Raw genomic sequence first — 288358 nt, forward strand, 5'->3', positions numbered from 1 at the left:
CCCGGGACCCCTGTGACCAAAGGCAAGCACGCTAATCATTTAGCCATGGAGCCGGACCGTGCTCAGGAAAAAGTCAGTAACTGCAGAAATAAAAGAAATAGTGCTTTTGGTATCGGTGGAATCGTCCCGATGTTCAGCGTCATAATACAACCTTAAAAATCAGTAATACGATTTTTTATTATAAAGAAAAATCAGTTACTGCCTTGGCAAATGTTTCGACATCTACAATGACAAAAAGCAGTAAATAGAGACAGAACTGAAAAAAGCAGTATCTGCAGATACCTTTCATTCCGCGCTCAACATTGACAGAAGACGGTAAATACTGGCTACAGTGTAAGAAAGCAGTGTCTGCACATTGCTACCTTAGTCATTTTATTATTGGTAATCATTCTAGTAAGAAGCTGTGTAAGAAATACTTTTCCCTGCTTGTTTTATAGTTCTTCTTCTTTATCTGTTTACCCTCCAGGGTCAGTTTTTCCCTCGGACTCAGCGAGGGATCCCACTTCGGTAACGCCTCAAAGCGAGTGTCCTGGAGCTTCAGACTCTGGGTCGGAGGATACAACTGGGAGGATGACCAGTACCTAGCCCAGGTGGCCTCATCTCCTAAGCTGAACAGAGGCCTTTTTTGGGGGGATGGGAAGATTGGAAGGGATAGGCAAGGAAGAGGGAAGGAATCGGCCGTGGCTTTAAGTTAGGTACCATCGCGGTATTTGCCTGGAGGAGAAGTGGGAAACCACGGAGAACCACTTCCAGGATGGCTGAGGTGAGAATAGAGCCCACGTCTACTCAGTTGACCTCCCGAGGTTGAGTGGACCCCTTTCCAGCCCTCGTACCGCTTTTCAAATTTTTTGGCAGAGCTGGGAATCGAATCCGGGTCTCCGGGGGTGGCAGCTAATCAAAATAACCACTACACCACAGAGGTGGACTTGTTTTATAGTTAATGTGTTAATTTCAACGTCATCTATAAAGTAGAAAGTGATGAGAGATTGACTAAACTTTGACCTCACTTTTTCAAGTTCAGGTAGTTATTGCGTTTTCCTTAGCACGGCAGCATACCTGAAGTGGATTATGTAGCCCCAAAAATTAAACACCAATCAGTAAATCATAATGTCATACAGCATTAGCTTCGCGAATGACATACATTCCCCTACTTCGTTCTGTTGTTCTTGTCTTTTGAGGTTACCGCTTGTCGAGCTACAGACCAGAGATCACGCTATAGGTCGTGACGGGGGAAAGTTAAGTATGTTCGTGATGCTAATGCACTCTTAGATTCAAGATGCTGGTTACGTTCAGCGATTTCATTTTCATGACACCTTTATAGTGTAACTAATGTGCAATTAAACTCATTACAACTAGCTGTGGAATGAAATTCAGTTGGATGAATTTACTAATAGCTATCTTTCAGTTTCTAGGCTCGAGAGTTTAGTTCAGTACATCATCTCTACTTAGTATAAAATAAAGTCCTCATCCCTACATGTCTGTCTGTCTATCTGTCTGTCCGTTTGTGAGGGATAATCTCAAGAACCACTGGATGGATTTTGATGCGGTTCTCACCATTCTCGAGAAAGTTTTATATATAACCAAAGCAGGCCGAGCAATAACGATTTCAGTGAAGCAAGTTGAAAAACCGGCCGTTCGTGCGCCTTTTTAGCTTACGCTGGCTAAACCGTTAAAGATACCTCTATACTATGTGGATAAAAATTGTTCCGCATAAAACGTTCTACAAAAATGTCCTGGACAGCATCTTTAACACGTAACACACTATAAGAGTTTATGTTAGAGTAATTATTTAAGTGAAATCGAAGAAAGAACGGTCGTCCGATCGCCTATGTTTAGCTTACGCTGGCTAAAACATTTAAGATATACTGTATCTGTACTCTACGGGCAAGAATTTGTTCGGCATAATACGTCCTACAAAAAAAGTTCGGGACAAAATATGTCTATCTTTAACCCATAACACACTATAACTGTTTTTATGTTATGTACAGTGTACCGGGCGGTACACCTCTACACCGTTTATTTAAAAGTTGCGCCAGTTGAAACTCCTCTTCTGGAGGAAGGTTGAACTTTATCTATTCTATTAATTCTCTACTTTCTCAGAAGATGTCACCACGTGGAAAATTTTGAGTTTTTGAACTGTGTCACTTTTGATGTGTTTTTGTTTCGCTTGAAGTAAGAAGTGTGAACTTTCTCTTCTAGAGGACACTACTGAAGAATTACAATAGTGCAACCTAGTGCGAAATCAAAGAACTATTTTGTTGGAGAAATTTTTATTTCAAGAGTTTGTTCTTTGTTAAATTTCTTTCTGTCATGGTTTAAGTTGGCTGTATACCCCTCTTTTTCCCCTTATTTTGGATCTAGCCAATCCCGAATTTCTTTAATTAATTTTCCACCAATAATGTGTTTCTTCTTCCTCTATGTAGGGGTTTCTTTTCCCTAGCCAATAAAAACTTTGAGGGAGGGTGTTTTATTTCCCCTAACGCCTAGAATCTTCCGCGAGAGGATATAAACTGCTGATTTTAGGGTCTCCAGGCCACTTCTGTTCCATCTTTCAGTGTATTAAGTACATAGCAGGAGGCGGGAAGCGCCTCTTTCTTCTTCAGCCGTTCAACACCAGGTAATGGCCTATTAATAACTTCTTTTCTTGCTAGGTCGGCAGTTTAACACTCGCGGCGGGTTCGAAGCATTTCCATCATGTAACCTTTTCCTAAAATGTAATTACTCTTTTCATCTTTTTCTTGTAAAGCTACATATTGGGATAGAGAGTGCTAACCCTCTCGAGCTCCCACTCACATTTGTTTTGGGGTGAACTTATTTTCTCAAACTATTCTTCGTTTATGTAATGTAAAGTGTTCTTCTCTAAGTCACCTCTGTAGTATGGGATTAGCCCTTGCGTTAGCGGCCCAGAGCCAGATTAGGTTTTAAAAAACAAAGTGTATTAGGAGTGCAAGATCGCCTCCTCTCAAATTGTTAGTTTAGAGGTCATGTAATCAACCTTCTTTCATGTAATAGACCTCTGTAGGTTGGGTATTTTACCCCTGTGAATACGTCCTTAGAGGACAGCTTGAAGGTAGAGTTTGGTGTGGCCTTTGAGAGGCTTAAATTTTAAGAGCGGATCTCTCTTTTGAAAATGGAGTGTCATATGCCTCGTGGAGGCTTTTCTGTGTAATTCGGAGCCAGGGGCTCCTAGGGATGAATGGGGTTTTCTGCCCCTCTGTTAAAACTTGTGTTTGTGGTAAAACTGAGCTGATCGCAGAAGTCAGGGCGTGAAGCCCAAAACCTGTAAATATTGTATCTCCCCTTGTTTTGCTACATTGTACCTGCCATGTCTGTTATTGCTTTGTTTTTGAAAAGAAAATATAACCTAGTTAAATTTTAAATTACTTTTACATTAACTTTGATTCCGTAGTTTGAAACCCATTCACGCCCGCACCTTCTTTCACCTCTACCTACCACGGATCTCCGTAACAAGTGGTAGCAGAGCGTGGTTGAATGGGTCTCAATTTAGCCCCTTTTGACGGCTAAACATTGCTTTGATTCGAACTCTAATAATTTTCTCAGTTGCTGGAATTTTTTGAGTTTTTCAAAATTGTTCTGTCATCATGCCCGGCCCTCGCGATGTTCTCCTCCTTAACTACTTGCGCAAAGAGGAGTTGATATACGAGTTAACTATCAGAAATGTGCAATCTGGAGGCACGGTTGCAATCGACACCAACAAGCTTAGAGAGTCCCTTGATTTGCCCATTTCTATCCCCAATTTGGGAGAGAAAGAAATTGATGACTCTCTTTCCACGATCGTCGAGAATATTACTGGGCTAGCATCTGTAGTCAGCTTTTTTGATGAAAACGATCCGTCTCCTAATCAAATTAAGCGTGTGCAAGGCAGGCTGTATCACTTTGCAAATAGAGTTAATGATCTGTTGTCTCTAAAGGTGAATGACGTTCAGAGGAAGGACGCTAATACGCTCCTTGAAACTATTTCTGAATTGTCTAATAAGGTCACTCAATTGCTAACCGGCGAAGTTCCTCCCAAAACTGATCAACCCGCCACGGTGAATGTAGGTAACGAGGAAGAGCCTCCTCAGGGAGAAGTCAATAGGATAACCGTTGCTGCTCAAACTATCTCTGCCCCATCGAACAACGAATCTGAACGCCGTGCGTCATTTTGTAACATCCGCTCTGAATTAACTTCTTTGCCATTGAAACCTTTAACGACTATGTCACCTGGGTTCAGTAGCTTGCCTCATCCATTGGCAATGTTGCTTAGAGGTATCTCTAAGTTTTCCGTCAACACCACCAGTGATGTAATTTCATTTTTAAGATTTCTAGTGGAATTTCAGGATCATGCTCTGGTTTTTTCTCTTTCGCCATGTCAAATTTTGCAAATTATCTATCCGTATGCTATTGGTATTCTCTCTGATAAAATCGTAAGAGCCATTGCCGAGCAATCATCTATTGAGGATTTCCATGCCCATTTGCTAGCTAACTTCATCCCGGCTAGGCCAGGTCCTCCCTGATTCAGAAGTACTATTACCGTGTACAGCGCTTGGATGAAAACTTGGCTGATTTCATTCAAGATATCAAATTCTACACTAGGGTGTTTGCTCTGCACTTTCCTGAAGATCAGATTGTGCAGGCTATTGTAGAAGGTATTTCGCCATCCTACAGGTCATATTTGTGTTTCGCGGCGTGTCCGCAAACCTTCTCTGAACTTGAAGCATTGGCCGTCTCAGCGGAAGGAGTTAGATACGCCGATTCTTTGCGTGTCGCGAAAGAACCCCCGCCTTCCTTTAGTAACACTCGGCCTCCACCTCGCCGACCAGTCAATCCCCGTAAATGTTATGCTTGCGGGTCGCCTGAACATCTGCGGAATAAGTGTCCTCTGATCAAGTCAAGTGGGACAAGGAATGGAGTAGGGTCATCACAAGGCTGTTTTAAGTGTGGGGCCTTCTCACATATCGCCAAGAATTGCCCAAACTCAAATAGCACCCCCTCCTGCTCAACTTCTAGTGCAAATTCCAGCTATGCCAATAATACAAAGTGACTAGTGGCGTCGGCTGAGCCGACTAATCCATCTTCCCGAGACTTAGCCCCTAGTAAACAGGTTGTAAATGCAGAGAACGACCAGCCCTCAAATTCATCTTTTGAATGCCCTAAAGAGTGTCTTAGGATTGCGGCGGATACCCCCGCACCTGTTCCTTTTCTTAAGATTGAGTTAAATAACGAGCCTATAACAGCTCTCTTAGATTCAGGCAGTATTTGTTCCATTATTTCGGCTGATTGGTATTCTAAATTGAAATCTGTTTGTAAACTACCTGACTATGACTCATCTCCTGTTAAATATGTTTCGGCTAATTCATCTCCATTAGAAATTCTAGGTTCCTTACATGTCAAAATTCGGGTTTTTAAATTTACATGGAAGATCAAATTGTTTGTGGCCAAGCGTTTGTCTTGCCCCATCATATTGGGAGCGGACTTCATTTCTCACACTGGTCTTGTGCTCGATCTCCAGAGTAGGTCGTGCACATTCAAATTTGCGTCCAATTGTAGAATTCCCTTGTTAAAGTGTAATTCTGTATCATGTTCATCTATTTCGCCTACCCAGGATGAGATGTTGTTAGACCTTAGACATCTACCTGAGGAGCAGGCTGATAGTATTCGGAAACTGTGTCAGTCGTTTCCCGAGGTGTTCTCTGATACTCTTGGTGTTACTGACCTTATTGAATACAAAATTGAGGTCACGGATTCGATTCCTGTCCGTTTTCCACCGTATAGGCTATCTCCACCTAAAATGAAGGCTCTGAAAGAAATCATCGATCAGATGTTGAAGGATGGTATTATTAGGCCCTCTAAGTCAGCGTATTCTTCGCCTATTTTTCTAGTCCCGAAACCCCAAGGAGGCTTCAGGCCTGTCATTGATTACAGGGCTCTCAATCGGAAGGTGGTGTTGCAATCTGTGCCCCTTCCCGATCTTCATTCTTGCTTTTCATGGTTTCGTAAGGCCAAGTTCTTCACCATCTTGGACTTGAATCAGGCCTATAATCAAATTCCCCTTGCCGAAGAGTCTAAACATCTTACAGCGTTTGCCACGGACTGGAATTTATATGAATACAACCGCGTGCCTTTCGGGCTCCCCACGGGGGCAGCTGTGCTCACTAGGCTACTAGATAGGGTCTTTTCCGACATCAAATTTGAGTACTTATATCACTACTTGGATGATGTCGTCGTATTTTCCGAAACCTTTGAAGAACATCTAGATCATTTGCGAGAAGTTCTCAATCGCCTGCGTAAGGCTGGGTGAACTGTTAAGTTGTCCAAGGTTGCCTTTGCTAAGCCCTCTATGTCATTCCTAGGGCATATTGTGTCACCTGATGGTGTAGCAGTCGATCATTCTAGAACACAGGCCATCCGTGATTTTAAACCTCCCAAGGACATTAAAGGTATCGCCAGGTTCATTGGCATGGTGAATTTCTTCAGGAAGTTCATTCCTAATTTTGCTAATAGAGCGGCGCCCTTAAACCTTCTTCGTAGGAAAGGCATCAAATTCGAGTGGGGACCTTCTCAACAAGCCGCTTTTGAAGATCTGAAATTAGCTCTCTGTAATGCCCCTGTACTTGCTATGCCTGATTTCTCGAAGAAATTCATCGTCCAAACCGACGCATCGTCGTCAGCAGTAGCTGCAGTTCTTCTTCAAGAGACTGAACTAGGGAGGCGACCCATCGCCTATGCGTCTAGGACATTGTCAGCTCAAGAAGCAAAGTACTCCATATATGAGCTTGAAGGTTTGGCAGTCTTATTCGCCTTAGAAAAGTTCCGTCTCTATCTGGAACACGTCAAATTCGATCTGGAGACAGATAATCAAGCCTTAAGCTGGGTCTTAGGTAGGCCGCGTCGTACAGGTCGTATAGCCCGTTGGGCCATCCGTATTTCTGCCTTCCAATTCGATGTACGGCATATCAGAGGTACTGAAAATGTTGTTGCCGATGGACTCAGCCGTATGTTTCATAACGACGTAGAGACCCACGAACCGGTCGACAGTTCATCACCTTCCGAGTCCATACTATCTGGTGTTAATGCCATCTTAACAGATGCTCCCATGCTTTTTAGGGATATTGAGAAATACCAACGTGAAGATCCGACGCTGGCTCCGATAATGGAAACCCTTTCTTCTGGGGAACATGCTGTCCCTTATGTTCTGAGGAATGGTGTTTTATGTTGCCCATCGAGGCATGATAAGATGATGAAGATTGTCGTGCCAGCGGTTCTTGTGCCTATGATCTTCAAGTATTATCATGAGACCCCATTAGGAGGGCATCTTGGAATCTTTAAAACCCGTGAAAAAATTCGTGAAATGTTCATTTGGAAAGGTATGGACGGTGAAATTCGGGAACTTGTAAAAGCTTGTAAATCTTGTTTGATCAGTAAACCCACCATGTCCACTAAAGTAGGCCTTTTGTCTTCTCATCAAGCGTCGCGCCCCATGGAACGCCTGTATATCGATTATGTGGGACCCTTCCCCCAGTCAAAGGGTAATGCCAACAAGTTCATCTTTGTGTGTGTAGATGGTTTTACAAGATTTTCTTGGTTATTTCCGACTAAGCTGGCTACCGCTCAGTCCACCATTACTTGCCTAAATTCTATTTTTGCTTCTTTTGGTCCGTGCCAATACATTGTATCTGATAATGCTAAAGCTTTTACATCAAATCTGTTTCGTAAATTCTGTTTTGACTTGTCCATCTCTCATGTAACTACATCTGCTTATTACCCTCAACCATCTCTGGCTGAACGGGTTAACCGTAATCTCAGGTCCGCACTCATTGCCTATCATCATGAAGATCATTCTAGGTGGGACACGTCCCTGCATTGGTTAGCTTTTGCTTTGAATTCGGCGGTTCATGAATCACACAAATTTACTCCAGCTTCTTTGATGTTTAAGTTCGTTCCCAACACGCCGCTCTCTAACCTCTGGTCTCTGAATGACATTCTGCCCGAGACAATAGATCCGGACAACATTAAAGATCTTTGGAAGAAGGCTAAAGCTAATCTTAAAGTATCTCATGAAAAGGTTAGGGAAAGGTATGATCGTGGACGGAGACCCACCACTTTGAAGGTAGGTGACCAGGTTATGGTCAAAAATTTTGTTCCCGCGGGCAAGCTTGCCCCCAGATTTCATGGGCCTTGTATCATTCTCGATTTTCTTACGCCGGTTACCTTATTGCTAAGTAATCCAGCCACCGAGAGGATATTTAGAGTTCACCTGTCCCAGGTGAAACCGGTGTAATTTCTGTGTTAACTTGCTTCATATTATTTTGAAAGGATATGAAGGTTATATTTTTTTTTGAGTTTCACTTTTAAGGCATTCTGCCCCTTCTGTAATATTTTGGTTTTAGATGTAAGCCTTGTGTAAAACCTGCCCCGACCCGTTAAACTGCCATCCTGTTCTTGCCACGGCCATTACCACGCTCCCGTCTCCTGCTCCACCTTACACTGTGGCTTCATAATAGTAAATGCCATGGATATCTACACGCCGCTGGCCCCTCAACCTCTCCACAAGCCTGTACCCTCAAAGAAGATGATTGTCCAACACAATTCTGCCGCCTAGCTTTAATGTTTCAGCGCCCCCGCAGCCGCGCTGCGCCGTGCAGCGACTGGGGAGGGGGATGGGCCCCCTCCTCTCCAGCGAGGACGACATGTGCACGGCGAGCCGGAGCTCACCTCCCGGCCAAGGCTGATGTGCGGCGCACGACCTGCTACATGCCCGCAGCCTGTATCTGTTCACCGCGGGCGCGGCGTACTTCAACACCTCTGCTCCCCTCATAGTGCGGGCGAGCGGTATCTCAGGGTACTTGAGGGGTCCGAGCGGCCTCCGTTGGACGCAAGCTGCAACGGCCGGTCCGGCCATTCGACTCAATCTACATCAACAACATGGACAGTCACCATAAGCAATAACTACACTTGGGAATTCAACAACAATATTTGGTGGACATTGCAAAATTTTTCTTCACCTTTAAGTATTAAAAGTTTATCTTCAGAAATTCAAATTCTACAAACATAAAGACTTTCATTCTCCTGCAACAACAACATTTTGAAACTGAATTAAGAAATCTTGTAAATGCTTCTGCTATCTATCTTCGTATCAACATCATTACTTGGACTTTGTTTCAAACTGATTTCATGTGTCACCCCTGGAGGAACTTTTGGGGGGGGAGGTCTGTACCGGGCGGTACACCTCTACACCGTTTATTTAAAAGTTGCGCCAGTTGAAACTCCTCTTCTGGAGGAAGGTTGAACTTTATCTATTCTATTAATTCTCTACTTTCTCAGAAGATGTCACCACGTGGAAAATTTTGAGTTTTTGAACTGTGTCACTTTTGATGTGTTTTTGTTTCGCTTGAAGTAAGAAGTGTGAACTTTCTCTTCTAGAGGACACTACTGAAGAATTACAATAGTGCAACCTAGTGCGAAATCAAAGAACTATTTTGTTGGAGAAATTTTTATTTCAAGAGTTTGTTCTTTGTTAAATTTCTTTCTGTCATGGTTTAAGTTGGCTGTATACCCCTCTTTTTCCCCTTATTTTGGATCTAGCCAATCCCGAATTTCTTTAATTAATTTTCCACCAATAATGTGTTTCTTCTTCCTCTATGTAGGGGTTTCTTTTCCCTAGCCAATAAAAACTTTGAGGGAGGGTGTTTTATTTCCCCTAACGCCTAGAATCTTCCGCGAGAGGATATAAACTGCTGATTTTAGGGTCTCCAGGCCACTTCTGTTCCATCTTTCAGTGTATTAAGTACATAGCAGGAGGCGGGAAGCGCCTCTTTCTTCTTCAGCCGTTCAACACCAGGTAATGGCCTATTAATAACTTCTTTTCTTGCTAGGTCGGCAGTTTAACACTCGCGGCGGGTTCGAAGCATTTCCATCATGTAACCTTTTCCTAAAATGTAATTACTCTTTTCATCTTTTTCTTGTAAAGCTACATATTGGGATAGAGAGTGCTAACCCTCTCGAGCTCCCACTCACATTTGTTTTGGGGTGAACTTATTTTCTCAAACTATTCTTCGTTTATGTAATGTAAAGTGTTCTTCTCTAAGTCACCTCTGTAGTATGGGATTAGCCCTTGCGTTAGCGGCCCAGAGCCAGATTAGGTTTTAAAAAACAAAGTGTATTAGGAGTGCAAGATCGCCTCCTCTCAAATTGTTAGTTTAGAGGTCATGTAATCAACCTTCTTTCATGTAATAGACCTCTGTAGGTTGGGTATTTTACCCCTGTGAATACGTCCTTAGAGGACAGCTTGAAGGTAGAGTTTGGTGTGGCCTTTGAGAGGCTTAAATTTTAAGAGCGGATCGCTCTTTTGAAAATGGAGTGTCATATGCCTCGTGGAGGCTTTTCTGTGTAATTCGGAGCCAGGGGCTCCTAGGGATGAATGGGGTTTTCTGCCCCTCTGTTAAAACTTGTGTTTGTGGTAAAACTGAGCTGATCGCAGAAGTCAGGGCGTGAAGCCCAAAACCTGTAAATATTGTATCTCCCCTTGTTTTGCTACATTGTACCTGCCATGTCTGTTATTGCTTTGTTTTTGAAAAGAAAATATAACCTAGTTAAATTTTAAATTACTTTTACATTAACTTTGATTCCGTAGTTTGAAACCCATTCACGCCCGCACCTTCTTTCACCTCTACCTACCACGGATCTCCGTAACATACAGTAAAAAAAGAAACAGTCAAATTTTAAAACAACTTTTAAAATTAATTAGTAAATCCTTATCCATTTTTTAATCCCCTCAAGTAACTAACATAGATTAAAATGCAATTTATTTAATGTTATTTTCATCTATAATTTCGGAGATATCGTCGTTTCATTGTTTTCGCGCAACCTCCGTTCTGAAATATAGAGCGACTGGGTAGATTGCGAGCCACAGCGCGAGCTATCAATGACTTTGGCCGGCATTCGTTGAACATGCTACGATAAAATAATTAATAGTTTTCAGTGATTTTTTGTTATCCGTATAAAATGTATGATAACCCATCATTCCGAGACGGAAAGTGAATATAGGTCGTAGTACCTTGCATTCGAAAAAGTGCGTTTATCACGTAACAATGAAACTGGCCAACAAAGGAATTCTGCAATGTCGCATAACAGAGAAAGAATGACTTCACAAAGACAGCGTAAGTCATCTTTCTGCAAATTCACTGCTCAGGTTGGAGTATATTACTCACTATACATAGGAATCGTTAGTGAAGAAGTTGTTCATTACCTTCAGCATTTCTGAATTTTTTATATCCTTCCGACTTGCTACCAGACAAGTTGATTTTGAAAGTGGGGGTGCCTATTGCTACGTAATCTACACCAGCTAAAGTTATGAAGAGGGACGCGATTGGTAGTAAAAATGTTGAAAAACTGTTTGATTGAAGCTACTAATGTAACTGGCTGTGGCACAGGAGAATCGGTCTTAATACCGCCAATCCCTATAATTTCTTCAGATTTGTCTTTTGTCTTTCAAACGAGGTCCGCCTCTGTGGTGTAGCGATTAGTGTGATTTGCTGCCACCCCTGGCGGCCCGGATTCGATTCCCGGCTCTGCCACGGAATTTGAAAAGTGGTACGAGGACTGGAACGGGGTCCACTAAGCCTCGAGAGGTCAACTGAAGTAGAGGTGGGTTCGATTCCTACCTAAGCCATCCTGGAAGTGTTTTTTCGTGGTTTACCACATCTCCTCCGGGCAAATGCCGGGATGGTACCATCTTAAGGCCACGGCCGCTTCCTTCCCTCTTCCCTGCCTGTCCCTTCCAATATTCCCATCCCTCTACAAGACCTTTGTTTAGCATAGCAGGTGAGACCACCTGGGCGAGGTACTGGTCATTCTCCCCAGTTGTATCCCCGACCCTAAGTCTGAAGCTCCAGGACACTGCCCTTGAGGCGGTAGAGTTGGGATCCCTCGCTGAGTCCGAGGGAAAAACCGTCCCTGGAGGGTAAACATATTAAAAAGAAGAAGAAGATTTCAAACGAGTCCAGTTCCCGGCTAGAGTCTGCTTTGGCATGACAATAAACAAAGCACAGTGTCAGACGATTATCGTGGCTGGAGTTGATGTCAGTGAGATTGTTTTTCTCAAGGTCAACGTTACCTGTCCCTTTCACGTGTTACATCAAAACAAAATCTTTCCGTGATCATTACTGGAGGAAAAACGATTAATGTCGTATACAAAGACATCTTATAAGTCCTCGGTTAAAAGTAACCTATCGCATTAAATTCATAACTGCTTCTGAGCGAAGCCGGGGCGGGAAGCTAGTTAAAGAACAAAGCTTTCTTGACGAAGGTACTGGAACGTGGAATGTTTATTGTATACGAAGTTCCAAAATTAGAGGAAAATGTTGGCTTCATATAAAATGAGATATTAATAAATGAGAATATCTGTCAACGGCGTAGCCGTGTTGAAACACCGTATTCCACGAGATCTCCAAAGTTAAGCAACCTTGGTCATGATCTCCACTTTCATGGTTAGATAGATAGATAGATAGATAGATAGATAGATAGATAGATAGATAAAGCATTTATTTTCTGTGGCGAAGTTAATAACATGCTGTCGATCAGAGGAGGAGCGGAAAGGAAATACCACCTTACTCTAACTCAGGATGTCTGATAAGTGGCTTCTGGTGCAGAAGGAGGCAATGATTAAGTCACCATTGTCCAGGTATGGATATGGCACTTAGCTTATAAGAGTCTCTCTTACAGAACATAACACGTTTTAAAGAGTTCTATTTACGATTCGAAAACTACCACCAGCAACCCTGAAAATGGTTTTCTGTGATCTCCCATTTTCATACCAGGAAGATGCTGGGGCTGTACTTTAACTAAGGTGACGGTCTTTCCCTTCCCAGTCCTAGCCTTTTCCAATCCTCCCTGCGGCCAAAACCCATTTGAATTAGTGTGACGTTAAAAAACTAGCAATCCGGGAGACAGTGGGTTCGAATTCCACTGTCGGCAGCCCTGAAGATGGTTTTCCGTGGTTTCCCATTTTCACACCAGGCAAATGCTGGAGCTGTACCTTAATTAAGGCCATGGCCGCTTCCTTCCCATTCCTAGGCATTTCCTGTCCCATCGTCGCCATAAGACCTATCTGTGTCGGTGTGATGTAAAGCAAATAACAAAATAAAAACACTAGCAAAGAATAAAATTCTGCGCAATATCGAAATTATACTGTTATCCAAAATTTAAGCAACAAACGTACATGTCTCCATCCTGTGTTCATTTCAAAATACAATCGTACAAAGTGGCATTCTAATATAAGAACTCTCCGTACAATGTGATGAACCCGAGTGACTTAGGCCCATAATCAATCATGATTTGATCGGTAAAATAATATGAGACATTTATTGAAATACAGAGGAGTGTATTTGAAAATATTTCGTTTATGTAATGTTGAAATCAGAGCGAAGGAAGGACGACAGACTGGAGCCTGACGGATTAGCTCAACCGGACAACTTTTAGCTACTTCACAGCAGGGAATATCATTAGTTGGCGTACAAGGAAATACAGAGTCCACAAATAAGTCTTGGTCAGAAAGAGGAAGGGGGAGAGTCATACAAAGAAAACCCACCACATGAGTAAGACCTTGGGATATTTTTGGTAGGACGGAAATTCCATGACCTCATGGAAAATTACAGCGGCTGAGTGTACGTTCGCTAGCCTAAGTTCGAGCAGGTGGAGATTTAAATCACGTGACCGCTTGCCGGCCAATAGTAAAAATTTGATGGGAGACTCAGTGATACCATCTTAAGGAATGAGGGATGAGATATTTTCGTAACTACAAAAGTAATCAGTAATAAATTAATATGAGTACGCGGATGGATGTAATGAATTTATTAGATGTCACGCATGGAAAAATAATCAATACTTATTGGCAAATTAAATAAATTGAAGGCTGGATTTCTTGGAAACCGGACAGCTTGAACCTCATTGGCTGAAAGGAGACCACGTTGTCAGGGACGCTTACAAAGGCGCGAAATGTGAGGAGCGAAATCCACCCATATCTCCTAAATCTGTGATCACCAGGAGTTCATATTTTATCCAGCAGATATGCTAGCGGAGTGGATTAATTTGATATAAATTTTAACTTCCAATTCGGAGTGCAAGTACCGATATTAAAAATCCACCCCCTCCCTAAGGGGCATGACGTCAACAAATCCGCGGGAAAAAGGCTTCATCCATATATACGGAGCTGAATTGACGGTCGCCAGCACACTTGTCTTGAATCGTTGGAGCTGAATTGACGGTCGCCAGCACACGTGAATTGAATATCGGGAGTTGAACTGTTGGTCGCCGGTAACTTAGAATTCTACGGACATACAGTCATTTAATGGCGCGAGCATCCGCCAGTGTTTGTAAAGTGTGATCGCGCTCAAGCAACATGTTAAATCTGGAAATAGTTAACGTAGGATAGTGTTTGTTATTTATGAATAATCAGTGACGTAAAGTAATTACCCTGCAAGAGAGTAGTATAAAATATATCACCATAAGTACGTACATAATAGACTGTGTGACGAACAGTACTTTAAGGAAGTAGTAGCCTGTACTTAGCTATACCGAACCGATGTAATGAACACGTCAAGAATGCCGTATAAATCGGGCGTATCGCGGCGGGCGTAATAGTTGACACCACGTCGTACGTGTCCAGGTCCATTGTGCGGTAGGTGGACGAAGATTAAATAGTGTAAATATATTAAATTCTTGGGTCTAGGATAGAAATTTGTTGTATCCAAATTAAAGTATACAGTGTTAACGTAGTAAATGGTGAAGGTTTGTGGTAATCAAGATATGAGTGTAAAATAATAATAATGTGCCAGGAAATCTTTTGTGAAACTACGCCATCAAGGATGGAGGAGTAAAACGCAGAGAGGGGCTGGATGAAGCCTCTCGTCTGCAAAGCTGCAATGGAATACCGATAACTAAGATGAGTACTAAACTGTAAAAGATATTTGGGAAATGTTATCGTGATGGGAAAAATGGGAATAATTTGGTCATACTTGGTTACCTTCTGTAACAAGATGGGTCGCTTAACGACCCCATCCTAAATTTGTAGCACGGACAGTAGTAAATCATAATAATGTAAATAATCGGGTCTTTTATGTATTCAGTTTGTTGGAGATGAAAATTTGTATATATAGTGTAGTACGTTAAGTCATGCATGCATTCATTATTTTTTTTGTAGTCGATATTTTCTTTACATTTGATTTTGATTATGCTAGTTAAATAAGACCCGATATGTGCTGTTATGTTTTGTCATTTTAACGAGCCATTTAATGACATGGAAGGAAAATCCAGCTTCGCCATACCAAGTGTGTTTTGTTGAAATTAATATGGTCATATTTTCAAAGTGAAGTTGTTAAATTTGTGAGATGCGATTTATATAATATTTCCAAGTAAATCATATCTGGAGTGATTAGTGCCAGAAATAATTGAATTTGTAAAAGGGGTTATGCGTTAAACATATTACGAGTGGACTACCGTATTACAGGCGAAATTATTATTATTTTTAAATATTAATAATAATAATAAATAAATAATATAACTATTTTTTTAAAGAAGATATTTTTTTATATGATTTGGAGATAATAATAATTTATGTGATCAAGTGTTGAGTTTATTGGGAATCATTTAATGACGGGAGGTCGTTTTAATTTGGAATTAAAGTGCGTGATAACTTAATTTGATCGATTAATAATATTGAAATGTAGATCGGTGTTAATAATCCGTACATGTTAATGAACGTGTGGTTTAAATTACGGTCCAATTTTTTTTACTTATAAATGTCGCGTTTTGAAGTTGCGATTCATTAGCCGGAACATGTAGTGCTAATATTACGGGACCATGATTGTCAAATTTTGGTAAATATAATTTCAAGATGTTACGATTATTTGTGGAGAATGAACTAAAGCGTAGATCAAAATGAAATAGAATATGTGAAAGAATTTGCAGTCAGATAATAAAAGGTCGTACGATGTCCGAAATGAATAAATAAGTCAGTTGATAATTCTGTGAGGAATAAATAAATGAATCGAGGAATATTGAGATAGAGAGGAAAATAAATTCCGTACGAGAGACACTTAGGATATTGATATGAGTGTAAAATGTACGGGCAATGTCACAGAGAAATACTGAGTTACGCAGCGGGTAGGATTCGAACCCGTGACAGCATGTACGAAATAAATAGACTGCACAGTTAGTCGTTGAGATACAACGGATCTAAGGATAATGAGAGTTCAGATTCCACAGAAATGGTCGTATATTGTATTCATTGTAATAACGAGTGAGGACAATCATGATGTCGTGATAATAATAATAATAAATATTGCAGATAAAGGATTGGACCGCCTTAATTAAATGAGCGTTGATAAGGATGTTAAACGGGAATCTAAATGATAATATGCAACCGATAATAATAATAACAATGTAAGGACGATGTTAAATCATCGCGGTCAGATTAATAATAATTGTCATAATAATAACTGTAATGATGTCGTTGGTTGATCAGTGAATTAATTTGTAATTGCGACCGATATCTTAATATATAATTTGGCGGAAGTGACCGGTCTATTAATAATAATAACCTCTTAAGTGACGTGAATAACAATAATAATATCTTGAGTCACCTATTAATTAATAATAATAATAACCACGAGAGGGATATAATAATAATAACAGTAATAACCATTTGTGTTTGCATCCCGCATAATAATGACGATATTAATCAAACGTGACAGTGCCAGGAACCGTTGAGTAATAATAATAATAATAATAATAATAATAATTTCGAGGATGATAATTTCGTGGATTAAATTATTTGGTGACGATATCCCTCTATTCGTATGTTTGAATAATGAGAATGATAATATTAGAGTCATTTGGTACCTCTTTATTGTACGGTCTCCGTATGGGACGATGTTACATACTTGCGTGTTTGTTTACTTCGCTCGCGATGCGAGGGGGGTCACTGGCCACGGTATTTCCCACCGCTTCTCGTTATCTCATCTGTGTCAGTAGTCTACTGAGGCTAACTGGAAACAATTCAGATCACATGTAAATAAAATGTAAATGCTAATTCATTGGTATGGTATCAGCTGGATATCGTAAGATAGGAACTGTCCATGGAATCCAGTTTTCGCACTTCACGAGAAACATTACCCAGTCCGAGTACCGGTCTCGGAAAAATGTATATAGCCGGAGTACGTCATCTTAGTTAAATCGGGAAGCCGACCGTAACATGGGTTATGCTCGGGCTCCCGATAGAAGGAAGCTATATCCTTGAGTAACGGTTCGATTCAAATGGAATCGATCCGTAAATTATACCTCCAAAATGTCATTTTATTTCAGAAGCAACGCAGCAAGATATTGATACCACTTGCGGTATGGCAAGTGATTTATATATGTAACATGTGTGTAAATTCAAATATTGTTGCCACGTGTATCAAAGTTTTATACGTCAAATGGCGTAATAAACCGCTCCTTCTGGCAAATTATTTCAAAGGAAACCACTCTCATAATCTTTTTATTGTAGTTAGATAATGCCCTTTTTAAAGTAACAGTCACTTCCTAGTCCTATCATGGAGTCCTTAAATTCAAGTTACAATCGAGCCTTCCCCCTTTTAATTTTAAGTTGCTCCGTTCATCCCCGTGTTCTATTATGCCGTTATATTTATATTTGATGATTTAAATAATGAACCGACACCCCTGAGATAAATGCTAGTCTGGGACTCGGGAGGTGGACGGGTGCAGTATATACTACACATGACCGTGCAATCGTATTCTAAACCGCGGGTAATATTCGCGTCATCCTACAACCATCACAACTGCTGTCAGTTTCCCAACCACAGGGTTGACTGGTTGTATCAGTCAAACGTCAACTGGCACCGTGTTAACATTCTGCTATGACCCCGAGAAGCCGCCTGGAAGGCTCCCTGCAGTAGAAAGCGACAGGAAGAATGGATACTCGACAATCGCAAGCTGAAGTAGCCAAAAGGCTTAATGCGCATCATTCTGTTGTTTCTCGGATGTGACTGCAGTTTGTTGAGTCCAAAACTGTAATCCGCAGAGCAAGACTAGGGTGACCAAGGGTGACATCAGAACAGGATGACCGTTATCTTGTCATAAGGACAAGACGTACCACCATCATAATAATAATAAAGTTATTGGCTTCACGTTACACTAACTACTTTTGCGGTTTTCGGAGACGCCAAGGTGCCAGAATTTAGTCCCGCAGGAGTTCTTTACGTGCCAGTAAATCTACCGCCGCAGGGCTAACGTATTTGAGCACCTTCAAATACCACCGGGCTGGACCAGGATAGAACCTGCCAAGTTGGGGTCAGAAGGCCAGTGCCTCAACATTTTGAGCCACTCAGCCCGACACCACCGTCGTAGTGCACGGAAGTTAGCATAGGGTATCACAGCATCCACTGGAACAGTTGTATCTAGGTAATCAGTGTAGAGAAGGTTTAAGCAGAGAGGCATTTACTGTCGGAGACCTGAGTATGTGTACCTCTGACGGGTGTTCACAGAAGAAGACGTCTGGAGAGGAGCCGTCAATATTTCAACCGGATGACCGGAAGGCAATGCTCTCTTTACGGATGAATGCAGATTCGGTCTCCAGACTGATTCGCGAAGGATTCGCATCTGGAGAGAACCGTAATGGTGTGGGGAAGCAAAATGATAACCACAAGGATGCTTCTCCGAGGTATCATGAAGAGATGCTGGCACCCCGTGTTCGGTTGTTCTGAGGTCCTGTGGGTCCAGACTTCCTACTGGTGAACAATAATGCCCGTCCTCACCGAACACTATTGGCCACTTACTTCCTGAAAACAGAAGCTATTGATTGCATGAATTGTCCTGCCGTCAGAGCACGTTTACATAAACCAATGTAAGAAAAATATACCCCACGTAAGTAGATATCGCTACAAAACCCTTTTACTAAAGGAAAACGACCATCACATGACGTGTATAGAGGATTTACAGATTCAAGTCACCTTGATCCTCCTTCCCGATGGAAGTTCTGGGCAGATTCGATGATCACGCTTTCAACTCCAGGAAATCTTAGGATGACGTCTTTTGACCATTACGTCATGTGTAATTTTGTGACGCTGTACACTGGACATAGTTTACATCGCTAGGAACTCAAACCAATGTTGCTTGAGGCACCCTGACCAACAGCCCCTACAACTTCTTCGAATTAATTCATTACTGATACTACATATTGAATGGCTTTTGAATGGCTGTCAGTCTTAAGAGATCCGAAATAATTAACTCCATATGCTGTAGGGAAAGAATAGTGTGAAATGTTATTCTTTTTTTTTTTTTTTTTTTTTTTGCTATTTTGCTTTAAGTCGCACCGACACAGATAGGTCTTATGGCGACGATGGGACGGGAAAGGCCTAGGAATGGGAAGGAAGCTGCCGTGACCTTAATTAAGGTACAGCTCCAGCATTTGCTGGTGTGAAAATGGGAAACCACGGAAAACCATCTTCAGGCTGCCGACAGTGGGATTCGAACCCACTGTCTCCCGGATGCGAGCTCACAGCTGCGCGCTCCTAACCGCACGGCCAGCTCGCCCGGCATATTCCTTATTTAATAGCATGATTTTTTTTATTGAATCCCGTGAGATCTCCGAAGTTAAGCAACATTGGGCGTGGTGGAGAAGTGGATGGGTTGCCACGCGCTGTTGGTGGGGGTAAGGGAATGGAGGAGCGGAAAGGAACTAGGCACCCTACCGCACGTAAACTCCGGCTCAGGCACACCTCTGCGGGGGTTCGGCCCTGCCTTCGGGCAGAACACACCCTTACCTTACCTTTTTTACTGGTATGTTATAGTGTAATATTTGGACTGAACTTGTGTGTTCGGAAAAGCTTCTAAGTTACATTTAACTAAGTCGACACTGGAAAGAGTGGCTTCCTTAAAAAGAAGCAGAAGAAGAAGAATTCGGAATAGACGGCTATCGGCGTGAACCAGCGGACCGAGTACTGGAATTTTCGACCGCCATCGGGAACATACCAGAACATCTGTGTATAGTGAGTACACACACGGATAAGTCCTTAGGTTTTCTCTTAAGGTAATTTACCGAGTTCAGAAGCCACGCGAAAGTGTACGGTCAGTTAAATAGGTACTTCGATATGACGATGACGAAGAAGGCCAGAAGAGAATGATAGAGAAGATTGAGGAAAGCCAGGAGAATACGGAGGATGGCCATAAAAGGATGATGAAGAAAATCGAAGAAAGCCAGAAGAAGGTGGAGGAAGGCCAGGAGATGATTATGAAGAAGATGGAAGAAAGATAGAAGTACCAGAAAGACAGAAGATATAACATCGAGAGATGGGAGAAGTTCAGAAGCTTATGGAGAGAAGGACAGAAGACGGTCACAAGAACATATTCAGGCCTGCGGACGGTGGAGTTCGAATCTATCATGTCCTAAATGTAAGCATGCAGCTATACGATCGGCACAGAGTAGTTAATTTGCTGAATTATTATTATTATTATTATTATTATTATTATTATTATTATTATTATTCAAATGATAATTACGAATATTTTAAATGATCAATTCTTTCTCTAACTAAAGTAGTAATTTTTCAGAAAAGTACGTACTGTATCTGTCCGCCTCTGTGGTATAGTGGTTAGAGTGATTAGTTGCCAACCCCGGAGGCCGGGTTTCGATTCCCGGCTCTGCCACGAACTTTGAAAAGTTGTACGAGGGCTGGAACAGGGTCCACTCAGCCTCGGGAGGTCAATTGAGTAGAGGTGGGTTCGATTCCCACCTCAGCCAACCTGGAAATGGTTTTCCGTGGTTTTCCACTTCTCATCCAGGCGAATGCCGGGATGGCACCTAACTTAAGGCCACGGCCGCTTCCTTCCCTCTTCCTTGTCTGTCCCTTCCAATCTTCCCTTACCCCGCAAGGCCCCTGTTCAGCATAGCAGGTGAGGCTGCCTGGGCGAGGTACTGGTCATCCTCCCCAGTTGTATCCCCGACCCAGAGTCTGAAGCTCCAAAACACTGCCCTTGAGGCGGTAGAGGTAGGATCCCTCGCTGAGTCCGAGGGAAAAACCAACCCTGGAGGGTAAGCAGATTAAGGAAGGAAGAAATGAACTGCATCCTATACTTGGAAGATATTTTACCATGGCTTATAGTGCCGCGACTGTCCGAGGACAAGTTCGGCTCACCAGATGCAGGTCTTTTGATTTGACGCCGGTAGTCGACCTGCGCGTCGTGGTGTGGATGAAGTGATGATGAAGACGACATATACACGCAGTCCCCATGTCAGCGAAATTAACCAATTATGGTTCAAAATCCGATCCTGCCGGGAATCGAACCCAGGACCCCTGTGACCAAAGGCCAGCACGCAAACCATTTAGCCATGGAGCCGGACATTTTACCAATAATAAAACAGTACAGACATTCGTTCAGTTAGTATTTTCTTAAGACGATGATAGCGAGAAGAAACATATTTTTTGGACCCAACAATTCACTGTGCAGTACTTCCTTAAATATGTCACATCATGACCACCTTTCCAAGCGTACACTCCAGCCTAGTTCACTAAGCCCCGAGTCGATATTCTTCTTTCCCTCTTCAGATTTTTTGTATGCCTCTTGTTCTTTACTTCGTACAAACTGAAGCTATGTAATACACGGTAGCTCGACTACGAAACAACCTATTTCCGGCAACATCTTCATGTTCTGTACCTTGACCTAAAACTGATGATGCTTACTGTAATTAAAAGAGAAATCAGCTGCAGCAAGCTACTGGATATTGCAAGATAAAGTATCTGAATATACATCCTGACCTGTATTTACATTCTAAGATCTTTGAATTCTCATCATTGAAATAATAGGTTCTGGAAACGGTCAGTGTAAGCGGAGAGACGATAACATATAAGATGCTACTTCATAGCATTATTATTATTATTATTATTATTATTATTATTATTATTATTATTATTATTATTATTATTGGTTTGTTTTGGCCTACTAGAGACCATGGGGCTCGTCTTAACTCTTAACTATGGTCTTCTGCTTTCTCTTGGCTCACTACGTTTCCATTTTCTGTCAGTGTGCCTGCTTCCTTCTGTACCGGGAGGTAGCCTACACCTCAACGCCGCGCATTCAAAATCAGCGCCTAAATGAATTCCTCTATTGGTCAAACAGTGAAACTGAAACTACACTGACTTGGAACTTTAATCACAAGATATCACCACTAAAATATTGAGTAATTTTGTTATTATGAAGTTTCCTAAACTGACTGAATTTCTCCTAGTTTTTTTTTTTTTTTTTTTTTTTTTTGCTATATATCAAGAAGTTTGGACATTTCTCCACAGATAACATTACCAAAAAACTATGATCATGCACCCTGTTGCAAAGTGAAAGAACTTATAATTTAAAGAAGTTTTGTATTTCTAGGTTTTGGGAACTGATTGATGCTCATTTATTTTTGGGTTGGCAATATTTACTTTTTATTTCCACCAGTTTTGAATCTATCCAATCACTAATTTCTGTAATTAATTTTCAACCTATCACAGGCTTCTTGTTCGATTTTGAGGGTTACTTTTGAATTTAAGCAATAAAATTAAGAGGGTGTGTCCTGATTAATCTTGACTGATCTCGAACCTTCCCTGAGGGTTTATTAACCGCGGCTTTTCACGTTTCATGGCCAATCGAGCGACGTATATCTGAGTGTGTGTGTTAAACAGGAGGCGGGCGGCCTCTTTCTTCGGCAGCTATAACATCTACAAGGTAATGGCCACATAACTTTATTCTTTCTTGCTACCTCCGCAGTTTAATCTGAGGGAAAGGTCCGAACCGTCAACTATGTAACCTACTTTTCTAAAATGTAAACCATCTTTCGGCTAATGTAAAAATTTCGTAAACCCTTTAATTGTAAATCGGGGATTGAGAGTGAATTACCCTCTCGAGCTGCCCTTCATCTTGGTTTGAGGTGACTACGTTTATAACTGTTTTTCATTCTGTAATGTGGTAAAGTAATTTCTATACGAGTCACCTCAGTAGTTTGGGAATAGCCCCTGTTTCATCGGCCTAGAGCCCTGTTCGTTTTAATTTTTCATTATCTTGGAGCGCTGTGTACGCCTCCATTCCTTTTGTGTTAGGGCCAGTTATTTAACCTGTTCTTTTCCAGGAAGGCCCAGTAGGTTAGGTATTAAATACTCCTGTATAAATAATTTTCAGTTTGTAAGTTGTGCCTTGAGGAGCCAGTGATTGTAATTTTCTGATATTGCCTTGAAGAGGCTAGAAGAAACTGAGAGCCTGTTAGCTCTTTTCCAAAGTTTCGAGTGCCTCTGGAAGGGCAGATATTTTATTTAGGGAGAAAGTGCTCTGTGAATTAGGGGATTTCTGCCCTTGAATAAATTTGTGCTCTTTTGTAAATTTGAGCTGGGAGCTCAAGAATTGTAAAGCGAGCGGCTTGAAGCCCAGGACCTGTAGGATTCACTAATCTTGTATTTTCCTTGACTTGTTTCAAGATTGTCATTGTATCTGATATATTATTGTGTTCACTCAGCGAAAGATTGTTAAGTTTGAAGTTCGAAAAGAAAAATATAACCTTTTACAATTTTAACTCAATTCTTCATATTGTAAATAGACCCATTCACCCCGGCACCTTCTTTAACCTCTTTCTGCTCCACGGGTATTCCCGTAACACCTTCCATCCGTCCACTTAGGTCTGGTGGTCCCTGTACTCTTTTTGCTTCTGAGGGACAGTGGGAAGACTCCCTGTAGGGTGGCCTGTCGGTACTGAGATCGGTTCTCTGAGGTCTCTAATGGGATCTGCAGTTCCTCTAGATCTGATTTTACTGAGGTGATCCACTTTGTTTTGGAAGCCCTTCCCGTACATGTCAATGTGAGGATACTTTTGTTGAGCCTTTAGGGTTACAGGCGGCTCATGTGCCCCTAAAAGGTCAGTCACCTTTTCCTCATACATAGGACTGTCTCCTGATATTCGTAGAGCTCGTTGTTGTACCTGATCCTGTAGGTGCCATCCTCCTCCCTTATGGGTCCTAGTCTCCTCCTCAAGATCTTCCTCTCTTTAAGTTATTATTTCCTGAGTGTGCCCTTTCGATTCATCAAGAGGCACTCAGAGGCATAGAACACAGCGGGTCTCACTACTGAGTTGTAGTGCTTCAGCTTTGGGTTATTGGAGAGGTCCTTGGAGGTGTAGATGTTTTTATATGAAGGATAGGCTCTCTCTAACTTGGTGCACCTGGTGTCGATGGCGAAAGATTCGCTCTCGCTTGCTGAAATCCATTCTCCTAATTACTTGACTGCAGGAAATTTACTTAAGGTGTTATTTCCTACTGGTATTGTAGAAGGAGCTCGCTTTAAATTAGAGATAAACTCCGCCTTCTGTAGGTTGACCCTCAAGCCGGTTTTTGCTGCAATACTGTAAAGGCTCTGTAGTTGGTGACTAGCCTCCTCTATGCTGTTGACCAGTAGGGTGAGGTCATCACCGTTGGCTAGACAGGGTACACTGAGGTTGTCTTTCTTGTACCCAAGCTTCAGTCTTGCTTCTGATGACACTGTGGCAGTCCATTCCCTGTTGATCTTCTCTAGTATACAGTTGAAGAGGATGCAAAGGAGGCCATCTCCCTGTCTGACTCCAGTCTGGACAGCAAAGCTCTCAGAGAGCTCACCCGTGAACTTTACTTTAGAGGTGGTGTTCGTCAAAGTAGCTTGGACCAGTCTGGTGGTCTTCTTATCTCATTAACAAAAAGAGGAGAGCGGAAGAAGCGGCAAAGCCTAGAATCCTGGAAAAAATGACCGCACAACAAACTTGGTAAATTTTGAATGTATTTCCTAAATACATTTTTGTTCTTTCCTTTTCCGTTTCTTTTCTCAAAAATAACAACTGCAACAATCAATAACAAGGATAAATATTTAGAAAATGGATGTAAGAATAAATAGTATTAAAAAAAGCTTTAGAGTTAGTTCATGGCCGGGGAAGGCAAGGTCCCACTTTTTTACAAAACCTGCTAGCCTTAACAAACCTTTGGTATGTAGCACAAGAAGCGTTAGCTTCCTTTAAATCGGTCTTACACACGAAAGGAAGATCAAACTCCCAAATTTGAACACCCTTAGGGTTTCGTACTCCTGCATCAAGGTACCTCCTGAATATATTCCCAGAGAGAACTATTACTCTTACACTTTCGATACTCCCTACCCTTATATCAGAGGGAAGCAACAACACAACAGTTGGAACAAAATGATCCGGAAGAAAGAGGAGCCATAGCTCATACTACCGACCTAGAATCACTTAAATAATAGAAAAGGCCAAGAACAAAATAGAATGGGATGCAGAACCCACTCAAGCAATCCCGTGTCACGACTACAATAAAAACTAATGGGGCAGAAGGCCCGGTGACACATAGTATAAGTTATAGTACATTGCAACTAAGACCAGGAAATTTAATGTCCGAATAAAATAAAATTTGGAAAACTTATTTACAATAACACAAAATGAACAAGGGAAAAGAGGGTCCAAACTCGTGCTTCCTTATGACATAGCACATGTTCGGGGATACGCCGTAGCCAGAAATCCTAGAAACCTACATTTTACAAACTAAGTTAAATAAATAAAACCGTACATAAAAACAAGGTAACGGCAGCTCAACCCTAACCGTTGCAAGCTACAGGAGAAAGCTGTAATCTTCCCGTCGTTACACGCAAGTAAATCACCGTGATAAGATAATTTCTTAGCCACCTATCTTAGATGTTGCCCCACATCGTCTGTAGCCTTATGTAAGCAGAACCTCAACGGTTGTAGCACTGATCGAGATAGATACATAAGGTACAAGTTTACTCTTATTTATAAGGGCGAACTGGGCGATGATTGGTTGACTTAATTTGAAATTCCAGTTGCGGCAACTTAGAAACAGAAGATATAAGCTATCGAGTGCCAAACCCTAATAGTTACAATATTCCAAGTCCCTTGGCACTCCAACCCATAGCAGTGACGTCTGTCAACAAACTTGAAACTTATGTGGGTTCCTGAAAGTTTAAGATGTCTCCGCTGGGCTTCACCATACACAGGCGTTTAAGGTGTTGCCTACGGCTAGGGAGAGTCCCAACTGTTAGCACAATTACACTGTACAACAATTAAAATGTTTCGGGCAGAAAAATAGCCTATTCTTACGTATTTCAACCTGGTGAATTCAAAAATCACCATGAAAGTGGCCGATTAGCTCTTGCTTCGGAGATACAGTGACATACTTTTTTAGAGTTTACATTTTCAGTTTCGGAGAAAATTTATTTTGGATGTTGGCGCACCTGTCAACTGACAAGACACAACGTTCTAAAGCTGTTTTTAGGTTTTAAACATAAGTACTGTTGCTGTGACTGTGAATTTCTGTTTTAATTAGTGCATACTTTCCGGTTTTGGAGTGCTTTTAACGTGTAAAATTTGCTAAATCAACATGCCACGGAAATGTATAAATTCCGCAAATAATTTTCGTTACATTTGTGGTGAAATAACATTTTCGTCACAGAAACGCAATCTGACGCCTCTTGTGAAGATTGCCTATCATCATTATTTTGGTATCAAGGTAGGGAACCAGGTTAAGTCATGGTCTCCAAATATATGTTGGAACTCGTGTTCAGTTATACTACGAGAATGGATGAAAAATAAAAAAAAACGATCTATGGGTTTTGCTGTGCCTATGGTTGGCGGGAGTCTACAAACCATACAGATGACTGCTATTTCTGCTTGGCTCCACCAATTAAGTCAGGATTGTCAATAAAGAAAAGAGGAACCGTTGTATATACAAATCTTCGATCTGCTATTCGACCTATTCCACATTCAGATATTTTACTAGTTTCTACTCCACCTCAAAATTATTGAAAATTAATGGAAATAGAAAATGAAGACGGTGTAGAAGTAGTAGAACCCAACAAACCTTACTCATCCCATGACCCTGATTTTGAGAAAAAAGATGATAAACCGCACAGACTGAGTCAAGCGGAATTGAATGATCTCATTCGAGACCTTCACTTAACACAGGATAAGGCAGAACTTCTAGGGTCAAGACTACAGCAATGGAATCTTCTCCACCGTGATGTCAGGGTCTCAAAGTACAGAAAACGTCATAAGGAACTGCTTCTTTTTTAAGAAGAAAAACAATCTTGTTTTTAACTGCGACGTTAAAAGTTTGATGAAAAGTTTGAATTTGAATCATGATCCAACCGAATGGAGGCTATATATAGATGACTCCAAGCTTAGCTTGATAGCTGTATTACTTTATAACGGCAACCACCTTCCATCTATTTCTGTTGGTCATGCAGTTCATATGAAGGAGACTTATGCAAACATGACAGCCTTCCTCGGTGCAACCAAATACACTGAACACAAGTGTAAAATCTGTGGTGATCTAAAAGTCATAGCTGTACTCTTAGGAATGAAACTGGGGTACACTAAATACTGCTGCTTTTATGTGTGTGGGCAGTAGGGATAGAAAATCACATTATATTAAAGCAGACTGGCCTAAAAGATATCTTAACTCAAGCGAGAAAAATGTTGTTGCTGAGCCTTTTGTGGACCCAAAAGATGTTCTTCTTCCACCCCTACATGTAAAGCTCGGTTTGATGAAAATTTTTGTCAAAGGTATTAACCAGAAAGAACAGGCCTTTAAGTACCTAAGAGACAAATTTCCTACATAAAATGATGCTAAAGTTAAGGAAGGTATTTTTGTTGGACCACAAAGTCGTCGACTTATAAAAGATCCTGCGTTTGAACGAGTTTTGGAGGTGAAAGAAAAGGAAGCTTGAGAAGTCTTCAATTTTTAGGTAACACAAGAGATGATAACTACACTCAGTTGGTGAGAGTGCTTCTGCAAAAATACCATCAATTCGGATGCAACATGTCTCTTAAAATCCATTTTCTCCACTCCCACCTAGACTTTTCCCTTCCTAGTTGTGGAGCTGTCAGTGATGAACAGGGAGAAAGATTCCATCGGGATATTTCTGTAATGGAACAAAGATATCATGGCCGCTGGAATGAAGCAATGCTTGCGGGTTACTGCTGGTTTCTGTGTAGGGATGCTCCGGAACTCTGTTATAAGAGGCAAGCAAGAAGACAATCTCACGAAGCCACCACCTGCTTCTCCTCAGACCCAACCACCTGCTAGGCATTATTCCATCAGTTTACAACTCTTAGAATGTTACTGTCATTTTAAAAGTTTCAAATAGACTTTCAGTGTTGTTGGCATATGGAATTAAATTGTATCGTTTTCTCTCGACCCAAAGCAAAAGCAAAGCAAAGTAACCTCCGTACAGGCCATGAAGGCCCTTGGAAGAGTGGAAGGTAAAGGCTTCCACCATTGTTAACCTCGGCACGTGAAGGGCTCTACGCCCAGCCGCCTTTGCCCCCAGGAATTAACCTGGTACTCATTTTTGGTGTAGGTTGAATGAACCTCAGGGCCATATGCACCTCCGGAAGTGGAAATCTCGTTTCTTAAATATTCCGACTTCCTGACGGGGATTCGAACCCACGTCCTTCCGGGCGAACCGAGCATGCCTTTACCACCTCGGCCAGGCAGCACCTTATTCTCTCGATCCGTTAAAATAAAATACTTCCAGGTATTGAATAATGCAGAAACTAGAGCTAATAAAAAATTTTCTTTGTGATATTAATTTTTCTCAACCCTAAATTAGTAAGAATTGACTCACGAAGTGAAGGAAACATTCAACTCTTTTTGTTGTACATTATTATTATTATTATTATTATTATTATTATTATTATTATTATTATTATTATTATTATTATTATTATTATAGTTACCTGCGGCCCTGAAAAGGGCTCAGATGATGTTTCTAACTTCAAAAATTCAGCCGGCATTCTGCCGTTGCTCACGAATCGACCAGTTCCTTATGAAAATCGCTATCAGTTGCGAGATGGGGCTACATAGTTGCAGACAACATCATGCGACGAAGAAAAACCCGTAAAACACTTGCTTCAATGTCCAATGTGTCCATCTCCTAGTACCGAGGATGAACTGTTTCAAGCAATTTAGAGTGCGCTTGACATTGCAAAATATTGGTCACAATTCGTTTAATTTAACTTTGGTGTTTCAAAGTAATATTTGGCTGTTTACAATATATTTCTGACACAATAAATAATAATAATAATATTAATAATAATAATAATAATAATAATGTCCATATGTCTACCCCCTAATATGTTTTACGGTCGAGTGCCCTTCTTGACGCAAACCTCAGTTGAGGAGCTAAGGACGATGAAATGAATGATGGTGAATGAATTTTGGTAAGCAGGTGGAATGAATAGGCTGTGGTCCAAGAATAGAATTTATCCCGGCATTTGCCCGGAAGTGAAAATGAGTGAACACAGAAAATCATTTTCTGGACAGACGGCGGTGGGGTTGATATCCACTAGTCTCTCAAAAGCGGAGCTTGTCTCCATAGCCGTAGCACGTTGACACGCAGGCCATAGTAAATCGAATAATAATAATAATAATAATAATAATAATAATAATAATAATAATAATAATAATAATAATAATAATAATAATGTAGAGGTCCGCCTCTGTGGTGTAGTGGTTAGTGTGATTAGCTGCCACCCCCGGAGGTCCGGGTTCGATTCCCGGCTCTGCCACGAAATTTGAAAAGTGTTATGAGGGCTGGAACGGGGTCCACTCAGCCTCGAAAGGTCAAATGAGTAGAGGTGGGTTCGATTCCCACGTCAGCCATCCTGGAAGTGGTTTGCGTGGTTTCCTACAATTCCTCCGGGCAAATGCCGGGATGGTACCTAACTTAAGGCCACGGCCGCTTCCTTCCCTCTTCCTTGTCTGTCCCTTCCAATCTTACCATTCCCCCGTAAGGCCCCTGTTCAGCATAGCAGGTGAGGCCGCCTGGGCGAGGTACTGGTTATCATCCCTAGTTGTATTCCCCCGATCCAGAGTCTGAAGCTCCAGGACATTGCCCTTGAGGCGGTAGAGGTGGGATCCCTCGCTGATTCCGAGGGAAAAGCCAACCCAGTAGGGTAAGAAAATTATGAAATAAAGAAATACTGTAGACTAAAAATAATAATTTTTGGTATAAACAAGTGGGAACGATTCTAGGATATTACTCATGTCATAGTAAAGTATCAAGGCTACGTAGGGATGACTATCAAATATAAAACTGGGACTATGAACCGCTTTCGCTAGTGAATAGAGGAAGTGAGTTAAGTTGAAGTCTAATAGACTCGGTGACAGAGGGAAATACAACAAGAGGAAGATTTAGAAGATAATGATCCGAGGAAGAAGCAGTCACAGAGAGGCGATAGCTCTGAATAGAGTTTTAGACACTGAGTTTATTCATAGGCTATAATAACAATGATCTCAATAATTATCTGAGATGAATCTGTATTAGAATTTCTTATAACTCCGGATTGGATTTCTAATCTATTTCTTTCCTGTTTTTAGTGGTATTTCTTTGCGAGAGGCAAGTACATTATTTTACGGGTCTTAAAGTTATTTCTCTTCGATTTACCTTATCGTCTTCTGTATCAGACGTTCAAATACCCGAATCTCCGGTACAGGTCGATACAGGACTAAGCCCGTAGTGTATTCCACGTGATAGACCCTTAGTAATGAAAAGAGGACACCGTATCATTAGGAACTCAGGTAGTGAGTTCGGAAATTGGCGAAAAAGAGAGACTTTCAAGTTAGACTCAATGTGGATCGGTGGCAGAGTGTCGGGCTCTGGGTCTAAGATGGCGGGTTCAAACTCAACAGAGGTAGTTGTATTTTTGAAAGAAAAAAAACCGTTCGATACTTTACTTCGTACATGTCGGCTTGTAAAAGATCTCCGGTGACACATTCAGTGTTTAGCCGACAAAATTTATTAAAATTTAGTTATAGGTCAGACAATAGAGTTCCGGTTTCTCTGCCATATATTAAAGTTACATGGAACGTCGAAATTAACACGCAAACACCCTAACTGGCGTTAAATCATAAGGCCCGTACAGGGTATCTAAGGCCATGTATAATAATAATAATAATAATAATAATAATAATAATAATAATAATAATAATAATAATGCCGTAGGTTCGATACTTCGTCAGGAAATCGAAAATTAATAAACGAGATTTTCGCTTCTGGAGGAGCACATGGACCTGAGGTTCACTCAGCCTACACCAAAAATGAGTACGAGGTTAATTCTTGCAGGCAAAGGCAGACGGGCGTAGCGCTAACCACTCTACCCCGCCTTACGGATAGTAGAAGCCTTTACCTTTCACACCTCCCCGGGACCTTCATGCTCTGTACGGAGATAATTTTGCTTTGCTATTATTGTTGCCATTGATGATTTCACAGCCCGTACTTATAGACATTATATAGGTTTTTGGGCTTATGCCGTGTCAAGAAAATAAGGTGAAATTTTTACGTTTCGCAGATAACTTTGCTCTCGGTCATCAGAAGAAAATCTCGAATGACCACAAGAAAGGCTTCTCAAACAATCAGGTTTGAATTTAGACGTTATAATAGAAGTGGAAATGGTACGTCCATTCGTCACCAGACAGCTCCCCGGACGTGGTACAGCGCTAGCGTTCGAAGCGGAAGCTGACGGAACCATTAGAATCAGTCTGAGAGTGTCACATAACATAACAGGCGTGCGCACATAAGGAGGTATGACATTGACACAAGACTGGAATGAAACATCTGGCGATGAGGAACGTGAAAATTTGGAAAACACCGAAACGAAATAACAATAGTGAAGGGACAGAAAGGGAGCTACCTACGTAACTCCATAACGGCTGGCAATCAGACATTACTTAATTGATAGCCCTGTTGAAATTGTTAGGATTTCTATGTATTTCCACAGCTTCCTATATAATCCTGGACCTGTAGTGTCTAGTGTGGGCAAGAGCTCGAGCATCTTGGAACATGAGATCATGACCCGACGATAGAGCGTGCTCAGCTATTGCTGATTTGTCTGGCTGGTTAAGACGAGTATTACATTCATGTTCCTTGATACGGGTGCCAATGGACCGGCATGGTTGGCCAAAGTATACCTTACCGCAAGTAAAGGGAATTTCCTATATCCAAGGATCCATCGAGATTTTCTTCTGATGACACAGAGCAAAGTTCTCTGCGAAACGTAAATAATTTCACCTCATTTTCTTGATACGGCTTAAGCCCAAAAGCCAATATCATGTCTATTTGCTATTATTATTATTATTATTATTATTATTATTATTATTATTATTATTATTATTATCATTATCATCATTCAGCCAGTTAGGAGTATTTATAGCACTTCTCCGCCTTCCTCTCTCATTCTGTCATTCTTCTTCTGTAATTCTGTTCCATTCCAGGTACTTTCTTCTTAAACTGATCTTGATTAATTCTATCCATCTTGCTCTTGCTTTCTTCCCCTACAACTTGCCTCATTGCCTGCTTCGGTTTCCTTCTCTTTCCCTCTTCCATGCTCTTTACATAGCCAAACCATCTTAGTCTATTTTCTTCCTGGCATCTTCATATCTCACGCTGTCTTTCCTTTTCCTTCCTATCACACTCTAAGAAATTTAATTTCACTGGCTTGAATTTTTCCGTCCTCTGTTCTTGCCATTGCCCAGATCTCTGCTGCATATGTCAGTGTGGGTGAGAAATACATCTTGTACATAACTTCCTTAGCACCCACTTCTTCCAAACGAGATTCTGTAAATTCTGGTAGAATGCATTCGCGTGTTGCACCCTTTGCTAATCTCCACACCCAGCCTTGCGTTTTGGATTAGTTCGCTTCCTACGTATTATTATTATTATTATTATTATTATTATTATTATTATTACCTGTTCCCCTAATGTCACTTTTCTGCTTGTTCATGCTTCATTCATTCCTAGTTCCGTGGAGCTGGTTTTTGTCCATTTCTGTCACTTCTCTTGGGACTCAATTAGGGCTCGACTATCAAACACTTAACGTGCCCGAAAACGTTACGTCTCAAAACTCATGGGCTAAAATTAGTTACAAATAGAGAATTTCAACGGAGGATAATGTCAAGAAATTACAAGAAACGTCTACAACATTCGGAGAAGAAGCTATGCAAGAACGAAGAGTGCAAGTTTACGCTTTCACCTAGAAGCAACCTGAACCCTCCCTGGGATAAAAGTGTACACGTACAAGTGCGTTTTCGCGAATTGTTGTTCCAGAAAAACACCATTGCATTCACTTGGGGGTGAGACTACACAAGTGTACAATATCTCTTAATCATGAAAAACTACAGATTAACCAATATAATAATGCTCTTCAGGACCTGCTCAGCTGATGAGCTAAACTGAGCACTGTCCCTGCATTGCAGGAGGCCATAGCCCTTAGGGGATTCATGAGGCTAATTTATTTATTTATTTATTTAGTATCAAAACTCACGACTTCAAACTGGTAGCTGAAGTAAACATTCTAATGAGTCTCAAAATTCACGACTCCGGACAGCAGTTGCTTGCGATGACCGCAGGAGGGATGAGGTGAGCGGTGACTCACGCTTACCTTACGACAGGCAGGAGATACTGTGGATGTGATTCTGCCACCCCAACCAACTGGGGGAAAATAATGGCTGGTGAATGAAAGAGACCGAGGTGTATTAATAATAATAATAATAATAATATTATTATTATTATTATTATTATTATTATTATTATTTGCTTTACCAACACAAATAGGTCTTATGGCGACAATGGTACAGGAAAGTCCTAGGAATGGGAAGGAAGCGGCCGTGGCCTAAATTAAGGCACAGTCCCAGCATTTACCTGTTGTGAAAATAGGAAACCATCTTTGGGGTTGCCGACAGTGGGGTTCGAACACACTATCTCCCGGATGCGAGTTCACTTTTGCGCGCCCCTAACCGCACGGCCAACTCGCCCAGTAAAAAAAATATTCATGACGCATCCGATTATTCTGTGCGATATAACTAAATGATATTTGAAACTCATTCGATTATTTAAATTCATTATTCATTCGATTATTTAAATAATCGGATGGAAGTTATTTGATTATTAAAAGTATTTCATTATCCCATCACTAATAGGGTGGACATTTATCCATTCAAAGAAGAACTGGCCCTGCTCGTGAGTTTTGAGACTTGCGCAGGAAGAGAAACCTGTTCTTACTAATCCTCTTCCTGGTATTCATGAGTTTTGACACTCGTGAGTTTTGAGACGACACAGCCCGAAAATAACTTACGGCCACTCACTTTGCATCCTCAGGGTCCTCTTCATCTTCCCAGCTTTCGCCCATAATTAGAGGGCTCGTCTAACGAATCAATATGCGACATGACTTATTGAGCATTTCCAACACCTTGCGCAGTTTGATCTTGACACAGGCAGAGAAATCTCTTGTTGAGTTTCAAACATTAATTATTTAATTGAAGAAAGTTTATATTTTACTCGTGAAAGTAGTTCAATTCTCCGTTTATTGCTGTACGATATTCCTTTAGTCATCTCCCATCTTCAGAATCATCAATGAACGTTTAAGAGCAGAACGTATATTATATGAAGATCCAGTACTATAGACCATGCACTTTATCATAGAAACTTTTTCGTCCACCACGAACTGTGTGTCACACATGTGAATTGGCCCTATTTTACAGCCGGATGGCCTTCCTGGCACTAACCTTATGGGGGTTGTTGGGTGTTTCCGTGGTGAAAGGAAGCGTGAGGTTTTGTGTGTATATGAAGAGGAGCATATTGAGGCAAACACGAACACCCAGTCCCTGACTGAATGAAATGAACCAAATATGGCTCAAACCCTGGCCTGGTCGGGAATCGAACCTGGAACCCTGTGAACAGAAGCTCTCTGAGCTGACCATTCAGCCAACGAGTCGGGCATATTTAATAAAGCAACTAAAATACTCTGTTCATTTTAACTTCACAGCTATAAACACGCGTTGTCTATTGCTTAAGACCCACTAACTGCAAACCATTGTTCTAGAAAAGAACACAGAACGGTAAGCAGGCTGTCACTCCAGTGAGATAAGGCCCCTCTGTTGTGAGTAGAGGAAAAAAAACATAAAGTGTGTAACTGTACTTTAGTGATAGAGATTCCTGTGTGGGTCAGTGCGGCTTCTTCTGCGCAACGACCCTTGACATCAGGACCTCAATTCATGGTCACAGACTTAACAAGATCCTAGATTCACGTACAGCACGTTTTCAACGTGACTAGGCGTAGTCCTGCTCGTATAAACAATTGCCTTTTCTCTTGAGGAACATTTCAAGAGTAATTTGCATAGGAAATAAACATATGATGCTATACATTCGCGTTACTTCCCTTAATAATAATAATAATAATAATAATAATAATAATAATAATAAAAAGCAAAGTCATCTCCGTAGAGAAAATGAAGACCCTTGGAGGGATGGAAGGTAATCGCTTCCAATATCCGTAACCTCGGTAGGCCCTATGTAAACGGTCAGAGTGGTTAGCTCTACGCCCGGCCACGTTTGCCGCCAGAAATTAACCTGGTATTCATTTTCGGTGTAGGCTGAGGGAACCTCAGGGCTATGTTCACCTTCGGACGTGAAAATGACGTTTCTTAATATTTTCCGCTTCTTGACGGGGAATCGAACTCACGTCCTTCCAGGCGAACCGAGCACACCCTTACCGCATCGGCCAGGCAACCTCTAATAATAATAATAATAATAATAATAATAATAATAATAATAATAATAATAATAATAATAATAATAATAATAATAATATATTAGTGTGGCTATATCTAGCTGGGTAAGGCAGACCCTCCGACGAGGGTGGGAGATATCTGCGGAAACTGCGTATTATTGTGGTAGAGGATAGTGTTAACGACTCAACACTTGGCTCTTGCATCCGAAAGTTTGTGGAACCGTCCAAGAAAACGGAAGCACAGGTGGTGGAATGAAAAGTGTGCTGAAGCACTGGAAAGAAGATTAGAATCCTGAAAGAGGTGGAATTCCAATAAGACCGATGAAAAATGGGAAGACTTCAGGAATGAAAGGAAGGGAACAGCCAAGATCATAAGAGCCGAGAAGAGAAAATATGACAGAAATAGGGCGGAGTAGGTAGAATAAGAGTTTAAAACAATGACATCAGGGGGTTTTACAGAACCTTCAAAGAGGAGCTACAGGGTTACCAACCACCAAGTCTTTGCTTCAAGCGAACAGATACAAGTATAGGCCTAGTTACCAACAATAAAGAAAACTGCCAGCTCTTAGCAGATCATTTAAAACGCTGCTAAACTGCGAAGAACTTCTGGAAAGACTAGATTCCCAGAAACAAATTCACGACAACTCAGATTCCAAACCACCAAACCTTGACGAGATCAAATCCCCCTGTGGGTGGGGGCGGTATAACACCCACGGTATCCCCTGCCTGTCGTAAGAGGCGACTAAAAGGGGCCCCAGGGGCTCTGAACTTTGGAGCGTGGGTTGGCGACCACGGGGCCCCCAGCTGAGTCCTGGCATTGCTTCCACTTACTTGTGCCAGGCTCCTAACTTTCATCTATCCTATTCGACCTCCCTTGGTCAACTCTTGTTCTTTTCCGACCCCGACGCTATTAGGTTTGCGAGGGCTAGGGAGTCTTTCATTTTCACGCCCTTCGTGGCCCTTGTCTTACTTTGGCCGATATCTTCATTTTTCGAAGTATCGGATCCCTTCCATTTTTCCCTCTGATTAGTGTTATATAGAGGATGGTTACCCAGTTGTACTTCCTCTTAAAACAATAATCACCACCACAATCACCACCTGACGAGATCAAGCAGATAATCAAGAAGCTCAAAGAGGAAAAAAGCACCAGGTGAAGATGCAATTGTGGCAGAAATGTTGAAGATCGGAGGAGAAATCGTTGCAGAAATAATCCACCACGTTATTGAAGACATGTGGAAAACTGAAAAGATCCCGAATGACTGGAAATGTGCGCTCATACACGCGCACCACAAGAAAGGTAACCGAACGGACCCGAACAACTACAGAGGGATCTCTCTGCATCAATTCGCCTATGAGATACTCTCTAAAGCGCTGTTAAACAGAGTTGAAGATCAAGCTGATCACCTCATTGGAGAATATCAGAGTGGTTTCCGAAAGGGAAGGTAGTGCACGGAACAGATATTCAACCTTAAAAGCTTTCTGAGAACAAGAGCGATAAGGAGCCAGAATACTGTGCTCATCTTTGTCGACATCAAAAAAGCATACGACTCAACTGATAGACAAACATTTTTTAGTGTCTTAGAAGAGTTTGGAATTGACAAGAAAATTCAGGGACCACAGAAGACTGCTGATGGGACTTGGAAGAAAAGGAGAAATGAGGAACTCTACAAGTACCGGTACACTGAAAAGATCACGGACACAATGCGAAAACGAAGGCTGACATTCTACGGACACCTGGTAAGAATGGATGACAAACGGCTTACTAAAAGGATCTTCAAATACATCATGGGGTTAAAGGCTACCTCCAAGTGGGCAGAAGAGGTCAAGAAACATGCGGAAGAAGTTGGAATTACATTGCAGATGATCCCGCCCACCCCATCCGCCTCCCTCCCCGGCAATCTTTACATTCTGTCGGTTTATATGGGAGTTCAGGTTTTTACCTACCCAAAGTCATGTGATGATTTAAAAGATCGTTAGACTGAATTCTCTGATTGGAAGCATGTTCCTGCAAAAGGTTACTTCGTAATATCATACTTTCCTTACATACAACGTATAATTGTAAATATAATTTTAGTAATATTTATATCCGTCAACCACTGTGCTTTAATAGATGGACCTACACGTTCTATTTCTTTAATGCTTCTTACGAAATCCGTGATATTTAACGGATAACTCTCATACGGTTAAGCATAGAACTGCCATACTTTAACGCAAATAATTTTAGTTGTAATGCAATTTTCTGTTTCCTATTTCTACATTAGCCGTCTTACTAATAAACGGTGTATAACTTTCATACAAGGTTTATGCACAGTTTATGTGAAATTCGTTACTAACAAACCCTGTATAAGCCTCGTGTGTATACATCTGTTACAGTTACTCATTGAATTGCTTATACAGACCAGGACCCTTGTATAAGCGTTGAATAGCAGCGAGCAGCGGAAAAAGAAACGAATGAGCAGTTTATTTTCGTGGAATTTACTGTCTGCAGTAATATAATCGTGTGAAATTTTCGACTTATCCATTTAACATTGAACACACATTGAAAGAATGGACGATAACGTTGATGATCTTCACGATATTTCAAACATATAAGACATATACCATTTAGAGGTTATGGAGGCTAGACATCTTCGTAAAGTAAAACACTTTAAAGAGACGGAATGACAATGAAAAACTATAAAAGAAATGATGGTTGGGCGTATTTTTGTGTAATAATGTGTTACTGCTTAATAGACTTTTGAAATTGTGAGTTTATTATAAATTATCTGCCTCTACAAAGATCTTTCTCAAATTTGAGTACCGGTACCTATAAAAAGGGACATATTCCTTGACAGTTTGTGGAACCGTCCAAGAAAACGGAAGCACAGGTGGTGGAATGAAAAGTGTGATGAAGCACTGGAAAGAAGATTAGAATCCTGAAAGAGGTGGAATTCCAATAAGACCGATGAAAAATGGGAAGACTTCAGGTAAATGGTATAACTTGAAAACCGTACGTAATGTGATTTCCATACTTTGTAGTTGAATACGCAGATATATGATGTGAAATGCCTAATAGAAACTTTTTTTATCAAACCTTTCTTTTAGCTAGAAAACAGTTTTTCCTTTCTCCTAAAAAGTAAGGATTTTGGAATGTGTACCCTTTTCAACTCACCGATTCAATTACAATTGCTTACGTTTTCCGAAATATCCCAGTAAGGAGCTCTTGATCTTTTCTTTAGCTTTTCAATTTCTTTCGTGGCGTTAATTACACAAGCAAGCCGGAATTCAAGAGGACAAATAGGGGCAAATATTCGTTTATAGGTAGCGGAGTTAGGGATTGGAATAACTTACCAAGGGAGATGTTCAATAAATTTCCAATTTCTTTGCGATCATTTAAGAAAAGGCTAGGAAAACAACAGATAGGGAATCTGCCACCTGGGCGACTGCCCTAAATGCAGTTCAGTAGTGATTGATTGATTGATTGATTGATTGATTGATTGATTGATTGATTGATTGATTGATTGATTGATTGATTGATTGATTGATTGATTGATTGATTGATTGATTGATTGATTGATTGATTGATTAGTGTAGTACTGATATAGTTCATTCTACATCTAAAATCAGCGGAACCCATAGCTACGCTATATTTGATGGTTGTATGCGATGTCCGATATTTCGAATACAGATGTTTCTTCCAATTATATTTCCCTCTACGTAACTGTAGTAGATTTGTTCGAAGTTTTTAAAGATGTTATTCCAAATGAATTTTGTGTAATTGGTCCGTTAATCCATTTCTTTTCGATTATTTGTATTTCAAGAATACGTAGGAACACATTATTAAAGGCACTACACAGCGTTGAATTAATTAAAACACCGATTGAAAATGAAACGTATAAACTTTATTTCTGAACTCTTACAACAAACAGCTGCTCGTCATAAACATGCGTAATTCTCTGACAGAGTCAAGTCAACCTCATGTGTATAACAAGAAAAAATAACGACCTAAGATTTACTTCGTAATATTTTACTATATCCGTGAGAATATCCTGTCTTAAGTAGCAAATTCGTCAAAGTAAGTTGTGACACTTCAGTTTAATTTAAGAAATTATGTCATAGCTAAATCACATGGAAATCTGTCTCTGGTCAGTGAGTTTATTCTTTCCATTATTTCTTTTCCTTTCTCGAAAAAAAATTTGTCTTACAACTTAATTTCCGAAGTGCAGGCATACCTACCTTGGCATCCAATATCCTCTTAATATATCACATTAAAAGTCTGTTCCTCCAGAAATGGATTTGAACACGTTTCTTTGTGTGCATTGACGTCGGAAATTTTCAGGTGTAAAGTAGACGGATATCTTCTGTTGAAGTTCTTTGGAGGGACAGGTTGAGGTGAGTGTGCTAGACTCACCGCGCATATGGTCGGCCGAGACATTTGTGTTGCACGCGAAAATAAACCTTACGACTGTGGAGGGAGAAGCTGCCCGTCTATCCTTGCATTGCGGTCTCTAGACCAGACCAGTCTTGAAGGGGCTCCTGTCGTAGGTAGACGTGTGATACTGTAGTGAGCAAAGGACATCTGTGATTGTTTTGTGTGTGTGATTTGGGTGTAGAACTGTTACCATTAATGTGTTTCATTGGGAGGACTTGTTAACGTATATAAGGTAAGTGAATTGTAAAGAATATTTTAAAACCGTCTTATTTAATTGTTGTAGAATCTTTCACTTGCTTGTATAGAAACAGTTTCTTTTTCATACAAGCTTGTATTAATATTAATATATGTTTACATGTTTCCGTTTATATTATTATATATTGAATAAATTGCCAGTCAAGGTATTCCTGTTGATTTTAGGAAGTCCGACTGCCGACATTCAGAACGCACCATCTGCCGGTGAATGAAAACGAAGTTATCTGTTAATTAAAGCGCACATTATTTTTAACTAGTTGAATTTTTCTTCTCATTACGGAATTTATTCTGTTATAACGAGACACTAACTTACCCGTATTAAAAACTAATCTTTCACGTTTTGAATGTATATTAAGAAATGTATATCCTATTTATAATCGGAAAAATAATATTCTGAAAATAAAATCTGGTCCCTTTTCGAGAAATTGAAGGACAGAGATCCGAAATGATATATTTCACAGCGGGAAATATCACAGTAAAAACGGTCTTGGCCAAAGAATTATTTAGTCCGAAAAGAATGTTGTGGAAGTAGAACACATTACAACAGAAACCCAGTGTGCTACCGTGTTATACGCAACCTCAAATAATGAAGAGCATAACGAATATCTACTATGGCAATTATTATAGAGAATTTTTAGTATTTGCAGAACATTGTGGTGCCCTCAGTAAGAATATTCAGCAATTACATCTCTGAATCAAGCGAAGAAGTTTAAGAGAGAATTAAAAATAGAAAATTAACGACACATAATTCTAATGTAATGTGAACTGTAGGTGTGATGATGATTATGATCAGTATATAGCAAAATTTGCAAAAGTCATCAGACTGAAATGGAGGTTAGCACAGTGGTTAGATATTCGAATAATATTAAAGGTACAAGACGTCTAGCACCCTATTCCGGGGTTGAGAAAGTATATCTTTCTAATTGGTTACTTTTTCCTTTAATAATAGCTTTCATTCCAACCTAGTACACCTGGTATTACTATTGAAATATTATTCTTATTCATCATCTTCTTCTTCTTCTTCTTCTGCGTTTCCTACCGCCTTTCCCACACCTGTGGTATCGCGGGTGCGAACTGCGTAGCACATGTGGATTTAGCCCTGTTTTACGGCCGGATGCTCTTCCTGACGTAACCCTATAATTAATATTGAAATATTATTGCCTTTTAAACCAAAGTGGCATTTGCTGACATAAAATAATTAGGAAAAGGTCAGGAAGAATAAAAAGAAGAATCCATAGCGTTATTTAAGAGTAGGTGAATGAGAGATTTAGAGATGTTCGGAACGAAGAAATATTGGGCGTAGTCAGTACTTGGATGACTGGTCATCTACTATTCATAATCGGAGGACCGTAAATGAAATATATTCCCACACTAAATGTTTGGCTGAATGATCAACGTCTTGGCCTCCAGGCCTCGAGGTTCCGGGTTCTATTCCTAGAGTGATCATGGAAATTTAATCGTCAGTCGTTAATTCCCGTGGCTTGGGGACTGGGTATCTGCGCAGTCTCTATCATCCCTGCTGCTCGCACACAATACTACACTCTATCACACTAACACATAGTTGATACCCACCTTCCTTAGAGGGTCTGCCGTACAACGACTGCGCAAGGCTAGTAATGAACCTAACGAAATTATTAACAAACACCTTTACGAAATTCAGAAATTGATTAAAAGTGCATACCACTGAATAAAATAATTTTATCAAAGCGTGATATGCTCCTGTACGGAGGCGGATTAAACATTTCTGTAGCCCTAGGTTCAATTAACTTGTGCCCTCCAAAAAAAAGTAAACAAGTAACTTAGATCATAAGATACTTGAAATAACTGCAAAATATGGTACATTGTACAAGTAAGATTTAAAATCACACAAAACCGTAGTATTCAAAACCACATAACATAAACAGGTGAAAATAGAATCATGGATACATTCGTCTCAGTTCAATAATAATCGCATTGACCGGAATTTGCTGCGCTCTAGTGCCATCGCTAATAGACACGTGCTCTCGTTTTAATTTCGTCTGCCGTTCCTTTCAGACAGGGAAGAAGCACGTAATGAACTTGTGAGAGCTAAGAAAATATAATTTAGTATAATAGAAACTGATTTGTCACGATGGTTCATTATCTCGGCCACCTCATGCTATTAATATAACTTCATTCTTAGACTAACGGTTAGCCTCCTTGTCCGCTGTTGGAAGGGCAAGAAACTGTTCATTCGATAATAGAAACATAATGAAATAAAAATGGAAAGTATAGAAGCCTCGAAACTGCCGTTTCTTCTGAAGCTGTGTATGTTTCACGATTTTCTAACATCTCTCACATCATCAAGAGTCTGTCCAAAATTCAGAAACATTTTGAGAGTCAATTTCGTATTCATATTTGAGTTAGAAATTTGTTAGAAATGGCTCATTTATAACTGTAGCCTACCACTTAAGAAAAGAATAACAGGTTTGACGTCTCAGTACATGTTATAACGTAATTTCAGGCATACCCTACCCTATTGCTACTTCATTTCATATTCTGAAAATTCGCACCATGATTCAGATGAAGCTATTAAGGGGCATTAACTTCGACGTCATTTACCTCAAGATTTAGGAGGGACTGTCGTAACCTCAAAGAATGAGTATATTGGGTAAAGAACAGATTGCTTGTTCTTCTTCTTTTCTTCTGGTGTCGTCTCCTCACGGAAGGTTAGTGACCATCATAGAGTAATTTTTCCTTTCATAATTTTTTCCGCATCACAGTTGCCGTATCATGGATGACGAGCCAATATTCATAGTTCCACGCTCAGGACAATCTTCTCTGTCCACGTTTAATAACAGAAAAACTTCCAGTGTCTCCAAAGTGTAATACCACCAAAAAAGACTCAACATTTTACCATAGGATGTCCGTAATAACAGGCTCAACTGCAGCCCCCTGCTTGATGCACACATCTCTCGCAAATTGTGAGCTCCTGAGAGACATCATGCATTCATTCTACTCATTCAGCTTGTAACAAACCTACAACAGTTTATGAATATAAACTGAGATTTAACTACTTATGAAACTTCTCGTGGCTAACTATTTAACAAGCTGGCCTTTGGTCCAAGGAGTCCCGGCTGCGATTTCTAGCTGGGCTTAGGATTTTAACCTGGGTATTTGTGCCGTCTTCAATTTTATATTTCATCCTAGCAGGGGCCCCATTTTGGCAGACGTGCAGGTCGTCAACGGGCGTCAAGTCGAAAGATCTGTACCAGGGCCTCTCCGAATGGCACATGCTATTAATTAATATAAATAAATCTGTGGCTTGGTTCTAAAAGGGCTAATGTCAAAAAACCTGTTTTTAAGCTATGAGCATTTGAAGTTTTGCTTATAGTTTTCCAATTTCTTTTTTCAACAACTAACTTTAAATAACTTTATACTTTCTTTGTGGAAGTCACCTTATTAAACGCTAATTTTTTCTATCGTATTCTTTAAAAATTGCCAGGTCTCGGCAAGGGCTTATTTAATTAAACGTTAACTGTTCGTTTAGTACTTAACAGAGACATTGGCCCTTTTAACATGTTGAAAGCCAGGATGAAACGCGTTTGTATCAGTTAATATCTCAATTTGGACATTAAAAAAAATGACATTGGCCCTTTTAGAACCAAGCCACAGAAATAATGATTTTAAACCAATCTCAATGTTTCATGTTTAAGTAGCATGCGTACCTTCAACAAAAATGAAGAAAATATACACATATTCACAAGAAGATAGCATGCCTTCAGGCGTTCAATCTGCAAGCCATTGTGTACAACGCAAGGATCATCACAATTCTCTGTTTGCAGCTGTCCTTTTTAGAGAACTGTGACCTTTCCTGCTTTTGTGTCTCCTACATTGAAGCCTTTTCCTACCGTCTCTAGTCATTGTCTCTTAGTCTTTCCTCTGTTTCTCTACATCTTCCACCATAAAATCCGTTAGTGTTTCAGGAATCTATCCTCCTTCTCCTCCTCTAACATCGAGCATTATACGCAAAAAATAATCAGATTATTAGGTTGTCATGTCCGAGTACAGAATATTTTCTCTTTTCAGTGCATAAGTATGTGTGAAACAAAATCGACTTTCTAACTTATCATTGGCCAAATTAGAATGAATACTCATTCCATCGTTTATAACAAGATGAACTTCAGAATGATGTATCAGTCGAAGCAAAAAGAATACAAGGATAATAACTTTGAGACTTCTTTGATCGTATGTTTTCTCATGGTGGTGGTGGTGGTGATTATTGTTTTAAGAGGAAGTACAACTAGGCAACCATCCTCTATATAACACTAATCAGGGAGAAAATATGGAAGGGGTCCGACACTTCGAAAAATGAAGATATCGGCCAAAGGAAGACAAGGGCCACGAAGGGCGTGAAAATGAAAGACTCCCTAGCCCTCGCAAACCTAACAGCGTCGGGGTCGGAAAAGAACTAGAGTTGACCAAGAGAGGTCAGATAGGATAGATGAAAGTGAGGAGCCTGGCACAAGTAAGTGGAAGCAATGCCAGGACTCAGCTAAGGGCCCCGTGGTCGCCAACCCACGCTCCAAAATTCAGAGCCCCTGGGGCTATGTTTTCTCACTACTAATACTACTACTACTGCTAATCGTATGGCCTCAGCTACCGAGTTGCAGACTGAAGGCAGCCCACATTCCAATTTCGACAGCCTGACTGTTACTGTCTAGCACATAAGTCTATATCTCTTACCCGAAGTCATTTAAGTCAATTCCTATCTCTAATCATCGTATTCTAAGCCTCCGTTAGCGAACACAGTCCTTGCAGCGAAAGCAAAATTTTACCGGACGGTGCTTATAAGTAATTTAACTTTTGTCAGGTGACACTAAGTGAGCTACTTAAGATCTTTTGCATACCAACAATAATAATATGGAATGCCAAGATTTATAACTGCCCTTCAAATATTGATTACTAACTCAGCCGGGATCGATCTCGAGAACTTGGAATCACGACTTGGACACTCTACGCCGGATCCAACGACGCAGCTTGTTTTCGAATAACTTGTGGTACTAAATAGCAGTCCATGAATTTATTTTAGGTAAGAACCAAAAATGTTTCTTAAAAGGTGACATTTTAATTAACTTAAGTCACTTTTACATAAGGATAAGAGCTGTAATTTGAGATATATTTTAGCGCTGTCCACCCGTGTCCTCTTTGTCCTAATAAATAACAGATACAAACCGAAATTTGAAGAGAGTAATGCTTTAGTAAAAAAATAGTCTAAACTCCTGACTGTTCTGAGATTCAATTGTTTGCCATTAATGTATAAACCAATAACTACTAAACGTGTAAACAGCTAATACACTAATTGAGACATTTCCAAGCAATAACTTACTATTTCATTTACAATGATGATGAAGCTCAGCTCATTGTCTGAGAAATGCGGGGAATACCTGGTCAGCAAAACAGCATCCTTGCTCAAATCTCTTAGCTATCCCAACTCCATTTCCGTAGTAACATTAAAACATGTGCAGAACAGCGAGACGAAATTTGGATCACAGAAATAGAAACCAAATATCGCAATTGCTATGTCATGCTCGAACCATTTTTGTCCGCGATAGCAATAATACTAGTATTGCTTTGTAGTATGTATTACGTCTTATAAATCTTGAGGTACAATTTCATTTCTTGTTATTTCATCTAGAAGCTAGAATATCGATGGTGTCACTTCATTTGCTTACACTTCGTATCGAGTCCTTCCTGATACTGTATCCTATTTTGATGACGAAAGCGATGTTTATATCTTTGAATAGTTGAGGAAGGTCCCAAGTACTTCAAATAATATACATGGATAAACCATTCGTGTAGCCACCGAAAGTTCTCATTTTGTGGTAAAAAGCCGCGTGTCATGTCTTCCGTTATTATTATTTTTTTTGTAGATTTTCTGCATTTATTAGTAATTCACATGTAATAATCGTTACTCAGTGCAAGGTCAGACGAAAATGTTATGATAAGAACATACAAATTCTGATGAATAAAAATAGAGCAAGTAATTGCTATCCAAATCAAATAAACACTGTACTTTTATAATATAAAATGTATCGATCTGAAAAATTGGTTTGGTGACTAAATCCAGAACTTCCTATTAATTTGAATATAGTTGCAAAACTACAGGGAAACGACAATACAAACAATATATTAGAATCGATGCACTGATAACTTTTATCATTCGCTTAAATAATCGTTTAGTGGCAAGTGTCCAAAATTCACTACTCTAGGGGAAGTTTTCTACCCATTCTGTATCACGTGAATTAATGACTCACTCGTTCGTTTATGGCCTTAAACTCCTTCATAATGAAAGTTTGAACAAGGTATTCCGTGTCACAACTACAGAAATACATCCATCATGCAAAAACATCATAATGAACATGTCATTTTCTAAGCAACCTCTGTGTCGACCTTGGACTCAATGTGAACGACTCAGTAAGAATTCCTGATCGTCATAAGAACATAACCGCACTTTTGTAGAATAGTTTATTCAACTTGTTCGTAAAGTCAGTTAACCTATAAGCCTTCTTGAATAATTATAAATGCAACGTGTTTCCATATCTACTTAAAATTTTATTTAAAGTTTATCTATCAGCATGATCTTGTTATGGAAGCAATTGTTGAGAAATTTCCTGTATACTTCAGATGGAAGAATCGAGCTGTTAGAAAAGCAAATTACGTTGGTTAATCTGAGCGGGAGTTTCTTAAAGTTTCCCCTCATTATTATTGAAAATATCAAGTTCATTGCCTTATCCGATCTCTCTTAGCTGCTGACCAGAAAGGTAACCCCTTAAAATGAGGAATCTAGTTGTCGAAAAATACCCATCTGATGATCTTAAATTTGATTCACTTCTTGAGTCCTAGCCATCCATTGTTACAGGAGGCGGGAATAGGACTAACTCTATACTAAACCATCTCTTATACTGAAATTAGTCGTGGTGGAATCTGTCACTTTGTCGACATGGATAGATAAAGGCTAAACAAATTTCCATGTGAACGTATTAGTGTTGAGTGATCAGCTTGAAAATAATTCATCATTTCTTCAAAATTCTTCACAGGACCAATAATTATAGGTAACTAAAACCAGGAGCCATTAACTATGAAGAGGCTTACTAAACCTTGGAACGAAAAGGATCTTCACCACATTCCAGTAGCCCTGCTCCGTGGTTAACTGGTTAGCATTCTGGTTTTTTGTCGAATGGATCCCCGGTTCTATTCCCGGCCAGGACGGCGATTTTGATTTTTTTTGCTAGTTGCTTTACGTCGCACCGAAACAGGTAGGTCTTATGGCGACGATGGGAGAGGGAAGGCTTAGTAATGGGAAGGAAGCGGCCGTGGCCTTAATTAAGGTACAGCCCCAGCATTTGCCTGGTGTGACAATGGAAAACCACAGAAAACCATTCAGGGCTGCCGGGCGATTTTGATCTTCCTTGGTTAATTCCCTTAGCTTGCGGACTAGAATGTGTGTGCCGTCTTCAATATTAGATGTCATCCTCACACACTCTCAGTCGCCCATGGGCATCAGCTTGAAATAATTGCACCAGGTCTCTCCGCAGGCCACACATAATTATTATATTCCACATTGCAGTTATTTTCGGGGTCATTTTGTATTTGGTCATCACAGATTTTTTCAAGTAAAAATTCCACCTCTAGGATCCGAACTTCTGTCACCGATATGTAGAGTCAACAGCCACTGTGATAATAAAGCAGGTGACCTTATAGATTTACGTGACTGTCGAAATCGTGATCATAGCCATGGGACCTCTCTATTTTACGTGGAATCCAAACCACATGAATATGATGTTTCCTTTCAGAAATTCCACATGCATTGACTAGGATTAGAACCACGGCCCCCTTAACGATAAGCGAGTGACAACGCCATTCAGCTATTAAGCCCCCTTGAATAAACTTCGGTACATAGTACAAATACAGGACTAGTGCTGGATAACGATGGGGTACACTAAGCAGCATGAGATGTGTGCAAATGAAAAAACTCTGTCAAGAAGAGCACGACTTCTATTTTCTATTTTTTAAATTTACTTTATGCTTTATTCGTGCCAGAAGAACCATTTTCTACAGACAATACTCACATAGCAAATAGAGATTATTAGACTAATCTGAACAAAGAGACATAACAGAGATAATTACAAACTATCAACTTTTGAAAAACTAAATGGGTTCGTGCAACTGAGGCAAATATGGATCATGATAGGTAGGAGGTAGTCCTGTAATTAAGTGTTCTTGCCCCGTAGCGACCGGCAGCATAGCGTTAGGGGAAGCTGAGATTTTGTCTTCCATAGCGCATGCTAAAAAACACGAGGTATACTGACAAATGAGTTGAATTGTCTGCTGTTATTTGTAATCACAGAGGGATTTATTGGATGAAAAATCCCATTTCTGCAGATTTAACTTAGGTTAGTTCTACCAACTCCCATTCGATGTCTGTTGAGAGCCTTCTCTATTAAGCAGTTCACCTAGTGACCAGTGCTTAATTTCTAACATTTTAATTTCCGGAACACATACCCACATATTTCCCCCCCATTTTCAACCAAAAGCCCCCCCCCCAAACAAAAGCAACAAGTTTAGATATTTGAAAACTGTATGAAGCATGTATGAACATACATGTTTCAGTAACTTTTTTATTAAAAACACTATGAAAAAATAGTTCTGGCAGGTGCCGAAACGCCGCTCCAAGCGTTCCGGCCAAAATTAAGCCCTGTTTGTGACCACAAGGGAGACTGTCATTTGGTTCCGTCCAGTTTAAAATATGGTCAGTTCGTTCCTTCTATAGTTTGATCCTTGCGGTATCTGGTTTCCCTTAAAGATTAACGGATGTTCGGTGGACGATTTTCCTAAGTTTGGTGAAACTGGAAGATACCCAAATAGTGAATGAGCTTCTGATGAAAATGTAGACTTTTCAATTTCTTCTGATTGTGTGTTCAATAGGGATTGACATCTGTGTGTTAAAGCAGGACTCATTATTCTGCTCGAAGATTGTTTCTGAAATAATGACAGTTCTTACATTCGTTCGTTTAGTACTGTTTTATGTTGGTTGGTAGCCTAACCTGTGCGCGATCAGGTATTGACGGTTTTACAAGTTACTGTAAGACAGACTGTGTTTTGTAAAACCAAATATAAGCTATGTAAAACTAAGAAATTCATCCAAAGGTGAGGAGGAGGAGTTTGTATTCTCACTACGTCAAGTGCTGTTGGAAGTGATGTGCTGGGCTCTCTCAGGTAACATTGCCTGAGGCTCAGGGAGAGGCCAGTCAGGGCTGGCCCAGCACGTGCTACCTGCCTTTCTGGCCTGCTTTCTTACGTTTCTATGGATAAGCGTCCTCCTTTACAAAGGCCGAGTGCGTAGAGAGAAGAACCGGACAAGCTGAGGTACAGTATCTGCCCGGAACAAGTTGCCGACACTATAGCCCTAGTCGTGCTCGATAAGTCTAATAAACCACGACTTGTCTCGGAAATGGGCGCTAAATGGTTTGAATTCCGGCCACACCAAATTTACTAAAAATAACGTTATAGGCTTTACGCCCCTGGCTGTTGTCATGAGTTTAGAGACACTGAGGCGCCAAGGCGCCGGAAATTTGTCCTACACGAGTTTTTACATGTCTGTAAATCTATCGGCACGAAGCTGGTATATGTGAGCACTTTCAAATACCATTGGACAGAGCCGGAAAAGTGTAGAATCCTGTAAATTGGACTCTCTTCTATCGTCTGTCAAATTCGATTTACTGTCCTGTGTTGTACTTTGTCCGTCACCTGACAAAACTAAAAAAAATTCTCAGGAGAATATCTTAAAATATCAAATGTTAGCTTCGTTAATTGTTCGGTATATAACGTAAACACGGTAATAAATACGAGGTGCCGGAAAATCAGAATCCTTCTCGGAAAATGAATTTTTTTTTTGCTATTGGCTTTACGTCGCACCGACACAGATAGGTCTTATGGCGACGATGGGATAGGAAAGGCCTAGGAGTTGGAAGGAAGCGGCCGTGGCCTTAATTAAGGTACAGCCCCAGCATTTGCCTGGTGTGAAAATGGGAAACCACGGAAAACCATCTTCAGGGCTGCCGATAGTGGGATTCGAACCTACTATCTCCCGGATGCAAGCTCACAGCCGCGCGCCTCCACGCGCACGGCCAACTCGCCCGGTAAAAAAATGAATTTTTAAACCTGCCAGAATATCTACTGACTCGAATGTCTCAAAATTTAGCACTTCAGTCTTTAATATCACCCACTTGCGCCGGAATTAGAATTCGCAATTTAGAGAACAGAAGCTGAACACCTGACTAACTACATAACACAGTAAGTCGCCCAGTTGCTTTACTCAAGTGTTACTTTAATAATAATAATAATAATAATAATAATAATAATAATAATAATAATAATAATAATAATATAGCGTAGCTTTACGTCCTACTAAGTACATTTACAATTTTTGGAGATGCTGAAGTGCAGTAGACTAAATCACAATACTTGGAGAAACAAGTGGAACCGTTCAGATGGCAATATCAAGTAAAAAATGTTGAGATCTGTGTCATTTCCAGTAAAAAACATTTCAAGAACAATTGTTAAATTAATAATATAACTATATAAATATTTGATACCTATGTTACATCTGTTGGAAAAAAGTATTTTGACCCGCAGTGTCTTTGATGAAGGGAAAGTCCGTTTATTTATAAGCTGGTAATCTTTTAGAATGTTCTTTGAAAATAATTTCAAAAACATTGTACAGGATATAAGTGAGCCCTTTGTTGTAGCAAAAACACCCAAACGAGAGTACCTAAAGCGTTGCATAGTGACACGAAAACCCCTCCGATTCCTTCCACACTAATCGCTCGCCTGATCACAGCACCGAACTGAAATACTTTCACTAGTAATCAAGGAACATCAGTCACAGAACATTATTATTACTATTATTAGGCGTGGTAATCGGACGGTATCATCACTGACCTCTCAGCAAGCCGGCCGCGTTTGAATCCCGGCCATTGCACATTTTGAAATGAGAATTCAAATCCCTGTGGTTCGGTTTCTTCGTTAAACTAGGCGTCCCATGGCTATGATCACGATATCAATAGTCGCAAAAACTGAAAAGCTTACCTTCTGTGTTTGTTTAGTAATCTTCGTGTTGCAAGCTAATGAAATGACACTGAATTATATTAAAAATTCTCATGGTTTGTCAATAATTGAACATTGCATAGTGAATTTATATTCGTTCCTATGAATATCTACGAAAATACTGGATATGAAGGTCGTCAACATTCAGAAGGGAAAAAAGTTGTACTGACGGCTCGAACACGCGATCTCAGTACTGACACTCGAGCCTCATGCTTGAACGCATGTGCTGCCATTGAACCGTGAGTGAGGGCCGACCGGAGTTCCGAGAGATTTGCATAGACAAAGGAGAAAGAAGGCATTAGAACCGTACCACTTCAGAGAAATGGAAGTTATTCGAGCGATGTTACTTCAAAGGAATGAGTAGAAGGTCGTGTTGCAAGCTAATGAAATGCCACTGACTTCTATCAGCGTTCGTGTTTCGATCACCTACCTACTATAACACTATGGCTAAGTATCCCATCATGTTTAACCAGTGCATATCCGCAGTTATTGGGCCAAATTAAACTTGTGTTTTCAAATTAATTTCTGTGCAATTAATTACAGGAAAGAAAGGGAGCGAAGGCAAATGCCGGGGCCGTACCTCAAAACCAGCAGTATTTGTGTTAGTGCAATATTTTTCTAGGAAAAAAAAGAAAAAAAGAGCTTCTTCTTCTTCTTCTTTATGGAGAGTATTGTTTAAGGAAATCTACCGTCTAGGCCATTGAATTTAAGCCGCACTGACACACATAGGTCTTATGGCGACGATGAGGTAGGAAAGGGCTAGGAGTGGGAAGGAAGCGGCCGTGGTCTCAGCATTTTCCTGGTATGAAAGTGGGAAACCATATTCAGAGCTGCCGACATTGAGGTTCGAACCCGCTATATCCCGAATGCAAGCTCACAGCTACGCGCCCCTAACCGCACGGCCAACTCACTTGGTACCGAGCGTCTAGATAATCGGCCCCTATTGGCATCAAAAATCCACCCACTGCCTAGTGTGCACATCTACATGAGTTTAAAATAACCATTGCGTTTGTTTCACAATCTTTCATAAGAGGGTTTTTAGAAGTATGAATAAAATGTGGTAAAACTCAATAAGTCATTGACGTAAAATAGGCCTATATTGATAAAAATATCATAACATATCATAGTGAATAAAAAAAACACAAATGAAAGGTTAAAGAATGAAAAATAACAGCTTAAAAGAGTTTTAAACGTTAATTTACGCCAAAAAATTAAATATTTGATGTAAAATATTATCTCTTAAAAACTAGTCATTATCTCTCATAAAACGGTTGACGGGGTCTACTGACTGGTCGTCATCTCGCGGAATGAGGGACATGATGTTGAAAAGTTTTAGACTACCGCGAAGATCGTCCAGGTCCACGCAGTCTGTGAGGATCAGAATTGTTATTGTTATTATTGTTATTATTATTATTATTAAGGGAACTCCTTCTAATTGAATGGTACGATAAGACTTATCGCGTGAAAAAATTTAAGGACATTTCTAATGAAATTTCTGCGATTTATTTTGCTTAGCACTGTATTGCAGAAAGTCAGTTTGATAGTTGTGTAGTGGAGTTACTTATCTTCGGTGTAAAGTCAACCGAAATGGCTCTGGGTTTCGGTTAGGTAATCCGATGACTCATATCAAGAAAAAATCAGACAACCTGTCACAAAATCTCCATACCGAGAAGCTTATGCGGTGACTCAGGTCAGCCTTCGTGTTGGTTGACCTTTAGATTCTAATTAACTGTAAATACCCTAGGTAGGTTCACTTCTTGGAATCTGTATTAGAGGTAGAGGTTTCGATGCGGGAAGGCTTCACTGGCCACCCTACTTGTACTTCTGGTCAAGGGAAGGGACTTTGATTTGCGTATTTTGGTTTCGTTTAGGAAAAGCGAATGTATTTTAGTTTGGTTTACGGAAAGTGAAAGCTCAATCAGATCCGACTACTCGGCATAAATATGCTGACATATATTTTCTTCGATGTTAACGCAATATTCGCAACAACGAACTTACCAATACGTAAAATGAATATAATATAAGGTACTTCGATCTCAGATGGTAGGATAATGAGTCTGCTTGATCTAGGTATAACGTAAGGCCACGTGACAGATAGTGTCTGACCCCGGAATCGCTCTCCGTAGGTCATTTGCCTCTCCTCGTCATGTGGGTTGCGTATCTTCAGGCTGCTAAACCACCTGCTGTACATACAGTATATTAGCATAGGCCTGCCCTGTCTAACGCAAATATCGGTCATACATGGGATGTGTGGAGTGATAGGCCACCGCTATGCTTACAGTGAGACTGTTTTCAATCGCCATGTATTGCGGTAGTAGAATAAAGAGAGTCATGTCAACAGTACTGGATTTACCAGTCGATGCACGTTCTGAGGTACGCATTTTCATCGTTCAGACATGTTGTGTGGTAAAACTGGAAGAAAGGATTTAATATCAGCCTCCTGAGTAAGTTCAGTTTGGTCACTTGGATTGTTTTCACAGGATTTTCTGGTCGTACTAATAGAAAAAGTAAAAATAAAAAAATAAAACACGTACTTAAAATCCCAACTAATTTCAACCACGAAGTGCAGTAAATAATAAAATTATAAAAACTCAAAAATCTACACAAAGTTGACGTGAAAAAACTAATTCACCGGATAGCCATCCCTATCAGGAAACTGAAACGATCGATCTCCTAATCAGTTCATAGCGCAATATTTCATTACTTTATCTGTTGTTTGTATGCAAGCGGGGTTTGAGTTGAAACAAAATTGAAACTGTCAACCATAAGGTGGACTTTCTCTTTCTGATTAATTGAAAAAAAAAAGGAAATCCAATACATGGCTCTTCTGGTCAGGGTGTACAGACGGTATGAATTTTTCTGCTCGGAATCATGATACGGATGACGATGTCCGGCGTTTTTTATTCCTAGGAATTCCAGTGTCCCATTAGGAATTTTCCTTATAGCGCCATTCATAAGACCTATGACTTTCCATTTTTTTAATCCCATACTTCTTTCTTAGATCCTCGGTACATGGCTCATATATAGCCTTCTTCTCCTCGCACACTAATCGAGACTGTTGGTCATTTTCCTCGACTAAGTGCCACGGATCTAATCTAAGACTACCGAGACAATTATTTTTCAGATTATTTTCCTAATATGTTTTAACACAGTTTCTTGTCGATATTCCTTTCAGTTTTAATGGTCCTAAGGGGTACATACATACATACATACATACATAATCATTATAGACTGTTATGCCTTTCAGCGTTCAGTCTGCAAGCCTCTGAGAATTTACTAAACGTCGCCACAATCCTCGATTTGCAACTAGTGTTGTGGCCTCATTTAGTTCTATACCTCTTATCTTTAAATCGTTAGAAACCGAGTCTAACCATCGTCGTCTTGGTCTCCCTCTACTTCTCTTACCCTCTATAACAGAGTCCATTATTCTCCTAGGTAACCTATCCTCCTCCATTCGCCTCATATGATCCCACCACCGAAGCCGGTTTATGCGTACAGCTTCATCCATCGAGTTCATTCCTAAATTAGCCTTTATCTCCTCATTCCGAGTACCCTCCCTCCTCTATGGTTCCATGTTTGTGGGTTACTGTAGTCACGTCCTAGTTCGTGAACCATGGGCAACGGCTGAGTGGCCTAGTAAGTGGTCCTGAGAGTCGGGATACCAGTTGCTATGGAATGGGAGTGGGCATCTCGGACATATTCTGAGTCGTGGCCCTCCTTGTGCTCAGGCGGCTAGGACTATACAATCCACCGGTGGTCCATAACCCGTTAGAGGAGAGATCCTCACTTGGACTATGTGCAAGTAGGGCAGCATCCTGCTTCATGAATTAACCGAGCTCAGAACACTTTAAGCAAGCCTCGGACCTATGGGAGTAATGGAGTTCCACTCCCATTTGACAGGCGAGGGACTCCTTGGAAACAACTTGGCGAACGAAATGGAATTCGATGGGGAGCTATCAATATTAATGGGGCTTATGGAAGAAAGAAAGTAGAACTGGCTGAGTCAGCAAAGAGGATGCATCTGGATGTGCTAGGAGTAAGTGATATTCGGGTAAGGGGAGATAATGAGGAAGAGATAGGAGATTATAAAGTGTACTTGACGGATGTTAGAAAGGGAAGGGCAGAGCCTGGGGTAGGGCTCTTTATCAGGAATATCAGGAATACCTAAGGGGTATATCAAGTTTATTCTAAACGAGTCCTTTAAAGCGCCAGGAAATCAAGTGTTATAGGTTCCTTGCACTGACATGCTTAAATAAAGGTGAGTGACTATGCCCAGATACGGGGCCACAACTTTCCAAATAAGAGGAATATTCCTAATTAACAGTACCTCATAGCCAACTATGAATCACTAATCTCACAGTACTGTCCAGTAATATATTGCACTTCACAAGACGAGACCAAAAACCATCATAAGTGATGTAACATCAATTGCCCTCTCTTAATCCAAGGATGGTATACCTAGGATAGTGTTGATATATTTCTACACAGATTGAGTGAAAAGAAAAAGCGCCATACATTGCCATGTTAAAAACACACAACTCTCTCCGTGATTTTTACTTTGAAATCTGGAAATGAATCTACTGTAATAGAACAATAACTTGCATATGTGCTGACTGGCCGTAGTAAATCCAACGTCACTCTTGTTCTTGTTCCCACGTTTCAATCTTCTAAGAATGTAACACGTTATGTTGCCTTAAGATTACAAGTGGTCTGCCATTATATTGCATATCTAATGCATTTCTAAAGTATTGTGCAAATAAATATGAGACTTCGGGTTGTACTTCATATCCTGGAGAATCTTTCCGTTGCTTTTTAACTAGTAATGAATGGAATGCAACGAGTACCTAGCAGTGCCTACTTGATGAAGTAGTATAACTGGATATCTTCAAGCCAGTAATGAAATATCGCTATTCTTCACAAATGTAATGAATCCAGTTCGGATTTTCTAGAAATGCCATATTTTACCCTGTCTTCCTTTTTTGGCTTTTGTCGGGATTAAGAACAAATTGGATGTTTCTGAACATATTTAGCCTTGTTTCAATGGCATATAAATGCATATTTTACCACTTTTATTTTTTGTCTTATATCGATCATTTTAATTGTATAAAGTTATATTTTGCACGAAAAAATATACTATACTTTGAATGTGATGTCCGATATTGCTTGTGGCGATGTCTTTATGGCATTGTGACGAAACGAGAAGTTCGGATCTCAAAGCTGAATGGTTTATGCTTATTACATCTCGTCCGACATTAACTTACATCACTAGTTTTAGAATAAATTCCTTTAGAGAGTAATACTTGTAGTGCGGTTATTTATGTCCACTGGAATGTCATCCTTATTAAGAGACAAGGAAGTACACAAGGGCTTATTATCTTATATCTCTTAGCACTTGTAGCCCATGACCACTTTAGGCAGTGCCTAAATTACCTTCCTCCCACATCTTTTTTAAAATATTACATTAACACTGATGTAGCTAACATAAAGATACTTGAAAAAAGTGCAGTGAAAGTGTTAAAATTAGAAATTGCTTTAAAGGAAACATCCTCTTCTGCAAAGTGCGCGAAGTTGAAGTAAGAGCTATAAGGCATTATATTGTCCATGAGCATAGCGACACTTCTGGACATTAAAATGCTGAGATGCATGGGGAATAAGAGGTATGTTGTTTTCTAAACTTTACTTCAATTAAATACTTTGTACGCACGGCGACTGTCGGCGCATTCATAATTCATAATTCCGAGAACATTTATGAGAGAGACCAGTGGAATTAATTTAAAAGAACTCGTCGGGAAATTGGAGGACCGGTGGTTCAGTAAGATAATGAATTGCACCTTTAATATACAATAAAAGAGCTAGTGGAAAAAGTCATTAGCTGGAAGCACATATGTGGTTATATTTTGGGGTCATATTTAGCTAACTTTTAAGATCATATTTGCTTGCATGTAGGGGTGATTTTCAGGTTTTAAACATCCGAATCCTAGTAATGAAAAAGGATGTGGGTTCCTCGTCAGAAAGTGGCGAAACGTATGAACTTCCAATTCTGGAGAGGCACATCTTCATTGGGTTCATTCAGACTGTACAAAAAAATGACTACTTGTGGGAGTAATGGCGACCGGACAGAGGGCTGACCATGCTATACTTCCTAGTGCCAAGTTCGTGAAAATTATGAAATCCTTTACCGAACTCCTCCAGGTATTATCGTTGACTGTGCGGAAATGAATTTCCCTTATCACTTAAATAATATCGTACTGTAGCGCCGCGATGAGTGGCCCAGGTGGCAAAGTGCTGGCCTTCTGAGCCCATGTGCGGGGGTTCGATGCCGGCTCAGTCTAGTAGTATTCGAAAGTGGTCAGATACGCCAGCCTCATGTCGGTAGATTTACTGTCCTTAAAAGAACACCACTGGACAGAATTCTTGCATTTCATTGTCACCAAAACCAGTTGAATGTAGTTGGTGGCAATTAAAGCATTATTATTATTATTATTATTATTATTATTATTATTATTATTATTATTATTATTATTATTATTATTATTATTATTATTATTATTATTATTATTAAACCCTCCATAGTGACCCCTATTACTCTTGTTCACTGTTATAACGGTCCTATCGATTTGAACGTGGCAAGTATTTTCCCGTCAGGCCATTTGAAAAGACTTCCACTGTATTTCGTCTGGTAGGGCAGGTGATCCCTTCACCATGACATACAATCTGGAGGGCTGTATTTCCCGGAAGTTGTAGTGAGAGACCGCATAGCATACAGAAGACTCGGTGGGATAATGCATTGTCTTCAAACTGCTTAAAAGGCATACAGCGTTCTTCTGGATGCCGCATTATGACAGATATGGCTTATTCCATTGAATGTACGAACTATCACAGTGTAATTAGCTTCTAAAATATTATTTTTGTTTTCTGCGACGCGGTGATTACCTAAGCCGTCAGGAACTCAGAAACATCAGCCAGGGGATGGACAAGACCATTTGATAGCAGCTTCGATCACTACTCCAAACTCTGACCTCAGTGGTTCAGTGGGTTATTCGTTGTCCTTTTGTTCACCCCACTGAGGTTGATGTCATTTGAGATGTTAAAATGCGACGACTCCGTGTCGTTGGCTTCCGGTACATTATTATTATTATTATTATTATTATTATTATTATTATTATTATTATTATTATTATTGTTGTTGTTGTTGTTGTTGTTGTTTCTTCTTGTTTCGTTTCGGCCTACTAAGGACCACGTCATTTCAACTATTTTCTTCGAGCTTTAATGTTGGTCCAGTATTCCTTCATTCGTATACGGTGTTGCTCCTTTCGCTCTTTCATCCATACCTTTCCAGTTTTCAGCTTCGGCTTTGATTGGAAACTCTGATGTTCTTGGAGTTTTTTCTTAATTGGGTCACGCTCCTGGATATCTTCAATTAATGAGATCCCAGTCTTCTGCAGATTTTTCTGTACCTTACTGAACCATGCCCCCTTTGCCTTTTTCTCTTGGAGGAAACTGAAAAATGTGGTTAGTTAACCGGGTTGAATTCATTCGGGCCATGTGTCCATAAAAAGTAATCCTCCTTTTCCGCATCACGTCGGTTATTTTCTCCACATGCGAGTATAACTCCTGGTTGTACCGTCTCCTAAACTTGCCGTTATCTTTGACATTCTCCCAGTTACTTGGGGTCGGCACTATATGTAGATTAAGGCTAGGTTTACGGCCGAATATCTTTTTTGACACCAACCCTTTGTGGAGGGATATATTAACTATTGCATGTTCCTGTGGCAGTTGCCATTGAGATGTTTTTGCTTTACCCATATGTGTGAATATATGTGTATTAAGACGAAAGATCAGCCTCTCAGCTTGAGGAATTTAGCCAGACGCGGCTAAAAGCCCTGGCCCGGCCGTGAATCGAACCCATGAACCTCTGAACCGAAAGCCACTACTCTGACCATTTACCCAAGGAGTCGGACATTATTATTATTATTATTATTATTATTATTATTATTATTATTATTTCAAAATTTGTTACTGGAATGAAGTCGATCATTTTAGCAAGTAAACAGTTCAAAATTTACCCAGATGGCGTTTTGAAATGTCATGTATATTCCAAGTGGTTAGTTTTAACGTATACATTTCACTTTTTCCCTAATATTTAACCACTTCCACACCAACTGCTGATGTTATCCTGTATCAGCCCGCCTTTATACGGCAACTTGGGTCATTTTCTACGAATTTTTCAAGACGTTGACGAGCCGTGTACGCTTCTCAAGGTATTTCACCATTTTCCCACCAGTTCCTCTGCCTTTGAAGCGATGTTGAGACAATATGATGGATATGAGGTACAATAAAATGACCATGAGGGAAATCAGTGGCGTATATACTCTTAGTTGGCAGAAAATTGTAATAATATAGACAATAAAACACTTGCGAGATGTACCGGGTTGAGTTTCTCAGACCCAGGTTGACGGGTGATATTTGGAGCTTCGACAGCTTCGCGTTGTTGGATTCGCCTCTACGTGAAGGAATTGTATCTCTGAAAACTGCAAAAGTAATTCGTGGAACGTAAAACTAGTAACGTTAATGTTTATTATTGAGATGATTCTCTCTGCCATACTTTGCTCCGGTGCCTCTCGTATCAGTCAACTTCTCACTTGGTCTCATGAAACTGACTAAACCACTTTTTAGCCCTTAGTCCAGGATGTGGACGAACTGGGAATCGAACCCTAGGTCTCTAGATAAGAGTCAGGCATGCTACCCCTACACTACGGTGTTGGTTCCTAGTGCCAACCTAACGACCTAAAACTCTTCTACCAGACCACCTTGTAAAGTCGGAATTCGAATATTTTTAAACTGGGTCATGCAATTGTGGTTTTAAGTATAGATGTAACGAAAAAAAAATATGTCAGACCAAGGCTAGAGGACCTATCATTATGATGTTGCGGAGAATTGCCCCCAGGTTTCTCGAACAATAGTGGTCTAAGGAAGAAAGAAGATGGAACAATACGTAATGGTCTTTGTATACAAGAAATAATAACGACAAAAGAATCCTAATAATATGAAATAGGCAGAATAGAGCCTCTTGCATGAGGGGAAGTATGGTTCAAAGGTTCTGGACTTACTTGAAAATCGGCTAACATGCCGTTCGTGACTATTTTGAACATGCCGTACGCCGGCTACAAATCGTTCCTTTTTACGTGTTCTTCGTGAAGCACAATATACAGGCGAGTGCAAACCGGTTTCTTTAAGTCAGCTTCCTGGAAGATTGATACATACTTCGCTTTCAGCTCGAGAAATAACGAAAATATTTCTGGTTCCATAGGAATGTAACTCATTCCGTTAGTTTTCTGACGTGTTCAAATTTGATGGCTATGAACAGTTCCGGTGTGTATCTCTTGCAACTGAGGTAATACAACTTGCCGAGCATTGCTGTAAGTAGGTCGAATAAAAACTAGACGGGAACTCGTGTTCAAACCTCACTTCCTTTTGTCCTCTGAGAATTCACTAGAAAATATATGGCAAGTGATATGTCTGTAGTTATGTTTTAGAGGTATCTTTGAAATTATTAATAAATGAGACATCATCTACATGCACCCGGCTGTAGTTATGTTTTAGAGGTTTGAAATTATTAATAAATGAGACATCATCTACATGCACCCTTATGTTAACGCATCTAATGTGACGTATCTCACAAATATTTATCTTTGATATTTTTATTTCACTTTCTTTATTCATAACCACTGTAGGCTATTAATTTATATTCTGGATATTTGTGGTCACCTGCTATTTCAAGCAGATTGAATAAAAATAAAATGCATTGATTTCGTTTAATCACTGCCCTTAAGGTGGTAGAGATGGGATCCCTCGCTGAGGGAAAAACCGACCCTGGAGGGTAAACAGATAAAGAAGAAGAAGAATATTTCGTTTAATATATTACAATTAAACTAACCCCGTGGCGCTACAGCCCTGAAGGACCTTGGCCTACCAAGCGACCACTTCTGAGCCCGAAGGCCTGCAGATTACGAGGTGCCGTCTGGTCAGCACGACGAATCCTCTCGGCCGTTATTCTTGGCCTTCTAGACCGCGACCGCCATCTCACCGTAGATAGCTGCTCAATTCCAATCACGTAGGCTGAGTGGACCTCGACCCAATTCCTGAGTAACCTGGGAATCGAACCCAGAGCCTCCGGGTAGGAGGCAGGCACGCTACCCCTACATCACGGGGCCTACAATATATTACAATACGCCGAAGAAAGATGGTCCGTTAAATGTGACAGTTAATGAGTAAATTGAATTTTTGTTAGTGTCCGATTCTGTGGCTTACTGGTCAACATCTTAGTTGTCGAGCCTCGGTGTTCGGGTGTTTAATCGTGAACGGTTAATTCCTTTGGTATGGGGGGTGTTGGTTTGTGCAGTCTCCAACATTCCTGCAATACACGGCACTAGAATACTGCAACGCAGTTTTTCATTCATGCCAGACGTCGGTCACCCTCACCAGACGGCCTCCCTTATAAGGGCTGCACCAGGCTAGTAATAACCACAATCACATAGTATGTGCAAAGTTATCTTACTCCCCAGCTACTTCCCGTCAATATACAGATATGTTGTTTACTCGAGACGCAGCAGTAATCCCATTTATCGGAGATGAGTGACAACAGAAGACACAAAGCACATCACAACAAGCAATAGTCATGTTATTGTTAATAAATGTTATAAGCTTTCGATATTGTAGGCCCTGTTCGGCTCCATGGCTAAAAGGTTACCGTGCTGGCCTTTGGTCACAGGTTCGATTCCCGGCAGGGTCGAGAAATGTAACCATCTTTGCTTAAATTCACTGGCACGGGGGCTGGGTGTATGTGTCGTCTTCATCATCATTTCATCCTATTCCGACGCGCAGGTCGCCTACGGAGGTCAAATCAAAAGACCTGCATCTGGCGAGCTGAACATATCCCCGGACACTCCCGGCACTAAAGGCTATACGCCATTTCATTTGTATTGTAGGCCCTTCTTCCGACTCTCTGATACTAGGGTATCTTTCTTCTTTTATGAATCCTCCTTTTTTATTACAGCTTAAGATAATCATGGCAAAAACCATCGCCAGTTAACACGATTGAACATATTTCCATGTTAGCAATGTTCGGCGTTAGACATGGACTAAGCAAGAAAAGTCTAAATTCATGAATTCTGTTATCATAGTCGATACGGTAAAATTATATAAGGCATAAATGACCGGAAAATGCATTCTCTACAAGTTTTTTTATGTAGTACTTTTCAATAGGACCAATAACATATATATTTAAAAATTAAATCTTAGACTCCTTCCTATAAACTAAAATTTCACCCAGAGTGATTAAAATTACTTATTCCCTGACTTTACATACCGACTTTCATTAAATTCTGTTCACTCATTTTCACATGGTTCGGCGTTGATACGGACTTTGAGACAAACATCGAAATTCGTTTTTTTTTTTTTTTTTTTTTTTTTTGCGTCGCACCGACACAGATAGGTCTTATGGCGACGATTGGACTGGAAAGGCCTAGGAATGGGAAGGAAGCGGCCGTGGCCTTAATTAAGGTACAGCCCCAGCATTTGCCTGGTGTGAAAATGGGAAACCACGGAAAACCATCTTCAGGGCTGCCGACAGTGGGGTTCGAACCCACTATCTCCCGGATGCGAGCTCACAGCTGCGCGCTCCTAACCGTCGAAATTCGTTAATATCTCTGTTATCGTAGCCAGTACGGTAAACATATATGACATAAATGATCGGAAATTTAATTCTGTATAACTTTTGTTATGTAGTATTTATTTGATAGGACCACTGATGATATAAATATTTGAGAATTACATTTTAACCCTTCCCGTGCTATTTATTTGAGCTTCCTATAATGATAGGCTGCCTAAATCTGACAAAGTATACCATAACGCTTGAATATTGAATGTATGTTTTCTGGAGTTAATCCTTGTCGTGATTTTTAACCATTTGGGCGGAGACTTTAATGGCCAAGACGGCTAAATAACAGTGCATATTCTTGGGAAAGCCCACACGTTTTATAGAAACTCAACTAAGAAATGTACAGTGAAAATACAATTACGAAGCGATATCGAAACGTTAGTCCCAATATCCCGAAGAGCTGCTGATTCTGGAGCGAGTTCCGAAGGTGGTTACATATTCAACACTTTCCTCTAAATATTAAATCAAGGAAGTTCCGATCTGAGAATGCGAAGATTTCAAAAGTTCTTCGATTTGTATTCTGTATATTCTCTTTTATTATCCCTAATATCGTGTATATGAATGTGGTCATCCTATATATTTACAAACGTTAATTTCCACTTCAACACACCTCATGAAGCCGTTCCCGACTTGTCGCAAGCAACTTGGTATGTGGCAATTTGCTGAAAGGTCAGAGACGCTTCATCAGCTCATGAATGTGACTGTAATATTTCGCTATTGGGCTTGTATTCAGTGAATTCTTGTACAGTTAAATCCTTACAGGATTATGATGTCTTCAAATAATTTTCACCTCAGTCTTCTTGTAGCTAGAGGATAATATTTTTACAGTGATAATGTGAAAAGTTTCCAGTCGGCACAAGGTGCTATGACCTATGTCATTTCTTAACTCACAGCGTGTCATGGCAGATGCCACCCACCCCTATCGGAGGGTCTGCCTTACAAGGGCTGCAATCGGCTAGAAATAGCCACACGAAATTATATATATTATACTCACAGCGTGAGGACATCTTCAACCTATTGGCCTATTGCTAATTGTAATCGGGTCCGCTTCGTGTCTTACCAATAGTTCCTCAGTTGGTCTCACGAGCCTGATCGATCCCTACTCCAGCCTATTAGTTCAGAAATTAAACTGTTCAAACTGGACAGGTATCGAACCAGAGGTCTCAGGGTATGAAACAGGCTTGCTATTTCTAAACCACGGGACCGGCTAAATTTGGCCACACGGATATTACGATTTTATCACTTGGAATATTGTAATCTACGTAATTCTAAATGCCTTGAACGCCCCACATTAATAAATATGTGCATTAGGCGTACTACTACACACACATACACAAGCTCACGTCCTGTTTATCTGATATGGATTCAATGTTACTGAAAGACCTTTTAACTAAAATCGACCTCTTGTTTGCTTCAAAGGTTTGTGTTCAGAGCTCTGTTAAACTCATATTCTGTTACATTACGGGCGGCGACCTGTGGTCTGACGTGAACCAAGTGAAAGGCGGCGCAAGGCAAGAATTCCGGTGGTTGCTCCAAGCAAGTCACGTTCGGTACATAATTGTTCTATAGCTCGGTCTGTTTCTTGAACCTCCTATCGCAACAGGTTCTGCCACAGGGTGGTGCTGGCATCTTGAGATGTTCTGAACATAAACTTTCCATCCTATAGGGTACGCTTTTGGCAACTATCGCAGAGAGCTCGTTGCCCTCTGACTTTTGTTCTCTAAAATATATGTTCCGAACATTTTCGGTATGTAGTAAATTATTCGTCCGCCTCTGTGGTGTAGTGGTTAGTGTGATTAACTGCCCCCCCCCCCCAGGCCAGGGTTCGATTCCCGGCTCTGTCACGAAATTTGAAAAGTGGTACGAGGGCTAGAACGGAGTCCACTCAGCCTCGGGAGGTCAACTGAGTAGAGGCAGGTTCATTTCCCACCTCAGCCATCCTGGAAGTGATTTTCCCACTTCTCTTCCAGGCAAATGCCAGGATGGTACCTAAGTTAAGGCCACGGCCGCTTTCTTGCCTCTTCCTTGTCTATCCTTTCCAATCTTCCCATCCCCCTGCAAGGCCCCTGATCAGCATAGCAGGTGAGGCCACCTGAGCGAGGTACTGCTCATCCTCCCCAGTTGTATCCCCCGACCCAGAGTCTGAAGCTCCAGGACACTGCTCTTGGGGCGGTAGAGGTGGGATCCCTCGCTGAGTCCGAGGAAAAAACTGACCCTGGTGTGTAAACAGATAAAGAAGAAGTATTCGCCCGTGTTTAGTCCTCTTCCCTAGGGTTAGTTGCGTTCTACTCAGGTGGTATCTACCATAACAGTGCTTTGAGATTTCTTTGAATGATGAAGGTCTGCTGGGCAGAGAGTGTTCTTCTCTATCTGGCCTTTTCCAAGTTATATTGAGTCAGCACGGATGTGAATTAAGCAGGGCCGGATGCCCTCCATGACGCCAACTCTATGTGGAGGGATGTATTCAATTTTTTTGTAGTATGATATGTTGCGTGTAAATGAAAATGTGTATTAAGACGCTCAAAGCATCCAGAACTCGAGCTAACCAAACGTAGTTAAATTCCTCGTCCCAGCTGGGAATCGAACCGGGAGCGCCATGAACTGAAGGCCAGTACCCTGACTATTTAGCCAAGGGACCGGACTGACAGACAATCTTCAGTAACTCCCATAAAAACTAAAGAGAAGAAATTAGAACTGAATTAGTCACATGCTGAGAAAGAGCTGATGGTGATGGTTGTTGTTTAAAGGGCCTAACATCTAGGTCACAGGCCATGAGAAGAAGTGACAGGGTAATTAAAAGCGCAAAGCCACCTCCGTATAGGTCATAAAGGCCCTTGGAAGAGTGAAAGGTAAGCGTTTCCATAATCTCGTCATTAACTGGGATAGAATAGTTAGCTCTGTGATCAGCCGCTTGTGCTCCCAGAATTTAACCTGCTACTCATTTTTGGTATATGCTGAGTTAACCTCAGAGTCTTATGCCTACCCAAAACTGAACATTTCGTTTGTAAATTTCCAAATTCCTGACGGGGAATCGAACCCATGCCCTTTCAAATGAGCTGAGCACCCCTTTATGACCTCGGCTAATCATTCTCTAGAAAAGCAGACACAAGATGAATTCCCAGTGCATGAGAATATCTGTTGAAGAGGGAGGTCGGGGAGAAGGGAATGCCTAGAGACAATGACAGCGTCCTGTAATGGTGATAAGAAATGTAAGAATTAAGTCAAGTAAGTGGAGCATTTTAATTTAAATGCAGTCGAACGAAGGCAGGTGATGTAGGAAATATTAGATTAGGAAATGAAGTCTTAGAGGAAGTACAGTAGAGTCTTGCTCATCCGACCTTCACTTATCCGACATTCCGTGTTATCCGACACTGGTAGACTTAATTTGAACTTTTGGTGGAGACTAAATTCAGGCACACCCGCTGTGGAGGGTGCGACCATGGGACAAGCACTGGCCTGACCGCTGGCAGTAGGACAGTTTTTTTTCTCAAGGACAGGTGCAGTGAGTTTTCAGTCATTGTTCATTGTAGTATTGGTTGGGTGCGAATGTTATAGTTTTCATATCCTCTGTGAGTATAGCGAGTAAATGGAAGAAAGTGATTGTTTCTATGGAAGACAAGTTGAGTGCATTAAAGAGACTGGACAAAGGGGAAATTCTTCAAGATGTGGCTTCAGATTATGGTGTTGGATGTGTTACAGTGGGAGACTGGAAAAAACAGAGGGAAGAATTTGAAAAGTGGTGCTCTACCAGAGCAGAGAAAGAAATGGAAAATGTGAGTACGAACAAGTAAGTGAAGCACTATTTCCTTGGTTATCTCAACACCGGGAAAAGGGCCTGCCAATATCTGGCCCCATTCTGCAGGAAAAAGCTGTGTATTTCCAGAAGGAGTTTAATGAAATGACCATAATTTTCCTGCCAATGCTGGGTGGCTTGATCGGTGGAAAAAAGGTACTTCATTAGGCATCTGTGGAGAAAAGTTTATTTTCGTAAGACATCTGGAATGTTTTCGTTCAATACTGCATGTACTGTACAACTGAATTGATAATTCAATAAATAGAGTACCGTAAAACATGTCGTTGTTTTAGTACTAGAGTGTAGCCTTTCAGTTTGTTTTAGTTCATTTTCAAAGTTATTCTGTATTATCCGACATTTTCGGTAATCCGACGTACTCCAGGTCCCGTTTAGGTCGGGTAATCGAGACTCTACTGTAGATGAATATTGTTACTTGGGTAGTAAAATAACTAATGATGGCAGAAGTAAGGAGGACATAAAATGCAGACTGGCACAAGCAAGGAAGAGCTTTCTTAAGAAAAGAAATTTGCTCACTTCAAACATTGGTATCGGAATTAGAAAGATGTTTTTGAAGACTTTCGTGTGGAGCGTGGCATTGTATGGAAGTGAAACATGGACGATAACTAGCTCGGAAAGAAAGAGAATAGAAGCTTTTGAAATGTGGTGTTACAGAAGAATGCTGAAGGTAAGATGGATAGATCGAATCACGAATGAAGAGATACTGAATCGAATTGGTGAGAGGAGGTCGATTTGGCTAAATTTGACGAGAAGAAGAGATACACACATCTTAAGACACCCAGGACTTGTTCAGTTGGTTTTTGAAGGAAGTGTAGGTGGTAAGAACGGTAGGGGTAGACCAAGGTATGAATATGATAAACAGATTAGAGCAGGGAGCAGATGTAGGATGCAATAGTTACGTAGAAATGAAAAGGTTAGCACAGGATAGAGTGGCATGGAGGGCTGCATCAAACCAGTCTATGGACTGATGACTCAAACAACAACATCAGCATAAGTGTCCATGTCGTTCATTAGTGCTGAATTCCATTCCACAACAGGACGGCAGACCTTGGACTGTTCAGAAATCCGAAGTTAATTCTTGGCTGACAGTGACTATCCGAGATATGGTTTCCGGACGACTTTACCTCACTGATTCAAGGGATAACGCTCGTTTCAAATTCTGATGTTCTGAACCCAATCCTCAACCTACATAAGAACATTTTTACGCACATGTTATGGGATAGTTCCTACACATACCATTACAAGAAGCTAATGACCAAAGATATCCAAACCCATAAAGTTAATGAGTAACGATAAAAACAACAAGTATCAACGATATAACGGCGTTGAAGTCACAAAATCTGTATTATGACTAAAACGGTGAATAAGAATTATGAAGATATGCCAACTGAACCATTGAGAAATTGGTATCAGGTTTCTTAAGTTCTCTCAGCCTTTTCAATAAGAAACGAACAGATTTCAAAGACAAGTTTCTCTTATATGACTTCAGGAGTCGTCTTAGTCATACTTATCCGTTAGAGAAGAAAGTATACCAGTGTTAGATTTACTTCGCGGATCCAAATGCACACTCAGTTCATGATTCATCACAGAGTGTAGTTGGAGAAAGCAGGAGATGATGCGAATTTGGAATGAACAACCAGGTCTCTTCTGATGCAGCTCAGTGATTAATAAAGAGAGGTTATTCCGACTGTCTCTCCTTCACATTGCAAGTGGAATACGTTCTGTGGTAATCATTATCCTGGTAATATTCAAGGAAGGTGTCGAAATGTTTGCTACCTTTTACATCATCCACGGTTCTACACCTAGTGGAAACTTAGGAGTATGTTCTTAGAGATATTATCGGCTGAGTTCACAGAAAGCACTTCCTCTACGAATCCAATTTGCCTCTCTAAGTAAGCACTTTGGTATCACGTGTATTTATGTGAACTCAAGCTGCCTCTGTGGATCCGTGGTAGGGTGTCGGCCTCCGAATCCCAAGATACCGGGTTCAAACCCGGCAGAGGTAGTCGGATTTTTGAAGGGCGGAAAAAAGTCCATTCGACACTCCATGTCGTACGATGTCGGCATGTAAAAGATCTCTGGTGATACATTTGGTATTTCATCATCATCATCATCATCATCATCCGTTTACCCTCCAGGTTCGGCTTTTCCCTCGGACTCAGCGAGGGATCCCACCTCTACCGCCTCAAGGGCAGTGTCCTGGAGCTTCAGACTCTTGGTCGGAAGATACAACTGGGGAGTATGACCAGTACCTCGCCCAGGCGGCCTCACCTGCTATGGTGAACAGGGGCCTTGTAGGGGGATGGGAAGATTGGAAGGGATAGGCAAGGATGAGGGAAGGAAGCGGCCGTGGCCTTAAGTTAGGTACCATCCCGGCATTCGCCTGGAAGTGAAGTGAGAAACCTCGGAAAACCACTTTGAGGATGGCTGAGGTGGGAATCGAACCCACCTCTACTCAGTTGACCTCCCGAGGCTGAGTGGACCCCGTTCCAGCCCTCGTACCCCTTTTCAAATTTCGTGGCAGACCCGGGAATCGAACCCGGACCTCCGGGGGTGGCAGCTAATCACGCTAACCACTACACCACAGAGGCGGACACATTTGGTATTTACCCGACAAAATTAATTAAATCTCACCCATAGACGCCCAAGAGAGATCCGGTTTACTCTGTCTGCCATCTAGCGGACCTAGAGTAAAACGGAACGTCAAAATTGACGAGCAGACAGTCAGACGGCGTCAGATCGAAATGTCTGCACACGGTAGCTGAGGCTATACGATTATTATTATTATTATTATTATTATTATTATTATTATTATTATTATTATTATTATTATTATTATGTGAACTCAGTTGTGGAGCAATTTTCATTTTAATTAACGTCTTATCTGGTATCATATATCGAGGACTGTGTGTACGATCTCGTCGTAAGTAGTCTGATTTTCTTAAGGATGAGTGAGATCGCAGTTCTCTTCATAAGCACGTTGCACGTATTATAAAGTCTGGTAGAACTCATGTAGTAACTCGATAGTATAAATGTCAGCAGCTCGCCAAGTTAGCGTTGGTCGTTTCATTTAATATCCAACTTCCTAGATGAGCACATTTAGGTCACGCTCCTTGTTAACACTGAAATGCGTCATCTAGAGATCTGAAGTTCAAATCTCGACATTGGTTATGGCTATCCTGACTGTAGTGTTCTTTTTGGGTGCTCTACTGCTCTCTACCGCGCTTAGTACTGCGGTTACGGATAGCGGAGGCCCATACTTATAACTCCTATAGGGACCTTTGTGATCTGTAAGGAGATGAAATTGCGTTTACTTCTTTCCAAAGCAGGCACAAGCAAGGATAGGAAAGCTCTTCTCGTTGTATTGTGCAAGTTCTGAAGTATATAAACAGAACGGAGGGAATTATTAGAGCAGACTATGTCGACCCGGAGAATCATTCAGGATAGTGTTCGCCAAACTGTACGATGCAACGACTTTGAGGGGTGTGAAGTTATTATGTTTTAAAAAGAGTCTAGTCTAGCTAACTGCTGCGCAGTGACTATTGTGTTTCTTGTTGGTAATGAGAGAGATGCAAATAATAGTATAAACCTCGGTAGAGTTAGTGGGGTGATTTTCTCTTTTACTTTCGGAAGGATGACCAGATACAGATCTTTTCTATGATATTCTCTCTGTGTGCTAAGTCTTCAGCCTGGAGGCTGGCTGGATCCTCAGAAAGCACCACGAGAGGTTATGCAGTTACAGGACAACCGCTAAAAGCAAAGATGCTCCTGAAATATGGCGTACCAGATAAGGCTTCGTGAGGAGTGAGGTAATTTGCCATTGCTTTCCTTACTGGGTCGGAAAATGATATAGCATCACGACTGACCGTACGAGTAGAATTTTTTTTACAATTTGTTTTACGTCGCACCGACACTGATAGGCCGTGTCCTTAATTAAGGTACAACCCAGCATTTGCCAGATGTGAAAACGGGAAACCACGGAAAGCCATATTCAGGGCTGGCGACAGTGGGGTTCGACCCCATTATCTCCCGGGAACAAGCTCACAGCTGTGCGGTCTTCACCGCACGGTCAACTCGCCCGGTAGTAGCACTTTTAACAACATCCAGAAAACTAGTCGTACTCAGGATGCCATTTAATTAGCATCTTATACACAGTCACAGCCATAAATGAAACTGAGATTTCAGTAGAACGTACATTTTGCTCTGGCCTGTAGCAAGAGACAGATGGTGAAATATTGCATCTATCAAGAAAGAACAGCAGGCCACTCCAATAATCGATATTTTTACCTATTCATGTCCGGCTCCATGGCTAAATGGTTAACGTCGCAGGTTCGATTCCCGGCCAGATCGGAGATTTTAAGCTTCATTGATTAATTCCGATGGCTCGGGGGCGGGGTCTGTGTGCCATCTTCATAGACGCGCAGGTCGCCTGTACGGCTCGAGGCTTGCACAAGGTCACTTCGGAGGCCACACGCCGTTATTATCTATTCATGCAATGCTGTTTATTGAGTATTATCCAGATTATGGTTAATAATCAAACATCGAAGTGAATTAATAATAATAATGCTACTTGCTTTACGTCCCACTAACAACTTTTACGGTTTTCGGAGACGCCGAGGTGCCGGAATTTTGTCCCGCAGGAGTTCTTTTACGTGCCAGTAAATCTACCGACACGAGGCTGACATATTTGAGCACCTTCAAATATCACCGGACTGAGCCAGGATCGAACCTACCAAGTTGAGGTCAGAAGGCCAGTGCCTCAACCGTCTGAGCCACTCAGCCCGGCTCGAAGTGAATTAAGAAGAAGATATCTTGGGAGAACAAAATATGGCATGTAATAGTCATACCAGTGAATGTTCTGGACTGCATGTTTCATGGCAAGTTTGCAACATTATTTACACTTTCATCTGGGCGTATGTCATAGCAGTATCTCAAGCGATACAACAGCACAAGGGCAAGAAAGCACAGCTTTAGTAATGAGCTACAATGAAAAGCAAGTAAAAGATTGTTTCTAGTAACGGTTGCAGAATTAAGATGTCCCCACTTACAGCGTGACTGCAACTTGTCCTACTTTGCGAAGAGAGAATCGCCATCTGTTCATAAACCCAAGACTCTCTTCAGTTCAGGACTAGAGAACATGATAATAATACTAATACTAATAATAAAAATAATAAATGTTCTCAGCTGTCGTGTGAAGGCAATTAATTGATTTGACGCTATTTAGGCTGCGTGATTGTTAATTTCGACGTTCCATTTAACTCTGCTAAATGACGGCACGTTTTAATTTTATCGGGTAAAAACTTAATGTTTCACAGATATTGTGCGACATGGTGTGCCGAATGGTTTTTTTTCTCGCCACTAATATGACTATACCAGGGCTGGACAAATTTGGAAAAAATCTTAGAGTCAATAAAATTTCGTAGGAGCCAAGCATAAAAAATAAAATTAACTTGCGGACATATATCCCTGGGCTCTGCTGATTTTGTTGGATCAAATTCTTCTAAGCTCTGACCAGTCATAGTGTTCATCATTCCGTGATTCATACCATCCGTTCGCAGCGAAGATCTCAAATTATTTTTGAGATTCATAATATTTAGTTCCGTTTCACGCAAAGCTATTGATTTCGGCATTACTACAACAAAGTTCATTAAATGGCGAGTTTCCTCAGAAAAAAATCATATATTTCAAGTTGCTGAAATTTTTTTATCGTCACCGTGGCGAATAGGTGCCTGGGATTTGTTCAGCGTTGGACTATGCGAATACCAGAACAAAAAATGGGGATATGTCAAGCAAACAAGTTTTTACTTTTACGTGACTGTTGATATTGTGAACTAAGCTACCTGACCTCTAGTTTTACGTAGAATCCGAATCACCAGGAATGTGATTTTTCATTTCAAAATCCCACATTATTTGACCGGATTTGATCCACTGAGCGAGTAAGTGCTTCCGTTTACGTATTTACGCTCTTCTGATTCTAAGTGACAATTTTGAACTCCTATCTCACATGAAGAATTTTCGTAATTTTTGAATTTTCTAGTGATCCTCCGGGCATTAAGATCTTTGGTACCAAGTTCTGAATTTCTCATTAATTAAGGGTCATTTTCATTTTTAGACCTACCTTTATATTATATCACTACACGTCGAGTTTCCTTTCTCAGACCGGGCGAGTTGGCCGTGCGGTTAGGGGCACGCGGCTGTGAGCTTTCATCCGGGAGATAGTGGGCTCGAATCCCACTGTCGGCACCCCTGAAGGTGGTTTTCCGTGGTTTCCCATTTTCGCACCAGGCAAATGCTGGAGCTGTACTTTAATTAAGGTCACGGCCACTTCTTTCCAACTCCTAGGCCTTTCCTATCCTATCGTCACCATAAGACCTATCTGTGTCGGTGCGACGTAAAGCCATTAGCTCATTTCTTAGAATAAACATATTTACCATAATACATTTAATGGACAATACTCAATGTGAAGTGTGAAATTAGAGCAATGATGATTAGTGTCAAAATATCTGTATTAATGAAACATGCATCTGATTGATCTTCTTCCTATATAGAATGGCTAGCTCTATACTTGGCCACTTCCCTCCCCCCCCCGCCCCCCCCCCCCCGCCAAGAATTGATCTGGTACATTTTTGTATAGGTGAGTGAACCTCATGCCTATCCTGAGTGTAAGTCTCGTTTCAGAACCCGCGTGTTTCCGGGTGAACCGAGCACGTCTTTTCCGCGTAGGGTAGGCAGCAGTATGTATTATTAATTTAGTTTTGAGTCCGGCTCCATGGCCCCATGCTGGCCTTTGGTCCAGAGGGCCCCGGGTTCGATTCCCGGGCGGGTCGGGGATTTTAACCTTAATTGGTTAATTCCAATGGCTCGGGGGCTGGGTGTGTGTGGCGTATTCAGCCTTAGAAATCATCCTAGGTAGGGCCCTCATCTTCACAGACATGCAGGTCGCCCAATAGGATGTCTACGAGAAAAAGACTCGCACCAGGCCTCTCCGGAGGCCATACGCCATTATTATTTGATTTTGAAACCAATACGCACCTAGATTCTTTATCTAGTATGAAACATAAATTTTCTGGCTCTTTGGCTAAATAGTCAGCCTATGGCTGGCTGATTCCTCTACTTTAGGGGCTGGGTGATTGCGTTCATCTTAGTATACATCTTCATTTACATATTTTGAACCCATTACGGAACTGAATTACTTATCTAACTGCAAAACATCATGCTATAAACCACCACAAAAAAACACTCAACAGCGAATACATTCCACCACATAGGGTTGGCGTCAGGAAGAGCATCTGGCCGAAAACTAGACTAAATACATACAATGTGCCGACTGCAGGTAATTAAAAAAAGGCCAGGAAGAAGAAGAATGAGAAGAATCACACATTATTTCAATACAAATTTTCAAAGAGAAATCCATGTTCTCGAAAGATGAGCAAATAGAAAATAAATAATAAATATTTCTGATGCACTTTGAGACTAACACGTTTGTGATGTAACATTATTGGTCGAGGAAAGGATCGAGGCGCGTATTCTTAGCAATTAGTGACCTCCTTTTGTTGTTCCGGTGCATGACTGCGCATCTAACGGGTTCACTGATATGTTACACCACAGATAGCCCATACTGGGTGAGTGCTTCCTGCCTTCCACCTTGACATTTAAGCTGCTTCATTCACAACACCTGGTGCCCACATCGACCGTTCTAACCGAACATGATTTTCTAGGATATCATTATTTGTAACCGAAAGAATGTTCTTTAACCATTTCACATACAGATTTATACAAATATAAAACTAAACAAATTCCGAAAGTCGTTGAGCTAATTCCTTTATAAACAATAATAATTCAAGCATTATAAGGCCTGTTTCAACCTTCATATTACCATGTTGTTCTACCACGATATTTGTAGGCCATGTCTGGATGTCTTGATATATCCATTCTAATTTTTTTATATGTTAACCTAACACCGTTTATAAGAGGAGTTACATCGAATTCTCCACGACATTTTTTGTTGCGGAAATAGAAGCCCGATAGTCGAGTCGCATTGTCACTGGCTCTCACAAGTGTGACCGCGGTTCGAATACCGGCCAGTGCATGTGGGATTTTAGCAATGAAAAGTCATATTCTGCGGTTCATAACCCGCGTAAAAGTGGAGGTCCTGCGGAAGTGGTCAAGTCCAGTGCAACACTTGACTGATGTTACGAAGTTCATGTCAGCAGTAACCGAGTTATGGTTGATTGTGAGAACCCAAGTTTCACTTCCATAAAGAAAAATTTGAACAGCCATAACTTTACAAAAAATTAATTATGACTTTTTCCTTGCTCCGTGTAGTTTTTTTTCTTTTTTACAATTGGTTTTACGTCTCTGCGTATGGCTGCGATGGGATAGGAGTGGGAAGGAAGCCGGCGTGGCATTAATTAAGGTTTGTGTGGCGTGAAAATAGAAAACCACTGAAAATCATTTTCAATGCTGTCGACAGTGGGGTTCGAACCCACTACCTCCCGAATGCAAGTTCACAGCTGCGCGACCCTAACTTCATGGCCAACTCGCTCGGTACCTAGTTCTGTTTCTCTGGGTTATTAATAATAATAATATGTAAAATTAAGTCAATTGGAATTAGCAGAATAAATATTTGGATTTTAAATTGATCTGTGGTAGCAGAAGTAAGGGCATCACGAGGAGACTGATAAATCAAGGAGAATCTTTCCAAGAAATAGAATACATGAGTCACTGGTTTTTATAGGTTTCGCATGGTGCAAGGCATGTTATTGTCAGTACTGTATATCAGAGCGTGAAAAGATAATAATAATAATAATAATAATAATAATAATAATAATAATAATAATAATAATAATAATAATAACATACATACATTCATTATCATTATAGACTGTTATGCCTTTCAGCGTTCAGTCTGCAAGCCTCTGAGAATTTACTAAACGTCACCACAATCCTCGATTTGCAACTAGTGTTGTGGTCTCATTTAGTTCTATACCTCTTATCTTTAAATCGTTAGAAACCGAGTCTAACCATCGTCGTCTTTGTCTCCCTCTACTTCTCTTACCCTCCATAGCAGAGTCCATTATTCTCCTAGGTAACCTATCCTCCTCCATTCGCCTCACATGACCCCACCACCGAAGCCGGTTTATGCGTACAGCTTCATCCATCGAGTTCATTCCTAGCCTTTATCTCCTCATTCCGAGTACCCTCCTGCCATTGTTCCCACCTGTTTGTACCGGCAATCATTCTTGCTACTTTCATGTCTGTTTCTTCTAACTTATGAATAAGATATCCTGAGTCCACCCAGCTTTCGCTCCCGTAAAGCAAAGTTGGTCTGAAAACAGACCGATGTAAAGATAGTTTCGTCTGGGAGCTGACTTCCTTCTTACAGAATACTGTTGTTCGCAACTGCGAGCTCACTGCATTAGCTTTACGACACCTTGATTCAATCTTACTTACTATATTACCATCCTGGGAGAACACACAACCTAAATACTTGAAATTATGGACCTGTTCTAGCTTTGTATCACCAATCTGGCATTCAATTCTGTTGAATTTCTTACCTACTGATATCAATTTAGTCTTCGAGAGGCTAATTTTCATACCATACTCATTGCACCTATTTTCAAGTTCCAAGATATTAGATAATAATAATAATAATAATAATAATAATAATAATAATAATAATAATAATAATGGTTTTACGTCCCACTAACTACTTTATGGTTTTCGGAGATGTCGAGGTGTCAATGTTCTCCCGCCGGAGTTCTGTACACCCTGCAAAGTAACCACGTTTCAAAACCTACTACAGTATATCAGGCTGAAGAGAGCAAGGTGCGGAAGGCGGAAGTTACTGGATGACGTTCTCCGTGCGAGGCTCAAGATTAGCGTGTAGTACAAGTAAGATGACCATAGTCTAGGTCTAACACTTCCGTCCTTGTCCACTCGTAAGTGGGTCAGTTCCGGGGGTCACGGCCTCGCTCCGTGGTGTGGTCCCGTTTACCTCAACGGTATCCACAACCCACGGCAGGAATCCGAGCTCCGTAGATATTTAGGTGGTAGCTATTTATGAACATCTCAATTAAATGCTCACATCATGTATATCCTCGAGCTATTGTACACATATTGTACAATCTCTTCTGCCGTGCTTTGAAATAAATACATAAATATATCTTGTACGGAAATGGACTAAGAATAGGGTTAATGATAAGGAGTATTTATGTCCTCTGGTATGCATGAACCTTGAAATAAGCCGGGATGAGTGGCTCAAGTAGAGCCCAAGATGTTAGGTTCGATCATAACTCTGATCGGTGGTATTTCAAGACCCTCAAATTCGCCAGCCTTATGTCGGTAGATTTACCTGCACGCAAAAGAACTGCTGCGGGAAATGTTTGGGCAACTCGGCGTCTACGAAAATTATAAAAATAGTTACTGGGGAGTAAAATTAATATCATTAATTTCGAAGTAATCTAGATGAACTGGCACAAATGGAATCTTCAGTGCTCTTATCTAAAACATTGTCCGCTGATGGTCGTTCTTATCCCTCTTTTGGGGCTCTATGATCAGTGGTACTACACCGAATCCTGTCTAAAGTGAATAAAAAGTTGTTAGGTGTTCAGCGCTCCTTCAACTCGTGTGGGTATTGAGAGACGCTACAGCGCCAGAATTTTCTCTGAAATGGCGTTCTTCAACATGCCAGCAAATCTCTGACAGGGATCTATTTTATTCAAATGCCCTTAAAAGATGCCAAGACTCCATTTCACAACTTTGAGTACAGAAGGCGAATGCTTAACATATTAACAATCTTAAACGTAACACTGTGAAATAGATACTTGGGAAGTTAATCGTATTATGTGAGTCGGTAAAAAAAAGTTATCTCCGTACAGGTCATGAAGCCTCTTAAGGGAGTTGATGGTAAAAGTTTCCATTATCCGTAACCTCGGCACTGAGTGGGACAGAGTGGTTAGCTCTATGCCCGGTCGCCTTTGCCCAAGAATTAACCTGGTACATTTTTGGTGTAAGCTGAGTAAACCTCGTCCCAGAAGTGGAAATATCTTTTCTAAACTCTCAGGTAGCCCCTGAGATAATCTGTTGGGGGACTGGAAATTGGCGTACTATTTTGTCGCTCGAGTGTCAGGGAACAAAACTTCACTCCTACGTTATACGTTGACCGCGATGAATCAGTAAATTGTCCTTGGAAGGGTAGGGAGGGGCCCGTCCAGGTGCGGCCCAGACGAAACGTTGACCAGACAAACATGTCTAAGTGCGGCCCGCGATATTTTTTACATGGTCCATTGCGACCAGGCCTAGGTGTTAGCAATTAACTCTTGGTCATTACGTAAAATATAAATTACATATACGTGGCAAAACAGCAAACCAAATTGCAATGTGTGCCATAAGTACTAATTTTTTTTTTGCTAGGGGCTTTACGTCGCACCGACACAGATAGGTCTTATGGCGACGATGGGATAGGAAAGGCCTAGGAGTTGGAAGGAAACGGCCGTGGCCTTAATTAAGGGACAGCCCCAGCATTTGCCTGGTGTGAAAATGGGAAACCACGGAAAACCATTTTCAGGGCTGCCGATAGTGGGATTCGAACCTACTATCTCCCGGATGCAAGCTCACAGCCGAGTACTAACTTTAATTCAAAAGAACCATTTGAGTGTTCTCTCAATTTATTTACATTATTTTCGTCATCTTTGTGATCTAGAGAGAACCTTATGGATGCATGTTACATGGTGCAGATTTGCTGATCACACATGCTCTCATGGCTGTAAAATTCCGGAATTCTCGGGCCGCACCTGGGCTAGATATCCGATTCATGGCCGCACGTGGGTCTCCCGGGATAGGGCAGAAGGTCAGGATAATGTGTACAGTGGGGATTGTTATTTTAAGAGGCAACCCCAGGAAAGAGGGCTGGACCGTAGCTTAATCCAGTTTTTCAGCGTAAATATAAACAATAAAATGTAACTAAACTGTTACCTGTGGCCTGCAAAACCCTTCCAATGCGTAAGCTAGCCTAGACGAGAGCTGCCCAGCCAGATAACCTGCAGATAACACGGGTGGCACATAGTCGTTTTGACGACTTTCTCAGGTGTGTTTCTTAGCTTTCACGAACCGGTTCACTGCCTCTCAAATAAGACAGCTCATGAGACTTAATGAACCCCATTTCAACGTTCAGACCAAGATTAAAATCTCTGGATCAGGCGGTAATCAAATCCGGGTACAACACTGCAGCTCTGGCAAAGGGGAAAAAAAAAAACGAATTGAAAAACATTTTTAACTTTTTCAAATCGTTTCATTTTGTACCATAAAACATTAAATATTAGCTCATAAATGTAATAATAGGTAGTGTTTTTCTTTAAATTCTGCTACCTCTTGAAAATCATAGGCATGATTTTTCACAGTACCTTTTTTTTTTCTAGGGGCTTTACGTCGCACCGACACAGATAGGTCTTATGGCGACGATGGGATAGGAAAGGCCTAGGAGTTGGAAGGAAGCGGCCGTGGCCTTAATTAAGGTACAGCCCCAGCATTTGCCTGGTGTGAAAATGGGAAACCACGGAAAACCATCTTCAGGGCTGCCGATAGTGGGATTCGAACCTACTATCTCCCGGATGCAAGCTCACAGCCGCGCGCCTCTACGCGCACGGCCAACTCGCCCGGTTTTCACAGTACCTTACCAACCTTTATGGATATATTTTTCTTGTGGTCAGGACCGCGAGCCACGGAGATGTATTGTACTGTGCCACAAACAAGTACCGAATTTCTACGAAAAGTCTCTAATCATTTTTTTTGGAAAACATACATTGATTATGTTGTATTTGAATTCACGCTGCGAGAGACTGTGATAAATTAGTCTCCTACTGTATTCCCAGGAGAGTTATTTCATAATCAACCTGTTTAGCTGCACTGTCTGTTATATAAGCACAAGATATCCTGCGTCATGATGGTCAAAGAAATAAGCCTTCAGACATTTCTGCACGTCTTGAAGACAGGAGAATTCCTAACGGGCATAATCTGTTTTACCAGTAACGGTATCAGAAATTCTTTTGCGATCGACATGTTTAAGGCAGTGTAAATATTCTCTTGATACTTTTTATTGTTTAAAACTTCATATCGAAAGTAGCTGATTACTCTACCTATAAAATTGCACTGTGGGTATTTGTGGTTAATCTAACTGTTTCGTATTCTGAAGCAGTGGAGTAGAACTGCTCATTGTGAACTTTTCCAGTTCCTTGTACTCCAAAGGCAAATAGGTTCAAACCCCATCGTTAATTATTATTCCACTTCATCATTCATTCCAGGCCTCATGATGTAGGGGTAGCGTGCCTGCCTCATACCCGGAGGCCCCGGGTTCGATTCCCGGCCAGGTCAGCGATTTTTACCTGGACTTGAGGGCTGGTTCGAGGTGATTAGAATTGAGGAGCTATCTGAAGGTGAGATAGTGGTCCCGGTCTAGAAAGCCAAGAATAACGGCCGAGAGGATTCGTCGTGCTGACCACACGACACCTCGTAATCTTTAGGCCTTCGGGCTGAGCAGCGGTCGCTTGGTGGGCCAAGGCCCTTCAAGGGCTGTAGTGCCATGGGGTTTGGTTTGATTTAACTACCGAAAAGATGAGACGCGACCTTGGTCTCATTGACCACACTCCTTTTCCAATATTCTGTTCAATCAGTTTCACTCCCTTTAACCATTAGGCTGCCTTTATTTCATTACAAGTAAATAATAATAATAATAATAATAATAATAATAATAATAATAATAATATCCCACGCGCTTTGATAGCGGCCACTTTAGTGGGAGGCCAGTGACAATCTCGCTCGGCATCACCTTCCTCTGAAATGCATAAACACAGTGCTACTTCCACACATCATTCTTTCACTTAGTACAAAGGCATCAGCCCGTACTTACTGGGAAAATACCAATAAAGATATAAACTTCAACATGTTCTAACAACATGAAATCTCACTCTAGAGGTAACATTGTTGTAACTCGGCAGATTGAACGGCAGTCACAGTGTCACGGACAATGCACCTCAAGCAGTAATGAGTTGTTAGCGGTAGGTTACGGTGTTTGCCACAGGCGTGAAGATAACGAGTTTCTCATATGTAAAAACTTCTTGCATGTTCACATACCTGCACAAGCATATAGTGCGGGACTCGTAGACACTATAAATCATCTTCCCGGCTCGAAACACAGTAATCACAGTCCTCAAAATGTTTTATGCTGTCCTTGTTGATGTTGTTGTTCCTGTGGTTGTTGATTTTATGGGTTATGGCAATGTATTCATCAATACCATGTGTGTGTAAATATTACTGAATAGTCTGTGCTGGTGTAACAATGATCTTGGTGTGTAGAATTATACAAGTTCTGTTATACGCTCATTTGGAAAAAAAAAAAGAAAATGTGCACAATAAAGGTGGAAGAAAGAAAACATCAAAATATTGTACCGCACCAAGCATTTATTGCAGGGTAACAAACAATTCCTGGATGCACCTAGTGTGGTGTTGGATCACCCGTTGCACAGAGAAATGTGACGATACAGTTGGACATGGAGATATACAGATATCAGATGTTCTCCCGGGGCAGATCCTGCTACAGTTGGTGCAACTGATCCTCCAAATCTGCCGTAGTTGCCGCTGATCGAAGTTGCCATCCTACCTGGTCCCAAATTTTCTTGATGATCGAGAGGTCTGGAGACTCTGTTGGCTAAGGAAGCATGTTGTCATCACGAAGGCAGACCAGATATACTTGTGCGGTGTGGGTCCGGTCATTATCCTGATGGAAAATGGGGCTAACGAACTGCACCATGAAAGGAACCACATACGGTCGCAGAATTTTCTGGATGTTTAGTCACGCCATCAGAGTTCCTTCAGTAACCAACTTCTCGTTGGGGCGGTGAGCTGCTCTACAGTGAAGTGTGGATCACTACGCTGACCAAGACGACTCGAATTCGGCGGCTGCAGGTATCCAGACAGAACCGTGATTCGTCGCCATTCCTGATAGAAATTCAAAATGTGCTCAGCGATGCTAAGGTCGTAATGGGAGAGGTCGTAACGGACACTATAACGACGGATCCTGCTCTGCTAGCCACTTGGATATGATGCTAGTGGACACAAGAGTATCCTCAGCTGCCGGGGCATGTCCCTGGTTGATGCGCCGCGACCCGTAGAGTCCTTACAGCACGTCGCACGAGGAAACAGGGCACTTGCCTGGACATTTCCTAGATCGGAGTCAATCACCTCATTAGGATCGACGCCTTTGTTTCTAATCTGAACAATGGCAACAGCTAACCTAAGAATGCATTTGATCCTAAATATTTCCTCGTTCACCCCAATGTCTATCAGAATCCTAAGCGTAAGTAATCTAACCTGCACACACATTCACAGACTTCTTAAGAAACTTAAGTTATTAGACGTGTTGCTGATAATAATCAAATGTGTATACCAAGATCATAAAATGGATCCACCCCCAGTGAATACTATACAGTGCATCTTTCAGAGCCCAAAATGAACGAAAGTGGTGGCAGTGACCTCAGAAATATCTGGGATGAGCCGAAGACCTGCCTATTGGTAATGTACGTTACGTTTATATTGAAAATGCCCTTTTCCTCAGGATATGAAGTGATACTGAAGTATGTTATTAGAGAAACAGAGAACAGTGAAGCTATTTCATGGAGAGAATAAGGTAGAACCTCTCAACTTTGGTATCGCAGTGGTGAGATGAGTGATTGACATCAGTATTCAAACAGAGGTGTCATCAGTCTAACCCGGTGACCTCATATACAAGAGGAGCCTGGTGACGGCAAACACACGTGTCGTGACCCTCCCATTCAAGAGCAAACATCCTGGACAGTATCTGAATACAGTACACGACTTCGTTTATAGCAGTTCTCTATCCCTCTTTGAAGTGTCCTGTAGCGGCGCAAGAGATTTACAGGGCGCGGATTTTAATGACCGAAATAGCATTCAAAGATGACGCAGAATGAGACAAAAAGAAGAGCTTACAGAGTAATTAATTTATATATTAAAATGTCATCTTGCAGTTTAATTAATTCACATATAACTAACATATCATAATCACTATGACGAAGTACTTGGCTAGTGTCCAATGAGAAAATTATTTATAAAAATGAGAATAAAACATCCGAACCTGGCGACGGCGAAATTAGATTGGATAATCACGTGCATTTTCAAGTTGGCAAACTGGGGAGCCTCTTCGGTTGTCAGAGAGGATGTTTTTATACCTACTGTAGGGAATGTCTGCTGGACACCACGTGATAAAGTTATTTCAGCCGGGGAAAATTCTGGTTCAGAATCCTCAAATTTTGCTTCAAGTCCACAAAAAATTTCACTTATCCTGCGAAGCGTAGATTAACCTAAATTAAACAACGGCACCCTTTCCAATTTTGTAGTAATTTTATCAGCTCTTTTGCTCGCTTTAGATAATCCTGAGTTTGTTTTACGATTTCTAGTGCATCACAAAGTGGGAGCCCTGCAGTTTTAAGACGAGTGATTGATCTTGATATTGTGACTAAGTTTGATGTACGCCACGTTTCCGACCCAAGCTCTTAGAAGAAATAAAATCTTGCACATTTTAATACATGACAAATCATCAGATGGATCAAAATCTTGAATTACCCTGACAAAGGAATCGTATTTTCTGCAGTAATATTGAGTAGCATCGAGCCAATTCCACCAGTGAACAAGGATAGCTTGAGGAAGAAAAGGTAGAGCAGGGACTGTTTCTTCCATCTTCTGTACTCGAAGGGGGGGCTTTCATTTTTTTATTTGCTGTACGTCGCACCGACACAAATAGGTCTTATGGCGACGATGGGATAGGAAAGGCTTAGGAGTGGGAAGCAAACGGCCGTAGCCTTAATTAAGGTACAGCCCCAGTATTTGGCTGGTGTGAAAATGGGAAACCACGTAAAACCATCTTCAGGACTGCCGACAGTGGGGTTCGAACCCATTGTCTCCCGGATAAAGCGGCGGGATGGGAGGGGTTGCTTTCACTAACATTTGCTTAGTTGCTTCGAAACTCTTCTGCCACTCTGTGCAAACCGAGTCCGAGATATGTAACATAGACCCTTCTGTGGCAAAGTAGTTTAAGTCCTTTCCCTCACATGGTCATGTGCGGGGTGGCATTGTCACAAACAGTTGCATATTTTCCCTCTTTACACCATCTGGTCAGAGTAGCTACATAGCATATCAGACAACACTGCAATGGTGTAATGAATACTTTCTTTAGAACTTAACGTTTTAGAAGAAACAGTTTACTAGGCCGGTCCTCCGCCATTATACCAATAAAAACGTTAGCTACGTATCTCCATTTACATCGGCTTTTCCGTTCACAGAAACCCTTGTTTTGAGAACTGTAGATCTGTAGATCTTATCTTCTTTAACACATCTTCATAGCAAGAGGATATATACATTTTCTTCTAAATTTTGATTAATTAGGAATGGACTGGCTGATGTACTTCCAAAGAAGGATCGGAAGCTTATTCATTTTGTTATATAAATATTGGAAATAACAATCATCATGCAGAGATCTTTACAAAATTCCGAAATATTATCTGACGAGACCACGTTTGAAGAAACTCCCTCAAAAAGCGGACGCTGCCTGTTCTCCGCGGCGTAAAATCTTGTTAAACATCTTTGATGCTTACCGGTATCATAGTGCTGTTGCGCATTGAAACCTTTTTGATCCGATACCATAACTTCACAGAGTTTACAGAATAAAATAACACCATCACTACTAAAAATCCGTTCTCCAAATTCTTGGACGAATTGCCTCAGTTTTGCACTCTCTGAGCACTTTCCTTTGGGAAAGTTCAACTCACACTGAAATACTGAAGTTGAGATATCAAAACAAGGACACTTGAAGGGTGGAGCAAAGGTTATTTCAGGTGCTCTCGTTTTTCAAGGGAAAATATCCTGGCACCGTGATCCGTCAGATAACAGTGAGATTAAGACGTGCCAACCCAAGCTGCCTTATTTAAAATAGTGTCTTTCACTGTCAGGATTGAGCTCATTAAGAATTTCCAATAAGCCTCCTTTATTCATGCTTTTACTGCCACCCGCCACCTGCTAAAAATGGACTAACGCTAAGAAATATTTCTCCCACAGAAAGACACCACGTACCTGTTGGGATACGAAAGTTTTTTTTTTTTTTTACAGAAATTCGCGTACCAGCAATACAAATGTCTATGAAATATGAAGGGAATATAACTTTATATAAAATTAATCCAAAAGATGACTAACATATCGGAAAGGTCCAAAAATATGACTTTTAAGGTAAAATAAATACCCTGCAATTTTCTTCAGGAGACGTAGGTCTACACATATATTTTCACGTAGAAATCAAAACAAAGCTCTTCGAACAAATACGACATGTCATAAAACCCCGCCCCTTAGTGATTAAAATTGTAAAAAAGAGCTGATAATCTCAGCAAATTGCAATGGATTTTGGGTTGGAATTTTAATGTGAAAAATAACGACTCATTAGGAAAGGCATCCGGTTTAACCCCAAGCCGAAAATTCAAATACTGAGCGAGTGGCTGCACGGTTTGAGTCTCGTAGCTGTCAGCTTGCATTAGGGAGATAGTGGGTTCGAATCCCACTGTTGGCAGCCTTGAAGATGGTTTTCCGTGGTTTCCCATTTTCACGCCAGTCAAGAGCTGTGGCCGCACTTCAATTAAGGTCACGGTCGCTTCCTTCCCACTCCTAGCCCTTTCCTGTTCCTATCTGTGTCGGTGCGTCATAAAGCAAATTGTAAAAAGATATCAAATAAAATAAAAATTAAATGAACCAGAGTAGATTCAGAGCACCGGGATTAACTGGATAAGGCAAACAAAACGTTTTTTAAATTCCTAAATTCATTAAGGCAAGGGTTATTCTGCCCGAAGGCAGGTCCGAACCTCCGCAGAGGTGTTCCTGACCCGGAGTTTACGTGCGGTAGGGTGGCCAGTTCCTTTCCGCTCCCCCATTCCCTTACCCCCCACCAACAGCGCGTGGCAACCCATCCAACTCCTGACCACGCCCAATGTTGCTTAACTTCGGAGATCTCACGGGATCCGGTGTTTCAACACGGCTATGGCCGTTGGCCCTAAATTCATTAATAGGGCATATTATACGAGGACGTGCTGCTGCAGTGGTCAAACTGTTCGACTCTCCCTACTCAAATGTTCATGGTTCGAACCCCGTTAAGTTTGAGTGGGATGTTCTTTAGCGCAGGTCACAGAAATAAATAAATAAATAAATAAGCTAAAAATGCCAATAGGACATATTATAGGAGGCTGTGGTGGCATAATGGACAAGCTATTAGGTTATCCCAACCCGATTGTCCTGTGATTTCGAGTGAGATTTTCACTAGGCCCAACGCGTCGTAGCAGGAATGGTATCCGGTCTTAAAGTCCTGAATTGAGCTTGTGTGCTCCGCATGGACGTAGAAAAGTGCCATTTGCCATTAGAAATATTTAATGGGTATATTCTACTAAGCAAGCTGATTTACGGCAATTTTAATACACAAGAGCACCTGCAGAGAATCAAAGTTCAAATATCGGTATAAACAAAGCGTAACGTTGGTGATAATTTTAAATTCTCTCATTGTCCTCGTAATTTCTCCGCTCGCATACAACGAAAACGCTGGAATAATGCATTATTTAAGTCCCAGGAAGCCTCTCTTTACCCAAGATGTACAGTACCAGGCTCCAGTAAATTTTCTTGACTTCGGTTTAAGAAATTATTTTCAACCACATTCCTCGACCAGAATTTTCACCTAGGTAAAATCCTCTACTGCAGTTATTTCCTGTAGTACTCCTGTATTAAAGCGGCTAAATTGACTGGTTTCATCACGAAATTAAGCTTAACCAAATCTCATGTTGTAATATTCTTCATTTTCTAACCAATAGTTGAAGCAGCTGCTTTCCGTTCTACCGAGCAAGTTAGCTGCGTGGTTTGAACAAGTAGGTCGGAGCTTACATTCGAGAGATAATGGGTTCGAACCCCTCCGTTGGCAGCACGGAAGATGATTTTTTAATTCTTTCCGTGCAAATGCTGGGGCTGTACCTTAATTAAGGCCACGATCGCTTCCTTCCCAGTCCTAGCCATGTCTTATCACCATAGCACCTCTTAGTGTCACACGACATAAAACCAATCACATAATAATAATAATAATAATAATAATAATAATAATAATAATAATAATAATAATAATAATAATAATAATCAGTCTTGGTACAGTGTCCCTCCAGACGACAGCCTGCAACATGAGGCTAACTTTAATCATTAGATCGGGGTGATAGTCCCTTAAAATATTGGAACGAGCCAACATTTTTTTTGCGCTGTCGTGTATTGAATCTTGGTCCATCAAACTAGTAGCTAAAGTGTTTACGAATAGACCACCGCAACTTCGGTAAGAGGTTAAATGGACACACTGTACTTCGCTTCTACGTCACAGGCTGAATTCGTATTATTCGAAATCGTTAGAATGATTCATGCCGTTAGTTTCGACCAAATAAAATAGGTCTTTATTTGCCACTCCCTGGTCAGTATAAGTTCCTTAAGGCGAGCTACAGTATGTTAAACAGCAATGGAAATCAGCGACTCAGCAACTCTGTTAAATTACAGTTACTTTGAATTAATACACCGCGTTTAACAGAGCTGAAATGTTAATGATACTCGGTGCACAGTAGGTCAGCGAGTTGAAATGCAGGAAATGTTACCTGAAGAGGACTGGGAGAACTTACTCCCGCTATAGGTCAACTCTTGTCGTCTTCTGTCCAGCGATAACAACCACTCTTGAAGCGTCCTACGTAAATTATATACTTAATCCTTCCAGATCCTGCTCACACATACAATATGCATAGTTCAAGAAACGTACTTCTTTCTGGCCTCACATTTACCTCTAGACAGTTCAAACCTATACCACATGTTTATTTAGGCCTTATTTTCTCTGTTTCAGCTGGTTAATGTTCGGATAATATCCAAAGCACTGAAGCACATGGTTGTCAAATGTTGATATGTATTTGCCCCCTCAAGAGATACAGTGTCCGCCCCCGTAGTGTTAACGGTTAGCATTATTACCTGCCGTCCTCAGGGATTCGATTCCCGGTATTGTCAGAGATTTAAGAATGACAGGACTGGAACGTAGTTAAAATGGTGCATGCAGCTCACCTCCATTGGGGGTGTGCCTGGAAAGAGCAGCACCTTATAATGGGAGTCATTTCTCTTCAGTTTCGACACAGTTAATTTATAACTGTTAGGTTCTTCAGTCTGTTGAAACTAATTCAGTATAACATAAATGTAGAAAATACGTGAAAAAAGAAATCATTTATTAACAGATTATACCTCAAAAAGATACCATTAATTAAATTATGTTCCAATGTTTTTAATTAAATGTATTTTTCAGGTATAATCTGTGAATAAATAGTTTATTTTCATCAATAGGCAAACGGTCAGTCTATGTACAGATCTATCCCCACAGTAACAGTTATTGTAGGACGGGAACGGACGTTCTGTCACAGATTTACTATTACAACATAACCTGTTACGCTCCGCTCTCCATATCAAGCGATGTACGACCTGCACTGTGTCATCCGAACAACTCTTCTTGGTATAAAGAATGAGGGCGTACTCATTAACTACTCTTAATAAGTGTTCATTATGTGCAAACAACTTTTCGAAAAAGCGAACGGGGCTGTGTTGGGGGTCACGACTGCAAGTTTTGACGTAAATACATACCGCTTAAGAGGCATTGTCGAAATAAAGTACTAGTATGGGTGTGACATTTCATTTTTGGACATGTTATAAGCCCTAAAAAAACATATTTTCAAGATTTTGAGTTTCAAGTCATTTTGGACCCCAGAAGCAGTTCTCACAATTTTCTCTTTAACGCCCGGCACGCTTTTGAAGTCCACATTGCGATCCACGTGGAGTCTGTGATTTACGAGGCAAGCATTCTATTGGTCTAACGCCATCCGCTATTGGTCAACAGTCGAGTCACCTCCCAGACAGCCGTACATGAATCAGCTGCTAATGGTCAACAGTCAAGCTGGCAGGTGGTCCTGCTTACAGTAGGCGCGCTTTCTTCAACTCTACCTATGTTAAATTTTACTTAACAAATGTTAACTAACAATTGTTATTAATTTAACACTTCGTTGAAAAGTGCACTGTATCACGAACACATTTCCAACATTTGTTATGAAACAATTGTTAAAGACAACATAACACATTTCCGTGAGATATCTGAACGCGTCGCCGGTCGTTAACGAGGAAATTGCGAGAACTACAGTCGCTTCACGACTCTCGGCCGCCTTAACTTTAAGACGCTCCCGATAAGACTTTTTGACGTTCGACATTTTTTTTCGAGCATTTTTTACCGATATTTTCTTCTTTCTCATCTTTACTTGTTTTTTCGTTTCATTTTCTGCTTAAGGACGACACACACACCCAGTCCCCGAGCCAGCGGAAATAACCAATTAAGGTTAAAATCCCTGACGCGGCCGGGAATCGAACCCGGGGCTCCTTGAACCAAAAGCCAGCACGCTAACCATTCAGCCATGGAGCCGGACAGTAATTTTGGACATTTTGGACATTCTGTAATTGTGATAAGCCGCTGTATTCTATCTAATGCGTTTTTCATCATGCTGAAGCCATATATTTATCATATGTCGCAACATTTTACTGAGGAAAGACATTTTCCGCAATTCCTTGCAATAACAATCGCCTCAAATGTTCACTAATTGATTTAGATTTTGCCGTATACGTGTAGAATCTACTGAGACTCGTCAAACGACGCCTCTTACTACATACTGCCACTCTGAGGTCCAGAGCTACGCTAACTAGCGACGCGGCACATCATTCTAGTACCTCAAGATGCTCCGCTGTTGCATCACCCGATGATGGCACGTTGAGGTCAGGCTCTTGTTGCTAGATACTGTTCGGAAACTATAGACATATTTTACGTCAGAGACAATGTCCAAAGGAGTGGTTCAACACAGTTTTCAGTCCGAGAACTATACATACTCTGGAGATGTCTCCAAGGATAGCCAGTTAAAAATCAAAGATATAAGCGTGTGTCTCTTGTCTTGACGTGGTAATGGAATCAGTTAACATATCCATTTGAAGAGCAGGGGATTCAGGGTTCTAGCCCTGTCGGTGGCCTCATTTTCAACGCAGTCATCCTAGAATAACGAGCACTTAAAGAGAAATAATTTTATTTCCGAGTTTCAAAGTACCAGTTTCTGGTATGGCTATTAAAGAATATTCTGAATGTTGTCTGGAGGATTTATATGAAGATCGATCAAATATAAACGGGATTTTTGTTCCTAAAGACCAGCAGTTGGTAGGACTGGCCCCAAGCTTCTGCTATGCTCTAGCGGGATCGTTATGAGTGGAGAGAGCGTGCTGTTAGATTTTTCTCCCTGTTTCGTCAGTAACGCTCACGATGTCGGAGCAACAGGTGCACCTCTCCACTGCGCAACGCATAATTATAAAATTTCTTGTTCTTAAAGGAGTTACAGCGGCGGAAATTTGCCAGAGATTGTCTGCACAGTTCGGTGATCAAACATTGTCAAGGACGCGTGTGTTTGCCTGACATAAGATGTTCAAGGAAGGATGAGAACGTGTCGAAAATCAGCAACACGATTGCCGTCCTGGACCAGCATTACAGACGAAAACATTCCTGCGGTTAAAGACATTATTGACGACGAGCGACAGTATCAGAAATTGCAGAACAAGTCGGCATCAGTTATGGGAGCTGTCAAGCAATCATCACAATGCGACAATGCTCGGCCCCATACTGCAGCCCTGTCTCCGAGCTACAGGAAATGCACTGGACTACACTTGATCATCCTCCTTACAGCCCGGACTTATCGCCCTGCGATTTCCATTTGTTCGGACCGCTTAAAGAAGCTCTAGGAGGGCAACGATTTGAATATGACGAGAGTGTGGAAGACTTCGTGCGCAACTGGCTGGTGACACGACGATGCTCTTTTTACGATGAGGGCATCAAAAAGCTGCCCATACGCTGGGACAAATGCATTTCTAAAGCAGGAAACTATGTGGAAAAATAAATTGTAATTGCCTTGTGTTTTTCAATAAATGAATTGAAATAAAAAATAAATTCTCGTTTATATTCGTATTTGATCCCCCCTCGTAGTTATTAAGTGCTTGCACGACGAATGTACCCGAAGACAGCCATTTCAACATCAGACTGTTGCTTAATGTGCCACTGGTGAGCTGAAAGTTACAATGAAATCAATCACAACATAGTGAAGGATTCAGGTTTGAGTCTCCATCTTAAGCTTTTTTTGGCTTAGATGAGAATTTCATTGTTTCGTATGCTTTTTGGGACCACAAACCGACATTTTGAGCGCGTGTGTGTAGAGTAACACTTGTCTTAAGCGATCCCTTGTTTAATAATAGTTTAATAATGTTAATTGTTTTATGGCCCACTAACCATTTAACGGTTCTCGGAGATGCCGAGGTGTCGAAATGTTGTCCCACTGGAGTTCTTTTACGCGCCAGTAAATCTACTGGCATGAGACTGGTGTATTTGAGCACGTTCAAAAACAACCGGACTGAGTCGGAATCAAACATGTCAACTTAGGTTCCGCTTGTTTCGGGTCCGTGGGGAGGATTTTTATCTTCTCCACGAATTCAGTGTTTCTACGACGAAGAAAGTCGGTCACAATTTTCGCATGAAGCCATATCGGGCCACCTTGTACAGTACTTACCATTCATTCTCACCCGGTTTAATTCGCTTTGTTTTGATTTCTAAATAAATATGTTTTTCTAAACTTTTCCTGACTTCTTGACCTGTTTTACACGAGAACATTGAAAACGTTTGTTTTGAAATGAAGGAATATTCATCTTGCTGCTAGAACCTATTTCTTTTACATTACTCCTGTTGTCACGCTGTGTCAGGGGAAATCTGGACTCGTCTGTGAACAACACAGGCCTCCATTGGCGCAGTTGCCAGTTGACGTGGGTATGGGCAAACAGAAGGCGAGCTGCGCGATGTTGCTGCGTTAAACGGGGCACTCGAACAGGACGCCTGGGTCGTAAGGGCACTTCTCTTCACCTGTTCCTTACTGTCTGGTCAGACACCGTGACTCCAGTGACCATCCTGAGGTCTTGTTGCAGTTCTCTAGCAGTTGCTGAACGACGCCGCAACTCACAGATGGTCAAATATCGGTCATCATGTGGGGTTGTCATGCGTCCACGACCTTGCCCAACCCTCCTTGTGAACTGACCTGTCTCACTGTAGCGCACAAGCGTTGAATAACTGACGGAGAGACATTGAGATCCACTGCAACACAACGAAAGGTCCATCCTTCCTGAATCATAGTGTCGGTCCTTGCGAGTTGAACCTCGTTAAGATGTCTCATGGGATGTGCTGGTTTACGTGCAACGTGCTTAAATGACCGCAGTAGTCTGTGTACTTCACAACGACACACGGACGCCCCGCTGTTCACTTTGTTTCGAGGGGTAACCTGATAGTTTAATGCATGGCTACGCCTACAGATGGAGTAAAACGATTTAACATATCCTGAGTAGCTAAGGTCTCAAGGTATGCTGTACGACCATTGGAACCCCATCTACCAAATTAACGTTCACATACCAGACGTTACAAAATATGTTACCCTAATTTTTTGAGCTGTGTATATAAGTTCTCTGAACTTTTTCTGAAATATGCATCACTGCTACGTTAGAGAACTGAAGCAATGAAGCTAGTGAGCAATACAGGCAAACATCAGATCCACCCATGGTACGAGAATATAGTACGCATTAAATATGTACAGTAACGAATTCCATTTTCCGAGTAATGCATGCCAAATTAGAAATTGTTTCCACGCATACAAAACCAAATACCATTCATTTTATCCCATCCTCCAAATGCTGAAGACTCATGTTCCATTTGAGGAAGATGGCTCATATTCACTTGACCTTTAAGGATCCACTGAACAACATTCCTCCATGACTCAAGCCTGTTGACTTCCAAGGCGAGCAGGTAGGACTCTTGTTGACGTTCAGAACTGGAAGTAAAGTAAGATCCGGTCCGGCTCTGCTGCTGACCTAGTGATGTTCTTGGTACTGCGCTCCAGTGGCCGAGGTAAAGTAGGATACTCACAACCCTGCCCGTCTTCACAAACGTGAACGAAAGGTTTAAGGGTTAGCATGAAATCGATCTCTGTTGCCCAGCCAACCGTAGGAGAAGGAAACAAAAACCACAATATTTATATATATCATTCCCTTACGTTACTGACTTCTGAATTCACATGAAAATAGTACGGTCATGCATTACGAAGTATGTGTTTGAATTTCTTCTTTTCTAAAGTATTCCTCACCATACCGAGCTCTTAAAATTCAACACTTTAGAATTACTTTGGGATCTGATCTACGACTGATTTTAAGTGACCTAACGTCCATAACATTAAAATGTAATCTATTTATCAAACCAGTATATCCGCTGCAACTTAACACACTCGTCCTAATATAGTCTCCTCTTCGCCGAAGAACCAACATTGGTTTGTCTCATCTTAATAATTCCATAGATTCCGTGCAGAATCCATGTCTTAATATATTGAGATATAGCCTACATTAATACTTCGTCGAATATTACCAAGAGCTGCCTTTCCTAATCTGATTACTGATCAGGATTGTTGTAAACATTTAAGGAACTTTCCGTCAACGGCATCAATGCGTTCATGAAATCTCACTGATAGGGGATTAGAATCCGCTTGAAGGTGGTGACTTTACTGGTGTGTACTTCAAGTAAACTGCAGATACGGTTCTGAAGGGAGCGGTCGTGGCTAATTTTGCTCGATAAGATTCTGTCCCGACATATGTCTGGAATTAAAAATGGAAACCACGAAAAAGCTCTTCTAGGATGGACGTTTTTTCAAAAATTCAAAATAGTAAAAACCCTAGTGGTTTAACGTCGCACTAACACATCGAAGGTTGTCAGTGACGCAAGGATGTGAAAGGGCTAGGATTCGGAAAGTAGCGTCTGCAGGCTTCGTGGCAGTACTAGGAAAGGAAGTCTGATGACGGGGAGTGGCTTTAAATTCATAATAGGTACTCCCATTTAATGTTACATCGCCTTTGCTGGCAGGGCCTAGTGTTTACAGTGCACTATGTCTTCTGGTATTGGCTAGAGTAATTTTGTTACTTTCATTGATCTGTCTCTGTCTTATCCTTGGCTATGACAATATGAAAATGACTGAGGTATGAGCGATGCTAGTATTGCCATTCCTTCTGCAGCCAGTCCCTGCTATGAATGGTGTGAAAATGTTGCTCATAGGGTCGGTTAATACATGCATTTTAGTGGGCTTGGCAGACTGATATGCAATAGCAACTTCTGGCTCGCTGAGGAAAGCAGCGGGAAACTACATCACTCCTCATTTCCCCAGTACGCCTCTTCAGTGATGCCTAGGCCATCTATGATAGCTGATGGCGGAGCTGTTGAGGATTCAACCAGCCTTAGGGCTGAAGATTGAACACATTGTTATTAACAAATACATTGTTGCTGAGGCAATGCGTGCTACAGTATTATAGCACTGAAATGCTTTTAATATGAATTACAGAAAAACAATAAAAATACAACAAATATTACTCAAAAACAAAATATTATAAAAACAAAACATCTAATGATAACTAAAGATGAAGAATTTTAAAAAATGACACAAAAAATTAATTTTAAGTATTGTAACATAAGAATTAAAACCAAACCCATAGAAACTGATACGAATGTGACCTTGGCGCGGTGGGGAGGCTTGCGTGTCCCAATGATGCAGATAGCCGAGCCGCAGGTGCAACCATATCGGATGGGTATCTGTTGAGAGACCAGACTAACGAATGGTTCATCGAAAGGGGGGTAGCAGCCTTTCGGTAGTTGCAAGGGCGGCAGTCTGGATGATTGACTGATACGGCCTTGTAATAATACTCAACATGGCTTAGCTGTGTTGATACTGCTACACGGCTGAAAGCAACGGGAAACTACAGCCGTAACTAACTCCCGAGGACATGCAGCTCTCTCTGTATGAATGATGTACTGATGATGGCTTCCTCCCGGGTAAAATATTCCGGAGGTAAACTAGTCCCCCATTCGGATCTCCGGGTGGGGACTACACGAGAGGGGGCGATCATCAGGAAGATGGATACTGACATTCTGCGAGTCGGAGCGTGGAATGTTAGAAGTTTGAATCGTTGTGGTAGGTTAGAGAATCTGAAAAGGGAGATGGATAGGCTAAAGTTAGATGTAGTTGGCATAAGTGAAGTACGTTGGCAGGAAGAACAAGATTCTTGGTCAGGCGACTACCGAATTATCAACACGAAATCAAACAGAGGAAATGCTGGAGTTGGTTTAATAATGAATAAGAAAATAGGGCAGCGGGTAAGCTACTACGACCAGCATAGTGAAAGAATTATTGTCGTCAAGATAGACACCAAACCAATGCCCACCACAATAGTGCAGGTCTATATGCCTACTAGTTCAGCGGATGATGAAGAAATCTTAAGAATATATGAGGAGATAGAAGATTTAATACAATATGTAAAAGGTGACGAGAATCTAATTGTGATGGGAGACTGGAATGCAGTAGTAGGCCAAGGAAGAGAAGGTAGTACAGTAGGAGAATTTGGATTGGGACGAAGGAACGAAAGAGGAAGTCGTCTGGTTGAATTCTGCACTGATCATAAATTAGTCCTTGCCAACACTTGGTTCAAACACCACAAACGACGGCTGTATACGTGGACGAGACCTGGAGACACTGGAAGGTATCAAATAGACTTCATTATGATTAGGCAGAGATTCAGAAACCAGGTGTTGGATTGCAAAACTTTCCCAGGAGCAGACGTGGACTCTGACCACAACTTGTTGGTCATGAAATGCCATCTGAAGTTGAAGAAATTGAAGAAAGGAAAGAATGCAAAAAGATGGGATCTAGACAAGTTGAAAGAAAAGAATGTGAGGGATTGTTTCAAGGAACATGTTGCACAAGGACTAAATGAAAAGGCTGAAGAAACACTATAGAGAAAGAGTGGAGAGTCATGAAAAATGAAGTCAGTAGGGCTGCTGAAGAAATGTTAGGAAGGAAGAAAAGATCAACTAAGAATCAGTGGATAACTCAGGAGATACTAGACCTGATTGATGAACGACGAAAATACAAGAATGCTAGAAATGAAGAGGGCAGAAAAGAATACAGGCGATTAAAGAATGAAGTGGATAGAAAGTGCAAGGCAGCTAAGGAAGAATGGCTGAAGGAGAAATGCAAGGATGTCGAAGGCTGTATGGTCCTGGGAAAGGTAGATGCTGCATACAGGAAAATCAAGGAAACCTTTGGAGAAAGGAAATCTAGGTGTATGAATATTAAGAGCTCAGATGGAAAACCACCTCTAGGGAAAGAAGACAAAGCAGAAAGATGGCAGGAGCATATCCAACAGTTGTATCAAGGTAAAGATGTAGATAATTTGGTTCTGGAACATGAAGAGGCTGTTGATGCTGATGAAAAGGGAGACCCAATTTTGAGGTCAGAGTTTGACAGAGCTGTGAGTGACCTCAATAGGAACAAGGCACCTGGAATTGATGACATTCCCTCTGAATTACTGATTGCCTTAGGAGAAACCAGCCTGGCAAGGTTATGTCATTTAGTGTGCAAGATGTATGAGACAGGAGAAGTCCCATCCGATTTTCAGCAGAATGTCGTTATACCTATTCCCAAGAAAGCCGGTGCTGACAGGTGTGAAAACTACCGCACCATTAGTTTAGTATCTCATGCCTGCAAAATTTTAACACGTATTATTTACAGAAGAATGGAAAAACAAGTTGAAGCTGAGTTGGGAGAAGATCAATTTGGCTTCAGGAGAAATGTAGGAACACGTGAAGCAATCCTGACTTTACGTCTGATCTTAGAGGATCGAATCAAGAAGGAAAAGCCCACGTACATGGCATTCGTAGATCTAGAAAAGGCATTCGATAATGTTGATTGGAACAAGCTATTTATGATTCTGAGGATGATAGGCATCAGATGCCGAGAACGAAGAATTATCTACAACCTGTATAAAAATCAGTGTGCAGTGATAAGAATCGAGGGCTTTGAAAATGAAGCAGCAATCCAGAAAAAGTGAGGCAAGGCTGCAGTTTGTCCCTCTCCTTTTCAATGTTTACATAGAACAGGCAGTAAAGGAAATCAAAGAGAAATTTGGAAAGGGAATCACAGTCCAAGGAGAGGAAATCAAAACCTTGAGATTTGCCGATGATATTGTTATTCTATCTGAGACTGCAGAAGATCTCGAGAAGTTGCTGAATGGTATGGATGAAGTCTTGGGTAAGGAGTACAAGATGAAAATAAATAAGTCCAAAACAAAAGTAATGGAGTGCAGTCGAACGAAGGCAGGTGATGTAGGAAATATTCGATTAGGAAACGAAGTCTTAAAGGAAGTAGATGAATATTGTTACTTGGGTAGTAAAATAACTAACGATGACAGAAGTAAGGAGGACATAAAATGAAGACTAGCACAAGCAAGGAAGAGCTTTCTTAAGAAAAGAAATTTGCTCACTTCAAACATTGATATCGGAATTAGAAAGATGTTTTTGAAGACTTTCGTGTGGAGATTGGGATTGTATGGAAGTGAAACATGGACGATAACTAGCTCAGAAAGAAGGAGAATAGAAGCTTTTGAAATGTGGTGTTACAGAAGAATGCTGAAGGTGAGATGGATAGATCGAATCACGAATGAAGAGATACTAAATCGAATTGGTGAGAGGAGATCGATTTGGCTAAATTTGACGAGAAGAAGAGATAGAATGATAGGACACATCTTAAGACACCCAGGACTTGTTCAGTTGGTTTTTGAAGGAAGTGTAGGTGGTAAGAACGGTAGGGGTAGACCAAGGTATGAATATGACAAACAGATTAGAGCAGATGTAGGATGCAATAGTTACGTAGAAATGAAAAGGTTAGCACAGGATAGGGTGGCATGGAGGGCTGCATCAAACCAGTCTATGGACTGATGACTCAAACACAACATAAAATATTCCTTTACATACAGCTTAACGTAATTAAAGAGCGGTCATTCAGATATTCACTCAAAATTCACAGAATATCACTTAAAATAATCCATTACAAAAATATTAACGCCTACAATTTCAAAAATAACTTAAATTCTATGTTTCCAGCAATCTTTGCACACATTTCGATGGATACAAGTCGTGTGAGATGTGTCAGGGAAATGTACTGTTACAACAATGCACCATCTTGTCGCGCCTGATAGTTGGGAATCGAAGCCGAGGTGAAGACAATATCTCTGCGTAAGTCTCTGACCCGGAAAATCGTAAGCAAGCATGTGACAAGTTTCATTCTGGCAGTTTGAAGGTGAGAATCTTCTCAGGTGTAAAATACACAGCTCTGCGCGAAGGATCAATCAATCAATCAATCAATCAATCAATCAATCAATCAATCAATCAATCAATCAATCAGTCAGTCAGTCACTACAAATCTGCATTTAGGGCAGTCGCCCAGGTGGCAGATTCCCTATCTGTTGTTTTCCTAGCCTTTTCTTAAATGATTGCAAAGAAATTGGAAATTTATTGAACATTTCCATTGGTAAGTTATTCCAATCCTTAACTCCCCTTCCTATAAACGAATATTTGCCCCAGTTTGTCCTCTTGTATTCCAATTTTATCTTCATATTGTGATCTTTCCTAGGATGGTGATAGTTTGCCTACCTGTTCGTACTCGGAGGAATAAACGGTTCTCAGTACAATCGGTTTAAAAGCTCTTTGCATTTGAGTGACTGCTCCAGAATTAATTAACAACGTTTACAAATCCAAACAACAAAGTGTAGTGCCACTGTAAATTTTATGTCAAACTGTCATTGGTTCCACTGCTCACAGCTGGGCTCTCGTATGGGGTAAATACAGGTCTCAAAGATGATCCTGCAATTCGTTTCACCTTCGTGTGCCAGGTTTATAATATTCAGGTTACTAATCGCATGGGAATACACTCTTCTTACCCTGGCGCTGTTAGATTTGAGTCATTTTTCTGTGCCTTCAGTGGTTCATTCTTGATGGCTTTTTCCTAATACAAAGCCCTCGATTCTTCGTAGGGTCGGAACTTGAGTATTTTCTTATCTCGATCCAAAAGTATCAGTTATCACCAACACAATGAAATATTATGGCCATTTTCCCCAAAATAATTCCTACATGACTGCTTCACCGTATTGCCCCCAATTCCGTTGGGCGGTCATTGAATGTCTCACAAGAGATGTTTTACATGACGATATCGTATGAAACGGGAGTGCAGAACGAACTTTTGTTTTTTTGGCTAATTGCTTAACGTCGCACCGACACAGATAGGTCTTATAGTGACGATGGGACAGGAAAGGGCTAGGACTGGGAAGAAAGCGGCCGTGGCCTTAATTAAGGTACAGCCTCAGCATTTGCCTGGTGTGAAAATGGGAAACCACGGAAAACCATCTTCAGGGCTGCCGACAGTGGGGTTCGAACCCACTATCTCCCGAATACTGAATACTGGCCGCACTTTTTTTTATTTTTTTAGACTATTTTCTTTTTTTAAATATATTTTACTGATATTTTATTATTTTTCTCATCGTTTCCTTGTTTTCGTTTCATTTTTTCTGCTTAAGGACGACACACACACCCAGTCCCCGAGCTAGCGGAAATAACCAATTAAGGTTAAAATCCCCGACCCGGCCGGGAATCGAACCCGGGGCTCCTTGAACCAAAGGCCAGCACGCTAACCATTCAGCCATGGAGCCGGACATACTTAAGCGACTGCAGCTATCGAGCTCGGTGAACACGCTTCTCAAATATCCAACCACCTCAACCAGGTTTGACTCTTGAGATCAATACTCAACCACTGATCCACAGAAGTAATGAATGCTTTACTTAATGCTAGGGGCTTTACGTCGCACCGACACAGATAGGTCTTTTGGCGACGATGGGATAGGAAAGGCCTAGGAGTTGGAAGGAAGCGGCCGTGGCCTTAATTAAGGTACAGCCCCAGCATTTGCCTGGTGTGAAAATGGGAAACCACGGAAAACCATCTTCAGGGCTGCCGATAGTGGGATTCAAACCTACTATCTCCCGGATGCAAGCTCACAGCCGCGCGCCTCTACGCGCACGGCCAACTCGCCCGGTGCTTTACTTAATGGAATGCAAGGACATAATATACACCGTTTTAAAAAATATATATAGGGGAACATGTTTTGAACGTATGCCATGCTCGAAAAAACAATACCGGTACCTCACACCCAGGTATATTATCAACTAAACCTTTATTCTTTACCGTTGAAGTATACAAAATAACATCGATGGATTCGCGTTCATTTTCAGAACACAAACGGAAATGTCCAAATAGGGGCGAAAACAAATTGATAACTGTCTTCCAGGTTGGATTTTTAACACAATTGGAGAGTTTCAGTATGGTGTATGTCCTCCACGAGCATTTATCACAGCTTGGCACCTACCTGGCATGCTCCGTATAAGTCGACGGAGGTCACGTTGCGGTATCAGGTCCCATTCTTCAATGAGAGCCTGTTCGAGGTCTTGGAGAGTCTGTGGTGGAACAGGACGCCCATGAACACTTCTGTCAAGCCTATCCCACACATGCTCAATGGGATTAAGGTCGGGACTCACTGCTGGCCATTCCATCTCTTGAGTGTCCAGTTCTCGCAAGACAGCTCTGGTGATGCGCGCTACATGAGCCCTGGTATTGTCGTGCATGAGTACGAATTCAGGGCCAACACCGTATGCAGCAACCAACACATGCTATGACAATATCTGCTCGATGTACCCCGCAGCGGTAAGATTACCACGGACGACGACAAGATCCGTACGGCCATCAATACTGATGCCACACCACACTACCACAGAACCTTGTCTGAATCGGTCGCCTTCCTGGACAACATTTGGCATGTACTGCTCACCACGGCGTCTCCACACGCGTTGACGTCCAACACGCTGTGTCAGGGGAAATCTGGTCTCGTCCGTGAACAACACAGGTCTCCATTAGCGAAGTTGCCAGTTGACGAGGATATGGGCAAACAGAAGGCGAGCTGCGCAATGTTGCTGCGTTAAACGGGGCACTCGAACAGGACGTTTGCGTCGTAAGGACACTTCTCCTCACCTGTTCCTTACTGTCTGGTCAGACACCGTGACTCCAGTGACCCTCCTTAGGTCTTGTTGCAGTTCTCTGGCAGTTGCTGAACAACGCCGCAACAAACAGAAGGTCAGATATCGGTCATCCTGTGGGGTTGTCATGCGTCCACGACCTTGTCCATCCCTCGTTGTGAACTGGCCTGTCTCATTGTAGCGATTCCACAAGCGTTGAATAAATGACGGAGAGACATTGAGATCCACAGCAACACGACGAAAAGTTCATCCTTCCTGGATCAAAGTGACGGCCGTTGTGTCTTGAACCTCGTTAAAATGTCTCATGGGATGTGCTGGTTTACGTACAACGTGCTTAAATGACTGCAGTAGTCTGCGTACCGGCTGTTCACTTTGTTTCGAGGGGTAACCTGACAGTTTAATGCATGGCTACGCCTATAAAACTTCGATTTAACATATCCTGAGTAGCTAAGGTCTCAAGGTATGCTGTACGACCATTGGAACCCCACCTACCAAATTAACATTCACATACCAGACGTTACAAAACGTGTTCCCCTAATTTTTTTGAACTGTGTACTTACGCCTTCTCATAAATTTAAATATTGCCACCAAGTGGTTTGATGCAATACATTTTACTTCTTTTCGTTTTTTATTGCGTGTATAATGCTTTCGTCTTCTTCCGGGTTGAGTGTGTGATGAGAATTGTGGTAAGTTCCGCTTCCTTGACTTCAGGAGACACCGTCCTTTCCACAGAGCGAATGTAGGCTGTGAGTCAAGGTAGATTAAAAGAACCATAAAGTACAAAGCCGACACTAGTCATTTCCGAGTGTTTTACTTTATTTCAACTATATTTATTGCTCCAAACAGTCGTACGATTCAGGACAGTAGCAGCTGTACAACAATGTCTTCTATTTCTACATAAATAATTTCCGTTTTGCAATACTCCCTATATTATCCACCATATCGTGGTTGCGCCTAGAAAGAATGCTATATAATGATATTTCAGCTTAGAACTCTGACCAGAAAGGTTCTGCTATCTAAGGTTCAATATTGCATGAACTATTTTATCGTGAAGCGAACTCACTCCGTGTGGTCATGTCCTGAAGTGAACTTACGTCAACGAATTTTCGTTCGAAATGAAACATGTGCTGCGGGTCAGTATTTATCAACTGAACATTATCACATAACGGTATTTCAAGGCGTAACGATGGTAGTTTTATTCAGTCATTTTATATGCTGTCTGAATGGTATCATATCACTAGAATGAGCACTTCTTCACATGTCTTCGAATTGTGTTTATAAGACATACGGTGCCTAGTTCCAGTACTGTGTGTGTATGCCCAGTTTTTATGTCGTGCAAATTTAACTCTCAGTCACTTATCATGCCCGTATCGTTCATATTACCTGTCTGAATTCCGTTTCCGCTTATTTGTGATTTTATAAGTTCAGCTGCTTGGCTAAATAGTCAGCGAAGTGACCACCGGTTAAGAGGGCACTATGTTCGATTCCCGGTCAAGTCATGGGTTTTAGCCGCATCTGGTTAATTCCTCTGGCTCGTAGTCTAGGTGCTTGTGTTCGTCTTATACACATCCTTATTTACATACAACATATCACACTTCCAACCACCACAGAAACGCACTGCAGTGAATGCATCCATCGACCTAGGGTTAGAGTCAGGAAGTCCGGCTCCATGGCTAAATGGTTATCGTGGTGGCCTTTGGTCACAGGAGTTCCGGGTTTGATTCCCGGCGGGGTCGGGAATTTTAACCATAATTGGTTAATTTCGCTGACACGGCGGCTGGGTGTATGTGTCATCTTCATCATCAATTCATCCTCATCACGACGCGCAGGTCGCCTACGGGAGTCAAATTACAAGACCTGCATCTGGCGAGCCGAACTTGTCCTCCGACACTCCCAGCACTAAAAGCCATACGCCAAATCAAATCAAAGCGTCAGAAAGGCAGCCAGCCGTAAAACTGGGCTCAATTTACACGAAGTTCCGACCGCATATAACGGGGTAAGGTAAGGGTTATTCTGCCCGAAGGCAGGTCCGAACCTCCGCAGAGGTGTTCCTGAGCCGGAGTTTACGTGTGGTAGGGTGGCCAGTTCCTTTCCGCTCCTCCATTCCCTTACCCCCCACCAACAGCGCGTGGCAGCCCATCCAACTCCTGACCACGCCCAATGTTGCTTAACTTCGGAGATCTCACGAGATCCGGTGTTTCAACACGGCTACGGCCGTTGGCATATAACGGGGAAAAGACCAATAAAAAGAAGGTATATTGCAAAGGTCGAATATCTGTATCGATCTATTTGAGTCTAGTGGCAATTTGATAAACAGTTTAAAAGTGAACTTGCTAGGGACAATGTTCTATTTTTATCGCGTATAATTATTATTTTGCTGAATTTATAAACTTTTTTTATGTTCTATGTATATTGAATCATGCAAATTACCATTCTATTTATGTTCATGCACTGTATTTTATTTTATATTATTTGTTTTACGTCGCACCTACCCATATAGCGACGATGGGATAGAGCAGGGAAGGAAGCGATTGTGGCTTTAACTGAGGTACAATCGCTGCATTTGCATGGTATGAAAGTGGGGAAACCACAGAAAACCATTTTCAGGGCTGCCGGCAAGGGGGTTCAAACCCACTCTCTCCCGAATGCAAAATCACAGCTACGTGACGTGTTCATATCATGGGTCCTGGAGTGAAACTGTACAAGCGACGTTAAACCACTAATAATATACGTACGAAATTCACTTCTATTTACCACTGCCCTATTTATAATAGGCTACAGACGTTTTCTCAAGCGAACTGTAAAATACATACACAATTCTATGACTTAGTTATGTCTTACGGCCATCTACCCTTCCTGACGCCAACCCTATGTCGAGGAATGTACTGTATTCACTATTGCATATTTACGATATGGTTGGCAGTGTAATATGTAGAGTGTATATGAAGAGATATGTATTGGGATAAACACAAACACCCAGTCCCCAAGTCAGACAAATTAACCGGACACGGCTAAAATCCCCGACTTGACTGACCAGAAATTGAACCCGGGATCTTGTTAACCGGAGGCCTAGATGATGACCATTCAACTAAGGAGCCGGACATTATTAAATTTATTCTTCCAATTTTTATAAATTTCCAACAAACAGAAAAACAATTGGGTGAACCTTTGCTCTGAACTTGTCCGTAAATCTGATGATGCAAGATTTCCGCATTTAACGACTCATAATCATTTATTATTTCAATTTTTATGGCTTTCCAATAAACAGATAAACAATTGGGTAAACCTTTGCTCTGAACTTGCCCGTAAATCTGACGACGCAAGATTTCCGCATTTAACCTCCCATAAATGCCAACCACTTGTGTCAGGGTTCAATCCTGTAACGTTGAGCTCAGCAGGCGCACTGCCAACAAACTAAGCGACGCAGCAGGAGACATGTTAGTGCCAAAATATCATCATAATATGAAAAATATGAAAGTATTTTAACTTTAAGTGCTTCCCCAGCCCTCCTCCAAGAGATTCTTTGTATAACGGAGGTCTTCTTTCGCAATGTTAATTAAATAACATAAAACCTCGTTCAAGTCCTTGTTACCCCTTGCATCAGTCAGTCAAACTATGTTAATAGTTCTTATAACGGGTATCCACATTGCGATATACGATGTATTTCGTAACTCGTTCCACGTTATATTATGCAGCCTCGTTTCCTTGGAAGGAACTGCTGGAGCTAACGGCAAATGCTTAGGTCGGTTTCCGGCCCACATTCTTCTGTGAAATGAAGTACTGTATTTAATGACGCATAATAGTATCGCAGAAAAGGGGAGTGTCTTCCGTGGTTGTCGCAGGATCTGTCTTTTGAGACTTTTTATTCAATACCCAGAATTATAGGCACATTCTAAACTATTATTCGCCATTATTCCTTTATTTTCAATTTAAATGATAACTGGTTATAGAAACCTGTTTAATTGTTAATTTGTTTAGGTAATGTGTAGTAATCAATCACCTAATGTAATGCACAATAAATTGCGATTTTTTCCGGAAGAATGTGGATATTTTATTCTACGTGTTGTAGTTTTTGAAACAGTGATACGCTGTTCTCTTTTACTTATGTAGATACGTCGTGGTATAGAATCACATGATAGTTGTCATTTATATTTGTAACTTTCTTTCTTTCTTTCTTTCTTTCTTGATCCATTTACCCTTCATGTTTAGTTTGTTCCTCGGACTCAGCGAGGGATCTCACTTCTAACGCCTCCAGGCAGGGTCCTGGAGCGTGAGACTTAAGGTCGGGGGATATAACTAGAGAGGATGAGCAGTACCTCGCCCAGGCGGCCTCACCTGCTATGCTGAACCGGGGTCCTATGGGTGGACGGGGAAGATTATAAGGGATAGACAAGAAAGAGGGAAGGAAGTGGCCATGGCCTTAAGTTAGGTACCCTCCCGGCATTTATCTGGTGGAGAAGTGAGAAACCACGGAAAAAAACACTTCGAGAATGGCTGAGAAGGGAATCGAACCCCCTTATACTCAGCTAACCTCCCGAGGCTGAGTATAACCCATTTCTGCCTTCGTAACACTTTCCAAATTTCGTGGCAGAACCGGAAATCGAACCTGGGCCTCCGGAGGTGGCAGATAATCACACTAACCACCACACCACAGAGGTGGACTATATTGGTAACTGCGGATAAAAATAAAGAGCATTCTGTGGGTTACTTATTCTGAGAAATTAGAACGTACAGTGTCTGTCTGCCTTGGCAGGAACCCCAGAATTGCTGAGAGGCCGGTTTGCTAAAACCTGCGTTATGTAGGAGTTAGTTATTAGTGTCTTTCTCTTCTACCGCCTTTTCACACACCTGTGGGGTCGCGGGTGCGAACTGTGTCACACAAGTCGATTTGCCCCTGTATTACGGTCGGATGCCCTTCCTGACGCCAACTCCCTGTGGAGGGTTGTAATCACTATTGCGTGTTTTTGTGGTGGTTGGCAGTGTGCTGTATTAATTTGAAGAGGAGAGTGTTGCAACAAACACCCAGTCCCTGAGCCGGAGAATTAATCACATGCGATTAAAATGCCCGACCCGGCTGGGAATTGAACCCGGGACCCTCTGAACCGAAGGCCTCAACGCTGATCATTCAGCCAAAGAGTCGGAGTTTATGTATTAGTGTGTTTTATAAAAATTGTCAGTGATTGGTCATCTGTCAAATGTAGTTCCCAAAGTGGTAATTCCCTTCAGGGGTAATTCTTTTCACCGAGACTTACCGTTAAGTAGTCAGTATTCTGTAACCTCGATCTCAGGAATTTTACGAACAGGAAGAAGGATTTGTGGATCTCCTTTCATTTCTGTGTATAGGCCTAAGGTGTAAGAAATGATAGTGGATGATTAAGTCACTTTCAACACTTGTCCTTTGTTGCATTTATATACAAATATGTATAATGAATTGACACAAATGGTCATCATCATCATCATCATCATCATCATCATCATCTGTTTACCCTCCAGGTTCGGTTTTTCCCTCGGACTTAGCGAGGGATCCCACCTCTACCGCCTCAAGGGCAGTGTCCTGGAGCTTCAGACTCTTGGTCGGGGGATACAACTGGGGAGTATGACCAGTACCTCGCCCAGGCGGTCTCACCTGCTGTGCTGAACAGGGGCCTTGTGGAGGGATGGGAAGATTGGAAGGGATAGGCAAGGAAGAGGGAAGGAAGCGGCCGTGGCCTTAAGTTAGGTACCATCCCGGCATTCGCCTGGAGGAGAAGTGGGAAACCACGGAAAACCACTTCCAGGATGGCTGAGGTGGGAATCGAACCCACCTCTACTCAGTTGAACTCCCGAGGCTGAGTGGACCCTGTTCCAGCCCTCGTACCACTTTTCAAATTTCGTGGCAGAGCCGGAAATCGAACCCGGGCCTCCGGGGGTGGCAGCTAATCACGCTAACCACTACACCACAGAGGCGGACGACACAAATGGTAATTGAACAAAACGAGACGGATAAGAAATAATCCATTATCAATGTTAATGTACGAAACAGAACATTAGATTTTTCCATAAACTAATCACTAGTTTTTGTGTAAAGCAGTCGTTGTGACAATATCGCAGTTGTAGATATGGTATAGGCTTTTAGGCTTATGCCGTATCAAGAAAATAAGGTGATATTCTTATTATTGAACTTTGAATTCCTTGTCCGACTCGTTGGCTGAACGGTCAGCGTACTGGCCTTCGGTTCAGAGGGTCCCGGGTTCGATTCCCGGCCGGGCCGGGGATTTTAACCTTAATTGGTTAATTCCAATGGCACGGGGGCTGGGTGTATGTGTTGTCTTCATCATCATTTCATCCTCATCACGACGCGCAGGTCACCTGTGGGTGTCAAATAGAAAGACCTGCACCTGGCGAGCCGAACCCTTCCCGGAATATCCCGGAACTAAAAGCCATACGACATTTCATTTTTTGAATTCCTTAATGTAGAAAGTGTGCGTGAGTATTTGATGCCTACTCATAGTTTCACATTATATCTGCGTGAGGATTACATAGCCTGAGAGTTGAACAACTTTCTCTATTCAGAATATTGTGAACGGTAATAAGGCAGAGTATTCACATGGTTATGTCAAAAATATTATGAAACCAGCTGTTGTTTCTCCGTTCACATCATTATCACACCGCGGGATTTGTTTTCACTCGCATGTGATGGTACAGGCGGTGAGAAACAGACTCTCTTCCCTCAGCGTTAATTGTGTACCTTAAGAACCCCATGTCGCAATCTCTACGGCTTCCAGATGCTCCAGGTTACTTATTGCAGCCTTTCTGCGAAAGTTAACACTATCTACTGGGTGTACGAGAAGTACCATCTTTTACTAACAGGATGGGATAAAGGGAATCAGGGCAAGTAAATGAGGGTAGGAACCAACCCTCTAATACGGAATTTTCATCCAGATTCAGTTCGGACAAATACCGTAATGCCGTTTTGGATGAGGTCTATAGCCTAAGTGCCTCGAAAAGAGCCCCTGCAACGTTGTAAATCTTAGTTATGTTGCGAAACCCACTTTTCCCTAGTATATGTGGTCATGAAACGTCGAACACCGGTTGTCAAACTTTTGGGCGAACACAACACTCCCTTAACTCACACCGTTGTGCGAAAGCCAAAAGTCGAATTGAGACCAAGCTGAATGATCGCGCAGACTCTCGCACGATAAATTATGGTTGCAAGACGACATTACTTTGCTTTCCCAGTTGACGCGGGATGAAAATGTGAGAGTCAGAAGGTTCGTCCCCACCCACATTTAATGCAAATTACTTTTATTCAAACTTGAATCAGCATTTTCAAGGGATAAGTGGTGTCGGTTTTGAAGAAATCTAAGAGGATTGAATGGAAAGACCATACATATGCAGTACTTACGATGTGGTTCCTGCTCGAGTAGAAACTCTTTCTCTCAGCTTCGGTCCAGCGTGGGCGCAGCAAGGTCTTATATTGCGCACGTCTATTGACAGGATCGCCACATCGATTGAGGAAATCTCACCTCCTTCGTGATTTTTGTGTATTATGACTCGTAGAGCATGTAAGATCTCGCAGGCCTTGTAGATGCACCGTAGAACTGTGACTTTACGGGCATTTTAGTCGCAGAGCACTCTCGTAATTGTGTAGTGAGGGAAATATACTTACAATATTTCAAAGCTATTATAGTGAGTCTGAAGTTGTGATCAATGGCATTTTGTAGGAAGGAAGTGCATTCGCCGACGAAACTATCCCTATATTTATTGCTCTGTTTTAGGCCAACTTTGTCGTATGAACGTGAGATCTAGATGGGTAAAAAAAAAAAATAATAATAATAATAATAATCGTATGGCCTCAGCTACAGTGTGCAGACATTTCAATTTGACGCCATCTGGCTGTCTGCTCGTCAATTTCGACGTTCCGTTTTACTCTAGGCCCCCACTAGATGGCAGACCGAGTAAACCGAAACTCTCTTGGGCGTCTATGGCTGAGATGGGTACAGGTTATCTACTGTACTCCTAAGCTAAATGTATCAAACAAAAGGAAGCGGTTTTAAATAGGTTTCAAGAAGCGGTAGAGGCCACAACGCTAGTTTAAATTATGAAGACGTTTACAGAGGCTTCTAGACGAAATACTGACGAGTAAAACAGCACATAAATAAGATGTATAAATAATAATTATTACTTTCAATTTAAGAACCTGTCACCTGCAGTCGCTTAAGTGCGGCCAGTATCCAGTATTCCGGAAATAGTGGGTTCGAACCCCACTGTTGGCAGTCCTGAAGATGTTTTCCCGTGGTTTCTCATTTTCACACCGGGCAAATGCTGGGACTGTACCTTAAGTAAGGCCACGGCCGCTTCCTGGCCATTCCTACGCCTTCCCTGTCCCATCGTCGCCATACGACCTATCTGTGTCAGTGCGACGTAAAACAACTAGTAGCTTCCTGCCCACTCCTAGCCCTTTCCGATCCCATCGTCGCCATAAGACCTATCTGTGTCGGTGCGACGTAAAGCAAATTGTAAAAAAGTAATAATAATAATAATAATAATAAGAAGAAGAAGAAGATGTCTCCACCGGCTAGGATGGTAGTATAGTGAGGGAAATAGATCATCATCATCATCTGTTTACCCTCCAGGTTCGGTTTTTCCCTCGGACTTAGCGAGGGATCCCACCTCTACCGCCTCAAGGGCAGTGTCTTGGAGCTTCAGACTCTTGGTCGGGGGATACAACTGGGGAGTATGACCAGTACCTCGGCAGGCGGCCTCACCTGCTATGCTGAACAGGGGCCTTGTGGAGGGATGGGAAGATTGGAAGGGATAGGCAAGGAAGAAGGAAGGAAGCGGCCGTGGCCTTAAGTTAGGTACCATCCCGGCATTCGCCTGGAGGAGAAGTGGGAAACCACGGAAAACCACTTCCAGGATGGCTGAGGCGGGAATCGAACCCACCTCTACTCAGTTGACCTCCCGAGGCTGAGTGGACCCCGTTCCAGCCCTCGTACCACTTTTCAAATTTCGTGGCAGAGCCGGGAATCGAACCCGGGCCTCCGGGGGTGGCAGCTAATCACGCTAACCACTACACCACAGAGGCGGACGAGGGAAATAGATTCCTTGATTAATTGTTGTTGCCTCTCTTTCATAGTGATATAATGCTTTTGACTACATAGATTAGAGGAATGGATTTTGAGACATAAAAGTGTACTTTAAATGATCAAAAATTCCGAATTAGGACAGTGTGATCGTGCACGTAACGTGTTGCGAAACAATGAGTAATGAAGGTTCTTAGTACTTCCTGCTACCAAAGCAGTGTTCTGTATGTTAAACCGTTAATGTTGAATGTTTCCCAAACATTGTTCCATCAATTAATGAATGGATCGATCAAGTCGCCCGGAGCTCTGCTGTGCTCCCGAACTAAGGAATGCTGACCTGCTCGCTGGCATGCGTTTGGCCAGTCCCGTTACCAGCTCCCAGTCCCCCTCTGCTCGTCCGACCAGTTTCAGTCGCCCCATTTTACAGTGCCTTCCATGGTAGGTTGGGCGTTGTTCGAATATTTCGTTTCCATGCCACCCATACTTTCATTGGTTTTACTGAAACATTACCGACAAGTCTCAGACGAATAGAAGACAGTCTATGCTCCTCGTTCGTCATTTGTTTCATTGTTTTTTTTCAATGGTTGTTAAAGAGGACTCCGTTTTGAAGTTGTACATTGTTTAATTTTTAATATTTTATTTATTTATTTATTTATTTATTTATTTATTTATTTATTTATTTGAAAAAAAATGAAAATGAAAATCCACAACCTATTCCAGTCATTTGACCGGGTCAGGAATGGAATGAATGAAGTCCCCTACTAGCGGCGAGGATGGGAATTGTGCCGGCTGCCGAGGCCTGTCACACTCCTCTGGGGCAGTGATTAATGAATGATTAATGAAATGAAATGAGATTGGAGAGTGCTGCTGGAATGAAAGATGACAGGGAAAACCGGAGTGCCCGGAGAAAAACCTGTCCCGTCTCCGCTTTGTCCAGCACAAATCTCACATGGAGTGACCGGGACTTGAACCACGGAACCCAGCGGTGAGAGACCGGCGTGCTGCCGCCTGAGCCACGGAGGCTTCTATTTATTTATTTATTTATTTATTTATTTATTTATTTATTTATTTATTTATTTATTATTTATTTATTTATTTATTTATCTTATGACATATATGTACAGAAACAGGAAAGCAAGTACATTATATTTTAATGTCCAAAGTTGTTATCCATTCTAGAGCCTCTGTATTGGCCTCTAGAAAATCAAACCACGTCCATAGGTTAAACCATAAAAAGCCCTACACGTGACCCCTGGGTGGTGCTAAGGAAGCAACAACATTCGCTGCTGGACCTATCTTCTAAAGATCTCCCAGCAAATATGCAAACTGTACGAAGTAATTTTTAATATAAATGTTAATACAGAAAATAACCGAGATAAACTGCAGTACCTGACTGTCACTGATCGTGAGTTCCAATGTGCCAAATCGTATTCATACCATCAGTTCCCTAAAAGGGTGCCCTAACGGAAACTGTTTACGTGCGATTCACAGGAATAACTTATGAAAATGTGACCCGTAGTAAAATCTATTCAAACCTGGCATGTCCTATAAACATTCTGCGTTTAATTGCACTGAACACTTTACAAACTACCTTCGATTCTTTTATGTTTGCTAATTTTTAGCATTTTTTCGGACGGCAGATAGTAGGCTGGTAATTGTGGAGTTCATTTGGATTGTTTTGAGATAGTTTTGATTTGTTCCTGGACATCAGGATATACAGTACAGTATGTTGGCCATTCTGGATCTGAGGCAAACTTTCCATATTGTGGAGTATGATTTTTTATTCCTCTTCCATGCAGTTTCATATAGTATTTGTTATAAGAAAGAGTGCAGCTATGTACAGCATTATGAAATACGTAGATCAGCTAAGAAACGTAAAAGACTATTGTAGGATTCAGAAATCAAAGTCTGCAGAGGTGGGTTTCATTTTTTAGTTGATGCATAATATTTACTGAAATGGTTATTGTTGTAGATACGCATTTGTAATTTTCTCTGATGTTTCGGGGAATACTAAGAAGAAATTAAAATAAGTTATTTGATATTTCCATTATTTTACATCACAGAAAAAAATATTCCAGTGTATAGAGCCATTTATTAATTTTGGCAGGTGAGCCCAAATATTATAGATCCTGCATTGCATAGAATAAGGGGCACAAACTCTGCTTTGTCATTAGTCATATTAAAGTATTATTTCCCAAAATCTCTGTTACTTGAAGGATATCACACCAGTACCCTATGGGAGCTATAAAACCAAGGATATTAATGTCAAGAGAAGTAACACGTCACATTCTCGGAATTGCCGGAATTCGATCCCGCAATTTTGAAGATAATTGGTGAGCACGTAAGGAACTTTGTGTTTACTGTCCTGCTTCATTTTATTGTGTGATCATCTTGCAGCTTTTATTGGTTTTGAAGTACCGGTGCACTCTTTGAACTCCTAGAGCTTAACTAGGTCAATGGGATCAAGTTTCTCGTGCCTCGTCTTACTGAGCTGTAGTAATTGAATACCGTGCTTCATTCCTCTCGAAACCTGCATTTGTATGTCCCTCCAGACCACAATACCACGTTGGTAAACGATAAGCATCAACCCTTCACTTTAAATTAACTTGTTAGGTCTCATGCGGTTCGCTGCCCTTGAGTTCAAACCGTCTTCTCAAGTTCTTTATCCTCACTAATTTCAAGGTTATTTTTAAAGGAATAGGCAAAAAGAGTACTCAGATCTCTCAATATTTGATCGTTATATGGCATATTCAGTTGTTAAGGACAGAAGAGCGTTATCTTTTGAGTTAGGTTTTAGTTGCCCTATCTTGCTTTTTTACTGTTCTAGGATACTAAATATTTCATATGTAGCATGATTGACGCTCCTTTGCTCCAAAACGCAAAATGCCACCACATACTTGTGTTGAAATTCAGTAGAGATGAAAGAAGGTAAATTACACGTAAAATCACTTGTATACCAACATTTGCCATGATTGAATGGTGTCCTGGACTTGAATAAGTATTTTCTGGCATGAGCATGAACAGTTTGCAGTCGGCTTTGGTATTCGAACCTCGGACCTTTAGATCAACAGCAGTTGCAAAAGTCTAGCTTATTTTGCTGTCTTTTTTTTTTACCAAGGGTTAAGGAATATATACACAGACTGGATGAAGCTGTCAATGTGCTCCCTAGTCTTTATTCCTCACTGCAGAAGTAACCATTATGAAACCTTTGAGGAAAGAGGTACAGTCTTCACTGTGTAATGAATAGCAGCCTTGTAGCAAACCATGATAACTCTTGCTTAAGGTACATTACTGCCTTGTTTCCAGGACCACTGTCAACCATTGTGTTTGAAGTGCATGATGTCAGAGGGGATGACAACACCGGCGTGAAGACATTGCTCTTTCTTGTACTGGATACCTATCAAGAGGGTTATGTTTCCAACCCGCGCTAACCAGCCTTTCCGTTCGTGAGGCAATAGATTCTATCTTTTGAAATGATGGCGTAAGTCATGTTACTTATTATTGTAATTCTCACTTCCACGCTCTTTACTAACATGTACCGAACCAAGTGACTGAATAGAGCTTAGGGGGTAATGTACAGTTTAGATATGGAACTATCCATATACATTATGGTTACGTCTCAAAACTCACGAGTTTCAAAACTCACGGGCTAAAATTAGTTACAAATAGTATCAAAACTCACGACTACAAACTGGTAGCTAAAGTAAACATTCTAATGAGTCTCAAAATTCACGACTCCGGACAGCAGGAGGGATGAGGTGCGCGGTGACTCACGCTTCCCCTTACGACAGGCAGGAGATACTGTGGATGTGATTCTGCCACCCCAACCCACTGGGGAAAAATAATGGCTGGTGAATGAGAGACCAAGGTGTATTATTATTATTATTATTATTATTATTATTATTATTATTATTATTATTATTATTTTGCTATTTGCTTTACCAACACAAATAGGCCTAGGTCTTATGGCGACAGTGGGACAGGAAAGGCCTAGGAATGGGAAGGAAGCGGCCGTGGCCTCAATTAAGGCACAGTCCCAGCATTTACCTGTTGTGAAAATAGGGAACCATCTTCGGGGTTGCCGACAGTGGGGTTCGAACACACTATCTCCCGGATGCGAGTTCACTTTTGCGCGCCCCTAACTGCACGGTCAACTCGCCGAGTAAAAAAAAAAGTATTCATGACGCATCCGATTATTCTGTGCGATATAACTAAATGATATTTGAAACTCATTCGAATATTTAAATTGATTATTCATTCGATTATTTAAATAATCGGATGGAAGTTATTCGATTATTAAAAGTATTCCATTATCCTATCACTAATAGGGTGGACATTTATCCATTCAAAGAAGAACTGGCCCTGCTCGTGAGTTTTGAGACTCGTGAATTTTGAGACTCGTGAGTTTTGAGACGATACGTAAATTATCCCTATCCACATACAAGAACGTTCCGAAAGATCTCGGTCCACTGTCTTGTTCTCACTGTCGAACTTTACGTGTCTATAAAGTTTTCATTCCTGGAAGTTGGTAGATCATTACACAGCACTGCCGATGTTTATGTGGTTATAGGAAAACTACAAGAACGGCTGGCTATGCTATAACGAGGCGTACAAGGTATGAAGATGAGTGAAGTAGTTTGCCAGTGCTTTACTCACTCGCCCAGAAAATGCTGTTACAGCTCGACTCGCCCTATGAGCATTGCTAGTTGTGCTCTGATTGTAATTACTTCCTGAGGTTACCCTAAAATATCTGTTTATAATTGTAACTGCAAGACATGCAGTGTAAAATTAAAATCCATTTTGGGTGAAAAGCGTTTTGCCTAATTTGGCCATTAGCAGCTTTTTTGCGATAAATGACTATTTAATCACCTGAAATGTTATTTCTTAAATTTATTTAAACGTTATTTTATATTCCGTCGATATATCCGGTTGGTGAGCAGAAAGTAACAGGCCATTTACGATCGTCGAAGCAGACAGCAAAATAGAGAAACCGTCACGTAGCGCTGAGTTTTCTTCTTCGGTGGTGTTGGAAGGTGGTTGTGTTTTATTTAGAGTGGTGATATTTTGTTACACTGCTATGCATCATGTTATTGCTGAGGCCAGAGGGCTACTACTAGAGAAGGTACAGAAGCTTGCCTGAATGAAATAACTGTGGAGATATGGGAAAAGTCTTCAGGACCAAATTCAAGAAGTTTCTGAAAAGGAATCCCAACTTCTTCCACGATATCCAAGCTTTCATCACTGGAAATTGCCTCGTTTACGTATTGCCCGATCATATCCAGTTGGGAGGAAATTTTTCTTGTTTTTTGCTATCATCACAGAACTGATATCAATTGCAAACTGGCACTTCCAAATACAATAAAACCCCTACTTCACGTTGTTCATGAGATAATTTAAATTTTATGCTGGAATGATCACGGTGAGTGCTACCTTCCTTCTCTCATTTAAAGGGGCCGATGACCCTTTTAAACAACTAGCATCATCATCATCACCATCTCCCAAAATAGGCCTATACCAGTATGGATATTCGTCAAGCTCCTTGGCTGAATGGCCAGCGTAGTGGTCTTCGGTTCTGAGGTGGGGCCAGGGTTCTATTACCGGCCGGATCGGGAATTTCACTTCGTCTGGTTAATTTCTCTGGCTCGGTAGTTGGGTGTTTGTGTGCATCATAATTAATAACAAGAAAAATACAAACTTTTAGCTGGTTGCATGATTGATAAGACCTAAAGTCAAAATATATATTTTTAAATACGGGCACAATATTGACGCAAGTTAACTGACACAACTTCACACATGCCATAAGTACACGGTGCTGTTAACGTTGATGTCCTAAGCTCTTACCACAAAATATCATCATTCAACAACTACTTCGAAAGAAATCTCTCTCTCGTCATATTAAGGGAGAGAAGAGCTAAGCACAGCCGTTCTATCATGAGTTGAGGCTTCAGAAGGATGGTTGCTCTGGGGAAATGGCCCTCTTGCCCGCCTAGAAAACTGACAGAATTTGTGCTCGAGGATCCATCTCTTCCACATTTTCAGTTCATTCCTATTTATAAGATGTCTCTTAGAATGAATAATCGATAGCATAGCGCGGTTGGTTAGTTGCTTGTCTCCAATGCGCAAGATTCCAGGATCGAATCGAGGCATATTTGGTTGGCATTTAAGTATGTTTAAGTGATAAAGAGGCGTATCATTAGATTTTCCGGTACATTAAACGTTTGTTTTTCAGGACGAAATTCTGTCATTGGGGCGTAGAATAGATAGAATTTAAAGGACGTTAAATTATTATTATTATTATTATTATTATTATTATTATTGATAGGTAGAAATTAAATTTATAGTTTTCCAAGTACGTTTCCACTAAATACAAAGAACTAAAATCTCTGTCTTACTCAGTATCGAGGTTACGAATAGTTACACCCTTTCAGTAGCCTCTGTGGTCTGTACTGAGACGACTTCGCTTGTTCAACCAAATGCTGGATTTTTCTAACTCACAACAGAAAAGTTGGGATTGCCAATCCGAGTTATTATAGGTGCGCTTGAAGCACCTGGAAATACATGAGTTCGGAAATCGAAGAAGTAAGAAATGACACTACGAATACCGGAGATGCACATGCTCTCGGGATTCACTCAGCCTACAACTTCAGAAATCAGAACCAGGTGGTCGAGTATAGAGAATATTGAATGATTATATCCCTAATATTCCGTGACTCCTAATGTAAATTGATTTTTTTCTTCACATCTGGAACATTCTGAAATAGGATCTTATTTTAAGTTTCGGTACACGTACAGTATTCCAACCTAGCTCGACTTCATACACACGATCAGATTGCTATAAACTTTCTTAAAAACGAGTACTCGAGGCTGATATCATACGTTCGTGTTACACTCAGGAATTATGCATAGTTCAGTAATATCCTAGAGACTAGGGATAGCCACTCAGAATCCAGAACGATGTACAATTGGATAGTTTCTATGGCATCTACTAAGCAGATCATTACCATAGGCAATGTTATTGTTGTTCGCACATCAAGGTACAGTACTTAACAGCTACGACCAAAGTTCATTGAAGTCTGGTGAAGATCCAACGTTACAATTAGTCATATCAGAAGGTTGATTATCCGCGCCTTTACACAGGCGGAGGCGTAAACTTGGCGTAAAGGGGAAAGTGAGATCTGGCTTCACTGAATCATTAACCACAGATGGGGACTTAGCTGTCGAATATTTCACTTTCTGTAGATTTTAGAGGTGAGTAGTAGAGCGTTGGAGAAAGTACACTATAAACATTATAGTGTTTTAATTTCTCATCTTGCAAAGAATTTCTTACAGGATGATTAAAGTTAATTTCCTATTTAGTATATAATAAGAATATCGAATTGACTCTTCGTTATGGTCTCTTGACTTTCAGAGCGGCTTCGAATCTCTGTTCTATAGATTAATGGCAGTTGTTATTGTTCAAGTGACTTTCATAAAATTTCGTTATATTACATACAAAGATGTTAAAAGAGAAAGAGTAAATATTTATTATGCAGAATTAATATTCAAGTATAAAGCAAATCGCTGGAAGTAGAACAAGCATACTGCAAGAAAACTTTCCCTCGTCTATTACACTATACACAACATCTGTTAATCGAATTCAATACTTCGTTCTAATTAATACCCCTTCTACTTATTTTTCCTTTTTTGTTCCTTATAGAAACCGAATCAGACAAAAGATTCTTTCACTGAATTTTAACCACGGCTAGACAGGACCAGTGCATGTAAAGTTTTCAAATGAAAATTCAAATGGTTCAGATTTCACCTAAAACTTCAATTCCTGTTGCTATCAACATTCGTGTAATTCTGAACCCTCGCTTGCTTGCAATCCAAACGCTTCTGATGATGGCTTAAAGTGAGGATGAAATATTGTGCATACTGTCCTTCGGCCTTTCATTATCAGTATCACACGTATATTGGTAACTGACTGTTGGCAATACTTCCTGGATAGCACTGCGAATTCAAACGCAGCAAATCTGATGAGTAACTTTTAGTCTCAGATTCTAGTCCGGAGCGAATCTAGTATATTAAATGCAACATCTAAATGAATTAAACAACAATGTTATTGGTTTTTAGGTCCCTCCAACTACTTTTACTGTTTTCGGAGACGCCGAGGTGTCGGAATTTTGTCCCACATGAGTTCTTTTACTTGCCAGTAAATCTACCGGCACAGGGCTGACGTTTCTGAGCACCGTCAAATACCACTGGACTGAGCCAGAATCGAATCTGCCAGCTTGGTCTCAGAAAGCCAGTGCTTTAACAGCCTAAGCCACTCAGCCCGGCTCAGTGAAACACATCAATTTGATCTATTATTTCAAAAGAGTTTTCCTATAATGTTTCTTTCCGTCTCTTTGCAGTATGTTCAGATGAAGTCAAGATGGAATCAAGATCATCGTTCTAATAAAAACATTGTAGTTATTAATCATTATTACGATTTACCGTCATCTCTGGTCACCACTCCATTACGTGAAAACAGTAGGTAAAAACTTCAATAATCTGGGTTATTGCGGTGTCGGTGATAATTGTAGCTGCAGCTATTTGAGAGATTTAAATAAATGCCTTTGGGTTTGAAATAAGTTACTCTTCCAGGATTGTCTTTGGTTGTGTATAGGAACAAATGCCATTCCGGTTAGTCACCATCAGTGCTGGTATTTGGATCTCGATTTCCTAAACAGTACGGCTACTTAGTCCTAGTCCAAAAAATGCACCGAGCTCGATAGTTTCAGTCACTTAAGTGCGGCCAGTATCCAGTATTCGGGAGATAATAGGTTCGAACCACACTGTCGGCAGCCCTGAAAATGGTTTTCCGTGATTTCCTTCCCACTCCTGACTCTTTGGCTGAACGGTCAGCATACTGGCCTTCGGTTCAGAGGGTCCCGGGTTCGATTCCCGGCCGGGTGGGGGATTTTAACCTTAATTGGTTAATTCCACTGGCACGGGGGCTGGGTGTATGTATTGTCTTCATCATCATTTCATCCTCATCATGACGCGCAGGTCGCCTACGGGAGTCAAATAGAAAGACCTGCACCTGGCGAGCCGAACTTGTCCTGGGATATCCCGGCACTAAAAGCCATACGACATTTCATTTCTTCCCACTCCTAACCCTTTCCTGTCCCATCGTCGCCATCAGACCAATCTGTATCGGTGCGACGTAAAGCAATAGCTAGCGATTTAATGCGGTCGTCTGCGAAGTGGACCGCTAAAAACACACCCTTTTTTATACGTTTCCGAGAATCTACCGTTCGGTGATTGTATGTCGAATAGCCGGACTGAGTGGCTCAGAGGGTTGAGGCGCTGGTCTTCTGACCCCAACTGCGTTGGTTCGATCCTGACTCAGTCCAGTGGTACTTGAAGGTGCTCAGACACATCATTCTCGTGTCGGTAGATTTACTGGTACGTAAATGAATTCCTGCGGGACTAAATTCCAGCACCTCGATGTCTCCGAAAACAGTAAAAGTAGTTAGTGGTATGTAAATCAAATAATCTAGGACATTAATTATACAGGGAGAATGCGAACTAAACATAATGAAAGTGTTTGAAACATGAACACCACGCTATTAAAGTGTTGGTCCTGACAGTGTTATATTCACATTCGAGACAGGAGATACGCATTGCGTGTAAATATACCGCCTGTTATCCATTTCCCTAATTTAACTAGCACCATTGTTACATTGTATTCTAATGAAGTTAATCCTCATACGATGCATTACTCTCCCTTAATGAATTCGTTTCTCCGTTTTGTTTCAGGAATTCCTCGGCGCCATGACGCCCTTACGGCACTCAGCGGCTGCGCTGGTCGCCCTCATAGCTGTCGTCTTGACGCCGACTTCTTCACAAGTAAGTACAGTTAATCGTCATTTCGTCGAATTGAATAACTTGGTGATATTTGATATATTCCTTTAAAAGTAAGGTTGGTGGATAATACTTTTAAGCCCCTTAAACCAAAAGTATAATTGTTCATCTTGCATAATATCGTGTAAGAAATACACAGTACACTACACAAATTTAATACATGGAGGAACAGTCCTACATGATGTATTAGCCAAAAGAGCATTTTTCAGGTTATACTGTCGGACGAATTTTTTTTGTAAAAATTGTTTTTGAAAAAATGTATGGTAACGATTGTAAATTTCATTACTGCTATATACAAACATGTAGTATTAATTTTAATCCTACCGAGTGACTTGGCTGAGTGATACGCAACGCGACAATGCAAGCTTGTATTCGGGAGATGGTGGGGTTCGAACACCACAATTAGCAGCCCTGAAAATGGTTTTCTGTGGTTTTTCATTTCCACATCAGGCAAATACCAGGACTGTACGTTAATTGAAGCCATGAACATTTCATTCCTAGCCAATTTCTCATTCCTATCACATTGTCACCAAGAACCTATGAGAGTTAGATCGTCTTTAAATCACTAGCTCGTTGCCATAACACCTGCCTGTGTCGGTGTGACGTAAAGCAAATTGTAAAAAAAAAGAAAGGAAAGAAGAAGAAGAAGAAGGAATCACTATCAAAGAAAGGGTTGTTCTAGGTAACTTATGAAGACGCTCGATATATATGAAACATCTTACCTCTCTCATTCAACGTGCGAGTTGGCCGTGCGGTTAGGGGCGCGCAGCTGTGAGCTCGCACCCGGAAGATAGTGGGTTCGAACCCCACTGTCGGCAGCCCTGAAGATGCTTTTCCGTGGTTTCCCATTTTCACACCAGGCAAATGCTGGGGCTGTACCTTAATTAAGGCCACGGCCGCTTCCTTCCCAGGCCTTTCTTGTCCCATCGTCTCCATAAGACCTATCTGTGTCGGTGTGACGTAAAGCAAATGAAAAAAAACCTCTCATTCATTAGCCCATAAATATTCTCCGTATGTTCTAATATTCCATATCATGTGATTTATTTCATGAAATCTTCAGTATTATTTTGTTTAATGGGTCACCAGTCCAAAGAGTGGGGTGATGCATTCTCCATGCCACCCTGTCCTGTGCTAATCTTTTCATTTCTACGTATCCACTACATCCTACATCTAATCTAATCTGTTTTTCAACCACCACTTGCACTTCCCTCAAAAACCAACTGAACAAGTCCTGGATGTATTAAGATGTGCCCTATCATTCTATCTCTTCTTCTGGTCAAATATCGCCAAAATGTTCTCTCACCAAATCGATTCAGTATCTCTTCATTCGTGATTCGATCTATCCATCTCACCTTCAGTATTCTTTTGTAACATCACGTCTCAAAAGGTTTTATTCTCTTTCTTTCTGAGCTAGTTATCGTCTATGTTTCACTTCCATACAATGCCACGCTCCAGACAAAAGTATTATTTTATTAATAACGTATTTAATCTAAGAGGTTTTGTTATTTAATGTTTTCTTTTTTATTGTAAATCATCATTAATTTAATCACTCAAGGACAATTGATCATCACACTGATATATTGATAGACCGTAAATAACACAACTCTTAGAAGTATATAGAGGTTCTGCGCCATCTTCTCTGTTCACTGTTGGTTGGATTATTCATTTGCGCGCCGGTGTATTTCTCAAGATCCCTTTCATACTTGGCATGTTGCATTTTTGCGTGGTGGTTCTATACGGAATATGCCTTTATCATCTAGTTAAGTGCGTCATGGCGTTAACTACATATGCCTATACATAGACATCGTTTAGTAGGCAAGTTATAGAATGTTCTATGAAGAAGGCTTCTGACATGAATGTAATATGACAGCTAGAACAATTGAATATTACCATACGATGGGTTGTTGCTATGGTGACGAAGTCAGTGTTACAAAGATACCCACACTTTCACGTGATATCTTAATAGATTGTATTAAATTCGTTCGCTCCCCACAGAGGGAAAGTGTAATTTATTTATTTCCACTTCATTACCATTCTCTGGAGTTATCTAGATTTGTAATTAAGAGTTTTCCCTCTCAAAGCCACATGAAATTATCTTGACACTACTAGGTCTAATGAATTCAGTTATGTGTAAGTATGCGAGGTGCTATGAAGACGCGTCTACCAGGTGTAGACGCCACACGCACGATTTAGGTGCGAGTGCTATTAGCACTCTACTGAAAACTGTGTATGGTAACACAGCGTAGTAGTTCACGCTTAGTCACTTAAGCATTAGAATCCAACTCTTAAACAGCACAACATATCGACATATCGTTAAGATTTAAGAATCTGTCTCGAAAGTCACCTAAACGTTTGACGCAACGATCAAGAATTCAGTGTTGCCAGGCAGAAGGGAAAGGAAACAAAAGTATTACAACGATAACAATATGCGACTTATGTTAAGTTAATTGTATGTGATAACATATTTTATACAAAATAAACTAACCCGAGGCACATTAGCAATATCGCAAGCATAATTGTCAGAGCCGAATTCTGACTGCCTAAGTTATTTTGTGAACTCCTTGTATTCAGTGGAAAGAAGTTATGAAATTTAATCTATACTTTCCTGAAATAATGAACAGTACCTGTGGTTTTGTTGTTAGATCACTGACTTCCGATTGCAGAGACATTCTTTCTGTTCTCTTTTGAAATGTGGTATTTGTCGTGATTAAATGAAGGTCTCGTCTGTAATTTACGTGACTTTTGTCTAATATTGGTGATAGTGAGGGAGGGTGATTCTTAGCCTTTTAAGAAATTTGGAATTTTGATTTTTACATTGAACATTTTGTTGCTTTTATATATTTGTAACTTAACGTTTTATAGTATTTTCAATAAAAACATTGAATTTCACTGAGTTCTGATAAATAGGTACCATAATGTTTCTTGAAATTATTAATGTGAAATTACAATCGCATTTTCTTAGAGCTGTTAGTATAATAATAATAATAATAATAATAATAATAATAATAATGCATTAAGTGCAATACAAAATTGTGTATTTGTGTTTCGATATCGACTGAAGCATAATATAGAAAAAAAGATACAAATGAGATTGATAAAGGAACAGAATATTAAAAGAAAATATAGATAGATAGATAGATAGATAGATAGATAGATAGATAGATAGATAGATAGATAGATAGATAGATAGATAGATAGATAGATAAAGCCTTTATTTTCTGTGGCGAATATACAGAATTAACTTAGTAATGTTCATCAATCAATTACACTGTTGAAGGATATCATGCAAAAATACCTGAATATTTCTTCTGCCATTCATGTTTTCCTATTACTTATAGTTAAACTGTATGTACTGATGTATACAGTATTTCAGCATTTACACTGTTGATAGAACTCCAGGTACATTTCAGGATTGCATGGGCAAACACATTACAAAATGGTTTGCATGTCGTGAAAAATGAAAATACGACGTTACAAGCTTTTATCAGCATTTCAGGAACGAAGATTCGCTACTAAAATGTATTTTAGGCACGTCTTACCACCAAATGATTACGAGCTTGAGAATAGAACTGCGTGATCTTTCGTTTAGTTAATTCTATATTCCACATGATGAATCTATGCGCTTTGTATTGATTTCTGTTGGCAAGTGTGGACAAAGAGACTTTAATATTTCATGTCATCCGACCTTGGAAAGTAAAGAATGTCTGAACCTCCAGAACTCCTAGAAAGGCTGTTCAAGGTGGAGTTGACAATTTGCACTCATTAATTGTAGAGCAAAAGGCGTGTTCTTCAATAACATGCAAGGTCTTATCGAACACATTGGCTGCTAGTATAAAATACGATGCGGGAACACGAGAAAGTCCATTTAGTTAGACGTGGTTGCCAAAAAAAATCAGCACTCGGTGCCAGGTGTATTGAAATGAACCAAATTTTGATACGGTCTCTTCTTAACATGCTCAGTAGGTTTAGTGCTCTGCCAAATCGAGAAAGACCTGTCACTTTTGCCCCTTCCCACGAAATTTATTACAGATGGTAGCAAATCAAAAACTATACCACACAGTAAATACCGCCCACTAAGCATCAGAGAATTTTATGAAGGGAAAGTTCAAGATCCTCGCGATAATAATAATAATAATAATAATAATAATAATAATAATAATAATAATAATAATAATAATAATAGCGTGTGGCCTCCGAAGAGGGCTGGTGCAGGTCTTTCGAGTTGACGCCATATAGGCGTCATGCGCGTCTATGAAGATGGGACCCTACTAATGATACATGCTAATGATGAAGACGACACACACCCACAGCCTCCGAGCCATCGGAATTAACCAATGAACGTTAAAATCCTCGACCCGGCCGGGAATTCAACCCGGAACCCTCTGGACCAAAGGCCAGCACGCTAACCATTTAGCCACTGATCCGGACATCCTCGCGATGAAAATATACTATTGAATGTATAGTACGGTACTATACTTCTTTGGATCATATTTAATTATATGCGCCCTTGTTTTTCCTTGGACGATTCATTCATTTTGTCGGATCCCTTTGATTTTTCCCTCTGATGAGTGTTAAGAGAGGATAGTTGCCCAGTTGTACTTCATCTTAAAGCAATAATCGCCACCACTTTCACCTCTCATATAAGCCAGTTTTTCAATTGGTCTCACGACGCTGAGCAAAGTCCATTCCGATCCTCAGTTCAGAATTAAAAGCCTTTGACTAGTCGGGAATCGAACCCGTGGTCTCCAGGTAAGAGGCAGACACACAATACGTACACCTTGGAGTTGTCAATAATAATAATAATAATAATAATAATAATAATAATAATAATAATAATAATAATAATAAAATTTTACAGTAGACCACGTCTGTTGTTACTGGGAAGCCGGTCCCGTGGTGTAGAGGTATGGTATCTATCCTTTACCCGGGGGCTCCGCTTTCGATTTGCGGTTACCTAAGGATTTCAGTTCTGGGCTGAAGGCTAGAAAGGGTTTTACGCAATCTCAGGAGACCAGAAGAGGAGTTATCTCATATAAGACGCAGCACGCCTTGTCAAGAAAGCCAAGTAATACGACTGAGAAGGTTGCTCGCGCCTATCATTTAAAATATACACTGGTATGTTGATCATTTGGTAAGACAGCAATCATCTTGGCAGAACAAGACCATTAATGAGATGTATGTTGGCGTATGCCCTTCGGACAGGCCTGGTATAAGTTGACACCCCTGGATGACATTCTCACCGGTGTGGAGGGAAGAAGGGGCTTCATAGGATGAAATCTTATGTTAAATACGACACACACACACACACACTGTTTCCGAGCTAGAGGAATTAACCAGTGAAGGTTCAAATCCTCGATCCGGAGGGCAATCGAATCCGAGGCCCCTTGGACCAAAAGCCATCATGCTAACCAATTATCCACGAACATTAATGAATTGTTTGTGGTTTGTTATAGCAAAGAAAATTTTTGCCTTTTGTAGCTAAAATTCTGTGACCAAACTTCAATCTCGGGTGAATACAATTTGTAAAGTCAGTACTCCTTGAAAGTTAGAAGAGCGAACAGAACTAAAAATTTTACCCTGAAATGTGCCGTTAAATTCGGAAATGAAAGCGTAAGGTTCTTTTATCTCCTTGGTTCTGCGTACTACACCTTTCTAAATAAAGGCAGATATTTCGCACGTTCTTCTCTACGGGAGAAAGTTCATTCGCTGTTTTCTTATGTTGGATCCTCCTAGTTCCCGGAAGTGACGCTAAAACAGAGCGTACACATCTGCATAACGAGACGTGGAGGGATGCGCTCTACCATGACGTAACTAAATGTCGACTCTCTCACGAGGAACTGCAACTCGGTTCCATTGAACTTCACCTACATTCAGTCCAGCAGGCGGTCAGCTGCACTCTCAATCCGATCACGTGAACCAGTGGCTCAGACTGTAGAAGCGCTGGAGTTGGTGACTTTGACCCCAGCTCAGTCCGCTGGTATCTGAAGATGCTCGAATACGCCAGCTTTATGTCAGTAGATTTACTGGCACTTTAAATAACTCCTGCTGGACAAAATTCCGGGAACCTGGCATCTCTCTAAACCATACCTGCCAACTTTCCAGATTTAGGCGAGAGACTCCCGATTTTCGATAGTTTTCCCGCCTCCATATTATTCTATTATATCTTCCGAGTTTAGCTTATTTTTTGGTGAACTTCAAAAACATTTGTTTTCAAATCCCGCCATTTCAGCTTTGTACGCCAATGGCCGGAAATCCTTCGCTCACTGGCCACTTTCAGACGAAATATCGGCGTTTATTAATACGAGAAATGCGTGAGAATGTGCTATGTTTATTGAAACCTGTATATCGCGACGTGTATATCGATTGTCAATCTCTCGTTCTCGCGTGCTACGTTCGTGTTCGTTCAGATCAATCTAGTCGATTCTAGAGACTAGTCGCTAGATTTGGAGTCTTTCTTTAGTAATTTAGTAACAGAATTTAAAAGATAGCGACTACTGACTTTTCTAGAGATTTTAAGAGCCATTTGGAGACAATTCTGGCGAATTTTAATTTATTACTTGATAAAAGCAGTGCGGTTAGCATAATCGCGCGGGCGCGTAGTGCAGTATATAAATGTAATGCATTTGCTAAGTAATGGCATCTATGTGCATGACTGATTCACACGTGTGAAGCATGAGTTCATACTATTTTCGGAAGGCTTATCAGGGACCGATCATCTCGCTCACATACGTCCTGTAAGGGAATAGAGGTGTGTAATTTTTAGTCTTGTAGCCTCGTATAGCAACAGTCGGGTTTTGAAACAAGAAGTATTATAATATATACCGTAGTACTCCTGTATTGCGAAAGACATATAGAATAAGCAGTTTTGATCAATTGTATCTCCTGATTTTTCCTAATTTTGGTTTTGTAAAGTTGGCAGGTATGCTCTAAACTGTCAAAGTCGTAGTTGGTGGGAGGCAAAACCACTAAGATTAGTATCAGGGGATCAGTGGTAGAGTTAAGTGTAATGTACAGCTGAATGATGCAGTGAGGATCATCACTTTCTCTGTCAGGTCAACACCCGCCAGTGGCTGTACAGATATAGTTCTTCCATGGATCATAAGGAAAGTATCCAAGGCAATTCTTTTCAAACTGACTGAGTCCTACAAAACCTCACTCCTGTACAGAGTTTTACGGGATCCACAAGAGATCCTATTAAAATCACGTAAACCGCCATGGACTGATCCACAAGCAGTGAAAACTCTCAAAGCCAGCACCAAATGGAGAGAATGTTGAAAATCACATAATGCCTACTTTAACAAGGATCCTGTGAGAAAAGTTTGAAGTCTTCTATCTTCCTCGTTACGAAAGGGCTTTTATTATGACTTTATGTGATTTTATGATGCAAACTTGGAGACTCAAAGATAGTGCATCCTGGGACTGTAGCGTAGAAGAATAAACGATGACACACATCGTGGAGAACTGCCCATTTAGAACTTTCGAGGATGATTCGGAAGCTCTTCTCAGTGTGACATCAAAAGTAAAAATCTGGACATAACTCTTTAAAGGTATTTTTGATGTTTACATTTACACTCATTTATTGTGTCAAGCCATCCTTTTGATGACGATGATGATAATAATAATAAGTGCCGGCCTCTGAATCGCAAGATCGTGAGTTTAAAAACTCTGAAGAGGTAATCAGATTTTTAGGGCAGAGAAACGACCAATCGGCACACTATGGCGTACGATATCGGCATGTAAAAGATATTTTGTTTACCGGACAAAATGAACTAAAACTCAGTCATAGATCGCCCTGTAGAGGTCTATTTCACTACGACCTGGTGGAGCAAAATGGAACGTCGAAATGTACATGCAAGTAACCTAAATGGCGTCAAATAAAAAGTTTAGGTGAGGCCATTTACAATAACTTATTGTACACGTGATTCACTGTCTTTCAGAAATAGAGCACATCTAAATTCGGACAATGTTTGTAGAGCTACGCCAATCTGGATTTTTAGTTAATGCCGAATTTCCACTACCACATATAATTCAGAGAGAATGTAAAAACTATTTCTTCAATTGATCCAATATTTTTTTTAAATAAATGGATTATCTGCATTTAATGGGACTCCTGTGGGACAAAATGCTAGCAACTTGGCTTTTAAAAAAACCGTAAATGTATTTGGTGTGACGCAAAAGTGCATTATTATTATTATTATTATTATTATTATTATTATTATTATTATGTTATCTCCAGTTAAGGGTATGCATTAGACCGGGCTTACGTGGAATATGAAATCGCATTGCTTTGTTGTCCTTGTCGGGGTGGGAAGGGAGTTGCTATTTTTTAATCCCTACAGAGAATTATGACGGAAATCTTCGACCTCCAGAGCCTGAGGTGAGTAATTAAACCACCATCTACCTGCCGAAGAATTCCCTTTGTTTATCCGAAGCAATCTCAAATGAGTGTCAGGTATAATTGGGGTGACGTGGTTCCTGCAAACGGTGATGACATAAGGCACGAGAACTCCCAGCCAAACAATTGTCTGAAACAGGCGAGGGTTCTTCCCATCATTACATTCAACTCTGTTCATTGTCTGCTTACTCTTCGTTTGTAAGATCGAACTAAGTCCTGGCATGAATTACCTGTTGTTAAGTACACCAATGCTCAACATTATAGAATAGCAGATTCTTCCAGTGAGAATCATTATCACTATTACTATAGCAGGACATTAAAAAAATAAGCTTCTTACGTCCTTTGTCGGGTACATTGATCAGTTTTAATCGTATTTTTATGTTTTTATGAGTATTTAATTGCTGTATTCTTAATTAATTAGTATTATCTGTCACAAAATTAAATGCTTATCCACGAAATGCAACATACGACCACAATAATTTTAAATATCGAAGTAGCAGGAATGAAATTAAAATATAGTATGTTGGGATGAAAAGGTCTAATTTGTATACAAAGTATCGATTATTGAGAAAATTGCGATCATCACATAACAGTATATCCTTCGTTTTGTATCTGTTTTATAAGTTAAGTGTCCGTTAAATAAATAAATAAATAAATAAATAAATAAGCAAGGCGATCTCATCTTCATGAAATAACTTACATGGAAACGGCTTGAAAGCAAAGCGTTTAATTAGATAATATATTTGGTTATCAGTTGTTATTCTAAGATTCAGGAAGGTTGATAGACTGTGCGTGCAAAGAAGGCATGACATCCTACTAAAAGGGGTGAAAAACTGACCTCATACTTAAATTGTTTACTAGGATAAAAATTAATACAATCTTACCGTCATTTGTATTGTGAGCTCATCTAGCGGAAATGTACAAGGATGTGTTGTAAATGATGAGACAAGATGCCCAATAAAACGAGGTGGAGTCACGCTTTGTGGAGAGGGTCATTTCTTCAGGCTTCCATGCTCTGTAGTCTGTACTTAAATGACGTCATGTACTTGAGGACTGACTTCATAACGTTACACCACCAATGAATCGCGCGGGCAACTCGCTTCGTCAAGGTGCATGTGGAACTCTTCGTATGCATTATTGAAATTCCACTCTGTCCCTATCTATACTCACGAGTATTTTTCATTTAAATTATATTTAATTAATACATATTCCCCCTTCGAGATGGTATGTAACATATGAGCCATCAGTCTTACGTGATTGTTGATATCGTGATAATAGTCACGTGCCCTCCAATTTTAGGTCGGATCCGTACAATTTTAATGTAGACGATATTTCGAATGAGAGGGGAGAAGACTGAGTTAGTTGTGAGTGGGAGAAAAGAGAAATATTGACTAGACGTTTGAAGGCCACTGACCAAAGAATTTATTTTATGAGATAGTCCTGATCTGCCTCTGTAGTGTAGTGGTTAGTGTGATTAGCTGCCACCCCCGGAGGCCCGGGTTCGATTCCCGGCTCTGCCATGAAATTTGAAAAGTGGTACGAGGGCTGGAACGGGGTCCACTCAGCATCGGGAGGTCAATTGAGTAGAGGTGGGTTCGATTCCCACCTCAGCCATCCTGGAAGTGGTTTTCCGTGGTTTCCCACTTCTCCTCCAGGCAAATGTCGGGATGGTACCTAACTTAAGGCCACGGCCGCTTCCTTCCCTCTTCCTTGTCTATCCCTTCCAATCTTCCCATCCTCCACAAGGCCCCTGTTTAGCATAGCAGGTGAGGCCTCCTGGGCGAGTTACTGGTCATTCTACCCAGTTGTATCCCCCGACCCAGAGTCTGAAGCTCCAGGACACCCCTTAAGGCGGTAGAGTTGGGTTCCCCCGCTGAGTCTGAGGGAAAAACCAACTCTGGAGGGTAAACAGATTAAGCAAGAAAGAGATAGGCCTGATACCCTTCATTAATAGTTAGTCAAGTTAGCGGGTTCGATCCCGGCTCAGTGCGGTGATGCGAGGCGCTCATATATACCAGCTTTGTATTGGTACATTTCTTGGAACGTAAAAGTACCCTCAGAGACAGAATCCCTGTACCTTGGCATCTCCAAAAACCGTATAAGTTTCTTAAATAATTTTATTGTGTTCACATGTAGAATTCACAGGCAGAAATAATACTTCTTGATGAAAGTCATAGAATTAAAGGTTAATACAACAAGCTGAGACACGTACAAGAATAACCTCCTAAAGGTGGCATTCCCCTTCTTTGGCAGGCTGTATAAGAACACCTATTCTTTACTGGTCCATCGACTTCATATTCTTGTAAGAGTGTCCGGCTCCATGGCTAAATGGTTAGCGTGCTGGCCTTTGGCCACAGGAGTCCCGCGTTCGATTCCCGGCAGGGTCGGGAATTTTAACCTTAATTGGTTAACTTCGCTGGCACGGGGCCTGAGTGTATGTGTCGTCTTCATCATCATTTCATCCTCATCACGACTCGCAGGTCGCCTACGGGAGTCACATCAAAAGACCTGCATCTGGCGAACCGAACTTGTCCTCGGACACTCTAGGCACTAAAAGCCATACGCCATTTCATTTCATTTCTTGTAAGAGTGCGTTACACGTCTAAGATACCGGTAATTATATCCATACCGAGCAAATTGCCCAGTGGAACATATCATGTAGCTGTAAGCTCATTTTATGTGATGGTGGGTTCAGAATCCACCGTCGGTGGCCCTGGATATGCTTACGCGGTTTGCTACTTTCACACCAGCTATATACTGGGGATGTAACTTCTGAGGGCACGGCTGCGTCCTTCCCATCCCTTCACGTCAATATCCCTGTGTTTTCGAAAATCTGTACGAGTTAGTGCAACGTTAAACGACTAGAAAGATAGATTTCTTGCCACGTAAAATTACCCCTCAGGGACGGAATCCCTGCCCCTCGGCGTCATCAAAAACCGTAGTAGTAGTTTGTGGGACGTAAAACCAATACCATTGGTTTATTAAAAGAAATATTAGCATGTATGAAAGAGAGACGTGAATAACTATTAAGTAGCAAGCTTTATAAGGTACCAACTGAATCCTTTTAAGCACTGTTTCCACTATTAAGGCAAAATTCAGTATTCTCAAACGAGTTGCATCTTTCGAGACCTCATCTGAGTTTTTGTTAAACAGTGTCTGCCTGGTGGAGATGGTCGTTAAGACATCAAGTCTACATGGATTGACACTGTGGTTATCCGGCTCGAGTTCCGTTAGTGGAAAAATAATTCACTATCAGAACGTTAGCTGTTAGGGTACACAATTTATAAGCAATAGATTGCGGATCTACCGTGGCTCTGCACCTCTGTATTCGGGGAGACGGGACAGAGCTAGACCTCACGGCTGGCCCCAACCGTCGGCTATCCTGAGAATGGTTTTCCGTGGTTTTCCATTCTGGACCAAGGCGAATGTCAGAATACTTCCTAGTATAGGCCACGGCCCCCAACCCCCTCACCTTCTCCATGCATCTGCTTCACCGTAACAAATCTCCCGGCCCTAGAGACGGCGTTACCGTCTAAGAGGCCCGCCTCTCCCTTCAGGGGAGGAATGAAAACATTTTAGCAGTAGCAGCAGCAATGCTTCACTAGAGTTGTTTGCCAACCTGTCGTAAAGAAAACGGTATAGTACGGATTTTTCCCGTCTTCACAAGTATGTTTTCACTGATATCAGCCGAGATTTGGGGTACAATCACTCAGCGGCCGGCACCATTTGATTCCTTTTTTGTAGTTGAGTTTAAATTCTTTGATAAGGAGAGAGTAGAGGAGTTGCCATCAGTCTAAACATCTTATTTCCAAATAATCTGTCGTATTAAAATAATATTAATGGGACGAGTTGCTTCATATACATTTTTATCTCTTGCCCACAGGTTATGAATGATACTGTTTGTGGTCAAAGGTTGTGAAATTATTCCCTTGACGTCAACACACTTTCTACCACATTATTTTGTCTGTTGCGGTATTCCCCACACTTTTTTTTTTTGCTAGTGGCTTTACGCCGCACCGACACAGATAGGTCTTATGGCGACGATACGATAGGAAAGGCCTAAGAGTTGGAAGGAAGCGGCCAAGGCCTTAATTAAGGTACATCCCCAGCATTTGCCTGGTGTGAAAATGGGAAACCACGGAAAACCATCTTCAGAGCTGCCGACAGTGGGATTCGAACCCACTATCTCCCCGATGCACACTATTTTCTGATGGAATGTCTTCTGCAAATAAGAAATACATTTTGCTTTAAAAAAGAACGCTTAATAAAAATGACTGAAACGGATTTAAGGTAATGGATTAAGCTCAGTTTTACGGCTGGATGCCCTTCCTGACTCCAACAGTGTATGAAGGGATATATTCGCTGTTGTGCGTTTTTGTGGTGGTTTGTGGCACTTGTTAACTTCCATGTAGAGGTTGTTCATTTCAGCCAAGTCTGTAAGATACAGTCATAAGACTGTCTTTGCACAAATGTTTCAGAATATGTATGAGAGCTAATCATACCTCCTTTTCCAGCTTTAAAATGTGTCCAACATACGAGATTTGTGCAAAATTCTGGTAGTATTTTGGTAATTCTGTGAAATAATGAAATTTCGGCTAGGGTAACATTCCCGAGTTTACGTAAAACAAGTTATGAAAACTTGTAGATAATCTACAATATGGATAACGTCCATCATTTTCAAGAGAGATACAAGAAATTTTTAAACTGGTATAAATGAAGGTTGCCTGTCCCGACTAATAGTATGGATCAAGCAAATATAATATATAATTTTTAGACACGAATCTGGCAGTTTCTCTGTCAGTATCGTATAATTGCATTTCATTAATTATTACTTTTCCACTGATATCCCCCGCAATTGAGAGAAACTTCTCTTTCATACACTTCTTGACTATCCGAGTTAGCTTCTTTTTCTTTTTTTAAAAAATAATTGCCTTACGTCGCACCGACACAGATAGGTCTTATGACGGCGATGGGATAGGAAAGACCTAGGATGGGGAGGAAGCGACCGTGCTCTTAATTTGATAATAATAATAATAATAATAATAATAATAATAATAATAATAATAATAATAATAATTTCGCGTGGCCTGGTGTAGCCCTCGTAAGTTAGACTCTCTGAGACGGAGGACGGTGTCTGCTGTGTATAGGAAACTGCGTATTTGTGTGCTGGAGGATAGTGTTGTGTGTGGTGTAGATTTCATAGGAATATCGAGAACAGTATAAACACCCCATCCCTGACGTCAATGGAATGAACCCTTTCGGATTAAATTACTTTGATCCAGCCGGGAATTCAACCCGGGACCCCGAGGAACGAAGACCAAGACGCTGACCACTAAGCCGTGAAGTCTGGCATAAACACAGTATTATCACATGATGATTATAGCAATCGGTGGTTATTTGATCAAACAACGACAGTAGTGTCACATGATTGTTATAGCAATCGGTGGCTATTTGATGAAGCAACGACAGTAGTGTCACATGATTGTTATAGCAATCGGCGGCTATTCGATCAAACAACGACAGTAGTGTCACATAATTGTTATAGCAATCGGCGGCTATTTGATGAAGCAACGACAGTAGTGTCACATGATTGTTATAGCAATCGGTGGCTATTCGATCAAACAACGACAGTAGTGTCACATGATTGTTATAGCAATCGGTGGCTATTTGGTCAAACAACGACAGTAGTGTCACATGATTGTTATAGTGATCGGTGGCTGTTTGATCAAACAACGACAGTAGTGTCACATGATTGTTATAGCAATCGGTGGCTATTTGATCAAACAACGACAGTAGTGTCACATGATTGTTATAGCAATCGGTGGCTATTTGATCAAAGAACAACACATGGTGGTTAAAGTAATCAGTGGCTATTTGCAGGACTCAGAACTGGAAGGTTGCTCAAGAAGGCTACTCGCCAAGCCATTGTACGAGTGATATTGTGTTGGAGTAGTAACGGGCTTGGCGACCGCAGCAACATTCCTCCATGTGTAAGACAAGGCTAGACAATAGACAGATTGGAATCAGGTGACCACACCTTTTAGTCGCCGTTTCTCGTACATCAAAACTTACGCAGCTGTTCTAATACATGTAGTCCGCTGCAAATGCACAGCTACTCCATTAAGTAAGTAAATATGTCGGCAGATAACAAAAAGAACCCAGTTGGTGACAATCCTACACCTTTGAGAGATAATAATAAGAATCCAGTTAGTGTCAATCTTACAGATTTTTAATTGTCTTTGAGGGGTACGATGCGCATTGGTATCACCCAAATATCACTGTAAAATTTGTCACAAATGGAACATAATAATTGCTTCTACACATATCAAGTGAAAAATCCCTGGCAAATTAAGAAATACCGTCGTTATTTGAGAAATATGAAAACATACTTAAAGCTTATAGACAGGACTGGTTTATGACGTACTGCGCTGCTGGTGCCGTCTTTTATTACTTTCCTCAGGTCCAGGGCTAGCACCGTGGAATGGGAGTGCTATGTCTGTAGATTCTCATTATCTTTGTCCATATGACTAGAGCGGCCAGTTCAAACAGCAAAATGGAGGTCAACAGAAAAATAGCATGATCCCTGGACCAATAAATATTTTTATTTCTGTTCGAACTAGTCCACTGTATTTTTCTTATGTACATTGGCCATACCATTTTGTCGCCTATTAAATATTGCATATCGCGATACAATTCATGAAATGATGATGTTTGACAAGTGAAGCAATGAAACGAAAGCAAAGAACTTCAGTGAACACAGATATCACACACGAAATCGTTGAAAGGGCAAGACAAAAGACATACGTGTGTCTCCAAAAATCAAATATTTCTTAATTTGCCAGGGATTTTTCACTTGATATGTGTAAAAGCAATTATTATGTTCCATTTGTGACAAATTTTATAGTGATATTTGGGTGATACCAATGCGCACTATACCCGTCTTTGAGAAGTTAAAATAGCATTTCTCAGCTCATTGAGGTTTTCTTAATCGTAGACAATCTTCACCCCCATCTCATTCTTCTTGGAATGAATTCCACTGATTCAGGCGGTGATTGAAGATGTTATTTCTTTCGTAATTCAGGCGAAGTATATTGAAGAGGAAATATATGTTGCTGTAAACGAGTGTAGACTTCCATTTTTATTTTATTTTTTGCTACCTTACTCTCAGTGGTTTGAGCAGGATTTACTTAGAATTCCAACTTCATGTATTCAATGTCACTTCGTCATTTTTTTTCTAATTCATATACTAGTCTATTATCTCATTTTTTGTGAATGCTATAAGGATGACGTTAGCAGCTGAAATAAATAAAACTCCAGTTAAAATGCTTAATTATATAGTTTCTTCCATAAGAAAGACGCATGTGTAAAATCTGTCCGATTTCAAAAGGTCAGTGGACAATTTTATGGTAAGATAGTACCTACTGCGATTGTAGAAGGTACGTTACAGGGTAATGGTTCAACGTCGCACTAACACATCGAAGGTTTTCGGCGACGCACGGATGGAAAGTGATAAGAAAGAGATAGTAGTGGCTGTGACCTCAGTTAAGGTACAGCCCCAGCATTTGATTGGTATGAAAATGGGAAACCACGTAAAACCATCTTCAGGGATGCCGACGGTGGGATTCGAACCGACCGTCTTCCGAATGCAAACTCACATCTACATCACCCAAACCTCACCGCCAACTCGCTCGATAAGTAAGTATTCTTCTGAAACGGAAGTACGCTAGAATAAAACTTATTTACTCTTTTAAAAAAATCGCGTCAGAGTACTGTACATTAACACTAGCCTCACCATCAGGAGACCATTTATAAGTAAAAATAGGAAAATATCTAGCAGTGGGACTTAAAAAAATCGACTCGAGAAAATTGGATTAAGAGACTGAATAGATTTATTGAGTCCGCCTCTGTGGTGTAGTGGTTAGCGTGATTAGCTGCCACCCCCGGAGGCCCGGGTTCGATTCCCGGCTCTGCCACCAAATTTGAAAAGTGGTACGAGGGCTGGACCGGGGTCCACTCAGCCTCGGGAGGTCAACTGAGTAGAGGTGGGTTCGATTCCCACCTCAGCCATCCTGGAAGTGGTTTTCCGTGGTTTCCCACTTCTCCTCCAGGCGAATGCCGGGATGGTACCTAACTTAAGGCCACGGCCGCTTCCTTCCCTCTTCCTTGCCTATCCCTTCCAATCTTCCCATCCCTCCACAAGGCCCCTGTTCAGCATAGCAGGTGAGGCCGCCTGGGCGAGGTACTGGTCATACTCCCCAGTTGTATCCCCCGACCAAGAGTCTGAAGCTCCAGGACACTGCCCTTGAGGCGGTAGAGGTGGGATCCCTCGCTCAGTCCGATGGAAAACCCGAACCTGGAGGGTAAACAGATGATGATGATGATGATAGATTTATTGAACCATTACACTATCCTGAAACATAGTGGCAATTAATCTACAACTTTATATAATTAAATACACTTTTCACTCACACTGTAAGGATACGAAATATGACTAGGATAACTTTGTGCCCTAAAATGAAGTAAAACTTGCCTTACTTGAGGAGAAAATAGAGCACTCTATGTAAATCATACTGCAAAGTTTAAAATATATGGACTGGAATATTTTAAAAAAGACGAGTTAATTATGTATAATCATGCAGCTAGAGACGACCAATCAGAGTTCAGCCTTTTTGACGCTTGCTGTACGTACCTATGTTACCCATCCATGATGGTTTTACGTACTTGTCGATCACAACGTAGGTAATTCTATGATTGTCCTTATGTAAAACGGTGTTAACTTATTATCCAATCCCAGCGCAATTAATTATTTACAAAAACAAACACCACAGTAACATAGATCATTAGGAAATGCATACATCTTGCAAGTAGAGGCGACTCATGACTAGGGTGCCCTAAGCCCATTAAAAAAGACAGAACTAATATTGGCTACAGATAACCAAGGACTAATGACATAAAACATGAAATAGCCTATTGTAAAAAATGTTATTAGTGGTCACATATACTGTACTGCTATGCTGATAGTGAAGAAAGAACTTCGAGGTGAGGGTAAATATTCTCTTACAAACTTTCCAAATCTTGCACAACAAATCATTAATTCTAAAGTTTAATTCGTTAATTAACAGTTATATAACAAACAAACGATGGTATAACACAAACACAATATTCATTCGATAAGACCCACATCGGTTTCATGTTTGATGTCTCTTTGTGAAATGTAGCTGATTTTTTTAACAAAAAATATATAACTGTGTTATAACTGATCGCCAACAACCTTGAAATGTAAATGAGTTAATCAAATTATATTTTACAACTGGCTGTCTTGGGCGACTGCTCTGCGCTTCTCATTAAAATGGCAAGGACGACGAAAAGCTCATAAAACATTGTTGTTTATGTCCCTACGTCTGGTTTGGTCCCGATAGCCGTTATACAGCCATCATGACATTGCGACACGACTGCAGCATCGTCTGACTTACGTGGATGTTTTATATATTTATACGTAACTCTTATTAAATAACCTACGTAATACTTTTTATTCATGTATAGTATTGTATTTTAGGTTCAAATTCAGAATAATATGACGGACACTTCATAAAGATAGAGAAACATTAATGTTGTTTTAAAAGAGGCCGTCACTCAGAAGTACGCGAATTCGAGAAATTTGGAAAGGACTGAGCATACGGCTAACCACTCCATAGCACGAGTGCGGAGGTTATGGATAGTGGATACTTTATACTTCTACAGGTGTTTTCATGTCCTATACGGAGATGGTTTTGTTGTTTTCCTTAAAATTGATCTTCATTTATTTCTGATCGCAGGTAAATCGTGGATTATTTAAAACAATATAACTCTGTCGTCTCGACTTCAATTTAAACATCTCAGAATGGAAACATGTACATGTACAGTAATCATATTCATGAATATAACATTAAGTTTGGTTTAGTAATAACATTTCAAAATAAGTTCGATCAAGAGTTAACATCGACTCAGTGAACACAGTTGATAGTCGTTGATTTTCTGTTCCCAAGGTAGCAAGTTCGGACGTATGAAGTAATGCATTAGAAAAATGTACATGGACGTCAGTATTAATGAAAGTATAATAATAAGCAGGCAAGTACAAACCCATCAAATGAAATTATCTGATTAAGACGTAGATGAGGTACCATAACTCACTTCAAGTATTTTGTCACCATAATTAGGAACGATAGGAAAATGTACGAAATAAGTGTGTAATTGAATCTAGGATCAATTAATTTTATTGTGTCTAAGTCGCAAAACATTCCTGATTTCTAGCCGTTCAGGCAAGCAACTCAATGTTGAAAATATCCTAGGGGTATGAGCTATGAATTTTAGTAAATAAAATATAATCAAGTTTGAGAATATATTCTTTATTTATTCCTAGAAATTACAATATTTTTCTTAATCATCGTTATCTGGTCGATTAGATTAGCAGTTCGCCTTTTTCTACCTCTGCGAGCGCTAATGTGAGTCAGTGCATTGTTTCACTTAAGCACCACTACGAGCGCTAATGTGAGTCAATGCAGAGTTTCACTTAAGCACCACTACGAGCACTAATGTGAGTCAATGCAGAGTTTCACTTAAGCACCACTACGAGCGCTAATGTGAGTCAGTGCAGAGTTTCACTTAAGCACCACTACGAGCGCTAATGTGAGTCAATGCAGAGTTTCACTTAAGCACCACTGCGAGCACTAATGTGAGTCAATGCAGAGTTTCACTTAACCACCACTACGAGCGCTAATGTGAGTCAATGCAGAGTTTCACTTAAGCACCACTACGAGCGCTAATGTGAGTCAATGCAGAGTTTCACTTAACCACCACTACGAGCGGTAATGTGAGTCAATGCAGAGTTTCACTTAACCACCACTACGAGCACTAATGTGAGTCAATGCAGAGTTTAACTTAAGCACCACTACGAACGCTAATGTGAGTCAATGCAGAGTTTCACTTAACCACCACTACGAGCGCTAATGTGAGTGAATGCAGAGTTTCACTTAAGCACCACTACGAGCGCTAATGTGAGTCAATGCAGAGTTTCACTTAACCACCACTACGAGTGGTAATGCGAGTCAATGCAGAGTTTCACTTAACCACCACTACGAGCACTAATGTGAGTCAGTGCAGAGTTTCACTTAACCACCACTACGAGCACTAATGTGAGTCAGTGCAGAGTTTCACTTAAGCACCACTACGAGCACTAATGTGAGTCAATGCAGAGTTTCACTTAACCACCACTACGAGCACTAATGTGAGTCAGTGCAGAGTTTCACTTAACCACCACTACGAGCACTAATGCGAGTCAATGCAGAGTTTCACTTAACCACCACTACGAGCACTAATGTGAGTCAATGCAGAGTTTCACTTAACCACCACTACGAGCGCTAATGTGAGTGAATGCAGAGTTTCACTTAACTACCACTACGAGCACTAATGTGAGTCAATGCAGAGTTTCACTTAACTACCACTACGAGCGCTAATGTGAGTCAATGCAGAGTTTCACTTAACCACCACTACGAGTGCTAATGTGAGTCAATGCAGAGTTTCACTTAACCACCACTACGAGTGCTAATGTGAGTCAATGCAGAGTTTCACTTAACCACCACTACGAGCGCTAATGTGAGCGAATGCAGAGTTTCACTAAACCACCACTACGAGCGCTAATATGAGTGAATGCAGAGTTTCACTAAACCACCACTACGAGCACTAATGTGAGTCAATGCAGAGTTTCACTTAACTACCACTACGAGCACTAATGTGAGTCAATGCAGAATTTCACTGAAGTCCTTATAACTACATTCGGTGTGGACATTTTCCAAGAAATCAAAAATTTCTTGAGGGTATTGAACCAAGGAACACATTACAGAAAGAATTATGTAATTAAGTTAATTTAGTTAGTATTTGAGTCAAGAAGAAAACGAGTGAAGAAACGAGCGATATTAGGCAGTTTTTCCGGAACTGCATTTAGGCCGGAAGTGATTTTCGAATTTTTTTTTTAAGTTGATAGAGCTATCCAATAATCACAATTCTAAATCTTTCCGGGCCCTTTAACCTTTCAACGTTCGGCACAATTGAGGAAATTGCTTAACTGCACGTTTTTCGTAATATGGGAACCCCTACTTTGTCTGCCAAGAAATGTTTTCACTCATAGGGTTGACTGATCCGTGCATTTCAGTGAGCATGGCAGACTGATATATAATAGGAACTTTTGGCTCTGTGAGGAAGGCAACGGGAAACTACCTGTCTCATCATTTCCCTACTTAACCTCTTCAATGACGCCTTGGCGTTAAAAAGTTACATGTCTAGAATAGCTCCTCGTTTAGATTTCTTTCCCATAGTGTAGAATGTTTTAAATCTCTGCAATGTGAACGTACAAGTTCCATATAGAGAAGTCTGTAAAGCATTTCATAAATAACCAGTGTTCCTACTGTTTAGGCAGAAAGAAAGCAATTTCACATAGTAAAGATTGTTTTCAATGACCCATGTTTCCTCTTGGAAAGAAACCAGTCAGATTATTTATCTCGGGAATCTCGAGTGGAACGAGAAAGTGAGCGAAATGTAAATGATCTTCCTTGGAATCCACACGCAGCTCCTTGCTGGACATCCGCCCTCAGAGATTCTTTTACGGACAGAGTATTGATTAGTACGTATCTATAATGTCTCTTCATTACGGAAGTACGTACCAATCAATCAATCAATCAATCAATCAATCAATCAATCAATCAATCAATCAATCATTAGTGATCTGCATTTAGGGCATTCGCCCAGGTGGCAGATTCCCTATTACTTTCTTTACCTCATATTCACATCTATCTGAACATAACCCGCTTCGCTGGTTTTTTTTTTTTTTTTTTTTTTGTACATTCGTGAGGTTTGTTCTGTATAATAGAGAAGACTTGCATTAAAAGACCACTCTTTTTCCTGTTTCTTCTTTTATTTTTTTCGGGGTACATAAATATGTTACATTCTAAGTCATTTCATAGAAATACATTCTTATACACTGCATTTGGCGTCTTGTTGTCTGGCTCATGCACAAACAGATTTTGTGCTTGTCTTACACGGGAGAAAGCAACGCAAGAGCTGGCCGTGTGTGAAACAGGAATCCTTCAAATTAACTCCGCAACTGTGGAACGTTTAACCCTGAGCCTTACTTATAGTCATACTATGAGGTAATCTCACTGGAAATTGTAATCGTTTGAAACATAATGACAAATCATTTTGAGATCAATGGAATTCTTGGTATGAAAACTAATTTTCCTTTTCCTTTGCCGATTAGGATTACTGCCTCAGTGATATAGTAAGGGAGCTGTTTCAGTGAGTAGGGCCTATCTGCTTTATATTCAAGAGCTACAGAAAATATTCACAAATGTACTCAGGCAGCAAACTGTAATGATTCTGATGTCACCACACCTCTGCGGGGTGAATCAAAGATGGTATATAAAACCAAGTAGCTACACATCACAGCCTTCTGGAGTACATTCTCACTCCGATCCTTCCAGTATATTCTCACTCATTTTAATACATTCAATGAAGAAGTCAGCCAATTTCAATCCCCACATCTCTCACACCACCACAGCTACAGACACGGAACCACTAGAGTGTACGATGGGAGAATTGAACCTGATACCACACACAAACACCAGTGGTCTACAGTGGGTACTTGTGGCTGCAAGTTGAATCACACGCGCGCACACACACACACACGTCTATTTATATAAATAGTCACCCAACTTCAACCACACAACTCCCACACCTGCACAACTACATTCACACAACCAAGATAGTGTACAATGGAAGACTCAAGGCTACTGCCATACACAATCACCAGTGGTCTACGGTGAGTATTTGTGGCTGTAAGATGAAATATATCAACACACACGTATGTTTTACATGTAGTCGGTCAATTTCAATCCTCACATCTCCCACACTACGACAGCTACCGCCACGCAACGACTACGGTGCGCGATGGGAGACTTGTAGCTACTACCGTGCACAAAAACCAGTGCCCTGCGATGGATAGTTGCGCCTGCAAGGTGAAATATACGAACACACACACGTCTACTTTAATATAAAGTCGGCCACTTCCAACCCCCATATCATCCACACCACCACAGCTACTGACACAGAACCACTACAGTCCACGATGGGAGATTCCAGACTACTCCCACACACAAAATCCAGTGGTCTGCGGTAGATAGTCGAAGCTGAAAGGTGAAATATACCAACACACGCGTCTATTTTTATATATAGTCGGCCACTTTCAAACCCCTATATATCCCACACCACCACAGCTACCGACACGCCATAGTGCAGGATGGGAGACTCGAGGCTACTACCACACCCAAACACCAGTGGTCTGCGGTGCGTATTTGTGGATCCAAGGTGAAATATACCAACACACGCGTCTATTTATATATATAGTCGGCCAGTTTCAACCCCCACACCCCCCACACCTCCCACACCACCACAGCTACCGACACGCCATCACTATAGCGCACGATGGGAGACTCGAGGCTACTACCACACCCAAACACCAGTGGTCTGCGGTGCGTATTTGTGGATCCAAGGTGAAATATACCAACACACGCGTCTATTTTTATATATACTCGGCCAGTGTCAAACATCCCGTCCCCCACACCACCACAGCTACCGACATGCCATCACTATAGTGCACGATGGGAGACTTGAGGCTACTACCACACACAAACACTAGTGGTCTGCGGTAGGTAGTTTTGGCTGCAAAGTGAAATATACGGACACACACGACTTTTTTTCTATATAGATATAGATTGTTTACACAGCTTTTTTAATAAATATTTTCAACGAACTTGGACATTTATCGAACATTTCCCTTGATCGTTTATTTTAATTTCTTACTCCTCGTCCCAATCTCTCCTCTTGAATTCCAACCTTATCTCCATTTCCTACTTTAAAAGCTCCATTCAAGCTTATTGTTCTACTTATGCTATTCCACGCCATACTCAACACTGACAGCTCGAAACATACCACATAATCGAGCATCTCTAGACCTTGTCGATAGATTGGTTTGAATCCATCTTTGAGATGAGTCTCGTAGGTTTTATCTCTTAAATGCTGAACTCGATAGTTCTTTTAGGTACCGAGACACACACTAGATTATGCACCTACAAGGGGGGGGGGGGGGGTGCAATACATTTAGGAATTACCCATTTGAGCAAAACAAAAGAAAACAGTGCTGCAACAGCCCATTAAGGGTTTGGCCTGCCATGATGACTGCTGTCCAGTCAGATGGCCTGCAAATACTGAGTCCTGCATGGTCAACGTGACGGCATTCTCAGTCTGTTGCTTGGATTTCTTGACCGGATTGGCTACTTCTCTCATGAGAGTTCCTGGTTTGGTCTCACGAGGCTGAATGAACACTATTCTAGCCATCAGTCCAGAATTAAAATGTCTGTACTGACCGGGAATCGATCTGGAGTCTTCCGTGTAAGAGGCAGTCATGTTACACGCACACTTCCCAGGTGCCACCAGTTTGAATACTGTTAGTATGTTGAAGTTCCCTTCAGTACGAGGTTCAGAAGATCTTATATGGCAATCGAGTGGGTTAACTACGCGGTACGATCACATCTAGCTCGAATCTTTCATTCAGGAGATGATCAACAACCGTGAAGATGCTTTTCGATGGCTTCCTTTCTTTTTCCTTCTTTTTTAATGTCGCACCAACACGAACAGGTCTTATGGCAACGATGGGATAGGAAAGGGTTGACTGGGAAGGAAGCAATTGTGGTATTAAGGTACAGTCCTAGGCAATAATTAATTAAGGTACAGTCTTAGCCTTTGGTTGGCGAAAAGTTGGGAGACCGCAAAAAACTACGTAGCCCCGTAGCCTCTCACTCCGTTTGTTTTTCTTTTTTAATTTTCACACCAGGCAAATATCAGAGCTGCATTTTAACTAAGACCATGGCCGCTTCCTTCCCAGTCCTAGCCCTTTCCTATTCCAGCGTCACCAAAACCCTACAGTATTAGTGCGACGTTAAGCAACGAAATAATAATAATAATAATAATAATAATAATAATAATAATAATAATAATAATAATAATCATTGGCTTTACGTCCCGCTAACTACTTTGACGGTTCTTCGGAGGCGCCGAAGTGCCGGAACTGTGTCCCACAGGAGTTCCGTAACGTGCCAATAAATCTACCGACAGGAGGCTGACGTGTTTGAGCACCTTCAAATACCATGGACTGAGCCGGGATCGAACCTGCCAACTTGAGCTCAGAAGGCCACCGCTCTAACGCCTGGGCTACCCAGCCCGGCAGTTCTAATCATTCATAGTACCAACGAACGAAGCGGCGACATTAAATTACGGTATTCCAAATACAACTCGCTGACTAAAAATACAGTAATTTTTATGTCAACTCGGGTGAGTTGGCCGTGCTGTTACGGGCGCGCGGCTGTGAGCTTGCATCCGGGAGATAGTGGGTTCGAATCCACTGTCGGCAGCCCTGAAGATAGTTTTCCGTGGTTTTCCCATGTTCACACCAGGCACCTGAATTAAGGCCAGGGCCGCTTCCTTCCAACTCCTAGGCCTTTCCTATCCCATCGTCGCCATAAAGCAGGGAGCACACTGCTTCAGTTCCGTTCCGTTCAGTTGACCTTGGATATTATGATAACGTGTAACCAAATGTCCATCCGCACACTGTTTCAGTTCCGCACTTTTCAGCGTTTCTCCGCTCACCACCCGTTCAGTCGAGCTTGCCCTCACAAGCAAAGTTGACGGAAAACTGAAGATAGACACCACCTTGCGAGCCTCTGGAGAAGTGTTTTATTTGAGTTCAATGAGTGTTATCAACGAATAACTACTGAATAAAGTCGTACAAAGACATCCTGGTATCGCGATATGGCAAGGAGAAGATCAAGTCAATCGGCAAGAAGTGATAATGAGGCAGCAACTGCGTCCACAGTTTCCATGCAAAGAAAGAGATGAAATACCTCTGTGACCGACGAGTTGGGCAATTTTTTAACTGACAAATATGCAAAAGTGGACAGAAACCCAGCGGATTCCCAACAAAAAGTTTTATGAAACCGTGGAATAAAGAGTGAGATATTTTAGTCCTCTGCTACAAGTTGAATTTAAATCTAAAATAACTACTCTAGTGACGGAATATGACAGACGGTACACTGGTTTATAGTATCATACCATTCTAATTACTTTTACCATGTAGTACGGTTAAATCAAATATGAAAGGAAAGCAATAGTTATTACTTCATTGTTACTGCTAGTCGCTCACCAGATGATATTGGTTTCCTGAAATTTGATTATATATATATATATATATATTTTTTTTTTTTTTTTGATGGGTAGAACGCTTAGCAACGCAAAACCTTGGAGATTTATATTCTGAAATATTTAAAGAAGTTGTACTCATCAAGTAGCAAGTCCGGAAAATGAAGGTAATATTCACCACACTGTTCCCTTTTGAAATTTATTTCATGTATCCAAAATCTTCTTCTTCTTCTTCTCCTTCTTCGCAGTCTTCGAGTTCTCTGTCTTCGGACAGAGCTCGACAGTACCGCAGGCGCTGTTCCAAGCCGGGTTCACTGACAGCTTCCGAAAGAGACGGAAGGTATGTGCGGCAGCCGAACTGATGCGAACGGATACGCGGTAAACTGAACTGAACTGAACCGAGCGGGACGGATGCAATGTGCTCCCTGCTTAAGACCTATCTGTGTCGGTGCGACGTAAAGCCACTAGCCAAAAAAAAAAAAAAAAAAAAAAAAGATACAAATCAGAGGTTCTATTGGCGGGTCTTTTCTGCACCAGTTCAAGTAATCCGATTCTGTGTCACTTCTGTTCGCTGAAGATCTCCAAGAGTAGGATCCAGCTGTAGATTTTATCTCATTGTTTTTGTAGTTCTATTTATTGCTCTGGAAACCAGTTTCCACCAGTCGTTAAGTGACTCTTAAATGTAACGATCTCCTGAATATTTCTCTTCCTGGTTGAAGTCTCTCGTAAAATCTTTCCTAGGCTGCAGCAATGCAGAAGCTTTTTCCTGTCTTATTACGATGGGAAAATGTTAATGGCCCTGAGGACATCATGACTCTTATGAATGCTACTTCAAGGCTGAGAAACCTCGTCATGATCAACCTTGTGTATAGCTGGTAATAGCTAAAAGTGGATATGCCACTTCATCCTGCTATAAGAGAATTAAAAAAGAACACCTGACGAAAAAACTTTTTTTCCTCACTAGTAGCGAGCTCCTCGTTTCTATATTTCATGTCAGCCTTCCGTCGATCGGGGCTACCAAGCTGAGCACTTGGCTTCAATTCCTACCAGATTAATTCCTTGGGGCAAAGAGGGCGGGCATAGGATTAACCACCCTAATCCACTGAGTTTCGAGGTTACGAAAAGTGGACCGAGCAATTTGGCCGTGCGGTTAGGGGCGCGCAGCTGTGAGCTTACTTTCGGGAGATAGTGGGTTCGATCCCCACTCTCGGCAACGCTGAAAATAGTTTTCCATGGTGTCTCATTTTTGCACCAGGCAGATACTGGTGCTGTACCTTAATTAAGGCCACGGCCGCTTCCTTCCCATTCCTAGCCCTTTCCTGTCCCATCGTCGCCATAAGACCTATCTGTGTCGGTGCGACGTAAAGCAACTTTAAAAAAACAAATATAGTGGAAACATTTTATCCTCGACTCCTCAAATATCTTTCATTGGGCACATTGGATTTGCATCATAATAATGTTGTTTGCTTGAGGTAACTCAATGATAACGAAAATTATGATAATGGTTTTAACTTCGTTGTGTTTAATCTTAAAACTAGTTTTTTGTTGTTGCTGGGGATAATGTTTTAGTTGGTAGTGCCTCTTTGTTTTGTAACGATACAGGTCGCGGCAGGTAGTCCTACCTCGTGAGCTGGAGGTTAGTGCAACAACGGAGGTCGTTAAAGGAGGTAGCAATCGTGGAAGAAAAGACTTATTGAATAGAGATAGTGAAATGTTTAGGGAAGTATATTCATAGTAAAGTAGGAGTGCTGAATGGTGGTATACAAATGAAAGTGGCCTGCAAAAGTAACAGTGAGTGTAAATGAAGTAACAGAATACAAGAGCCGCGGCGTTAGTGAGATGGAGATCATAAAACAAAATGTGCCTTCGTCTTGTAAAATAAAAACAGTTAAGGATGTTGTAGAACTTCCAAGAAAATGAATTGAAAAATATCTAAGGAGAATCCACCTCAGTCAACATCGTCTCTACACTTCGCAGATTTATAGTCATTCCGCGAGGCTATGTACAGAGAGCGATGCAACTTACAAAGTCTTTAAGTGAAGGCGGTGAAGTTCACGAAGCCGTAAGTGCATTGTCATCCGTTTGTTGTCAGAATGAACCATTTGTATTAACTGATATCAAAATTAATTTAATATTGTTTGGAAGTTGTGCTATCGAACGTCACTCCCAAATTAAGAAGATACATACATGATACATCTTCATCATAGACTGTTATGTCTTTCACCGTTCAGTTACATTTTAAGCAAGCCAAAGTAACAAAATTAAATGTTTTTACAAGCCTTTTGTTTGTTTGTTTGTTTGTTTGTTTGTTTGTTTGTTTGTTTGTTTGTTTGTTTGTTATAAAGAGACTCTAGTACAAAGCGCGGTTGAGGGTAAATGACACAGAAGCATCGTGCTATCCAATAACGTGGCTCATATCCGTGGCTCTTTGATCATAGCCGGTATGGAAGTGGCTTTGCAGTCAGAGTATTCAGTAGTCAACATCCAGCCTGTACGTACTTGATCACAGATAATAGAGCAGTTTTATCTTTTCTCTCATGGCCCTTCCTATAACCATCGACCAGTGCAATGAGTATGCATGATCAGGAGGGTTCGACTCTTTGAATCCTGGAATGATACGTGACATACAGAATACAGCTTCTTCCTTTCCAGTGTTTTCACGAATTGTTAGTAATTTCAAGCACACAGATCAGCACAGACACACAGGTAATGAGAGACTTCGCATGCACTCGAGCCGTTCACAAAAGTATTCTTAGCACCTAAGACGAAGTAGATTGGTAAAGCGTTCTGCTGTGTTCCTTGTTGCTGATGCAATAAGGAGGAGAGGAACATTCACATTTTTACACAAAGTGCTGGTAAGTAATCATATGGGGCTACATTATTATTATTATTATTGTTATTATTATTATTATTATTATTATTATTATTATTATTATTATTACAGTAAATCTCGGTAATCCGAATGACACAAGTTCGAAATTTCAGATAATCCAGACAAAATCCGTGATGGAAGAATAAATTAAATCCTACTTGCAGTGTAAATAAAGGATTTAGTCATAGTAAAAATAATTAAAATGATTGTTAGCAGAATATAATTCTAATACACGGTTAATTAAACCCTAATATACTGTAGCTCTAATAGAAGTTTAGCTGATGTATACGCGGTATTAAATGTATTTTTGTTCCAGATAATACGAACATTTACGAATCCGAAAAGACCATATCCGAATAGCCTTTGTTCTGTATCATCACTGGCTTCTCACCTAGATGATCCAAATTTGAATGTCGGTCAATACACAACTTTTGAAATGAAAATTCACGTCTTAACTGTTCGGTTTCAACATGAACCTGGAGATCCCGTGGCTATGATCCCGATATGCATGGCCATTTTAAACGGAAATTTCTTCTTCTTCTTCTTCTTCTTATTATTATTATTATTATCCGCCATTGTAGTATGAAGGGGCTGCCTAGCCGAGGCGGTAAAGGCGTGCTCAGTTCGCCCGGAAGGACGTGGGTTCGAATCCCCATCAGGAAGTTGTAAAATTTAAGAAACGAGATTTCCAATTCCGGAGGTGCATATGCCCCTGAGGTTCACTCAGCCTACACCAAAAATGAGTACCAGGTTAATTCCTGGGGGCAAGGGCGGCCGGGCGTAGAGCTGACCACTCTACCCCATCACGTGCCGAGGTTAACAATGGTGGAAGCCTTTACCTTCCACTCCTCCAAGGGCCTTCATGGCCTGTTCGGAGGTGACTTTACTTTCTTAAGCAAAGGTGTTGTAAAGGTGCTGGAGAGAAACCTATTATTCGTACAGATCCAGTGCTGTCCTCTCTGATATGTTGGAGATAAAGTAACGACCTGGAAGGCGTGGAATACGTCCTGTCCCACTCTCCTGGTTGTCGTGAACTGGTCTCATGTATGTCAGCCAGTGTTTGTGTCCTATGGAGTTGTTGTTTCGCAGAAGCGATACATGTCACTGGCGTAATGCTTCAAGTACAGGTTTCTTACAATGATGGCGACCCATTTGCAGCATGTCACTTTCACATTCTTCCCTTCCTGCTACCGGGATGTTGTCGAAACATCTTCAAGGCTGTAGCGAACATAAAAACAAGGAACGCGCGAAGGAACAAACAGCACGTCATCCCTATCTGGTAAACAACATTATCGTCCACTTTTGTTGGGATCATTAGAATTGTTTAAATCACTACTATACGGAAAAACGCAGTCAAAAGTCATTTTCATGTGGTTACAACATATATGCAAAGTGATTCAAAAGGTTGCGCAAAAACTGAAGTAGCCCATAGTAGGTTACCAGACGTCTCAGGTTTCCGGAGACAGTCCCCGAATTTCGCTTTTTGTCCCTGGAGTAAATGTGTCCTTGAAATGTTCCTGAATTTAATCATTTCACCCCAGAAATCCCCAGATTTTCGGTGTTTTTATTTATTTTTATTTTATTTATTTTATTTATTTATTTATTTATTTATTTATTTATTTATTTATTTATTTATTTATTTTTATTTGTATTTGTATTTTTATTTGTATTTTTATTTACGTGAACAATAACATTCAATGACTTTCTAAGTCAGTTTTATGGAAGCAGACGTGCAGTTTACGGCTATCCTTCAGTTGTTCGCTGGCCCCGTGGTCTAAGGGTAGCGTGCCTGCCTCTCACCCGGAGGTCCTGGGTTCAGGGCCTTTTACCAAGAGCTGAGGGTTGGTGCGAGATCCGCTCAGTCTACGGTGAGATGGCGACTTCGGTCTAGCAAACCAAGAATATCGACCGAGAGGATTCTTGCACTGACCATGCATCACCTCAAGATCAGCAGGCCTTCGGGCTGAGCAGTGGTCGCTTGGTAGGTCAAGGCCCATCAGGGCTGTATTGCCATGGGATTTGGTTTGCTTTTTCTTCTGTGGCTCTTTGGTCTACTCCTTGCACCCATGTGCAATGTGCTTTTTTGGATACAATAAATGTCAGTAAATTCCGCTTAGTTTGCAGATTATGTAAGCACATGACTATTATTAAAATAAGTATACCGGTATACAGTTTGAAAAGGTTTAGAAAACTAAATTGTTCAATAAATGATTAGATATTGAAGTAGTTTACTTTTTTCCGTTTGTTCTTTACATGCCAAACAATCTTTCTTTCTCTTTTTTTTTTTTTTTTTTTGCTATTTGCTTTACGTCGCACCGACACAGATATGTCTTATGGCGACGATGGAATAGGAAAGGCCTAGGAATTGGAAGGAAGCGGCCGTGGCCTTAATTAAGGTACAACCCCGGCATTTGCTTGGTGTGAAAATGGGAAACCACGGAAAACCATCTTCAGCGCTGCCGACAGTGGGGCTCGAACCCACTATCTCCCGATTACTGGATACTAGCCGCACTTAAGCGACTACAGCTATTGAGCTCGGTAAAACAATCTTTAGTAGAGCGAAAAGTGGGAAACCTCTGTTTAGAACATGTAAGCATGAACGTGCTTTGAGTTATGAAAACGGTAACATTAAGTACGTAAATAATTAGTGTGAGAGCAGAATGTACATTTTTAGTATCGGAGTAAACTAAGTATTCCTTTAACCCTTTAATAAGCATTGTTGCTCTGAAGCGACATGGAATTTACAGAAATTACTGATTGTTACTTTTCGGCAGTGTTGATCTCATGTTTGTCAACACTTCAGAGCATTCAGAGAGTCCATTTGGAGTGAGAAATATCCTCTGAAAACGTTTCCTTGAAGATATAGGTGACTGCCAATTAAAGGGTTAAAATGTGATTTGGAAAACTAACATGCAGCATAATACAAACGTAGTTTTCACTTGTGTTTGTATCTATCCTAAGGTTGCAAACATTTTTTTTATCAAAATAAGGGAGACATTGATGCGAAATTATGACTAATACGAATAATACTTTTGTAAACTGTTGGAAACAGGTCTTTACTTCAATAACAAAAAATATCCACTCACTGATTACAAACTATAGATATTCTTACTTAAAGTACCGTACCTCGTCCATTTGCCGCCACATTTCTGCAAATTCCTGGCATGTATAATCGAAATTAACATTGATTTGTGTTTCAGCTTTCATTAGATCTACACTGCTACGGTTTCTACCATCAGAACATTTATCATTAATCAAAGAAGAAAGTCATTCTGTGTGAGCACTAGAGGCTGGAATACTGAGAACAAAACCAATAATTGTATTCATCTCTTGAACATTAACACTTTTGGCTTTTGTCTCAGTCATTACAGATACGCAGTTTTCCACAGAATTAGCACAAAATAAAATGTTTGTAATTAGTTCTTTCCAATAACAAAATTCACCATAAAACTGAAGATGGACAAGACTGTACTGAAATTTTTTAAAAATTAACATCATTTTTCAATAATAATGGCAGCAAGGCTTGGACTTCAGCATTATCATAAATGTTTACGCGTTTCTTACGACATAAGAATGAAGAGATTCGTACAACTCAGCAAAGTTATTTTGAACTTTATTCTGTATGTTAGAGTCTAACTTATTCAAGATTTTGTGTGTACTTCTTTCAAAAATATTCTTCTTTTCTTTGCAAAATTTTATGCCTTATTGTTTCAATTGGATTGAACGACTCTATTATAGTTAAATATGAAATTTCAAGGTATTTTGATGTTTCCATTTCTACAATACCAATGTTTCAAGCATTAGCAATTTACTTGGGTCCTCATCTTTGAAATATCATTCCAAAACTTGCGGTGTTTCATTTCTACGTTGAGAATAGTTTGTTATTGTCGTCCAGTTATTCAAGAACCTATCAACAGCTGGTTTGAGATACAGCCACCTAGTAGGCATGCGCCTTAAAATTCCACAACATACAGTGTTAACAAAATTGAAAAATGACTTCAGTGCCTCCCTCCTTCTTGTAGATATTGAAAACTATCCATAACACTTCGCAAGTACAGTTTCTACTTTACATTTAATGTGTCGCAAGCATGTTTAGCGCCATTATGGATTGTATGATTGGTACAGTTCACTTTAAGTATTTTGTGTTTATCATCACATAGAAACTTAAACACAGATTTGTTTATTCGTTAATTAATACTCGCACTATCTGCGTAATACTATGAAGTATTATGTTTAAAGAGTGCGATTGAGGACTGTTTTAATCCAAGCACGAATACAACTACTTGTCTCATCAGCTTGTTCCACAACATTTTAAAGTCTATTTTTGATATCGACGAAAGGGATATGACTTTACATTTCAGAAATGTCACTTGCATTGGGGTAGGGGGATCGAACCATAGTCGCTTTTGTGAGAAAAAATCTACGAGGCCATGCAACTATCACACCCTCAGACGTGAACTGCAAAGAGAGTACTGGTAAGTTTTACAAGTGCGAGCAAGTACTACCTGAGTTTCTTGAACTCTTCTTTAATTGTTATGTGTGTGTTATGTTAATTGCTAGGAAAAGGGATAGTTACATCGTCTGAACTTCCAACATGTTGCATGTCACGCATTATTTGCGTGTAGTTACACAATTAAATAAACATCCCGGCAAGACGTTCGAGCTTTACGAGGTACCTACTTAATCTGACTATATAGTTGTACTCCAGGGACAGCCGAGGACTGTCTCCAAGAACAAAAGTACATTTTATATTCCTTTGTTCTTTTACTCATCGTAGAACGAAGAATTTAAAACAATAAAGTAGCTGGTTGTGAGGACACAGTCATTGAAAACCCATTGAAGGAAGGGGAGAGAGGATTAAATAATATTCCTGCCATATATTGGGGGACTGAGAGTTGAAATGGCTCAATAGAGACCGCATGGCCCTTTGATCTCATTTTCGAACAGTTCAGTCGTAATGGCTATTTCGATTATTTTCATACTTAATGGTTATAGACTTATAACAGAGCGGAGTGGCCCGGTGTGTTAATGCATTATGGCCATAAAGCCAAGCTCTGAATTCGGGAGACGAGTGGGCTCGAACCCCACTATCGGCTGTCCTGAGAATAATTTTCTGTGGTTCCCTATTTTTGATTCCGGACAAATGCTAGGATAGTCTCTATTCATAGTCCAGAGCCGATTCCTTCCACCTCATTATCCAATTTACCATTTTTTTTTAATTTAATGATATTTGTTCGTGGCGTCGACCTCTGCGCAGATCTTTTGCCAGATTTTTCACCATTGCGGAAGTGTAAAGTGTTGAATGTGAGGAAAGGAACGTTAAGGACGACACAAACACCCAGTCCCCAGGCCAGGGATATTAATCATTTACAATTTAAGACCCCTAGACTGGCCGGGAATCGAACCCGGGGCCGTCGGGTGACAGGCGGACGCGTTGCTCCCTACACCGCGGGGCCGGACAATTTACCATTTACTATAATTTATTTCATCAACTGAGGTTCGCGTCATGAAGGGCATCCGGCCGGGTCGGGAATTTTAGCCGTCATTCGTTAATTCCGATGGCCTATAAAGTGTCAACTCGAAAGACCTCTCTGGCCTCCCCAGAGGCCACACGCCATATTCGGTGTGTCGCTCTTTTAACATAGGCTACCAAAAGATGGCAAATCTAGGGCATATGTACCTATGCAGCCGTCCAACTCCATTCCTTCTAACTGAATATGAAGCGATGATAATAACACTTTTAAACAGGTCAATTAATATGGTTAAAGAATTACTACCATTTCACTGTGCAATATGATACCTGCGCCATTAATCTGACGCAATCTAGTAGAGCGCTGTTACTTCATAATCGTGATGTATTTGTAGCGGTTCGTTAACCATCTTGCAACAGCAGTACTGGGGTGGCAATTATTTTAATCCAGTTTGATACGTTGGCTTTTGTAGATTGGAAAATATTATAGGGCTGCTGCATATTTTGCAAATCCTTTTTTTTTTTTTGCTAGGGGCTTTACGTCGCACCGACACAGATAGGTCTTATGGCGACGATGGGATAGGAAAGGCCTAGGAGTTGGAAGGAAGCGGCCGTGGCCTTAATTAAGGTACAGCCCCAGCATTTGCCTGGTGTGAAAATGGGAAACCACGGAAAACCATCTTCAGGGCTGCCGACAGTGGGATTCGAACCTACTATCTCCCGGATGCAAGCTCACAGCCGCGCGCCTCTACACGCACGGCCAACTCGCCCGGTGCAAATCCTTTTTTGAAACCACAAAAATCATTTCATTCTTGTCCATGGCTAAATGGTTAGCGTGCTGGCCTTTGGCCACTGGGGTCCCGGGTTCGATTTCCGTCAGGGTCGGGAATTTTAACCATAATTGGTTAATTTCGCTTGCACCGCGGCTGGGTGTATGTGTCGTCTCCATCATCATTTCATCCTCATCGCGACGCGTAGGTCGCCTACGGGCATCAAATCGAAAGACCTGCATATGGCGAGCCGAACTTGTCCTCGGACACTCCCGGCACTAAAAGCCATAGGCCATTTCATTTTTTACTTCATTATTGTTCAGTGAACTCTAAGTAGATGTCAAACACAGACAGAAAAATTCCAAAGTCATAGAGGCAGAAATTTCACAAATGTAGATTTATAAATTTGGAAATGTTGATATAGGTCACTGGAACTCCCCTTAAATGCTAGAGACCTGTGTCAATTGATTCACTGGAACATTAACAATCGATTGTAAATGAAGTGACGCCATGCTCATTATTATTATTACTATCATTTGTATCCATTATTGCACGGGAATTCGCAATGATTTACATGTTACCTTCGTTAATGTATGCGAAGTAACATGGCTCTAGTCATGCCTTTAATACGACATGTTAAAGAGGTATTCCTCCAAAGTTTGGGAAAATTCTACCAACTTCTGAGTTAATTTTTTTTTTTTTTTTTTTTGCTAGTTGCTTTATGTCGCACCGACACAGATAGGTCTTATGGCGACGATGGGACAGGAAAGGCCTAGGAGTTGGAAGGAAGCGGCCGTGGCCTTAATTAATTAAGGTACAGCCCCAGCATTTGCCTGGTGTGAAAATGGAAAACAACGGAAAACCATCTTCAGGGTTGCCGACCGTGGGGCTCGAACCCACGATCTCCCGGATGCAAGCTCATAGCCGCGCGCCTCTACGCGCACGGCCAAATCGCCTGGTTACATATTGTTTGTTGCGCGACACTGTCAGTGAAGATTCATGAAACCCATAGTTGATGATACTTCCCTTATTATCTGTTCCATCTTAAAGAGTAAAATGGCACGTTCGTTCTTTAACTCACATACACTAGAAGTGACATGCACCAAGTGTCTGACAGAACTTGCCCTAAAAATCCAAGTTTTGGTAAACATGTCCGTTATTATCCGTCGTACTGTAAATACATATACGGCATAAATGAACTAAAATAACATGTTCTTAAACGATTGTTATATACCATATTTTGATAGACCTAACTTTCACGAAGACATTTGAGAATATTCATCCCTGTAAACCCTAACTCCATGTGGTGACCATGTTGTCAGTACAATGCTGAATGCCAGTTGCTTTACGTCGCACCGACACAGACAGGTCTTACGGCGACGATGGGATAGGAACGGGCTAGAAGTGGGAAGTGGCCGTGGCCTTAATTAAGGTACAGCCCCAGCATTTTCCTGGTGTGAAAATGGAAACGACGGAAAACCTTCTTCAGGGCTGCCGACAGTGGGATTCGAACCCAATATCTCCCGGATGCAAGCTCACAAGTGCGTGCCCCTAACCGCACGGCCAACTCTCCCGGTAATTCTGAATACGTAGTTCGGTTGAAGTATGTCCAGCAGTTTTACCGCTTTAGGAACACTAACAGATAGATAAACAGACTGACACTGAAGGGAAAAGTCCTTTAGATGATCAGTGTCACGTATGAAACAAATAACTATAAGGAAACTTTTTTCTTTCTTTCTTTCTTTCTTTCTTTCTTTCTTTCTTTCTTTCTTTCTTTCCTTCTTTCTTTAATCTGTTTACTCTCCAGGGTTGGTTTTTCCCTCGGACTCAGCAAGGGATCCCACCTCCACCACCTCTACCACCTTAAGGGCAGTGTATATAAGGAAACCTTACCGTACAATATTATGTATGTACTGTAGATTTTGAGTAGACATTCCCTTTGCCACATTTCTGACATTTATCCATCATCACACGGTTTCACTCTTTAGTACGTGTTGGGATGTCTTCTGACTGCATCAAGGTCGCCGATTTTGGGTTCTGAGATGATTAAAGAAACCAATTCTAGAACCACAAGTTCTTCTGCAATACTGGGACATCAAGAAAACTGCCGAAGTTTCTTGTTGTAGAGCCTGGAGGTAATTTATTTTCTAAATGTCTCACTCTTTTCTACGATCTCTTTTATCGGAGTGCCTTCGTCGCTGTTGGTCAGGATATTGTGCGCTCTCTTGGACAGTACGTAGCCACTTCTGACGATCAGGTGCCACATCCTGTCAGTTGCTTATATCACATTGACATTTCTTCATATTAGACGTTTGAACGTCTTTGCATTGCCCTTATACATTCTACTGTTATAAGGACACTCCGTGGTAATGATATCCATACCAGTGAAGGTTCCGGAAGATGGAAACACTGTCCGCAACAGTGCGTATGTATAGTCGTTACCGGTACTATGTATCGTTCTCTGTCTGGGTTGTCATCTTTCCGGCATGCAACAGTTTGTAAGTCTCCTTAAGTACGATTTTCACCGGATGTGCGCTGTACTGACAGTAATTTCATGAGGATGTTGGTAGTTTACTGGTAATTACAAAGTTTTAAGGTCAAGGGTTCTGTGCCATGGCCAGCTTTCTTTCAGAACATTGGACAATATTTAATTCCGGTAATTGATATCCAGACCTTGAGGAACATGTTGACAAGGTCATCAATTAATCAAGCATACACTCAGTTGTGAACATCGATCACATTAAGCTTGGGCTATTAATCCCACCTGAAAATTCCTAACCTCGATATGTCGCTTAGTCAATCATCTATTGAAGGAGAGTGTCACGGAGACTTTTTTTACTATTCTCTAGATTTGGTTTCATCCTTGGAATATGGCAGGGTTGATTCCCGTGTGGCCTTCAGCATAAATTTGAAACTGCCATTTAACGTCGAAAGTAATTGGTTAGAAGCCACACTTTTTTGCGATGTTGATTTACTAACAGTGATAATGTGAAAGGCTTTTTCTTTCGGTTCAACTTAATCTATATAAATAAAATTATAATATCATCTCGACCCTTCAAACTTTTGCCTCGTAATTCGCTGTTATCTCGGATTATGCATAAAAAAGGTCTAAAATGGGTAGCATTTATTAGGTCATCAAAATCCGGGCCCTGGTTATAATATCGTTTTGAAGTACTTAAAAATATAGCGTAAGCAACAACTTTTCCAGTGTAGGCCTATGTTATTTTGTTGATCATTTTCGAAATGCGTCATATCTCAATTTTACTGTAATATTGCTTAACCATATATAATATGCGGATATAATTAGTTGATTATGTACACATTACTACACCATTTCAGTGGAGTTGAAATGGTAAACTCACCTTAGTAGCTGCGCTTGATACTCATATTCTATGATAGGAACACTCAGATGAGGCAAGAGAAAGTCTTTTAAAGACTTGCTTTTCTCTCTCTCTTTCTTTCTTTTTCAGCAGGCGAGAAAACTTAAGGTACTCGGACGACGTCGGAGAGAAAGCTTATCCCTTCCGTCATTAATATTCCTTTGGTGCACGGGTTATTAACATACATCTAGTTATCTACAGAGGATACATTCAAGTTCGTTCAGTTTCAAATCTGTGACAGTGAAACTACCTTTAGTATGGGTATGACTATTTTTAAAGAATGACAATTTAGGTACTGAGAAATACGTTTTGGTGCGAACGATTCATTTTAAGATATTTCTTCAAGCATGAATAACAGAGAGAGTATTAGAACCCGAGCTTGCACATTACATAATTTATTTTTATGTCTTTAATGACATATTTACCTTCAATTCGTCGGTTGTTGTTTTGTTAATGTGTGCTCGGTAGTCGTCATAAAATATTCCTGCAATCTTTTTAAAGGATGTCCTGCACCATTTTCCTTAAACAAATTCAAAAATCGTCTTCTGAAATATACGATACTTACAAACAATTCTAATTTTATTTTTATCCATAAAGTATAAGAGATTTACTTAAGAGTTAGAATGTTTTATTTAGATTTGACTCACATATGTGGAATGTTTTGAATAATTGTAACTGTCTACGAAGGCCCATAGATAGCGGAAAGTAAAGACTACAAAATCCGATACCAGACATTAAATAAATCGAGTGGTTTGCCAGCTTTCCTCTCAGGAATCAATCTGGTTATAATAATAATAATAATAATAATAATAATAATAATAATAATAATAATAATAATAACAATAATATGAAGTGTGACTTAATGAACGTGTCTAAGAACATTGTAATAGTTCATGGGTTTAATTAAGGGTTCATGCTAACAGGACACTTTAGGATAAGGTAATAAATAAATAAATAAGTCATGATGATTTAGTTAAACTTGACTCAAACGTCTGAGTCATAAAAAGGAACCTTATCATTATTATTCTTGACTTCCTAACGAAAAATCGAACCCACGTCCTTCCAACTGACCCTAGCATGTCGTTACCTCTTCGTCTAGTCACTCCTTTGAATAATTTTAAAAATGATGGCACTTTATTTACTTTTTACTGCATCTGCTTAATAGCGCGTGGAAGAATATCTTATTTTTTGAAGGTACATCATTTGATGATTATTGTTAACCGTTGTATTGCTGATGTTACTTCACGTAAGGTGTTGGAAGTTTCGCAGTCAATATTTCAGAATGTTATTCTGTGGAACCTTCAAGCGTGGTTATCGACCTTATGAAGTGTGACTTAATGAGCGTGTGTAAGAACATTGTAATAGTTCATAGGTTTAATTAAGGGTTCACGCTGACAGGACACTTCAGGATAAGGTAATAAATAAATTAATTAAGAGTCATGATGCTTTAGTTAGACTTGACTCAGACGTCTGAGTCATAAAAAAGGAACATAAAAACTTGCCAGGGTAAACGTCGTCCGTCTATCCTCCAGGTTAACATCAAATGTGTTGAAATGTGATATAACGCGATGGCCGACAAAGAATCTTGTTTTTATTTTCGACTCTACAGAAATATATATGCAGTGCATGCATATTTATAAGGAGGCACGAGACGGAAAAATATATTTTCGTGGATATCCACTTTAACAGAGCAAACCTAATGCATTCAAGGTAGATACAACCCATGTATCACCTACTAGGGTAGCTAGACGTGGAACCTGGAAGTTTTAAGGTCTGATTTGTATGTTTATAGGCAACCAAACTCAACTCATCTTTTAACATCAACTAGGGCAAAATACATGCACAATATAAATATTTATCTCCCTTAGTTGATCAATAAGGACACAAATTTAAAAAAAACATTTCTTCCTCATGTTTCTGGTCTTTTCCTAGTTTCCTGTATAGATTCAACCCCATTTTACGGACGTATGCCTTTCCTGATGCCAACCCGTTGAGGAGGGAGATATTCACTATTGAGTGTTTCTGTGATGGTTTGTAGTGCGATGTGTTAAATGTAGATGAAGATGTGAATTGAAACAAGCACAAACACCCAGTCCCCAAACCAAAGGAATCAACTGTAGGCAGTTAAAATCCTCGAGCCGGCCGAGAACCGAACCCGCAGCCATTACACTGATCATTTAGTCAATGAGCCGGTCAGCATCAGCTCACATTTAAACATTCAAATTTCTGGCACAACTTGAGGTACAACGTTCGTGGAAGATATTACTTTATGAGACAACTCATTTCGTACAAAATTATAACACTTTTACACACAATAAAGACTTACAATTGAATTCAAAAGTGATTTTACTCTCTTGACAGACAGACAGACAGACAGACAGACAGTCTTTCAGTCTGCAAGCCTCTGTGGATTATCTAAACATCTCTACAATGCTATACTTGTAACTAGCTTTGGTGGCCTCATTTAGTTCCATTCTGAACGTGCTGGTCTGACACGCGGTTAGCCGGTCGAGTCCCGTTGTTTTAGAATGTTGGCCGGCAGGGTAGGATTGCGTCCGAAAAGCCTGGATTCACTTCCAAACCTGTCCGCTGTGCTCATATGGAGGAGGGCATATAACACTATTGTTGGTGATTTGTCCGTCGGATAGGGACATTAGGCCTTGAACATACTTCTTGGTATTATTCGACAGGGCACCGGGTTTCGGCCTCTAAGTACCACTACCACCACCACCACCATCACCACTACAACAAAAGACAGACGCGCAGCTCGCCCATGGGTATCAACTAGAAAGACCTTCGCCATTCCTCTCCAGAGACCACACGGTGTCAATCAATCAGCGTGCTCAGTAAAACTTCTCTGAAGAAGAATGTTACCCTGCTTACACATAGTCCCACTGAGAATCTCTCCTTTTACGCGTTAGGACCCACTGGTGGATTGTATAGTCCTAGCCTCCTAAGCACAAGTAGGGCCATGACTCAGAAGATGTCCGAGATGCCCAATCCCATTCCATAGCAACTAGTATCCTGACTCTCAGGACCACTTACTTGGCCACTTAGTCGTTGCTCACGAACTAGGGTGTGACTACAGTAACCCACACGAAGAAATATTAAAATAGACTCTCAAACAGAAAATACTTTCCCTCAAAGGCTTGGAAATGGTTAGCGCTACTGAATATTACTTATATTTTAGGAAAAAATAAACTTTTCCCTTTGTGAAAATCAAATAATCATAAATATGTTTCTCGGTCATGACCATCCATCAATTTTAGCCATAGGACATAGCGTGCACGGTTGCTAATGTCACTTCCGTTATACTAAATTCCGTAACGCAAATTTTCAGATAATTCCCAGCCATAAGGCATATTTATGTCAAAACATACTTTTTCCAAGTCTTTCTTGTAGCTTTCAGCCAATTAAAGAATTGTACTGAGTGTGATTGCTCGGGCTCGTATCATTCCTCGGAAAGGTGTATCTAAAGATTAAACAAATGTCACTTCCAGGAATTTAAAGTTAGCTGACAGCTGAGGGGGCGTTGCAGTGGTGTTGCCACTTTTGTTGCAGGAACGTGTACTTGTTCAGGATTCAGGAAAGCTGATTATATCCCAAGGAATGAACAATCAAAATATTTATTACTAGCAAGATACCCGTGCTTCGCTACGGTATTATACTGAAATTTATAATTGAATGCTTATTGTTTTAGATATATAATCCGCCGAAATTCGCGATCTGACTCGTTCTCTGCGAGAATCCACCAAAATTCCCGATCTATTATTTTACGGCACGTTTCCTCCCATTTTTAAATCTTCCTTTCCAGCAATCGATTTCGTACTTCCCGGGTTAGGCTCAGGTATTCCTCCATGTCAGTTGGGTCCGTAAATCTTTGCCATCTTTTCCTATAATATTTTTAATACGGATATAATCCTTCAGGAGATCCGGCGTGCTGTCATACTGGGTGCCTTGGCGGCACTGAACCCGCGACCGGACTGCATTCTTAGTCATTACCCGTCCAGGAGCCGTTTCCATCGCGGTCCGCAATTTGACGACGGTCCGGATATTATTATTATTATTATTATTATTATTATTATTATTATTATTACTATTATATGTTGCTGGAATGGCTGATGACAGGGAAAACCGGAGTATCCGGAGAAAAACCTGTCCCGCCTCCGTTTTGTCCAGCACGAATGCCACATGGAGTGACCGGGATTTGAACCACGGAACCCAGCTGTGAGAGGCCGGCGCGCTGCCGCCTGAGCAACGGAGGATCCTTATAAGTACATTAATAACAGTAAAATCAATTGGTCTCACCTCCTTCTACACCCCACCGCCGTTAAGTTTATTTACAGCCACCCCCCCCCCCCGAAAAAGAATTAAAAGGATGCTTGTTTCTTTATGTTTAAGGGAGATTCCAAACACCAATGTTCACGTCTATTACCTTCAGTTTTGAGATATAAGTATCCACATAAAAATAATTTACTTTTTTTCACTTCATTTCACAATAATCTCTCCTCCCCCTAAATGAATTTTCCCGCAAAAAAATACTTGTTTCTTTAATAGTAAAGGATCTTCTAAATACCAATTATCACGACTCTAACTTCTTCAGTTTTTGATTTATGTGTCCTCATGAAAGGAATTCAACTCCTTTACACTCCCGCCCTCCAAGATGTTTTCCCCACCAAAACGCCTCTTTCTTTGTTTTTAAAGGAGAACCAAATACGAATTTTCACGTCTGTAACAACTTTAGTATTAGATGTATGTATTCTCATACAATTAAGTCAACTAATGTTTCAATTCTCCCCCCCCCCCTTCATTGGATTTTCCGAGAATACGTGTTTCTTTACTTTTAAAGCAGATTGCAAATATCAAATTTCACGTCTGTAACATCTTCATTTTTGAGATATCAGTAGCCTAATTAAAAGAATTCATCACCATTTTCCGTCACTTTTACCCCCCCCCCCGCCCTCCACCCAAGTGGTATTTCCGAAAACTAAAAATACACTTTTCTTTATGCTTAATACAGATAAAAAAAATTCCATTTTTCACTTCTGTAACATGTTAAGTTTTTTAGATATCCGTAAAAATTCTCATTTTAAAATTTCACCCCTTTGGGTTCCCCTTAAGTAGAGTTTCCAAAAACAAATAACCTATATTTCTTTACATTTACAGGAGATTTACACCCACTTTTTACGTCTGTAACATGTTACGATTCCAAGATATTCTGTAGATATAGTCTTTCAAAAAATTCACGCCAATTTGTCACTCCTGTTTAACCGCCAATAATTGGCTTTTCCAAAAACTAAAAAATACATGTTTCTTTATTTTTAAAGGAAATCCCATATGCGAATTATCAGTTCTGTAATGTCTTTCGTTTCTGAGATATGTGTATCCTCATTAAAGGCATTCAACCCATTTTTCACCCTTTTACACCCCTCCTGTTAGGACTTACTGGAAACAAAATATACGTGTTTCTTTATCTTTAATGGAGATTCTAAATACCTATTTTTACATCTATAAACTTAAAAAGTTTTGAGATATAGATACACTCATTTTAAAAAATCACCCCCTTTTCACCCCCCCCCCATTAATTGTATTTTCCACAAACAAAAAATACGTGTTTATTTATTTTTAAAGGAGATCCCAAACACCAATTTTCAGGTCTGTAATATCTTCAGGTTCTGAAATATAAGTAGATTCATGAAATGCATTCGAGCCCTTTTTCAACCTTTTCCACCCTTCCTATTGGGATTTTCCGAAAACAAAATATACGTGTTTCTTTATCTTTAATGGAGATTCTAAATACCTATTTTTACACCTATAACCTTTAAAAGTTTTGAGATATAGATACACTCATTTTAAAATATTACCCCTTTTTTACCCCCCTTAATTGGGTTTTGCAGAAACCAAAAAATACGTGTTTCTTTATTTTTAAAGGAGATCCCAAACACCAATTTTCAGGTCTATAATATCTTCAGTTTCTGAGATATAAGTAGCCTCATTAAAGGCATTCAACCCCTTTTTCACCCCTTTTCACACCTCCTACTGCGATTTTCCGAAAACAAAAAAATACGTGTTCCTTTTTTTTTAAATGAAGATTCTAAATACCAATTTTTACATCTGCAAACTTTAAAAGTTTGGAGATATAGATTCACAAATTTTAAAAATTCACCCCCTTTTTCACCCTCCCATTAATTAGATTTTCAAAAAACAAAAAAATACGTGTTTCTTTATTTTTAAAAAAGATCAAAAGTACCAATTTTCAGGTCTGTAATATCTTCAGTTTCTGAGATATAACCACCGGTATCCTGATTAAAAGCATTGAACACATTTTCCCCTTTTCACCCTTTTTCACCCCTCCTATTGGGATTTTCTGAAAACAAAAAGTACGTGTTTCCTTATTTTCAAAGCAGATTCTAAATACCAATTTTTACATTTGTAAACTTTTAAAGTTTTGAGATATAGGTGCACTCATTTTAAAACTTCACCCCCCCTTTTCACCCCCTTAGCAACGGAATATCCAAAAATCCTCTCTTAGCGGGCACCTACATCTTAATATGAATGTATCCCCAAAATTCCATTTCATTATGTCCAGTAGTTTTGGCTCGGCGATGATGAATCAGTCAGTCAGTCAGTCAGGACAAGCTATTTTATATATCTATCTATATAAATAAAATTGTTTCTGTTTGTCTGTTTGTCTGTCTGTTTGTCTGTTCCACCATCACGTCGAAACGGCTGGATAGATCTCAACCAAACTTCATATTTAGAGTATACTGACCCCGGGGAAGGTTTCGATATGCATATCATTTTAAAATCTTTGAAAAGACGGGGGTTTTATAGGAAAAACGGTTTTCCTCCATTTTCTCTTATACTATTATAGGCAAAATATCGAATTTGTCGTATAAGGACGAGACAAAGCTCAATTTAATCCTCTTGACGCAAAGAACAAAACTCGGTAAGCCCTACGGGCCCGAAAACCATGTTTTAAGGCCCTAAAACCAACCGTTACGGAGATATTGGCACCACACTACCCCTGCTCTAGGAATCGGATAAAGAAATGAACTGCCGTAACCATGGCAACGTCAGCTCCAGGATTCTAGAGCAGTGAGATTATGCATGTACGTTTGGGCATAGCTGTCAACCAAAATAGGTACAAATAAGACTTAATATCTGGGAAAAAAATATACTGTTGTGTAAGGCACTCATAGGACTCCTTTGGGCGGGGATGGAAAGGGGGTGAAGAACGAGTGTAAAAATCTATATAAATAAAATTGTTTCTGTTTGTCTGTCTGTTTGTCTGTTCCACCATCACGTCGAAACGGCTGGATAGATCTCAACCAAACTTCATATTTAGGGTATACTCATCCCGGAGAAGGTTTTGATATGCATATCATTTAAAATCCTTGAATAGACAGGGGGTTTATAGGAAAACCAGAATGGTTTTTCCACCATCACGTCGAAACGGCTGGATAGATCTCAACCAAACTTCATATTTAGAGGATACTCATCGCGGGGAAGTTTTCCATATGCATATCATTTTAAAATATTTGAATATATGGGGGGTTTATAGGAAAATCAGAATGGTTTTTCCACCATCACGTCGAAACGGCTGGATGGATCTCAACCAAACATTGTATTTGGAGTATACTAATCCCGGGGAAGGTTTAGATATGCATATCATTTTAAAATCCTTGAATAGACGGGGGGTTTATAGGAAAAGCAGAGTGGTTTTCCCACCATCACGTCGAAACGGCTGGATAGATCTCAGCCAAACTTCATATTTAGAGTATACTCATCCCAGCAAAGGTTCCGATATGCATATAATTTTAAAATCTTTGAGTAGACGGGGTGTTTATAGGAAAACCACAGTGGTTTTCCTCTATTTTCTCTTATACTATTGATTTTCTGTAAACTTCGTTTACCGTACGTGAAACGTCTCTTCATTATAAACAACTTTCGTTATGTTCATAATTTACCTTACTCTTCACATGACGGAGAAATTTACAATTTTCTGCTGGTATCATGCTCTGCATTTAGTGACCGACAGACCGACAACGAACCTACAGGTTACCATGGCAACGTCTCTGACTGCATGCCAGTAGGGAAGTAACGTATTGCCATTTTCCTCATCATGCTTTTAAATTCGTGGTTGTTCCTTGGGTAGATGGCAAGAGAGGCATCAATCGGCTCATCTGCGGGATATTGGCGGAATATCGTTGGAGGTTATAACCGCCCTCGAATAGATTAAGTAATAACACCATTAGTCATCTTCATATTTGTTTACCTAAGAATCACTGAACCTAAATTTCTCCTCTGTTAGCGCTTTATTATATCCATAACTCACGGCATTTATTTATTTGTCGTTATCCGGCTGTCCTCAGTTATAATCCATTTTCTATTAGTTTCAACATTCTTAACTGTATTATTTTCTTCCTTAATTACGCCGTATGTACGTGAATGCTAGAAACTACTGGATGCATTTCCACCAAGATTCGTATTTAGAATACACCTGTCCTTGATAGGTTTCAGGGCAAATATTGTTTCTAAATCCCTGAACTAACTGGGGGTTTATACGAAACCGAAACAGTGATTTTGCACTTCCAAAAAATATACACAACAAAAGTTTATGGAAGTCTACCTACCTTGGTAGAAATTAATGTCTAAACCTTTTTTTCTCATGTGCATCATTTCGATACGAGGATCAATAAGGGAGATATCATTAAAGGACCGTTTTTCTGTACAAGTCCCATCGGACTTAACTCACGAGCGGGTGCGTGTAAAGCGTATTCCTTACAACTTGAAAACTACTGAAGACATTCGAAACAAAATTTATATTTAGCATCCACCTGTCCAAAGGTAGGTTTTAAACGTAAATAACATTTCATGTTCCGGAATGGACTGGCGGTTTATAAGGAACCGAAATGGTGATTTTACTCTTCCACAATATATACAGAACAAGACCAACCTGACTGGAAATCGACCAAACCTGATGGAATTCCACCTCTAAACCTTTTTTTTTCATGTGCATTTTTTCGTCAGGAGGATTAATAAGGGAGATATCATGAATGGTCACTTTTGCAGGTTAAGTCCAGCGGACATAGCCCAAAAGGTGTTTTACATGGAGCAGATTCCTTATCTATATAAATCAAATCGTAACGACTGTGTACCTCTACACTGACTATTTTGGCGAAATTTTCGTACAGCTTTCCGTTTAAGGGGTAATAATAACAATCTCCATAATTTTTGATTTCCTGAAAGTCCTAATTTTTACCCGCCTCGCCCAAAATCCACATTGTGGCATAATCTGCCAGAAGAATAAGAAGATAATTGAAATTTGACAAAATTATACGTTTTAGCCTGTAACGAATGAAAAATCCTATATCATTAAATTTTTCATTTTTTATCCCCGAAGAATATCGAAATATGCAGGCAATTTTAATGATGGTGCAGACCTTCGGAAATTCCTATCACGTAACGGATTGCACAATCTCCGTTCAATTTGGAATGATCTACAACCTTGGTCTTATGACTTTATGCCGTATCTGTATCCCTTTTACGTTTGATTTTTCTCTATTAATCGATGTTAAGTCAATTTGGAATTTTCACATGCATTATTCATACTTTCAATTACTTATATGAAATACAGAATCATCAAACTCTTCACGAAAATTGGCCCACTCAGTAGCCATATGTGAGCCAAATGCTACGTATGTAGCTGTCACATTATTATCCGAAAAGTAATGTAATGTGAGATGATCTTACAAAACCTTTACCCTGTTCCACGTTTCTAAATCTGACCCAAGAATAGATGACATATCATTGGACCAGCCATTTAGGCCACTAAATCCGGCGTGTCTTATGGTATAATCCTTTGTCGATATGACGTACGTTTAGTAGCAGTTAATCTGTAAATGAAGGTCTTCAATATTGTAAACATGCATATACTTTCGTATGTCGATCTATATATATTCACTGATGTCGATTTAGCGATCGAGAAAGGGTCGGTCTGCTATTGTAATCAGTACTCCCCACACCGACTTTGACTGGCAGTAGGAAAGGGTTCCTTCTCCAACTCCTGTGTAACTGTCGTTAGTAAGGAAGGCCTACAATTGTAATGAATAGTTCCCTTCTCGATTTGACTTGCAGAAGGTAAGTGAGCATGCAGTTTTGTTTAAAACTCCCCTACCCGATTGTGTTTGGCAGTAGGCAAGGGTGCCCGCCATTATAAAGAAATGTACTCATCTAAAATGTGACTGGCATTAGGCATAGTGGCCTGCTATTTTGATGGAAACTCACCAACTTGGTGTGACTGGCAGTACGCTGGCTGGCAGTAGGAAAAGGGGCCTGTCATTATAATGATAACTGCACAACTCAATTTCGAGTGATAGTAGGGTAATTGCCTGCCATTATAATAAAAACTGTAATCTGTCTGTAGGTAGGAAAGGGGGGCTGCCATTTTAACGAAAACTCCCCAAATCGATTCTGTCCGCATAGTAGGCAATGGGGCCTGCAATTATAATGTAAACTTCCCAACCTGATTGTGAATGCCAGTAGGCAAGTGAGCCTGCCGTTATATCACAAATCCGTAACAAACACTTTACATTGGAAACGTACGGGGACCTCCCCATGCTCTTTCTCGGATAACGCTAAGAGACATGCAATTTTAAAACTATCTTATTTACTGCATGTACACTATTTACTTCGATATTCGAATACAATTTAGAATACCGTAGCGAAGCACGGGTACATTCGCTAGTATATAGATAGATTGATAACTTTTCATATCCAAGTGCTCTAAATACATATCATATTAAAATCCTTGATGTTATGGGACTTACTATTGGAGCCAGAGGCACGTTACGCCTTGCATTTGTCAGTCGAAATTTAATATAAATAATGTATTTTATTCTGAAACAAATTCAGAACTATTCGTATTAATAAGTTTGATTTCTTTGTTTCAGGCTCCTGGTCAGCTCTTCTCGTGTCCGAATGGTGAGTGCTCACATTCTTCTTGCTCTTATGTATACGTAAGGTGCAGTTACCTTAACCCTGGGAGATAATGCTATTACGACTTCTGTAGTTATTGTTTCCTGTAGCTATAGTACCCCTTGTTGCTATTCAGTTGTCGTCGTGTATCCAGTTTCCTTACGTGTACTTGACGAAACGTTCTCTGCATTTATTTAAACTTGTGGCAGCATGCAACTTTGAGGTTAGAGTGCATCAGTTTTAACTGAAATTGCTGTTGGTTTTTCAACTTTTTGTATTTCATCTTCCGAGAATATTGAATCCTCAGTCCATAGCACGGTCCAGTACCTTCCAGTGGCAGCAGTGTAGGAATTCACACGTACAGTTGACTGAATGTGGTCTAGTAGTTTCCTGCACCAATGCGATGCCTGTTCACAACAACTCAGGTTCTTTTCTACGATCTTGGGCGTTGATATGTCCTACGGATGGAAACATAGGTTCACATTACATATCCAAACATTTCTGTCAGGCCCACAATCAAAGAACCGATGTTTAGACGGTATAGCCTACTTGATATTATATGCGGATTTGGCCCACGGTTCTGAAGGGAAGCGAGGGTATGCTGATCTTTCTATTTTGATGTGAAATAGAAGAACATTTACACGTGAGATTCTTTATTGATCATCATCATCATCTGTTTACCCTCCAGGTTCGGTTTTTCCCTCGGACTTAGCGAGGGTCCCACCTCTACCGCCTCAAGGGCAGTGTCCTGGAGCTTCAGACTCTTGGTCGGGGGATACAACTGGGGAGTATGACCAGTACCTCGCCCAGGCGGCCTCACCTGCTATGCTGAACAGGGGCCTGGTGGAGGGATGGGAAGATTGGAAGGGATAGGCAAGGAAGAGGGAAGGAAGCGGCCGTGGCCGTAAGTTAGGTACCATCCCGGCATTCGCCTGGAGGAGAAGTAGGAAACCACGGAAAACCACTTCCAGGATGGCTGAGGTGGGAATCGAACCCACCTCTACTCACTTGACCTCCCGAGGCTGAGTGGACCCCGTTCCAGCCCTCGTACCACTTTTCAAATTTCGTGGCAGAGCCGGGAATCGAACCCGGGCCTCCGGGGGTGGCAGCTAATCACGCTAACCACTACACTACAGAGGCGGACGAGATTCTTTATTACCGTACCAATTGAACCACTTACGTATACACGAATCGACTCTGCGAACTATAAGTTATTTTCACACTATTCTTCACACTATTGGCTGTATTAAATTTACTGTGTAAGATCTCTTCTTTTTCTACACAATTATTGCTATTATTATTTTCCTTAAATTGTACATATACCATCTAGGGGTAATAGATGGAGAAAGGACAAGCCCTGCATAGGCCTCACATGGAAGTGCCGCCAATGCATCTTAACTTGTGTTTCTGTACTGTCTGCGGAAGGATGATTTGCTGCAATTATTTGGGATGATTACTGGAATTGTATGTTCCAAATCTTGAAGTAAACGGAATTTTTAGTATGGGAGATCTGAACTCCGGGGAAAGGGTCACAGTCAGGATAGCCAAGGAGCGAGTGAACGAATAGAGAACCAGGCGAGTTGGCCGTGCGGTTAGGGGCGCGCAGCTGTGAGTTCGCATCCGGAAGATAGTGAGTTCGTATCCCACTGAAGATGGTTTTCCGTGGTTTCCCATTTTCACACCATGAAAATGCTGGGGCTTTACCTTAATTAAGGCCACGGCTGCTTTCTTCCCATTCCTAGGCATTTCGTATCCCATCGTCGCCATAAGACCTATCTGTGTCGGTGCGACGTAAAGGAAATAGCAAGAAAAAACCAAATAGAGAGGATTCTAGTGAGAAGGCGAGATGTGCAGTACTTTCCCAAAGGCTTATTGAGTAAACGTTGAAAGACATAGCATTCCATAATAAACAGTTATTATTATTATTATTATTATTATTAGTAATCACTAGCAGTAAACATCCCTTTCACTCAGTGAAAATTCAAATTCCCAATCCAGTTTTGACTGTTATGTTTACTTTCCGGGAAGGCTGTTGTTTGTCTAAAAGAAACTTGTTCTACTTACGGCCCTGTTAGGCCACTGATAACTCCCTTTCCGAGCTCGATAGCTGCAGTCGCTTAAGTGCGGTCAGTATCCAGTAATCGGGAGATCGTGGGTTCGAGCCCCACTGTCGGCAGCCCTGAAGATGGTTTTCCGTGGTTTCCCATTTTCACACCAGGCAAATGCCGGGGCTGTACCTTAATTAAGGCCATGGCCGCTTCTTTCCAATTCCTAGGCCTTTCCTATCCCATCGTCGCCGTAAGACATATCTGTGTCGGTGCGACGTAAAGCAAATAGCAAAAAAAAAAAAAAAAAAAAAGATAACTCCCTTCCTAAGTTGGTATATTTAATTACAGTATACTCTCGATTATCCGGGCACGGATTATCCAGTTTGCGGATTAACCGTGGACGTTTTCGCCTTTATTAAAAGTACTGTAATTGAAATTGAATACATTTGATTTTGACAATTTAATTGAGGTTGAAGGAAAAGAAAGTGATGAGTGTTTCTCATTCTCTGGCTCTACAGTGTATACTTTAGATACCCTGTTGGATTATATGGGACAAAAGGGGTTTGAATATGGTGACGTTATTACTGCACTCAAAGTACGTCTCGAGGTAAGGAAGCAGACGAACAACCAAAAGCAGAGAACCATTACAGACTTCTTCAGAGCACAATAATGTGTGTGAGTTATCTCTATAAATATATTATAGCCTACTTTATATGGCACTGTTTCTTAAATTATTATAGACTGCACTTTTCTTGCAGTAAACACATGCTTTTGGATTATCGGTGTTTTCCGATTATCCGTGCCATTCACTCCGGTCATTAGCCCGGGTAATCAATGGTATACTGTATTTAAATAATCCGAATAGACACCAGAGTCACACAGATTTATTAGTTAACCATCGCAAGCATTGAGTGCTTGAAGCTGCTGGCTATGATGCCTTTTGCCCCGAGAATGATGTAAGAACGAAAACGACTTTGCTGTGCAAAACGCATACATCACAGGTTTTGTTTCATAGTGTTACAAGACTTGTAATACAAGCGGAAATGGTTGCAGCTTGTTAACGTTCTGTACCGCTTTGGGATGTACCCTTCACTTGTTCAAGAAGTGACTGCAGGAACATTTACACATGTTTCTGTTTCACAATATCTTGATGGTTCAAACTTGTAAACACATTAGATGAAACTGATTCACTTTCAGAAGGGGTTGGTGAACTGTACACGCACAGTAACTTTACCGAACAATGTTCTATTTTCGTCGGTGATGCTCCTGGTTGAGTGAGACATTAGGAACATTATTTTAAGAAGCGTTAGATTACGTAACTTGGTCTAGCTCCTTGGCTGCATGGTCAACATCAAATCCTTCGGTTGAGGGTGTCCAGGGTTCAATTCCCGATGGGTCGTGGATTTTAATAGCGTCTACTCAAGTCCTCTATCTCGGGGACTGGGTGTTTGTATTTGTTCAGTACACACTTGATTGCAAACCGACACAAAAACTCTCCATATTGGGTTGGCGTCAGGAAGGACGCCTGGCTGTAAAACAGGGCAAACTCATATGTGCAAGACAGTTCATTCCCACGAGCCCATTAGGGTGTGGAAAAATCGGAAGAAGTAGTTACATTACGAAGCCTGCTTTTATGAAGGTCTTTGACTTTTCCCCTGTATTCTGAATTGGAAAGAAAGTGAATGGTTCTTTTATAGGTATTTTATAGTGTTATCTTTCGTCCTTTGATAGGCTGAAGAACTTAACAGTTCATTAACTGAGTGGACAATAAAAAAGAATGGCTTCCTTCTTAACAAATTGTTTCTATGAGGTAAAGATTATCTTACATACTTCTGGAACGAAATACAATACACCGAGCTCGATAGCAGCAGTCGCTTAAGTGCGGCCAGTATCCAGTATTCGGAAGAGAGTGGGTTCGAATCCCACTGTCGGCAGCCCTGAAGATGGTTTTCCGTGGTTTCCCATTTTCACACCAAGTAAATCTGGGGCTGTACCTTAATTAAGGCCACCCACGCTTCCTTACCACTCCTAGCCCTTTCCTCTCCCATCGTCACCATAAGACCTATCCGTGTCGGTGCGACGTAAAGCAACTTGCAAAAAAAAAAAAAAAAAAAAAAAAAAAAAAAAAAACGGTACTGTTGTAAATTGTGTTACAGTAGAAAACCTCATTTATCCGGTTCAAAGAGGATTGGGTCCGATCCAGATGACCGAAAACCCAGATAATCTGGAAAACTAGTTAATGACATAAATTACACAGTTTATATCAATTTTATTGTACATTTTAAATATTTTTACTATTGCATTAACTACTCGAAGCAAAGTATATGTCTGGATTTAAGAATAAATACTATTACAACATAAATTCGACTTTAATTGGAAATGCTGTACATCATTTCACTTAATAAAGCTGTGACGCTTATGTGTTAGCTGGTCTCGTAGACCTTCATGAGTTCAGTCGGTGTCGTGTCAGTTTAAAGCCCCGTATTCCTTTGTAGCACATTTCCAAATATCACTGTTCATTGTGGCTGAAATGTCCCTCCTTTGGCTTTATACTTGCGCCGTCATCAGAATTAGCGTCACTTTCCACGTTATCGTCAATTGAACAAGCCGCAATCAATTTTTTGTGTTGCCAATGAAGTCGTCTTCAGTGTAAAAGATCATTCATCTTAGGGTTAAAAGGATTATTTTTAAGAGTGAATTTAATGTAGAATAGTGCTCTTCCTGCATAATCAGCCCGGATAAGCGGTGTTTTACTGCATTATGGCATATATGTGTAGTAAATGAAATGGCGTATGGCTTTTAGTGCTGGGAGTGTCCGAGGACAAGTTCGGCTCGCCAGGTGCACATCTTTTCATTTGACACCCGTAGGCGACCTGCGCGTCGTGATGAGGATGCAATTATGATGAAGACGACACATACACCCAACCCCCGTGCCAGCGAAATTATCCAATGATGGTTAAAATTCCCGACCCTGCCGGGAATCGAACCCGAGACCCCTGTGACCAAAGGCCAGCACGCTAACCATTTAGCCATGGAGCCGGGCATGTGTGTAGTGATACTTCTTAACTACACTGCGTTACGTTATATGTGTTTAGTGATAGTCTGTAACCTGCATTGCGGTATATGTGTTTAGTGATAGTCTGTAACCTGCATTGCGGTATATGTGTTTAGTGATAGTCTGTAACCTGCATTGCTGCATATGTGTTTAGACATAGTCTGTAACCTGCATTGCGGTATATGTGTTTAGTGATAGTTTGTAACCTGCATTGCGGTATATGTGTTTAGTGATAGTCTGTAACCTGCATTGCGGTATATGTGTTTAGTGATAGTCTGTAACCTGCATTGCGGTATATGTGTTTAGTGATAGTTTGTAACCTGCATTGCGGTATATGTGTTTAGTGATAGTCTGTAACCTGCATTGCGGTATATGTGTTTAGTGATAGTTTGTAACCTGCATTGCGGTATATGTGTTTAGTGATAGTTTGTAACCTGCATTGCGGTATATGTGTTTAGTGATAGTCTGTAACCTGCATTGCGGTATATGTGTTTAGTGATAGTCTGTAACCTGCATTGCGGTATATGTGTTTAGTGATAGTCTGTAACCTGCATTGCGGTATATGTCTTTAGTGATAGTCTGTAACCTGCATTGCGGTATATGTGTTTAGTGATAGTCTGTAACCTGCATTGCGGTGTATGTGTTTAGTGATAGTCTGTAACCTGCATTGCGGTATATGTGTTTAGTGATAGTCTGTAACCTGCATTGCGGTGTATGTGTTTAGTGATAGTCTGTAACCTGCATTGCGGTGTATGTGTTTAGTGATAGTCTGTAACCTGCATTGCGGTGTATGTGTTTAGTGATAGTCTGTAACCTGCATTCCGGTATATGTGTTTAGTTAACCTTCTTTGATTGTTTGTAACCTATTACAGTATGCATTACTCATTATACATTTAGTTACGATACTTGCATTTTCTCTCAGTGACTGGGGATGAGGTGTGTGCCAAACGTACAGAAGTAGCAGTTAATGCTCAGGATGACCTTTTTCAAATCACTGAAAAGGACATAGATCTAAATTCATTACCATCACCATGGAAATCTATCTGAAAGTTACTACGACTGTTGATTTTACTTTTTTCTGTGACAGTATGTCAGTTCTGTTCCATTTTTACCTTTACTGTTGATCTCCACACCACAGTGACCAGGTACAATGCACATGGTGTACGTCTTTCTTACTTTCTTTAATGAAAGGAAATTATTTTTTGATCACTGGCAGTTGCATTTAGTCCTTTTTGATGGGTAATTTTTGAAAAGACTTACTATTTAGCAGATCACGTGGAAACCAAACAAATCACCAACGAATTGACCACATGGAGCACACAACAGAGTAGAAGAACAAACACACCAAAAATACGGGAAATAATAATGCTACATCCAGTCATGTCTTGCAAGTCGAACATCCTCGTAGTCGCGTTGTTTCTACGATCTCTGTCGATAGCATTAACAAGTATGCCAACATTACCAATAGCTTAGTATAATTTTATCAAATATTTTCTGGCATGCCAAATTACATACATGTCTATCGACGATGTTTTTACGCACGTAGTAAGGATGTAAAGGAGAGGGCATATAAGTCTCTGGTAAGACCCCAACTAGAGTATGGTTCCAGTGTATGGGACCCTCACCAGGATTACTCGATTCAAGAACTGGAAAAAAATCCAAAGAAAAGCAGCTCGATTTGTTCTGGGTGATTTCCGACAAAAGAGCATCGTTACAAAAATGTTGCAATGTTTGGGTTGGGAAGAATTGAGAGAAAGAAGAAGAGCTGCTCGACTAAGTGGTATGTTCCGAGCTATCAGCGGAGAGATGGCGTGGAATGACATTAGTAGACGAATAAGTTTGAATGGCGTTTATAAAAGTAGGAATGATCACAATATGAAGATAAAGTTGGAATTCAAGTGGACACACTGGGGCAAATATTCATTTATAGGAAGGGGAGTTAGGGACTGGAATAACTTACCAAGGGAGATGTTCAATAAATTTCCAATTTCTTTGAAATCATTTAGAAAAAGGTTAGGAAAACAACAAATAGGGAATCTGCCACCTGGGCGACTGCCCTATCAGTATTGATTGATTGATTGATTGATTGATTGATTGATTGATTGATTGATTGATAATCCTGTTTCAACAATCAACACACAAGGGAATCATATGCCCCATTACCGACCGAACATTATCCGGAGAAAAATGGCGCCGATAATCGATAAGTAACCAAACTGTCCGGCCAAAAACCGGTTCTCTGGAAAGTTGCCACCCTGGTAATGCTGTACTTGCTAACATGAAAACGGGTTTACAGGGACGGACTCAATTATTATTATTATTATTATTATTATTATTATTATTATTATTATTATTATTATTATTATTATTATTATTATTATTATAGTGGATATCAATTTTATATAAAGTGTGCGAGTAGTTGTATACAAATTAGCTGTAGCAAATATTAGAAAAAATGTTCGTAAATTGTAAAAATATATTATCTCAACTATTATTGTAGGATAACCTTACTCTATATAACTTTTAAAAAAGTAGCATTTACGTGGTTGAGAAACCAATTAATTGGACTTTTGGGCTCTTACTCTACAACAGTGGTTCTCAAGCTTTTCTAGCTGGCACCCCCATTTGTAAGCTCTGAAAATCTCATGGCTCCCGTACAGTTATCACAAATATGTTTTTCTCAGAAAAACTGTTTTAGAATACTGTCGAAAAGTGAGAGACGAGCCAAATAAAATGGGAAATGGCGTAGTTAAAGACGTACCAAATTGATAGTAATGCAGTGCCTAATTTTAACAACTAAGACGTGTGACTGAAACAAGAACTTGAATTGAACCAAAATAATAATACGTCTACAAAGTGTCAATATCAAACTGTGCTTCAAATGTGAAGTGTTGACTTGAAGAGAAGTTTAAATAAACGTGTAACCAAATCATTACTACTCACATTAATTTAGCTGATAAAGAACAAAACAACAATTTGCCCTTAAGAATTCAGTACATAGACATTTGGAGGCAAACTGGAAGAGATATTTTGGGAGAATGGACAGGTGGAGGACACCGAGTCAAACCCTACAATACGTGTATTGTTCGTCCGATGAGAAGATGGACTGAGACCGTAAGTTTAAATTCCATATGTATATTAATATCACTATTTGTCAGGTCACGTCTTTCCCTTTTCTTATGATTAAGTTATCGATGCACCACTCCTAGTAAATTTCTCACTTCCCCCTCCCACCATCCCAAATTTTGGAACTACTACTCTACGGGGTTACGGAGGAAGGATCGTTTAAGGGTTGAACCCTATTTTCGAAGTTTTACGTAACAGCTCAGTCTTGCCATATCTTTTTTTTTTTTTTTTTTTTTTTTGAGACGTGGCAGTGTTGCCTGTATAATGTCCTGCTGTAGTTTGATCCGAATGGCAACTTAGAGAACGTCGTCGCCCTCTGCTTTTGTTGAACCTTTATGCAGGTAGGTTTGTGTCTCTATTGTCTCACCGTTCCACCCTTGGAAGCACAGCGTGCACCTGCCTTACCATTTCTGAAGACATCCTCCTGCTATTGTGCTTACCGTACTCCAGGGCGTTCCGAAAGTCATTTCTTTGTTCTGGAGGACTGCGAGCCACGGAACGATGGCCTAGCTTTAAGTTTCCTAATACATGTTCTTTTATTATCGTTCATTGCACGATAATTATATCCAGAACGAAAGTAATTGAGAGTAGTCAAAGGAAGTCAGGTGATGCAGGGAATATTAGATTAAGAACTTAAATCTTAAGGGAAATAGATTAATATTGTAGCTTGGGGAGAGGAGTAACTGACGATGAAAGAAATAAAAATAACATAAAATGCGGTCTAGCATAAGAAAGGAGGGCCTTTATTTAGCAAAGAAATCTGCTGACTTCGAGCATTGATATAGGAATTAAAAAGATGTTTTTTGAAGACTTCCGTCTTGATATGGACGTGCAGCATAGACAATAACTAGCTCGGAAAGGAAGAGAATAGAAGCTTTTGAAATGTGGTGTTACAGAATACTGCTGATGGTGAGATGGATAGATCGAATCACGAATGAAGAGAGAATGAACTGAATTGCTGAGAGGAGAACGATTTAGCGTAATTTGACCAGAATAAGATAAGGGCATATCTTAAAGCAATCAGGACTTGTTCAGTTAGTTTGTGAGGAAGTGTAGTTATTATGAACGGTAGGGGTAGATCATAGTATGAATATGACAAACAGATTCGAGTAGATGTAGGGTGTAGTAGATACGTAGAAATGAAAAGATTAGCATAGGATAAGATGACATGGTAAGCTGCTTCAAACCAGTCTATGGGCTCGTGATCCAAACAACAACAACAACAACAACAACAACAACAACAACAACAACAACAATAACAACTCGCTTGTTATGACTTCGTCAGTTACGGTACACTTTGTGACTCCTATACATGTATTTCTTTTTAACCTTGGCAGAGAGGACAGTTCGATTTCCAGCAATGAACGAAACGGGTTGTAAATGCCGGCTGAAGGGTGGTTCTCAACATATTGGCATTATATTCTGTACTGTAAATCAAGAATATTTGAATTCTTACCCACTTTAACTTTTATCTCACTCTGTGTCATTGGATAAATTACTACAGCATAAGAAGGTATTGCTGTATCTTTGTGCGAAGCGAAATTTCCTCACAATTCTCTTACTTTCTGCAACACTGACTAGAAAAAGTTTCATTAAAGAAGTTGATAGAGATTTCTTTATAATAATACTGTATTATTATTATTATTATTATTATTATTATTATTATTATTATTATTATTATTATTCATTCAACTTCGCTAGTCGGCCAACTAGGGACCACGATAAGCCTCACTTTGCATTTTAGAATTTGTTCATTTTTCGCTTGATCCACATCGTCTTCATTAGCTCACTGTGTTTAGCACGACGTTCTTCTTTCCATTTAGCACCAGTTGCCCGTTTTTCGTCCCGGAAAGTCCCAAAAGTCTTGATGGCTGCTCTGAAAACATTTCGGTCTTGTGCATCTTCTGCTTGTAGGCCCAGTTCTTTAAGATCTTTCTTGACATTAACGTACCATGGTATTGCCGTTTTTAGTTTTGAGTCAAATATACTGAAGATACGTTTCGTTCATCGAGAGTCGATCATCCGTCGTACATGACCGTAAAAGCGAACTCTGTCTTTACGCATTGTGTCCGTGATCTTTTCTATCTTAGAGTATACTTCTTGCCTGGATTTTCTAATGTAGATGCCATTTTTGTAGTTTGGGCCAAGTATGGTATGTAGGATCTGTCTTTCTTTCCTCTCTAAATCCGCAAGCAAACATTTCTCGGACAGGATAAAGCATTCAGATGCATACAGTGATACTGGTCTGATGACAGTGTTGTAGTGACGAATTTTTGTGTTCAGGGAAAAGCACTTTTTGTTTTATATGTTGCGGGTTGTTTGGAAAGTGACTTCCATTTTCTTGATTCTTGCTGCCATGGCCTCTTTGTCAAGTCAATTTTGCTGAATCCATTCCCCAAGGTATTTAAATTTACTAACACGGTTTATCGTTCCATATTTGGTGTTTAGTTGTGCCGTATCATCTTTGATATTCGGCATTACTTCTGCCTTTTGAAAGGAAATGTGCAAACCTGTTTGTTCTGCTACTTCCTTCAACACATTGATCTCTTCTGTTGCACTTTCGAAATTTTCTGTCATCAGGGCTATATCATCAGTGAACGCTAAGCAGTCTATTTCCACTCCGTTTTTCATTATTATTATTATTATTATTATTATTATTATTATTATTATTATTATTATTATTATTAAGAGATATTGACTTCGGGGTTCGAATCCACCATTTCCCGAATACTATTTTCCCTGCCGAATACTATATTCTGCTGCTGATGAATTAATTCCTTATTTTCTACTTTTCCCTGGCCCGAGTATCACTTCGAGTCGGCTGCTCTGATCCGTGGAAAGTATTCCCTCCACTTCTGTAACTGGGCATCAGGGATGTCCTTCCTCCTTAAGAGTATTTTAACTGTTCACCACCACGTTGCTCTTGTGCGTCCTAGGCCTCTCTTTGGTTCTGAGATTGCAAGAACTTTCTGAACAGGATGATTTTTACCACACCGCGTGACGTGCCAGTTCCAGCGGAGTTCTCTCTCCTCGAGCTTCTCGCCAACAGCTGTGACTCCTATGTATCCTAGCATGTGCTCGCACTCGGTCGGTTCAGAGTTCCCACGATAAACGAAAAGTACGTACATAATACAATCCTAAAACAGTAACAGTGGGACATGTGGAGCGGTGAAATATTGCTATTGTCTCTGTTTCTTTTTATAGTAATAAAATATTAGCATTGACGTTGTGAAATGCGCTTAGGTTTCGTTGGACTAGAATTTCGAATGGTGATCCTTATACTAGTGATGTAGTGTGTTGATTGCTCCATACTATACAGACTGAAGATTGTTTATATTATGAATATATATAGGAGGATTAAAATGTCCTAAGCGATCTGTCTGTCTGTTAGGTCATCAGCCCAGAGGCTGGTTGGATCCTCAAATAGCATCACCAAAGGCTATGCAGTTATAAGGAAACCACAAGACACAATAGCAGTACCAAAATGAGGCGTACTAGGCAAGATGAGGAGCGAGGTAGTTTGCCATTGCTTTCCTCACTGGGCCAGACAATGCTATTGTAGCACAACCAACCCTATGAGCAACACCTTTCATAACACTCAGACACACTGGTTGTGCTCTGAATGTCACTAATCAGCACCACCCATACCCCAGCAGCTTCCATATTGTCACAGCCATGGATGAGACTGGGATTTCAGTGGAAGCTACACTTTGCTCTGGCCTGTGGCAAGAGATGGATGCAAAAGTACTGTATCCATCAAGAAATGACAGCAGGCAATCCTAAGCGATAAGGACATCTAAATGTTTCAGTCCAGCCAATATCGAATGGTATAAAACTCTGCCCACCCCTATAATTAGTCCTATTGTGATAGTGAACTGAACTTGCAATCCACACCTGAGAGAAGTCGTTCCTAGTATTGAGCAGAGACTATGAGAAACTGCATTCCAAGGTTCTGTGTTCCCGTCACGTTAGTTTGTTGTGGCCTTAGTCTGGACTCGCCTTTCTCTCAACCTTTCTGATTGTAGAGCGTGATTCTCTTGATCTGTTGGTATCCGGAAGAGCTACCAGAAGTCGGTTAAGCAGAACGCTGATTCTACTAACGTACTTATAGTGATTAAAGGTTCATTCACACATCTGTCTCATGAGCGTTGCTTGTATTTTATTTTACTTTGTTTTACATCGATTATAATTGTATACGTTTTAGTGAACTTGAGCGCAGAGTCAATATAGTACTCCACAGATAGTGAAAGATCCGTCCGTTGACTTAATTGTCAAAGGGCACCACTGTAACCTTAACAAATCGTATATAAAACTAACTATAAAGCGAAAGTTTATAGATTTAGCTGACTATTACTTTGCTCTTTCAATTCCCTCTATTATGAGCAAGGATCCCTTCAATTACATTCAGAACGACTTGCATAAGTATCTGGCTCTGGCATTGCACTCCACTCGTTGGACAAAACATCAACTCTTGTACTTCCTGAATTATACCCCGATCCGTCTCGGGTTTGCAGACTGTGATGTGTCTCCTGGTATGGGCTAGATCAAGTTTTCTTCATTTATTTTTCTGTCTCAGTCTCACCCTTGGCGTTCACATATGAAAGTGACTGAATTATGAGCAATGGTACTAATGCCAGTCCTAATGCAGCCAGTCCCTGTGATGTATGGTGTGAATGTGTTCCTCGTAGGGTCAGTTGGTGTATGCATTTCAGTTGAATTAACAGATTGATATGTAACACCACCTTCTGGCTTGGTGAGGAAAGCAACAGGAAAACTACCTCACTCCTCATGGATGATGGATCTGTTGAGGTTCCACTGAGGACACATACATACATACATACATACATACATACATAGATTTCCTAAATTATCTGTCGGAAATCTTTTACCTGTATTCTTTGGAGACATCTCTCCTCTGAACGAGGATGGAGTTCCAAGTTGTTATTATTTATTATTATTATTATTATTATTATTATTATTATTATTGATATAAACCGAGTATCATATCAACTTACGATTTTGTGGACTTAAATTTCGTTTATTTTAAGCATACAGTATTTTAACTTGTTTCATATAAAATTACTGAAATCTTAGAACGAATATCGTATCAGTATTTAAAAAAATGGATATGTTTAAGAAAGCTCGCAGTATCATTAAGATAATTAAGTAAATTGAAACATTTTGAATGATTAATTTGCTTATTGCTTTAATTTGCTGCCGTTTTATAGCACAGTAGTGTAGTAAAGAAAATGACGGGAGAAACCATAAATATTTTCCACCTTCACTTTGATCTACAGGGATTTTACATAGGCAGTCTACACGTCTAGGTAAATCTAGGATGCTACGGTGAAAATCCAGTGTCTAACGAACAGAACCAACAGAACTGATCACGTTAGTAAAATACAGTTCTTTTAGAACACCTTGATCATAAAGTTGCGTTTAAAAAAATCAAGGATTTAGTATTCGAACACTGCTGCTTTGTGGTGTATTGCTAGTTGCTATGATCAAGTTCTGAGAGCTTGAAGAAAAAGGAAACATTAAGATACCAGCCACTGTGAGCTGCCAATTGTATCCGCGCCGATCTTAGCCTTGATTCCACCAGTTAAAGCTTAAGATTACCGTAGAATTGAACGAAATCATAACGTTCACATTAATTACTTCTGAACGAATAAATGAGTCATAGAATAGAGGTATACCCTCTAGAAATTCCGTCGGTTTTGAAATTGCTTGGAGCATTTTAATCGCAAAATAGTCGTTAATTACACGTCGGGTTTGCAGAGATTTTATAATGATCTAAGACGAAGAACAAATAGCTTCATTTCATTACGGTTAATTCAATCTTAACCGAGAGAGTTGGCCGTGCGGTTAGAGGCGCGCAGCTGTGAGCTTGCATTTGGGGGATAGTGGGTTCGAACCCCACTGTCAGCAACCCTGAAGATGATTTTCCGTGGTTTCCCATTTTCACACCAGACAAAGGCTGGGGCTGTGCCTTAATTCAGGCCACGGCCACTTCCTTCCCACCCCTAGCCCTTTCCCATCCCATCGTCGCCATAAGACATGTGTCAAGGCGACGTAAAGCAACTTGCCAAAAGAAAAATCTCACATCTGATCACTCATAAGAAAGAAAATAATTTTAACGGAACACAATGAATAGTAAGGAAACATCTGACAGTCAACCAGTAGATTAATTACAATTTTCAAAGATGTATGCAGTTTTTCATCTCTTAGTACACATTATCACTCGATCACCTAGATAACGTTGATTGGTAACTTGGTAACCCTAAAGGCTATTTAACAAGGTACTTCCCAGCAGCAATTTTAAAGAAGGAAGGTGATGGGAACATTCTTTTAAATCAATTATACTGCTTTCCGTACGGTAGGCTCCTGGAAGTTACACTGAGGAATCTAGAAATCAAACCAGTTGCCATTGGAGCCGGGACCCGAAAGATTGAGATCAGGTGCCTAGCATTCGCAGATGACATTGCAATCCTAACCAACAACTCTAAGGATGCTGCCATTGCTATTGAAGCCCTGCACAAGATAGCGGTGAAGGCTGGATTACACATATCGTATGACAAAACTAAGTACTTTGAGACTCGGCATCCCGGAAACCCCCCTTTGACGACCATACATGGAACGATTGGGAAAGTCAATCGCTTCCGCTATCTTGGTGAATGGGTTCACACCAATGGTAGAGACGGTACATCCATCCTAGAAAGGTGTAACAAACTCAATGCAGCGTACCAACTATCCCACAACCATTATAATAAGAGGTGCATTTCGAAAAATGCTAAGATCTGTCATTACAAAACTGTTGTCAGACCACAGTTTTTGTACGCCTCAGAGACCCTCCTGATGAACAAAAAAGGCACCATGGATGATCTAGAGAAAGCCGAAAGACGTATCCTCAGGAAAATTCATGGACCGAGATTGCTCCCAGATGGAACCTACAGACTCGAACTCTGAGCTGTATCGACAGTTAGAATCAGCCAATACCAGCATGCGACGTAGGAGGCTTAAGTTCTACGGACACCTACAACGAATGGACAGCAACAGGCTTACCAAGAAGATCTTTTCTTTGGTTAAAAGCTACAAGACTGGAAGCTTGTGGCTTAATGAAGTACAGAAGGACTTGGATTCGGCTGTGATTTCAGATATTGATATAGAAGATCGTTCCAAATTTTGTGCTATGGTACAGTCTTGGACCCCACCACCTAGAGTTCCTAGAAGTCGGAAGCCCCTTTCACAGGAGAGAAAGGAGAAATTATCAGCAGGGCTCAAGAGATATTGGGAACAAAGAAGAGCATCGAGGAAGAACTAGTCATCAGCGCTCCTTAGTGGGCTTAAATCAATAATAATAATAATAATAATAATAATAATAATAATAATAATAATAATAATAATAATAATAATAGTAATAATAATAATAATAATAATAATAATAATGACGTGTGGCCTCCGGAGAGAACTGGTGCAGGCCTTTCGAGTTGACACCATAAGGCAACCTTCACGTCTGTGAAGATGGGGCCCTACCTAAAATGTATTCCAATACTGAAGACGGCAAAAACACCTAGCCTAAGAGCCAGAGGAATTAACTAATGAAAGTTAAAATACCCGACCCGGCCGGGAATTTAACCCGGCACCCCTTCCACCAAAGGCCAGCTTAGTGACCGCAGAGTAATTTTCATCAACCTTCAAGGTTTCATGCACACTTGCCTCTGCAGTGACACTATACAGAATCTTTCTAGACTGGTGAAAGTCTGTACGCAAGATGATGACTATACTCTGCCTGTGTAATGTGAGGTTTCGAACGAGGGCACCAACTTACGTAACCCTGACACATTCTTGTGGAGGTGAGCTCGATAGGTTCTGCTCTGGTACAAAAACATTATGTAACGTAAATTTCTGTGATGACTAACCAACTTCAGCAGCCATCAAGTTACGCTCAATTGCACGAATCTGGTCACAATTGGGAGTGCTAAATACGGACTACAGATACCCGAGTGTAATATTTGCCTATTTTAATCACACTTCCTTTCGAAAGCTACAGTATAAATCTTCCTCAGAGCACGCTAATATCATTAACTGTCCTGTAACGTATTTCTGGTGGGTCCTTCAACAAAATCGGTTGCCACCACCTTGTCTGCAACGACACAGAAATTCTTCGACATGTGTTGCGAGAAACTAGATGTGAAAGGATAAAGTTCCAGACCACCTCAAATAATTCCAGCACTAGAAGCGTATACGGTAATGGTGGTGACTATTGTTTTTAGGAGCAATAAAACAAGGCAACCACCTTCTGAATGGCTTAGACGGTAGAAGACTGGCCTTCTGAGCCCAGGTTGACGATTTCAATCGCGGGTCAGATCGGTGGTATTTGTGTATGTTGGTTATTCAGCCCGAAGGCTGGTTTGATCCTCTGCAGCTCCGCCAACAGCTGTCATAAATAGCCTAGGCGTCACTGAAGAGGCGTACTAGGGAAACGAGGAGTGAGATAGTTTCCCGTTGCTTTCCTCACCGAGCCAGCAGTTGGTATTACATATCAGTCTGCCAAGCCCACTAAAGGTGTTCAAATACCCCACCTTCATGCCGAAGGAACGCCTATGGTCAAAAATTGTAACACCTCGGTGATTCCAAAAGCCATAAAAGTAGTTAGTGGCACGCAGAGCTAATAAATATAATATTTGATATGACTTGCAATTTACTAGGTTGTGTCGAGCACGTAGAAGAGTACAGATCTTAAGTACAGAACAAAAATGGCCAACTGGACACCGGTGGGAGCCAAACCCACAAACTTCTGATTTCGCATCAGATTCTTTACCTTGGACTTGATCATAATTTTTATGTTGGAAGGAATCAGCAGAGGTGAAATTGTATTATTATTATTATTATTATTATTATTATTATTATTATTATTATTATTATTATTATTATTCGTCTTTACATTTATAAATTGGAAGAAAGTCCAGATGAAAGTAGGCCAGTGTAAGTATTCTTCGTAGTAGTAAAAATATCCTGATTGTAGATAGAACCATGACAAGAAGAAATGAATACAAGTATAGCGAACGCAGGGAAAGGACTAATAATCAAGCTATTTTTGCATCGCGCACAACAATCACTATTTTCATCAATGTCAAAAACTTCAGTGACGACGACTACTAGGAAGTTTCTTGAGCAGATGTCCGGCTCCATGGCTAAATGGTTAGCGTGCTGGCCTTTGGTTACAGGGGTCCCGGGTTCGATTCCCGGCCGGGTGGGGAATTTTAACCATCATTGGTTAATTCCGCTGGCACGGGGGCTGCGTGTGTGTGTCGTCTTCATCATAATTTCATCCTCATCACGTCGCGCAGGTCGCCTACGGGTGTCAAATCAAAAGACCTGCATCTGGCGAGCCGAACTTGTCCTCGGACACTCCCGGCATTAAAAGCCATACACCATTTCATTTTTTTTTTTCCCTTGAGCTGATGTTTAAGCCAGGAAATTGACCTTGGTGTATAGTTTAATTGTTCGTTTAATTCTAAATTCAAACAGTTTTACAGTAATAGATTAACAATGGATTAGAGAAAGAATGACAGGATCTTAAAGAGATTTAAGAGTCTTGGTTGAAAGGCTATTGTTACCTTTATTCTCTGGATGTTATTGCCTCACACAATATAATCCTGTCAATCTTTCCCCTTAACATTACTCATTGTTTTTTTGTGCTAATCAAACAAGACGAAATCTGCCTTATTTGTCTCACCTGATTGAGAACTCTGTGCACAGGATGTTAGTAAATTCCGATATCTGTGAACTAATATGTAAGCATGACGTCAGCAGGTACCGGGTCTTCCAACGGGACTTTGCTAGCGGACGGCACCCATGGAACTGGCAATGAACGGAACTGCGACCTGACACCGCTTGCTCATGGAGCATTTTTATTAGGGCGATACGTGTATTTAATAATAATAATAATAAGAAGAAGAAGAAGAAGAAGAAGAACAGTAATAATAATAATAATAATAATAATAATAATAATAATAATAATTTGGTTTAAAGTTTGTAAAAGAGTTGAGCGATAAAATCAATACAAATCAAATAATAAACTAAAGGCTCTGCTTTGTCGCTAGTGCCATGCTGATCTATCCTGAGTAGACGTCTTTTTAAGGGCGTGGATATTATATCCCAGTCTTTGTAGGAGTCCGTCAATTATTTCCTTCCTTGGTATTCCCCTTTTCTGAGAAAATTTTAATATGTTACTGTCGAAAATGAGTTGTGTTTTATCTAATTGGCTTGCAACTGAAAACAAATTTGTAAACGTTAATTACAGTGTTCCACAGCGTCAAGAAGAATTCTTCACTCGGGCAGATATATCTCTACCTACTGGTTGTGAAGCTGCGATGGAAATAAAGGTTTTTAAGCGACTATCTAGGGATCCTTCAGGTGTAAGGTGATTATCATAGTAATCATTGTAGCAAGTGACTTTGTAATATGGTCAGCTTCGTAATTTATTTATATTTGACATATATTCGAAATTTTCTCATTTTCTAATTCCAATCCACTGTCTCATCAAAATCTAGAGTATGTTATTCGCTGATCCTCGGTTGGTCTAGGATCAGTTCGATTCCAGAGGCTGTCACGAATTAAAGAGTAGTATGAGGGATTGGAATGGGCTGCACTTACCAGTTCATGAGAGGGAAAAATGTGGATTCAAATCCCACTCCCGTCACCCTAGAAGTCGTTTTCTGTGGTTTCCCAATTCAACTCCAACTGAACGCCGGAATGGTAGCAAACACATATCCTACACATACATAAACACATTCTCAGTCCTTATCCATGTACAGCACAGGCAACATTGGTCTCATGCGGATTTACATCTACTTAGTACACCTCGAAGTTCCCGAATAAAAGCGTGACTGAAAGGAAAGAGTGTATTTCCACAGAAATTTGCTGATGCACAGAGACCTGCCTCACTTAGCCAATGAAAGAGTGTATTGTTATGCTTTCAAAACGAGTATGAATGATAACATTAGCTAAAAATTTCCTTAAAGGCAGCTTGTCACTTTGATAATATGTTATAACTACGTAATGGCATTGTTCGTATTGGACAATCCAAATGTATGTTTGAAAGAAAAGATAAACGTTCCATTACGAAATACCATAGCATGGGGGTGAGGTATATAAAGCCTAATGCTGATTCTTCTATACAAGGATCTTCTTTTCTTTTGTCAGAAAGTGTATGCGGTACTGCCGACCACGATATCCCAAAATTCTTATAAATAAACCTCCAGTCTGAGTTATTGCTGTGTTACTCTGTTTGAATTTATTATTTCGTTCATAACAGTGATTATTTCTCCTCATTTATGATCACACTGTGGAGCAATGTCATAGTCCATAATCTCATATGTATCAGCAACAACAACTACACCAATTATAATAACAGCTGTTTAAATATCGGATTGAAGAGTCTGATTTGATGAGTATTCTCCAGGATCGCTGTCTAGTGATTGAAATAGATCTTACGCGTTTGGAAAACCGACCCATTGCTCAATTGTGATAGCAGTGTTTTAAGTTCCCATACTACTCTCTCTTTTAGTTCTTCAGACTCATTGGACTATACAAATTCACGGTGTTACATGAAAGTTTTCATATTTATTACTTGGGGGAGAGAATTCCTGTAGGAATAAACATTTTGATGAATCTGTGCGCGTGTGTTAAGCTATAAGATATTAGGGAATTTGTTACGCTTATCTGTATATATTGATCCATATTTAAACATTTCAAGCGAAAATGTGTAGAATTTGATTAATTGCAGATGCAAATCGAGGAACGCTCTAACGCAGGGCCTCTCAGGGTGCATGCACTGTGCACGGTGCAAAAGACGACTTGGTTTGGTTGACCAGAGTGCAGACCCCCACTCCTCGATTTGGAGTAATAGCGCTGTCTCTCTCTTTCCCCACGCCTGTCTCGCTCGCTCCGCCTGTCTCCCTCTCCCCCACTTGCGCCGTAGCGCTCCAAATCCTGGCTGAGTTGAGCCGAGTATAGCCGAGTAGAGCCGAGCATAGCCGAGTAGCCCAGAGACGAAGCGTTGAGCAGAGCCATACCGAGCGGCACCGATGCACAGTGCACGGAGCTCTTGCGCCTCGCTCTGCACGCGTGAGATTTTGGGCGTTTGAGAGGCCCTGCTCTAACGTAAAAGAAATTAACTTTAAATTGTATGCGAGTTTTCAAATGATATAATAGTAGTGTGGCTCTCTATTTTCATATGCATTTCTGCCGCAGTAATCTTTTTCTGCTATGTTCAATACCGTGAAATAAGCACTTTACATCGTGTAGCATTCTCCACGCTTCAGTGCTGAACACTGCCTCCTAGGGATTTGTTATTGTAATGTTCCCACAGCCAGCAGTGTTAATAGTGGGGATGCCTCATGGAACTAGTATTTAATGACAGATTCATTCCATTCATTCATTACAACAATCATCATCGATATCATAATGCTTTATTTTTGCTAGCGGTTTTACGTCGCACTGACACAGACAGGTCTCATGGCGACGATGGAATAGAAAAGACCTAGGAGTTGGAAGGAAGCGGCCATGGCCTTAATTAAGGTACAGCCCAAACATTTGCCTGGTGTAATAATGGGATTGCCGGGCTGAGTGGCTCAGACGGTTGACGCGCTGGCCTTCTGACCCCAACTTGGCAGGTTCGATCCTGGCTCAGTCCGGTGGTATTTGAAGGTGCTCAAATACGTCAGCCTCGTGTCGGTAGATTTACTGGCACGTAAAAGAACTCCTGCGGGACTAAATTCCGGTACCTCGGCGTCTCCGAAAACCGTAAAAGAGTAGTTAGTGGGACGTAAAGAAAATAACATTAAAAATGGGAAACCACGGGAAACCATCTTCAGGGCTGCCGACGGTGGGACTCGAACCCACTATCTCCCGAATGCAAGCTCATAGCCGAGCGCCCCTAACCGCACGACCAACTCGCCCGGTAGATAATGCTTTTTAATACAGGGTATATTTATATTCGATAGTCCCTGATCTTTGCGAAGTCATTTGCATGTGATGTATTACACTGGCCGTAACAATAGGAACCTTGAGTATTGGCTTTTTTAGTTGCCTGACCCAGGATAATAAAGAAATGGCAACGGGAATATTCGTTTGATGGCAGTTTATGTATCTTAAACCACGTTATTCTCTTATAGTCGGGCTCCGTGTCTGACTGGTATGTATGCTGACATTTGGTCCAAGGGGTTCCTGATTCGATTCATGATCGGTTCGGTGATTTTAACCTTCATTGCTTAATTTCTGTGGCTCGAGAATTGGGTGCGTGCCGTCTTCAACATTAGGTTTCAACCTTGGTAGCCCTTCTTCCTCCTCCTCACCACCACCACCACCACCACCACCACGCAGGTCTCCCATGGATGTCAAGTCAGAAGACCTGCCTCAGACCTCTCTGGAAGCCATACACCATTATTATTTATTATCGGCTCTTATAGACTTATTTTGATGGCAAGACATAATTCATTGTTGTCAAGGCTCTCACTTACGCCGGAAATCTTCCGTTCTCCTACGTGGTGAAGAAGTGATATATATATAGGAACCTAAAATTACGTTAGTGAGAAGGGTAAAGGTACTTCCGAATGTTTGTATATGAGTATATACATATCCGAAGGCTGGTTGTATCCCGGACATTTCCACCACCGGCTGTCACTTGAAGCTTATATGACTGGAAGGACGTGTAGGAAAATCAGTAGTGAAGTAGTTCCTGTTGCTTTACTCACTGAAGTAGAAGATGGTATTACATATCCATATCAGTCTTCAAAGAATCCCACCGAAATACATCAACCAACCAACTAACCTACAAGCCAAACAAATATCTTTTATCGCAGGAACTGGTTGCATAAGGAATATTGGTAGTAACATACATGTATGTCAGTCACTTTCATATTGTTGACTTCGAAGATCATATAGATGCAGATCGATAAAAGTAACAAACTTTCATATACAAGGTAATATAGTCGACTGGACTGTAAACGCCACTTCATATCGAATATGGATCTGAGTTTTATTTGCATTTGTGCTGCAGCTCTTATTTGGGTTTGTAGATGAGAAATATATAATTGAAACACAGCTTGATAAATAAATAGAGAAAAATGTAGTGAATTTCCATTTCATTCTGAAGGTATGAAGTGTCAGCCACTCAGATATAAAAAAATACCGATGAGGGTAATTATGAACTAACCCACTACATCGAGTTAGAGACTCTAGAATTTCTAACCATTAATACAATAGTCACCAACACCACTTGAGTTTTGTGCGGTATTCGTGTTCTATACCATGACGTAATCTCAAGACAGTAGTTCTATGCACAGCCAAATTAGTTGTGGTTCTTCAACGACATGATTAGACAAGGGCACCTGTTATTTTCTAGACGCATATGGCACTCTGTCATACGAAGAATCCATAGACGCCTCTAGCTCTACTCAGAATTGTCATGGATTGCCTTTGTTCTCTCCTTTGAAACGCATTGCGCTTAAGCCACACTCCCCGATAGGATGAGAAAGTTGTGCTGTTCGAATATAGTGTATTTAATATTCGCATCTTGATATTTTCGGTAGTGTGATCTCTACAAAGTATTTCCGCTCTTTTAAGCCTAAATCATAGGCACGGTAATTAGGCTGTTTATAATTAAAATCAATAAAACTCTTCTTATTATGACACATTACGATAGCATGTTTAATGCCATAACATGACATTGAGTTCTACACAGTCAGACTATTGTAAAAAGAATTTTCCTATGTTCAAGCAATGATTAAAGAAAGCGAGGGGATTAGGAAGTGCGTAGGAACCTCCTATAAGCAAATGTAGTTGGACACTTGTGTCCTATAATCAGGGTAGTCTGATCGAATACCAGTGCAGTCGATTTTTGTATTTAAGAGTTCTAAAATACTAGAGACCGTTATTAGCAGCTATTTTGACATCTTAAAAGATCAAATTTTAGAGCAAATTCCTAGCATTCTAGCGTTAATTAATCCAGTAATGCCTAATGTCCATTACAGTGAACAACCGAGTACCTCCTTGTGGCTTTATTTCAGTTTACAACTTTTCAACTGGTTTTTACATGTTCATACATACTACTTAGTTACTTGCTTCTGCTTTTGCTAATACATGAATATTTCGTTAGAGTAAAATAATACATTAATGGTAGCTAGCAAGCATGACTGAATATGTACCAGGTACCATATGACACTCGATTACTTTCCAATTTTGTACGTAAATGAATTATATTTACTGTGTTAGGGAACGCGCATATCTTGGAAATATCTGTGCAGCGTTTATTCATGAGTGAATAAAATTAGACAACGACAACTTTTACTACATGCACTGCGTATAAATGTCATGAGCATCCATAAAACATTAAGAATATATTTATTTAAAGAATGTGCTATTTTTAAAACCTCTCATGATGTTGAAATGATTATACTTTCCTATGTAGTTAAACTTTAAGGGTCTGGAAGGGTTATGACTGATAGTTGAACGAGCAGGTAACACGACGCTAAGAATTAATCATCTTTTCCTGAGCTCTTAAAAATAATAAGCAGTATCGGTGAAATATACGTGAATTCTCCTTTAAACTTTCATCGAATTCCGTAAGACGAGGCTTCTCGACTGGGCAAGGCAAATTGGATATGTTATGCATATGCAACTGTGAAATGAGTAGCATGAATTCAACCTGTCTTGAAGAGACTTGTAATACATTAGAAACTTTGCCATATACTCGTATTCTCGGGGTGATGACATTACAAGGAGTGAACTAACGAGAATATTAGCTCCGGTATGTAGTTTCCAGTTAAAGAACATGTTAAAAGGTCTGCATTTATTGTCCCACTTATACCGTTGTATAATCGTATGTTTCATGTCTTACATGTATAACATGAAAGTGTTCAGGTGACCGATTGCCTTGACTCACTACTTTTTCTCGGACGTAAATATGTATGTTAAAGAGTTCAGTTGTGGACGTCCTATGAAAGCACACTACGCGCCGTGACTTAGCGCTGCAGGCAACTAATTGGACAGCCGAGAGCAGCGGGCACGCAGACATGCAGGCGTAACTCCAGGGCAATGAAATAAAAAAGGAAGAGTAGCCTAATATCAACGTGCTTGCTTTTTATTTATTTCTTAATTTCCCATGATTTCCAGAATCCGAGTCAAGAGACTTTCAAAGATGTAATAGAAGTGGGATAATATTAGATATAAAAATCTTACCTTAGAGTGCGAATTGGTTTTTATTCGACAGACGTTTGTCAGAGAATTACGTTCATCACAAATAATATTTTCTTTTATTATTATTATTATTATTATTATTATTATTATTATTATTATTATTATTATTATTATTATTATTATTTATAATTCTTACAATCTTCTTCATTAGCATACACAAATTAGAGGAATGTCATTGGATGATCATGGAAATGAAATGAACCAATGCCATTCCTTCACTTTATAGCCACATTTGAAAATTAGACCCTACAATCAACAAATTACAAATGAAGCTGATGAATCTAACCAATCAATTCTTCACTGAATTATGAAAACTATTTCTTTCAACAATCAAAATACGCTTCTTCCATAATTTTGGAATTTCTTACTGCAGTCTACTATGTATAATTCCTTACATTGTTAAATGTGGCATCTAAAATTATTATTCATCAATGAAATTGTGTCCAATAGTTTGAGGTACATTCATCTTGGATATTAAGTTTTCCACAATACCATCAAAGGGATGGGATTTCCTTCTTCTGTCAACTTTCATATAATTACCTCATATCTTACTATATTCTCGTATCAATAAGCTGTACGATATTCTTCATGGTTTCTTGAGATTTGCACGATAGTTCGTATTCAAGAATATCAAAATGAAAAATGAAAATATACTTAATTTTGAGCACCTTCAATATATATATAATTTGAGCTTAAACATAATTTTCTGAGTCATACGATTCTTCTTCTTCCTCTGCTTATTATTATTATTATTATTATTATTATTATTATTATTATTATTATTATTATTATTATTATTATTATTACATTAAATTTTCGTAATAAAAACCAGAGTATATAATATCCCAGAAATCAGTCAAAATTGACATAAGGGTGGAAGACTTTATTAAGTAAGTTTTTTATTGTCTTCTTAAATATAGAACCCGGAAACAACTTTATTTTCTTGGGAAGTTAGTTGAAAAATATTACTCCCTTTTTAAGATGATCCTTTTCAACATATGTTTTGTTTTCTCTTACTCCGAAATAGTTGTCTTGACCTAGAGTATCATATTGTGATGTTGTAGTAGGTCACCATTTTATATGCACTATTTCTTATCTGAAAGTCCACTGTAAATATCCACATAATATGAAGAGTTGAAATATCATTTTTCAGAATTACTAGTCTACATGATTCTCTTCTGTCCCTTTATGAACCTAACTATCCTCTTCTGTAATTGAATGTCCATATGACTGTGTGCTGCACCTCCCCATATTTCAGTACCATGTGATAAGTGAAATTAAGATTATTTTATTGAAATGTGATTATTTTGCGAGTAATTTCGAAATTACGTTTCTGTGTTCTTATCGAAGAGGTTAGTCCTTTTAGACAATGGAATGTTGTCAGCCTATTCTGTTTTCCAACCCTCTTCACCAGTTCTATAATTTCAACGTAAAATCGGATTGTTTCTTCAGTGTTGAGGTCATTCAACTCTGGGCATGAGGAGAAAGTATAATTGATTTAGTTAATATGCGGTTCCCGCGGTTTAGTTTCCTGTCTACATCAGGTGTACGTCGCTCTCCTTCCAGCGACCACCTCGTCTCGTATGCAGGAACACGTTCAACACCTTATTTTCAACCCTCTTACTTCACTTAATAGATCATGACTAAGACTATACTAAGCTGTAGCATATGGTAGTTTGTAACCTGTCAACTACACAAGAAGTCATTTTAAGGCGGAAACGACATGTTTTGGAAAATATCTTCTTATAGTCGCTTCTCAGACTATGTATAACCAAATACACCAATCCAGCTCATACAGAGAGTGATTTTCTCTGTGTTAGGAACTTAACACACCATTCTTCTTGTTATTCTTCTTCTACTAATTCTCATTCACAGCCGGTATGAGTGGTTGTGATGGTTGACGTGCTGGCCTTCTGACCCCAACTTGGCAGGTTCGATCCTGGCTCAATCCGGTGGTGTTTGAAGGTGCTCAAATACGTCAGCTTCGTGTCGGTAGATTTACTTGCATGTAAAAGAACTCATGCGGGACTAATTCCGGCACCTTGGCGTCTCCGTAAACCGTAAAAGTAGTTAATGAGATGTAAAACCAATAAAATTATTATTATTATTATTATTATTATTATTATTATTATTATTATTATTATTATTATTAGGGGCTTATACTTCCTATAACCATCTTCATCCCAAGTATCACTTTTGGAAGCACCACTGTAAATACATCACCCTTTAATTTTTATAAGGACTAATTCCCTCGCAGCACTTCCCTGATAGATAAAGATGATGAAGCCTAAGTTAGAAATTAACTCAGTGGATGAAGTTGTGAGTGTGAACTAGCTTCGTTGGTGGGATCATGTGAGACAAGTGGAAGAAGATAGGTTAGTCAGAGAATTATGGACTCGACTATCTATATATATAAAATAAGAGTTGTGTCTGTACATTGTTCAGAATTTAAAGTGAATGGTATTTCTGTCTCGCTCATGTTCACAGCAACAAGGAAATGCAATTTTTACTTTTCCGTAACTTCTGTCTGTCTGTCTGTCTGTCTGTCTGTCTGTCTGTCTGTCTGTCTGTCTGTCTGTCTGTCTGTCTGTCTGTCTGTCTGTCTGTCTGTCTGTCTGTCTGTCTGTCTGTCTGTCTGTCTGTCTGTCTGTCTGTCTGTCTGTCTGTCTGTACACGCATCACGAGAAAACAGCTGAAGAGAATTTAATGAAAATCGGTATGTAAATTCGGGGGATGAGCCACTACAATATAGGCTATAAATAATTTTATTCACGCTGAGTGAAATAGTAGTTTAGGGTAAAAACTAAAATTTAATTCTCAAATATTTATATTATTAGTGGTCCTGTCGATAAATAATACATAACCAAAGTTATATAGAATTAAATTTCCGATCATTTATGTCTTATACACTTTTACCGTACAGGCTATGATAACAAAGATATTCATGAATTTGTATTTTTGTTGCTAACGTAAGTTCATATCAACGCCGAGCCACGAGAAAATGGGTTAACAAAATTTAATGAATATCGATATATAGAGTCGAGGAATAAGAAACTACAGTCTGAGCTATAAACAATTTTATTCACCCTGGATGAAATTGTAGTTTAGGGGAAGGCGCATGCAATTTAATTTTTAAATACCTATGCTATTGGTCCTATCGAAAAGTACTACATAACAAAAGTTATAGAGAATACAATTTCTGACCATTTATGTTTTGTTCAGTTTTACCGTACCGACTATGATAAGAGTGGTATTTCAGAGTCGGAAGGAAACTAAATATGAAGGCCTGCAATATGGAAAGCGCATAACACTGATCAACAATAACATTACATTGACCATTGTTTGCTGTGATGTTCTTTGTCCCTTATGCTGCCACTCAACTCCGACAGATGGGATTACTGCTGCGTACCGAGTATAACAGTCTGACTGAATATTGGCGGGAAATAGCTGAGGAGCTGGAAAACTTTCTTCTTTAGCATGTCATTCCTCTGGTTCATACATTTTCTGATACTGCTGGCAGGTAACACACTGGTTCAACATAGTATTCCAGCTATTCGATCTCTACTCTAACGCGCTGTGTTGAATAAGCAGTGTGCATACTTACGGCAGAGGCTCACTTAGTAGTAACCGGGCGAGTTGGCCGTGCGGTTAGGGGCGCGCAGCTGTGAGCTCGCATCCGGCAGATAGCGAGTTCGAGCCCCACTGTCGGCAGCCCTGAAGATGGTTTTCCGTGGTTTCCCATTTTCACACCAGGCAAATGCTGGTGCTGTACCTTAATTAAGGCCACGGCCGCTTCCTTCCCATTCCTAGGCCTTTCTTGTCCCATCGTCGCCGTAAGACCTATCTGTGTCAGAGCGACGTAAAGCAAATAGCAAAACAAAGAAAAGTAGTAATAGTATGACCTGTTCCAGAAATATAATTTAGGCCTATTCCAAATTATAGCACCACAATCCACTAAATAACTCAAAACTCAACCCTGAAAAGAGCCGTTTCTTAAGAAAAGCTTCTACTTCTTCTTCACTTTTATTAAATTCTACATTCCTTTTGTTCCAAATTAGCAGTGAAGAGGGTTCTCCTCTGGCTTGGAGGAATTTTTTTTCACCAAGTCAGATAGATTTTTCCGCCGCCGGTGTAGTGAATTGAGATTTTCCGACTCATCGGATACTCTTAGGAAACAGACCAGTAAAAGGGCATAGATTTTGCCCTGTGACTCTCCACTATTAGACAGCCCTCCGCCCCCGCCCCCCCCCTGGCCTAAAAAAGACGAAGAGTGTTCACCAATCACGGCTATCTGCGGCTTGGTCTTTCCAGCTCTGGAACTTTGGACTGTTAGATCGGCAGCGTAGTACTGTTCGTTAAAAGAGAGAAAATGTGTGGTTTTTCATTTGATCGAATATTTCGTATGAAAGCATTGCTTATCGTTCTCAATGTGCGATTTTTTATTTTACGAAAGAAAAATTTCACACGAGAACACGTTTACTTCTTTCTTGAAAACTTTATTATCACTACGATACATACACTGTTCTCGTCAATCGCTCTTTTTATTGTCTACTTGTGTTATATTTTTTTATTCCCTAAAAACAATCGCCCTTTTTAAACAATCTACAAAGAATATATACGTCTTACACCAATGACCTATTGGTGATGTTTCTTGGCGCCATACTGGAAGTCTTTCTGTGTTAATACGTCCATTGCTATGTCAAGCATGATAAGTATGTGGACGTTATACGTCCAGGGACACAAAACATTAATATATTAACACTATTTATAGATCGTCGTAACTCCTATCTCTTTATCTATTATATTAAATATGATTATTGAAGATTTTACCACAATTAGGATATCGGACCTACGACATGCTTTAAATCGCGCCATTCCTACTGACGTCATTGTAATGACCTATATTCATTTCAGTTGGGAAAACCACTAAGACAGTCTTTCTTAGGATATAAAAAGGCAGGTGGAGAGTGAGTGTCTGCTATTATAATGAAAACTCCCCAGCCTGATTGTGACTGATGATAGGCAAGCGGGCCTACCATTACAATGAATATTCCCTAACCCAGTCTTCATATGAGAAAAGACGTTTGGTGACTCCCATCGCGTTCCTACGGTAACGTTAAGAGCTATGCAATGCAATCTTGATCACAAGGTGTACACTACGTAATCTAGAATTCTTTATACAGTGAAGAATTCCGTAGGGAAACACGGGTAGATCAGCTAGTATACTCTATATACAATAAATTTTTGTTATTATTGGGGAATAGGGTGGTGTAGTGGTTTAGCTGCTTACCTGTCATCCCGGCGAACGTGGTTTGATTTCTGGTGATGTGGTGTCAGGAAGGGCATGCGACCCTAAATCCCCGTCCACAAGTCTTTCATGCTTCAGTGCGTGCAGCGACCCTGAGCAAGCGGGATAAGCTACGGAGGATTAGGATGATGATTATAGTCAATATTATTTGCTGTCCAGCAACAATCATTTATTATTTCTGGTATAATCGCAATATACTCTACTTCGGGCGTACGAAGGTAAAAACAATTGGATTTTGAGGGTACGCCAACGAAATGTTTGAATACCACTGGAGTAGAGTGCTTCGATCGAAAGCAATGGCCGTGTTGAGGGAAGTACAAGGTGCAATGCTTGGTTGTGAGCGAGGTCGTGAGTGAGCATGGGCTTGTTATGGTTAACTTAGACACAGATATGTCAAGTGACAGATATGTAAGAGACTTTCTTCCAAATTTCCGTACGGTAATGGTCAGAGATCGCAGTTCCTCGCTTGAGTAATACTGGCTAACTACCTTGACACACCCTTGCATATCTACATCCACCTACTTGCACTGTCCACTCCTCTAGCGGGAGTAGGCTACTGTGCTGCTGCATTCTTGTGTCCCTTGTTGACGCATGTCTTGTAACACTTCACTTTTCCGGGACATAACTCATTGTACCTCTCACATACGTTATGATATCTTCTGTTCTGAGCAAGTTCGTGACTTGTTCTCTGGTAACAACCAGTATACTAAAATCCGTTAGAAACTCGCTGGTCTTTGGGTTACTGTTTGCAAGAAATGGCACGGCAATTCACATCAGAAACTCTCCAATAGCAAATGAAGGTTTTCGTAATACAGAGACATAGTGGATAAGTTTCAAGATTACGGTGTACATCATTCTCTTTTCCACGAGATACGCAGCTGTAAACTACTGTTGCCGACCTCAGTGGATCAGTCGGTTGGCCATTGTCCTTCTGTTCCCCAGATAGCGGATTCGATTCTAGCTGAGGTCGGTGTTATTTGATGGTGTCAACTCCAGCACGTTAGCTAAATCTCACCCACCCCGGTGTCTCTTAAATCTATTACAATTGAAGGGACGTTAAAAATTACATGATTTTTTATTATTATTATTGTTATTATTATTATTATTATTATTATTATTATTATTATTATTATTATCATCATCATTTATTATATGTAGTAGTCATCGTCGTCGTCGTCGTCGTCGGGCGGTAAAACGGGGCCAAGTCCACGTGAAGTACCGTCCCCCCTACCCAAAAAATTGGGAAGAAAGCCAAGAAGTTTGCAATAATAATAATAATAATAATAATAATAATAATAATAATAATAATAATAATAATAATAATAATAATAATAATAATAATAATAATAATAATTAGCACTGATTTTCATTTAAGGATATCGCCCAGCTGGCAGATTCCCCATCAGTTATTTACCTATTTTTTCCCTAAATTATTTCAAATAACTGGGAAATTTATCGTACAGCCAGCTTGGTAATTTTTTACAAACCCTATCCTCTTCCTGTAAACGAATATGTATTCCAGTTTGTTCTCTTGAATTCATTACTTTATCTTCATATGAAGATCTATCCTATCTTTAAAAACGCCACACAAGCTTATTCGTCTACTAATATCATCCCACGTCATCACTCCGCTGACAGCTCGGAACCTGCCGCTTAGTCGAGCAGCTCGTCTCTTTACTTCCAAGTCTTCGCAGCCCAAATATTGTAACATTTTAGTAACACTACTCTTTATCGGAATTCACCTAGAACAAATCGTGCTGCTTTCCTTTGGATCTTTACCAATTCTCGTATCAAGTAACGCTGATGTGTGCCACATACACTGGAATCATACTCTAATTTGGGTCTTACCAGCGACTTGTACGTCTTCTTCTTTGAATCCTTACTACAACAATTAAATACCCTCATAACTATATGTAACCCTTATTTACAACTTTGTTAATGTGATTAACCCCTAGATACAAGGGCGCTGTATATTTCTCCCATATCATCATTACCATGGTGAATTTGTCCGATGTCCGTCCGTCTTCTGTGGGAGAATTTCTTGTAAGTTCACAACTTGCCCACCATTCAGACAATTAGAGGGGAAGTTGGGTTACTTACATGGCAAGCGTGGAGGTAAGACTGGTAATAATAATAATTATAACAACAACAACAATAATAATAATAATAATAATAATAATACTTTAATTATCCGACTCGTTGGATGAATGGTCGTACTGGCCTTCGGTTCAGAGGGTCCCAGCTTCGATTCCCGGTCGGGTCGGGGATTTTAATCGCTTCCGATTAATTATTCTGACTCGGGGACTGAGTGTATGTGTCCGTCCTAACACTCTCCTCATCATATTCAGATAACATACCACACTACCTACCACCACAGAAACGCGCAATAGTGATTACATCTCTCCATATAGGGTTGGTGTCAGGAACGGCATCCGGCCGTAAAACAGAGCAAATCCACATGTGCTACCCAGTTCGCACCCGCGACTCCACAGGTGTGGGAAAGAGCGGTAGCAAAAGAATAAGAATAAGAAGAATACTTAAATTCCCAGTGGAACATAGAGCCTTCACAAAGCGTTGCCACCACGTACTGTTCTTCACCAGTTCTCTCGACTCCTGCCAATTTTTGTTCACGGCAGCAAGTCTCAGGGTGTGCCCAATCTATTTCCACTTTCTCTGCTTAATTAATTATTACTTATGTCAGGATCATCTCTTTCATCTTTTCCTTCCGTTCCCTTTTGGTCAACTCCTATTGTTTCTCGATTCCATAAATAATATTATGTTTATGAAACCTGGATAGCCGGGCTGAGTGGCTCAGACGGTTAAGGCGCTGGCCTTCTAACCCCAACTGGCAGGTTCGATCCTGGCTCAGTCCGGCGGTATTTGAAGGTGCTCAAATACGACAGCCTCGTGTCGGTAGATTTACTGGCACGTAAAAGAACTCCTGCGGGACTAAATTCCGGCACCTCGGCGTCTCCGAAGACCTTAAAAAGTAGTTAGTGGGACTTAAAACAAATAACATTATTATTATTATTATTAAACCTGGATAATATTTCATTTTCCCTCCTTTCATGGGCACTTCTATTTCTATCCGATCTCCTTTGCCTGAAAAGTATGGGAGATCCCGGTGATACAAGACACTGACAATTTCCTTGTATTGGCTCTTAAAACATCAACAGTATCACCAAACGGTGCGTTTGAGGCCAAAATGTACGCTTCTATAGACTTTTCAAGGAATATTTAAAACTAAATTTATAGCGGTCATAGATCAAAATACAGTATTCCAGGATAATTCCTGAGTCCGAGTTAACCCGAGTTAGGATTCGCCGATAATATCGTAACCTTTCGCTTGACATTAAAGTTGTAGGATTGCTACCAGCTTCCACAGGTGTCAATAATAATAATAATAATAATAATAATAATAATAATAATAATAATAATAATAATAATAATAATAATAATAATACTTCAATTCCCAGTGGAACATCGAGCCTTCACAAAGAGTTGCCACCACATACTGTAGGCTACTGTTCTTCACCAGTTCTTTCGACTCCTGCCAAGTTTTATTCACGGCAGCAAGTAGAAGAAGTACTGTAGTAGAAGTTTGCGGTCTATAAATCTTCTCCATGTCATCCGTGGTCTACATTGTCTCCTTCCATTCCAAAGTTTGCTTTGCAATTGATCTTTTGCCTTGTCTCAGGGTGTGCCCAATCTATTTCCACTTTCTCTTCTTGACTTGATCTGCTGTTGGTATCTGATTGTTCATTCCACAAAGTTTAGCATTATACAGAGTGTAACAATAAGGTTCGGCCAAACGTTCAGGACACATCCCTAACACTTAAGGGAAGAAAATATTTCATTTCGACATGGGTCTGGAAATGCTTTATTTCCATGATAGAACTCATTTTCTACAACTCTACATAGTAGGTGCATTAATCGTGGGAAAAATACAGGAACAGAATGTACCAGCACACCACATGAAGCTCTTTCTTAAACAAAATGATTAAAATATCCTCCATTAGCATCGATACATGAATCAACGGGCCGTCGCATTGATTCAGCGCATTCGAGAATCGGACCCTTGTATATACGGTATAACATATTTTCCTCTACTACCTATGAGGAATGTGTTCTGAAAATTTGGCTGTACCTTATTATGTTACAGCCTGTATATTATTATTAGGCTACCATATTCCTAATTTGTACTCTCAAACAGTGGTTCAAGAAGGTCGGGACTTTGTTGTTCAACTCTTTGGTCACTTTCCATGAATCACGCCCATATGCAAGTACTCCGGAACTTAGAGTTACGGAGAAGTTGTCTGGATCTTTGTTTCATGTACCTTATGTACTGGTTGCTGATGTTTCGAGGAGACTGATTATCCTGGGTAAAGAATACTGCAATGACCTATTTACCTTTGGACCACATGAGTCTTACCGCATGGCTGGCTAGCCCCTAGTGCGCGGCAGGTGCCATATTCCTTCCTTTAAAATATAGCAACAACAACAACAACAGCAGTGTGGTATTTCAAATTCCTTTCAGTGAATTGAACGTATCTTACGAGCTCTAGTACTGAGCGGCAGTGGGGAAATAGAGAACAGATGCGAACATTTTAGACGGATTAGAGTCGAAGTTCAAGTTTTAAATGCAAATTAACAGATCTTTCGTTGGAAAATGAAAATTATGTCATAATGGCTGAGGGCGTTAACTTAGCACATAATTCTCTCTACCACAAAATTACACTAATGTCGCGAGAGGTAGCAGTTGGGATCCTGCAAAAAAAAAATGATACGGATCAAGAAGCAACGTAATGGAGTAGGTACAAGAAACTTTGAGATTTGTGGAGAACTGTCCGCTACAAATTTAATTACATAGGAGGAAAAGAACCGCACATTAAGATCGGAATTTCATGGATAAGAAGCTATTACAAACAGGCTACAACATGTGTACGCTATTACGAAATAGTCTGCGGGTAGAAGCTTATGTTCCTCTTTCAACATCTAAAACTCGTGTCAGAAGCTTTCATTTAAAAAAAACTGTGATAGTATGCCAAGATTGCACGGACAAAAGGCATGACGAAATAACTAAACTTTTAAATAATACTAGAAGTTTTAGTGACAGAAGTGCAATTAATATCGAGAAAACTATGCTATAATTCGGAAGGCAAACTATTCGGATCAACTTAGCCTATGCTCTCAAAATCAAACTCCATACCTTCTAAACGAATTAAACAAATAAAACAGAATTAAATCTTGACATTTTGTCTTTAAACAAAACAATAAAAACTTACGGTTTTCTTTCTTATTCTTCTGTTGCCTTCTCCTTACAGATTGGTGACTATCATGGAATAATTATTTCTACTTCGCATAACGTCTGAGGGTTGCGATATCGTGGATGTTGAACCACTGTGGGATCTTTCGCATTCAGGATAATACAGTCCATAAACAAAACAGTATGATCTTCCACGTTAAAATAATCTTCTTCTTCTTCTTCTTCTTGTGATCAATATCTTTCTAGTCTACAGAGTACTTTAATCTTCAACCTCTTTTAAAATTATTCTCCAATTTTAACAGCAAAAAGTTTGAGTCCTTCTTCTCCAATCCCCATTGCCCATTTATCTCTGTTCTTGATCAATTTATAAAATTTATTTTAATTCTGGTCTCCATTTCCACCTTAGGTCTCCTGATATTTTGTGCATTTTCTTCTGAAGACTTTTAACTATCGTTCTAATGAAGAGCGTAGTTTCTTCAAGCTATCAAGTTTCATATTTCAAACTTTGCAGAGCTCTTGTCGTTATTAAGTACGTCTAAAGCACGAATATCCCTTAACAAATCAGATTACGGTTCTGATATCAATTTCTTAAAGAAGTTCGGTCAGATTCCCAGCAACACTACAAACATACTTTTATTTAGCAGTGCCATGAAGAGGTCCTCTACGTTCGATACTAACAAGACGCCTACATTATTCAGAAAGCAATCCGCTTAACATTGTTGTAGATAGTCTTGTCGTAGCTGGGCGGTGAATCACGGAGTGCGGTGAAGGTACGACCTCGGTGGAGCCTCTCTGAATAAAGAACGAATGGGACGGTGGGGATGATGATGTAACAGAGTGGGCACGTCGAGCACACTGGGTTGTTAAGATTCACGATTTCTTCGGGAGTTCAGAATTTGCATTATATTGCAGAAACATGTTCAATTTTTATTTACTATACGCAAAGCCTCTGTGGATCCGGCAGCAGAGCACACCGCTGGATCCCATTGTTCAAATCCCTGTCAATCCATGTGAGATTTTTGCTGCACAAAGCGGAGGCTGGACAGGTTTTATCTCCGGGTACTCCGGTTTCCCCTGTCATCTTTAATTCCAGCAACTCTCTCCACTATCAATTCATTTCATCTGCCAGTCATTAACCCGAGGCGAGTGCGGCAGGCTTCGGCAGCTGCACAGTTCCTATCCTCGCCGCTAGATAGAGCTTCATTCATTCCAAATGACTGGAAACAGGTAGTGGATTTTCATTTAAACGAATTCACTCGATTTCACTGTCATTTGCAATACTGTTGTATCAGTGGTAGAGTGTTGGCCTCCAGATCCCAACATAACTGGTTTAAACCTGGCAGAGATAGTCGGTTTTCTGATGAGCGGAAAAAAGTCAGTTTGACACTCCATGTCGTGCGACGTCGGCGTGTAAAATATTTCTGGTGATATATTTGGTGACACCCGACAAAATTAATTAAAACTCATAGACGCCCACGAGAGATTCAATTTACTGTGCCATCTAGTAGACCTAGAGTAAACTGGAACGTCGAGATTGACGAGCAAACAGTCAGATAGCGTAAAATTAAAATGCTTGCACACAGTAGCTGAAATGAAATGACGTATGGCTTTTTGTGCCGGAAAATCCCAGGACGGGTTCGGCTCGCCAGGTGCAGGTCTTTTGATTTGACACCCGTAGGCGACCTGCGCGTAGTGATGAGGATTAAATGATGATGAAGACAACACATACACCCAGCCCCCGTGCCAGGGAAATTAATCAATTAAGGTTAAAATTCCCGACCCTACCGGGAATCGAATGCAGGACCCCTGCCACCAAAGGCCAGTACGCCAACCATTTATCCATGGAGCCGGACACAGTAGCTGAGGCCATACGATTATTATTATTATTATTATTATTATTATTATTATTATTATTATTATTATTATTATTATTATTATTATTATTGTATACATCGAGTTGAGCCTCATCGACTGCGTGGTAACAACCAACTTCATTTTAGTGTCTAGGTCTTTTTCTTGTTCCGGCTTTGACTTCCTGCCAGTATCTTCTGAGCCCAGCGACGAATGCCTGTTTATGCTCTTCAGACAAAGGTCCTTTCCGTCTTCTGGAAGTTGATGCCATTTTGAAACCTTCATAGTTGTTCATCAACCTTCTGAATGCGCTCCTGTCAGGAATTTCTTGGTCTGAAATACCAATCTGTCTCAGATCTTTTTCGCATTCCTGGAACCATCTCGGCCTTGTTGCCTTAGATTGAATAAAATTCCATATTCTTTTTGCTATTCGATCATCAGTCATCCTCAAGAGATGACCGTAAAATAATAGCCGTCTCTTCTTAATTGACGCTGTGAGAGGTTCTGTCTTGCTGTACAAATCCTCATTTGGTCTCATTCGCCACTGTCCATCAACCCACCTACTACCTAGGATTTTTCTTAGTATCCTGCGCTCTCTTTTTACCAGCCGGTCAGCTTGACCTTTACTACTTAAGGTCAAAGTTTCAGACGCATATAATCCCTCAGGTTTTACATCTGTGTTATAGTGTCGGAACTTGGCCCCTATACTCAGAGACTTTATATTATAGATATTCTTTGTCATTTGGTATGCCTGGCCTAACTTCCTTATCCTGACATTGATTGCTTCCTCCTCCTCCTATTATTATTATTATTATTATTATTATTATTATCATCTGAGGCATTCATTATGATTATGTAGCCTCCTGTTGAAACACGAATTATGAAAGCATTCGTGTCCCTATACCCTGTGCTTACATTTACCAGTATAAATATTACAAAGATAACCGAGCTGAGTGGTTCAGATGGTAGAAGCGCTGGCCTTATGTGCCCATGTTGGCGGATTTGATTCCTACTCGGTTCAGTGATATTTGAAGGTACTCAAACGCACCAGTCTCGTGTCGGTAGATTTAATGGCATGTAAAATAACTTCTACGAGGATAAGATTCCGGCACTTAGGCGTTCCCGAAAACCGTAAAATTACCTAGCTAAAGCTAGTTGCTTCACGTCGCACCGACACAGATAGGTCTTATGGCGACGATGGGACTGGGAGGGGCTAGGAGTGGGAAGGAAGCGGCCGTGGCCTTAATTAAGGTACAGCCCCAGCATTTGCCTGGTGTGAAAATGGGAAACCACGGAAAACCATCTTCAGGGCTGCCGACAGTGGGGTTCAAACCTACTATCTCCCGAATACTGGATACTGGCCGCACTGAAGCGACTGCAGCTATCGAGTTCGGTACCTACCTAAAGAGACGGAAAACCAGTAACATAATGTTGCAAAGATAAGGAAATTCGAGTGGCACGGATGTGAACCATTGTACTTGGGCTTCTATAAAGAGACTGAGGTGACAAAAATGAATCAGGAGGTCCAGCTGGTAAGACTGTCTTAGGACCATGTGCTGGGACACCTTTTGCTAAAATGTACCGTTGGACCGTGGGCTGGGAATGTCTGCCAACGCGCTCCAGGTTGCCTTCGAAGGTCGTACGCCCTGCCCTGTGACTCACGAAAGGCGACAGATGGGTACCGCTCACTTGGAAATTCTCACTGCAACAACAAGCATGGTTGATTAGAAGTGAATAAATTACAGGAAGGCAGCTCAGGAGGTTATATGATTGTGAAATTCTAGAACTGGGTGTTGGAGAGGCTGTCGGTAATATTCCGACTTTGGCACGCATTTTGTTCATCTATACTTTCAGATGGTTAGCTTCTCTGTTTCCGTCCGGCACTACTGTACATTCGCAATTTGAAGTCGCACAGAGAAAGTATTTTCAAATTATTATTATTATTATTATTATTATTATTATTATTATTATTATTATTATTATTATTATTATTATTATTATTATTATTATTATGGTATTTGTTTTACATGGCGCTGACAGACAGGTTTTATGGCGACGATGGGAGAGGAAAGGGCTCGGGCTGGGAATGAAGCAACCGTGGCCTTAATTAAGGAACAGCCCTAGCATTAACCTGGGCTTCCGAAAGTAGGTTATGAACCAACTATATCCTGAATTCATGCTGACAGCTGCGTGACTCGATCCGCGTAGCGTACTCGCTCGGTATTATTATTATTATTATTATTATTATTATTATTATTATTATTATTATTATTATTATTATTATTATTATTATTATTGTATTCAGAGCAAACATATTCAATTAGCTGTCCAGAAAATTAAGCGAAAATCACAATCAGATAATATTGGTCCATTAATAAAAACAAGAATTCTCAAGTTGTTGGCATTAATATTAATTATTCTTCATTCTGGCCTGTTTTGCAATTGGAGTCGGTACTATATGTGGAGTAAGCCCAGTTTTACAGTCGGATGCGTTTCCGGACGTCAGATCTATATAGGGCGATGTTTTCACTATTGCGTGCTTCTGTGGTAGTTAGTAGTGTGATGTGTTGTTTGTAAATGAAGATATGTATTAAGAAGAACACAAATACCTAGCCCCTGAGCAAGAGGAATAAAACAGACTCGGCTAAAATCTCCGGTTCAAACCTACTATCTCCCGAGTACTGAATTAAGTGCGGCCAGTATCCAGTATTCGGGAGATAGTAGGTTCGAATCCCACTGTCGGCAGCCCTGAAAATGGTTTTCCGTGGTTTCCCATTTTAACACCAGGCAAATGCTGGGGCTGTACCTTAATTAAGGCCACGACCGCTTCCTTCCCATTCCCAGCCCTTCCCTGTCCCATCGATCGTCGCCATAAGACCTATCTCTGTCGGTGCGACGTAAAGCAACTAGCAAAAAAAAAAAAAAATCTCCGGTCTGGTATAGAATCGAACTATACTAACCAAACAAGGAGCCGGACTGGCATTAAAATGAATGCATCGAATTCTACCATAAGCCGAGATCTAATCACTCAATTTTGGCTTACAAATACTCCCATGGAGGTCAGTAATTTTCTCACTGCTTCGGTCAAGTAGCGTCGATAGTAAGATAAATAAACAAGTCTGTAGCGAGCTGGCTAGCCATTGATCCGTAGTAAAAAATACATTTGAAACATTTTCGTCCATATCGTGGTATATGCATTAGTGCAGCATCATAGATTTGCACCTACGTAGTTCGTTTCCCAACTACAGTATATTGTGAACGTGCAATAAGACGGGTTTGAGCGACAGGAACATAGAGTGATCCATTCAACTTCAAGTAACGTACTTGAGAAGTTGGCTAACATACCACCCACGTATATTTAGGTGTGGTTCTCCCTTCATCTCCACTTTAATGGCATCTTGTTTGGTAAATATCCCTCCCTCGTACTTGGAGTGTTTAAGTTTGGTCTTTGTCTTTCCTGACCTTTTACTTAGTGCATCCTTACATCCTAATCCTGGCCTGGAATTGTCAGTCTACGTTCATGCTTTTAAAATCCAAGCATCATCGTTATTAAAACGTCCAAATATACTCACCATATTGAATTGTAAACTCTCAAAATATGAAGCACACCTTAGATGATTTCTCTCTTCGCTATTGAAAGGTAACACATAATATAAATTCCAAGTATCCGAAGACGCTGTCACCTCCTCACCCTCGCATTCCTTGTTGATGGCCTTGCTCTAGCGACCCGGATCTAACCCTCGGACCGTCTCTCTACCTGGTGCTTTATTTTACGGTTGCTTCTTTTTACTAGCTCCGGTTGGCTGGCTAAACGATGGTCTTCCTAAAAAAGAAAACATTCCACGCCCTTGGTCCTCCCCTGCTCGTTTGAATGATGTGGAAAGATTTAACCACAGTTTCGAACTGTTTCTCCTCTCTCAGTTGCCGGTATTTATCTTTCTTTTGGCGCCAGTATGTCAGACCTTGAAGCGCACTATCGACAGTCGAATCGCTATACAGTAAGTATCCAAACTACACTTATTTTCTTCATCGCTGGAGCTGCTCAGGCTCATTTTAGTTTTCCCCGGGGGGTTTTAAGACCGGATACCATTCTTGACGCCACGTCATTCTTGAAATGAAAATCTCGACCCAGGATCGACAGGGATTCAAACCTAAGCCTTTGGGGTGGGAAGCCAGCAGCTAAGGCACTGAGCTAATCACGGCTATCCCCAGTATATCCAAAATATGATCTGAAAATTCATGCACCTCTTCTGGTGCTTACTCGAGTTTATCATACGGAACGCTATCTAACTGAAAAGGTTTCCATTTCTTGGCTGCATGGTGTGCTTCAAATCCCCTTATTTCAGGTAAACAAATTTGCAGAATGCGCTTGGTGGATTCGCCATATTCTGAACCCACAAAAATGCTCAAGTAACAACAACGCCATTCCTTCGGCCTCTCCTGCTGGAAGACTCACTTCGAAGGTATTTTACATATGATACACACAGTACGTAGTCAACATACAGTACTTGAATAACGCACCTTGCCTACAACCTACTCCTGAACGGAGGCTATTACTCGAAGGTCAATCGTTAAGTTAAAGCTTGGCAAGAAATTCATGTTGTGGTCCACCTTGAGACTTGATGTAAGACAAACATGTGGAAATAAAGAAGCTGCTGACAGAACCTGTTCTTGTGTTTATGATGATGACGACCCTATCATTCGGGGGTCAGTGATTTGATGACGGAAATTTCCTTAGACGGTGAGAGGTAATGGACACTCATACCGCTACCTTCGTCAGAACCAGAGCCAAAGTCAGAAGTCATGAAGACCTGTGACAGAGTGGAAAGAAATAATGCTTCCGTCATTCGTAACCTCGGCCCTGATTGGGGCGGAGTGGTTAGCTCTGGACTCTTGTCTAATAACCTTTCCAATTGTGAGTTATGTGGTATTGAATTTAACAGTAATTATTTGGGTCTTGGAATAAGTATTATCCCAGAATTCGTCTGAAAACAAATATTTTATGAGTCCGTTGACTTTTTGTCTGTTTCTTTATTCTCAGCTATTTATCTTTTTTTTGGCATCACCATGTCAAACAAGTAGGGGGGACAAAGGGCGCTTTTTTTTTCTAGAACTTCGTCCCTTAGCCAACCAACGAAAGCAGGCAAAAACGAAGCAGCCGTAAAATAAAGCACCCGGTAGAGAGACATCCCGAGAGTTAGATCCGGGTCTCTAGTATATTTATATATTATGTGTGGGATTGAAGTTTGAAATATGAAGGAAATAAAATGCATACAGGGTAGACAGTATCAACATGAGGATTAACATATCGAATTTTCGAGCGGTGAACTTTCAGTCATCGTGGAACGGAAATAAACAGTGCTATGGGGGCGGTCATTATTATGCAGTTCTAGTACGTTTATGTCTATGGAAAGTAAATACAATACTAGATTATACCTTCAAGGTCACGAAAATGTATTTATAAGATTGCCATCGTCATAATTATGATGATTCACTATATTCTAGTAGGTGTGCCATCACCAATAGCATCTTCAGAAAGCAAGCCGCTACGCCATAATTTTATTCCGAAGTTGAATTACAAATCGTAAACCTACGAACATAATGTCGCATAATTAAGCACTCTTTAATTCCATGATGTTAATTTATTGAATCCTTGGATATGCAGATGTATGTTGTTATAGAAGAAGAGTAGGTAAATGCTGATCCTGTAACAATCTGAAGACGAATAACTGCTTTCCATTGATAATGAAGGCGGTGTGTTCAGCATGCCTCGCCATGAGGAAATTCTACGACGAAGAAATCTGTTTCTTGTTTAGACACTTGTTACCTCATCTTTAGCTGCCTACAAGATAGATTACTGTTCAGAAACTAACACCTTAACCGTTAGATACCTCCCATAGGAGGACTGTCATGGCTAGAATATTCATTTAGAGAAGGTTGTTGCGTAGGTCTCCTCTGAGCGTAGATGGAGAAACAATCCTAGAAGTCCTTGAACAGCTTGATGGTAATTGTGCAAATGAGCTTTTCAAGGTGGTCGTAGAAGTAGACGTTATTATTTCATCTTTATTATGATTATTATTAATATTATTATTAATAATAAATAACTCATATTTTGGTTAAGAAATTAATTATAAATCAATTCAAAGAAGCATATTAATAAAAACTGATCTTCAAATGGGAGGATTTAATAGAATTGTTTGTAAAAGTACTAAATTCCGAGACCCTGTGAATAGAACTGAAAACCTCAGGGCAATTTTGGCATTTAACATAATTCAGCCAAAGCATTGTCGGTGTTCATAGTTAAGTGTTCAAATGATGTAAACTAACATCGACTGAATGGAAGCTTGTCGACAGATAATCGTTCATGTAGGCATTCTCCTTCTAGAAAGACGCCCTGTCATCACCTTTCTGAGAATGAACTGGAAATACGATTCTCTCTATTTAGTAATTATCGCAGTAATTACAGCAACTTACCGAGAAGGAGATCGTATTTTACGAGAACCAACATTAGCTACGATCTATTTAAGATTCGCACTCAACGATGTATTATTTACGAACGGGTGAGATTCTTATTACTCGAATTGCGCTGTTGATTTCATTCCTACTTATTTGGTTTGTTTTACAATCAAGATATAATTTCATCAGAGATTCCGTTAAACTGTAGCATATGAAATTCGTCTTTACAAGTACCTAACCTCATGTTTTGATCCGTATTGAAAGTCTGTTTGATTACAATAAACAATGTTTTATTCTAAACCACCTATTCAATACATTAAAATGTTATTACATTTAGAGTTTCACCATTAATATAAAGTTATAAGCGGGACATGTTTCGCTCCCTTATAGAGCATCATCAGCCAGTCTAGAATCTCAAAGGTTGGTTTATGTTTACAAGTAATGACTTAAACACTATTTGTATATGTTACAATCTTAAACTTATTTTACTAAGTCATTAGTTGTAAACATAAACCAACCTTTGAGATTCTAGATTGGCTGATGATGCTCTATAAGGGAGCGAAACATGTCCCGCTTATAACTTTATATTAATGGTGAAACTCTATATGTAATAACATTTTAATGTATTGAATAGGTGGTGTATAATAAAGCATTGTTTATTGTAATAAAACCCGTCTTTTACTGAGATTTTGGTTTAATCTACACTTAAAACAAAACTGTAAGAAAGAACGGTGTTTGTTGAGTTTGTTCCGCCATAACTCGTAAATAGCTGTACATATTTAAGTGAAATTTGGTGTACGTAAAGGTGCAATCTTGACATCAATCAAATCTAAATACTAGGCTATATACTAAAAAGAGAATTCAATCGGGGTGCATCCAGTAAAAGAAAATATACAGCAAGTTGGCAAAAAATATGCTTGACTTTGACTGAAGTTTTGGTATTTCCAAATGATTGCAGATAGAGAAAAAAAGGGTACCAACAAAAAGTAAGCGGAAGCTTAACAATAGATAGCTCACATTAAGCGCTTGTATGATTTCCGTGTTTAGTGTTCTGCAACATATTCGCATGATTATTGCAAAAAAAGCGGAGACACTTCAGGAAAGTAACCTAGCCCGTTCGCGAATAAACTTAATGGAATTGAAAAGGATTTTCATGGGAAGTATTCGAATGAATAGTTTCCTAGATAGCGTTTCTGAAAACACTTATTTTTAGTAAATAAATCGTCCAGGCGGACTGGTGGGGGCGTATTCATTCGACAGAACAGTTGGCCATGTTCGAAGCCAAGGAGCAACAGCTGTAGCTCATTCGGAGGATCTGTTTTGTTGGACTGAGGTTATTTATAACCAGTTTATGAACAAAGCGGCGAGCTATTCTATTATAAAATTAAAGGCGAAATGTTTGAAATGGTTTTCGTACAAACCTCATGAGACTTAGGAGTATGAGAGGATAAGGTTCACACTTTTTCTGATATACTGTGAGATTTAACTATTAAATGGAATGTTGTAGATCACCCCTCCTATGGCTGATATGCAATGAAATTAAAAGCATGCTACAACTTAGGAAATTATAGGTATTTACTACCAGCTTAACATTACACTAACGCAGATAGGCTCTCAGAGAGACGGAGATAAAAAAAAAAAGTTAAAACTGGGACGGGTGAAAACATGACATTTATCTTGTGTGAAAATGGGAAACTACGGCCACCAACTGTGGGGTTTGAACCGATCATCTTGCTATACGGCCCAAACGAATTGGGATTGGCAAAGATCATGATGGCATCGTCCTTTCTTCTGAGACAGCTGTTGAGATGCATGCATGATCTCGTTCTCTAATCACAGTATATGCCTTTGCTGGCAGGACCTAGTGTTTACAGTGCACTATGTCTTCTGGTATGGGCTAAAGCAATTTTGTTACTTTTATTGACCTGTCTCTGTCTTATCCTTGGCTTTGACAATATGAAAGTGACCGAGGTATGAGCGATGCTAGTAATGCCATTCCTTCTGCAGCCAGTCCCTGCTATCAATGGTGTGAAAATGTTGCTCATAGGGTCGGTTGGTGCATGCATTTCAGTGGGCTCGGCAGACTGATATGTAATAGCAACTTCTGGCTCGGTGAGGAAAGCAACGGGAAACTAACTGACTCCTCATTTCCCTAGTACGGCTCTTCAGTGATGCCTAGGCCATCTATGACAGCTGATGGCAGAGCAGTTGAGGCTCCAACCAGCCTTAGGGCTGAAGACAGAACATACATACAATCACAGTATGCATTGACTACCCGGCTGCTGTGCGTGGGTGCTTGAAGGCCAGCCACATAACCCAAGGGCGGCCGGACTATTACGAAGGCTCCCAACATTCATAGAGTGTAATAACTTGAGGAGAATATGTGGCAGTTGTTGCCCACACCTGGTATTACAATGGAAAACTATTAGTCAGTTGGGCGATAATTCAGTTTGTCTATTTTTATTAATCCACTTCGTTTAATAGTTTATATTCAAACATGAGGTAGGTAGGGCTACATTAGACGTAAGCACGTAATAGCTGAATATTTAATGTTTATGCAAACTATTCTATTCAAAACAGCTAACCCCGTGGTGTAGAGGTATTGTGTCTGCCTATTACCTGGAGACCCCGGGGTATGATTCCTGGCCAGTACAGGGATTTTAATTCTGGACTGAGGACTGGAACGGGATTCATTCAGCCTTGTGAGAATTGTTGAGGGAATCTCTGCTACGAGAGGAAAGAGGGCCAGTCCCGGAAGTCAAGGAATGCGTCGCCAAACTATCTACGCCGAATCCAGTACCTGCATGCCATTCGGCTGGACAGCAGTCGCCTTGGCAGACCAAGGCCGTAATAGGCTGCTGTTCCACGAGTTCGGTTCTTCCTTCCCAAATCATGTAAGCGATGTGCAGACTACGCAAATAAATATATCTCCTTAGTATACCATACTGTATTGTTCTTAATTTGCATGTCACCATTCCCATCACGAGAATGGGAGGTAGGCTGTAATTATCGTTCTCATCTTTGTAAAAAAAAATTCTTTCACATCCTTCAAATCTTATAATTGATAATGAAGACGAATTAGGTTTTGCTTTTTTTTTTTTTTTTTTATGAAATTGGAAACAACGCCTCCTACAGCTCTAATCATCTTACTCAAAACATGGAAACAACTTTATAGTATTCTCTGTAGATCTACTAGGCCTACTTGTCATAGCAATTCGAAAAACTGCAAACAGTTACTGCTGGTGAACAGGTCCTTCAGGTGTGATTTCGTCACTACATGGATACTGTTAAACGTTTGTGTATCGGAGAAGGTTATTCATATGAGAACCGGCCAGTCCTTGTAATGACTAGTGCGAATGTGTGGTTGTTAGGGTTATTTAGTGTGTACCGGTATATTTCAATGAGGTTGGCAGACTGGTGTGGCATAGTACCTTCTTGGTGAGTGAGGAGAGAAATGGGGGAAAACTTCACTATCACTTTCTTAATTTGCCTCTTCAGTGAATCTGAGGCTTTCTACGTCAATTGATGACAAATATGTTAGGGAACCAACGAGCTTTCAGCATGAGGAGGATTCACCATACACACATACATGCATATATACAGTACAGAAAAACTTCTCCAAATGACCACCCCTGTTCACCAGCAACCACTATTTCCGACCATTGTTATCAGGCACGGAATGATATTCTCGTAAGACTAATATACTTTCACCCTTTTTAAGATGACCACCCCATTCCCCGAAAAACGGCCATGGATTTTGGTTATAATAATTCCCCTTTCAGACGCCCAGCGCTGTGAAAAAAATATTTACAGTGCGCTGTTTTACACCCTGCATGTATCATTCTTGTAATGTCGGATTCTCATTGTTATTAGAGAACAGTGAGTGAACGTGAGAGAAAAATGAATGTTCTTACACTGTAAGAACGAATTTCTGCAATAAAGGAAGATATCATTGGGAGATGGTGAACGAGTTTATGTGCGGAAAAAGTTAAATACAAAATAGTAATGCAAATCATAAACATTACTTAAAGGAATAGGAAGAAAGTGGGAATAAAGACGTCAACAAATACGTATGCAGCCATACAAGAAGTAAACAATGGGCTTTTTTAGTGGTTCAGTCGAACCTGACTTAAGGTATTGGACATTTCTGCAAGAAAATAGCCTGCAGATTTGCTGCCGATACAGTTGTAGTTAATTTCTTTACAAGTTTGACAAAATAACGTCCTACGAACAGTTCGTGGAATATTGTGATATATAATGCAGTAGTAGTGGTTGCTAGTAATTTGATATTCTCTTCAAGAAGACCACTCCTCTAAAAAGACCAATTCTTCGTTATTTATTATCTGGTCGGCTGTATGTACAGTAGGCCTACATCTCAAGGTAGCCGGGCTGAATGACTCAGACGATAGAAGCACTGATCTTCCGAGCCCAAGTTGGCAAGTTCGAACACGGCTCACTCCGAGAGTAATTGAAGGTTCTCATATATGTTATCCGACGGGCTGCCTGGCCGAGGCGGTAAAGGCGTGCTCGGTTCGCCCGGAAGGACGTGGGTTCGAATCCTTGTCAGGAAGTCGAAAATTTCCACTTCCGAAGGTGCATATGGCCCTGAGGTTCACTCAGCCTAAAGAAAAAATGAGTACCAGGTTAATTCCTGGGGGCAAAGGCGGGCGTAGAGCTAACCACTCTACCCCATCACGTGCAAAGGTTAACAATGGTGGAAGCCTTTACCTTCCACTTCTCCAAGGGCCTTCATGGCCTGTACGGAGGTGACTTTGCTTTGCTTTGCATTTAAGTTATCCTCATGCCGGTGGATTTACCGTCAAGTAAAAGAACTCCTATGGGGCTAAATTTCCGGTAACTCGACGCCTTCGAAAACGGTATAGTTAGTGGGAAGTAAAACCAATATATGATGATGGTGATTATTATTATTATTATTATTATTATTATTATTACTATTATTATTATTATTATTATTATTATTATTATTATTATTATTTCTTTATTTGTGAATTGACCACATAGGATCACGCTACAATATAATTTTTCCTGCCTGGAATTTCATCTTCCTTCAGTACTCCTCCATATGGGCGCTCTGCTGTTTCTTCTGTTCATACGCCCAGGCTCTTCCCGTATTTGCAGTTCTTTCAATTTGAAACCCTTCCAAATTGTGAATCATGGTCCGAAATGTTTTCCTGTCTAACAACTGAACTTCCTAGATGTTGGACTTCTCTAGATCTTTACGAACTTCCTTAATCCATCACCGGTATTATTACTACTACTAGTAGTAATAGTATTATTAGTATTATTAGTATTATCTCGGGGTGTACGCCTGTATAGCTGAGTGGTAGCTTCTTAGCCTTCGGATCATCTGGTTCCGGGTTCGATTCACGACTGGATCCTGGAATTTCAATCGTAAGCAGTGAATTTCCTTGGCTCGGAGATAGGGTGTTTGTGCTGTCCCCAACATTCCTGTAACTCATTTACTACACATAACACTACGCCGCCCACACTTATCGGAGGGTTCCGTCTTAGAAGTGCTACATCTGGTTGTAATAACCGCACGAAGTTTTGATGATAATGCCGTGTGGCTTCCGGAATGGCCTGATGCATGTCCTTTGATCTGACTACCGTAGGCAAACTGCGCGTCGTGATGAGGATGAAATGATGATGAAGACGGCACATACACCCAGTCCCCGTGCCAGGCGAATTAACAAATTATAGTTAAAATTCCCGACCTTACCAGGAATCGAACCCGAAACCCCTGTGATCAAAGGTCAGCACACTAACCATTTAGCCATGAAACCGGACATGATAATGATATTATTATTATTATTATTATTATTAGTAGTAGTAGTAGTAGTAGTAGTAGTAGTTTTAGTAGTAGTAGTAGTAGTATCGTCATCTCAAGGCAATGACAGTCAACCAAACCTCGGCGTAGAGGCGTCTGCAGATTGTTGGTTGGTAGAGGACAATTAGGAGCTGGCTATTATTTCGCTGGTTCAGTAAGCTTCTACTATGAGCACCTGTTCAGAGGAGGCATCGAAAAGAAGAGTTTGTTAAGTAGCTGCTGTCGCGACGCGTTTGGAGAGAAACTAGGACAGGGCAGCAGCTTCTTCGACTGGCCCACTTGTGCCCTGACGACAGCGGCATCACTTTGTGAGCTCGGGAAAGTTCGGTCACCACTTCCAAGTATTCAGTGGTGAAATTGCTTGGTGATCATCCATACGATCCTTACGCGTCACCTCAGCGCAAGAAGTGTCACAATAAGCATCACTCTTCACAAGCAGGGTTGAAATGAAATGGCGTATGGCTTTTAGTGCCGGGAGTGTCCGAGGACAAGTTCGGCTCACCAGGTGCTAGATTTGACGCCCATAGGCGACCTTCGCATCGTGATGAGGATGAAATGGTGATGAATACAACACATACACCCAGCCCCCGTGCCAGAGAAATTAACCAACGACGGTTAAAAATTCCCGAACCTGCCGGGAATCGAACCCGGGACCCCTTTGGCCAAAGGCTAGGACGCTAACCATTTAGCCATGACGCTGGACACAAGCAGAGTTGACTCACAGTTATACCAACTGATCCATGAAACCTTATCACGGAAGGCTGGATGATGCAGGAAATAGTCCTTAGCCTACGGCCGGCGGACAAATTTATTGATTAGGTTATTTCTAGACAGTTCAAGGGACTCATGAATACTTTGTGTTTGACATGAGTAACGGAGATCTCACCTCTCACTTTAGCAGAGTGGATACATTACTATTCATGAAGGTATCACTTCAAGTAAATCCTACCTTTATCACTGAAAGTTGAAGGAAATAAATAATAGTCGTCTTACAAGGGATATAACACAGTATGTTCTTTAGATTGTCCCTAGACAGTTAATATTTTGGAAGGAACTTCTTACCAATATTGATGACCGACAGTATCGTGTAGGCTACTGTGGAGGAAAGAGGGTGGGGAAGAACTTTCTCGATGTCTTTAGTTATATTGATAACACATTAGTGTTGACCTGGTTCTAAAACGAAAAAAAATATGATAGGGGTTCTAGTATATTGGGACTGTCTACTATTTATAATGAGTAAGGTTGGGATCTTGAGGAAAAGCCACATTTCTTTCCTGAGATAATTTTACCTGAAATCTGAGAAATAAGTGTGAATGTCCCCGTTTAAAGCAATTTTAGGTTGCGTATAAAATGCATATTTCGGTCATGTTTATTGCTTTGGTCATATTTTGTTCATTTTAATGATATAACGTCATATTTGGTCATATTATGCTCATTTTAGTGATATAACGTCATATTTGGTCATATTGCTCATTTTAGCGATATAACGTCATAGTTGGTCATATTTTGCTCATTTTAGTGATATAACGTCATATTTGCCATATTTTGCTCATTTTAGTGATATAACGTTATATTTGGTTATATTTTGCTCATTTTAGTGATATAACGTCATATTTGGTTACATTTTGCTCATTTTGTTATATAACGTCATATTAGCCATATTTTGCTCATTTTAGTGATATAACGTCATATGTGGTCATATTTTGCTCATTTTAGTGATATAACGTCATATTTGGTCATATTTTGCTCATTTTAGTGTTATAACGTCATAGATGGTCATATTTTGCACATTTTAGTGATATAACGTCATACTTGGTCATATTTTGCTCATTTTAGTGATATAACGTCATGTTTGGTCATATTTTGCTCATTTTAGTGATATAACGTCATATTTGCCATATTTTGGTCATTTTAGTGATATAACGTCATATTTGGTCATATTTTGCTCATTTTAGTGATATAACGTCATATTTGGCCATAGTTTGCACATTTTAGTATATAACGTCATATTTGGTCATATTTTGCTCATTTTATTGATATAACGTCATAATTGGTCATATTTTGCACATTTTAGTATGTAACGTCATATTTGGTCATATTTTGCTGATTTTAGTGATATAACGTCATATTTGCCATATTTTGCTCATTTTAATGACATAACGTCATATTTGCCATATTTTACTCATTTTAGTGATATAACGTCATATTTGGTCATATTTTGCTCATTTTAGTGATATAACGTCATATTTGGTCATATTTTGCACATTTTAGTATATAACGTCATATTTGGTCATATTTTGCTCAGTGATATAACGTTATATTTGCCATATTTTGCTCATTTTATTGATATAACGTTATATTTGGTCATATTTTGCTCGATTTAGTGATATAACGTCATAGTTGGTCATATTTTGCACATTTTAGTGATATAACGTCATAGTTGGTCATATTTTGCTCATTTTAGTGATATAATGTCATAGTGGGTTTTATTTTGAGAATTTTTTGTTTAAGTTGAAGTGCCGTTTTTAACAAGGTACATGCTATTTGCGTCGATTTCCAAACACATAATTTCAAAATACTGTAGTAGATGTATTTTTCTTTATCTTCCCGAAACAGATAGGTAGCAAGATTTAGGAGACATGATTCCTCGAAAGAGATGTTGTACGAACGTATGCCAACACATACCAAAAAGCATTCTAATACTTAATGTTTGACTCCACTTTATAACAACAGAGCGTGAACTCCGCCTCGGGGTTTTGATACTAAATGCAGTATAAAGTTTAATTTATCTACTGTAGCTCTGCCAGTCTGCATGATTAAATGTGTCTGCTGTATTATTGCATATCACTTTTTGACACGTTAGCAATACTCTTAATACTTGCAAACTATCCCTAAAATATCTTTTACCACTTTTAATGTCATATTTAGCTAGTTTTAGGACATATTTGCTTGCATGTTTTGTACTTTTTTAGGTCATAAACTTTCGAACCCTAATAATGAGCATACACATGACTGCAGTAAGTTAATAATAAATGCATGTACAACTTCATTATCTTAATATAACCAAAATGGTACACGAGAGAGATACCTACATTTAAAAAGTTTGAATATTGGGTCCATAGCGCAGAACATGGTGACAATTTCAAGCTGTAAACACAAGCTATAGGCATAGCATTCTTTATCGCGTGTCGTTACGGCATGGCTCCCGTGGAAGCCCGAGAAATAATAAGCAGACAATCAAGTTCACGGCGCACGCACTGTTTCCTTTTTTTTTTTCCTGTGTCATTTTATGGAATAGCTCTTTATATTTTACTGTAAGATGTCATATGCACTCCGACTTCTCAAAATTATTCTTTGAATCTTAGTGAAGTAGCGTAGTTTAGGTTAACACCGACATATAGGCTAGGGAAATTTTTATTTTCTCAGGAACTTGGGAAAAGAACCTATTTTATTATGCCCTAAAGCATGCCGGCCCCGTGGTGTAGAGGTAGCGTGCCTGCCTCTCGCCCGGAGGCCCCGAGTTCGATTCCTGGCCAGGTCAGGGATTTTCTCTCGACCTGAGGGCTAGTTCGAGGTTCACTCAGCCTACGTGATTAGAATTGAGGAGCTATCTGACGGTGAGATGGCGGCCCGGTCTAGAAAGCCCAGAATAACGGCTGAGAGGATGCGTCGTGCTGACCACACGGCCCCTCGTAATCTGCAGGCCTTCGGGCTGAGCAGCGGTTGCAGGGCAAGCCAAAGCCCTTTCAAGGGCGTTAAGTGCCGTGGGGTTTGGTTTGGTTTGGTTTGTTAATGCCCACTAAATTAGTTAGATAATTAACAGGTCTGACTGGAAGTTTGAGCGTTCTGATACTAGGATTAGAAATGGACTCTGGTGATGGTCATCCTGAATAATAAATAATACCCGTACTGTTCTGTCTCGGTCAGCAAAACTGCTGTTCAATCATATTTCAAGAGTTCCATTTACTTTTAGAACACAAACCTGGAAGACTGAGTTTATATTTTAAAAAAATAATAGCTGGTCGTTTTTATGGTGTAATTTTTGACTTCAAGATCATTGGTGATATATTTTACCAATGTATTGATTTAGTTCTTGGGTTTAAATATGTACTACAGCACCTGAAATGAAATGAAGTATCATCCAAAATTTTGTCTCGAGTAAGGATACAGTAACTCGGAGATAGTGAACATATACCATATTAACTCTCAGATATCTGCTAACAGCGTCAAGGTACCAAGGATCAACTACAGCTGCAAAAATAGGTCTCACTGACAGTGTGAGATATACCAGTACGTTGTAAATAATTAGTACACCCCATTCGCTTGATAATAACTCAATAGGGTGTTTTTTCTAATGGTACTTGCTAGTTCCTTCAACCTTATCATATGGTTATCGTAAACAAAGAAACATTACTAAAGAAATAATCTTTCAGTGACTAATATAATCATCAATTTAAAGACAACATGTTGGCGTATAATTTTGAAACATTTGCAAGTAACACAAGACAACCGGAGATTTCTTTAAAGTACCCACCCAAACTGAATTGTGTGCAGTTAATATTTTACTTCATAATGAAGCTTATGTGTAAATTTCTTGCCCCTCCTATCGTTATGGTCGACTTCAGACTCGCAGAGAATTGTCTGAAGGTTGTACATTGTTCTGTACCAAGGTCATGTAGAACATTGTGACGAAGTAGATACATGGAGTCTCATATACAAAAAGCCAGAAAATTGCATGAAACATATAAAAATGGTACGAATTATATTTTCAAAATTCTCACCAGCTGCAGTGAACGGTCGCCTACGAAATGCTTTGTGAAGCTAACAAAATTACAGCAGACATTAGAAGAAAAGAACGAATTCACGGTTTCTTCTGAATTAATAATAAAACCCATAAACTCTACATTGAGAATAATTATCTTGCATTGTAGGAGTTGATAATGTGTGTATTTTGATACTGTAAATAATTTTGTGTTATTTGTATATCCATGGGTGCCCATATGACAGTTTGAAAAGGGGGGGGGGGCTAGACCTGGGGGTATGTAGTATTTTTAATATTTTGGAAGATGAATGGCGACTTGTAGTCCGCGATAGAATAACACCCACGGTATCCCCTGCCTATTGGTGGGGGGCGGTACTACCACGTCTACGTAATACCGACTTTTAAATCATTTTCTTGAAAGAAAAACACCTGACTACATTAGAATTTTTCCTTTCCTTGAGTGCTATGGGAAGGGCTGCCTGGCCGAGGTGGTAAAGGCGTGCTCGGTTCGCCCGGAAGGACGTGGGTTCGAATCCCCGTCAGGAAGTCGTAAAATTTAAGAAACGAGATTTCCACTTCCGGAGGTGCATATGGCCCTAATTTTTACTCATCCTACACCAAAAATGAGTACCAGGTTAATTCCTGGTGACAAAGGCTGCCGAGCTTAAAGCTAACCACTCTACCCCATCACGTGCCGCGGTTAACAATGGTGGAAGCCTTTACCTTCCACTCCTCCAAGGGCCTTCATGGCCTGTACGGAGGTGACCTTGTCTTTGTCTTTCAGTGCTATGGGGGGTGGGCTGGACATGGGTGCCCTTGTGTATATCTACCCCTTAGTTCCGTTTTCTAATGTCACTGTGAATATTTGTGTATTGTTTGATTTCCTGTTTGTCTGTCAGTCGGTATTGTCCATCTGTGAGTTTTGGATCTAGAATTTTTCTTATGATTTTGCGTTCCTTTTCCTCAGTATTTTCATTGTCTGTTTTCCTATTCAAAATGAGTGTTAAAGATCTAATGTCTTAGTTTTGTGTACTTGGACATACATTTTTTGTTCTAGATATTTTGGGTTAGTCGGTATGCCGTTTCTTTTGACATCTAATTTCGTTGGCTTTTATTTCGAGTCCTTATCATGAATTGTTTCACCAGGATATTTAAATTGTTATACTCGTTTAAGTTGTCTATGTTTTTTCTCCATGAGTTTTAGTGCTTTTTTGTTCTTGTTGCAGTACATGCATTCTGTCTGTCTTTCAGGAGTTCAATCTGATTTTGGGCTGTTGAAATGTCTCGAGTTAAGATTACTAGCTCGTCTGCAAATGCTAGGCAATCTACCGCTAATTTTCTACTGCCTAAAGTGATTGGTTGGTGAATTTTGAGGACTAATTTTTGTTTGCGCCTTCTTGTATCACTTTCTCAAAGACGCAGTTGAAGAGTAAAGTATCACATCTCCTTCTATTACTCCCGTTTTCATTTAAAGGGATCTGAGATTTCCCCATGAATTTAACCTTGGACTTCTTCTTTTTCCGTCTCTTCTTCTTATTATTATTTTTATTATTAGTAGTAGTAGTAGTAGTTGTAGTAGTTATAGAAGCCTCCGTGGCTCAGGCGGCAGCGCGCCGGCCTCTCACCGCTGCGTTCCGTGGTTCAAATCCCGGTCTCTCCATGTGAGATTTGTGCTGGACAAAGCGGAGGCGGGACAGGTTTTTCTCCGGCTGCTCCGGTTTTCCCTGTCATCTTTCATTCCAGCAACACTCTCCAATATTATTTCATTTCATCTGTCGTTCATTAATCATCGCCCGAGAGGAGTGCGACAGGCCTCGGCAGCCGGCACAATTGCTATCCTCGCCGCTAGATGGGGCTTCATTCATTCCATTTCTGACCCGGTCAAGTGACCGGAAACAGGCTGTGGATTTTCATTTTCATTATTAGTTTTCCATACTTCCAGAAGTGAATCCACTTCTCCCCTCCCTGTAATCTGAATGTTTAATATGTAGAGTTAGTGCAGCAGCTACATGTTCCCCCTGAAAGGTCAAACTAGGAGAAAAGGAATAAAGATGTTGGAAACTTCAGTGGAATATTGAGTTCGAAGCAAACATTGGCTAGCATTGAGAGGGCATACAGCTGTGGATTAGTGTTCTGGGTGCGCCACTACATTCCATTCACTGAGCGAACTCATCGACACACGGGCTGCGAGGTTACTGTGTTACACACGCATTGGCATCTCCGCTAATACTGAGCAAGCAGATATGCGCTCTATATCCCTTTCAGACCTGAAAGAAAACTGGAGGTGTGAATTTTTGTTTGTACGTCAAGAACTGACTAAAATGCTCCTCAATACACATATTAATAGTTTATTTTACAAAATAAAAACTAACATCCGAAAAACAGGACACACAATTGTGCGTATCAAAATTCAAAACCTTGTTGTATCACGTACGATGGTGTAGCTTCAAAATTTACGTTCACTAACCAATGTACACACTTCATTGAATATATTCCGGTATTCAGTAAAGCTTCTAGATTAATATAAACGCAGTAAATAAATACTTACTTTCGGCACTACTGCTTCCTGCCATCTCGCCGATCAACTGTGCTTTTTAAACTCTTCTTCTTTCGCCCTGGCGGTCAAGCGCATACTAAAATCAATTGAAATACGCCACGTGTCCTGCACAATCACTGCAGTCCGGTGTAGCGCCGAAAAAACATCAAATACGGTCAGGGATAACTAAAATACGAACCCGCACAATTGTGCGTACTCGGTCTGAAAGGGATATATCAGTATAAACTATTTTGTACTGATTACCTTTTATTAATTAAACCAGAATATATTCATTAAATAGGGTCCAAAGATACATTCTAAAGTAGCCGAAATAAAAAATACAGTACAAAATATTTTATCTACATAGAATGCTTCAATTAATTTGATAAACATTATTTTCGGATGAAATATGTGCTGAGCTTGCCTCATAGCTATTTATTGCTCTGGCACAAGTAAAACACATTTTTAATTCAGCACTTTTTTTGCTTGTGCTGACTGAAGGGCTCAGATGCTAGAGCGCTGATTTGCATAGCCCATGTTGGCGTGTTCAATCCCAGATAAGTCCAGTGGTAATTGGACGCATTATTATTATTATTATTATTATTATTATTATTATTATTATTATTATTATTATTATTATTATTATTATTATTATACTTTTGTTACCGAGCTCGATAGCTGCAGTCGCTTAAGTGCGACCAGTATCCAGTATTCGGGAGATAGTAGGTTCGAACCCCACTGTCGGCAGCCCTGAAAATGGTTTTCCGTGGTTTCCCATTTTCACACCAGGCAAATGCTGGGGCTGTACCTGAATTAAGGCCACGGCCGCTTCCTTCCCACTCCTAGCCCTTTCCTGTCCCCTCGTCGCCGTAAGACCTATCTGTGTCGATGCGACGTAAAACAACTAGCAAAAAAATATTCTTTTTGGTAGTATTTTCTACACACATTCAGTCATCAGCGTTATATTTCAACCTTATACAATAACACCAACGGCCGTAGCCATGTTGAAACACCGAATACCGTGAGATCTCCGAAGTTAAGCAACATTGGGCGTGGTCAAGATTTGGATGGGTTGCCACGCGCTGTTGGTGGGGGTAAGGGAATGGAGGTGTGGAAACTTCGGCTCAGGCACACCTCTGCAGAGATTCGAACCTGCCTTCGGACAAAATACACCCTTACCTTACCTTTATTCAATAGCCATAAATATGTTTGAGTGGTCTTTCATATTGTTCTCTCATTTTAACCGGCTAGTGTTTTCTGTAGTATCTAACTGCCAGTAAATCTTAGATATTTTTGACCATGTCCTAGAAAATCTACGGGAAAAGTACTCTCAATAGAAAACTAAAAATAAAGTTGAATTTCAAGATTGTTAGCAATAGAAGGTGGGTGGAACGCATAACGAATTTTATAAAGGGGAATATCAGGAAGAGAAAGCCAAGTTGATAAAAGAACTGAGAGTGTTATAAACTCGCTAGCAGTGGTAGACGTATCTGTTGTTATTTCTGTGTTTGTTGCTACTTCTTCTGCTTCATTGATAGGACATGTGAATTTGTTTGTACGAAAACCTTTCTGATTTCTTGAAAATCTAGGGAAATAGAAACCGAAAATAATACTTAATCGCAATAAAATTGAAGAGTTTGCATACAAAACACACCTAGGTTAGGCTACATGGACACGAGAAGACTGTGAATCTGCTGACATCATTCTCTTATACTGACCTCATTTAGTTCCATAGTTTTATTTCAGATAATCGAATCGCTATAATTTGGAATGTTTTTATCTTTGAAGCTGAGAGGATAATGTTTACTTTTACTCATCCTTGCAAACACAAAGGATAAAGTAATATTACTGATTATCTTTATAGCATACGAGTATGTTATTTCCCTGTAGAGTATTCACGTCAAGATTTCACGTATAGCTATCAGCGTTTTGGTTGTTGTGTAACACTTCTCTTTCACAGAAGCGTTTCAACTCTCCGTAGCAAACCACCAAATGTACTGTATTTTACTAATTCTTCCTTCAGTTTGTTCTTTCTTCTATGTTCAATTTCTAATTTTCGTTCCTCTGTTGTACATCTAAAATTTCATTCCAAAGTTGATGAAATGAAGTAAAATCGCCAGTCTTTGGGATACAGTGTGATAAGTGATGCAGTTATTTTTTTAAATGAGCACAGTGTTACTATAAACACATCTGTTTATTTCAATTACGAACAGTCATTCATTTGATCCCATTCACTCTCATGTGAGGGTAGAAACTCTTCCTCATTACTATACATCGTGGAATAATATAATTGGGGTCGTGTAAAAGCAGGTGTTGTGAGGTTTCTCTTTCGACCAGCCTCTGTTAGTGGAACATCACAGTACACGAGGCTGGCTGTCAGACATGAGATCAGAACATCGACTTTTATTTGTCCTTACATCTCCAAAGCACATGCATATCTGTGTCTTTGGACTTGAATTAATCATCATGGTAAGATGAATTGCAATTTATCGTTCTTGTTATCGTTCAGTGATGGTCGTCAAACTACTATAATATGGGAATTAAAATTATGCATGGTTATTTAAACAGGTAAGTATAAACTTCTTGTACCATATTTAATTCTTCATTCATGTCACGGAATGTTGACAAACAAAATATATACTGTATTTTAAAGAAAACGTTAAGTTTAATAAAGAGTCAACACGAGAACTCAACTCTGCACCGGATAGTAGTGGCAGATACGTCTCTATAAACCAAACATACGAAATCCCATGTTACATGAGTATGTATTCGTTTGAATGTTAAAGACGTTAATATTATGAAGACAACAACTCTTCTCTGTCTCCTTTAACATTCCATTTTATGGTTCTTTTTTCTTTTACTTCAAGGGAGATTAAAAGTTTATAAATTGTTGTAGTAAATGAGTTCCGTTGAAGCAGAGTACCGATTCCACCGTTATGCCGCATGTTCAGTCCAAAACAGCACGTCATTCCTGACGTAGATAATGGATCACAATTTTCTTTCATGAGTCATTACCGTTGTGTTCAAAACTCAGTTCTTAGTGGCAACAGCTCCATACGAAATGAAATATCACCTTTCCAATTACGAATTGAGATGCCGTATCTCCAGTGGATTGAAATATTGATTTATTTATTTGTGTTGCTTTTCATTTATTATAATTACACTAGCTGACGTGCCCATGCTTCGCTACGAAGTTCTACATTATATACAGAATTTTATGTGAAGTAGTCTACACGTTGTAAGATTTAATTAAATTGCATGGCTCTTTGCCTTACCCCAGAAATACCGTGATATTCCGGGTTGATACGCAGCCTGTGTTACCCGATATGATATTACCTTTCAAGTAGTGAAATAAATGTCAAAATCGGTCCATCAAGTTCTGAGATTACCCGTTACATACAAATAAACTCACAGTCTCTCTTGTTATGGGGTATTTTAGCCCGGTACCTCAGTAATCTCCATGAAGCTTGGTCATGGCGCCTGAGTGTCAAAGATAATCTAAGATGATGTGAATAAAATACGCCCAACGAACAGGATAACCAATATCGTAATGCAGAATCCAAAATGGCGGTGAACTTGGGCCATAGCCCTCGGATAGTTTTGCTGTCTGTTGTGAGGGTAGCGGAAACCGATGCTATATCAATAATGAATGCTGATAATGTTCACAATATCCACAAAACATAATTATATTTAAACCACGTTTGACCGGGCGAGTTGGCCGTGCGCGTAGAGGCGCGCGGCTGTGAGCTTGCATCCGGGAGATAGTAGGTTCGAATCCCACTATCGGCAGCCCTGAAGATGGTTTTCCGTGGTTTCCCATTTTCACACCAGGAAAATGCTGGGGTTGTACCTTAATTAAGGCCACGGCCGCTTCCTTCCAACTCCTAGGCCTTTCCTATCCCATCGTCGCCATAAGACCTATCTGTGTCGGTGCGACGTAAAGCCCTTAGCAAAAAACAAAAAACAAAAAAAAACACGTCTGCAAAGTTAAGAACCGCGAAATGATATTACTATACCGTCTAAAATAAATATTAAAACCATAGCAAAGCAAAGTCATCTCCGTACAGGCCATGAAGGCCCTTGGAGTGGTGGAAGGTAAAGGCTTCCACCATTCGTAACCCCGGCACGTGATGGGGTAGAGTTGTTAGCTCTACGCCCGGCCGCCTTTGCCCCCAGGAATTAACCTGGTACTCATTTTTGGTGTAGGCTGAGTGAATCTCAGGGCCATATGGACCTCCGGAAGTGGAAATCTGGTTTCTTAAATTTTACGACTTCCTGACGGGGATTCGAACCCACGTCCTTCCGGGCAAACCGAGCACGCCTTTACCGCCTCGGCCAGGCAGCCCCTATTAAAACTATAAATAGGACTAAATGTTCGACGCTCGTCCATAATCCTACAACCAGCAAAGTTGAAAATCACAGAATTTTACCAACGTTTAGTTCCAGTAAATCATAAAACTGACCTTGAAATGCGAAACTACCGAAATAAATATTTGGAGCAAATACGATTAGCAATTTTACAATTTTACATGATATATCACTATACAAGTCGTTGAAAGCTACTGAATTTGCATGATTACATGGCTATATGAGAGAACGTCTTTTGCAAGATAATTTTGCTGTTGCTCCTACTTTGAACTCAAGATCTCATTGTCAGGATATAAAGACTCTTGAGAACTTCTCCGTTATGGAAATAACTATTTGCACTTCCGAGAACACTAATTAAATAGAACAGTTGGTTCGTCTTAATGACTCATTAGGATACTCATTCTAGCGAAGATTTTTCACTAATTACTCCTTAGCTGATCTAAACATGTCACTTTCATAATTTTAACACTGAAAGTATCCATCGAAAAACTAAAAAATGAACAATATTAAGATAATGATGTAATTACCTATGCCATTCCGGATGCTTCGTATCGTATCAAGCCTCGACGAACATTTTTATCTCACAAATAAACACGGGTGTAGAGTACATAACACTTTCTCTTATCATCGTAGTCGAGGGCAATAATTCAGTTTCACAATAGGACTGGGAAGCTGCACCATTAGGAGATACGAGTTCCGTTGTTCAGGTACAGACAGTTGTTATCCTAAGTATAGTTTCTCCAAGTTCCTTCAGTGAAAATTTAATGCTTATATTTTACTAGCAGGATGCCCGTGCTTTGCTACAGTTTAAAACTGAAAGTTATCTTTCCGAGTTTTACATTTTACTGTAGAGAGTCCACTCTCGGCTGAGCCTGTAAAAGCATTCTCAGTTCGTACGTCAAATGGTTTTGGAAGAATTATGATTTATTTTTGTATCTAACACTCGTGTGAACTTCCATAGAATAGGAATGTTTCAAAATTCAATCTTATTTAACATTTAGGCGGTAGAAGCGACCAAAATGTGAAATTTTGACTTCATACGTCGAACAGTAACGGAGGCACGAATGGTTTGTAATAAAAATGTATCCCCAAAATTTCATTTCTTTATGTCCAGTAGTTTCCAGTAGAAAAAATCAACATTAGTCAAATAAGTTCTATCGCGTTCCTCAGATGGGCATAATGCTGTATAAAATGGATTTACGACTCACAAACTACTTTCTCAAGGTTTTTGGAGACACCGAGTTACCGGAATTTTCTCCTGCAGAATTTCTTTTGCACAACGGTATTTTTATTCTTCTTCAAACGTCTGTAATTGCCAAACTGACAAAGAATATCGTGCAATACGAATTCAGTAATATAAGTTCAATTTAGAATAAAAGATGTACAATAATTATAATGATAATATAAAGAATAAAGAAGACAATCCTTAGTGACAAAGGTACCTTCTGTAGAAGAAGGAATATTAAGAGAAAATATTCCGTGATTTAATTAAAAGGGTAGTGCATAGAGGTGACATCACAAGATTGATATCGAAGCTTTCGATATTTATATGCCCCAGCTCACAAAGGCCTTATTCGGCACACCAGAGCGTCGTAAGTAGGTGACCAATAGTTTACTGATACTACCAAATACCATTGACTGAGCCAGGGTCGAGCCCGACAACTTGGATTCGGAAATCCAGTGCTCTACCGTATAACTCACTCACCCTGGCATTTGTTTATGTTACATATCATCGCTGCGGTCACATCGTTATTCTTACCAAACAATTATTGATTCCAAATGTATAATTTTGGCTTATTTACAACATCTGATTATATTCTCAGAATCTCTTAATATAATGATGTACTAATGCAGGATACGAAACTTATAAGAATTGCATTAAACACATACACTAATGATCTCTCAAAATATTCTCTAGTAAAGTAAATAAAATGTAAGTGAATACTTAAAATTCCGAAGCCATGAGATATCGCGTTTGATTAACGAAATACGCCAAGAAATTTAAGGCATGTCTGTCTTGTTCTCTCTGATATATGGTAAAGACAACTATCCCTCAGAATTCAATAATAAAAGTATATTTATAATGATAAGTGAGCAAATAACGAGATATTTTTAATATTATTGCTTTTAAAAAGGAAGGGAGCAAATACATTTGAAATAAATCTACAATTCTGTTGTTAATACACATAACTCTTCAAGTCGTTTTTAAATAGCTTGTAGTTCTGTTGGGTACTGCCGTAGATAATACCGGAATTGTTCCAGGTGTCCCTGGGAAAATGTTAATAACCTGAGTTTCTGAAGCATGAAGTGCTGAGACGAGAGGAAATGAAGAAGCAGATATTGTGCCTGCTACTCACGCTCTTTAGTGGGTCGCGCCGCAGACGTGCCTCAGCATTGCAACTCTACAAGGCCAACAGCCGCTTATTTTCATTCTAGTCATCTCCTCATCTAAAGCAAGTCGAGTATTGTGCTAGAAGAGATCAAGCTTGAAAGTATATTGTATTTATTGACTAAGGCATCCAGTACATTCCAGTATAATAAATTACTGTAGTCTCTGATCATTAGAAACTGGGGTGAAAGGATTCTTTTATTGTAACTCAGATTGTTGATATATGCATTCAATAATATCCATATTACAATTATATGATCGTATACATTATGAATTACAATTTGGAATCAGTTGTAGTCTATACTCGTTTTGCCTGTTATAATAATCTTTTAAGTTCTGTCCGACTCGTTGGCCGAATAGTCAGCATACTGACCTTCGGTTCAGAGGGTCCCGAGTTCGATTCCCAGCCGGGTCGGGGATTGTAAACGCGTCTGATGAATTCTTCTGGCTCGGGGACTGGATCTTTGTGTCCGTCCCAACACTCTCCCCTTCATATTCACACAGAACACTTCACTACCAACCACGACACGCAATAGTGATTACTTCCCTCCATATAGGGTTGGCGTCAGGAAGGGCATCCGGCCGTAAAACAACCAAATCCACATGTGCGACACAGTTCGCACCCGCGACCTCACAGATGTGGGAAAAGCGGTAGAAAAAGAAGAAGAAGAAGAACGTTTCATACTAGAAGAATCTTTAAATTCTAGGTGTTGAATAGTGTTGCATATTCTAGGATAAACATGATCCTATCCTTCATTATTTACAATAGTGCTTTTCTTTTCCTGTTTTCTTTAATTTCCCGTATCTCATACTTCTTATTATACAAAATAATTTCATTGTCTCTCCCTGTACAATCTATTTTTTGTTTAACAATTGGACAATTGTGTGAAATTCTATGTCCCTTTCTATTTTAGATTCACCTTTTAAACATCTCACTAATTATATCTTCGTACAAACTTAGAAAGCCTGAATCTATGTTACAGTAAGTACGAGAGGTACAGAATTCATAAAACTGCCCTACCATTTAACAAACGAAGCATAGGATAGGAAAAGAACAATAATTGTTTAAAGATCGTCGGATGAGAAAGATGAAAGGAAGGAGCTTATGAAAGGTGAATGAAAGCAATGGTAGTTTTAAGTCCTTAATCATGGTCAACCCAAATATCTCACCCATTGTGAGCTCTTTATAGGCATTTGTGTCTAATTTGTCGTGATCCTGCAGAGGTTGCTAATTAGTATTAATCTGACGTTTTGTATGAATGTTATGATATAAAATCACATTCATTCAACTGATAGGACACTTCTCCTTCACATCAGGCTAGAGCACTCTCTTACGAATACAACTGTATTTCGTAGAAATGCTGCTAACCTATAGTAACATATTGGTGCATAGGAATATGTAGGAAGGGGTGGAGATACTTGGAAGGCTTTTATTTGGAAAGTTCGGTTCGTTAGCTAGTTCTGCATCATGATTCCCAATTCACTAACATCAAAACTACTTATTGTGACGAGGGTGACCACGAGGCATTGCAAGACGGAGGAGAAGACAACGTTTCAAAACTATGAGAACAACAGAAGTACTACGTATGGTCGTTCCAAATGAAAATCTCACTGCAATGACAAACAAAGAGTTGAATGTCTATAATTTGTGAAAAATTATTGCTATATCGTAAGTTTCGCTCTATTCTCCAAAGGACATTTTAAAGGTAGAAAATCTTCTAAAATATGCTTCTCAACAATGAAGAAAACACTCAACCTTTAAACTTTAAAACAAACCTTTCTTCTGAGATATAGCATCAAAGAAAGAATGCTATTTCGAACAATTCACAACAACATCTTGTAATTTCCTAATGCAATTATTGTCATTTTGACAGAAGTTTTATTATCAGCGAGCGACACTGAGCCTACTGGAGTATATTTTCTGCCTTAAAATTGCCTACCAGATAAGGCAGGGACTTTTCGAACGAGTATTAATATAACAAAAATGTCGACAGATCTGCTGGAAAGCTAGTATTCCCACGGCGATGATGAATGGCAGATGAAGTTAATGGAACCCATATTTACTGTACAGCACAAGGCTGTGGTAAAACATGTGAAATTCAGTTCCTAGTAAGAACAAGAATCATCTTCTTCCTCTTGCGCTTTTTCCCCACACCCTGATGAAATTAACCAGACGCCGTTAAACTACCCGATCCTGCCAGGAATCGAACCCGGGAACCGCTGAACCAAAGGCCACGACACTGACCATTCAGACATGGAGCCGTATCTAGTTAGAAGAAGAATATAGGTTTAGAAATACATCCAGTAGTTTACGAAATATCTTCTTAATTTATTGCTCCTTCCTTTCTGGAAAAGAATCATCTTACCATCATGTTTTGTGCTAAGAGACTTGTGTCACAATTGACGTGGTAGACTGCCCGGAATACAGAGAAACATCGTGTACTGAAATAATATAAGGCCATCTCTAATACTAGGAGCCTTCATCAAAGAAAAAGGTGTTTTATCATTGTATTCCAGCGGTATGTTCCGCAAACGGTAAAAAGTTATTGAGGTCGCGAAGCTATTGAGGAATAGGTCACGTAGCGGACCTACTGAATGTATGGGTGAGCTTAACCTGTAGTGTGCGGAACTTATTTGCACCTCTGATCAGTCTTCGCTGTGATGGAAATGTGTTCTTTCAAGAAATGTTTAACCATGGAATATGTTGTTAGTTTGAAAAAATGATGATATTGAATTTCATACCGATTGGCATAACTTCTGCAAGCAATCTAAGTATCTAATATTTTGCTCTAGCCTTCGGTTTCGTAAATAAACATTATTAAGGTATTGAGGCCGAAAATCCATCGAGAAATGTATAAGTGAAAATGTAGGTTACAAACTCATATCGCTCAGAATCTGTTACCTCATAACTTTGCGAAAAATGTATTAATGTTTAATATATTGTCATATTTTTTGACCACTATCAACTAATTGTTCTTACTTAATATCGTTCGTGGCACCTTAGTTAGCTCAGTATCTTCCTGTATCTTCAAATATTGTATTAATATTGTGTGGCTAATGAATTATTTCAAAATATAGGCCTATACATCACTGTATTAAGATCTACAATGAAGTAAAATCAGCTTCAGATAACATAACTGAGAAGAGAGGTAAATCACTCTCTCAGCGATCCATTTACCCAACTAGCAAATGTCGAAATGGTTCCTATGGTAACATATAGGGCATAATCACCTCCTTTCCAATTTTAACCCAAATTAATGATTTTAAAACACACCCATCAGTACAGATACCAATATAATACTCGCATACACGTTTTCATATCTACTTTTACGGCTCAGAAAACTGTTCAAGAGATCATCAGAAAGATGTCTTCCACCAGAGAATTCCCTCTGTGAGTGAGCGCGGAGTGCTGAAATCAAGAATTTCCCTTTGGCAACAAGGAGTATGGGCACTTTTGCTTACCTGTCTACTGTACTTTCTTACGTGTTCATTAGATCAGGGTAGCGTCAGTCTTTTGTTACTACTATATTCCGAATTAGAGAACTGGGCGAAATACAACTCCATCGACGCATGATTCAGGAACACTCACAATTTTGTAAGGAAGAGGGCAACTTAACCTCTATTCTACTGTATACTAATTGACATGACGTCTTTTGAAACATGATGAAGTAACCGTGTTGCACAGCTAAAACAGACAATATTATGTTCAGTCATCTCCCTTTACGTCTTTTCATCACTGCACTTTCATAACTAACCTACATCAAAACAATAGAGCATAGTTACTACCATCAGCAGGACGACGTGAACTGGAATTTCTTTATGCATTTTATCTACCATTTATTGTGTGAGTACCGGACATGAATTATTTAAGACCTCATACACTCATTTGTGAGAAAAACATGAATACAGGACTGGAGAGGTCAGTCTGTCTTGTCTGTTTACAATCATCACGACATTAATATTTCATTGTAACATACATCAGTCTTATTCATCTTATTCCTCTTCTACCGATTTTACCACACTGATGAGGTTATGGGTGTGAACTGTGTTGCACATTTGGATCTGGCCCAATTTTGCGGCCAGATGCCCTTCCTGACTCAAACCTTATTTGGAGGGACGTACTTACTATTGTGTGTTCATGTGGTGTTGGTAATGTGATGTGTTCTGTGAATATGAAGAGAAATGTGTTGGGGACAAACACAAACACCCAGTTACCAAGCTGTAGAAATTAACCACCGCGGCCCGATTGGGAACCAAACCCGGGACCCTCTGAGCCGAAGACCAGTTCGCTGACCACTCGGCCAAGGAGCCGAATAGCATTAAACCTTAATATAACTGATAAAGATGTAATTTATTCATTCGCTCTTTAACGGCCATTGCTATTAAGAATTGCTGGGGTGCCAGACTTTTGTCCCGAATAACAGTTCTTGAATGTGCTATTAAAACTCACTCTTACAAATGACAGGATTCTGTCCCGCAACCTTGAGTATTCAAGGAGAGCGTCTAACCAATTAAGCTACGCAGACAACGAGATGGCAAGCGGTCTACAAGAAGAAGGGCTAAAAGATGTAAAATGTAGTTGTGATTCATTGGGGGAGTGGAGCATTCCAGAGGAAAAAGTTTACGTTCTCCAAATTCCTTTTTCACCGCGGGACCCTGAATAGATGTTAATCAAATAACATTATTGAAACGGAGTAAGCCGAGTTAGTTGGCCACGGGGTTTGGATCATGTAGCAGCCAGCATGCATTGGAAAGGTAGTGAATTCGAATCTCACTGTCAGCAGTCCTGAACATGGTTTTCTGTAGTTTCCCCATTTTTACACCAGGCGAATGCTGGGGCTGTACCTTAATTAAGGCCACGGTCTCTTCCTTCCCAGTCCTACAGTAGACCTTTTCTATACCATCGTCGTCAAATGACCTGTCTAAGTCGGTGCGAAGTAAACAAAACATTTAAAAAATAAACAACGTAAGATTTCACAGCCGATGGTTGTAAAATACCTAAGTATTTTCCGGGCTGCACGGTCTAGGGGTAACGAGACTGCCTCTTACTCAGAGGCTCCGCGTTCAATTCACGATCAGGTAGGAGATTTTTACCTGTAACCGAGGACTGGTTGGAGGTACATGGGGTCAGTTGAGGAGCTATATGATGGTGAGATAGCAGCTCCGGTTGGGAAAGTCAAGAATAACGGCCGAAAGGATTTTTTTTTTGCTAGGGGCTTTACGTCGCACCGACACAGATAGGTCTTATGGCGACGATGGGATAGGAAAGGCCTAGGAGTTGGAAGGAATCGGCCGTGGCCTTAATTAAGATACAGCCCCAGCATTTGCCTGGTGTGAAAATGGGAAACCACGGAAAACCATCTTCAGGGCTGCCGATAGTGGGATTCGAACCTACTATCTCCCGGATGCAAGCTCACAGCCGCGCACCTCTACGCGCACGGCCAACTCGCCCGGTGCCGAAAGGATTTATCACGCTGATAACGCTTTACCTCGTACAAGTTAACATCCGTATACCTGCTAATGGTTGTAAGATACTCGAAGAGTCGGGAATTTCTGCTGAAAAGAATCTCTTAAGTGCATTTGCGGACCCATGTCTCTCACTGATAAGCATTCATGAATGTCGACCGGCTCAGATGATTCCGCAATACCTGGCACAGATGACGGGCGCTTAATCACACAGACGGACGCGAATACTCTCCTATAAACTGTCCTTTAAAACTAACAAGGAAACTCTGCCAACGTGTCCCAACTATTTGATCAATTTTCAGTACACATACAGAAAGTTCTCACCTTGGCTAGCACGTTTATTGATCAGTGGATCTCCTTGTTAGCAAGGTGTCCTTGTAAGATCGCCCTCATTATATACCGAATTATCGACAAAGGTACTAAATTACATGTCGTTATTATGAACAAAACGTCCAGTAACTAGCATAAATATTTTCATCTTGCTTACGCCTCATATGATGCAGGAGTTGTAATCCTTTGGTCATTAAGCTTTCACAGGCCTAAATCCTATCATCCTTTTCGGGAGGGCAAGCAGGTGGTATGCTCTATGTTACTAACCAGGCTATATGCGTGGGAACCGTTACCGTCTTTAGTTACAGAACGTTTTACTGACTGGTTGACTCCATCATTGAGAAAGTACGCGCTTGAGTACTGAAGAAACTTTCTAAATCACGGAGCCAAGTGGACTTCACAGGTTTCTTGGCCAATTAGATTTCACCTGTCTCGGCACTATTATACAACTGTGTGTGCAGTAAGGAGTACAAGGAGGGGCTAAGACAAACGCACGACTACATCCGGATTGCAGTAGGTTAATCATTCTTGTTAACTACCTAGTCATTGATCAGACCGGAACTCTGTAAAATCTTCATTGGAAACGATCTCATCTCACCATGGTAACGTAGGTCGGTCAGTAGGGGCTCTCATCCCACCAGCTCCGGCACAAAGAAGTGGAACACAGACCTACTGTAGGTAAAACCTAGTGAACGTCCGATTTACGAAGTTTAAAAAAAAAACATTGCTCTGTGAAGCTATAATAAACCACACAGATCCAGTGTGAACGTACAGAGTAATGTTTAAGTAACATTCTTAGTCTTCTATTTTCTTCTGCCGCTTATCCCACATCCTGATGGGGTCGCGGGTGTGAACTGTTCCCCACATATGGACTTCACTCCATTTTACGGCCTCTTCATATTCGAACGACAAACCAATTACCAATCACCAGAGAAACAAGCAATAGTGATTACATCCCTCTATTTAGGGTTGGTGTCAGGAAGGGTATTCGACCTAACAGAGGGCCAAATCCATATGTGCAACACATTTCGCACCCGTGACCAGAAATATGTGGTAAAAGCGAAAGAAGAAGATTAAACGAACATAAGAGTGTCGTACACCCTTAGTTTTTCCATATTGTCCAGCTCGGCAGTGTAGGTAATAGTTCATTAGTTTTGCCCCGATTTGCCCGAATTTGAACCTTGGCTCTGTCTGGAATTTAAGACTGATTCGAAGAATTGAAGTAGAGTGTATTAAGTCTCCAGTAAACACATCTTACAAGAGAAGTGGAATAAAATCTCATTCTTGTTTATTCTAGAAGTATTTCTCTCCATGTGCTCGATGTCTTTCCCAAACCTACCTACTGATTTGCGCACCCTAGTACAGACACCGTAACGAAACAGGTTCGAGGCATTCTCACTCAGTACACAGAACTGTTGCAGTTACTTCAAGCTATTTCTAATTACTACTGGGCAGGGTGACTGTGTTACCTCAGATTCCTTGTGTAGTAACTGGTGATTTAACTAATTATATAGTAGACTGTCAAGTTATAGAGTAACAAAAAGCAATGTTAAGATCATTAATCAAAATTATGCTATTCTGTCTTCTGTATTACATCTAGGAGCCCCAGTCAGACAAAGAAAGAATGAGTATACCCCATGTCTTATTTTTGTTGATTTGATGATAATTTGCCCTCTTTCCTAGCCGTTTTCAAACAGGTACGAATATTTCTATGTTGCAGGATGGGAACTCAGAGGATTACACTGCTACAAATTCTTTAGTATACGACATTCGTGGGAACAGGCAGCCGAACTCTGCAGAAGGTAATGTATTATTTATCTATTTGAGTTTCTAGTTCCATTACTGGAATTCTGCCTGAAACCTACAGAAATCTATTCTCAGGATAGAATGTCAGCTACATATTCCTCACCCAGACAGCACCCCGTTACCTTACTTTATTTTCTTTTTTTGCTATTTTGCTTAACGTCGCACCGACACAGATATGTCTTATGGCGACGATGGGAGAGTAAAGGCCTAGGAAGTGGAAGGAAGCGGCCGTGGCCTTAATTAAAGTACAGCCCCGGCATTTGCCTGGTGTGAAAATGGGAAACCACGGAAAACCATCTTCAGGGCTGCCGACAGTGGGGCTCGAACCCACTATCTTCCGATTACTGGATACTGGCCGCACTTAAGCGACTGCAGCTATCGAGCTACTGAATGTTTTTCGGATGGCATTGCATATATATTCGCAAGTTTGTATGTTTGTTTCTGTTATCTTGATTGCTTTTATAGTTAACATTTCGATAAAGCGAATATGTAACATCTGTTCTGTAGACACCTTATTAACAATTATTCTTGTTTTATAATGTTTTTGGTTTATAAGTCTCACTAACTACATTTTACGGTTTTCGGAGACGCCGAGGTGCCAAACTTCTGTCCCTCAGGGGTTCTTTTATGCTCCAGAAAATCTACCTATACGAGGCTGACGTATTTGAACACCTCCAAATACCACCGGACTGAGCCAGGATCGAACTTGACAAGTTGGGGTTAGGAAAACAGCGCCTCATCCGTCTGTGCTATTTAGCACGGCCAATTATTCTTGAACGAATCGGATATTTTCATTGAAATGCCAATACTTTTGTCATTGTGGCAGATATTTCTAACTGGACGTGATAACTGAATACCCTACTACCAAGGTGACCGTAATTCGAAACCCTCCCAGCGCATGTTGGATTTTTGACATTTAAGTCACGTCCCGCTGGTTTAGATTTCAAATGGCTATGTCTACTGCACAAACAACCACTTAAATCTACTACACGTTTCTACTCATTAGGGCTACACTTCTCTATTTGTTCATGTTTGTAGATTACGTTTTAAAGGCTTTCTTAGTCCTCTGTACAGTGGTAAGTGCGTCGGTAAGTTTTTAGTGTATTACCCTTTTTTTCATGGGGTATATATCCGCCTTCATTTTATTATAAGACCATGGGGTGGTTGAAGCTCAGGACAGCTTGCTTACTGGTGAGAATTTTAAAATCTGATAGTCCTTCACATGAGTCAAGTACATAATCGGGACAACAGGTTTACAGTTAAAGTTGTTAGAGGGGGCTAGTCGACATTTCCTGCTAACAAAATTACTTAGTACGAAATGTCGACTAGCCCGCCCTAACGTAATGTAGTGTGAGTAACATAAATTCTAGGGGTTCTAATGGGCCGAACCCCTAATGTTTATGCAAACCTCATAGCACTACCGTCGTACGGGTAGACTCAACTTATTACTCGCTTCAGTAAGTCTGCATTCTAACCTATGACCGCATAAACATCCGGTCCTAATCAAAACAATAATTACACAGCTCTGTATAGAATGCTACCCAAGTACTCATTCTCAAGCAGATTCTGCTACTTCAGCCACCACGAGACTTTGGTAATTCATAATATCATCTGTTCTCCATTTTGACCTTCCCCTATTCATCATTTGACATTTATAATATCATCTCTTCTCCATTCTTGCCTTCCCCTTTTCATCGTTTGGCAGTAACTAAAGCAAGTTAAATGATTACTTCCGAAGAGGTTTAGCTATACCTTTCATGTATCGCAGAGTAAGAAACAGTTTGTTAATTTCAAGTGTAAAAGAATGCTCCCCCAACGTCTAAAGCGCACTAGACAAAATTGTATAGATTGATACAGAAAGTGGCATAAACTAAAGTAAATATACACCAGTTTAAATAAAACAGACTAATGAATGGAGAAACAGATGACGCGACTTGCTACAGTGTGTGTCAAACCATGACCGTTCCGGGACGACGAATGGCATTAAGAAATGTTTCTGTGATTATTAGTGCATATTCGTGTTAATGTACATGATAAGAGAGATATGGCACTAGACATTATGGTTTTTTACCTTCACTGGTTTATCTTCTTCACCACCAAACTACTACTACTACTACTTATTATTATTATTATTATTATTATTATTATTATTATTATTATTATTATTATTATTATTATTATTATTATTGTAAGTCAGACCATCCGACTTCTTCTTCTTCTTCTTCTTCTTCTTCTTATTATTATTATTATTATTATTATTATTATTATTATTATTATTATTATTATTATTATTATTATTTGTTTTACGTCGCACCGACACAGATAATTCTTATGGCGACGATGGGAGATGAAAGGCCTAGGAGTGGCAAGGAAGAGGCCATGGCCTTAATTAAGGTACAGCCCCAGCATTTGCCTGGTATGAAGATGGGAAACCATGGAAAACTATCTTCAGGGCTGCCGACAGTGGGGTTTGAACCCATTATCTGCCGGATGCAAGCTCACATCTGCGCGCCCCTAACCGCACGTCCAACTCGCCCGATTTACATTAATCTAACAAATCAATCATCGTCTTATGTAACTACCTTTACACCCCTTAAAATGTGGTACTGCTATGTGTTTTTGCTCCACTTTCTACTTGTGAATCAATCTATGTGCCTCCGAATACATATTTCTGGTAAATCTCGCTCGATCGCTTTAATCGCGCATGAGACGAAGTAAATCGCACGATGAGACATACGACAAGAAGGGATTTAATTGAAAGAGCTAGTTTTGTTGCTATACGAAATAATAAGTCATTCATCACCCAGACGACCCCAAAAATGTCGGTGTATCAAGAATTTTGGATATATTTTAAAACTCACCATCCTAGTTTGAAGTTTGATTAGTTGGCCCTAGTAAATTGTTTTTCAACAGCAAATCAGCTTCCTCCAACCTGGCGATGCCCAGAGGACAATGTATTCCAAACATACATGTCTTCATAATCAGGATGAGGAGAGAATAATATGTTCTAGCTGGGAAATGTCAGCTGCTCCGAATATCACTTGTAACTGCTATACAAATAATTGCTCACATGCATATTTGAACACTTTACAGACACCAAGGTCACCATTACCTTTGCCTTCCATTCTCCAAAATGTATATATTTTAATTCTAGGAAATTTGCTTTCGTATCTGACAGTGTTATACCATTTTTACAAACGGAGGAGGTATTGTTTTGACTGCATTGCAACTACTGTTGCTCGATTAACAGTCTCATCTTGACACACCATGAATACAACTGGAATATTCACTCTAGCCTTTAAAACCACCGAGAAATCTTAGAACAGGTACCTTATTTTCGCTAGGGATCGGCTCCTTAGGCAGGAAATTGTGAAGAACGTACCGTGGTAAAGCAAAGCCATCATTCCAGCATTCACAAATGCTGAAATGAAAATCTAGGTAAAATTGTCCCACGATTGGTGAATGGCATTATTTGATCACACCTGACCTCCAATGTATATTGCTATTGCTACTTTGTTTTAGAGGTTCGGAAAATCATGGTCAACAAATCCATGAACATTGGGTAAAGAAAGTTTGCCTGATATCGTGTATGATTTTAGTACCACTCCTAGTACAAACTGGGAAGGAGGCCGTGATAAAACGCTTTGAACAGACACCTCTTTCCATTTGTCTAACTAGAATTAACATCTCCCATAGTATTATAACTGGAACAAGTGGGTGGAAAGCTAATATACAGTTCTAACCCCTAGGCCATGGTGGAAGGGAGCTCAAATATTGCATTTATCGAGTAATATGCTTTACACTGTCCTTCAGCTGTCAGACTGACTACATCTTATACTATAGGCAGATATTGATTGTTTTGCTTTAAGGCTCAGTGAGAGGATTCGTGGACGAATTACCAGAACATTATTTGCAGCAAACACTTCAGATTAGGAGTTTCCCCTCATTGCTGGAAATGCGAATCCAATCATTAAGCTACAAAAGGAGAAAGTACTTGAAGTCACCCATGCCGCTCTTAGGACTGAAACGGCATAAACTCAGCTTCCTGTGGGCATCTGAAAGCATTTTCTCGCGGCTTCCTTCACAAAGGTTATTCCACTAAACCTCAACTTGTAGGATCCACCAAGATATAGCAGGTATCCTGGATTCAGGAGGTCAAATGGACTATATCGTGATTGACCTATCTAAGGCATGTGATAGGGTAGATCATGGGAGACTACTGGCAAAAATGAGTGCAACTGGACTAGAAAAAAAGAGTGACTGAATGAGTCGCTATACTTCTAGAAAATAGAACTCAGAGAATTAGAGTAGGCGAAGCTGTAATTATTAAGAGGGGAGTTCCTCAAGGCAGTATTATTAGACCTTTATTCTTTCTTATACATATCAATGATATGTATAAAGAAGTGGAAACAGAGATAAGGTTTTTACATGCGATGTTATTCTGTACAGAGTAATAAATCAGTTACAAAATTGTGAGCAACTGCAAAATGACCTCGATAATGTTGTGAGATTTACAGTAGGCAATGGTATGATGATAAACGGGGTTAAAAGTCAGTTTGTGGGTTTCACAAATTGGGGAAAGTCCTCTCAGTTTTAATTACTGCGTTGATGAGGTGAACGTTCTTTTTGGGGATCATTGTGAATAGCCTACCTAGGCGTCAATATAAGGAAATATCTTCATTGGGGTAATCACATAAATATGATTGTAAATAAAGGGTACAGGTCTCTACACATGGTTATGAGGGTATTTAGGGATTGTAGTAAGGATGTAAAGGAGAGGGCATATAAGTCTCTGGTAAGACCCCAATTAGAGTATGGTCCTAGTGAATGGGACCCTCACCAGGATTATTTGATTCAAGAACTGGAAAAAATCCAAAGAAAAGCAGCTCGATTTGTTCTGGGTGTTTTCCGACAAAAGAGTAGCGTTACAAAAATATTGCAAAGTTTGGGCTGGGAAGACTTGGGAGAAAGTAGACGAGCTGCTCGATTAAGTGGTATGTTCCAAGCTATCACTGGAGAGACTGCGTGGAATGACATTAATAGACAAATGTCCGTCTCCATGGCTAAATCGTTAGCGTGCTGGCCTTTGGTCACAGGGGTCTCGGGTTCGATTCCCGTCAGGGTCGGGAATTTTAACCATAACTGGTTGATTCCCCTGACAGGGGGACTGGATGTCTGTGTCGTCTTCATCATCATTTCATCCTCATCACGACGCGCAGGTCGCCTACGGGAGTCTAATCAAGACCTGCACCTGGCGAGCCGAAGTCCTCGGACGCATCCCGGACTAAAAGCCATACGCCATTTCATTTCAGTAGACAAATAAGTTTGAGTGGTGCCTTTAAAAGTATGAAAGATCACGATATGATAAAGCTGGAATTCAAGAGGACAGATTGGAGCAAATACAGTATATGTTTGTAGGAAGGGGAGTTAGGGATTGGAATAACTTACCAAGGGAGATGTTCAATAAATTTCCAATTTCTTTGCAATCATTGAAAGAAGGACTAGGAAAACAACATATAGGGAATCTACTGCCTGGGGGACTTGCTGTTGGCTTTACGTCGCACCGACACAGATATGTCTTATGGCTGTACCTTAATTAAGGCCACGGCCGCTTCCTCCCCAGTCCTAGCCTGTTCCTGTCCCATCGTCGCCATAAGATCCACTATCTGTCGAATACTGGATACTGGCCGCACTTAAGCGACTGCAGCTATCGAGCTCGGTACCTGGGGGACTGCCCTAAATACAGATCAGTAGTAACTGAATGATTGAACTTGTGCCATAAGTGGTACAACAGTCACACAGGACATCAGACAGACGCCAAACGGGGTGATAATGTGACTTCGTCGTTGGCTTCTCACCAAAACGGCTACGGTTCGAATTCGGGCCATTGCGTGTGGAATTTTTGAAATGAAGTCACATTATCAAGAGTCACGTAGGCTAAAGCTGCATATTCGCTTTGATCTAAACCAAACAGGCAACTCAAGTACTATATGTTAGAAATTAACACGATACGATATATTGTTTTCTAAATGACAGCACAAAATTCTCAAAAATAACAAAGAAAGAAACTAGGTCACGAAGTTTTCAAATATGAGGATGACCTGATTTTACAATTAAGGTGCTAAGAGTTGTTGCAAAATGACCACTTTTGTTTCTTCCATATTGTAATAATAGTTCACCCAGTCTGACCTAGCATCTGCTTGTAAAGACTAGTTTCACAGCATTCAAAACACTGGCACGGTGTGTCCTAGAGACCATCTCAGTAATGAATGCACGAACTGTGGTCGCTTACCCGAGGCTCTTGACCCAGGGTGACCGAGGAGGCAAATATGGCTCACCGCCAGTCATTCCTAAGTGTCGCCGTAACGCACGCAATTTAACACTGCAGCAGTCCAACTGGAGCTGCCAGCTAGATGTCAACGTCCTGTGCTTTCGATAAACAATATTCAAAATATGAAAGAAAAAAACGACAAGTTTTTGATCAGATTCGGTAGGAAATTCAAAATGAAAAAGAAAAACCTCACCCTCCGAAATTTTTTTGCAAAGCCATTTCCTCACAGTAGCCTCCGTGGCTCAGACGACAGCGCGTCGGCCTCTCACCGCTGGGTATGTTCCGTTGTTCATATCCCGGTCACTCCATGTGAGACTTGTGCTGGACAAAGCGGAGGCCTGTCGCTCTCCTCTGGGGAAATGATTAATGAATGACAGATGGAATGAAATGATATTGGAGGGTGTTGCTGGAATGAAAGATGACAGGAAAAAACCGGTGTACCCGGAGAGAAACCTGTCCCGCCTCCGCTTTTGTCCACTACAAATCTCACATAGAAGGACCGGGATTTGAACCACGGAACCCAGCGGTGAGAGGCCGGCGTGCTGCCACCTGAGCCACGGAGGCTATTACCTGCATCATCATGGCGATTATTAAGACGATAACTTCGCTTCATTTAAAAAGTTCAGAAGTCGTGGTCATGTATTTTTCTTGTAAAGAAGATATAAGTCCGCCTCTGTTGTGTAGTGGTTAGTGTGATTAGCTGCCACCCCCAGAGGCCCGGGTTCGATTCCCGGCTCTGCCACGAAATTTGAAAAGTGGTACGAGGGCTGGAACGGGGTTCACTCAGCCTCGGGAGGTCAACTGAGTAGAGGGGGGGTTCGATTCCCACCTCAGCCATCCTGGAAGTGGTTTTCCGTGGTTTCCCACTTTTCCTCCAGGCAAATGCCGGTATGGTACCTAACTTAAGGCCACGGCCGCTTCCTTCCCTCTTCCTTGTCTATCCCAATCTTCCCATCCCCCACTAAGGCCCCTGTTCAGATTAGCAGGTGACGCTGCCTGGGCGAGTTACTGGTCATTCCCCCAGTTGTATCCCCCGACCCAGAGTCTGAAGCTCCAGGACACTGCCCTTGAGGCGGTAGAGGTGGGATCCCTCGCTGAGTCCGAGGGAAAAACCGACCCTGCAGGGTAAACAGATTAAGAAAAGAAAAGAAAAGAAAAGAAAAGAAAAGAAAAGAAAAGAAAAGAAAGAAGATATAACTATCTGTACGTGATAGCAATTTCAGCTGTTCAAACATTCTCGTTTTCTCAAAATCGCTGTCAATACAGACAGAAATGAAGTACACATTAGATTAATTGTGTTGAAAGCTAATACCACATTACAAGCTACAATGAAACAGGAATATCTCTAAAATTTTGCTGACGTGCACATTATTTTCGCTAGAAGAAAATGAGTAGACAACATCGTCTCATACAGTTAGCTACCGCACCGTACTTACGAAAGTCTAGCATAGCTTGAACGAGAATTAAATCGAGTTTTGAGAGCTGGAAGAAAATCTCGTAATTGTGTATTCTGATGTGATGGCTCGAGATTCCTTCAATAATTGGAAGAAAGTAGATTAGTGGAGTGAATTAATATTTATCTGTTGTTTCTTGCACTATCTTGTACTAATCAACTGTCTATACATCAACGACCTGCATTATACAGCCGAACCTCGATATCTCGAACCTCCATTAATCGAATTTTCAATATCTCGAAGTAACTTAAAATTTTCCGCCATTTGTCCTATTCTTCACGTGTATTTCTTTCCTTCCCACCCCTAGGCCTTTCCTATCCCATCGTCTCCATAAGACGTATCTGTGTCGGTGTGACGTAAAGCTAATAATAATAATAATAATAATAATAATAATAATAATAATGAAAAGATGAGTCACATAGGCTAATTCTATCTCTTTCTCTGGTCAAATTTCGCCAAATCGTTCTCCTCTCACCAATTCGATTCATTGTAATTTTTATTCTCCACTCACCTTCAGCATTCTTAACATCCCTTTTCAAAAGATTCAACTCTTTCTTTCTGAGCTAGTTAACTTCAAAGAATCATACAACATCTCCTGTATAAGGGTTGTAGGACATTTCATCGGAGCAAGAGGAACCATATCAAAATTCTTAGTTGAGTTCTTCAAAAATGTGGGCATTCCCAAGAATTTGTACTGTGATTTAGTTGTCTTGGCCATTAAAGGCTCCGCCCAAGTTGTTAAATTGTTAAAAATCACCTCTATAATACTGCTTACGAGAGAGATTAACTCCAGAAAACTCTTCATGGTTACACGTACATTCAATATTCAAATGTTATGATATGTTTTGTCAGATTTAAGCGGCCTATATTGTTGGAAGTACAAATAAATTAAAAATTGCTATTTCACTTCCGTACAGTGCCATGCTCCAGACAGAAGCCTTCAAAAACATCTTGCTAATTCCTTTATCAGCGTTCGAAGTGAGCAAATTTCTTTTCTTAAAATAAAGGTCTTCCTTGTTTGTGCTAGTCTGTATATGTCTTCGTTACCCATGGATAGTTATATTGCTACCCAAGTAACAATATTCATCTACTTCTATTTAGACTTCATTTCCTAATCTTCTTCGACTATATTCCTTTACTTTTGTTTTGGAGTTATTTACTTTCATATTTTATTCTGTGTTCACACAGTTCACCAATTTCTCCAGATCTTCTGCGGACTCAGATACAATAACAAAATCATCGGCAACTCTCAGAGTTTTAATTTCTTCTCGTTGGATTGCGATTCCTTTCCCGAATTCCTCTTTGATTTCCTTTACCGTCTGTTCTATATAAACATGGAAAACGAGAGGGTGATAGTGGTGATTCAAAGCTCGGTGGAACTTCTTTGCAGTCATATTTTGTATAGTGGTTCAATGTGCCTTTCAGCCTACAGCTGTTAACATGTTTCTTTTCTTTTATAGTTTCCTGCCTATTCTTCCTTCCTTCTGCGATTCTTTTTACCGGAACATTTCACTGTATATTTAAGATTTCTTTCATATTATTAAGATTTGCTTTCATGGCAGCGCTAAAATCAAAGAGATACAAATTTTAATATATTCTCATCAGGATAGTTTCCCCAGATTTCTTCTGCAGCCGTGTGTGACAGAAAGGAAGTACATATTAGATTAATTGTGTTGAAAGCTAATACCACATTACGAGCTACAATGAAACAGGAATATCTCCAAACTTTTGCTGACGTGCACATTATTTTCGCTAGAAGAAAATGAGTAGACAACATCGTCTCATACAGTTAGCTACCGCACCGTACTTACGAAAGTCTAGCATAGCTTGAACGAGAATTAAATCGAGTTTTGAGAGCTGGAAGAAAATCTCGTAATTGTGTATTCTGATGTGATGGCTCGAGATTCCTTCAATAATTGAAAGAAAGTACATTCGCGGAGTGAATTAATATTTATCTATTGTTTCTTGCACTATCTTGTACTAATCAACTGTCTATACATCAACGACCTGCATTATACATCCGACCCTCAATATCTCGAACCTCCATTAATCGAATTTTCAATATTTCGAAGTAACTTAAATTTTCCGGCTATTTGTCCTATTCACATGTATTTATTTCTCCATTACTCGAATTTCTCGATTTCTCGAAGCAAACATTTTCTCCCTCGAAGCAGAAAGTACAACATTAACTTTGCAATACACCAATACGTGATGCTAGGAGCTAATATGACAGGAACCGAAAATCTAAAACTTCTGATGATCGAAAAATCGGCAAAGTCTCGCTATTTCTCGGATGTGAATTAATAATCGCCCACGTACGAAAGTAATCCCCGAAGACGCTGTTGACAAGTTCCATTTACGAATCTTGGCTGCGTGGTATTTACGAGAAGTTTCAACGTGAAGGAAGGAAAGGTTAACAGTAACAAACGGAAGAGACTAACGGATCTTTTCGAAAGGTATTTTAACCGAGTTATGTTTCTTGTTTCACTACAGCACTTTATGAACTGTATCCTGTCTTCTAGAAGGTTACTGCAATGAGGGTTATCATTAAAGTGATGGAGTAAAATAGTGTTAGTTTGAATATTTTTAAATAGGTACTGTTAAAAAGAATGTTTTCAGTATAAGCCCGTAGATACATATGATTCAATTATGAGCCTGTACATGCTCAGAAACGGTATTCTCTATATCTCGAAATTTCGATAACTCGAAATAAAATCTAGCTCCCGAGATGATTCGAGATATCGAGGTTCCACTGTACTACCAAGGTACTACCAAGGTACTACTATCTGCGCACTTTTTAGCGATAGGTTTACACCCTAGAGCTGAAGCGGTCGACCTCGGCAATCTTCGAGATTCGTACTGGCAATCTTTGAAACACAAACTATGAATCGCTTATGCATCGCTGTGCGACGTCTGGCGTACACTTTACGTACTAGTACTGTTATTATTTACACAGCAAAGCCGAACTATAGAATTCACTCTAGGAATAAGATTCGCATCGAGAAATGTTATATAATGTTATATAATGTGTGTTAGACACAGTTGTTGGCTTAAAATAACAAAGATTTAGAAAATTCATATCGATCGATCATATTATCGATTCATTCCAGATTTCATTTCCATTCAGTTGGCAGTACTAACGGAACCGGAAGCGCTCCCTCCTTACTCCTCAATATCGCGAAAAAGTGCGCAGATAGTACATAGATTGGCGGATGACCTGCCATATTGGAAGAAGGTTGAAAGCTGCTCCGCCATGTTTTCTGGGGGCAACGTAATGTATAATATAGGTCGTCGAATGGGTCACCGCTTGCATCACCAAAATCTGCGCGCGGTATGACTATCGTATGTCTATGTACCTATGTTCATTTCTCGCGGGCAACTAAACAAAGCTGACGAGTGCCACCAGGAAACATGGCGAACGCTGTATGAGCCCGTCCAGCCAGTCTATGTACGCAGTATAATATAGGTCGTTACTATACATGTCGCAGTAACAAAGTGCAGAGTAATTAGATACCTATGCATCATTTAGATACGCGCGTTTCTTTTTTGTTTTTGTTTTGTTTTTTCTTCCCTGTGGGCAAGCTCCCCGTTCTTTCTCGGCGCGTGGGAAGGGGATTGCGCGGCGTGCCATCACGTTTTGTTCCCTGACCCGGGCCTTCGATTTGTGTGTGTGTGTGTGCACATCCCTGCTAGCTGATATTGTGCACATGTCCGATTTTGCAGCCTATTTCAGCTGTTCCCGAGTGTGTGTTATGTTCAGTGGCATCTGAAACATTGTTCCATTTACAAAACTTGAAAGCAGTGAGAAAAAACGTCGCACATATTTCTGAGAGCAAGGCATCGGAGACTGATATTGCGGCCCAGACTCTCGCCCTTCGACTCTTCACACGCGGCTTGCTGCTGGATATCGGATAGGAACGAGGACCGGCGGAGGATAGGTGTGCTAGGCTTCGGTCCGTCAGATCGCCATTGCTAACTATCAACCATGCGTTACTCATCGTATATACTTCCTCACCTCATACTTCTGAATGATATAGATAAGAGAGTGTGGGAATTCCTCTCTCCCGTTTACTTCTACATCCTTGTAGGAAGGGACGGCAGGGCTGCTGTTAATGAACAATATCGTTTTATTTTCATTGGTAGATCTGTTAAAATGAAATGCCATCTTTCAGGTTTAGTGTTTTATTTTGTTGGTTGGAATCGAACCCATGTTCATAATAATAATTAATAATAATAATAATAATAATAATAATAATAATAATAATAATGGGGCAGGGTATCTATACAGGCTTGGTGTTTGCCTAATGGGGATAAAATGAATGGCAAAGATGTCATAAACACCCAGTCCCCAAGCCAGGGAAATTAACAGTATGAGGGAGTTGATTCTGGAACATTCTATCCATTTAGCCACAAAGCCGGACTTTCATTTGCTAAACCTTAGGCTACCATCTTCACTGATCAGGGGTCGAGCGTTGGCAGTTGCAGAGGCCGGGGCAGTAGCCTGTAAAGCAGGCTTGTCCGTTGGCTACTGGCTGCAGCTCAAAACGCTGAAGGCTTGACATTCACTAAACCAACCATCTAAAAGAGGTAACCTAATTCTAGTGGTAGCCCATGTCTTAATCCCAGCATACGCCTCTGGTTATGCTCTTTTCTTAATTTTGTAATTAGAAAGAGTACTATGGCTCATGCCTTTTCAATGGCACAATGTATATGTACAATTCATATGTCTTAACTCAATCAGCTCATGAAATTCAAAGACGGTTTCAAGAAAGATTCCCAGGAGTAGACGTTCCAAGTCGTGAAATAGTACATATATTATAATCCTTACAATAAATTTCAGGAAACTGGAACCGTCCAGCCTAAAAAGACCCTTATTAAGAGAATTAACCAACAAGGGGTGTTAGTTTATATTTTTTCAATAGAACTCTGGCACTGCTCAAACTGAAAAAAAATCCATGAGAGAAATTCAAATGTACAAAGTGTTTCCAAAGAACAAAGTTATTAGTAGGGATTTGTGGCCCCCTCAGTGCCCTGATTTATCCCCCTATGATTATTATCTCTGGGAAAATTTTAAAATGCCATGTATACAAGATGAACCCATCTGCAATACAACAACTGAAGAATAATATTCATGAGGAAATTGCTGGGATCCCTCAACATGTGCTACAGCGAGGTGTCAAAAATGTGAGGAGATTGAAGATGGGCAATTTCAACACCTGCTTTCATAATATGGCAAGTAATGAACTTGTTAAAATCGTTTGTGTTTACTTTTATGTGGTTTCCTGTTACTGACCTTGATCCGCAGCTGGCAATCGAGCATTCATTCCTCCATAGTAAAAGGACCGCACACCAAAGTAAAGCATATCTGATCACCCTGTATATCACGGAAACTAATTTGTGCCAAACAGTGAGGGGGAAGTTGAGAAAAACAGAAGTGCAACACCTTGTTACTTTGATTGGTGCATAACATTAACATTTGAATGCAATATTTCAAACCTATCTTGTAAATGTGATCTGCTGCAATCTGATTATTTATTTCATACATCATACTTTATTTTTGCAGGTACGGAAGTGATCTCGTTCTTATCGAATCGTATGGAGAAAACAACTTTACTGCAGGGTTGGCTTCGAGGAGCATGATACCCTCGGAACGAAACAATCAACACTACTGGCTGGGGCTGGCCTCGCTAGATGACCTGCGTACTAATACCTTAGAATCAGCAGCCGGACTGCTTGTTTCTCAGTACTCTGGTAAGTACTTAGTTTCCTCGTACTGTCCTCTGGGTCATTATTCAGAATTATGAATTAACCTGAACTTGTTACTTTGATTGGTGCATAACATTAACATTTGAATGCAATATTTCAAACCTATCTTGTAAATGTGATCTGCTGCAATCTGATTATTTATTTCATATATCATATTTCATAGTAAAAATGATTATTTTATGAAGGAAAAAAAATGACACACACACACCACGCGCTCGTGCACACACACACACCTCGATTTGTAGCTAGCTCTGTGACCTTGTTTAGCTCTATACCTCCTATCTTCAACTCATCAGAAATTGAGTCTACCAGCATCTTAGTCTCCCTCTACTTCTCCTACCCTCTATGACCGAGTCCACTACTCTCCTAGGTAGCCTATCCTCTTACATACACCTCACACGACCCACTGCCAAAACTGGTTTATGCGTACAACTTCGTCCACTGAGATCATTCCCAACTTAGCCTTTATTTCCTCATTCTGAATACCCTTCGACTAATGTTCTCTTAGCCTTTATCTCCTCATTCCAAGTATCCTCCTGCCATTGTTCTCACCTGTTTGTACCAACGATCATTTTTGCTACTTTCATGTCAGTTACTTCTAACTTACAAATAAGATATCCTGAGTCCACCCAGCTATCACTCCCATAAAACAAAGTTGGTCTGAAATCAGACCAGTGTAAAGACAGTTTTGTCCAGGGGCTGACTTATTTCTTAAATACTGTCAATCGCAACTGCGAGCTCACTGCATTAGCTTTGCTGCACCTTGATTCACTCTCACTACCATCCTGGGAGAACACACATCCTATACATTTGAAATGATCTACCTGTTCCAGTTTTGAATCCCCAACCTGACATTCGATTCTCTTAGGTTTCGTCCCTACTGACATAATTTGAGGTTTGGAGAGGCCTATTTTCATATTATAGTCATAGCATCTATTTTCAAGTTCCAAGATATTAAACTGCAGGCTTTCAGCACAGTTTGACGTTAAGATTCAGTCATCAGCAAAGGCCAAACCGCTTACTATATTTCCACCTTACTGAATTCTGTATACCTTTCAGTAGAAGATCCATATAAATTACGAACAACAAAGGTGAAACAACAAGCAGCTCATTGTATAATTAATTCTTACTACAGCTCTATTGTCAACATAAATGCCTTTGATTGCTTTTAATAATCTACCATTAATCCCATAATATCCCAGTACAGCTAACATCTTTTTCCTTAGTACACTGCCATATGCCTTTTCTAGATTTACAAAATATAAACACAACTGCCTGTTCCTCTCGTAGCATTTTTCATTTACCTGGAGCATACTCCTTCTGTGGTCTGCAACCACACTGCTTTTCATCCAACTTACTCTCAACCACTGATTGCAGCCTCCGTTCCAAAATGCTGACACTTATCAATCAATCAATCAAACAATCAATCAATCAATCAATCAATCAATCAATCAATCAATCAATCAATCAATCAATCAATCAATCAATCAATCAATCAATCAATCAATCAGCCAGCCAGCCAGTCAGTCAGTCAGTCAGTCAATCAATCAATCAATCAATCAATCAATCAATCAATCAATCAATCCTGATCTGCATTTAGGGCAGTCGCCCAGGTGGCAGATTCCCTATCTGTTGTTTTCCTAGCCTTTTCTTAAATGATTTCAATGACATTGGAAATTTACTGAACATCTCCCTTGGTAAGTTATTCAAATCCCTAACTCCCCTTCCTATAAATGAATATTTGCCCCAATTTGTCCTCTTGTATTCCAACTTTATCTTCATATTGTGATCTTTCCTACTTTTAAAGACGCCACTCAAACTTATTCTTCTACTAATGTCATTCCACACCATTTCTCCGCTGACTGCTCGGAACATACCACTCAGTCAAGCAGTTCGTCTCCTTTCTCCCAGTTCTTCCCAGCCCAAACTTTGCAACATTTTTGTAACACTACTCTTTTGTCGGAAATCACCCAGAACAAATCGAGCTGCTTTTCTTTGGATTGTTTCCAGTTCTTGAATTAAGTAATCCTGGTGAGGGTCCCATACACTGGAACCATACTCGAGTTGGGGTCTTACCAGAGACTTATAATCCCTCTTCTTTACATCCTTACTACAACCCCTAAACACCCCCATAACCATGTGCAGAGATCTGTATCCTTTATTTACAATCTCATTTATGTGATTACCCCAATGAAGATCTTTCCTTATATTAACACCCAGTTACTTACAATGATCTCCAAAAGGAACATTCACCCCATCAACACAGTAATTAAAACTCAGAGGACTTTTCCTATTTGTGAAACTCACAACCTAACTTTTAACCCCGTTTGTCATCATACCATTGCCTACTGTCCATCTCACAACATTATCGAGGTCATTACTGCATATTCACTTAGAGATTTTATGTGTGTGTGTGCGCGCGTGCGAGAGAAAGAAAGAAAGGTTGATGAAGAGATATATAACTGAATGATAAAATATGTGTTTATAACCCTTTACAGGATTCTGGGCTTTAACACAACCTGATCCTAAGGCTGGTGAATGTGTAGATGTTGCTATATCAGATGATTACCAGTCATGGGAGCTGACAACCTGTGAGTCTTTGCTGCCCTTTATGTGCAGAGCCACTGCATGTCCTGCAGGTGAGTAAAAAGTTTTAATCAATTCCCAAATCTCAAATCCAAGTGTCTTATCCAAATCTGAACTTTGGCAACCTAGTTAGTACACTAGCTAACCAGAGCCCATTGAACAGGCATCCTGAACCAGAGTTTTCAGTTCCTTTCTCCTCCTTCTTTAGCCAACAATACATGGACTTCCCATCCAAGTGGTGGCCACAGCCAATGTTGCTTTCTTACGAGATCTCCTAAGCTACGCTATTGGCTGGCTATTATCAGTTAACTAAACAAATTAGCAATTCAGATAGTGGAATTAAACTGTGGGGAAACTAATATTTAACAATGGATTTTATTTAGCATGACCAATTGAAAAGCACAACACTTGTAAGTTTGGGGACTTGAATTCTGTAAGCAAATGAAACTGAATTAAATTAATAATAGTATTAATCTATACCCATGTTTGGATAATGGAATAATACAAATAGAATTCTCCCATAGAGGGCTGACTTTATCACTTCTATCTCTTACACATTCTTATTAGTATTTGTTTTCATCATTGGAGAACTGGACTCTCTTGTTCTTTGCTCACCTTCATCAAAATTGCAGTGATGTCTGTTACCAAGCATCAAGAACCACTTCCAATAGAGTCTGGCTATTCCTTAAAAGATTATAAGTTTTTTTTGGAAGCTTTGGCCTTCCTCCCATCCTCCTAAATACAACCACTAAAAATCACCCCATCCACTTCATGAACCTATTTAAACATTATCTATGATATAAAGAGACAGACCAATTGATCTTGTAATCCATCATGTGGAACATGTTGAGCCCAATGTATTCTATTTTTATGGTCAGGTCAAGGAATTTTTCTGTGAATTTTGTTCTGCTTGCTGCTTGTTTTTGGTCAAGTCTGAATGTACATGCAGCTCTAAAAAAATGTTCACCAGCTTAACTTAGGACAAGAAAAAACTACCACTGTGGAATAGTAAAAATAGTAAAAAATTAGTTTGAAATCTTCAACTTTTTGTTCAAGAACAATGTAAATATTGAAAATTATGAAAAACTTTATCCACTTCTTACAAATAAAGTTTTCCAACTTTCTTTCCTATTGAAAAATATAAAAAGAAGTAACTCATCAAATGTGAGTAACACATAACTTTTGCACCTGTCATTATTAACACAATGAGCTAGTTTCTTATCCTTCAGTTTTGTGTTGGTTACTTCATCAGATGCTCATGAGTTCTTCATATTAAATTATGGTTGTAGTAATCTTAGTGATGTACAAAAAAGCATATTTTTATAATGCATTGTTTTTTTTCCCAAGGATCCTTCCACTGTTCAAATGGTCGGTGCATCAATTCAGCATTTCGATGTGACAAGCAAGATGACTGTGGAGACTCATCTGATGAACTGGACTGTCCTGCTCACTGTCATTACTACATGGTCAGCAGTGGAGATGTAGTGGAGAGTCCTAACTATCCTCATAAATATGAGCCCCTTTCTAACTGCAAGTGGACACTGGAAGGACCTCAAGGACATAATATCTTACTGCAGGTATTTGCTAAAGCAAGATATGTCACAGTGTATGAGATCAATTGCTGGAAAACTTCACACTTTGTAATGACTTCACTTCACTTCCTTAGAACATAAAATTAAGTGGAAATTAGTATTAACCATTGCCCATTTCCAATTGTGAGGTATAAGGTAACATTATTATTTAGCAAAGTATTTCTGTACTTGTAGGAAGCCTCCATAGCTTAGACGGCAGCACGCTGGCCTCTCACTGCTTGATACCGTGGTTCAAATCCCGGTCACTCCATGTGATATTTGTGCTGGATAAAGTGGAGGCAGGACAGGATTTTTCTTTGGGTACTCCAATTTTCCCTGTCATCTTTCATTCCAGCAACACTCTCCATTAATATTTTATTTCATCTGTCAGTCATTTATCATTGCCCCAGACGAGTGCGACAGGCTTCGGCAGCCAGCACATTTTCCTATTCTCGCCGCTACATGGGGGCTTCATTCCTTCCATTCCTGACCCAGTCAAATGACTGGAAACAGGCTTCTGTACTTGTAGCAAACTTTTAAATGGCAAAAGGGATAAATTTTCAGCGTGGGTACTTAGTAGAGTTTAAATCAAAATACCAAGTTAAAGCCTTCCATTGTTTGTAACCTCAGCACTAAGTGGTATAAAATGGTTAGCCATTTCCTGGTCACCTTTGTCTCCAGGAATTAGCCATTGTCGCACAATTCCCTATGTCTCTAGAAAACCCATCGACTTTAATGGATGGATAATCAGATTGAAAAACAGGCAGAAGAACAATAAAACTTACTCCATTACAGTGTGTTAAAAATGACCTCTCTCAGCCTGTAGCCAAGTGTTTTAGCTTGTTATGATACTCTAATTCACACTCTGCAATTCAGCCTCATGAATCTTCAAACTTTTGGTGTGAATTGCATTTAATAATCTACAGCATAGGAAAATATGCTGTTCAGTAGTTACTTAATTCAGAAGCCATGAAATGCATTAAATCAATCAGTTACTGCTGTATAAGAAGCAGTCACATTGTATGCTGAACGCCATCTTATCGCAGACTAGCTGAGACCACGACATTACTGGCCGAGCTATGTGGTTGGCTATAGCATCATCCAGTCACCCAGACTTGGCACAGGGAATAACCAGCAGCTCGACTGGGGCTCGCACTGTGTTAGCTAATATGTTGCATGTAGACTTCTTTCACAATATTTTAGTAGAAACTTCTCATATATCATTTGAAAATGTTTTCTTGAAAATAAAGTTTTAAGTTTAATAGTAGTACACAATTAGTTATTCTGAATAATGAAAAAAGTAGAGATAAAGAACTACATTTTTAGGAATGAAACAAAAGAAACAATATCAGTACAACTTGAAAATGAAATCAGTTTGAGAGATGAAGAATCCAATGCAAGGTAACGTGATGCTGTAGACTGTGTATAGCTCATACCAGGCAAGATTAATAAGATTGTAATAGGATGGGGTGAGGCACTCATCAGAAGACATCAAACAAGAAATACTAACAAACTAAGTGTTAATGAGGGATGTCAATTGGTTGCAATCTGCTTATGCACTTAGTGGGGATGTTTAAATGTGAACAAGTTGTTGAGTATAAGCAATGGAAGTGGAGACAGGAACTAACATCAAGAGAAGTTTTTATTTTAGATCTGAAATTAGAAAACTATCCGGTATTTATCAGTACCATACTCTATAAGAGATTACATTAGATTTTTCTCCTGGGTAGTGATGGTGATTGTTGTTTTTTATTATTTTTTTTTTTTTTGCTAGTTGCTTTACGTTGCACCGACACAGATAGGTCTTATGGCGACGATGGAACAGGAACGTTAAAATTGAATAATTGAAAAAGAGGTTCAACCTATTCAATACATAAGAGAAAGAAATGTAGTGATTACATTCTTATTTAATAGTAATTAGAAATGAGACCGGTTTCGACCCTAGTCCAGGTCATCGTCAGCCGTTCAAAACATAAAAAACATGAAAAACAATGCATGAGGCTGAATTGCAGAGAGTGAATCAGAATATCATAATAAGCTAAAACACTTGGCTACAGGCTGAGAGAGGTCATTTTTAGCACACTGTAATGGGAAAAGTTGTATCGTTCTTCTGCCTGTTTTTCAGTCTGATTATCCATCCATCAAAGTCGATGTTTTGAACGGCTGACGATGACCTGGACTAGGGTCGAAACCAGTCCCATTTCTAATTACTATGAAATAAGAATGTAATCACTACATTTCTTTCTCTTATGTATTGAATAGGTTGAACCTCTTTTTCAATTATTCAATTTTAACGTTAATACTTTCAATACGGAACAATGAAATTTTTATCTTTAGATGGAACAGGAAAGCGCTAGGAGTGGGAAGGCCTTAATTAAGGTACAGCCCCAGCATTTGCCTGGTGTGAAAATGGGAAACCACGGAAAACCATTTTCAGGGCTGCCGACAGTGGGGTTCGAACCCACTATCTCCCGAATACTGGATACTGGCCGCACTTAAGTGACTGCAGCTATCGAGCTCGGTGATTGTTGTTTTAAGAGGAAATACAATTAGGCAGCCACCCTCTCTTAACATTAATAAGGAAGAAGTGGAGGAATGAAGGTTTTGGCCAATGAAAGAGAAGGGCCAAGAAGGTCATGCTAATGAAAGTCTGGCTAGACCTCATGTATCTACTACCATCAAAGTGAGAAGAGAACAAAAGTTGAAGGTTGGATAGGAAAGATGAAAACGAGGAGACTGGCACAAGTTAAGTGGAAGCAATGCCAGATTCAGTGGGGGCCTTGCAATCGCCAACCCATGTTCCCAAGCTGAGAAGCCCTGGGGATTACCTTTGAGTCACCACCTCTTATGATGACACACCCTGGTTGAGCAGTTTGGGTAAATAGCCATTAGCTTTCAATCAGGAGGTGGTGGAATTCGAACCCCACTGTTGGCTGCCTTCAAGATAGTCTTCATTGGTTTCCCAGTTTTACACCAGCCAAATCCCTACTGATTGTACCTTAATTGAGGCCATGGTAAATTCTCTCTCATCCAGTTCGATCATCACCATAAAACCTGTTTGAGTTGGTGCAAGGTCAAACCAATAGCTAACCTGTCATGACATGCACAGGATACTGGGATATTTTTATCTTTGATGGTAATCATGAAGACGTACGTTGAATTATATGTATGAATTGCATGTCACTCTTTCTCTTTCTATCACACACAAACCTTCATTTTAAATAAGTCAGCATTTCTCTCTACTTTTATATTCAGCCCAATTTATTGCCCAAGTTTTTGTATGATGATCATTATTAAGATTATTTTGTGTATTATGTGTTTTATTATCATAATTTTATTTAAGGGATGGTCATGTAGTGAAAGGAGTGTCAAGAGAAAGTAACGCTCTATAAAATATTATCTTGTTGGGTTACTATGTGCTTTATATTTTGCTGTTCTTATCTCCAACAGTTCCAAGAGTTTGAAACTGAGAAGTCATTTGATACAGTCCAAGTCCTGGTTGGAGGCAGAACTGAAGACAAAGCTGTTAATCTTGCTACATTATCAGGAAAGCAGGAACTGAGTAACAAGCTTTTTGTGTCAGCATCAAACTTTATGATCATAAAATTCACCACAGATGGATCAGTTGAAAGAAAAGGATTTAGGTATGTAACTTAATCTACACCTGATTATTGGTAGGGTGATGCTAATAATGATGCTGTGTACTTAATACTCTCTTCAGTTGCTATAGATGTTTATGTCAGAATTTTGCCTTGAGCCGGTAAAGGTACAGGCACCATTTCCCGGCATCTAAGCACTCTGAAATATCAGCTGGGATATGATAATGCCCTTTCTATTCCTAATCAGACAATATGTTCCTGGCAGATAGCATTTGAATGCTGTTCTACATTCCAAATTCAGAATAAGTAACTCTTGACATTTCTCTTTTTCCCCATTTTCCTTACATTCTTCTCTACCTCTTCATTCTTAGAGATTCTCTTCAAATGAATAAGCAGATAACAAGAGTTGCAGCTTAATTGCATATTAAGTTCTTCCCATTGAGTTTTCTTCATACTGGTACCCTTAAGCTTCCAAGACATTCTACTTCTTCATCCTTGTACAGACTGCAACAGTAACCTATTCTTAATGTGTTGCAAAATGAAATTTAAAGATTCTTCACTCTAGGAGTAACTCAGTAGTAATTTCCTCAGAAGCTTAATTTTTGAATGCAAGAATGGGCATTTCTAAGCATGGATATCTGTAGAACAATTTTCTTAGTGTGATACAGTAGATACACAGCTGTGTATATTTTAAGTCCTTACCGTGAAGGTCATCACTCAAGATATAATCTTCAATGTTTATTGCCAGGCTGAATGCTTAGATGGAAGAATACTGGCTTTCTTTGCCCAAGTTAAGAACATACCTGCTTAGTTCCTCATGGCTAGCATCTCAATGAATATAGGCTATGGTAGAAGAAATTTTATGGGTTTGGATTCCTTGCTCCCAACATTCCACACTAGAAACTGTGCCTGACATACCGTATTAAAAAATCTACTCTTTCCAAAAGGCCAGCAAACCTGGAATATTTCCTCTTTATTCACGAAGTTGGCAGGTTTGATCCCAGCTCAGCCTGGTGGTATTTAAAAGTGCTCAAATATGCCAGATTTACCAGCTCATGAAATAACTCCTGTAGACCAAAATTCTGACAGTTTAGGTATATTATGCCAAGCAAAACATAGCACATGATGTTGCATGCGTTTGTCTATTTTAAAGCCATTCAGTAATTTTTTCTGAGACTGAAAGCTATACTATGTACAAACATTATACATGTACATCAGAATTTACTTTTGCTAGTTTATCTATGTACAAGAGAAAATTTGTCACCAGAGCAGGAGAAAGAGAAGAGGTCTGGTCTTGTAATACAAAACTTGACCTGATATTAATTCTTAAAATTGCTATCTTCCACTCAATAAAACTTCAACAGATTCTAAGAATTATTGTAAGGTCAAGGAACAAATGGCAAAAAAAAAAAAAAAAAAAAAAAAAAAAAAAAAAAAAAAAAAAAAAAAAAGAGAGTTTTTTTTTTTAAATTCAAAAGGTATATAATATGAGATGAAGCCCCTGCTAATTGTAATGACTTTCCATAATAACCTTTTCACACTGTTCTCCTAAGACATTTTGGTAGGTCACATGATTTGGAACTCACCTCAAATCTGCCTAGGCATCTTTATAAATATGCTTTGGCAAATACAGCTCATTTTGGGCCTTGGCTTCCAAGATGACAGCTGCTGAACCAGATGACCTGTAGATGCTGGAGTGCTAGGAGATCAGCATGATGAATCAACCATATTGTTTGGCTGTTTTGACTGAGCCTGCACCTTTTGTATCAGACAGCTCCTCAGTTCATCTTGTGTGACTAAGTGAACCCCACTCCAGCCCTCAGCTTAGAATTAGAATCCCTGGACTGGTCATGATTCAAAACCAGGGCCTCCAGGAAAGAGGTAGGTATGCAACCCTGATGTCACAGTGCTGACTTTACTGGATGGAACAGTACGGTACTGCCAAATTTTCAGGATATATTCTTCACATTTAGAAGAAGCAAATATGTTATATGGACATTGGTCTGAAAACACTTTATTTCCATGTTAGAACTCATTTTCTACAACTCTACATAGTACATAAATCATGGAGAAACATACAGGAACAGAATTCATCAGCATACCACATGAAACTCCTTGTGAGTCTCACTAATAGGAAAAGTCCTCTCAGTTTGAATTGCTGAATTGATGGGGTGAATGTTCCTTATGGGGATCACAGTAAGTACCTAGGTGTTAATATAAGGAAAGATCTTCATTGGGGTTATCACATATACGGTATTGTAAATAAAGGGTACAGATTTCTGCACATGGTTATGAGGGTATTTTAAGTGTTGTAGTAAGAAGAGAAGAGCCTCAGTGGCTCAGACGGCAGCGCGTCGGCCTCTCACCGCTGGATACTGTGGTTCAAATCCCGGTCACTCCATGTGAGATTTGTGCTGGACAAAGCGGAGGCGGGACAGGTTTTTCTCCAGGTACTCCGGTTTTCCCCTGTCATTTTTCATTCCAGCAACACTCTCCATTCTCATTTCATAGCATCTATCAGTCATTAATAAATCACTTTGCGAGTGGCGACCCCATCGTACTAACAGCCTATATCTGCTTCATTCATTACGTCCCTGACCCAGTCAATGACTGGAAAACAGGTTGTAGGTTTTCATTTTTCATTTTCAGTAAGAAGAGGGAATAAAAATCTCTGGTAAGAACTTTTTTTTTTTTTTTTTTTGCTATTTGTTTTACGTCGCACCGACACAGATAGGTCTTTGGCGACGATGGGATAGGAAAGGCCTAGGAAGCGGCCATGGCCTTAATTAAGGTACAGCCCCGGCATTTGCCTGGTGTCAAAATGGGAAACCGACAATGGGGCTTGAACCCACTATCTCCCGATTACTGGATACTGGTCGCACTTAAGCGACTGCAGCTATCGAGCTCGGTCTGGTAAGAACCAAACTAGAGTATGGTTCCAGTATATGGGACCCTCACCAGGATTACTTGATTGGGGAACTGGAAAGAAATCCAAAGAAAAGCAGCTCGATTTGTTCTGGGTGATTTTCGATGAAAGAGTAGCGTTACAAAAATGTTGCAAAGTTTGGGCTGGGAAGACTTGGGAGAAAGGAAATGAGCTGCTGAACTAAATGGTATGTCTATCAAAGGGTAGAAAAGGGTCCACCTATTCAATACCATTAGCACCCTTTCATAGTGATCAATTGTCAGTACGGATCATAATGAAATTCATAACTTATAAGTGGTATGTTCCAAGCTGCCAGTGGATAGATGGCTTGGAGTGACATTAGTAGATGAATAAGTTTGAATGGTGTTTTTAAAAGTAGGAAAGATGCCAATATCAAGATAAATTTGGAATTCAAGAGGACAAATGGGGCAAATACTTGTTTATAGGAAGGAGAGTTAGGGAATGAAATAATTTACCAAGGGAGATGTCCAATAAATTTCCAAATTCTTTGTGCAATTATTTAAGTAAAGACTAGATAAACAACAGATTAAGAATGTTTGACTGCCTTGAATACAGATCAGTGGTGACTGATTGATGAACCCTCGCCAATTTCACCCCATTGATACATGTATCAACCCATTATCGCATTGAATCCCAAATGCGCTGATGAATCTTTGCGACGGCAGGTTGATGCATGAATTGTAAGTGGTATGTTCCAAGCTGCCATGCCAGGGAGGGTATTTTGAACATTTCGTGTAAGAAGAGTTTCATTTGCCAAATCCCGCTTCTATTAGTACTTTATGATCTAGAAATGGCCTTTAATTCTGTTCCTAGAGAAGCTGTATTGCTATCCCAACCATTTTGCAGGCTTAATCCAGGCTGTTCATGATGAAATGATTGGACGAGTTCTTCACTTGAATGAGCTATCAGAAGAATTCCCTATCACAAATGGGCTTAAGCAAGGCTGCGTGCTTGCCCCCACCCTTTTCACCCTATACCTGTCAGCCATGCTTCACAAGACTTCTCCTATCAACCATGTAGGTGTGGAAATTGTTTCAGTATGATGGTGGACTCTTCAACCAAACCAGGCTCCGTTCTCAGAGATTAACTCATTACACTCGCATAATGGAGCTTTAATATGCTGATGACAATGCAACACCTGCCCATACACCTGAGGAGCTTCAAATATCCATCAACTATTTTAAGGAAGCTTATGAACGATTTGGTCTGACCATCAACACCCATAAGACTAATGTACTTGCACAGCCGGCACCAGGTGGTACCGTCCCTGAACTAAAGGTCACCATAGCAGGAGCATCTCGTGAACAGGTAGACTAATTCGCCTACCTTGGTAGTATTCTAACTACATGCTGCAACTCAGAAAATTATGTGGAAAATAGAATATGCTCTGCCCATGCAACTTACGGCCACCTCTCCCATAGAATTTTCTTGAATAAGGATCTCAAAATATATATACCAAACTCATGATGTACCTTGTTGTAGTCATAACAACATTACTATATGGATGTGAAACCTGGACCGTTGTGACATAAAGAAACTGAAATGCTTCCATCAGCAGAAACTTAGACATATCATGAACATCAAATGGGATGACTACATAAGCAATGTGGCAGTTCTTGACAAGGCGCATATGAACAGCATAAAAACCTTCATCATCACTCATCGGCTTAGATGAGTTGGTCACGTCCAGCGTATGAATGATAGCAGACTGCCTAAACAACTTCTCTATGGTACAATTGGTCATGGCAAAAGATCTCAAAGTGCTCCTTTGAAACATTACAAAGACCAGCTTAAGAAGACTATGAATAGCACGAATATAAAATTTGAGCAGGCATGACGCAGACAAGAAAATGAAACCCATGAAAAGCGGAAACTACATCAGATCCAACTGCGTTCTCCACCCACCTTTAGATGCGACCTGTGTGGCTGCATGTTTCTTGCGTAGATTGGCTTGATCAGACATCAGTGACATCTCCACAGAGCCAACAGACTTTTAAGATGAACTGCAGGAGAAAAATGTATTCTCGGAAACGAGTAGCAGTCAACAACGACTAGTATGTTCTATTCCTGTTTGTTTCCCATGATTAGTGTACTATGTAGAGTTGTAGAAAATGAGTTCTAACACAGATATAAAGCATTTCCAGAGTTATGTCCATATAACATATTTTCTTCTATATGTGAGGAATATATCCTGTAAGTTTGGCCTACTTTATTGTTACACGGGAAGCTGTGATAAAGAGGTAAAAAGATATTTTGTCTTAGGTCGTGCTGCAGTGGTTAAACTTACTAAGATCTGGCAGAACTGCACAATATCAAAAGCTACGAAGATGAGCTCGGTAGAATCACTAATATTCTCCGTCTCTTTGTATGGCTGTGAGACCTGGACCGTGAATGCTAAAGACAAAAAGCGCATTGATGCCTTTGAGATGTGGTGTTGGCGAAGAATGCTACGTGTACTCTGTACAGAAAGAAGAACTAATGTTTCCATTCTGGACGAACTCTGCGTCAAGGAACATTTATCTTCCAGTGTGAGTGAGTGTTACCTCCAGTTCCTTGGCCACATTTTCAGACGAGACGGACAGAACTTGGAAAAGATCATTTTACAAGGCAAAATCGAAGGCAGTAGACCACAAGGAAGAACAGCAAGTAGATGGATAGATCAGGCAAAAAAGATCACTGGTCTACCACTTCAGATCATATTAAAGAAATGTGGAAACCGCTCGGGATGGGGACATCTCGTCAAGGTTGCAACACGGAAATGATAGAGTTATGAGGTCACGACGCTCAGTAATGAGCATAACGACTAATGATGATGATATCTTATCAAATACATATTATATTTTTGACAGTAAAATTCTTCTTCTCCTTCTCCTTCTTCAGTTTCTGCACCTTAAAATAATAACACAAATAAAGGAAAGGATAAACAAAATACCCAGGTGCAAGGACAACTAAAGATAATTTAAATAGATGGCCAACAGGATGTGGAAGGTGCTGGACATCCCTGCCTGGATTACACTTAATTTCTTGAACTCAAGCAATCATGTTCCTTAAAATACTGTTTATTAAACATAAAACATCTGTCCTTTGAAATTAAAAATTAGATCTACTGTTAAAATACACAAATTCATGAAATACAAAATTCTTAAATGAACTATTTCACTATGGGAGTGCACACAGGCACTTTTGTTTGTGGTCCTGCCCTCAGAACCCGGGTGATATTCCATGCAACAAATAAACACCGTCAGGTTTAAAAATGATATAAAGGAATTTGAAACTTTAAAACCAAAGGTTAAACAGTAGCAGCTTAGGAAACACAAGTAAGCTAGTGGACATCAAGGAGATTTCAAAGACATGACCATGTACATATCCAATTGTAAACCTACTTTGGAATTTAATATTCCTTTCGATCAGTGAGCTAGCCCCATTCTACCAGAAACAGGCAAACAAAGAAAAATACAATGGTATGACTTTTATATTATGATTTATATGGTAAAGTTGTCCGCTTCCAAATAAAAATGTGTCACAGTGCTGAAAAGCGTTATTTCGACTGAATTGAATCATCAAAGATGTGAGACTGCCCTGTAGAATATCTGCAAGAGAAACAGGTTAATTTAAGACATAATAACGAAAATAAAATTTACCTTATCTCCATCAGGCCGGACTGCCGGTTGGAGTGATGAACAACGACGTCCACTCTGACCGAGAACCAAGATAAAAATCCCTGATGCGAACTTTGCATCTTAAGATATAAATCCCCCAATTTGCACGTGGCACCCTTCTAAAATAAGGGAACCAGCTGACCAATCCTGTGCAGAATTTCACCAGGGCAGCGTTTGCATCTTCTTAGATGAGGGTGGAACATTCTCACGCCCTCTGACATGTATCAAAACACCAGCAACAAGGGATCTTTCTAGCATAATTCCCACATTCTCTGACATTTTCCAGAGCACTAGAAACATGGGTTCCTTCTGGCATGAGAACTAAATAGCCAGCCAGGTCTGCCGTAAGGTGTCCAACCAGTTTTCATCACCATTTTACTATGCAGAACCAATATTCTGTTTTCTTTATAATAATAATAATAATAATAATAATAATAATAATAATAATAATAATAATAATAATAATAATAATAACAACAATAACAACAAAAACAACAACAACAACAACTGCATTACAAAGATTTCCCCCTTTACACACGCAACTCCAAAGATAATTTTGTATGCATTTTATAAACAGGTACACTTCTCTCTTGGATCAGGTTGTGAATAGAGAATCTATAACATTATCTGTCCCTCCACTACTCTTCCTGCTTCCAGTATATTTTTTCTATCTTTTCTCCTCTTTTCTCTATATTCTCCTCCACTATATTTGTCCACCTCTTTTGAGACCTTCCTTGTTGGTTCCCCTGTAAATACATTCTTTGGAACCTGGCCTTGGTGAATCAAGGTGAATTGGAAAATGACTCTAGAACTGTGATTATTAAATATGTTTGACTCTAGTATTTGATGAATTTCACTATCTTCTTTCCTGTATTTTTGCTGAATATATAAATAAATATCCTGCATTTTGATCTCTGATTTCTTTTTTACTTTTATTTTTTTACAGAGCTTCTTGGAAAACAGAGCCACAAACATGTGGAGGTGTCTTACATGCTACTCCACAAGCTCAAGTCTTAACATCCCCTGGCTACCCTCAGGACTATCCTGGAGGCCTTGAGTGTCTCTATATAATTACTGCTCAGATTGGTCGTATAATGACCTTGGAGGTAAACCATTATTAAGTGCTTAATATGGGGGAACACTTGGCCTATCTTTACCCAGTATGAAAATGCCATATTTACGCGAATAATACCCGCATGTTTTAAAAAAAATTGTGGTATGAAATTTGGGTGCAGGTTTTATTTGTGTCAATGTTGGCTTTTTTTTTTCAAAATCAGCCTTCCTAAAGTTAGGGTGCGGGGATTATTCAGTTGCGGGATTATTTGCATAAATACGGTAATATCCATTATCATATTAATAGAATTGTAAATTACATATTGAGGTGTTAATTCTGACTTATTTTAACTCCCCAAGACTTAGGTTCTATGGTCCGTGACAGTGCAATAACTTTTGTGATATTAGTTGTATCATATGAATCATCAAAGTGAAAAACAGGAGCAGGAGAATTTCACTTCAGTGAGTTTTCACAAGATTTTATTCACCCCGTAAGGACAGATAAACAATAAGCATCAGTGAAAGCTCTTTCTCTGAATGGCTAATATTTTCATCATTAAGAAAATATCTGAATGTTATCTAGATAAGAATCCATCTCTTAATTTAATATCAGTATTGGTAATGATAAGGAAGATGAATTACTTGTTTCTTATGTGAGTGATATCTCCATTTTTGCTTCTGCTGAACATATTTTTGTTGACAGGGGGTTTAAACAGTTCACATTTTTCTAGATTGAAGATATGGACCTGGAAACCAACCGTGACTATATTCTAGTCAGGAATGGGGATAACCCCAAGAGTCAACCAATCGCACGTCTCACTGGAAGCAAAGAAGACAATGTGCCAATAATAATGTCAACTGGGAACCAACTATATCTATACTTCAAGACAAGTCTGGGTGATTCAAGGCGAGGCTTCAAGATCAGATATTCTCAAGGCAAGATATTCTTTTGTATTGTTCACATAGCATTTAAAAAATGAAATATTATTTTACAATTTATATTAATGTTATTATTGTTGTTATCATTTTGAATGGGTTCAGCTGTTGATGTTTGATCTTTGTACAGTATTGTTGCATTTTCTCCCAGCATAGCTTGTTTCTTTCCTCCAACCAGCAAGCACCTTTCTTCTTCAGAGGTTTTTCTGCCTGTCTTGCAAGTATGACTTGGGACCTGGGGGGATGTTTTCATTCCCCTTCCCATAGGGAAGGGGCAGGCCACCTAGAGGGTGATACCCTCTGTCTGGCCAGGAGATGTGATGGGGTTGTAAAGACTTGATGGAGTTAGGAGATGGGTAAAGGAGAATATGTATTAAGGAGATGTGAAGATGTGGCCTCTTGGCTAAGGGGTGTAGTCGGCTCTGTGCTTTTTATTGAGATGAACAGTCATAACATATACAGATTTGATTTACATTTGTGATTAAACAGTGGTGCTACAAAGATATGTAGTGTTTAAAATCTGGGCTAGGTGTGCGGGGTAATGTGGAGTGTGAGGATATGGAATAGTGAGGAGAAGTTCATGAGTGAGGTAAGAAGTAGATGAAGAAGTTCAGAGTTAGGCGGTGAGGTTAGTGGGTAACCAGGGGCGGGGGGTATGTAATAGCGAGGAGGTAAACTAGTTGGTGGCGGTAGGGCGAGCCAGGGATGACGTCGGGGTGTGGTAGGGTGGGTCATAGTTCGAATAGGAGAACGGGAGTGTTCCACTCAGTGGTGGCGACCGTGCAGGTGTAGTCCGTGGTCAACTAAGTGCTGGACTTCTTCGTAGCTCAGAAGATGGAGACGAACTAAGAAGGTAGGGTCATCTGTGTTTTGGATTCTGAAGGCTCGTTGTATGGGGATTCCTGTCCTCTGTAGGCCTTCGGCGATATCTTCTGCTTGGATGCTGGGGTCCACTCCGCGTATAACGCAGCTATGGATGGTGTTGTTGTCCGGTATTGATGAGGGTGATGGTGGTCTTACTGTGTCAGTAGTAGCAGTGGTAGTTTCCTCTCCAGGTGGGTGCAGGGGTTCTTGCTGTGGGGTAGGTTGCTGAGGGGTGGGGGGTGCGGGGAAACAGGAAGTCATGAGGGAGGATGGATGGGTCATGACCACGGTGGTGCTGGGAGCAGGAGAGGAGATTTGTATAGTTGAGGTAGTGGTGGTGGGGGTAGTAGTGGTGATAGTGGTGGTGGTTACTGGGGAAAAGGGAAGAGAGGACGGCATCTGTTGTTGCAACAGTTTCTACGATAGTGCTGTCGCATGTTGAGCTGGTGAGGTGTCCAATAATTGTACTAGGATATTCTGCGGAGTGCATTCAGTCCCATAGCGGCGGCCACGGAGACTTACTCCATTGTTTAGGATGCTCTGGTAGTTATGTGGCTTGGAGATATGCAGCAGTACCTCATTAGATGGTTCAGAACCGGCGAGGAGCCTGGTAGCACTGTGAACGCCGAAAATGCGAAGCTCTTTTTCAATTTGGAGGTCAGAAATTCCAGGATGAATGTCGTGGACTATGCAGGTGTACATATTGGTGTTGGGGAGGCCGACTTCCTTCTTGGCGTCAGGCCGATATGCTTTCTTGCGGCCGGCTAAGTGCGAATTAGAGTTGAGGCGTCACTCAGCGAGCGAAAAAATGGGGCGTTGATATGTAGAGTTGAGTAGTCCACTCTAGGAGCAGTTACCTGTGAGAGAAGTGTGGATGCTGCAAGTATGTCAGTCCCAGTTCTTTTATTTCCTTCTCAGTCTCCATCAGCCAGGTAGTACCTTTCAGATTTATTCAAATCTGTCAGCCTTGTGTCAGTAAATTTACTGGCATATAAAAGAACTCTGCCAGGACAAAATTCTGACACCTCAGCATCTCTGAAAACCATAAAAGTAGTTAGCAGGAATAAAACCAATAACGTTAATTTATCTCCCTTTCCTGGGAGTAGCTGTCTGAATTGTGTCATCTCCAGTATTCCCTATCTTCCAGTAGGCCTACCAGGTCTAGGATTTTTCTGAGAATTATTGTCTTTCTGGCTTCCAATGTTTCAATCAAGCCTTTTTTGTTTGTTTGTTTGTTTGTTTGTTTGTTTGTTTGTTTGTTTGTTTGTTTGTTTGTTTGTTTGTTTGTTTGTTTGTTTGTTTGTTTGTTTGTTGACAGACAATCCATGGTATATAGGGCTTTCAGGTGGATTGACTGTTGTGTAGTGTTTCAGTTAAATGTTGTGTGTATGTTATCATAAATACTTGTATTTTCCACAGGTTGCAAAGCTACATTAGCAGCAATGAATGGTACAATAACTTCCCCTGCATTTGGTCTCAGCAGCTATCCAAGTAATCAAGAATGTTTGTACAAGATAAAGAAACCTGGTGGGGGAGCCTTGTCTCTAAAGTTTGACAACTTTGATGTTCATCAATCTGATTTTGTTCAGGTGGGTATCAAAACACTATATAAAAGCCCATGTTAATATAATCTAATTAATCTTTATTGTACTGGTCTTCAGGAACATTACTATCTTCAGCAAATGAAATACACAAATGCAATATGTCCAATTTCTACCAAAGAAGTTTGAAGCATGACTAAGAATGGTATCATTTAAACCATTTTTCTTGTACTCATTCAAAATATCATGTAGGACGAGCCTATTTCAATTAAATTCTCTGGTAGAGACTTGTGGAATTTTATGCATTTTAATTTAAAATTTTGAAAGTTTTTCTAAGCTTTGGTATAGTTAAAATGGTTAATTTTTAAAATATGGTTTTCTGTTTTTCTGGACATGTGACGTTCACTGAAATGTTTGTAGTTTGATTTAATAGATGCATGTAGCATTATAATTTTTAAATATTTGCAACTGTGTCTGCATTGAGCATTGCTAAGATGACCATATAGGAAACCAGCTGCCTTCTTTAAAATAAATTTTGCTCATGAATGTGACAGATAATCAGTTTAAAACAAAAGACTGTTTAACTTAGAAATAAAACTAGTGAAACAATGGGAGCTTGAAATCCCTTTACACTAAGGCCTACAGGCTCAGGAAATTTCTCTTATCAGTGTGATACCTGGCATGAAAACATGAGTTGTTATGATGTAAAAGTTACTTTTTCTTTCTTATCAACATCTATACGTGCTCAGAATTTATTCTTTAGTTCCTTTATAACAGTTGGATTTAATACCTACATGTTACCATAATATTTCCTTGTAATTTGCTCATTTTCGCTATTTCCTTTTTTATTACATCTCGTATAGTGCCTTTTTTCTTTGACGATTTAAACACTTGGTCATGTATTGTATCTTTTGTTGTACATGCTAAACTGTGGAGTAGAATAATTCTGTTTACGAATTTTATACAATTATTTCCTTTCCTAGCATGTTTTTTCTCATTTGCTAGCAGTTAACTGGCATTTTTCTAATGAAAGCTGTTTTAAGGAGACAAATTTTTTCAAATTAGTGCTGAAGTATACTGATGAATACATTAAAATTATCCAGGTTATCTGTTTCATAAGCATTCTTCATAATAAAAATGTATTCTGTAAACTGCTTGAAGGTGAACTTGATGAAGAGGGAAAACTGCATGGCCAGAATGAATGCATTGATGGAAAGGCAGTTAATGAAAATAGATCATCATCAGTTCCCTGGTCTTGGCTCTTCTTCAGTAGGATAATGTACTAATGCCCACCACTTCTAGCACACTGTTAGCGTTGATTCCTGTGTCCTTAATGCACTCCTCCACTACATCCTTTCATCTAGTCCTGGGCCAGCCTCTAGCCCTCTTCCCTGTCATCATCCACCATTGTCTGGTCCCAAGTCTGGAATGAGAAAGGGGGAAGATTAGCTGGGTTGGCAATCAGCTGAAAATTGCTAATATTGAGTGCCAGGGGACAAGAAATAATCTGACTCCCTACATTGGCCAGTGGCTTTGGGCGGATGTGCCATTGTAGGAGGGTAATGGGCCCTCAGTAAAGGAAAGGCTACAAAAAGGTCAGTACTGTATATTAGGGGTAGTCTGAATTTCTGCCGGCAGTAGCTCTAAAATTCCCTTTGGTATGGTGAACTCATCATAATAATAGACTAAATAAATTATGAGTTAAATTGTACTAATGGAAATAGATATAGAACCATTATTTAACGTTTTTACAGGGACTCGATTTTTTTAACCTTAAATGGGGGTTTGCCTTAAATCGAGGTTTCGGTAGAAAGCACACCTTTTCCAGAGATCCTTGCCTTTATGAACATAAATTGTACCATCATACATTATTTACACAGTGACAGCAATAAAACAAGAAGATATCTACCCTACACACTGTACTGTAGTTACCGTTCGTGCTTCATTTTGACAGATTTTTGTTGGTGGATGCAAAAAGTCGGTGGATGCAAAAACGCTTCATTTTAAAGTTGTTCTTGTAACGTTATACATGATTTTCCATAAAAGTCGGGAAATATACCAAACTCGCACAAAAACACATTAAAATTGGTTTGCTTAAACATTTTCGCAGATGTTTTCCAAGCAGCGACTTAATCGTTAGCATGTATTTTCTAATTCCAATAGTTTGAACATGCATATTCAGTTTCATTCTTAAAAATTGCAATAGCATCAGTCCAGAGGCTCATGGCAAACATTTCCATTTTCTTACTTCAAATGGCATCACCTAACCTAAGTTTACCATGCACGTATTATGAAAACATATCTCAAGTTCCCTGTGGAATAATGATAACTTTTTCACTGTAAATTTATATGGGAACAGTCTTTCTGAAATTGAACAAGACACGAAGATACATAACCTCTGAAATTAATTATGCACACAGCTGTGTTGAGAATGAGAAGTACTGTATCACATTCTTATTTTATTTCAGTACACAGTATTAAAATTCAGCAATAATTTATTTCTAAGGATTTAACAACTTCTGTCATTGCACTTATTGTGAAAACATGTTATCCCGATGTTTGTTTACACCAGCTGGAGTTGTGAATGTGAGGAGACCTCAGGATCGCTCAAGATTGACTCACTCACGTAACGATGAATCGATACGGAGGATGATTGATCGCATCCAACATAAACGCTGGAATTATGAATATCGATGCCTGAATTTGCCCGTAATAACAGATGAATCAGTAAAAGGGTTCTCACTGTAACAGAAGGATATTGCACAGATTAATATTGGAATTTTTGAAGGTTATGATAACATTAAGACAGGAGTTCTCTTCTACTACAGCGGCCGCAGTTGGATGTGTATCTGACTCCGACATCTCACTTTAGCCCTAAGGGCCCACGCACTAAATTCCTCTTCTGCCTTGAATCATCCTTAGCAAACTTACAACATCTTTTTCATACGTTCTTAATGTCCCATAACCAGAACGAATAGAAATAAATATTTGATAATTTTAACATTTCCTCAACATTAAATGCAGATTTTACCCTATTGTGAATTACGTTAAATCGAATATAAAATTGCATTGCTCTTATGGAATAATATTCGGGACTGGAAATTTCTTCCGTTAAAAGTGGGTTTATGCTAAAACAAGGTCACGCAAAATTGGGGTTATACCGAATAGTGTTCCAACTTGTCTTTTATTGTGTTCTCGGTATCTCACTTCTTCAGAGATGTGGTGTCCTATCATCATCATAGTTAACACCATCCTTGTGATCATCATCACTTGTTTAACATTAATTGTATTAAATAATCAATTTTGAGTGAAACCAGTTTTGTTGTAGTAACTTTTGTGAAAGTGTAAAGATATTCACTAAACCAAGTTATACGTTTATGTTTAGGTATATGATGGATCTAGCATAAGTGGACTCAGACTTCATCCTGGTAATGGTTTTACATCAAATAGTATCCCAAGAATCACTATGACAGCATCAAGTGGAGAAATGCTTGTGAGATTTACCTCAGATGCCTTGCATAACAGCAAAGGATGGAAGGCAACATTTTCAGCAGGTAACAAAACAATTTATTGGTAACATAAATAACTTCTGTATTCCTCAAATGCAACAATAATGTCTATAATATACTACAGTACTTTGTATGGATTCAAAATTATTTTGGTGCTTGAATCAGGCAGATGGGTTATAGTTTTCTATCTTCTACAGAAATGACCCCTTACCAATGAAAAAATAAAGCGTATCTGTAGAAGTGTGTAATATAGGTCACTTTTTATCTACTTCCAGACTGCCCAATACTGAAACCTGGAGTTGGTTCACTTGCGTCTAGTCGTGATACAGCATTTGGCACTATAGTTACATTCACATGTCTTGTTGGCCAGGAATTTGCAACCGGGCGCAATCGCATTACAACAGAATGTTTGATGGGTGGAAACTGGTCTGTTAACTATATCCCTCCTTGTCAAGGTAAGAATAATATGTTAATTTTACATCTCTTTGTATTATGTCATTAATATAGAGGTGTTTCTTTTATTAAAGTATAGTTTTAAGTGATAACTTGGCATTGATAATTTTTACTACCTGTGAAGTAACAAGCTTTCTTTTTGTCTGTAGAGGTGTACTGTGGCCCAGTTCCCCAGATTGACAATGGCTTTTCAATTGGCTCTACAAATGTTACTTATCGTGGTCAAGCCATGTATCAGTGCTATGCAGGTTTTGCTTTCCCTTCCGGTCTACCTCTAGAAAGAGTTTCATGTCTTGCTGATGGCCGCTGGGAGCGACTACCAACTTGTCTAGGTAAGTGTGGAAATAGTTTATCCTGAATATTATCAAGTTATATTTGTTTTAATGATTGATTTTGTTTAATTATCAATAAAGGAAAGTGTGTTTTAATGCTGTATTGTTTCATTGGTACAGCTTCTCAGTGTCCACCATTACCTGACTCAGTACATGCCAATCAGACAGTTCTTAATGGGGGAGGTCGCAGTTATGGTACCATTATTCGATATGAGTGTGAACCAGGATATATTCGCAGTGGCCATCCAGTCATTCTATGTATGAGTAATGGAACATGGTCAGGAAATGTACCTACATGCTCACGTAAGTACTGAATACAACTGATGTTCAAGCACTGACTTTATTTTTTCTTCAAAATTTATTATGCACTTAAAAGTGATTTATCAGATTTATCAGAAGGATTCTGTTCAATAACTGTTACAGTATTTACAGTTATAATTTTTTATAATCTTTCAAAGTTATAAACTGATCTTAGAGCATTTTATTGAAAATTTTAAGCATTTGTATTATGATATGTAACTATTTCTATTTTTATTTCTTCTTTTTACAGGAGTAAAGTGTCACAGTTTTCCTAATATAAAGAATGGTTTTGTGACTGATACATCAAGAGAGTACCTCTTTGGAGATGAGGCTCGTGTTCAGTGTCATAAAGGCTACAAACTTACTGGACCAAATATTATAAAATGTGGTGCCAGTCAAGAATTTGACAATCCTCCTAAGTGTGAAGGTAATTATAATTGGGCAGAAATTTCAATTAAAAAGAATCAGATATCATAATCTCATCATTATTTTTGCAGTCAAAAACAACAGTCAGCACATCTGTCAGTCAAACTAAAAGAAGAAAAATGTTTACAGTCTTACACAACTGTTTATCTTGTGATTGTTAACCACAAGGCCTTTGATTTTATGTGGAATTGGAACAATAAGGGATTTGACTAAAATCCCATGTCCATTTGAATGCAGTCATCTTGATGAGAATCCAGTTACAGTGTTTCCCCAAAATGGGGTGAGTTTTTGTGAGAAGGGTATGTGTGGGGGGAATTTTATTTCAAAGTTGCAATAGTAGGGGATGTTGTGGTAAAACTTTTGTAAAAGGCTTCAATTTCATTATTATTATTATTGTTGCTATTAATAGGGAATCTGCCATATGGCCAACAGCCTTAAATGCAGATGATTTATTGACCAGGCAAGTTGGCCGTGCGGTTAGGAGCGTGCAGCTGTGAGCTCGCATCCGGGAGATAGTGGGTTCGAACCCCACTGTCGGCAGCCCTGAAGATGGTTTTCCGTGGTTTCCCCATTTTCACACCAGGCAAATGCTGGGGCTGTACCTTAAGGCCACGGCCGCTTCCTTCCCATTCCTAGGCCTTTCCTGTCCCATCGTCGCCATAAGACCTATCTGTGTCGGTGCGACGTAAAGCAAATAGTAGATAGATATATATAGATGATTGATTGATTGATTGATTGATTGATTGATTGATTGATTGATTGATTGATTGATTGATTGATTGATTGATTGATTGATTGATTGATTGATTGATTGATTGATTGATTGATTGATCGGTGGGTCGGTCGGTTGAAAGCCCAGAGTAACTAAACGATGAAAGTTAAGTGGTAGTGCAGCGTGGTCCATTTCTGTGACAGAGACAATATATTAAAATAGACATGATACTGTATAGGCTTTTGGGCTTATGCCGTGTCAAGTAAAAAAGGTGAAATTCTTAACGGTTCGCAGAGAACTGTGCTCTGCGTCCTCAGAAGAAATCTCGACTGTCCACAAGAAAGGCTTCTTAAACAATGACACTTGAATTTGGACGTTAAAATAGAAGAGGAAATGGTACGTTCATTCGCCACCAGATGGCTCTCAGGATGTGGCACAACGCTAGCGTGAGAAGCGGAAGCTGACCGAACCATCACAATCAGACTAAGCAGTTCACATAATGTGTTTTCACCTATGACATAGACAGGTGTATGATATAGACACAAGCCTGGAATAAAACATCTGGTGACGAGGAACGTACAAATTTGGAAAATATCGAGACGAAATAACAATAGTGAAGGGACAGGGAAGGAAACTACCTACGTAAATTCTTAATGGCTGGCAACCAGGTATTACTTAGTTGATTGCCAGTGTCCCTGTTGAAATTGTTAGGATTTCTACGTATTTCTCACCACCATCCAGCACAAAAACCACAACACCACAGATCGAATTGCCAAGTTCCTCCGCAAACACAATATAAAACCCGTGTTTGGCACCACCACTAAAATTGCTCACAGTCTGAGTAAATAAAAGGACAAATTATCCCCACTTTTACATCCTGGGATATACGAAATTCCCTGTACGTGCGGTTAGGTATACATCAGCCAAACATGCCGGTCCATTGGTATTCATATCAAAGAACATGAATTTAATATTCGTCTCAACCAACCAGACAAATCGGCAATGGCTGAGCACGCTCTATCGTTGGGTCATGATGTCATGTTCCAAGATGCTCGAGCTCTTACCCACATTAGACACTACAGGTCTAGGATTATATGGGAAGTTGTGGAAATATGTAGAAAACCTAACAATTTCAACAGGGACACCGGCTATCAATTAAGTAATACCAGGTTGCCAGCCATTAAGAATTTACGTTGGTTGTTCCCTTCCCTGTCCCTTCACTATTTCGTCTCGGTGTTTTCCAAATTCGTACATTCCTCGTCGCCACATTATGTGAACCGCTTAGTCTGACTGTGATGGTTCGGTCACCTTCCGCTTTGAACGCTAGCGTTGTGCCACGTCCTGGGGGTCATCTGGTGGCAAATGAACGTACCATTTCCTCTTCTATTATAACGTTCAAATTCAAGTGTTATTGTTTAAGAAGCCTTTCTCGTGGACAGTCGAGATTTCTTCTGAGGACGCAGAACACAGTTCTCTGTGAAACATCAAGAATTTCACCTTATTTTCTTGACACGGCATAAGCCCAAAAACCTATATCATGTCTATAAGTATAGGCCGTGAAAGTATTAATGGCAATGTATTAAAATGTTATTGAACTCATTAATAGCTATAGAATGAGTAATCCTGAATCTCATTGTATAAATTGGCCTGTGATAGCAAAGTAGATAGATTATTTTGGGAGAATTGGTTGAATTCAGTCACATTTTAGGGGGAAATTATACTTGAATTTGGGGGAATTAGACATCAGTGACTTGGCATCCCTACTCCACTATCATGCCCCCTATTCTGATAGAGCAATATGATTCTGATTAATATTAAGAAAAGAGGGAATGAAATAACTTCCTGGGTTTGAGAAAAATCATTACCATATCATTGGAGGATAAAATATGACAGAATGGAAATTTTCGAGTGACAATAATGTTAAGAATGTTTAAATTATATTAATCAGTTGGCACAGCTATATATAGAATAATATGCTTATAACAATCATCATATGCCATATGTTTTATTAGTATTGGAAAGGAACAAACAGGTGTCAAATCAAGTCATATATAGAGAGATAGGAACAAGAAAGAAACACATGATAGTTCTTCAACATTCATCTCTTCTCAGCCCCCGACAAGCCAGTGGAGAGATGGCGTGGAATGACATTAGTAGACAAATTAGTTTGATTGGTGTCTTTAAAAGTAGTAAAGATCACAATATGAAGATAAAGTTGGAATTCAAGGGGGCAAATTGGGCCAAATATTTGTTTATAGGAAGGGGAGTTAGGGATTGGAATGACTTACCAAAGGAGATGTTCAATAAATTTCCAATTTCTTTGAAATCATTTAAGAAAAGGCTAGGTAAGCAACAGATAGGAAATCAGCCCTAAATGCAGATCAGTAGTGACTGATTCTGCTTCCCAGCTCCATCAGGAGGGCAGGCATCAACTCTCATTGAGGGGTCATCTTGGCAGAACTTCTGTCTTGATGTAGGAAGTGTATCTCCCTGTATGTCTTCATATGTTTTAATCAGAATTGGCAAGAAACAAACAAGTGTCAAATCAAGTCTATAAAGAAGGGAACATGAAAAAAGACTCATAATATGACAAATACAATGACAGGTCAGTGAAGGAAGTGGGAGGAAGAGAAAGAAAAGACAAGGACAAACATGAAAGCACAAACGTACAGTACAAGGCAAATCTTCACATCTTCAAATAGATAGGCTCTCTCCTCATTAATACCTGTTTTTCTATATCCATCTCTTCTCAAGCCCCCAATGATCATCAACATCTTTATACGACTTGATTCAACACTGCTTGTTCCTTTCCAATACAGATATTATCTGTTGTGATCCTTTTCTCCTTTTGTGTTTGTCCTGTGTTCCTAACTTTAACCACCTGTTTTATCTTTATCTTATGTTTCTTCCCATTTCCTGTATATATCCTGATTTTTTTAATCAGGGTTTTAATGATTTACTCATATGGTATTCTACAGAACTACTATATTGAACAAAATAAAGTATAATATAATATTTTTACATTCAAGTACTACATACTTAAATAACTATTTCCTTTAAGCCACTTAATTTAAAGTAATTGCCATTGAGCAGAATTTAATATTATTCTGTTTTATGTTTTTCAATTATGCTCAATTCAATCTTTGTAGTGTATTAGTAACTTATTAGTTATTCTGTGAGATCAAGGGGTAGAATTTAGATTGTAAATATTCTTTCCCATGATTTATTTGGAAATCTTTATGAAGTATTACTTTTAATCTTTTTAACTCTTGCAGCAGCTCTGAGGTTTTCTTTTACATTGTTCATTTCAAAACTTTAATAACTGGAAATTGAAACTCATATACATTCCATTCTCTAGATATACTAATTTCAGACATTCTGCTTACAATATTTGTCTATATTGAAATACATAAAAATTCCTTTCTATGATAGGTAATAATTATATTTTGAAATGGAGCCATCAAAGATCCCTTGAATCCAGTGTGTTATATTTAATTTGTATGCATATTTCTATCATGTGTGAATATGTTAACAGTTGTATTCAATCTTATTGCTTTATTTAAACTGTCATTTATAAATCCATTGTAATGTTTCATATTTGAATAATGATAGTTACTGAGATCTGCATCAGATGTGCATTGAGCCTTGAGATTGCAAGTTGTAATGTGGAAATGAGATACCTACTTAGCGAAAACTCAAATGGGGAAGATACTTGAATTATGAAGTAAAAGAGATGTTATTGTTGTCCCAGAAACAAGGCAGAGTGTTTTATAAAATGAGTGATTCGGTCCAAGGGGAATCAATTAACAGTGGTTCTGAGTAATGAATAATAAACTGATAAAAAAATTTGGAGGTAAAAAGTTACGGTACATCGCACATTCAGAAGACCAATCAATTTATATATTTCCAATATATTGCATAGTCTCTTGATGAAACAAAACATTACACAATTCAATAAATTAGCCACACAGGCATGAATCAAATCATACTCAAACACTTTTTTTTAATAATTAAGAATACAGATGTGTCAAAAAGACCCCATCAGTTGCATGTACATTTAAAGCATGTATGCAGGCTTAAAATAGTTTGCATTAAATTTAATGATTTAACAGTGTTATACTGTACATGATCAGTGTTTGGCAACTTGGAGAAAGACACAGTAAAATTGATTAAATGTTTAATTTTCTACTCTAGATGTAAATGAATGTGCAAACAGCCAATGTGACTTGGCATCAAGTGAGTGCATCAATACACCTGGTGGATTCCACTGCCGCTGTAGGAAAGGCTTTTCTCCAAGTCTTGAATGTCGCCCTGTGGGTGATCTTGGACTGACTACAGGTGGCATTCCTGATGAGTCCATTACAGTGTCAAGTGAGGAGCCTGGTTACACAAAATCAGTAAGTAATAGAGATTTTGCTATTAATATTAAAATTATTACAATATTGACCGATTTTCTCAAAATCGTATAGCTGTCGTACATACAAAAAAAGAAGAACATACTGTGTTTGTAAAAATGAATGAATTGTTGTGCAGTCTCAGAATCTCTGTTTATGTGCATGTAAATACTAAGTCACTGAATGAATCACCTGACTAGATAGAGATAGAAATAGTTTTGTATTAGTTAACCTTAGTGATGATTCATACAGTAATTTCTTTTCATCCCTAGATGGTCCGGCTAACCAGTGGTGAGGGCTGGTGTGGAAATGCTGTAGAACCTGGATCAAATTGGGTGTTACTAGATTTGAAAGCTCCAACAATTGTCAGAGGTTTCAGAACTCAGAGTGTAACCAGAGCAGATGGAACTGTAGCATATACTTCAGCAGTCAGAATACAGGTATGGTCTTCAAGACAAACTTTAATTTTTCAAAGTCCACAGCGAAATGCATACTCTCTTTTTAATAGACAATTTAAATATTTGAAACTTCAGAAGACAGATACATTTTGTAAAAAGAAGATATATTTGTATTACCATAAGTCAATTTAAATTTAAAAGAACAACCAGATGAAAACATTAGGATAAGATTAAAAAATAGAAGAGATCTCATCAGGAATACAAAATGCTGGGATATAGTAAGGATATTTAACCTGATCTGTCTCAAGTTATGAAATAAATTGTTGAGAAAATACAAGAACATCTTCAGTTATGAAACTTTTAAAATTAGAACCAATCTCACACTAAAGAAGTAAAGTCATTCAATATTTATACTTTATACTTTGCCAAGCAAATGATTTTTGGACTTCCAGGAGAGAGTGATTCTATTACTAGTCCAACTGTAATAAAGTTTATTTCTCAGTACTTACGAATGGTTTTAGGATGCAATTAATACATAATTGCTTTCCATGACTTTCCTCTGACTAGAGAAAGAAATTTGTAAAATTATCTAATTTCTATAATCACAGCTATGTGGCATGGCTGTAACGTGCAGACTACTACACTTGTTTGTATTTGGTTTCAGTACACCAATAATATGACAGATGTATATAAAGACTACACAAATCCAGATGGAACACCTGTTGAATTCCGTATCCTAGAACCTAGTCTTTCTGTACTGAATCTTCCTATGCCTATTGAGGCACAATATGTTCGCTTCAAGATACAGGTAAGTGTACAAACATTTACAGCAATGCAGTAGAAAATTACATTTATAGTAACCTTGGTTGACAGTCAGGTAGTGTAATGTGATCAAATGTTTAGAAGCTACAAGATATTTATAAGAAATCTGCCACCTGGGTGATAATCCTAAATGCAGATCAATGCTAATTGACCAAAAAATAATAATTTTAAATTAAGAGTAAAAAAAAGATAACATTTAAAAAAATGACATTTTGTTGTTGGTGGTTATAGGATTATGTAGGTGCTCCTTGTATGAAGTTGGAAGTAATGGGTTGTACAAGACTTGAGTGTGGTGACATAAATGAATGTCTTGACAACAACGGAGGATGTGACCAGAAATGTATTAACAGGTGAGTAGTGTAGTGTTACATTGGCATACATTACTCATAGTACCAGTACATCATGTTCTTTGCATGAGATGTATTAGATTTTAGCTATTTGACAATGTGAACCTTAGTACGTGCAAACATCTTACTAATTTTACTTAAATAATTAAGAAGAAATCTTAGGGAAAAAATTGTCCGTTGCTTATGGAGCTTTGATGAATTACCATTTACAGTGGGTAAAATCTGAAGAGGAGATTATCATAAGAGAGAAGAAAAGAATTATCTTGGGGGTAGCTTACTGGGGTTTACATTTTTGTGTTAGGTAATTGTATGTTCCAAACTAGTGTGTGTCTCCTAGAGGCTTGCAGTTTGTGAGACATTCATGGTGAGCGTGGGGCTTCAGCTGTGTTTGTCTCCCATAAAGCAAAGTTGACACGAAAATAGAGCAAGAATTGTTTTGTTCACAAACTCACTTTCTTTTCATAAGGTACCCTTAATCACAAGGCCAAACTTTAGCTTTACTGATTTCTCTTGTACATCCTGGGAGAAGGCTCATGTTTGATTTAATTGATTCACTTACTCCAATTTTCTATCAACTATTCTTTGTTTTTTATACAAGAAATATCATGTTCGTTTTGAAAACATTAATTTTCATATTTTAATTGTTGCATTTCTTTTCAGTTTCCAATGTTAAGGTTATCATTGGACATTTCTGTCTAATTTTCTACAAATAAATGCAAGAATGCAAATTCTTTAATTAATATGTAATCATAGTGATATTGTTATCTCTATTGAAGTAATCTCTGTTTGTACTTGTTTAGGTATACTAGAACCAATTTTTCAATTATAAATAATGTTTATTTATGTTCATATTTTCATTGGCTGAATTTAAGTAGTGGATGTCCAGATACCAACCCTCAGCGCATGCATGAAAGGATTTTAATATCTAATGAAAGATGTACTGACCACTTCCTTGTTGTAAATTCCAGTTCATTTCTTGTATATTTCAGCCCAGGCACCTTCTCTTGTGTGTGTAATATTGGATACGAGCTATTCACCAAGAATGGAACTGCTGGATTCACTATTGCTCCGTCAGAAACTGGCCTGAGGGATGATGATGTGTTTCAGATAAATAAGAGTTGTGTGCCTGTGATGTGCCCAACACTTCAGGCACCAGAAAATGGACTCATTCTTGCTACAAAGGTGACTATCATGAAATAACTTCATGGTTATTTTGCTGGGAACTTGAGAATTCAAGTTTAAATAAGCAGTACCATGTTAAAATGAAACAAATCATTTTGTGATTTTCAGGACATGTATCATTTTGGAGATCTTGTTAGCTTCCAGTGTAACTTTGGCTACCTGATGTCAGGTTCAGCTTCACTTCTCTGCACTTCAGCTGGAGCCTGGAATGGTTCAGTTCCGGAATGCCAGTGTAAGAATAGTCATATGGACCTATTTAAAATAGACTATAAATGTGTCTGAAAATTCAACTGTTCAGTCAGTAGTGATATTCATGGTTGATATTTATATTGTACTTTTTCTCATTATACAGTACATATCCTATCAGCTAAACTTTTCTGTGGCTGTTACAGATGCCACCTGTGTATCCTTGCCAGATATCAAGACTGATGGCTTATCCGTTGTAAGACAAGACCAGAGTAGTGTTCTGGTTCCTTTCAGAGAAAACGTGACAATCAACTGTGGAAATACAGGCCGCATTCTACGAAAAACTGCTACAGCTGGCTTTAGACAGTGTGTCTATGACCCAAAACCGGTTAGTATGTACTACATTTAAGAGTAAATATCAAATATTTTATGTTCACTATATCTCTGAAGCTATTATTTTATAGCCCCTTACAAAATAACCTAAAACCAAACCCTACAGCCTTAATGAGCCTTGGCCTACCAGTTTACCGATGTTCAGCCTAAAGGCGTGCAGATTACAAGGTGATGCATGGTCAGCACAACAAATCGTCTTGGCTGTTATTATTGGATTTCTAGACTGGGGCTACTATCTGATCATCAGATAGCTCTTCAATTGTTCTCGCGTAGTCTGAGTGAACTTCGAATCATCCTTCAGAATCAGGTAAAAATCCCTGACCTGGCCAGGAATCGAACTCAGAGCCTCCTAGTGAGAGGCAGTCATGTTACCCCTAGGCCACAGTGCAAGCTACAAAATAAAATTAGTGTATGTGAACATTCCCTACATTGAAACATGCTTGTAATAAGAGATAATTCTTACAATTTACCATATTTTCTCATGTAATTAACACACTTTTTTGACGAAAAATGCAGGTGAAAACTTAGAATGCGAGAATTATTTGAGGAATTCAGGTATTTTAAAAAATATTGACAATTCATTTACATTTAAAAGATACATAAAATAATAATACACACACAATTGGTTCAACTTACTTGTGGTTAATTATTGTCATTTGGCGTAAAAATTCCGGCGAGAGATTTTTTCTGAAAAGTCAAATAGGGTACATCAGGTAAGTTGGACACGTGGGTTTGAAGTACCGACACTGGAAAATATTCTTCCCGTTACGATCTGACAATACAACCTGAAGTGAAATAAACGTGTACTAATAAAGGTCCAATTCATGTAAGTACATAATAATGACATGCCGACAAGGAAAGAAAACTGTCCAACACAAGAAGGGCTGGGCATCGAAGGAGGGACCCATGCTATATTTCCCCAAACCATTTGTATCCAATCTTGCATGAGTGATGTGTCCATCCACCCTTGTTCTTAGATACAAACCTGGATCCCTCGCAGAAATTTTACTTTAGGCATTGGTCTCGTTTTTTAACAACATAAGGTGCAAGCTTTCTGCCATCAACTGTTACAGCAAGCATTGCCTAAAAAGAATAGTATTGCAGTACATCGTTGTTTTTCGCTTCCAGTAGCGTGTAGAATAACACTCGATGTCCCTTTCTTATCGATTGTTCGACTTTGTGGCATACGGAAACTGATTGACGACTGACCTGTGGTTCCTATTTGGAAGAGCAAATATTCCTTCACTTTACACTTCTCAATCTCAAAGTCATGAAAATCAATTAATTTTTGGTTGAAATCATTCGGCATTTTGTGGCATAATGGTGTTCTTCTTTGTTGAAGAAAAAGTCCATTTCTCTTCATAAAATGAATCATCCAGGTGGCTAACCTTCAAATCTGAAAACACTGATTCCATGTGCAGCAGCTATTTCTCGTCCTTTAAAATTCAGCATTTCTTGAGAAACGACATCCAACGTTGCGTAACGAAATCACATTTTTTAAGCAGATCCTCCCCTACTTTCAGAAAGTTGCCACTTTTTGGTCCGCGAAATGCTTTGCGAAACTTGTTGGTCGCTTGAAGTGCACTTCTCTGTTACCACAGTAACGCACATTGCATTTGGACAATGAAAACTTGTGGCCTGCTGCCCTATGCCTGTATGTTTTGGCGTAGCTGATCACCGCGAGTTTATATGATGCATTATTACTCGAATACTTGCTCACTGTGGACTGAAAAACAATTTTGAGATCAGAGAAAACATATGTCCCGTACCCAAAACACTCATAAAATATGTTTGTACCAAACCGGAAAAGAGGGTCACTAGTCACTTCTGCGCTGATTCTCTCACTGAACTAGTGCAGTGGTATTTCCTACCGCCTGATAACAACATGTTGCGCGGTATTTGGAATGCCCAGTTTTGCTATAGGAAGGCTGCTACCTGAGTAGTTGACATCTTTACTTCGAAACACATCTAGAACTGCGTGATGGATGTTTGAAGTTTCTTAAACTCTATAGCAATTGATATGATGTTTAAAAGGTACAGAATTATTATTATCACCATCATCATCATCATCATCAATATTGTTATTATTGAACAGAGTTTTCTTTTGGATTTATGCCGTGTGAACATTTCTATTTCTCCACTTTGCACCCAAAAATATTAGGGTGCGTAAATTATGCAAGGGCGTTAATTATGAGAGAAAATACAGTAGTACCCATTGTCGAGATCAGTCTTCGATCATCCTTCATCTGGACAGTTTCTACAGATTCTCCCTATTTACTGTTCACTTCTCTGTGAAGTGTAGTGACAACTGTCTCATTTCTTAGCCCTACAAAATATTTATCTACTGCATAGAGTGGGCACATTATAGTGAATCAACCTAGGATAGTTACAGATCCTCATTTACCACTGATCTGCATTTAGGGCTATTGTCCAGGTGGTAGATTCTCATCAGTCTCAATCATCGCCCTTGGTAAATTATTCCACATTATAATTCATCTTCTTATA

The 288358-nt window shown here is 40.0% G+C and overlaps 1 protein-coding gene and 1 long non-coding RNA gene across 2 annotated transcripts in view; both read left to right on the forward strand.

The window, feature by feature from the left end:
• The first annotated feature begins 40167 nt into the window (after positions 1 to 40167).
• LOC137501866 (uncharacterized) lies at positions 40168 to 169221 on the forward strand. Its single transcript, XR_011018658.1, has 3 exons — positions 40168 to 40278; positions 119963 to 120052; positions 169190 to 169221. It is a non-coding gene; the product is annotated as an uncharacterized lncRNA (long non-coding RNA).
• Positions 169222 to 240011: 70790 nt separating this feature from the next.
• Positions 240012 to 288358, forward strand: part of LOC137497030 (uncharacterized) — a 183082-nt gene continuing 134735 nt past the window's right edge. The window contains exons 1-20 of the mRNA XM_068225510.1: positions 240012 to 240088; positions 253441 to 253628; positions 256142 to 256282; positions 257577 to 257806; positions 261251 to 261444; positions 268952 to 269111; positions 269790 to 269994; positions 272278 to 272447; positions 275785 to 275953; positions 276184 to 276363; positions 276511 to 276693; positions 276814 to 276996; positions 277244 to 277420; positions 282326 to 282528; positions 282798 to 282965; positions 283588 to 283731; positions 283977 to 284095; positions 285082 to 285274; positions 285383 to 285506; positions 285667 to 285848. Coding sequence (XP_068081611.1) covers positions 253514 to 253628; positions 256142 to 256282; positions 257577 to 257806; positions 261251 to 261444; positions 268952 to 269111; positions 269790 to 269994; positions 272278 to 272447; positions 275785 to 275953; positions 276184 to 276363; positions 276511 to 276693; positions 276814 to 276996; positions 277244 to 277420; positions 282326 to 282528; positions 282798 to 282965; positions 283588 to 283731; positions 283977 to 284095; positions 285082 to 285274; positions 285383 to 285506; positions 285667 to 285848 — 3240 coding nt within the window. The 5' untranslated portion in view covers positions 240012 to 240088; positions 253441 to 253513. The remainder of the gene's footprint in view (positions 240089 to 253440; positions 253629 to 256141; positions 256283 to 257576; positions 257807 to 261250; positions 261445 to 268951; positions 269112 to 269789; positions 269995 to 272277; positions 272448 to 275784; positions 275954 to 276183; positions 276364 to 276510; positions 276694 to 276813; positions 276997 to 277243; positions 277421 to 282325; positions 282529 to 282797; positions 282966 to 283587; positions 283732 to 283976; positions 284096 to 285081; positions 285275 to 285382; positions 285507 to 285666; positions 285849 to 288358) is intronic.

This window comes from Anabrus simplex, chromosome 1, assembly GCF_040414725.1.
Source record: "Anabrus simplex isolate iqAnaSimp1 chromosome 1, ASM4041472v1, whole genome shotgun sequence".
NCBI lineage: Eukaryota > Metazoa > Arthropoda > Insecta > Orthoptera > Tettigoniidae > Anabrus > Anabrus simplex.